The sequence below is a fragment of the Cibotium barometz genome, chromosome 1, assembly GCF_041138505.1.
Source record: "Cibotium barometz isolate CiBa-2024 chromosome 1, ASM4113850v1, whole genome shotgun sequence".
Taxonomy (NCBI): Eukaryota; Viridiplantae; Streptophyta; class Polypodiopsida; order Cyatheales; family Cibotiaceae; genus Cibotium; species Cibotium barometz.
This window is the reverse complement of record NC_141046.1, coordinates 64246908-64535265: the sequence shown is the minus strand read 5'-3', so window position 1 is coordinate 64535265 and position 288358 is coordinate 64246908. Positions and strand designations below refer to the sequence as shown.

Sequence of the window (288358 nt, the reverse complement as noted above, 5' to 3'; positions counted from 1 at the left end):
CTCAAAAGGTTTTAAAGCCAAGATTGGATTTAAAGGGGTTGCAAATTGTGGTGTGGGTCAACCAACCCGTTGACACTTATCACAACGTTTACTATGCTCAAAAGAGTCTTTATAAACAGTTGGCCACCAATACCCTGCTAGAAATACTTTGCGAGCGGTTAATTCCCCCGCAAAATGACCTCCACATGGCTCATCATGAAGTGCACGTAAGATAGAAGGTATCTCATCCTCTGGCACACAACGACGATACACCCCCTCCCTAGGAAAATAATGATACAAATAACCACCAAAGAGGGTGTAGTGGCGAGATTGCAATAAAATTTTCTTTTTTTCATACTTGCTGGCGCCTCCTGGATAATGAGCAGTGCTCAAGAAATTTGCAATATCCACAAACCAAGGAAGTGTACAATCGGTCAAAAATAATGCCGCATCAGGCAATTCATCATCCACTCCCTCCTCAATATTCTCAGTCAAAAGCCGAGAAAGATGATCCGCCAATACATGAGATTTTCCAGGACGAGTAACCACCTCAAAATCAAACTCTTGAAAAAGTAACATCCATCGAATTACTCGCCCCGCCAGATCTGTCTTGTTCAAAAGGTATCTTAGTGCTTGATGATCCACATAAATTGTAAAAAACTTGCCCAATAAATAATGTCGATATTTATTCACGGCAAATACCATGGATAAACATTCCTTCTCCATTGTAGTGTAATTTCTCTCTGTCTCTGTCAAATTGCGACTCGCATAATAAATCGGATGGTCTACCTTCTTATCGTCTGCTTGACAAAGAACTGCTCCTACAGCTGTGTGTGAAGCGTCTGCATGAATATGAAAAGGTTTAGACCAATCTGGGGGTATCAAAATTGGTGCTTTTATCAATCGATCTTTGATCGTATCAAAAGCCTCCTGACAATCTTGTGACCATTCACAAAGGGTACATCCTTCCGAAGAAGAGTAGTTAAAGGGTTTACCACCGAAGCAAAATTCAATATGAATCGGCAATAATAATTAGCATGTCCCAAAAACCCTCGTAATTGCTTCATGGTTGTCGGAGCAGGCAGATCACGTATCTTATTGATTTTACTATCATCCACAGTAATGCCCTCAGATGAAATCACATGACCTAACAAGATTCCTTTCTCAATGCCAAAAACACATTTCTCCGGATTCAAAGAAATATCGGTTTGCTGATGTAAGATTCCTCCCCCAACCCCTTTTTGATGTCTAGTATCTTCCCCTGTAATCAACCCTCTTCAGAAATATAAAGACCCTGTTGCTAACTATTTTAGCCTAGAGAGAGAAAAATTATTCTAGAGAGAGAATATTCAGATTTTGAATATTTTTGGATAGAAAAATATCTCTTATAATTCAGATGAGTTCCCCTGAAACAGAAATTCAAAAAGAATTTTCCAATGTGCAATTGGAATTAATTGGAAATAGGTATAAAGAACCTTAGTCTAAGGGTCTAGATTTTCAGAAATCTTTAGACTATGGTCCAATTAAGGTTCCTATGGGCCAATAGCATCAATCCATGTGTAGGGGAGAGATAAATCCAAATTTGTAAAAAGAAGATACCCAAAAATGAGTAAATGCTCACATAAGGTGAAGAGTTGAAAATGTACAAGGTTTATTAGTAAAAAACTATGAGCAATATTAAAAATATGAGATATTTTGGGTATCCAAAAATGAGTAAATGCTCACATAAGATGAAGAGTTGAAAATGTACAAGGTTTATTAGTAAAAAACTATGAGCAATATTAAAATGATTCCATTATGACACATATGTAAGGAAGGGGAATTCTTTAAAGGAGGTGCATATTTCACATAAGATGAAGAGTTGAAAATGTACAAGGTTTATTAGTAAAAAAACTATGAGCAATATTAAAATGATTCCATTATGACACATATGTAAGGAAGGGGAATTCTTTAAAGGAGGTGCATATTTCACATAAGATGAAGAGTTGAAAATGTACAAGGTTTATTAGTAAAAAAACTATGAGCAATATTAAAATGATTCCATTATGACACATATGTAAGGAAGGGGAGTTCTTTAAAGGAGGTGCATATTTCACATGCTTGAATGAGTTTTAAACTCATAAAAATTGAGATATTTCATCTCTCCTCTCTCCTCATTCAAGTCTAGTTCCAAAAAGTTAGCTTAACTGACCTAAAAATGGTCAAATATTGACCAAACTGATTTAGAAAATTCTAGAATCAGTTTGTTTGGTTAGGAGCTCAATTTTTCCTATAAATAGAAGCCTCCCCCTTGTTGAAAAATAGATAGTGTTTATGCATCGTTACTCTACTCCACCTAAGCCAAGAACTGTGAATTCATTTAATAATTCACTAGTTTTTGGAGATTCCCTCTTTCTTCAATCCCCATTAGTGGCTCCATCAACATACTTAACCAATTGATTGGTTGGGGGCCTCTACCGTGAACAAAGAATCAAGCAAGTTGTAAGGTAATTAGTGAATATTGATCTTTCTATAATTTCTCAATGTTTCTCTCTTCTCAACCCCTCTCAAGCTTGAGAAGTTTAATTGGTATGGTTTTTTAAATGCTATTGAAGTTTGAATAGTAGTGAAGAGTTACATAATTTAATAAATGCTATTGAAGTTAATTTTCATTTATGTTTAAATTCTAATGATTTTTATGTAAATTCTCTCTCTCACTCAAGAAATGGTCATACTCATGATCCATTCTCAATCCAAATCAAGCTTTTCATAAAGCTTTTCCTTAACCCAAGATTAAGCTATGCTTGAGGCCAAATTAATGGCTTTTTTCTATGCTTTTAGTTTATGTATATTGATGATTCAATCCATTATGGATTAATGAGCCAATTAGAGATCATTTTTAATTCCTTAATGATAAACTTTATCCCTTAGAAAATTTGAGATTTATCAGTCATAGCAGCGGAGCTATGGCAAAATTTTTATAAAAATTATGCATAAAATAATCTCATTCAAAGCATAAAAAGAGGACTTCCTACCATATTCTAGGAATTATCATCCTAGATTAATTGAAAGAATTTCATTACAATCATGGAAAAATTGAATTTTAATATCATGCATAAAGGATAAGTTTTTATATCAAAAGTGTTATTTTTACCATTTTTATTTCATGCATAGAAGTATGCATAATGGATAAATTTTTATATCAAAAGTGTTATTTTTACCATTTTTATTTCATGCATAGAAGTATGCATAATGGATAAATTTTTATATCAAAAGTGTTATTTTTATCATTTTTATTTTCATGCATAGAAGTATGCATAAAGGATAAATTTTTATATCAAAAGTGTTATTTTTATCATTTTTATTTTCATGCATAGAAGTATGCATAAAGGATAAATTTTTATATTAAAAGTGTTACTTTTATCATTTTTAATTTTCATGCATAGAAGTATGCATAAAGGAAAAATTTTTATATCAAAAGTGTTACTTTGATCATTTTTAATTTTCATGCATAGAAGTATGCTTAAAGGAAAATTTTTATATGAAAAGTGTTACTTTTATCATTTTTAATTTTCATGCATAGAAGTATGCATAAAGGAAAATTTTTTATATCAAAAGTGTTACTTTTTTGGATTTCATGCATAGAGGTATGCATAAAAGTTGATTATTTTATTATAAAAGTGTGACTTTTATCATAATTGAATTTCATGCATAGAGGTATGCATAAAAGTTGATTATTTTATTGTAAGAGTGTTACTTTTATCATATTGGATTTCATGCATATAGGTATGCATAAAAGATATTCTTTTTATACTAAAAGTGTGATTTTCCTCATAAATGGATTTTATGCTTAACTTAGATGCATAAGAGAAATTCTTTTATTCTAAAAGTGTAATTTCCTACCAAATTGAATTTATGCATAAGAAGATGCATAAACGATTGATTTTAAATTCGAAAGTGTTAGTCTCCTTAAATGGAATTTATGTATAAATAAATGTGTAGAGAAATCTTATATCAAATATAAGAATTCTCTTTTTTTTTAAAAAAAAAATATGAAATGTGATAAGAGGTGACAAGAGGTGTATGAGATGTGATAAGAATTGATAAGATGCGTATGGAAAGTAATAGGATGTGATAAGAGGTGTATGAGATGTGATAAGAATTGATAAGATGCGTATGGAAAGTGATAGGATGTGATAAGAGGTGTATGAGATGTGATAAGAATTGATAAGATGCGTATGGAAAGTGATAAGAGGTGATAAGAGGTGTATGAGATGTAAAAAGATGTGATAAGATGTGTATGAGATGTGATAAGATTTGATAAGATGCGTATGGAAAGTGATAGGATGTGATAAGAGGTGTATGAGATGTAAAAAGATGTGATAAGATGTGTATGAGATGTGATAGAATGTGTTAAGATGAGTTAGGATGTGTTAAGATGTATATGGGATGTGTTAGGACGAGAATGGATGTAATATGGTTGTATGAATGTGATGTGGATGTATACATGTAGATGTATATGTATGAATGTGAATGTTGATGTGGATGTGGATGTATGGATGTAGATACGGATGTGTATGTATGTATGTGGATGTGTATGTATGAATGAGGATGTGAAAATGGATGTATGTATGTAGATGTGGATGTATGGATGTATGTATGTAGATGTGGATGTATGTATGTAGATGTGGATGTATGAATATGAATGTGGATGTGTGGATGTGGAAATGGAGGTATGGATGTATGAATGTAGATGTGGATGTATGCATGTAGATGCGTATGTATGAATGTGAAATTGGATGTATGATGTGGACGTACGAACATGGATATGTATGTAGAATAATGAATATGAAGATGTATGTGAGATAATGTAGTCTATATGAGTGAATGGATGAGAACGAGTACACACTGAATGGAATGTGGAATAAGTAATGTGGTCCGAGAGTGGATAATATAGAAAGACAAGAGTTCGTTATAGAAATTGTATTTGTGACTGTTTGTAAATGACTGTTTTATGTCAAGAATGCTGGAGAAGCATTTTGACCGTCTTGAGGATTAAGGTCATGAAGACTGAACTGATAAAGTTGCAACTGCTGACGGAGAGTCAATGGAGGACGTCTCGCGTAGCAAGGTCGATCGAGGTCTTGACCAGCCTCGGCTCGATTTAAATGGTGAGCTTCCGGTACGGTGGATGAGGGACCAAGGAAGCGGCCTATGAGTGAAGCGCTAGGTCACCTGCGAAGGATCCTAGAGGGTGCTGACCATACGGTGCTCGGGCTCTGGGTCGCCGAAGATACCCACACGTGCGTCGTGGAAGATATTGGAATAAGGAGTAAGAGTTGTTTTCTGAAACCGGGCATGGATCTGGTTGATTGACCTTGCTGGTCCTCAACAGATGAGTCCATGGCTCTTTTATATGGATCTGTGGGTTGATCTTGTTGATCTTCCACGGAGACTCCATTCTATTATATGAATATATTGCCGGTTACTATGAGCTAGGAACCATGGAAAAGGCCCCTGAGAGAACAAGTGGTGAGCGTTCTGGTTGCCAATGATGCCATAAGTACACCGATGAAAGAATGACTGGAAATAAGGATTCAACCAGAGACTTTGAGGATTGTCATCAGTGACATAATGGTTTTATTAAAGGATTGTTTTAAAGCTAGTTGATGCTAAGAAAAAGGTAATTTCATATTGGGTGTGTAAGTGGTATGACTAGTTTTATGTTTGCATGAACTTCCGGCTAGGGGGCCTTGGAACTCTTTTCCTTGGTACCCGGGACAAAACCTAACCAAATTCCAAATTGGATCCCATCACTACAGTGGTTGGGCGGTTGGCTAACCCATGGGATCGGATGGGGTTAGGCTGGACTGATGGATCCATAAATCGAGATTTAATTTCTATTATTACGATAGATGAAGTAAATCCCGGATAGAAATTGTTCTATGGATAGGAATCAACGGCTGTGCCTCTTGATGGGGAAAAAAGCGTTGATCCCAATGATCCAAGTGCAAGTTCTTCCTTGATTTGACCAAGTACCGTTAAAGGTGCAGTCAGATCAGTTTGATCAGTAATGATCTTGACTACGTTAGAGTAAAGAGTTATCCTGGTGGAATCGCCCGTGCTTTCCGGGTAAAGGAAGTTTTTCCGGTTTCGGTTTAGGACAAACCGACGGATTAGTCTCTTGTCCGGATATCCGTGGGCGAGGCCCCGAGTGTGGGACCCCTGTCCCGCGCGAGAAGTGCTACTTCCGCTGCTAGTACCCCGAATCCGTTGCTCGGTGGGAACAGGGACCTCACAGCTGACAACGATCAAAGACCTTAGCCAACTTCTCAGGCATATCCTCCTCATCCCCTTGAACTGAAAAATCGTCCAAAAAGATTTCCATCCACTTTTGTAAAAACTCTTGAAATGAAGCCATCATCACCCGTTGGAAAGTAGATGGAGCATTACATAATCCAAATGGCATCACTCGATAAGCATAAGTTTCCCATTCTGTTGTAAAAGTGGTTTTTGGTTGATCATCTGGGTGGATTTGTATTTGATTATAACCGCTAAAACCATCTAAGAAGGAATACAATTTATGCCCTGCTACTCGGTCTAGAACTTGATCAGTGAAAGGCAATGGAAAGTGATCCTTCTTAGTCTTATCATTTAGCTTTCGATAATCCACACAAATTCTAATCTTACGATTTTTCTTTGGAACAATTACAATTGGGGAAACCCACTCACTGTATGCCACAGGATAAATGAAACCCGCATCTAACAGCTTTGCTATTTCTGCTTTCACAAGCTCTGCATAGACAGGGTTTGTGCGCCTTTGACGTTGGCATACCGGCCTAGCGTTTGGCTCTAAATCAATGTAATGCTGGCATATCTCAAGTTTCACTCCCTGCAAGTCTTTATAGGACCAAGCAAAGACATGTTTGTATGTTTGTAGAACCTCTCTCAATCTAGTTAAGGTTCGTTCTTGCAATTGACTCCCCAATGTAAAGCATTTTCCCTCTTCAACTTCCCAGCGCTGAGTAATTTCTAATGCTACTTCCACTAAATTTGCTGAAGTACTTGGACCCTCATCTACAATTTGCTTCCCTTTGTCCCCTATTAATTTTGCATTACTTTTAGGGCAATCTTTCTCCTCGTGGCCCTCCTCACTGCATTGCTTGCATAAAGGAACATAATCTTGGTGTGCCCTTGCATTCGGGCAATATGCAGCAATGTGGCCTTCTTGGTGGCAGTTCCAACAAATCACTGTTCCTTGGGTAATTGTATTAGGACTTCCATATCCTTGATAACCCCGGCCAAAATATGGCCGATATGGTGACCCTGGCCTTTGTCCCCTCATTCCACCTTGCCCTCGCCCTCATGGAAATGGATGCGGGTAATCCTTGCTGCAATTGTTGCTTATAGGGTTCTGGGATTCCTCTTTGCATGAAAGGTCGAGGTGGAGGTCCAATTTCATAAGTAATATTATTCTTATCCATGCAATTAAAATTAGTGTTTATCCCCTGCGCTTGCCTTCTCTCATGTGCTTGCTTAATGAAGCAATTTTCCTCTGTATGATTGTTTTTCAAGCAATAAGTACAAAACAAGATTCGTGGTTGATCAGGTACGACTCGAGATACAGTAGGACACTCTGTAGCCAAGTGGCCATAGCCATGACATTTCCCACACCATATATTCGATCGGGGTGGACTTTGCGCACTGGCTTGCATAGTAGGCAGCTGTGGCTCTATAGCCATAACGTCCCTTACTGGAGCTCGCACAGCACTTAAGATCTCCTCTTTAAATTTTCCCAACACACTTGTCACAATGTCCCCCACCCTTGCCTCGCTCACTAAAGGTGGCGGTGGTGTTCCGGTCTGAAGCATGTATGCCGGTGTAGTCATATATGGGTTTGGAGGCATGTATGATGCTGGATTTGTATTAACAACCACTTGTGGTTGTGAGGGACCGGCAATTGTTGAGACCTCCTGGGGTCTCATAGAGCTAACCATAGGTGATGTCCCCATAGGGCCATAAAGTAATTCCCTCCATCGTTGCTGTCCCAGCTGTACCTCTTCCCAGTTTCTAGCTTCTTGTTTGGCGGCGTTCAAATCAACAGGCCGACGAAGCCCAACATACTTCTGAGCCTCTGGATCCCTTAGACCATCAATCAAACGACGCTTTTGTGTGTCGTCATTAGGGGCTGCTACTCCCATCTTCCTCACAATGGTCTCCATGCATTGTATATAATGGTCAATGCTCTCGTTCACTCCTTGCAACAAGTAGTCTAATTGCTGGGCCAATCTATCTTGAAAACCTTGCCTTCTAAATTTGGCCAAAAAAGATGTTGATAGATTTTGGTACGTGGCCTTGGAGGCTGCATCCAAGTTGCCATACCAACTTGCTGCTTCGTCTTTAAAAGTTGCCGGAAAGATATGCAGCTTTTGATCTTGATCAATTATCTCGTTAGCAACACATGTCACCTCAAACTTTTGTAAATGCGCATCAGGATCCTCGTCCCAAAGTCCCGCAAATTGCACAAAGTCGACTAACCGGATTGTTGCTCTTTGTGCTGGAACAGCCATTTGGAAAAATGGTAATACCTCAAAAGTTGGATCATCCCAGAAATTTAAAGCTCTAGGTCTTACCCTAGGTAATCGCGGATAGCTTCTAAGTCCTCTAGGCACACTACCACTAGTGCCTGTAAATAATAGTCTCTCTTTCTTCTCTTGTTGGGCTATAAACTTGTACAGGTCGATTGCTGACTCCTAAATCCCTTATTGTTTCGTCATCACACGAAAGATCTTCCCCGCTTAGACTAGAAGGAACGCTAACCTGAAATTGACCGCTATCCAAGGATCTTCCTTGTGTCACGTTCGGTTCTTGCTCTCTCAACAATAGGTTCACTAACTCTAATTGCACAGCGAGACGGATTTCAGCTCGTTCAGCCCTCCTTTCTTCCCTTGCTTGTCTTGGGTCAATTGTTCGACCCTGAGTAGACTCACTCATGCACTTCTTACTTCCTGAGGTTCTTCGTGATTCTTTGGATTATCTAGCTTGATGGACCTTAAAATTGCCTTGATAAACCACTTCCACCAGATTGGTGCATGGAACAAACCAAAGGGCTCTATGGATCTAAGATAATCCTTGCAGTATGTGGCCTTGATCTTACGTATCACATCACTGGGAAATCGTGGGTAATATTCTTGAATGAATATGTCCTCCCACTCTTGTTGTTCTTCTTCGTACGGAACCCAGTTAGCAAAACTCTCCAAAAAATCACATGTGTTTACCAATGCCCCTCTCTCATTTGACTCCTCGCGGCCACTCCTAAGTCCTTCTGATCCTAGGAGTCGTGCCATTTTTCTTTTTGGAACTCCTAAACCCTGGTTCTCAAACGCAAAATATATGCGCCGAGATATCCCGTAGCTACTAACTAGCTAGTGATCTCCCGGCGAACGCACCAAAAAATGACTGGCCTTCCTACTCTCTAGTCCAACGCACTAAATACCCACTAAAACAGTGAATGCGTCCTAAATAACAACCACACACAGCCTAAATCCTAGAAACACACACCGAAAAGACATCTTTTTGTATGAAATAATTTACAATGTTTTATTTACACACACCCACACAGACACACAAATGGAAAAGAATAAACTACTACGACCCAACAGATCATCAAGACACAACTTCACCATTCTAAACTGAATAAAGAAATTTAATGTCAAAATGGTTTTGTGTAAAGTGTTTCCAAAAATTTAATGAAAAAGAACCAATATTTCCAACACTTCCATGTTTCAGTCAATCTGCAATAGCATCACTGCATTCAACATTTGGCTAATCTTCACTTCACTCCACTCTTCACTCCCTCTCTTTCACACTTCAAAACTCTTTCTTTCTTTCTTCTCTCTCGCTACTCACTATTCTCGTGAACTCTCTTCTTTTTCTTCTTTCTTTCTCTTCCTCCTCCTGAAACACAAACACAAGAATAATGCACACAATCTAATACATTCTCTCACACTCTCATGCTTTTACTTTTAAGTATGCACCATGTCAAAGTGATCAAATCTCTTTCTCTCTCTTTCCTATTTTGCATGTACACACATAGCGCAACCATATTGCCCTCTCTCTTCTTTCCTTCTTCTTCTACCCACACACAATGTCTCCTCTCCTTGCTATGGTTCCCCACCTTCTCTCTCCTCATTTTAGCTTGAGAGCATGGAGACCTCCCACATGCACACACACGTTTCTTTCTCTCTCTCACAGTCTACCATGGGTGGCCTTCCTAGGTGTGTGCTTGCTCTCTTCATCATGAGCATCCCCCTTAGTAGTGTGGCCAAGGTCCGCCATTATGGTACCTTGTCCATGTGTATGCTGGTCGGCTCCAAGACACGGCGTCATTGAGCCATGCGGCCTCTCCCTGCTGACACACCATCAGCCTTTGTGACTCGGCCCGATCCATGGCACGGCGGCCTTAAAAGGTCCACCCATAACACATGACCGACCACCTTATATGGAAGGCAGCCTCTCTGTGGCATGACCACGTCCGCGCACAAGCCACCCGACTAGCTCGTCAAGGCTACACGCCTGCTCTATGGTCCATGCTCACCGTGCGTGGCTAGCACATGGCTATGCGACCTTAACCTTCCAAGGTCGGCTCTCTATGTGGCACACGGCTTATGCCTGCCATCAACCTGGCTCACCATGTGTGACCTTATTGTGGGTCTCCTCCTTGTGCACGCACCGGCCCCTTGGGTTGAGAGGCTTGCCATCTCCTCGGCACTAAACAGCCATGTGGCCCTCTCCATGGAGCACACAAGGTGCCAAGCTTGCCCACGCAAGGCACCTCCTCATCACCCGCCAGTCAGCCTATTAAGCTCGTGATGCCGAACTCTCCATCGTCGGCTCCAGTCTACAGACGGCCAGCCCGGCTACTTCAAGCGCACTTGGCCTCCCTTCTTCTCCAAGCGCACGCTTGCCTTCCAGAGTCAGCCAGCCCCGTCCATTGGGCTTGGCCTAGCCGTCTTCTCCTTAAGCGCAAGGTGCCTTAGGCCGACCACCTGTCTACCTCAAGCGCAAGGGTTCAGTCCCTTCTGTGTTGCGCAAGCGGCCAGCCCGTCTACCTTAGGTGCATTGGGGTTTGGCCCCCTCTATTGCACAGGCGGCCCAGGTGCAAGGCCATGGTGACTTCCGTGCGCTGGCCTGCCTTATGTGCACAAGGCATGGGCGCCCTCACAATGCATAGGCCAGTGTTGGGCCATGGCAGCCTCCCCTTCACGTCGACCGTGCAGGCGCCAGGCCTACATGCTGTTCCTCCTTCTCTCTACGCGAGTGGCACCCTCTCTCTCTTTCTCATACAAGACACGCACACACCCATACTCTCTCTCTCTCTCTCTTTATGTACAGAGTTCACACACATACATTAACAACAACAAACAAACAGGCTTACCTCCTCCTCCTCCTCCTCCTCCGGTTCTTCATGTTAGCCAGAGAAAGAAACGCTCCCTCTCTCTTTCTCTTATATGCTCTCAAGAGGTTGGCGGGTACCAACGGGTGCTAAAACTACCCACCCTTCCATTTTTAATTTGAAACTTTTCATTTGTAACCACATTAAGGTCTCCAAACTTGCGTTCCCACCTAACCATCCTCAAAGCTTGAGCTCGAAACTCATCATACTAACCCTCGTTCTCTCCCCCTCGATCTCTCTCTTCTCTCTACCCACTTACATACAACCTCCTCTTTATGTACAAAACAATGTTAATCGTCACCATTCCCATGCAATGTGCTTACACCAATGGACAACATCGACAATCATGATGCATGCAAATACCATGACATTCCACACACACATGCTTTCAAATACTATGGAAATGCATCCAAAATGACCATAATTGACCCTATTTAAACCCTAAAAATTGCTAAAAATGGCTTCGATCCAGGGGTCATCACCTCTACCTTGAGAGATGAGGACATCTCGCACGTTTTTAAGTGGGGTAGAATGTAAGATTCTCCCCCAACCTTCGAGGTATACAGGAGTAAGAACCTCCCTTTCTGATCTTATAATTATTCCCTCTCTAAAATAAAAGAAAGATTCTGTTTAAAAAGGAAGACCCTTTCCCCAGAATATTTCTCAGGAGTCCCACCTGTTTTAAGGATTCAGATCGATGAGTTCAGAAGTGAGAACCGGTGTTTTGGATACCAAGGTTTTGGTCCTTCATTCGAGTACGGCCCAAAAGAAGTTCTTTATCTCTTGAGAAGTATAAGAAGTTATCCCCCAGATATTATGGGCCATATCTGAATTCAAAGAAAGTAGGTGACTTAGCCTACGAGCTTCTTTTACCTCCTCATCTCAAAGTTCATAATGTATTTCATGTAAGCCTTCTAAAGAAAAATGTGCCAAACCCAATTCATGGAAAGACGGTAAAACTTCAATGGCAAGATACCCCGTTGGCTTCTAGGTTACGCTAGTTCCTTCTTTTATATAAGTCGTAACTCTTACGTGTCGCTCGCAGTAATCTTACTTCCATCGATCTCCTTTCTTTCTTAATCTCTTTATGGCTTGGCAGCAGGAATTAGTTTTATCCATGATAATTTCTCACCTTCAAGATGCAAGCGAGTCTGTGAAGAAGGATTTTATAGCACTGTATGAGCGCTCACTTTTCCCTCACTTGGGAACTTCTGTAGCTCGGACCAAATGGCGGACTTGTCGAGACATAACTAGGGTAACACCGTGGGGTCGGCAGCACTTTCGTAACAATGTCCGCTTGGCCATGGTTATTGAAGCTTTGGGTTTGGGTCCCCGATTCTACTGTGTGATGAGATCAAGGCATGGTGGATTTTCTGAGCGGGTCTTCTTACTAGCGTGCTTTCTTCCTCACCAGAAGATATGCCTTTATCCCGTTTTCGGCTTGCCTCTTAGAGGTCCTTTTGTTAGATCACCTCATACCACTGAGGTAGGTGCTGCAATATCCAGCCGAATTATTCCCATAGATGAGTTACCTTATACGTGTGCAGCTTGTGAGTGCTGCTTTTGTGACCATATGATGGACGGGCTTATGGAATTGTAAAAAGTTCTTCTATCTTAATGTATAAGTTTCAAGAGTAAATAAAGTTGAAATCTTTGTTCTTGTCTTGAGTCTTGCTCTCTTTGAGACTTTTCTTGGTGGTTAATCTTAATTAAATTTTCTCTCAGTCTCATATTCGTGCATCTTGTGAAATTATCCTCAGTTTGCGCGAGATGAGGACATCTCGCGTTTTTCAAGTGGGAGAGAATGTAAGATTCCTCCCCAGCCTCTCAAGATATCCAGCATCTTCCCCTGTAATCAATCCCCTCTTCAGAAATATAAGAGATCTCGTCTCTACCTGTTTTGACATAGAGAGAGAAAATATTCTAGAGAGAGAATATTCAGATTTTGAATATTTTTGGATAGAAAAATATCTCATCTTATTAAAATAAGTTCCCCTAAAACAGAAATTCAAAAAGAACTTTCCAATGTGCAATTGGAATTAATTGGAAATGGGTATAAAGGACCTTAGCCTAAGGGTCTAGATTTTCAGAAATTTTTGGATTATGGTCCAATTAAGGTTCCTATGGGCCAATAAGATCAATCCATGTGTGGGGAGGAGATAAATCCAATTTTGTAAAAGATGATACCCAAAAATGAGTAAATGCTCACATAAGATGAAGAGTTGACTATGTACAAGGTTTATTAATAAGAAACTATGAGTAATATCAAAAATATGAGATATTTTGGGTATCCAAAAATGAGTAAATGCTCACATAAGATGAAGAGTTGAAAATGTACAAGGTTTATTAGTAAAAAACTATGTGTAATATCAAAAATATGAGATATTTTGGGTATCCAAAAATGAGTAAATGCTCACATAAGATGAAGAATTGAAAATGTACAAGGTTTATTAGTAAAAAACTATGAGTGATATTAAAAATATGAGATATTGTGGGTATAATGATTCCATTTTGACACATATGTAAGGAAGGGGAGTCCATTAAAGGAGGTGCATATTTTACATGCTTGAATGAGTTTTAAACTCATAAATAATGTGATATTTTATCTCTCCTCTCTCCTAATTCAAGTCTAGTTGCAAAAAGTTAGCTCAACTGACCTAAAGATGGTCAAAAATTGACCAAACTGAATTGGAAAATTCTAGAATCAGTTTGTTTGGTTAGGAGCTCAATTTTTCCTATAAATAGAAGCCTCCCCTTTGTTGAAAAAGAATAATGTTTAATGCATTGTTACTCTACTCCACCCAAGCCAAGAACTATGAATTTAATTAATAATTCATTAGTTCTTGACATTTCCCTCTTCCAAAGATTGGTGGCCACTCTTGTTCAAACAAGAGTTGAACCCTCAAACCATCAAGCCAAAGGAAAGCTATCAAGGTCTTTAGTAAGTTGGTGATTCTCTTTTTATCATTTAAATGGTTTTTATGCTTTATGTCTTCTCTAAGAATGTTATGCCTCATTACAAAAAGGCATTCCCCTCTCTTCTCTAACAAAACCAACCATTCTCTATCCTAGGTGAATGGTTAATTGATTAATGTCAAGTTTTTTTTAATAATGATTATTTTATTATAAAAGTGTTATTTTTAGCATAATTGAATGACATGCATAGAGGTATGCATAAAAGATGATTATTTTATTATAAAAGTGTTATTTTTAGCATAATTGAATTTCATGCATAGAGGTATGCATAAAAGATGATTATTTTATTATAAAAGTGTTATTTTTAGCATAATAGGTATGCATAAAAGATGATTATTTTATTATAAAAGTGTTATTTTTAGCATAATTGAATGACATGCATAGAGGTATGCATAAAAGATGATTATTTTATTATAAAAGTGTTATTTTTAGCATAATTGAAATTCATGCATAGAGGTATGCATAAAAGATGATTATTTTATTATAAAAGTGTTATTTTTAGCATAATTGAAATTCATGCATATAGAGGTATGCATAAAAGATGATTATTTTACTATTTTTAGCATAATTAAATTTTATGCATAGAGGCATGCATAAAAGATGATTATTTTATTATAAAAGTGTTATTGTTAGCATAATTGAATGACATGCATAGAGGTATGCATAAAAGATGATTATTTTATTATTTTTAGCATAATTGAATTTCATGCATAGAGGTATGCATAAAAGATTATTATTTTATTATAAAAGTGTTATTTTTAGCATAATTGAATGACATGCATAGAGGTATGCATAAAAGATGATTATTTTATTATAAAAGTGATATTTTTAGCATAATTGAATTTCATGCATAGAGGTATGCATAAAAGATGATTATTTTATTATAAAAGTGTTATTTTTAGCATAATTGAAATTCATGCATAGAGGTATGCATAAAAGATGATTATTTTATTATAAAAGTGTTATTTTTAGCATAATTGAATTTCATGCATAGAGGTATGCATAAAAGATGATTATTTTATCATAAAAATATTACTTTTAGCATAATTGAATTTCATGCATAGAGGTATGCATAAAAGAGGAATATTTTATTCTAAAAGTGTAATTCCTACTAAATTGAATTTATGCATAGGAAGATGCATAAAAGATTGAATTTTAATTCAAAGTGTCATTCTCATTTAAAATAAATTTATGCATAGGAAGATGCATAAAAGATTGATTTTATTCAAAAATGTTAGTCATCCTTAAACGGAATTTATGCATAAATAAATGCGTAAAGAAATCTTATATCAAATATGAGAATTCTCTTGTATTCTATAAATAGATATGGGAAATGATAAGATGTGATAAGATGCATATGAGATGAGTTAGGATGTGATAAGATGAGTTAAGAAGTGATAAGATGTGTATGGGATGAGGTAAGAAGTGTATGTGATGGGATAAGATGTATATGGGTTGTGATAGGGTGAGAATATGGATGTGGATGTGGATGCATAAGTATGGATGTATGGATGTGAATGTGGATGGGTATGTATGGATGTATGAATGTGGATGTGGATGCATGGATGTGAATGTGGATGTGTATGTATGGATGTATGCATGTAAATGTGGATGTGGATGTGGATGTATGGATGTGAATGTGGATGTGTATGTATGGATGTATGCATGTAGATGTGGATGCATGAGTATGGATGTATGGATGTATGGATGTGAAAGTGGATGGGTATGTATGGATGTATGAATATGGATGTGGATGTATAGATGTGAATGTGGATGTGTATGTATGGATGTATGCATGTAGATGTGAATGTGGATGTGGATGAGTATGTATGGATGTATACATGTAGATATGGATGTATGCATGTAGATGTGAATGTGGATGTGGATGAGTATGTATGGATGTATGCATGGAGATGTGGATGTATGCATGTAGATGTAGATGTATGGATGTGAATGAGAAAGTAGATATGGATGTATACATGGAGATGTGGATGTATGCATGTAAATGTAGATGTATGGATGTGAATGTGAATGTGGATGTGGATGTATACATGGAAATATGGATGTATGCATGTAGATGTAGATGTATGGATGTGAATGAGGATGTAGATGTGGATGTATACATGGAAATGTGGATGTATGCATGTAGATGTAGATGTATGGATGTGAATGTGAATGTGAATGTGGATGTGGATGTATACATGGAAATGTGGATGTATGCATGTAGATGTAGATGTATGGATGTGAATGAGAATGTAGATGTGGATGTATACATGGAAATGTGGATGTATGCATGTAGATGTAGATGTATGGATGTGAATGAGAATGTAGATGTGGATGTATACATGGAGATGTGGATGTATGCATGTAGATGTAGATGTATGGATGTGAATGTGAATGTGGATGTGGATGTATACATGGAGATGTGGATGTATGCATGTAGATGTAGATGTATGGATGTGAATGAGAATGTGGATGTGGATGTATACATGCGGATATGGGATTGGATGTATGATGTGGATGTACGAACAGGGATGTGTATGTAGAATAATGAATGTGAATGTGTATGTGAATTAATGTGTCGTCGATATGAGGGAATGGATGAGAATGAGTACACATTGAATGGAATGTGGAATAAGTAATGTGGACTGAGGAAGGATAATGTGGAAAGACGAGAGTTCGATATAGAAATTGTATTTTGTGACTGTTTGTAAATGACTGTTTTATATCAAGAATGCTGGGGAAGCATTTTGACCGTCTTGTGGATTAAAGTCATGGAGACCTAACTGATAAAGTTGCAACTGCTGTGACGGAGAGTCAATGGAGGACGTCTTGCGTAGCAAGGTCGGCTGAGGTCTTGACCAGCCTCGGTTCGATTTAAATGGTGAGCTTCCGGTATGGTGGATGAGGGACCAAGGAAGCGGCCTATGAGTAAAGCGCTAGGTCACTTGCGAAGGATCCTAGAGGGTGCTGACCATACGGTGCTCGGGCTTTGGGTCGCCGAAGATACCCACACGTGCGTCGTGGAAGATATTGAAGCAAGGAATAAGAGTTGTTTTCTGAAACCGGGCATGGATCTGGTTGATTGACCTTGCTGGTCCTCAACGGATGAGTCCATGGCTCTTTTATATGGATCTGTGGGTTGATCTTGCTGATCTTCCACGGAGATTCCATTCTGTTATATGAATATATTGCCGGTTACTATGAGCTAGGAACTATGGAAAAGGCCCCTGAGTGAACAGGTGGTGAGCGTTCTGGTTGCCAATGAGGCCATAAGTATACCGATGAATGAATGACTGGAAATAAGGATTCAACCAGAGACTTTGAGGATTGTCATCAGAGACATAATGGTTTCATTAAAGGATTGTTTTTAAAGTTAGCTGATGCTAAGAAAAAGGCAATTTCATATTGGGTGTGTAAGTGGTGTGGCTAGTTTTATGTTTGCATGAACTTCCGGCTAGGGGACCTTGGAACTCTTTTCCTTGGTACCCGGGACAAAACCTAACCAAATTCTTAATTGGATCCCATCACTACAGTGGTTGGGCGGTTGGCTAACCCATGGGAGTGGATGGGGTTAGGCTGGACTGATGGATCCGTAAATCGAGACTCAATTTTTGTTTACGTTAGATAAAGTAAATCCCGGATAGTAATTGTTCTATGGATAGGAATCAACGGCTGTGCCTCTTAATGGGAAAAAAAGCGTTGATCCCAATGATCCAAGTGCAAGTTTCTTCCTTGATCTGACCGAATATCTTTATAAGTGTAGTCGACGGATCAGCTTGATCAGTAATGGTCTTGACTACGTTAGAGTAAAGAGTTATCTTGGTGGAATCGCCCGTGCTTTCCGGGTGAAGGAAGTTTTTCCGGGTTCGGTTTTGGAAAAATCGACGGATTAGTCTCTTGTCCGGATATCCGTGGGCAAGGCCCCGAGTGTGGGACCCTGCCCCGCGCAAGAAATGCTACTTCCGTTGCTAGCACCCCGAATCCGTTGTGCGGTGGGGATAGGGATCTCACAGGTGGCGGTTAAGCGCGCATTGGCATGAACACTATTGGGATGGGTGACCTCTCGGGAAGTGGCCCCCAATTTTCAACATCGTGGAGGTATGGAAGGCCAAAAATGGACAATATACAGGCATGGGACGACATGGATGGGAGGGTGACTATTATCACAAAGAGATGTGCCAAATGATGGCACACAAATTATGAGACTAGTCTTTAGATTGTAACCTAGAATTGTAATGAGGGCATGATTATTTGAAGAGACTTTCAGGGACTAGGATATATTCTTGTATACGAAGACACACTAGTGCTAGGAAAGTATGCTACCCAAAGTAGTAGGTTATAGGTGGGAATCGGTCCATCGGGTTAGACACAAAAATTCAAAAAAATGAGAGGGAATGTATGAAATTAAAAAAGTAAAGAGGGAAGAATGCTTATATATTAAAAAGCCTTAAGCATTTTTTTGAATAATTAGTGTGAGAAAATGAGGAAAATAAAAATCTTTTTCATATATATATATATATATATATATATATATATATATTATTTGGGGGTAAAATGTTTAGCATAATATTCACAAATTTAAAAAAGGTAAAAAAAAATTCATTTTTTGGGCCTCTTTAAATTTGATTTTTTTCGGATGTGACAAGTAGGTAGTTATGTGGGAAGAAAAAATGACTTTTTAATATAGATATATGTTGGGGGGAGTTTCTAAGGGAGAAAGTGTCAAAATTTCAAAAAGTAAAAAATTTACCTTTTATGGGTCCCATTCAAAAATGCCCATTAAGTTGGTGATATGTGGCAAGAGAGAGAAGTGAGGTTGGGGATAAAAAAAAATCAAAAAGTAATAGGAGGGAATGTTTAAAAGGAATGCTTGTGTATTACAAAAGTAGGAGGATAGAAGGTAATGATTGGGAATCTTTGGTTTTAGGCCCTATAAATAAGGTAAAGTCTAGGCAAGTAGGGGGGATAGAAAGTCTATAAAAGAGCCCAAGAATATGGGTCATCATTGGCTTTGTCCCCTTAAGCCTCTACATTTTTAGCTTTAATCCCTTAAAATTAAGAATCCTTAGAGGACTCTTTTGGAGTCCAAATGCCTTCTAATGGTAGCCACAGTGTGATTTTTCAAGCTGATTATTCTTCTTATTAATATCTTTTGATGACTATGTCCACAGGTATAACAATGAGAGGATGCACTTTGACCTCAACACAGGGCCCTTCGACAGTGGTATCATGTACTACTACCATCGGCTACATTGTTTGCCCTCATACATGTATACTACTTTTGAGGATATGATCAACACCACCTTTTGGAGGTCGATCGATTTTCTTCGCCAAACTCTTCACATCCTCCAGACAAGAAAGAGCCGCTATAAAGAATATCTAAGGTAACAATCCTTAGGGGTAATAGATTTTGAGAATGGAATCTCCAACAGGTAGGAGGGGGTGTTAACCCCATTTTGAGGTTAACCTAGCCTGCGTTACATAAGTATCATGAAACGGCACTGTAAATATTATAATTATGAGAATGGTTTTGGTAATGCCCAAACCTATGTATCTTGTATCTTGTCTTGTAATCATTTAGTTCATCTTTTCTGAAGTTTTTGTGCCCATGTGTGAACAAGGGCTAGATGTATGAATAACAAATTCTCATAATGCAATACATAATCCCCCTTTGTGCCACTGAGTTTAGTCTTATCTCCTTGCTCTCTTATGTCTATGTTGTGAGAGAGAGAGTTGAGAGGAGAGAGAGTTGAGAGGAGAGAGAGATTCATTCTTGGTGCATGCTCCTCTTATGCTTATGCTTATGAGTGTGAGAGTAGAGAGGATTGAGTGTCCTTGTATGAGGAAAGGCAACCTCATCATACTAGCTTGTGGAAGGAGGCAAAGGAGGGGACATATCTACCACTACCATAGCTTGGAGTCTTCAAAGATACAATCTTGGATACTGGCAAAATTTCCCTTGTAATGTGTTAAGGTAAGCATTGTCCATTGCAATAGGGGAGGGATAGTGTACCTTGTAACAAACATTGTTCATTGCAATAGGAGAAGGATAGTGTAGCCTATAACAAGCGTGTTTGAGCTATGAGCATGTGTTGAATAGGCATGGTGGTTGGCCTTTATTAAATTAAGGAATTAAATTAAGGAAGAATATTGAGAGTTATAATCAAACCTCAACCCTAGATGACATGTGGTAGCTATGTGGGGATTATCCCATATGCAAAGACTTGAAAGGATGTGTGAAGAGATGAAGGGTAGAAGATGGAGAGGCTTTTTGTATCCACCATACACCCTTTTAAGATGGGGGAAGCCTCTCCTCCAGAGCCAGCTAGGAGACATGGGGTGGGGTCACATGCTCTCTTAGTAGGTTGCTATAATTTGAACTAGACAGAGGGGGTGGGGGAATGAGAATGGAGGGATTGAAGTGAGTGAGAGGGAAGGGAGGAAGGGAGAAGGAGAATGAAAGAGGGAGAGGGACTAGAGAGAGAGAGACAAAGAGAGAGAGAGAGAGAGAGAGAGAGAGAGAGAGAGTAGGACAAGAGAAGGAGAGATAAGGGGGGGGAGAGAGAGAGAGAGAGAGAGAGAGAGAGAGAGAGAGAGTAGGACAAGAGAAGGAGAGAGAGAGAGAGAGAGAGAGAGAGAGAGAGAGAGAACGGGGGAGGAGGGAGGAGGGGGCTTGTCTTTACCACATCCATATTGTCATTATGTGAAAAAGAGAATTAGGCCTATTATTTTTACAAATGAGAGAGAGAAAGAGAGAGGTACAAAGAGAGAGAGAGAGAGAGAGAGAGAGAGAGAGAGAGAGAGAGAGAGAGAGGGGGGGGGACATAGAGGGAAAAAGAAGAGAAGGGAAAGGGACAGGGAAGGAGAAGGTGAAGAGAGAGAGAGAGAGAGAGAGAGAGAGAGAGAGAGAGAGAGAGAAGGAGAGAAGGAGAGGGAGTTAGAGAGGGGGGGAGGAAGGGAGTTATCTTTACCATCATATCCATTTCATCAATATGGACACAAGAGAAGTAGTACTACCACTTTTACAAATCAGAGAGAAAGGGAGGAGGGGAGGCGAGGGGAGGGGAGGAGCGAGGAGGGGAAGGGAGAAGGAGAGTGGACTATAATTTTATAAATAAGAGAGAGAGGGGAGTAGACTATCATATTTAAAAATAAGAGGGGGGGGAGGAGAGGGGAGGAAGGGAGAAGGAGGGTGAGAGGGAGGGAGAGAGAGAAAGGGGGATGGAAGAGAGAGAGAGTGATGGAGATGGGAGGAGAGAGGAGGGGAGGGGAGAGGAGAGAGGAGAGAGGAGGGGAGGGGAGAGTGGACTACCATTTTTACAAATACGACAAAGAAGGAGATGGGAGGGAAGGGAGTGGGAGAAAAAGAGCAAACTACCAGTTTTACAAATAGGGGGTGGAGGGAGAAGGAAAATGAGAGAGAGAAATAGATAGAGGGAGAGAGGGGGAGCAATGGAGAGAGAGAGAGAGAGAGAGAGAGAGAGAGAGAGAGAGAGAGGGGGGGGGGTAAGTAGACAAAGAGAGAGATAAAATAGATGAGAGGAGGAATGAGGGAGAAGGAGAAGAAGAAGAGAGAGAGAGAGAGAGAGAGAGAGAGAGAGAGAGAGAGAGAGAGAGAGAGAGAGAGAGAGAGAGAGAAACTACCAACATAAAGCCTCATAACTTCAATAGTTCTCATCCAAGAAGAAATACCGAACAGTCGATACAGCGGTAACTGGGGCTTCTTTCACATGACAAAATGACTAAAAAAGAGAGAGAGAGAGAGAGAGAGAGAGAGAGAGAGAGAGAGAGAGAGAGAGAGAGAGAGAGAGAGAGAGAGAGAGAGAGAGAGAGAGAGAGAGGGGGGGAGTAGACAAAGAGAGAGATGGAAGAGATGAGAGGAGGAGTGAGGGACAAGGAAAAGAAGAGAGAGAGAGAGAGAGAGAGAGAGAGAGAGAGAGAGAGAGAGAGAGAGAGATAGAGAGAGAGAGAGAGAGAGGAAAAGAAGGAGAAGAAAAGGAGAAAAGGGGGGAGAGGGAGGGGGGAAGAGAGAGAGAGAGAGAGAGGGAGAATGAGGAGAGAAAAAGAGAGGAGAGACAATTGGAGGGGAGGAGAGGGGAGGGAGAGAGAAGAAGAGTGGATGAGGGAGAGTGAGAGAGGGATGGAAGAGAGAGAGGAGAGGGTAGATGTACACAGAGAAGGAGAAGGAGAAGGAGAAGGAGAAGGAGAGAGAAAAAGTGGGAGAGAGATAGGGGGAGGGGAGGGGAGAGAGAGAAAGGGGGGAGGGATAGAGAGAGAGGGGGGGAGAAGAAGGGAGGGAGGGAGGGAGAGAGAGAGGGGGAGAGAGAGAGAGAGAGAGAGAGAGAGAGGAAGGGAGGGAGGGACTTTCCTTTAGTAGCATATCCATATCCATTTCCTTTACACACAAGAAAAGAAGGAATATCATTTTCACGAATGAGAGAGAGAGAGAGAGAGAGAGTAGCCATGGAGAGAGATGGCATGGAGATACATAACAAGACACACACAGAGAGAGAGAGAGAGAGAGAGAGAGAGAGAGAGAGAGAGAGAGAGAGAGAGAGAGAGAGAGAGAGAGAGAGAGAGAGAGAGATGGTGGTGAACCTTACCGAGGTGTTCATAAAAGGTAAAGATAAAACATAATACAAAGATAGTCACCAAAACATCTAAAGTGGAAAGGCTTTCAAATTCTACCATTATTGGTTCTACCATTGTTAGGGATGGGTTCATCATAACATCTATTAAGAAGGCTGACATCATAAACAAGAAGGCTGACATGACCAATTGAGCATCTGCCCATTGGTTCCTTAGTACTCTTCTAGCCATCATTCTAGTCACAAACCACCCACATGAAGTCAATCATCTCATACGGCACCACTAAGAAGGTTAAATGACCAACTAAGGATCCTGCCAATCAGTGTTCTTCTAGCCATCATTCTAGTTATGGGCTGACCATAATTGATCATCTAAAACTTTTCCATAATATGGTTTCAACCAAAAACCATTAATTGGTTTTGGCAAAGGAACCCCATCTATTGTGACCAAAAGAAAAGGTAACCAAACCATTATTAATTGTTGAAATGTGGTACAATCCAACCCATCTAAGTTTCAAACTCCCAGGATGATGACCCATTCATGAGGATGAAAAAGTAAAAATGGGTCACCTACTTCAAAACTTTTGAATTTAGTATTCATGTCTAGGAGCTTTAAAACCTATCTTCATCCAAGGCCATCATTTGATTCAATCCATGCCATACGGACTCTTCCAAAGGAAGATGAGAAAAAACAACTACTCGAAGACTTGGCATAATAAAATCTATGGGAACCTCGAGGCTATATAGTAAAGAGAAAGGAGTTAAGTCTAGTTGGCACTTTATAAGCAGTTTTTTAGAAGGCTCGTAGTGTGGAGTAAAGTTTTTGTTCCCAATCGGTTCGATTTTCATTAATCACCTTTTTCAAAATCTTATAAAGGATTTTATTAGTAGATCCTGCCTTGCCATTTGCATGAGTGGGTAATACATTGTTGATTTCTTGTGAATGATCATACGTGCTTTATCAAATTAAAAATTACAACATTAAGAAAATGCTCTCCTTGATCACTCACCACTTCAAGTGGGCAACCAAAATAGGTCATAATCATTTCATACAAGAAAATTCTCTCCTTGAGATCACTCACCGATTCAATCGGGAAACCAAAATGGGTCATAATCATTTCGTACAAGAAAATGCTCTCCTTGAGATCACTCACTAATTCAATCGGGCAACCAAAATTATACAAGAATTTAGCCCTCAATTTTGCCCAATTATCTCGTAATGTACGAGCTTCCACCCATTTTATGTAGTAACGAGTAGCCACCAAAATGTCAATATTGCCAATATTTCGTGTAGGGGGTTTATAGGGTCCTACAAAATGCAACTCCCACTCCTAAAAAGGCTTCAAAGGAAATATTAGATTATGAGATTCGATCCTCTAAAGTAAGTTGGCCTGCTGGCATACATCAGATTCTTAGCCATAATTATGCTTTGCTACAACCATGGGCATCCTAACAACATACGGCAGGATTTGGCAATTTTCTTGATCTCCGTAACTATAAATACTCTAGCAATTTGGATTTGCAACTTGTGTACCAGTGCCAAAGGCTTGACTCACCTTTGATCTAGAATTTTAACAGAAAAAGGAGAGGGTTCTAAATCCAGGCTCCCAAACTCCTTCCACATGGTGTTTGAAATAATGTTCATGCTTGTCATGTCCCAATCCACTTCTGTCATCATTATGTTTGCTCTAGAGTCAATATCCACCTTATCCATATGTACCACTAGATCAAGGTTTAGTTAGTTCAGTGCCATATTGATCTTCATTTGCTTTACTGTGGTGGTTTTCTACCATTCATCTCACTTTTTAATTTTTTATTACAAGCTAGACACTATTATCCATTACGAGTTATTGAGTTTGTATTACGAGTTGATATTTACTCTATATATGTTACTTTGTCTTATGGTATATCCAAGCCATAGATAGTAGAAACATTGATATCCTTTTGGATTCAAATGTCCCCTATCAAAGGCCCATCATGGAGCAGATACAAGAGCGATCGATTGTTTGTAATTGTATAATTGCTTATGGCATAACAATATGGCACTAAATTCTGTGTTCAATCATTCATGTAGTTTGGGGGTTACCTTCTAGATTGGCTATTAAAATAGCACTATTATGTGGAATGGTTAGTCAGATTATAAATGGCATAATAACAAGTTGACATGTAGTCCTCCTTCAAATATCTCGGATGGGAACATTTTCCCCACCAGACTTTGGGTCACACTCCAGACCCAGATGTTCCTTATCTAAAGCTTCTATCAAAACCATTCTCTCTGACATTTTTGCTAGCTTTCTAGCTTCTCTATGGTTCTTGTGCTCCTCCTTTGAAAGGTCCTCTAACGAATGAATTTAACCGATGAATGTAAATTCATAGCCTTGCCTTTGGGTGTATACAATGGAATTCCATGAATGGATTACTTAGAATCAAGCATATGGGATGTTGAGGAGTTTGACTCCTATGTCTTATTCTTTCTTTTGTATTTTTTTTTGGGGTATGTAAATCAATTGCTAGGGCTCTTTTTGATCATACTATTGCTTCCACCAGCACATCAAAATCGATGCTAGCAAAATCTATCAAAGCTAGAGCTTGGAATAGCTTCAGATGTAAACCCTACATGAAACATCCACTGCCACCCCGCTTGTGATTTCATTAGATGGATGATTGGCTACATCCTCCCATCTACAAAGAGTCTAAATTTAGATGCATAATCCTCCACTGATGTTACACCATTTGGAGGGGTGGCAGACCGCCTAATAACCCCAAGACTTGATTTGACATATATAAAGGTTTGCAGAGCCGTTAGTTTCACTAAAAGAACCTTGGTTATACCAACAAATTGGTTACGATAACCTGAGGATCTGCAGGTAGAATAAGATCATTTAACACATCAAAAATTCAATCCCATCATGAATGGATTTTGCATGAGTGTGGTTGTGTACTAAGCGTGCTAATGAGAGACTTTCCTTTGAAATGCCAAAAAATTCAAAGAATTGATCTACATCATCATACAAGTCCATAACCACCACTCTTTGGGTTAACTCTACTTGTTGGCACTAGGTCTCCCCCTACATCGACACATTGGTCACATGGTGTCTAGGACATCGACACATTGGTCACATGGTGTCTAGGACATGATGCACATACCCCTGCACGACGACTACCATTAGTAGCCAAAAGAAAATGTTGTATCACAAATCGGGTCCACATGCCATGGCTCACTCTTTGTAAAGAAACAATAGGAGGATCACCAAAATTGGTGGTTATACTGATGTTTTCATAGAAAGTAAAGATAAAACACAATACACATATAGCTAACCAAAACATAATTGCTTAAATCTAGAAATAGATTATATTAATGTAAATCTATAATCAATGAGAATTTTATGCATATATATAGTGATTACAAAGAAGATTTGAATAACATGTATGCATTATTACATCTTTGCTCTTATAATGAATACTCTATGCATATATATTGTGATGAAGATCTGAAACAACGTGTATGCCTTATTACATCTACATTCTACATTAATGTAAATAAAAAACATGTTAGCCTTTGCTAATGTGAGAGAGAGAGAGAGAGAGAGAGAGAGAGAGAGAGAGGTGACCTAGGCTGTGCTAGGAGGATACATAGGTATGGTGTAGGAAAAGAGAGATCTTTAGTTTAAGTTTATAGAGAGACAGAGATTGGGTGGGGGAAAAGTCTCCCTCAAGGAAGCTCTCTTGTGACTATTCCCTATTTATGTGGGTGCATTGACAAAGAGAATGAGAGGGGGGTATTAAAGAGATCATGCATATATGACTCCTAGATAATCAATGTGATCGATAAAGAAAGTACATTTACTCTTCTTAGCAAAAAGTTTGTGATTCTTTAGGGTTTCCAAGACTTTGCACACATGAATCCTAGATAATCAATGTGATTCGTAAAGAAAGTACACTTAGTTTTTGTAATGAAGGGGGCTTGGTCTTGGACATAAGGGAAGCCCATGGGCATGGATATGGCCGGGCAAGTATGGGGGCCCAACATTAACAAGTGTTAAAAGGTGGGCAAGTATATAAGTGAACAAATTGTAATTAGGGGAAACTAATCCATTTACTAATCAAGTCATACTTTCTTGGAGCTTCAGCTTCCATGGCTATGGTGGTACTCCCTTGAGTGCATGTGGTACTCCTTTATGATTGCATTTCTTTCTCTCTCTTTCCCCTTCATTGCATTGGTATCAGAGCCATGTATTTGATCCATTTCCATCTTAGTTTCAAGAAAAATTGAGGAATTTTTTTATCTTGTTGATTTTCTTGATAAGAAATGGGAAATTGGATGGTTGAATCTTTTGATTTTTTTTGTTTGGATGTCATGAGTTGGCCTAAAATTCAAAAATTGGCGCCTCTTGGTGTTGAGGTTGAAGCTCTTCCAACAAGGGTCTCATGAGGTCATTGAACTCACATTAGGGTTCAAGATTCATCTCCAAACCTTCTACCATCATGCTTCTATTTGCCATTTAGATGATTCTCTTGGACAATAATTATGGCTATGGAGTGAAGGCAAAGGGTTGAAGTGCTGACCATGAAAACAGTAAATTGTGACTTCATGTTAGTGCCAAAGCTTGGCCTAAAGCAAGCACATACATGTACCTACATGATACTATGACTGCATTGACCTTTGGGAGCCTTTACCTGGCACCATTTCTTGCAAATCTTTTGCCTTTTGATTCACATGATGGATGCTACTTGGATGTTGTTTTAATGTGATTTGGTGTATTGGAGCTACTATGGTGATTGAAGGAAAGCATGAGCACATGCTCATTGTAATTGATAAAATGAAGGTAGCATGAGTCATGTTAAACACATTGTAAGTGCTCCTACCTTCTTTTTTGAACTTACATCCACATACACTTCACTTTGTACTCTCACTTCAATTTCCTAGCATCTAGTATGCTTGTGAGGGAACCTTGGGCAGGAGGAGAGGCCCGGGGGGAGCATGCCATGAACTCTCCTTATCCGTGAGTGCTTTTGTAAAGGAGGGGGATTAGGTACATTGGATGTGAAGACTTGTCCCCAACTTGTGCCTAGATTCGGACTAGGTACGAGGATGGGAAGGCTTGGCTGGGATATCGGAAGCATAAAGCACTCCTTCGACACACAACTTGACTACATTGCAAGCATGTGTTACCACTCTGGTTAACATGACCCTCGTGTGGACTATGCCCTTTTGTAACTCATCTTTTTGTAACCTCGCAATGTGCTAAATTTAAATGAGACATAGGATGACCGAGCTTACGACATGTATAACACCGGTCATGAGGATTTGATGTACATAAAGCTAGTAAAACTAGGAAGACTAGTTTTGGGCCCCCACTTGTAATTGGCCAGTCGGACATTGTAAATACGAGCTCATGTATATAAGACATTTTATGAAATATGAAAAATGATAATCCCATTTATCTCAATTGAGTTTGTCCTTCTCTATCCCTCTATCTCATTTGAGTTTATGGTTGCCTGCTTGCTTGTGTTGTTGCTTTGATTGTTGGTGTATGTGAGTAGGAATGGTAATGCTCTCCTTTCTCTCCTTCTCTACCTTCTTCTTGCTATCTACCATGTCTTATTTGCATACGTATGGCATGAGGTAGAGGTTGCGCTTTCCATAGCTCCTTCCCTCATGCTCTCTACCTAGCATTGGATGTCTCTTTGGGTGACACAAGGAGAGTGTGGAGTAAGCCCCTAGCGGCTTTACATTGAAGAGTTAACCCTCATAGAGTTGGCTAAGTGCCATTCATTGGATTCGACCCTTGCATGCACCTTTCTCTTCTTCTTTCTCTTGTGTGTGTAAGGTAGTATGTTATCCATTAACATTTTTGGTGCCCTGCTGGGGGGAAGGGATTTAGCTTAGGGTCCTTCACTTGATTCATTAGCTAGAGTCTTTGATTTAGCCCGGTTGGAGTGAAAATCCACTGATAGGTTGATGCTGATTACCAGGGTTTGGGTTGTTGATCGAGCATCAAAGCATTTGAGTTTTCACCGAGAGCGGGGAGAAGCAAGTAGGTGCCCTTATTTTGCCCTTAACATTCAAACAAATTTCAATTTTTTATGTTTTTTCTTCATGTTTGCATTGTAGCTTAATCATCGCTTAATCATCCAATTAATTTTAGTTCATTAGCCTAAATCATGCATCATAGGTATCAATAAGCAGCTAGAGACTAGCTCTAGCTCCTTGTTACAACAAAAACATAAAACAATCCTGTGAAGATACCAGAATCAATAGGAGAAGGAAGAAAATCCTAGGAAAAACCGTATTCTGCCAGACAGCCTTGAGAAGCGCACGTCCGTTCGCTCATCAGGCCATGGCCATGGCAAGTTTGCCATGTCTGTTCCATATGCTTTGCAGACCATATCTAGTAAGATCTGCTACCTAAATTTGACAAAGGCATTAAAAATAGATTAAATGCATTTAATTGGGCATAAAGTGCATTCAATCATCTAGAGGAATATTGTACTCATAGAGAATATCTAATGTGGCTGTCAGACCTGCAGCCATTAAGCTCCAATCAATTCTGAAAATTCCCAGCCTGACAGTGATGCCCCCATACGTTTCCAAGCGCACGTCCGTTCCAAAACTTGCCACATCCGTTGCTTATCCCTTGAGAAGTGAACGCTTGTGCCCTCGTTGTTGCCACATCCACATCTTAATTTTGATCCCTGGTCTTACGAGTGAACACCTGTTCCCCCTTGTTGTCTGAAGTGATCACCCATTCCTTCGTTTTGCCACACACGTTCCAGTCTGCACCTAATCTGGAATGCCCGTTCCTTCTCCCTTGAGAAGCAAATGGATGTGCCTTTGTTGCCATGCCCGCATCTTAATTCTGATCCTTGATCTTGCGAGCAAAAGCCCATTCTCTCTTATCATCTGAAGCAAACTCCCATTCCTTGTTGCCACACACGTTCTAGTCTACACCTAATCTTGAACACCCGTTCCTTCTCATTGAAAGAAAACGTCTGTAGATTAAATTTTGAACTTATGTTCCCTACGTTTCGAAGCAAACGCCCATGCCTTCATTTGCCACGCACATTCCATTCAGCACTCAACTCTGAATGCCCATTCCCTTTTGATTAGAAGCGAATGTCCGTTCCACCTTCCATTCCCAAAGCGCACGTTCGCGCCAAGACTGAGGCGAACGTCCGTTCCCTCTCCCCTATGAAGCAAACTCCCATTCTCATCCCATTCTGAAAGTGTACACCCATTCAAACACAAATGCACGGCCGTTCCTTTTATATATAAAAAAACATTCTTCTTAGAGGGTTCTGCACAACACTTCCACATTTCCATGCACCTATGCTCAGGTAGGCTGGTGCAAAACAACCCTCTTTTTGACAAAGTAAGCTCTTGAGACGCCCCTTCGCAAGTAAGATTGGACCCATCGGTAAATACCGTGTGGAGTCAAACGGTGCTTATCTTTGACAGTACTAGTGAGAGTGAAGACCTCCCCAGTAGTGGACGATGTTGAGATATCGAGCTCATCTAGTGAGGCGGTGCACACTGATGTTGAGATATCGAGCTCATCTAGTGAGGCGGTGGACACTGATGACCCGCCTGGGGGATAGGCCCTACACTTACACCACTGGCATGGTTGGTGAGATCATGGGTGATATGCGGCCAGTGGGATGACAAGCTGTGTGACAGCCATTCTAGAGACTGGCATAGCTATAGCGCCAGCTCATTTAGTTGGGTTCACACTATAGAGAACCCTAGTATGTATTTGGTTGAGTACCTTTTCATATTTGGTGTACTCTTATCTTTGTATATGGTGTGTTGAGTGTTGTGTGAAGAAGAAGAAGATTTTCAGCCTCTCACCTTGTGTGTTCTCTTTTAGGGTTTTGTGAGTGTGTGTGTGCTTGCTCAAGCTCTCTTCTCCCCTACATCTTTTCATGGTATCAGAGCCTCGTTCATGCTAAGGGCTGAGCTGCAAGCAAGAGAAGCACACGAAGCGGTACGAGGGTAAGAGCTTCATCTACTCTTCCCTATCTGTGTTGGCGACTACACCCTTGTGTCGAGAGCTCTATGGGAGGCACCAGCAAACGATCTCTGATTGAGGAGCTTTCTTCGTGGGAGTAAAGCTATAGGAAAACTATGTTGGCCTATTGGACAATATTTTGCGGGCAGAAAACGCGTTTCGGGCGCGTTAGGACCTCCATTTTTCAGAAAGCAGGTGATTTCGAGCACTGCGGGTAAGTCATCGATTCTATGCAAAACTCTATTTTAAGAACTGCAGGAAGACAGATTGGTTGTGCAGACATTGTGTGTGCTGCAAGGAGGTCAATAGTTGCCATTGGGTGTATGTATGCACATTGAGGTCACTGGTTGTGACATTTGAGTGTAATACAGTACCGCTGCAGAAAATACAGCAGTTTGTGCAGGACAAACCAGAGTGCTGTTTCTGGTAAATTTGTGTGTCTGGCAAGATGTCAAATGATGGCATAAACTAGATTATTGATGAGAAGCTTGACAAGAATAACTTCCATGCTTGGAGGTTCAGGTTGACAAATTTCCTGATGGGAAAGGGTTACTGCTGGGACTACATAGAAGGTGAGCATGAAGAGGCACCGAAGATATCGGAGATCAATCCGACTGCTGCAGATATGAAAGACTTCAAGGATTGGAACCAAGGAGCCAGAAAAGTTATGTATTGGCTCTCTATCAGTATACAGGACACCATGATTGGGCACATACAGGATGCCAAGTCCCCCAAGGAGGCGTGGGACACCTTGGTAAAACTCTATGAAACAAATACCAAGGCACGAAAGATATAGTTGAAGAATGAACTTCATACTGTGGAGAAAAAGAGTATGTCTGTGACTATGCATTGAAGATCAAGGGTATTGTGGAATCCCTTGCATCTATTGGCATTTCAGTAGATGATGATGATAAGGTGGTCTGTCTACGTGGTCTCGGGCCACAATACAAGGCATTCAAGATGTCTATTCAGACTCAGGAAAACATTCCCAATTTCATAGATTTGGTATCTATGTTGATTATAGAAGATAAGAGCTTGGGTGAAGACCAACAGCCTTCACAAAACAAAAATAGTTCAGAGCAACAGGTCTTCTACCCAAGTTCAGGAAGAGGACGAGGTACAGGAGGCCGTGGACGCGGCCAAGGAGGTGGCTGAATAGGTAATCAGAATTATGGCCAGCAGAGCAGCAACAACAACAGCCCTAGAATTCACAACAACAACAACACGCCAATTCAGAGGCAGGGGGAGTCAAAGAGGTCGTGGAAATTGGCAAAGGTAGTATAATGATACACGTGGATGCTTTTATTATGGTAAGCATGGACATGTGCAGGCAGATTGTTATAAGAAGTAGGCTGACATGCAAAATGGGAAATTGCAGCAAAACAACTATGCATCCTTGAGCAGAAACAACTATGCATCCTTGAGCAGAAACAATGAGGATAATGAAAGGTTGTTTGTTATGCATTAATGCCATGTCTGAAAATGTTGAAGCAGCACATAAAGATAATGTATGGTACGTTGATTCAGGTGCTTTGAAGAACCACATGACAAGTCATGGTGGGGAGTGGTTCAAGGAGATGAAAAACCTTGAAAGACCAGGTTTTGTGGAAACAGGGGATGACACTGCTCATCCAATTGCCCATGTTGGAGATGTGCCATTGTCTATGCAGGATGGCAAAGTGAAGTACCTTGTAGATGTACTTCATGTTCCGAACATAACAAAGAATCTGGTTTCAGTTGGCCAGATGATTGAGCAGGGTTTGCAGGTTCGATTTAACCCTGATGGTTGTTATGTTGAAGACTTTAAAGACAAGTGCAGGTTGGTTGCAAAAGGCAACAGAGTGGGCAGAATGTTTACATTGAATGTAAACATGCCTGAAGTGAGTGCTGCGATGTTTGCAAATGGTTCCAGGAATTGTTGCAAACATAGACATTTGGCATAAAAGAATTAGACATGTGAATGTGCAGAGAATAAAGCCTGCAGACTAAAGGAATTGTGACAGGGCTGCCAAAGTTTAAAGTTGAAGGTATGCAAAAAATATGTGAAGCATGCCAATTTGGAAAGCAAACAAAGCATGTATTTCCACGTGACAGAAATGTGAGCATAAATGCACTAGATGTTGTGCATTCAGATGTATGGGGTCTTACGAAGACCATGTCTATGGGAGGTTGCAGGTATTATGTGACATTTATTGATGACCACACAAGGAAAGTGTGCATGAAGGAGAAGAGTGAGGTATTCACTCATTTTCAGAATTTCAGAGTTATGGTTGAAAAGCAAATAGGGAAACATGTAAAGTGCCTAAGGTCAGATAGAGGGGGAGAGTACTTCTCCAATGAGTTCTCTGAATTTTTGAAGAAGAATGGTATTCAGAGACAGTTTACATGCAAATACACTCCACATCAAAATGGAGTTGCTGAGCGAAAAAACAGTCACATTGCTGAGATTGCACGAGCATTGATGGGAGAGAAGAATATGCCGCATGGCTATTGGGCTGAGGCTATTTTTACAACAGTTTACATCATGAACAGGACTCCAATTGCAGCCATACATGATGTAACTCCAGAGGAGAGGTTTACTGATAGAAAACCTGATTTGTCTCATCTGAGATGCATTGCATATGTGCATGTGCCAGATGAGCTGAGAACTAAGCTGGATCCAAAATCTAAAAAATGTGTGTTTATTGGATACTCCCTTGAGCAAAAGGGATACAGGTGTTATAACCCTGCTACTACACATGAGTTGAGGGTAAGCAGGGATGTTGTTTTTGATGAGATGAGCAGCTGGTATGCTACTGAAAAAGAAGCTGTTGGGATTGATGTGAGTGGAAATGTGGTTGCACAGAATGCAAGTCAGCAATCACAGTCTTTGAGTGGACCAGGAGAGTCCTCATCTAGTGGTTCAGCTGATAGACCATGGAGTGGCAGGCTGTGTCATAATACCAGTCCTGCAAATGTGATTAGTACATCACATAAAGGCAAAGAGAAAGTGATTGAGCCCCTTAGTAGGCCTGACATTTCTGCAAGGCATTCTCATGTTGATGGAGAGTCTAGTGGCTCGGAGATGAGCCTTGATGAGGATCTTAGGATACTAGCTATGAGAACACCTGGTGTAAAGAAGGCTATGGAAGCCATGAATGCAAAGCTGCGAAGATCTAGAAGAGTGAAGAATCCTGTGCAGAGGTTTACCTATGATGGTTATATGGCACATCACTATGCATACATGGCAAAAGTTGTACAGGTTGTAGAGTCCACATGCATTGATGAGGCTGTTGGAAATGTGTGTTGGAAGAAAGCTATGGATGAGGAGATGGATGCACTATATGGAAATGAGACTTGGGATTTAGTGCAATTGCCTGAAGGCAAGAAAGCCATTGGATGCAAGTAGGTGTACAAAGTAAAACATAACAGTGATGGAAGCATAAGCAGGTACAAGGCTAGATTGGTAGCCAAAGGATATGCACAGACATATGGCATTGATTATGAGGAAACTTTCAGCCCAGTTGCTAAGATGGCAATAGTGAGAGTTGTGATAGTAGTGGCTGCGTCAAAGAAATGGTCTTTACATCAGATGGATGTAAAGAATGCATACTTGCATGGGGATTTGGTAGGAAGAGGTGTATATGTTGCAGCCACCTGGTTATGAGAATGTGAGTCACCGCGAGCATGTTTGCAGGTTGAAGAAAGCCTTGTATGGCTTAAAACAAGCACCAAGAGCATGGTCTGACAAGATTTTTGAATATCTTGTCACTATTGGCTTTCATGTAACCAATGCAGATTTCTCGTTGTATGTGAGACACAGTGATAGAGGGGTTGTGCTTGTTGTCATCTATGTAGATGACCTGATCATTATGGGGGACCATGATGTAGAGATCTTTGATGTAAAGATCTTGCTTAGACAGAAGTTTGAGATGAAGGATCTGGTGGAGCTCAGATATTTCTTGGGCATTGAGGTGATTAGGTCACCACATGGTACTGGATTACTGTGCAAAGATAGTATGGCTTGGACATGTTGTCCAAGTATGGTATGATAGGCTGTAAGCCTATCTTAGTGCCATTGGATTAGAATGGCAAGTTGAGTGCAGATTCAGGAGAGATTTTGGAGGATCCTACTATGTATAGGTGCATAGTAGGAAGCTTGATCTACATGACAATCACCAGGCCAGATTTGAGCTATGCTGTTGGGTTGGTGAGTCAGTTTATGCAGGTTCCTCGGAAGTCGCATTTGGATGCATTAAGACGCATACTGAGGTATGTGAGGTCTACTTTGCATTGTGGACTATTTTATGAAACTGGGAAAAAGATTTCTGTACTACATGGGTACACAGATGCTGATTGGGCTGGTAGTATCTCAGATAGAAGATCTACTAGTGGCTTCATGTTTTCTTTGGGGAGTGTTGCTGTGACTTGGAGCAGCAAGAAGCAGCCTATGGTTGCTCTATCCAGCACAGAGGCCGAGTACAGAGGTGCTGCTATGGCAGCATGTGAGGTAGCTTGGTTGAGAAAGCTACTTGCAGATTTGGGTCTGTCAATGGATAGACAAGTTTTCATTTTTTGTGACAACATTAGTAGTATACAGTTGGCCAGGAACCCACTTTCTCATGCTCGCACCACAAAGCATATAGAGGTTCACTACCACTTTGTCAGAGAGAAGGTTTTGGCAGGAGACGTTGAGCTTGTTTATGTCAGCACATAGGATCAGGTCGCTGACATCTTCACCAAAGCATTGGGTACAGAGAAGCTCTGCAAATTCAGGGCTTTGCTTGGTGTACATGAGATGGAGTTGAGCGCTCGAGGGGGAGTGTTGAGATATCGAGCTCATCTAGTGAGGCGGTGGACACTGATGACCCGCATGGGGGATAGACCCCACACTTACACCACTGGCATGGTTGGTGAGATCATGGGTGATATGTAGCCAGTGGGATGAATGGCTGTGTGATAGCCCTGGCATAGTTATAGCGCCAGCTCATTTAGTTGGGTTCACACTATAGAGAACCCTAGTATGTATTTGGTTGAGTACCTTTTCATATTCGATGTACTCTTATCTTTGTATATGGTGTGTTGAGTGTTGTGTGAAGAAGAAGAAGATTTTTAGCCTCTCACCTTTGTATATGGTGTGTTGAGTGTTGTGTGAAGAAGAAGAAGATTTTCAGCCTCTCACCTTGTGTGTTCTCTTTTAGGGTTTTGTGAGTGTGTGTGTGTGCTTGCAAGAGCTCAAGCTCTTTTCTCCCCCTGCATCTTTTCAGACGAAGGACCCCAGAACCCAAGGTAAGAGAGTCTAAACCACAGTGTATGGATAGACCATCTATCTAGGAACCACCAACTCTGATCTCTCCAACACATTTCTAGCAAAGCCTTGCATCGAGGCTTCTCAATTTTATTCGAGGAAAAAAACACACAGTCCAAAGATCCGCAACACAGGGTGAGAGATATGGAACAACCCCAAGAAAGTGGGCCTAAACCACCTTTAGATCCTAGAGCAAAAGTCGGCCAGAGTGAGAGCCATCAGACCCAGACCCAATTACTAGTCTGGAGAGCCATACCTATCTCAGGGGTGGCTGATTCATTTTCAGAGCTCCGAAAACTTTACTAGACAAAGAACCAAGTCCATCTTTCCAAAGGCCTGAGACATCATACCAAAGAGGGCGAGTCTACCCAGGCCCATGCAACAACGACCAGGCCCGCCTGTCTATTAGTAGTACCCTCCTCACGGGGCACACTCGCTATACCAAAAAGGACCACATGGTTCACAACCCAGTCCTCCCAGAGGGCAAAGATCTCCGATAGTCTATTATCGACGTGGACCCACTCCTCTGCAACCCATTCCACAACCAACACCTGCCATGATAAGGTTGACACCTGAAATGTTAAGATTAGCCACCATAGAAATAGGGAGGGGGGTAGCCGGAAGCATTTCTCCTCCTGCACATGTTCAACCCAGAGACGAACGAACCAAACTAGCAAACATTTCTAAATTGATCACAAAATTTGATGGTACAAGTGACCCTATTACTCACTTGGAGATGTTTAATCAGATTTGTGAAGCATTTGGCCACATAGATGTGATCGTATTAAGATAAGTGCTTTTGGCATTACCTTGGATAGCAAAGCTGGCTAATGGTATAGATCTTTGAAGACGGAAGATAAAGCTTCCTTCGAAGCTTTAAAAGAAGCTTTCAAAGTGGGGTACTCTCATCAAGGTACCTGATGGATCCCCGTTGAACAACTTAATAATGTCAAGCAAAATGAGGGTGAAACCATTAGGGATTACATTCATAGAGTCAGATATCTCCACTCATGTTGTAGTGCCAAAGATAAGTTCTCCGATGAGAGATTAATTGGGACATTTCTAGAGGGACTCGACGATATTCCCTTGCATAACTCCTTGTTTGCCTTAGACCAAACCTCATTTGAACAATGTTCCAGGAGTGCTTTGAAGTTTGAGGACAACTTCAAGGGAACATGTTCCTGACAACTCCATGAAGGTGCATCAGAGGACTCCTTGAAGACCACCAGGACAAAGCCTAATGAAAAGGCAAAAGAGTCTACGTCTAGACAAGCAATTGGCCGCTACCTTAATGCAACAAATGACCCAGTAATAGAGAATCAACCAAGGCCGAGATCGAGGGTGCCATCCACATCTTTATCCTCGAAGGGAACTCGTATGGTGCCCAACCTGTCAAGAAAACCATATTGGCACCAAGTTTCCTCATCTGAGACCCCGTCCAAGCCTCTATTATACATATTGTGTAAAGTGGGGAAATCATGAAATCTCCAACTGCTATCACCACAAGGCTACTTTAGCTCAAGCTTTGCCTCAAGCATTGCTTGACAACTCCAGGCAACCACTGGCTTTGGCAGCTCCAGCACATCATAACGCACCTCAACTTGGCCAAGAAGTGGCCCAAAGGGGAATCCTTTGGGTACCCAAAATGCCCTTACCACCCCGAGTTCTTCCACCTCAGCCCCCATTACCCAGAGTTGCACCAGTTTGTCACATAGCTAAAAGATAGCCCATACAGTGCTATGATTGTGGCAAACCTCACCGAGTGGCCGAGCATTCCAACCAGAGGGTGAGTGCCTCTGCAGGTGTTCCCAACCGCCCCATTGTGTGTAGGGTGGGGTATTGATCACCTTTATAAAGACTGTTCGTTGAGACCTGGATTAATTGGAAAGGCTCATGAAACTAATCCCAGAACCAGCCTTAACCTACTGAGTGTTAGAGATGGTTTCATTCGAGCAGTCCCTCTCAACGGCGCGGTGACCAGGGTACAAAACAGGCAAAGGGCTGCTGCACAAAATCAGGATCAATGATTATCAAAATCGGTTCAGACTCCAGCACAACAACTCATCTCTGTCGACTTCTTCCTCCAAAGAAGAAGAATTGTTAAGGGCTGCCGCTCGAGCCAGAGAAACCATGGATACCTGCTAGTTTACCACAAAAAAGCTCACTGAGTACCCTAATCCTATTGAGGAAAAGGAGAGACTCGTGATAGCCCAAGAGTTAGTCTGTGAGTGCCAAGCTCGGTTAGAAGCTGATCCTCCTACTACCTACCTTGAACCATGCCCATCGGTCTCAAACCACAAACCTGTGCATGATGCTCAAGTATATCCTTGCAAGCTTCTAGACTGACCACTCTCGCAAGAGTTAACAGAAGTAGAAGCTACCCCCCAGTAGTAGGGAGATAGGGTGGTTGAATATCTTAGAAACTTGGGAGATTAACATCATAGGGGAACAAATGCAGAATCCCTGTTTCCATCCCATACACTTCAAAAAGCTTAAGACAAAGCAGACCTAACCTTCCTCAATGGACAACCTCCGTTACAAGGAGACATTGTAGGTCTCTCCTTTCCTCTCATCTCAGGTCCAAATCCCTATCGGTACCTAGCTACAAGGTAGCCCAAGCCTATGGAACGATCTGAAGGACTGGATGGAGGGACATCTCAGAGGAGCAGGCATGTACAAAACCATGGAGCTCGAAAACTCTGATGAATCTGAGGTGGAGGAGGAGATTCATATACCTCATAAGGTAAGAGGAACCTCCATGTTTCGAGTTAATAAACTTGGGCAGTACTTTGAAGGCGATGAACTCAATGTAGCTTTACCAATAACCTTTGATGGCCTCCAAGTTGCTGCAATCTTGGAGTGAGCACTATTACCAAACAATGTTGGGAAAAATGAGGAGCACTTGCCTTGGATAACACCCGATTGCTAGTTAAACTCGATGATGGAGCCATCACTAGACATATTGGTCTACTAAGGGATCTTAAAATTAAGATTCTTGGAACCACCTACCACCACACTTTTGTGGTGATGAATTTTGGATGTCAGCCAGTTTCATATGACTGCATCCTTGGCAAACCTATTATGAGAGAATCGAAGGCGATCCATGACTGGGACACCGACCACATTTACATTCGGACAAAAGATCTTATCTTTAATATCAATCTATGCACGTGGAAGGCACACCCCATGAGTGGCAGGCCATTTGCAGAGGACTCGATCACAACAACTACACGAACTACTAAAGTCCATCTATGCCAGACATGCCAAAATGCTAGAAGATGAAAGGGAGAGTAAGAATTGTGCACCGCTCCTAGAGCCGGAAGACTCTGAGAACTAGATGCATATCCTCACAACCCTGGATATCTTACCTCCATGCACTGGTACAAGGTTTGCCATAGCAGATGCGCAAGAGCTTACATAATTATACATGCTTAGTTCAGCATATCTGCCCAATATAGCCACCCAAGAGCTTGAATAGGTTGTTAGAGCAAAGCCATCAAGGAGTACACGCTCCCATAGAACTCACAGGCTTGAGGGATTCCCTAGGCCAAAGTGATACATCTTCCCAAATGACTCAAAAGCCCATTGGTTGAAATATGTGGTTGTTGTGGGGAAGCACATGAGCATTTCAATGAAATATGGCAAAAAGAGTTTGCAAATGGCTCTCTTTTGGTCCACACTACTGTCCCATAGCCAGTGGGCTTTTGAGTCATCTTCCCAGATGACTCAAAAGCCCATTGGTTGAAATATGTGGTTGTTGTGGGGAAGCACATGAGCATTTCAATGAAATATGGCAAAAAGAGTTTGCAAATGGCTCTCTTTTGGTCCACACTACTGTCCCATAGCCAGTTGAACCCATTCAACCCAAAGTAGTCCCCGAAAAGCTTTGTCGCTCCGCGCGCAAGGCACGCAACAAAAAGTTAGCACTCGCTGAAAAAGAAGCTAAGAAGCTAATTGATGAGGAAAGTGTTAAAGCAGAAGAGGCAAGATAGGTGCCTAAGCACTTTAAGGCCTTTCAAATGACCGACCAATTTGTCCAATATGATTCGGCTCAGAGGTCTGATAGTGGGCAACCTAGGACCTACTAAGGTCAACCAGCTAAGGTCAAGGAAGTAAACTTAGCAGGCTCGGGTGAAGACCTTAGGCTAGTATTTATTGTAGAAGACCTTTCAAAGGAAGAAGCGACCAAGCTCATCGCTCTCCTGACAGAATTCCAGGACTGCTTTCGCTTAGAAGTACACGGATATGAAAGTTGTAACTCCAAAAGTGGTTCAACACACCATTCGAATGGTTGATGGAGGTAGGCCAATCAAACAACGAGCTTATCCTATGAACCCTAAGTACTCCAAGATGGTCCGCAAAAAGAGAGTGAAAAACTTATTGATGCTGGATTTATCTATGAAATCAAGCATACGGAGTGGGTATCACCAATCGTGATAGTGCCCAAAAAGAATGGAAAAGTTAGAGTGTGGGTTGACCTCAAAAAGTTTAATGAAACCACCGTTAGGGACCACTATCCCCTACCATTCACCGAGCATGTGCTAGAAACAGTAGCGAGGAAGGAAGCTTATAGTTTCCTCGACGGATTTTCAAGATACAACCAGGTGCTGATCCCAAGGACCAACACAAAATGGCCTTTTCCATTGAGTGGAGTACATATGCATACCAAGTCATGCCCTTCGAGTTTACCCGGAACCTTCCAACGCCTCATGTGTATGGCTTACAAGGAATATCTTCAGAAGTTCCTTGAAGTCTTCATGGATGACCTTTGTGTCAATTCCTCTTGGAAGGAGCATCTAGCATTTCTGCGCAAAGTGCTAGAAAGATGTAGGTTATATCGCATCTCGTTGAACCCTCTCAAATGTTAATTTTGGGTTCGACATGGTGTGATCTTGGGACACGTTGTCTCCAGGTAGAGAATTTCAATTAATGACACAACAAAGTGCGGCTCATTCTCGAGCTGCCACCACCCACACAAACTTTGAAGCTGTCCAACGCTTCATGGGACATGTGAGATCCCTGTCCCCACCACACAACGGATTCGGGGTGCTAGCAGCGGAAGTAGCACATCTTGCGCGGGGCAGGGTCCCACACTCGGGGCCTCGCCCCCCACGGATATCCGGACAGGTGACTAATTCCTCGATTCTTCTAAACCGAACTCGAAAAAAACTTCTCTTGCCCGGAAAGCACGGGCGATTCCACCAGGATAACTTTTTTCTAACGTAGTCAAAAGCCTTACTTAACTGAACTGATCTGACCGAACTCGTAAGTTCCATAGTCAGATCAAGGGACAGATTGCACTTGATCATGGAGACCAACGCTTTTTTCCTCATTGAGAGGCACAGCCGTTGATTCTTTATCCATAGAACAATTTTTGTCCGGGATTTACTTCATCTATCGAACTAAACAGAAATTGAGTCTCAATTTACGGATCCATCAGTCCAGCCTCCAGTCCCATGGCCCAACCACTGTAGTGATGGGATCCAATTAGGAATTTGGTTAGGTTTTGTCCCGGGTACCAGGGAAAAGAGTTCCCAAGCCCCCTAGCCGGAAGTTCATGCAAACATAAACTAGTCACACCACTTACACACCCAATATGAAATTGCCTTTTTCTCAGCATCAGCTAACTTTAAAACAATCCTTTAATGAAACCATTATGTCATTAATCACTATCCTCAATATCTGTGGTTGAATTCATATTTTCAATCATTCATTCATCGGTGTACTTATGGCATCATTGGTAACCAGAACGCTCACCACCTATTCACTCAGGGGCCTTTTCGATAGTTCCTAGCTCATAGTAACCGACAATATATTCACATAACAGAATGGAATCTCTGTGGAAGATCAGCAAGATCAACCAGCAGATCCATATAAAAGAGCCATGGACTCATCCGTTGAGGACCAGCAAGGTCAATCAACCAGATCCATGCCCGGTTTCAGAAAACAACTCTTACTCCTTATTCCAATATCTTCCACGACGCACGTGTGGGTATCTTTGGCGACCCAGAGCCCGAGCACCGTATGGTCAACACCCTCTAGGATCCTTCGCAGATCACCTAGCGCTTTACTCATAGGCCGCTTCCTTGGTCCCTCATCCACCGTACCGGAAGCTCACCATTTAAATCGAACCGAGGCTGGTCAAGACCTCGGCCGACCTTGCTACGCGAGACGTCCTCCATTGACTCTCCGTCAGCTGTTGCAACTTTATCAGGTAAGTCTCTATGACCACATACTCAAGACAGTCAAAATGCTTCCCCAGCATCTTTGACATAAAACAGTCATTTGCAAACAGTTTAAATACAGTTTCTATATTGAACTCTCGTCATTCCACATTATTCCATATCAATCCATATTACTTAATCCAATTCCAAATCATATGTGTATCCATTCTTGACCAGATATATCATTTTCCATCCCATCACATCGGATTCATTCACTTCACATAACATCCATTCCTATCTTTCTTAATTTACATTACGTCTCATCACATCCATTTCTCATTATATCTCATTCATTCAGATCTTATATTATTCATTCACATTCTGATTCACATGACATCTCATCTCATCCATTCGCTCATATATCGACTTCATATCCATTCACATACATTTTTGCATTCATTATTCCACATACACATCCACATTCACATTCACATACATCCACATCCATATCTATATTTATACATCCACATTCACATTCACATCCACACATATTTATACATCCACATCCACATCTATATTTATACATCCACATCCACATTCACATTCACATCCACATCTATATTTATACATCCACATTCACATTCACATCCATACATCCATATCATACATTCACATCCGCGTTCTCATTCATACATCCACATCCATACATCCATATCATACATTCACATCCGTGTTCTCATTCATACATCCACATCCATACATCCATATCCATATCCATATCCCCATTCACACATCCAGATTCACATTCACCTACATCCACATTCTTACATCCATATCCATATCCACATTTACACACCCACATTCACATACATACATCCACATCATACATTCACATCCGCGTTCTCATTCATACATCCATTTTCACATACATCTTTCCTTTCACATACATCCCTCATCTATATCATTTCTTTCATATACCTATAACTACATCCATTCTTTCACATATATCTCCATCTATTCCTCGTTCATTTTCATCTATCTGATTCGTTTCACATCTTCATATCTATTTATAGAATACAAAAGAATTCTTATTTTTGATATAAGATTTCTTTACGCTTCTATTTATGCATAAATTCCATTTTAAGGAGAATAACACTTCGAAATAAAAATCAATCTTTTATGCATCTTACTATGCATAAATTCATTATTGATGAAAATAATTCTTTTGAACTAAAAAAAGATTTCTTTATGCATCTTTCTATGCATAAAATTAAAATTGATCAGAATAACACTTTTGGGTTAAAATAAATTCTTTATGCATCTTTCCATTCATAAATCCAATTTAGTAGGAATTACACTTTTAGAATAAAAGAATTGCATCTAATTTATGCATAAAATCATTTATGATGAAAATCACACTTTTAGTTTTAAAAAAATCTCTCTTTTTTTTGCACCCATTTATGCATAAAAATCAAATATGGTAAAAGTAACACTTTTACAATAAAATAATAATCTTTTATGCATACCTCTATGCATGAAAATCAAATATGATAAAAGTAACACTTTTATAATAAAAAAATAATCTTTTATGCATACCTTTATGCATGAAAATCAAATACGATAAAAGTAACACTTTTATAATTAAAAATTTATTTTTTATGCATACTTCTATGCATGAAAATCAATTATGATCAAAGTAACACTTTTATAATAAAAAAATAATCTTTTATGCATACCTTTATGCATGAAAATCAAATATGATAAAAGTAACACTTTTATAATTAAAAATTAATCTTTTATGCATACTTCTATGCATGAAAATCAGTTATGATAAAAGTAACACTTTTATAATAATAAAAATAATCTTTTATACATACCTTTATGCATGAAAATCAAATATGATAAAAGTAACACTTTTATAATTAAAAAAAAATCTTTTATGCATACAAATCTATTTTGATGAAAGTAACACTTTCATAATAAAATAAAATTATTCCTTTATGCATAAAAATCTATTTTGATGAAAGTAACACTTTCATAATAAAAGAAAATTATTCCTTTATGCAGGATAATGCCTCTTGAACAGATTATACTTAATTTCTAATGCACCTTCTGAAAATCTTTTTGAACTTCTGTTTCAGGGAAACTTATTTTAATAAGATGAGGTATTTTTCTATCCAAAAATATTTAAAATCTGAATATTCTCTTTCTAGAATATTTTCTCTCTCTAGGCTAAAACTGGTAGAAACAAGATCTTTTATATTTCTAAAGAGGAAATTGATTACAGGGGAAGATACTAGACATCATGAGGGGCTGGGGGAGGAATCTTACATTCTACCCCACTTAAAAAACGCGAGATGTCCTCATCTCGCAGGTGGGGTATAATCTTTTTCTTCTTCTTCTTCTTCTTCAATCACTTCCAGCGTCGCTGTCTTGGAAGTGGACGGCCGATTTGGGAACAACTCTCTTTGACTTCCCCTATTCTGAGGTGGAGGTCTTGCATTACTTTGGATTGAAACTGCAGGTTGGATAGAGGGTCTACCTCTGGGATTTCCCTGATTTTGGCGGATAGAACCCTGATTACTCTGGAAGGAAGGGGCTAGAGTCTGGAATCTTGACCCCTGATTTCCCTGCCCTAAAAACCTTGATCCAAAAGGAGTTGGGAAATCCATACTGCGATGTCCAAATCCTTGACAGTTATAGCATTTCACTCTCTTGTTCAAGGGTGGAACTTCTGAAGTTGAATTCCAGGGGATTGAGTTTCGAAAAAAGGACATTTCTTCCATTTTGGAACTTCCCATATCCTGGGTTTGACCCTGATATCTCTTAGGCGGAGGAAGGTTGGAATCATCTTCTGGGAATAAAAACCTTTTGAAAGGTGATGGTGCTGGTTTTGGCGGGACTTTGACATCAAAGGCTTTGGCAAGATCCTTCGCCATCCGAACTGCTTCGGCCATGGAAATAGGTTTGGCATTCTTGACTAAAGTATCTAATGGCTCGTTCATTCCCCGAATGAATCTGGCCATCAGCTGCTTTTCATCCAATTGAGGGAAATATTTAAGGAGAAGGGCAAAAGCCTGATGGTACTCTTCAATTTTTCGGGTTTCCTGTTTTAGTTCCAAGAACTCATTCATCTTAATTTCAAGAAAGCCTGGGGGACAGAACCTCTTTCTGAGGTAAGCCTTGAGATCAGTCCAGGTTTGGGTATTTCGGTCGAGACGGTTTGTCTCGCAGTGGTTTCTCCATGCCACTCTAGCTGTCTTCACTATCTTCAGCCTTGCAAGAGCCATTTTGTTCTTCTCATTGTACCCGGTGACATCGAAGTATTCTTCCATTGATTCGATCCACTTCTCCACAGTCTCGCCCAAGTTTTTCCCTTCACCCTTGAAAGGTCCAGGCTGCGAACTATGAAGAGTTTTACGAACATCTAGGTCGAGCTCTTCTTCATCGAGTTGGGGGTTAACATTTCTACCACGACGACCTCGATCCATGTTCCTATCAATACGAAAATTCTTGTTAAGTCTCTTTATTTATGATTCAATCCGAATTTTGATTCAACTGATTCCGAGGTTCTCTAAATAGGTCGGCTCCCCACAGAATCAAGGGATAAAGATACTCATATAGAACGTATTATCAGTTAATAATTCATTCAGAATATCTCATTCATATCTTTAACACAGTAATGGTCCATTAGACTAAATTTTTCTATCTGAACAGTCCTCCATGAGGATTTCAATTTTTCGGATTTTTATCATCCCTTAACTTGATCCACTGATCAAAAGTTAACAGTAGTAATCTGGCAGCACAATCCACTAATCTGATAGTGATTGGCTGAAGTCATTAACTTCATTCTAGCTACGAACATTGTCACAGGGACTCGTCCCATTCATCCTCATCGCGGTTTCGCTCAGCTTATTACATTTCAACCAATTTTCAGGGATCATCATTTTTCAATCAGAATCCAAATCAACTCATCAGTTCTCAACCAGAATTTAAAAGTCATATCAACCACATTCGAATTCATCAACCGGATAGCATTAATGCTTATAATTTCAAGTCTTAGATTTACTCGTATATACAGCCAGTAAAGAGCTGCAGTTATACCCTCAGTATATACGGGTAGTCACGGTCCTTGGAATTATAAGGTAAATACTATCATGTCTAGGCCTCAAGCAAGTCAGGGATTCCATACAATTGTGGTAGACCGAATTACCAAATTACAAATTTCAGTTTGAATATCAAATTGTATGAATTTTTTATCACACAATTACAACCTTTTTGTGCTTCTTGATAAATTTTTGACATATTTGGCTTCTCGGTTGATCCTCATTAGCCAATTAGCTCTGATACCAACTCTGAGATCCCTGTCCCCACCACGCAACAGATTCGGGGTGCTAGCAGCAGAAGTAGCACATCTTGCGCGGGGCAGGGTCCGACACTCAGGGCCTCGCCCACCACGGATATCCGGACAGGCGACTAATTCCTCGATTCTTCTAAACCGAACTCGAAAAAAACTTCTCTTGCCTGGAAAGCACGGGCGATTCCACCAGGATAACTTTTTCCTAACGTAGTCAAAAGCCTTACTTAACTGAACCGATCTGACCGAACTCGTAAGTTCCATAGTCAGATCAAGGGACAAATTGCACTTGGATCATGGAGACCAACGCTTTTTTCCTCATTGAGAGGCACAGCCGTTGATTCTTTATCCATAGAACAATTTTTGTCCGGGATTTACTTCATCTATCGAACTAAACAGAAATTGAGTCTCAATTTACGGATCCATCAGTCCAGCCTAACCCCATCTAGTCCCATGGGTTAGCCAACCGCCCAACCACTGTAGTTCTAATTAGGAATTTGGTTAGGTTTTGTCCCGGGTACCAGGGAAAAGAGTTCCCAAGCCCCCTAGCCAGAAGTTCATGCAAACATAAACTAGTCACACCACTTACACACCCAATATGAAATTGCCTTTTTCTCAGCATCAGCTAACTTTAAAACAATCCTTTAATGAAACCATTATGTCATTAATCACTATCCTCAATATCTGTGGTTGAATTCATATTTTCAATCATTCATTCATCGGTGTACTTAACCAGAACGCTCACCACCTGTTCACTCAGGGGCCTTTTTGATAGTTCCTAGCTCATAGTAACCGGCAATATATTCACATAACAGAATGTAATCTCTATGGAAGATCAGCAAGATCAACCAGCAGATCCATATAAAAGAGCCATGGACTCATCCGTTGAGGACCAGCAAGGTCAATCAACCAGATCCATGCCCGGTTTCAGAAAACAACTCTTACTCCTTATTCCAATATCTTCCACGACGCACGTGTGGGTATCTTTGGCGACCCAGAGCCCGAGCACCGTATGGTCAGCACCCTCTAGGATCCTTCGAGCGCTTCACTCATAGGCCGCTTCCTTGGTCCCTCATCCACCGTACCGGCGGAAGCTCACCATTTAAATCGAACCGAGGCTGGTCAAGACCTCGGCCGACCTTGCTACGCGAGACGTCCTCCATTGACTCTCCGTCAGCTGTTGCAACTTTATCAGGTAAGTCTCTACGACCACATACTCAAGACAGTCAAAATGCTTCCCCAGCATCTTTGACATAAAACAGTCATTTGCAAACAGTTTAAATACAGTTTCTATATTGAACTCTCGTCATTCCACATTATTCCATATCAATCCATATCACTTAATCCAATTCCAAATCATATGTGTATCCATTCTTGACCAGATACATCATTTTCCATCCCATCACATCGGATTCATTCACTTCACATAACATCCATTCCTATCTTTCTTAATTTACATTACGTCTCATCACATCCATTTCTCATTATATCTCATTCGTTCAGATCTTATATTATTCATTCACATTCTAATTCACATGACATCTCATCTCATCCATTCACTCATATATCGACTCATATCCATTCACATACATTTTTGCATTCATTATTCCACATACACATCCACATTCACATTCACATACATCCACATCCATATCTATATTTATACATTCACATTCACATTCACATCCATACATATTTATACATCCACATCCACATCTATATTTATACATCCACATCCACATTCACATTCACATCCACATCTATATTTATACATCCACATTCACATTCACATCCATACATCCATATCATACATTCACATCCGCGTTCTCATTCATACATCCACATCCATACATCCATATCATACATTCATATCCGCGTTCTCATTCATACATCCACATCCAAACATCCATATCCACATCCATATCCCCATTCACACATCCAGATTCACATTCACCTACATCCACATTCTTACATCCATATCCATATCCACATTTACACACCCACATTCACATACATACATGCACATCATACATTCACATCCGCGTTCTCATTCATACATCCATTTTCACATACATCTTTCCTTTCACATACATCCCTCATCTACATCATTTCTTTCACATACCTATAACTACATCCATTCTTTCACATATATCTCCATCTATTCCTCGTTCATTTTCATCTATCTGATTCGTTTCACATCTTCATATCTATTTATAGAATACAAAAGAATTCTTATTTTTGATATAAGATTTCTTTACGCTTCTATTTATGCATAAATTCCATTTTAAGGAGAATAACACTTCGAAATAAAAATCAATCTTTTATGCATCTTACTATGCATAAATTCATTATTGATGAAAATAATTCTTTTGAACTAAAAATAGATTTCTTTATGCATCTTTCTATGCATAAAATTAAAATTGATGAGAATAACACTTTTGGGTTAAAATAAATTCTTTATGCATCTTTCCATTCATAAATCCAATTTAGTAGGAATTACACTTTTAGAATAAAAGAATTTCTCTTATGCATCTAATTTATGCATAAAATCATTTATGATGAAAATCACACTTTTAGTTTTTAAAAAAATCTCTCTTTTTTTTTTGCACCCATTTATGCATAAAAATCAAATATGGTAAAAGTAACACTTTTATAATAAAATAATAATTTTTTATGCATACCTCTATGCATGAAAATCAAATATGATAAAAGTAACACTTTTATAATAAAAAAATAATCTTTTATGCATACCTTTATGCATGAAAATCAAATACGATAAAAGTAACACTTTTATAATTAAAAATTTATCTTTTATGCATACTTCTATGCATGAAAATCAATTATGATAAAAGTAACACTTTTATAATAAAAAAATAATATTTTATGCATACCTTTATGCATGAAAATCAAATATGATAAAAGTAACACTTTTATAATTAAAAATTAATCTTTTATGCATACTTCTATGCATGAAAATCAGTTATGATAAAGTAACACTTTTATAATAATAAAAATAATCTTTTATGCATACCTTTATGCATGAAAATCAAATATGATAAAAGTAACACTTTTATAATAATAAAAATAATCTTTTATGCATACAAATCTATTTTGATGGAAGTAACACTTTCATAATAAAAGAAAATTATTCCTTTATGCATAAAAATCTATTTTGATGAAAGTAACACTTTCATAATAAAAGAAAATTATTCCTTTATGCAGGATAATGCCTCTTGAACAGATTATACTTAATTTCTAATGCACCTTCTGAAAATCTTTTTGAACTTCTGTTTCAAGGAAACTTATTTTAATAAGATGAGGTATTTTTCTATCCAGAAATATTTAAAATCTGAATATTCTCTTTCTAGAACATTTTCTCTCTCTAGGCCAAAACTGGTAGAAACAAGATCTTTTATATTTCTAAAGAGGGAATTGATTACAGGGGAAGATACTAGACATCATGAGGGGCTGGGGGAGGAATCTTACATTCTACCCCACTTAAAAAACGTGAGATGTCCTCATCTCGTAGGTGGGGTATAATCTTTTTCATCTTCTTCTTCTTCTTCAATCACTTCCAGCGTCGTTGTCTTGGAAGTGGACGGCCGATTTGGGAACAACTCTCTTTGACTTCCCCTATTCTGAGGTGGAGGTCTTGCATTACTTTGGATTGAAACTGCAGGTTGGATAGAGGGTCTACCTCTGGGATTTCCCTGATTTTGGCGGATAGAACCCTGATTACTCTGGAAGGAAGGGGCTGGAGTCTGGAATCTTGACCCCTGATTTCGCTGCCCTAAAAACCTTGATCCAAAAGGAGTTGGGCAATCCATACTGCGATGTCCAAATCCTTGACAGTTATAGCATTTCACTCTCTTGTTCAAGGGTGGAACTTCTGAAGTTGAATTCCAGGGGATTGAGTTTCGGAAAAAGGACATTTCTTCCATTTTGGAACTTCCCATATCCTGGGTTTGACCCGGATATCTCTTAGGCGGAGGAAGGTTGGAATCATCTTCTGGGAATAAAAACCTTTTGAAAGGTGATGGTGCTGGTTTTGGCGGGACTTTGACATCAAAGGCTTTGGCAAAATCCTTCGCCATCCAAACTGCTTCGGCCATGGAAATAGGTTTGGCATTCTTGACTAAAGTATCTAATGGCTCGTTCATTCCCCGAATGAATCTGGCCATCAGCTGCTCTTCATCCAATTGAGGGAAATATTTAAGGAGAAGGGCAAAAGCCTGATGGTACTCTTCAATTTTTCGGGTTTCCTGTTTTAGTTCCAAGAACTCATTCATCTTAATTTCAAGAAAGCCTGGGGGACAGAACCTCTTTCTGAGGTAAGCCTTGAGATCGGTCCAGGTTTGGGTATTTCGGTCGAGACGGTTTATCTCGCAGTGGTTTCTCCATGCCACTCTAGCTGTCTCCACTATCTTCAGCCTTGCAAGAGCCATTTTGCTCTTCTCATTGTACCCGGTGACATCGAAGTATTCTTCCGATCCACTCCTCCACAGTCTCGCCCAAGTTTTCCCCTTCACCCTTGAAAGGTCCAGGCTGCGAACTATGAAGAGTTTTACGAACATCCAGGTCGAGCTCTTCTTCATCGAGTTGGGGGTTAACATTTCTACCACGACGACCTCGATCCATGTTCCTATCAATACGAAAATTCTTGTTAAGTCTCTTTATTTATGATTCAATCCGAATTTTGATTCAACTGATTCCGGGGTTCTCTAAATAGGTCGGCTCCCCACAGAATCAAGGGATAAAGATACTCATATAGAACGCATTATCAGTTAATAATTCATTCAGAATATCTCATTCATATCTTTAACACAGTAATGGTCCATTAGACTAAATTTTTCTATCTGAACAGTCCTCCTTGAGGATTTTCAATTTTTCAGATTTTTATCATCCCTTAACTTGATCCACTGATCAAAAGTTAACAGTAGTAATCTGGCAGCACAATCCACTAATCTGATAGTGATTGGCTGAAGTCATTAACTTCATTCTAGCTACGAACATTGTCACAGGGACTCGTCCCATTCATCCTCATTGCGGTTTTGCTCAGCTTATTACATTTCAACCAATTTTCAGGGATCATCATTTTTCAATCAGAATCCAAATCAACTCATCAGTTCTTAACCAGAATTTAAAAGTCATATCAACCACATTCGAATTCATCAACTAGATAGCATTAATGCTTATAATTTCAAGTCTTAGATTTACTCGTATATACAGCCAGTAAAGAGCTGCAGTTATACCCTCGGTATATACGGGTAGTCACGGTCCTTGGAATTATAACGTAAATACTATCATGTCTAGGCCTCAAGCAAGTCAGGGATTCCATACAATTGCGGTAGACCGAATTACCAAATTACGAATTTCAGTTTGAATATCAAATTGTATGAATTTTTTATGACACAATTACAACCTTTTTGTGCTTCTTGATAAATTTTTGACATATTTGGCTTCTCGGTTGATCCTCATTAGCCAATTAGCTCTGATACCAATTGTGAGATCCCTGTCCCCACCACGCAACGGATTCGGGGTGCTAGCAGCGGAAGTAGCACATCTTGCGCGGGGCAGGGTCCCACACTCTGGGCCTCGCCCACCACGGATATCCGGACAAGCGACTAATTCCTCGATTCTTCTAAACCGAACTCGGAAAAAACTTCTCTTGCCCGGAAAGCACGGGCGATTCCACCAGGATAACTTTTTCCTAACGTAGTCAAAAGCCTTACTTAACTGAACCGATCTGACCGAACTAGTAAGTTCCATAGTCAGATCAAGGGACAGATTGCACTTGGATCATGGAGACCAACGCTTTTTTCCTCATTGAGAGGCACAGCCGTTGATTCTTTATCCATAGAACAATTTTTGTTCGGGATTTACTTCATCTATCGAACTAAACAGAAATTGAGTCTCAATTTACAGATCCATCAGTCCAGCCTAACCCCATCTAGTCCCATGGGTTAGCCAACCGCCCAACCACTGTAGTGATGGGATCCAATTAGGAATTTGGTTAGGTTTTGTCCCGGGTACCAGGGAAAAGAGTTCCCAGGCCCCCTAGCCGGAAGTTCATGCAAACATAAACTAGTCACACCACTTACACACCCAATATGAAATTGCCTTTTTCTCAGCATTAGCTAACTTTAAAACAATCCTTTAATGAAACCATTATGTCATTAATCACTATCCTCAATATCTGTGGTTGAATTCATATTTTCAATCATTCATTCATCGGCGTACTTATGGCATCATTGGTAACCAGAACGCTCACCACCTGTTCACTCAGGGGCCTTTTTGATAGTTCCTAGCTCATAGTAACCAGCAATATATTCACATAACAGAATGGAATCTCTGTGGAAGATCAGCAAGATCAACCAGCAGATCCATATAAAAGAGCCATGGACTCATCCGTTGAGGACCAGCAAGGTCAATCAACCAGATCCATGCCCGGTTTTAGAAAACAACTCTTACTCCTTATTCCAATATCTTCCACGACGCACATGTGGGTATCTTTGGCGACCCAGAGCCCGAGCACGTATGGTTAGCACCCTCTAGGATCCTTTGCAGATCACCTAGCGCTTCACTCATAGGCCGCTTCCTTGGTCCCTCATCCACCGTACCGGGGAAGCTCACCATTTAAATCGAACCGAGGCTGGTCAAGACCTCGGCCGACCTTGCTACGCGAGACGTCCTCCATTGACTCTCCGTCAGCTGTTGCAACTTTATCAGGTAAGTCTCTACGACCACATACTCAAGACAGTCAAAATGCTTCCCCAGCATCTTTGACATAAAACAGTCATTTGCAAAACAGTTTAAATACAGTTTCTATATTGAACTCTCGTCATTCCACATTATTCCATATCAATCCATATTACTTAATCCAATTCCAAATCATATGTGTATCCATTCTTGACCAGATACATCATTTTCCATCCCATCACATCAGATTCATTCACTTCACATAACATCCATTCCTATCTTTCTTAATTTACATTACGTCTCATCACATCCATTTCTCTTTATATCTCATTCGTTCAGATCTTATATTATTCATTCACATTCTGATTCACATGACATCTCATCTCATCCATTCGCTCATATATCGACTTCATATCCATTCACATACCTTTTTGCATTCATTATTCCACATACACATCCACATTCGTACATCCACATTCACATTCACATACATCCACATCCATATCTATATTTATACATCCACATCCATATCTATATTTATACATCCACATTCACATTCACATCCATACATATTTATACATCCACATCCATATCTATATTTATACATCCACATCCATATCTATATTTATACATCCACATCCACATTCACATTCACATCCACATCTATATTTATACATCCACATTCACATTCACATCCATACATCCATATCATACATTCACATCCGCGTTCTCATTCATACATCCACATCCATACATCCATATCCCCATTCACACATCCAGATTCACATTCACCTACATCCACATTCTTACATCCATATCCATATCCACATTTACACACCCACATTCACATACATACATCCACATCATACATTCACATCTGCGTTCTCATTCATACATCCATTTTCACATACATCTTTCCTTTCACATACATCCCTCATCTACATCATTTCTTTCACATACCTATAACTACATCCATTCTTTCACATATATCTCCATCTATTCCTCGTTCATTTTCATCTATCTGATTCGTTTCACATCTTCATATCTATTTATAGAATACAAAAGAATTCTTATTTTTGATATAAGATTTCTTTACGCTTCTATTTATGCATAAATTCCATTTTAAGGAGAATAAGACTTCGAAATAAAAATCAATCTTTTATGCATCTTACTATGCATAAATTCATTATTGATGAAAATAATTCTTTTGAACTAAAAAAAGATTTCTTTATGCATCTTTCTATGCATAAAATTAAAATTGATCAGAATAACACTTTTGGGTTAAAATAAATTCTTTATGCATCTTTCCATTCATAAATCCAATTTAGTAGGAATTACACTTTTAGAATAAAAGAATTTCTCTTATGCATCTAATTTATGCATAAAATCATTTATGATGAAAATCACACTTTTAGTTAAAAAAATATCTCTCTTTTTTTTTGCACCCATTTATGCATAAAAATCAAATATGGTAAAAGTAACACTTTTACAATAAAATAATAATCTTTTATGCATACCTCTATGCATGAAAATCAAATATGATAAAAGTAACACTTTTATAATAAAAAAATAATCTTTTATGCATACCTTTATGCATGAAAATCAAATACGATAAAAGTAACACTTTTATAATTAAAAATTTATCTTTTATGCATACTTCTATGCATGAAAATCAATTATGATAAAAGTAACACTTTTATAATTAAAAAATAATCTTTTATGCATACCTTTATGCATGAAAATCAAATATGATAAAAGTAACACTTTTATAATTAAAAATTCATCTTTTATGCATACTTCTATGCATGAAAATCAGTTATGATAAAAGTAACACTTTTATAATAATAAAGATAATCTTTTATGCATGAAAATTAAATATGATAAAAGTAACACTTTTATAATAAAAATAATAATCTTTTATGCATACAAATCTATTTTGATGAAAGTAACACTTTCATAATAAAAGAAAATTATTCCTTTATGCATAAAAATCTATTTTGATGAAAGTAACACTTTCATAATAAAAGAAAATTATTCCTTTATGCAGGATAATGCCTCTTGAACAGATTATACTTAATTTCTAATGCACCTTCTGAAAATCTTTTTGAACTTCTGTTTCAGGGAAACTTATTTTAATAAGATGAGGTATTTTTCTATCCAAAAATATTTAAAATCTGAATATTCTCTTTCTAGAATATTTTCTCTCTCTAGGCCAAAACTGGTAGAAACAAGATCTTTTATATTTCTGAAGAGGGAATTGATTACAGGGGAAGATACTAGACATCATGAGGGGCTGGGGGAGGAATCTTACATTCTACCCCACTTAAAAAACGCGAGATGTCCTCATCTTGCAGGTGGAGTATGATCTTTTTCATCTTCTTCTTCTTCTTCAATCACTTCCAGCGTCGCTGTCTTGGAAGTGGACGGCTGATTTGGGAACAACTCTCTTTGACTTCCCCTATTCTGAGGTGGAGGTCTTGCATTACTTTGGATTGAAACTGCAGGTTGGATAGAGGGTCTACCTCTGGGAATTCCCTGATTTTGGCGGATAGAACCCTGATTACTCTGGAAGGAAGGGGCTGGAGTCTGGAATCTTGACCCCTGATTTCCTTGCCCTAAAAACCTTGATCCAAAAGGAGTTGGGCAATCCATACTGCGATGTCCAAATCCTTGACAGTTATAGCATTTCACTCTCTTGTTCAAGGGTGGAACTTCTGAAGTTGAATTCCAGGGGATTGAGTTTCAAAAAAAGGACATTTCTTCCATTTTGGAACTTCCCATATCCTGGGTTTGACCCTGATATCTCTTAGGCGGAGGAAGGTTGGAATCATCTTCTGGGAATAAAAACCTTTTGAAAGGTGATGGTGCTGGTTTTGGCGGGACTTTGACATCAAAGGCTTTGGCGAAATCCTTCGCCATCCGAACTACTTCGGCCATGAAAATAGGTTTGGCATTCTTGACTAAAGTATCTAATGGCTCGTTCATTCCCCGAATGAATCTGGCCATCAGCTGCGTCTTCATCCAATTGAGGGAAATATTTAAGGAGAAGGGCAAAAGCCTGATGGTACTCTTCAATTTTTCGGGTTTCCTGTTTTAGTTCCAAGAACTCATTCATCTTAATTTCAAGAAAGCCTGGGGGACAGAACCTCTTTCTGAGGTGAGCCTTGAGATCGGTCCAGGTTTGGGTATTTCGGTCGAGACGGTTTGTCTCGCAGTGGTTTCTCCATGCCACTCTAGCTGTCTCCACTATCTTCAACCTTGCAAGAGCCATTTCGCTCTTCTCATTGTACCCGGTGACATCGAAGTATTCTTCCATTGATTCGATCCACTTCTCCACAGTCTCGCCCAAGTTTTCCCCTTCACCCTTGAAAGGTCCAGGCTGCGAACTATGAAGAGTTTTACGAACATCCAGGTCGAGCTCTTCTTCATCGAGTTGGGGGTTAACATTTCTACCCCATGACGACCTCGATCCATGTTCCTATCAATACGAAAATTCTTGTTAAGTCTCTTTATTTATGATTCAATCCGAATTTTGATTCAACTGATTCCGGGGTTCTCTAAATAGGTCGGCTCCCCACAGAATCAAGGGATAAAGATACTCATATAGAACGCATTATCAGTTAATAATTCATTCAGAATATCTCATTTATATCTTTAACACAGTAATGGTCCATTAGACTAAATTTTTCCATCTGAACAGTCCTCCATGAGGATTTCAAATTTTCAGATTTTTATCATCCCGTCCCATTCATCCTCATTGCGGTTTCGTTCAGCTTATTACATTTCAACCAATTTTCAGGGATCATCGTTTTTCAATCAGAATCCAAATCAACTCATCAATTCTCAACCAGAATTTAAAAATCATATCAACCACATTCGAATTCATCAACTAGATAGCATTAATGCTTATAATTTCAAGTCTTAGATTTACTCGTATATACAGCCAGTAAAGAGCTGCAGTTATACCCTCGGTATATACGGGTAGTCATCACGGTCCTTGGATTTATAAGGTAAATACTATCATGTCTAGGCCTCAAGCAAGTCAGGGATTCCATACAATTGCGGTAGACCGAATTACCAAATTACGAATTTCAGTTTGAATATCAAATTGTATGAAATTTTTATCACACAATTACAACCTTTTTGTGCTTCTTGATAAATTTTTGACATATTTGGCTTCTCGGTTGATCCTCATTAGCCAATTAGCTCTGATACCAACTGTGAGATCCCTGTCCCCACCACGCAACGGATTCAGGGTGCTAGCAGCGGAAGTAGCACATCTTGCGCGGGGCAGGGTCCCACACTTGGGGCCTCGCCCACAGATACGGACAGGTGACTAATTCCTTGATTCTTCTAATCCGAACTCGGAAAAAACTTCTCTTGCCCGGAAAGCACGGGCGATTCCACCAGGATAACTTTTTCCTAACGTAGTCAAAAGCCTTACTTAACTGAACCGATCTGACCGAACTCGTAAGTTCCATAGTCAGATCAAGGGACAGATTGCACTTGGATCATGGAGACCAACGCTTTTTTCCTCATTGAGAGACACAGCCATTGATTCTTTATCCATAGAACAATTTTTGTCCGGGATTTACTTCATCTATCGAACTAAACAGAAATTGAGTCTCAATTTACGGATCCATCAATCCAGCCTAACCCCATCCAGTCCCATGGGTTAGCCAACCGCCCAACCACTGTAGTGATGGGATCCAATTAGGAATTTGGTTAGGTTTTGTCCCGGGTACCAGGGAAAAGAGTTCCCAGGTCCCCTAGCCGCAAGTTCATGCAAACATAAACTAGTCACACCACTTACACACCCAATATGAAATTACCTTTTTCTCAGCATCAGCTAACTTTAAAACAATCCTTTAATGAAACCATTATGTCACTAATCACTATCCTCAATATCTGTGGTTGAATTCATATTTTCAATCATTCATTCATCGGTGTACTTATGGCATCATTGGTAACCAGAACGCTCACCACCTGTTCACTCAGGGGCCTTTTCGATAGTTCCTAGCTCATAGTAACCGGCAATATATTCACATAACAGAATGGAATCTCTGTGGAAGATCAGCAAGATCAACCAACAGATCCATATAAAAGAGCCATGGACTCATCCGTTGAGGACCAGCAAGGTCAATCAACCAGATCCATGCCCGGTTTCAGAAAACAACTCTTACTCCTTATTCCAATATCTTCCACGACGCACGTGTGTTTGGCGACCCAGAGCCCGAGCACCGTATGGTCAGCACCCTCTAGGATCCTTCGCAGGTTACCTAGTGCTTCACTCATAGGCCGCTTCCTTGGTCCCTCATCCACCGTACCAGAAGCTCACCATTTAAATCGAACCGAGACTGGTCAAGACCTCGGCCGACCTTGCTACGCGAGACGTCCTCCATTGACTCTCCGTCAGCTGTTGTAACTTTATCAGGTAAGTCTCTACGACCACATACTCAAGACAGTCAAAATGCTTCCCCACCATCTTTGACATAAAACAGTCATTTGCAAACAGTTTAAATACAGTTTCTATATTGAACTCTCGTCATTCCACATTATTCCATATCAATCCATATTACTTAATCCAATTCCAAATCATATGTGTATCCATTCTTGACCAGATACATCATTTTCCATCCCATCACATCGGATTCATTCACTTCACATAACATCCATTCCTATCTTTCTTAATTTACATTACCTCTCATCACATCCATTTCTCATTATATCTCATTCGTTCAGATCTTATATTATTCATTCACATTCTGATTCACATGACATCTCATCTCATCCATTCGCTCATATATCGACTTCATATCCATTCACATACATTTTTGCATTCATTATTCCACATACACATCCACATTCACATTCACATACATCCACATCCATATCTATATTTATACATCCACATTCACATTCACATCCACACATATTTATACATCCACATCCACATCTATATTTATACATCCACATCCACATTCACATTCACATCCACATCTATATTTATACATCCACATTCACATTCACATCCATACATCCATATCATACATTCACATCCGCGTTCTCATTCATACATCCACATCCATACATCCATATCATACATTCACATCCGCGTTCTCATTCATACATCCACATCCATACATCCATATCCACATCCATATCCCCATTCACACATCCAGATTCACATTCACCTACATCCACATTCTTACATCCATATCCATATCCACATTTACACACCCACATTAACATACATACATCCACATCATACATTCACATCTGCGTTCTCATTCATACATCCATTTTCACATACATCTTTCCTTTCACATACATCCCTCATCTACATCATTTCTTTCACATACCTATAACTACATCCATTCTTTCACATATATCTCCATCTATTCCTCGTTCATTTTCATCTATTTGATTCGTTTCACATCTTCATATCTATTTATAGAATACAAAAGAATTCTTATTTTTGATATAAGATTTCTTTACGCTTCTATTTATGCATAAATTCCATTTTAAGGAGAATAACACTTCGAAATAAAAATCAATCTTTTATGCATCTTGCTATGCATAAATTCATTATTGATGAAAATAATTCTTTTGAACTAAAAATAGATTTCTTTATGCATCTTTCTATGCATAAAATTAAAATTGATGAGAATAACACTTTTGGGTTAAAATAAATTCTTTATGCATCTTTCCATTCATAAATCCAATTTAGTAGGAATTACACTTTTAGAATAAAAGAATTTCTCTTATGCATCTAATTTATGCATAAAATCATTTATGATGAAAATCACACTTTTAGTTAAAAAAAATATCTCTCTTTTTTGTTGGCATCCATTTATGCATAAAAATCAAATATGGTAAAAGTAACACTTTTACAATAAAATAATAATCTTTTATGAATACCTCTATGCATGAAAATCAAATATGATAAAAGTAACACTTTTATAATAAAAAAGTAATCTTTTATGCATACCTTTATGCATGAAAATCAAATACGATAAAAGTAACACTTTTATAATTAAAAATTTATCTTTTATGCATACTTCTATGCATGAAAATCAATTATGATAAAAGTAACACTTTTATAAAAAAAAATCTTTTATGCATACCTTTATGCATGAAAATTAAATATGATAAAAGTAACACTTTTATAATTAAAAATTAATCTTTTATGCATACTTCTATGCATGAAAATCAATTATGATAAAAGTAACACTTTTATAATAAAAATAATAATCTTTTATGCATACCTTTATGCATGAAAATCAAATATGATAAAAGTAACACTTTTATAATAAAAATAATAATCTTTTATGCAATCAAATCTATTTTGATGAAAGTAACACTTTCATAATAAAAGAAAATTATTCCTTCATGCATAAAAATCTATTTTGATGAAAGTAACACTTTCATAATAAAAGAAAATTATTCCTTCATGCATAAGAATCTATTTTGATAAAAGTAACACTTTCATAATAAAAGAAAATTATTCCTTTATGCATAAAATAATAATAATCAATATGCATCTTCTATGCATGAAAATGACACTTTTAGAGTATAGAATTGATAGGAATTACTCTTTTAGCATAATAAAAGATAATCCTTATTTCCAAAAATTTTGCCATAACCTCCTTTGTATGGCTGACCATTTTTTAATTTTTTCTACTTAATTTTGTCTTAAAAATTAACTCTAATTGATTTAAAGTAATCTATACTAATCAAAATTTATTTATAAAAGAGAAAACATTATAAAAAGTTTAATTTCAACAATTATCACTTAACTAGGATAAAGAAGGGTTGATTCTAAGAAGAGAGAGGGGAAAAGCCTTTTGATCAAGGCATAGCATCCATTTATCACTTCAAACAATCATAAACATTAGAAAACATAAAATCAATAAAGAAAATTACAAGAATCTCTACTTACATAATTTCTTGGAGCTTTCCTTTGGCTTGATGGTTTGAGGGTTCAACTCTTGTTTGTAACAAGAGTGACCACCAATCTTTGGAAGAGGGAAATGTCAAAAACTAGTGAATTATTAATAAATTCACAGTTCTTGGCTTGGGAGGAGTAGAGTAACAGTGCATAAAACACTATTATTTTTTAACAAAGGGGAAGGCTTCTATTTATAGGAAAAAGTGAGCTCCTAACTAAGAAAACTGATTCTAGAAATTTCTAGGTCAGTTTGGTCAATTTTTGACCATTTTTAGGTCAGTTGAGCTAACTTTTTGGAACTAGACTTGAATTAGGAGAGAGGAGAGATGAAATATCTCAATTTTTGAAGATTTAAAACTCAATTGCACATGTGAAGTATGCGCCTCATTCATGAGGGGGAAATCCCCATGCAAAGGTGTCAAAAATGCATCATTACTTCTAAATATCTCCCCTTTTTAACGTCCTTAGTCAACTCTTCATCTTATGTGAGTATTTACTCATTTTTGGGGGGGATTTTCTTTATTTCTTCCATTTATCTCCTCCACACATTTGGATGAATCTTATTGGTCCATAGGAACCTTAATTTAAAATTTCGAAAAAATCCTCACCCCCAGGATAATGCCTCTTGAACAGATTATACTTAATTTCTAATGCACCTTCTGAAAATCTTTTTGAACTTCTGTTTCAAGGAAACTTATTTTAATAAGATGAGGTATTTTTCTATCCAAAAATATTTAAAATCTGAATATTCTCTTTCTAGAACATTTTCTCTCTCTAGGTCAAAACTGGTAAAAACAAGATCTTTTATATTTCTGAAGAGGGAATTGATTACAGGGGAAGATATTGGACATCATGAGGGGCTGGGGGAGGAATCTTACAGGACATGTCGGCTATTATCGGCAATTCATTTTTATGTATGCTGATATTGCTCGACCCCTTTCAGACTCCTTATTGTTTTCAAATGGACTGAAGAATGCCAACAGGCTTACACCACACTCAAAAAATCCTTGGCAAGCACTCCGATCCTCAGATCCCCCAACTGGGATCTCATCTTCCATGTCCACATTGATGCCTTAGAATTTGCTATAGGATGCATGTTGGCTAAACTAGGTGAACACAAGATGGACTTCCCCATCAGTTTTGCCAGCGCCAGCCAACTCAACGAAGCTGAGAGGAATTACACCACAACTGAGAGGGAGGGATTAGCAATGGTTTACATGGTTAAGAATTTTTGCCATTATCTTTTGGCGACCAAGTTTGTTTTCTTTGTAGACCATCAAGCCCTTTTATACCTAGTAAATAAGCCCTGTATGACAGGTAGAATCACCAGGTGGCTGCTTATCTTGCTTGAGTTTGACTTCACTATTATAGTAAGGAAAGGCTCTCAATATGTTCTTGCAAAAAACCACATGTCAAGAATCCCCAACGGCAAACAGCAGCCAATGGGAGTAGATGATGATTTACCAGATGCCGCCCTATTCCAACTTTACTTGATTCCTGAATGGGGCGAAGAAGTGGCTCACTTCTTAGCCAATGGCTTACTGGTTGATCCTCTCCTCAACAAGGACCATGCTTGTCATTTAATAAAAAAAAGTGGCCCCTTATTACTAGCTTATCATGGGTCAACTTTACAAGTAGGGCAAAGACAAAATCCTAAGACATGTTCGGGAAGATGAGTATGTCTTCCTCCTTGAACAGGCTCACTCTACTTGTGCCGGGGAACACTTTGTAGCAAATATCACTGCTCACAAGGTTCTCACATCTGGGTTATGGTGGCCCACTCTAATGGGGCTGACGCTACTGAGAGTATGTCAAACAATGTCATGAAGAATGTCAATATGCCACAATCCCTCATTTCAAGGATCACATGCCCTTGAACCCCATCGTGTCTTTTACAACCATTTGAGAAATGGGGCATAGACTTCGTAGGGCCTATCAGTCCGGCAGAGCAGCTAAATACACCCAAGCTCGATATATAATTACTGTGGATTATTGCACCAAGTGGGTAGAAGCTCATGCAACCCGCAAAGGCTGATGCTCAATCAATGGCTAAATTTCTCTATGAATCAATGATCACACGCTTTGGGTGCCCTCTCGAGTTTGTTAGCGACAACGGGACACATTTCACGTAATTAAATTCCTTTTATAAGAGTTCCTTGTCACCCACAGAAAGTCCTCCCCATATTACTTGCAAAAGCGAATGGCCAAGCTGAAAGCACAAACAAAACCTTGTGTGCCATTCTTACCAAAACCGTGGAGGCCAGTTGCAACAACGATTGGGAACAGAAGTTGCTAGCTACACTTTGGGCTTTTCGAACTTCATACAAGGCAGTAACCAACACTACCCCTTTCAGTTTAACCTACAGTACTAAAGTGGTCATGCCCATGGAGTTCATAGTCCCTAGTCTACGTGTCGCAGTGCACGAAAAACCCACCGAAAATGCCTTGAGATGTTGCTTATTTGAGCTTAAAAAGCTTGACGAAACACGCCTCTTTGTAGTCTACAATATGATTGTATAAAAGTTAAGGCAACAATGGTTTGACGACCAACTCAAGGATAAATTGATGGACGAGGGAGACATGGTCCTTTTATTCAATAGCAAAACACAAAAAAAAAGCTCAAGCTCAGAGGCTTAGGACCTCTCTTAGTCTATGAGATACCACCATAAGGTGCACTGCACGTTGAAACACTTGATGGTGTTGAAATGGCTGGTTACTTCAATGGTAGCAAACTTAAACGCTACTATGGACCTTTCACAGAGGCTACCTTAAAAGCTATCCATGATTTAAAAAACGAAAGAAGGAACATGAGGATATGAAAAAAATTACGCAAGAAGAGGCCAAAGCAAGGCAAGCCAAGCTTAGGCAAAAGCATATCATGGTCTCAACATGGCCCAAGTGGTTGACCTAGAAGAAGAAGATTGGGAGGTGAAGCCAGCTTGGTTGTGGTTAGGAATGACCACCCCGACAAGCTTTGTCCAAAAATTAGCTCTTGTTGATACAGGCGCTAGTTACAATTTGATGTCATATGAAACTTGGCGTTCCCTTGGGGAACCTACCCTAAAAGAAACCCCTGCCACCACTGTCACAACCATTGCCTCACAGTATGTTCATTGCATAGGCACAATCACACTCTTATTTCACATTGGAAATAATCCCTTGGAAGGGAAGGTTTATGTGATGCCTACAGGTGCCTACAGGAACAATGCATGAAGAGATCCTCCTAGGCAGAGGGTGGATGGGACATAATTGATGCCACATCGACTGGGATGCACGGACGACAACCCTACAATTGTCTTTGGGCCAAGTTACTATTCTCATGACAGATGAGAAGCCAATTCCTGCTGATTTCCCAGGCCAAGCACTCCCCACTCCACCGGCTACTATCATTCAATCACCTCTCCCCTACCAATCCATCCCCCTAAAAAGGAGGTTACCTATGCCAACCACACCAATGCCTCTCAATCCCACACCACCACCATGCATGATAGCACCTCACGCTCAGATTGCCACTTCACAAACTGCTGCCCCATCAAGCCGCACTAACCCAACTAACAAAGCTTAACACCACTAACAAAAGTCCCCAATGCTCATCATCTTGCCTTGGGTTTCTATATAAGAAGCTCCTCGTAGGACAAGGCTACTATGAAGGAGAATCACACTTATGGATCCCTAAAAGACCCAACCATCCCCCTCATCCCACAAGCATCCAACGCTCCTTGTCCCTCATGTCGGCAACCAATTCGCCAACCTCAAGCCTACAGGGTACAAGGTACAGGACAGGGGCAAGCCCAAGCGCACTTCGTGAAGTTCTATCCCTAAACCATACCCTCAATGTCAACCTCCAAAATAAACTCTTTGGTGGATCCCAAAACCTCTTCTCTGTGCCCAACACTTCTATGAGGAAAATCCTCACATTTGGATCCCTAAATCTCCCCAACACAAACATCCACCTCATGTCACTCCACCATCCTCTACCCTAAAATGGATGCCCAAGGCATCACATTCCATAATGACTGCTCAGGAGGATAAAGGTAAGTAGAAACTCCAAATTGAAACCCCCATGCTCCTGCTAACAAAGTTCCTTACAGATATACCTTCAACGTCAGTAACCCCCCCACCACTCATTGTAAGGGTGCCACCATAGGGTACAACAACACCATCATCAGCTCCATCAGCCTCAAGCACTTCCTTGCCAACCGCTTTCGAATTCCTCAGGAAGTGACTCCCACTATCTTGCCAACACCTAACTGGAATCGACTCCTTGTCTTGGCAACCTAGGCTCATAGAGTCAATATAAAAATCACAAAGGGGTGCTGGCAGCATAGCCTCAATGTACAAACATGTTACAGGGTGCACAAAAAAAAAGAGAAAGCCATAGGCATTCCAACTTTCCCATGCCCGTTCGAACTTTTCCACGCCATTCCGTCTTCAACAAAATGCCACGCCTGTTCGCTCAGGTTTGCACGTCCGTTCACTCATGTTCCCACGCTCATTCCTTTATTATGCAATTGGATGGGAAGAATTGCCAAGGGAAACCCAGCTAAGCAAGCTAAATGTGGCTATGACCTTTTTACCCTCACCATCCACTTCTCTTAATCCACCACCAGTGAAGACGTCCCATCATGCGCCAGACGTCACAAAACAGGCTCCACCACCCCTAGCCCAAGGCCAACATAGGAGGAACTTGCAGCTGTGCAGAAGCCAGTAAGAAGGCCAAAGAGGAAGAGGAAGAGAAGAGGAAACATGATTTTTCAACAGAAGCCTATTTGAAACACCGCCTCCAGAACGATTCTAAGAGATGCCATCATATGCAGAGGCCGGCCCTTCCTCCCCCAACACCACACAGAACATCATGAACACTCTTTGTTGGGCGCACTCGGGCATTTTCAGTTCTAGTCAAGCTTATGCTAAGAGCATACATGCGGCCCACGGAGATGTTCTAAACTTTGCACTTGGCTTCTCACATATGGAACAAGAGCTCATCACCCAAATGACAGACTCTATCTACAGATAGCAAGAGGTGGCATAGATGTCCCAGCATGAGATGTTAGCCAAAGCCCAGGAGCGCGCTGTGTCTGAAGACTTATACCAGATGAACCTTTAGTTTCTAGAGTTGCATAAGAAGTTTGATCAACAAATAGAGCAGTTAAGCACTGCAATTGCCTGCATCGCTGAGCTCCACTAGCAAGTCACCCAAGCCCATGCAACGGTCGAGAGAGCTCATCACAAGCTTACCATCATTTAAGGCATGCATCGAGAAGCCAAGAGTCAGGCCCAGATAGAAAAAAATAGACTTATACCATATGAACCTTTAGTTTCTAGAGTTGCATAAGAAATTTGATCAACAAATAGAGCAGTTAAGCACTGCAATTGCCTGCATCGCTGAGCTCCAACAGCAAGTCACCCAAGCCCATGCAACGGTCGAGAGAGCTTATCACAAGCTTACCGTCATTTAAGGCATGCATCGGGAAGCCAAGAGTCAGGCCCAGATAGCAAAAAATATCCTTACCCACACTCAAGAAGATTTTGCAAAGCATCGGGAACTCATTGAGGCTACTATCCACACTTTGCAGGAGCATCTGGGCGATGCTGAAGCCAAGGCAGCCCTACCTCCCCCTTCACCCTCTAGTGCCTCATCCAGTATCAGCTCGTCAATCTCCAGTTCAAGAGTATACGCCTCAACCTTCTGCAACATAACCTCTACATCATTGATGATGAGCTGCTCTCCTACCAATAATACACCTATGCTCTCACCAAACTCTCTATTGAAAGCCTAACCCTAATCCCACACTTCTTCTTCCAAGGGCTTCTCTCATTCCAACACTCACATTATTTTTTTGAGCTCCCCATGCACCCACATAACCTCTACATCATTGATGAGCCGCTCTCCTGCCAACAATACACCTATGCTCTCACCAAACTCCCTATTGAAAGCCTACCCCTAATCCCACACTTCTTCTTCCAAGGGCTTCTCTCATTCCAACACTCACATTATTTTTTTGAGCTCCCCATGCACCCTCGTCAAGCCATCTTGACATGCTGGAGCCTTCTCCTCAACTATGGCTTTCCATTTGACCCCGTCTAGCCCACCGACTTACTTGATTTATCTATCCCTGACGGTGTATGCCCTTACCCGTACCCCTTTGAAATCTCCCAAAGGGCACTGACATACTTCCGCACCATCTGGTGGCATGTGGTCAATGACGCCTACCTGTCTCTTCTGCATGAGCCTCTAACACCATACTCCGTAGGCGGATTGCTTCTTTTGTACCACAGATGCTTCCTATGGCAGCCATTGGCATCTGCCAGTTTGATGATACACATGTTGCCTTTCCTTGGGAGTACAGTGAAGCTGAGCCTGTCGCCTGTAGATGTTCAAGTTTTCTATGCTAACGGTCCTCAGGCTGCTACTAAAGTTGGCCCTGCCCCCGGACGACAACGATGATGGCAATGATGGGCAGGTTAGCTTGCCACCTCCACCCCCTAAGAACTTCACCCCCACCTCCTCCTCCCCCACTTCCTCCTCCCCCATCACATTCATCCTCAACACCTCCCCCTAACCAACCCCCACCCTCATCACCCCTAACCAACCCCTAACCAACCCCCACCCTCATCACCCCCCTAAGGCACATTCACCCTCCCTCTTTTTCACACACTCTTCTTCCCCCCCCCCCTTCATTTTCCCACTCCATCCCCATCACCCACACCCCCCTCACCCCCTTTATTATCCCTTCACTTAGGAATGCACACTGCATTTTGAGATATGCCCTCTACATCTGCCATGCCCCCACCACTACTTGACGCCGGCCTTACCACACGACCCTCATCATCAACAGCCCCTCCAACCCCGCGTCGACTCAACAACCATCCACCAAACCACTTAAAGAAGGAGAAATTCCGCTGCCACCCTTTGATGAACCCCTTGAACTGGTGCAATCCCCTAGATCACATGGAGTTTCAACAGGCAATAGCCATCCTGCTCAGTCAACAACTCCAGACTGAGCCTCTTAGCCTCGTTTCACCGACCACGTGGACGTCCACATTCTTTGCCCATACCTCGATACAAAGCACAAAAACTGGCAGCGTGACCACCCTGAACCCGACAAGCAGCTACCACTGAACCTGCCGGTGCTCATCCCATAACGTTTGATCTCATGGGTGAGTAGCTGGCTTGGCGGCATCCATTCCTCACAAAGCCCTTCATCTAGGAAGTTTACTATAACGTGCCATGCACCTTCTTGTAGATCAGCCTTGACTTGCTCCCCATTCGATGAAGGTGGGTCTGGAAGACATTCCATGCAGAGTAGCTAAAGAACCCCAAATTCTAGTTCATTTTCTCGTGGTTTGCGCCCCTGTTAGTGCAACATCCCTGCACTGAGGAGCATATGGTCAAGCACTTCAACGATTTTATCCACCGCCTGGGTGTCCCGATGACCCAGCAGTGATCGCCACCATCCGATTCTTCAACCTTATTATCACACTGCTGTTCCCCAGTTGGGACCACTACTATGAAGGCGCCCAAGGCCTTGCATTCAACATCAATAAAGGGCCTACACTCAAGCAGCTCTTTGAATATTATGAGCACATCATGTGGATGCCTGCATGATAGCTCCAAAGACATGATGGAGACAACTTTTTAGACAAGCTACCGCATCTTCCATCGAGACCCTTCCACTCCTACCTCCCGCTTGGATTTTTTCCAAACCTATTCCATCTATTATCGATAGATCCACTCCGGTTAACATGACCCTTGTGTGGTTACTACGCCCTTTTGTAACTCACCTTTTTGTAACCGCGCAATGTGCTAATTGTAAATGAGACATGGGATGATCGAGCTTACAACATGTGTAACGTCGGTCATGAGGATTTGATGTACATAGAGCTAGTAAAACTAGGAAGACTAGTTTTGGGCCCCCACTTGTAATTGGGCAGCTGGACATTGTAAATATGAGCTCATGTATATAAGACATTTTATGAAATATGAAAAGGGACAATCCCATTTGTCTCAATTGAGTTTTGCCTTCTCTCTTCCTCTATCTCATTTGAGTTTATGGTTGCCTACTTGCTTGTGTTGTTGCTTGCTTTGATTGTTGTGTATGTGAGTAGGAATGGTAATGCTCTCCTTCTCTACCTTCTTCTTGCTATCTACCATGTCTTATTTGCATATGTATGTCATGATGTAGAGGTTGAGCTCTCCATAGCTCCTTCCCTCTTTCTCTCTACCTAGCATTGGATGTCTCTTTGGGTGACACAAGGAGAGTGTGGAGTGAGCCCCTAGTGGCTTCACATTGAAGAGTTAACCCTCATAGGGTTGGATAAGTGCCATTCACCGGATTCGACCCTTGCATGCACCTTTCTCTTGTGTGTGTAAGGTAGTATGCTATCCATTAACAGCATGCCAAGGCTATGGAAGCCAAATGATACTTGATTTAGCATGCCATGGATACTTGGTGGTGAGTGACCAAAGCATAAGAGTTGCATTGGCAAGTGAATTCTTATGGTTGTGAATACTTGGGACATTATGTTCCATGAATGGACATTGGGCAAATGATAATGGATTATTATTGAGATTTGGTCCGTATTGTGGGGAGATTATGGCCAAATTTTTACGGTTTTCCTACATTCTGCTGTGGAATACAAAAGTGCAATTCAGTCCCAAACCATTCAAGATCTCTCAAGGGCGTTGATAATACTTGAAAGGGAATCTGAAGGCAAATCTAACAAGCCATCAAGTGGTTTCTTTGGACACCGTTTCAAGGTGCAAAGGGACTAGTTTACATAAAAAGATTTACAAGGCAAAGGAGGTATAGGCTAACATGATCTTTGAGGTGGCTGATGATGAAGAGGCACCATTGGAATACATGGATAATGCTAAATATCAGGATTGTGCTAATGATGAGATATAAGAGCCTGCTCTTAACCCTTCTCAAGAGTTTCCATTTGATCCAGGTGGAGAGGATTGGGTAGAAGTTGAAACAAAAGAAAGGATAGCCATGCTATGTGCCATTTCACAAGAAGCTAAAGTGGGATGCAAAGGTTCCAACACTTTGAGTCTCATGGGGAAGATTGGGGGCAGATCAATTCACATGCTTGTTGATTCGGGGAGCACACATAGTTTTGTGAACTCTAAATCAATAAATTCTTTGAGACTATGTCCATGGGAGATGATAAAGCCTCTAAAAGTGGAGGTTGCAAATGGACAACATGAGCTGAGTAAGATTTAGGTTGCCAAACAAGGATTTCTTTGTCTTCTGATTATGCCTATGATTCCCGTTTGATTGTGCTTGACATGGGGCCCATTGATGTGGTGCTTGGATGCGATTGGTTGCACACTTTGGGTAGGTTTTCAAATGGATTTGAAGCACATGAAAATGTGGTTTATGCATGAAGGCAAAGAGCTATTTGGATGGAATTTGCAGCCATGCATTAACCTTGGTGTCTATGAATCAAATGAAGAGAGAGTTGAAGATCTTATGCCTTGTTTACATGCTACAACTCACTCGTCAAGAAGACGACAATGGGCTGCAAATACATGATGAACGGATGGATGCCTTATTGCAAGAGTACAAAGATGTGTTTGAAGCACCAAAATGCTTTCCACCTAGAGAAGTCGACCATGCCATAGAGCTTGAGAAGGAAGCAAAACCAGTCAATAAGCCTCCTTATAGGCTTTCAAGGTTGAGCGGGAAGAGGTGGCAAAGCAAGTGGAAGAGCTTTTGGAAATGGGGTTCATGCAATCAAGTCAATCACCTTTCGCCTCACCCGTTTTGTTTGGTGAAGAAGAAGTATGGATCTTATAGAATGTGCATTGATTATAGGGATCTCAAACAACAAGATCACTATAAAGAATCGATACCCCATTCCAAGAATTGATGACTTACTTGATGAGTTGAAAGGAGCAAAATATTTCTCCAAGATAGATCTCAAGTATGGGTATCATCAAATAAGGATGAAAGATGGAGATAAATTTAAGACGGCATTTCGGACTGAACGAGGTTTATTTCAATTCATGGTTATGCCTTTTGGATTATCAAATGCCCCAACCACATTTCAAGCTCTTATGAACAAAGTTTTGAAGCCATTCCTCTATAAATCAGTTTTGTTCTTCTTTGATGAAATACTTGTGTATAGCAAGTCAAGGGAAGAGCACTTTATGCATGTGGAGCAAGTGTTGAATGTGTTGAGAGAGCACAAGTTGTTTGCCAAGCAAAGCAAGTGCACATTTATGTCACAAGAGGTGGAATACTTGGGTTACATTATGAGCAACGATGGCATTAAGATGGATCCCAAGAAGGTACAATGTGTAAAAGAGTGGCCTACACCCACCAACACTACTCAACTAAGGGGATTTATGGGATTATCGTGCTTTTCTAGGAGTTTCATACACCATTATGCTCACATGGCAGCCCTGCTTATCGATAGGCTTAAGAAGGAAGATTTTTTTTGGGATGCCGTGGCAGATAAGAGCTTCCAAGAGCTCAAGCAATCACTAATTTCATCTCCAATATTGGTTTGCCTTGATTTTTCTAAGCCTTTCACTATATGGGCTGATTCAAGTGGGAGAGGAATTGGTGCCGTGCTATGTCAAGAGCATGGGGTGATTGCTTATGAGAGTAGAAAGCTCACCGAGAGAAGGAGAGGGAGATTCATGTTTATGATCAAGAAATATTGGCCATTTTGCATGCTATGAAGAAGTGGCATCACTTTTTTTATGGTAGGCATTCAAAGTAAGGACCGATCATAGGGTGCTCCAATACTTCCTCACCCAACAAAACCTTTCTCCAAAGCAAAAGAGATGGCTTGCTACGTTGCAAAACTATGATTTCGAGATCTCTTACACTAGGGATGCACTTTCTAGGATGTGGGCTTGCACTATACATGCCATTTCGGAGGTGCATCATGATTGGATTCATGAGATACAAGAGGAGCATTTGGTGGATGACATGGCTGGTCCAATGTTTCAGAAATTACAACAAGGGTTATGTGATGAATATCCACATTTTGAGGTGTGCAATGGGTTGCTTTGGTTACAAGAAAATGGTCTATTTGGTCCATCATTCTTCCTTCAAGTTGAAAATCCTACAAGAGATGCACTCTTCACCCACCATGGCGGGTCATTTGGGAGTGTTCAAGACCTATGATAAGATATGGAAGAGTTTCTTTTTGGAAAGGGCTTTGGAAGGATGTGCATGAGTATGTGTAAAAGTGTTTGCCTTGCCAACAAAACAAGGATCCCAACTAATTTCTGGAGGATTGTTGGAACCATTGCCTATTTCGGAAGGAAAGTGAACACATATAGCCATGGATTTCATTACCGGGCTGCCCACTACTAAGCAAGAGTGAAATAGCATCTATGTGGTAGTGGATAGATTGATAAAAGCGGCTCATTTCATACCCAACAAAGGTGCAATATACAGCTTCTATGGTGCCTCAACAATTTATGGAGCATGTGTTAAGGTTGCATGGAATGCCTAAGAAAGTGGTAAGTGATAGGGATGTCAAGTTCATGTGCCATTTTTGGAAGAGTGTCTTTGATTCCATGGGGACTACACTCACCCCAAGTATGGCCTACCATCCACGAATGGCTGGCCAAATGGAGAGGGTGAACAAGTGGCTTGAAATCTATTTGAGACACTATTGTTATGACACCCAAGCTTCATCATGGGATAGATGGCTGCACTTAGCTGAATCTTGTCATAAAACAACACCTATCACATGAGTATTGGCATGTCTCCATTCGAAGACATGTATGGTTATAAGGTGCATATACCTCTATTGCATTCAATGAGGAAAAGGTGAATCCTCAAGCCAAAGAGGAGATTGAGAAGATGTGTGCAATATTGCAAAGGTGCAAGGATAACATGGCTAAGGCACAAAACCAAATAAAGAAATATGCTGATGAGTCAAGGAATCATGTGGAGCTCAAAGAAGGGGATTATGCATTCTTAAGAATCCCTAAGTCAAGGTATGCTTCATTGAAGGGAGACACCAATACAAAGATTGCTCATTGCTTTTATGGACCTTACAAGATGTTGAGAAGAATTGGTGAGGTTGCAATACCAATTGTTGTTACCTTCTACCACCACAAGGATCCACAATGTGTTTCATGTGTCACATTTGAAGAAGTATGTGGGACCTCAATTGAAAGTGGTTGATGAGCTACCTCCTATGGATGAAGAGGGAATGATTCAATATGTGGCAGAGAAGGTGATAGGAATGAGGGAAAGACACCTTCGTAATAGGTCTATTGTTGAGTACCTTGTGAAGTGGAGAGGCTTGCCTAATGAAGAAGCTTCTTGGCAGTCCAAAGGCTTCATGAAATACCATCCGGAGCTTCTACAAGCAATGGATCATAGTGGATAAGTGGGTACAGCTTTATGCATGGATTGGGGTGATGGCATCATGAAGAGTGTCATTGCTGTAAATTTACTGTATGGATAGCCATGGCCATTGGTGTGCTTCAGCACTCATCAATCAAAGCTCAACAAGACTCTGTGGACTTATGGACATCATTGAGAGCATGTGGTACTCCATTATGAGTGCATTTCTTTCTCTCTCTTTCCCCATCATTACAGTTTTCTTAGATAAAAGTTTATGCTTCATGAGGGTTTCCAAGATTTTGTGCACATGCTTCTCAACATCTTTGGAGTGGACCAAAATGTTATTAAAGAAGACCAAGAAGAAGACCAAGAAGAAATCATCTATATGCTCTTTGAAGATCTCTAGCATTAATCGATTACTGAAGGTAGGAGGGGCGTTTCTCAATCCAAATGGCATTACTATAAATTCATTGTGAGACCCCTACCCCTCTATTTGTTGTAGGCAGAATCATACTATAAGGGTAGAGCGATTCACTAGGGGCCTCGTATTATAATGTCCTAGTGCCTAGCTATTCCATCAGAGCTCCTCTCAGTTTTGACTAGAATAATCCTTACATAGGAAAGATGAATGATTCCTCCAGGTGTTTTCCCTAGAATTCATTTTCCTTGATACAATTGGGATGCCATATCTTTACAGCTTAAGGACTTGGCCTCTTTGAATTAAACACGATATTTGGTCCTTACTTTCCTATTCTTGACTATGATCCTAGTCCTTGTTCATCACCAAGGATCATTTAATTTGGTCTCTTTAGTGCACTCAAGAATCTACTTCTAAGATATAACTTTGCACTTGATTAACGCAATCTCCTTGATTTATGAATAAATCAAGATTTTCTTTCTCTGAAAATATCTTTTCTCAGGAGTGATTGATTTAATCTATCCACATCTACATAATTTAGTTTTCTAAAGTTAGTTCTAGGATTTTGGGCTATTCTTGACCTTAACCTTATCCATACATATTGGATAATTTTTAAAATTTCATCTATTAAGAAATCTTGGTTATTCTTAAACCAAAAATTAAAAAAAATCTTTCTCAATTTGAATATCAAGAAAACCTAAATTTTCTTTTATTAAACTTAGATATTTTTATCATCTTAGTACTATTTTTCTCTCTCTACATCCCTAATCCTACTCTCTATATATGGGGGTAACCTTAAATTTATAAATTAAGTCTAACTCTCTTAATTAATATCCATCATCTATAATTTAAGCTAAAATCTTGTCTACACTTATGTTCATCTCAATTTAAAGCATCTAGACTAATCTTTCCTCTCAAAAATTTGATTTATCCTAAGGTTTCTCCCATAATTTTATTAATTAATAAATTCTCTTAGATTTAGGAGTAGGCTATCCCAACCTCTATTTTCTCTATGGTTTGGGCAACAATAGCATTTTCTCTATGGTTTGGGCAACAATAGCATTTTCCCAATTTACTAAGGGTCTACAAAGGTTCAAATATTAATTTAAAAGCTAGAGGATAAAAAATATACCTTAGAGGTCCATGGTCTTGAGAAATGTGAAAAGATTAATAAATTATTTTCTAATTTGATTTAAATTCAAACTGCCAAATTTATTTTAAAAGAATGAAAAAATATAACTTATGAGAAAAATGTAATTGTACCTTATAAAACTTAGCTTATATATACCAAGTGGATAAAGAATTGAGCTCCTTCCCCCTTAAAAATTCCATGATTTTTTTTTTGGCAAATCATTAGGCTTGTACAATCCTCAAATAATCACCTCTTACAATCCTCAAATAATCATCTTTTATACTTTAATGATTGTTTTAAACTTTGGTAAAGCTAACCTAGGATCAATTGGGCATGTACTACACTAAAAAACAAGCAAAAGTTCTCTCCTAGCTCTAGGAAAAGAGTGGTCAATTCTCATGATTTATTTTTCGGGGAGGGTTTTATATTTGAAAATATCAACTATAATCTCTATACATGCACCATTAGTTCACTTGAGTTGGTAGCCCACCATATCTTATGCAGCTCAACCTTAGGCTTTCATGCATTCACCTATTTTCCCATGCATTCAATGTAACATGCCCATCTTCACTAATAATATATATCCATTTAATAGATGATTTATGGTCTTTTTATGGTGTTAAAATCATCAATTTTAATAATTGAGCTAATTCCATTTGAAATCGTATAATTTTGAGTCCGAATTTGGAATATGCGCGCGATTTTACCCTAATGTAGGATTTTACAACACTCAAAACGGACATCGGAATAAGCCTCTACGTAGATTTTTAGTTATTTTACGGTAAATTTCCATCCTTTTCGGGTGTCCGATTGACGAATGAACTGCACCTCTATGACCAAGGAAACACCCTGGACATTTTCATCGAAAGAAATTCTAGCAGCTGTCGGGTGCACCAGCACGCATATCGAGGCTGACATCCCAAAAAGGGGTCCCTTCCCCAAAAAGATATCGTACATATACGTGAGCGCCCATACAACATTCATGCAAGGACAAAAGGCTGACCACCCTAGCGTATGGTCGCCACATGGACACCCATACGACCACTGACCCGGAAGGTACATGTGTACCTCACCTTTTGCCCGCGTATAGGCACCATCTCTTTCCCCATACTCATGCAGCCACAGACCGCCGGTGTACTTTCACCATACACCATCCTTTGCACCCCGCCTTGCTCTCCTTTTCCCTTTCCCTGTACCCTAACTCGTACCCGTATGTCAGCCCCTATATAAACCCCCCCAACTCCCCCCATGGCTGATACTTCGACACCCTGTGCTACCCGTACCCGACACTCTGTGCAAAGAATGTACCCGACACTTTGTGCGGGGACTGTATCTAACACCCCTCTACAGCCCTCTCCCAACAAGCCCTTTTCAGCCCATCTCCAAGTAGGCTCTGCATTTTTTCTTTTCATCCCACCCTTGTGTTGAGGAGAGGGTGTCTTAAATTGCTCTCCCCCCGTGTGAATAGACTTTTGGCAGTTTGAATTTAAATCAAATTAAAAAATAATTTATTAATCTTTGTACATTTTTCAAGACCTTAGACGTCTAAGGTATAATTTTTACCCTCTAGCTTTTAAATTAATATTCAGATCTTTGTAGAACCTTAGCAAATTGGGAAAACATTATTGTTGCCCAAACCCTAGAGAAAATAGAGGTTGGGATAGCCTACTCCTAAAACTAAGAGAATTTATTAATTAATAAATTTATGGAAGAAACGTTAGGTGCTAGATGCTTTAAATTGAGATGAACATAAGTGAAGACAAGATTTTAGCTTAAATTATAGATGATGGATATTAATTAAGAGAGTTAGACTTAATTTATAAATTTAAGTTTATCCCCATATATAAAGAGTAGGATTAGGGATGTAGAGAGAGAAAAATAGAGCTAAGATGAGAAAAATATCTAAGTTTAATAAAAGAAGTTTTAGGTTTTCTTGATATTCAAAATGAGAAAGCTTTTTAATTTTTAGTTTAAGAATAACCAAGACTTTTTAATAGATAAAATTTTAAAAATTATCCAATATGCATGGATAAGGTTAAGGTCAAAAATAGCCCAAAATCCTAGAATTAACTTTAGAAAACTAAATTATGTAGATGTGGATAGATTGAATCAATCACTCCCTAAGAAAAGATTTTTTCAGAGAAAGATAATCTTGACTAATTCATAAATCAAGGAGATTCCCTTAATCAAGTGCAAAGTTAAATCTTAGAAGTAAATTGTTGAGTGCACTAGAGAGACCAAATTAAATGATCCTTGGTGATGAGCAAGGACTAGGATCATAATCAAGAATAGGAAAGTAAGGACCAAATACTGTGTTCAATTTAAAGAGCCCAAGTCCTTAAGCTGTAAAGATTTGGCATCCCAATTGTATCAAGGAAAATGAATTCTAGGGAAAACACCTAGAGGAATCATTCATCTTTCCTATGTAAGGATTATTCTAATAGCTAAGCACTAGGACATTATAATACGAGGCCCTTAGTGAATCGCTCTGCCCTTATAGTATGATTCTACCTACAACAAATAGAGGGGTAGGGGTCTCACAATGAATTTGTAGTAATGCCATTCGGATTGAGAAATGCCCCTCCTACTTTCAATAATTGATTAATGCTAGAGATCTTCAAAGAGCATATAGATGATTTCTTCTTGGTCTTCTTTAATAACATTTTGGTCCACTCCAAAGATGTTGAGAAGCATGCGTGCAAAATCTTGGAAACCCTCATGAAGCACAAACTTTTTGCTAAGAAAACTAATTGTACTTTCTTTATAGATCACATTGATTATCTAGGATTCATGTGTGCAAAGTTTTGGAAACCTTAAAGAATCAAAAACGTTTTGTTAAGAAGAGTAAGTGTACTTTCTTTATCGATCACATTGATTATCTAGGATTCATGTATGTGGAAACTCTAAAGAAATTCAAAGTCTTGCAAACCCTAAAGAAACACAAACTTTTTGCTAAGAAGAGTAAGTGTACTTTCTTTATCGATCACATTGATTATCTAGGATTCATGTGTGCAAAGTCTTGGAAACCCTAAAGAAACACAAACTTTTTGCTAAGAAAAGTAAGTGTACTTTCTTTATCGATCACATTGATTATCTAGGATTAATATATGCAAAGTCTTGGAAACCCTCAATAAACACAAACTTTTTCCTAAGAAGAGTAAGTGTACCTTCTTTACTGATCACATTGATTCATAGTGTTAAAGGAGAGAATATCGGCTAATCCAGCAAAATTGCAAGCTATTATTGTGACTAGCCTAAGCGAAAGATGATAAAGGAAGTTAGAGAACTCTTAGGCTTCATAAGGGAGTATCAGTTTTTCATTCCTCGATATGCCAAGATTGTGTCTCCCTTAAATGTACTTCTTAAGGATGCTCCATTTCAATGGACTCCTAGCGTCTTTGATAAATTAAAGGTTGCGCTAAACACAAATCTTATGTTGGAAGCTACCGAAATTTGGTAAGCCTTTTAAAGTCATCACTGATGCCACTGGATTTGTTGTTGGTGGAATCCTAATGCACAAATGACACCCATATGAATCCCACTGGAATTATGCTTCCCATGATTTAGAGTTGCTTATAATAGTGCATACCTTAAAGGTTTGGTGAACTTACTTCTTGGATAAGAGTTCCCTTTGGTAATAAACCGATCATAAAAAGCTTAAGTGGATCTTTGGTCAAAATGAGACAAAGAAGATCTAGAGAGGCCCTTGTGTGTTTCAATTGCAACAAACCGGGACACTTTAAAGCCAATTGCCCCAAGCTAGCAACATCCTTTCCTCAAAATGGTCGAGCAAATTAGGGCCGTGGAACTCCCATCCACCAATGTGCAAGAGGTGGTGGACGTGGCAGAGGCCGCGGAGCAGTTGCCCATAGTTGCCCGTGTGGCCTGTGCTATAAATAAAGAACCAACTTTGAAAATGGCTAAAGAAGAGCATGCCACCGTCCATGTGGCAGTAGAACATCAAGGTTCTAATCACAAATTTGGTGTTATTCAAATCCCAACCACTTATCATGGTAAGCCATTTCAACTTTTGATTGATTGCAGCAGTATCCATTTATTTCTTTCTCCTCCAAGGTGTTTACAAAAATTAAATCTGGGTGAAAAGCTAGCTAGGAAAATGGTTGCAGAGCTAGCTAGTGGAAAGGAAGTAGTATCTCACCACTCTATACGAAACCTTGAGTTTGAATTGGGTAATGAACAAACTCATGGCCATTTGAGGGTCTTACCATTAGGTATTTATGATGGGATCCTTGGGGTGGACTGGTCAATCACAAACAATGCTAGTATTCACTGTCAGGGGAGTATCACTTTTAAAAATGAGCACACCCAAGTAGTATTAGTTCAGGGGAAGATATGTAAACCTAAGTCGAGAGTATTCAAATCAAAACATCTTCTCAAGGGATCATGTAAGGGATAGCAAGTTTTCCTAGTTAAGCTCAACAAAGCTGCTAAACTTAGTAAAGAATCAGAACCCTCTTGGCTCCAAGAATTCTCTGACATCTTTCCTAACGAGCTTACATGGCTACCACCTCCTTGAGAATTTGATTGAAAAATTAAGCGTATCCCTGGTGCTCAACTTGTCTCAAAAACACCCTATAAGATGTCTCTCCCTCTAAAGCCATAGAGCTCGAGGAGAAACTTTCCCAACTCATTGGAATTTGCGCCCCAAGAGATAATGTCTCCATAACTTGAGGCAATGAACAATTGCTAAGAGCTCCAAATCATGGGTGGCATAGTTGGCCTCATATTGCTTCAGCTTGTGAGAAGTATAAGCCATCAGTCTTCCTTCTTAAGCTAAGACACCACCAAAAGCTAGACTACTAGCATCAGTAACCACCTCAAATTCCCTGGTGAAATCAAGAAGTTTCAGGACTGGTGCTGAGGTAACGATGGCTTTGAGTTAATCAAAGCTGACTTGATGGATTGGCAACCACACTATTTTGCAATCCTTCTTAATAAGATCTGTCAAAGGTGCAGCTACCACGGAGTAATCTTTGATGAAAATCTTGTACCATCCTGTGATTCCCAAAAATCCACGAACTTCGCGGACTGATTTAGGAGCTAGCCATTCTAGTATATCCTTGACCTTGGTGGGATCTATTGAGACACCATCTTGGGAGACAATGAATCCAAGATACTCAATTTGGTGAGTAAAGAAGGTACATTTACTTTTCTTAGCATAGAGTTTATGTCTACGCAGTAATTGCAGAACTCTACGCACATGCTTTTCCACCGACCTGGAGTAGACTAAGATGTCATAAAAAAAGACAAGCACACATTCATCCAAGTAGGGACAAAATATATCTTGCATTACGCGGTTGAAAGTTACAGGAGCATTAGTTAACGCGAATGACATTACAGTAAACTCATAGTGGCCATAATGGGTATTGAAAGTTGTCTTGGGTATATTTGCTTCCTTGACTCTGATTTGATGGTAACCAGAACTCAAATCTATTTTTGAGAAAACCTTGTCCCCCCATGAAGCTTGTCACACAAGAAGCTCATCGATGCAAGGGATAGGATACTTATTCTTGATAGTGGCTTGATTTAGCCCCCGATAATCAATGCAGAGACAAAGAGTGTTGTCCTTCTTCTTTTGGAAAAGAATGGGTGCTCCCAGCTTGTAACCGACCATAAGAGTCTAAAGTGGATCTTCACCCAACCTAACCTCAATATGAGGTAGAGAAGATGGGTTGAAATCCTACAAGAATATGACTTCAACATCAAATTCCTCCCTAGGAAGGATAATGTGGTGGCAGATGCACTTAGCTGCAAATCTTTCTTTAGTGTAATTTTGATGCCAAATGATCCCATATTGATCAAGGTGAAAGAAGTCTCATTTCATGATCCTAATTACCAAAGGATGGTGAAATTAGTCAAAGAAAGGGGAACTTCAGAGAAAGAGAAAAATCTAATCAAGGGTTACTTCACCCATGATGGGTGCCTCTACTTCAACCACATGCTATGTATTCCTAAGGATCCTACCCTAAAGAAGCTAATCCTCCACGAAGCTCATGATAGCTCCACTACAAGGCATCCAGGCTATGCAAAGACCTTGAATGCTGTAAGGAGGAGCTATCATTGGGCAGGCTTGAAAAATGATGTCCTTAGACACTTAAAGCAATGTCTCTCATGTCAAAGGATCAAAGCTGAAAGAGTCAAGATGCCTGGGAAGCTTCAACCAATGGATATCCCCCAAATGAAGTGGGAATGCATTAGTAGTCAGTATCGAGATTTTGACTTTACTTCAAAGTTATGGTAATCCTTATTTTAGGCCTTGGGTACTCAACTGTGCTTCAGTATAGCTTATCATCTAGAGACCGATGGCTAGATTGAGAGAGTCAACCAAGTAATTGAGGACATTCTCAGAGCCTATTGTGGGGACGAGAGCCAAGAAGATGGATTTAAGACCTTTCTCTAGTAGAATTTGCCTATAATACATATTATCACCAGAGCATAGGGATGTCACCATTTAAAGCACTCTATGGGCAGGAATACTTATCTCCTCTAAATTTCTCTGATCCAACCTTAAGAGTCGAAGCCTCCAGAAAAATGCTCGAGGAGATGGAAGAACAGACTAAGGCTATCCAGAAAGATATTAAAGTTGCTCAAGATCAACAAAAGCATTATGCCGACACAAGGAGGTCTGAAAGGATCTTCAAAGAAGGAGACAAAGTTCTTCTGTGGGTGCGACCCAAGTGTAGCTCTCTGTCACCAAGCTCGGCCCAAGATATTGTGGACCCTATACAGTCATCAGGTGTCTGGACAGAAGTGCATATAGGCTACAGCTCCCAGCCCATATTAAGGTCCACAATGTATTTCATGTAAGCTTGTTAAAGCCTTATGTACCCAATCTCGATCATATTCTTGATGAGATGAGAAAGTTGTAATCCCAACTCAAGGAGTCCTTGAGTTGCAGCCTAGTAGGATCATAGATTCTAGAGAAAGGAAAGTCCGTAATAATAGAACTCTTATAGAACATCTAGTACAATGGAAAGATTACCCTGGAGAGGATGCAACTTGGAAAGATGAAGCTACACTCTTAAAAGATTACCTGGAATTCATGGACGAGATGAGAACATCTCAATTTTTTTAAGGGAGGAAGGATGTAACATGCCCATCTTCAATAATAATATATATCCATTTAATAGATGGTTTATAGTCTTTTTATGATGTAAAAATCATCAATTTTAATATTTGAGCTAATTCCATTTAGAATCGTAAAATTTTGAGTCCAAATTTGGAATCTGCGTGCGCCCCAAGTTAGTTTTTGTTTGCACAATGCAACTTGACTATTAATATTAAATTTAATTCTCTAATTTCTCAATCTTTCAATGCACCTTGACTATCAATTCTATCACAATGTCCTACTAAAGCTTGCCTATTATGTTATCTCTTCTTAGTGTCTCATTAGAACAATCCTTATACATTAAAGGTGAATCACATCGAGAAGCTCCACCACAAGCAGTTCACATCGAGAAGCTCCTCGAGGCTCCACAAATTTTTATGACTCCTCTATTATAAAGATAATTATTCTATCCATGTTTATGTCCTAGGTTTATCTCATTCTAACACATAAGTTTGTTTTGTTTTAGAATGTACCCGCAACTTGGGTCCACCTGACTGCCCACTTTTGAGTGTTTAATCATTTTTCTACTTTGACTAGATTCATACGCTTGGCTTAGTCTCGTCTAACCCCATGAGTCTAGCCTTTTGTTCTCCACTAGACCTATGGAGCTACTCATGCACCCATAATTAAAAATTACCACTTTACTCACACACACCACTTAAGATAAGTTCACACATACTCCTTTGAAAAGTAGTCCTTTTGAGTGTTTAATCATTTTTCTACTTTGACTAGATTTAGACGCTTGGCTTAATCCCGTCTAACCCCATGAGTCTAGCCTTTTGTTCTCCACTAGACCTATGGAGCTACTCATGCACCCATAATTAAAAATTACCACTTTACTCACACACACCACTTAAGATAAGTTCACACATACTCCTTTGAAAAGTAGTCCTTTTATAAAAGTAGTCCTTTTATAAAAGAAAAACATATAATTCTTTACTCACACGCACCACTTAAGATAAGTTCACACATTGACTGCATTGAAATGCAGTCCTCTTATAAAATAAAAACATACAATTATTTTTATCTATGCATATATCACATGTCCATATCACATATCACAAGTAACACATTAGTGTTACTTGTGCATATATCACATGTCCATATCACATATCACAAGTAACACATTAGTGTTACTGTGTGCACATTGGAAAACTCCAAGTTAGTTTTTGTTTGCACAATGCAACTTGGCTATTAACATTAAATTTCGTTTTCTAATTTCTCACTCTTCTAATTTTCTCACTAAAAATGCTCATCTTATTAAATTCTCATATTCTCTCACTAAAAATATACATCTAAAAATTAATATCTTACATTCTCCCCCACTTGAAGATTCGAGATGTCCTCATCTTGCAAAACTAGGGATAATCTTTCCTCAACTTTTCCTCTTTCTCCCAAGTAGCATCCTTAGTTGGGAAATCTTCCATTTGATTAAAAATTATTTTAAGAGTCTTTTCCTAAGGAGTTTTTGTTTGATGTCCAAAACTACTTCTAGTTCTAATTCCACTTGGTCTTAGGCAAGAAAAACAACCTACTCATCATCCAATATGACAGGTCTAGAACATACTTCTTCAATAAACTTACATGATGAAAGTTATTGTGGATCCTCAAGTATAGTGGGAGTTTAAGTTTGTAGTCTTGATCTCCAACTCTCCTCATAAATTACGTATGGTTCACAATATTTGGGTGATAACTTCCTATATTTTACCAAGGAGATGGAGCTTCTCTTGGGTCGTACATGAAGAAAAACCACATCACCTTCATCAAACTCTTAGGTAGACTAATTTAGATCGGCATAGTGCCTAGATTTGATGTCTTTTTTTATAGTGTGAATTTGAAGTAAAAAGACTTGTATTATTCATTTTAAAATCTTTGGCTATGAATGCTACAGATGTAGACATTAAAAAATTGCATCCTAATAGTCACAATGCATTTTTATGGGTCATTATATGAAGTCGAAGGCATATCAACTCTATGACCCTAGGACCAAGAAGGTAAAAGTTACTAGAGTTGCCCACTTTCAAGAGGAGTCTTAAGAGGTGAAGGAAGAGCCTTCATCATCTTCCTCTAAATAGTGAGGAAAAGCAAATTCAAGAAGTTACACCACCACTAGCCATAACATCAACTCCCTTTCCATTGTGTCATGGAAGACATCACGTAGTCTCACTTCAGGCGGAATCATATATAGAGGAAGCACCTACAGTGCCACGAAAGGACAAGCCTATCCCTAAGTGGTACTTGTGGCTTCTATATGGAGTAAAAACACCAACTATTGAGGCGACTAGCCCTAATGTTTGACAGCACAAAATATTAGAGAAGCATAGCAAGATTCAAGCAAATTTGATCAATAATACACTCATGGATCAAAGTCAAAATGTATTTCTATGGGTTATTATGTGAAGTCTAACGCATATGGTCTCTATGACCCTAATGCCATCAAGGTACAAGTGAAGTCTAAGGCATTAGACTCTATGACCCTAAGGCCAAGAAGGTACAATATGAGTATGAACTTAGTATTTAATTGGTTTCTGAAAACTCTAATGTTATCTCAATTAAATCCCAAATAATGTTGAAAGATATCATGAGTCCATACAATTACTTTTAGATAGCACACCAAATAACTCTTAACTTTTAATGCCCACCACTAGGCATGCAAGGGGCCTCCCCTTGCTGCCTTGGGTCCGCCGACAGGGGTTTAGGGGCTTTTTGTTTAACTTATAATGCCCACTAGGCATTAAGGAAATCTCCCTCGGGTGCATGGGAGGCCCTAGGCCAAACCATGCACATTAAAAATGGTCGGAATCCCCTTGGCCAACATGTGGCGTGACTAGGGACATTTTGAAACCTATTGGCTAGGGGGCTTTGTCATTTTTTTTGATGCATGGTTCGTCCCAAGACCTCCTAGGCATTAAAGAAGACCACCTGCATGCTTGGTGGACATTAGAAATACTCTCTCAGCGATCTCAAGGAAAGCTTTTTTTTCTATTCTAATACTCATAACATACAAATTTGTCTCTAGCCATATACATGACCTCCTTGTACATCCACTTTCAAATACTTAATATCAAATGTGCCCCCTCAAAAAGTGTTCCCTTAGCACATGTTTATCAATGTTATTTTTAAAGACAATAACCAAATTGAAAAGCATAGAAAACACATTAATTACATAAGAAAAGCTCATGATTATATGGTGAGAAGAGATTATATACTATCATCTGGCTTATCCAAGAATACTCTTGCTAGTAGCTTGCCCTTGTCTTGGATTGTTATCCTATGGGCATGGATGGAACAGAAGTTTGTATCTTTAAACAGACCTGTGAGCATTTTCTCCGATGCTTATTGTAGGATTTCTATTACCTCTTGTGTGTACCTCATGCCGGATACGTTGCCCTGAGTGATCTCACGATCTAGTTGTTAGAATGGGGCCCTCTAACAAATCAGATGCCATATCTATTGGTAGAACTTGATCTCTCTCATTGCCTTTGTGCCTAGTCTCTCCATGTTCTCTTCTTTCGTGGAGGTCCTCTTGTGCCTTTTTTGGCTTCTTGGGAGTCTTCTTGGGAGTATTGAAAATTCCTACTCCCTTTGAAGGGCTCAGGGCATTCTTTTTTAGTTTGGTGGCCTTTGGTCTCTCCTCACCCCATGGCTTATATAGGCCAATTTCATTGTGCACCCTCTTTATGAATCATGGGATTGGACTCATCAAATGAAGCACATGTTGCTTCATGCCTTTTGATGTGCCTTTGGCTTCTACGAAAATGGTGTGAGGTCGAGGCTTCTGTGGAGGGGACAAGTTCCTGACTTCTTGGGAGTGGACTTGCATTGGTGGTGAGTCCTCTCACTTTCTTTCCCTTCCACACCATGACTTATTGGGAGTGGACGCATTGGTGGTGAGTCCTTCCACTTCCATTGCTTTATAGTTCTTTTTTTGTTGTTGTTGGGACTCTTGGGCCTTGCCCTTCTTCACATCCTCTTTTCGTTGTTGAGGGCCTTGTGCCTTGCCCTTCTTTGTATGCACTACTTCTGTTTCTGACATTGTTAGGGGCTCTTGGGTCTTTCTCTTCTTTGCACCCTGTTGAACTTTGGCTTTCTTTGCACTCTCTGGTTCAACTTCTTGACCATTCCTCCTCTTCTTGTTCTCTCCTTCACAGGATCTCGTTGAGGGGAAGAATTGAGGATCCTACGGTGGGAATGGATTTCTTTCTGCTCCCTTGGAGACTTGCAAGGCTTTTTCAGATTGTTTGAGTGGGGCTTAGGTGAAGAAGGGAAGGCACAAAATTTGGGGCGGCAGGAAGTGTGTCCACCAATGGTTAGGTTTTCTCCATTCCTCTACTTCTGCCACAAGGAGCATCTAGGATTTGGTCTCCTATTGTATTACGGGCTCGTTGAAGAGTCCATGGCCACCTTCCGGTGGGGGTTCAGGCCTAGCCATTCTTCGTGCTCTTCCACCATGATTTGTTTCATGATGCCTTTGTAACTTTTCCACACCTTCACGCTCAGTCTTTCTCGGTGTATCTTTTGTCGTAGCCATACACAAGTCATAATGTGAGAATGGCCAACCCGTTTTTTTTTTCCCCCAAAAAAAGATACTTCAATTAGTTAAAGAAAAATCAGCTACAAGGGCGAAGTACAACCACGACGGGCTAGATACAAACTTGCCTCATATAAGGGCAAGACCAAATAATAATAATATTGTTATTTTTAGTAATATCTAAAATTAATAATTTTAAATATTAAAATATAAAAGTTTAATATTTAAAATTATTAATTAAAAATAAAAAATTATAACTAGTTCTAATCTTTAAACTATGAATTCTTAGCATGTGCCTTTAAAACCAATTGAATAGTTCATGCATAAAATTTCTTCTAGTTTTTGTGCCATCGTGGCTTCTTGTTTTTCCATGCAATTCTTGACAAGGGTCCTTGTGTTTTGATAAAATATGGTCCATGCACATAGAAAATATGTTTCATATGAAAAAAAAAAACATTAGTGACCTTATATCATATCCATCAATAGCCTTTATGAGCTTCTTGAATGACTATGGTGTAATCATCCATGTATTTTTCTTGAGCTGTTGCTTGTCTTAAGAGTTTGATGAAGCTATCAAGCTCCATCCACACTTTCAATCCTAGAATAGCTATCTTTGGATGGCTTGCAAGATTGGTTATGTGCTCGCATAGAGCTTTCCAACATTCCCACATTATTGTCACTTGTTTATCATCATAGTTCGATAAAAATCTCCTAGTTTTCGCTCCTCCCATTTATACATCTGCTAGAAGAGTCCCATCTGGTCCCTGATTTTTTTTGCATTCTTCTTAATATATACATGTCATGTATAGAAACCTATTCTGTAATAACTTTCACATTGTTCAATGCATGCATCTGATAACCGTGGTGGCCTAATAGAGTACGCCTAATAGAGTAAACATAATCAAGATGAAGTCGCAATAGCTTATCAAGTATCCTTATCTCTACATGCAATGTATAAATATGCACTCTCAGTAGGCATATAGGTAATATTAGATCTAAATTAGGATCCTCAAAGACAAGTTGTGATTGAGGAAGTGCTCCATCTTTCTTGACTTCCCTTTTCTCTTTCCATTGTCAATGAGGGTGGCCAAGGTCTAATGCCTAAGACAATAGGTAGTAGACCTCTCATATGCGTCGTATGTGTTTCAATTGTCAATGAGGGTGGCCAAGGTTTAATACCTTGGTCGTCTTTTCCTATAACTCCATTTGCTTCATTAGTTTGAGGTCTATCTAGAGTCATTGTAGAGCCCCACCAATTCTTTGTATGCATGCTTACCATACAATACAAGCATAGATTTGTAATGTTTACGAATCTACGTATTCCATACATGCATTTCAAGGCCTTCACATTTGCATTCATATGCCACTCTACTATGAAGCTCCTAACATCTTCCACATGAAGAAGCTCCCCGTTGTTTTGAGCATCAATAATCGACAAGATTTCAATGTGTAAGAATAACCATTTAAAGTCTCATGACTCTCATTTAGGACCTGAGCTATCCTTATCCACCAAAGTTCCATTTCCGACTGCACCTTACAACATCTCTCTTTCCTTAAGAGTAATCCAAATCCTTATCAATCCATTGTTCCATTTTTTGGTGTTTAAGGATTTGAGCCTCATCAAGCTTAAGATAAAGATAAGATTAGCATTAAGCAAGTGTCGTTTTGTAAAACTTCATCATGATAGCATGTGCTTGCATATTCAAATGTTCTTTCTTATTCTAGTGGTATATATGTTTGTACTCACCTATTAGGTATGGAATAGCCAAGTTTTCTTAAATTATCACCTTATCCACAATATATAGCTATGGATACCTTAAGGGTGACCAAATTTAAGGCCTTTGAACCAGAGCTTAGAAATAGCACGATGTACCTTCCTACTTATTCCAATTGTGTCACAAGCCTCCACCACCTACTCAAGCTTCACCAAATCATAAAGATGATGCAAAACTTCTTCAATAACTATCCTTTGAAGGTCATAACACTTTGAAAGCTTAAGCATCTCAATCACATCACGATTATCGGTTGAGGACTTTAGCATAGCGATCCTATCACTACGCTCTTAAAGGTTGACCCTTGTACTTCTTCAAGATAACCTTGAGCTAGCTCCATCATTTTATTCCTAGCGCCCCCTCTCTCTCCAAAGTTGCCAACATTCTTCATTTGTTTACCCCACATCCTCAATGCTTTTGAGGTGGCTAAGTTGTCTTCAACATCCCTTCTACCACTTCTTTTACCTCTTCTTAAGATGATTGATTCACCTCTTCTTAAGATTATTGAAGGAGTGAATATAGCTCATTCACTTTTTGGTGGTGGGTTTTAAGATCTTTTTGTAGAAAATAAATTCTCTTACCAAGCCCTTGCATGGCTTGGTTAAACATGCCCACCATCATCTCAACATGGGCTCAATGATAAAGAGCAACATATACCTCGTGCTTGAGCCTTGTGCAATAACCCAAAAATCCATTCTTACCATCACAAATGAAATGAAAATCATACAAGGTTTCAGAGGGAGGAGACTTAGCAACGGATCGGTCAGAGGGATACAAGGCTTCTTGTACACAAAGATATATGTTCTTCTATTCTTCACGTAACCTTTGTGCTTCCACCTCATCTCACATCACTTTTTGATGAGAACAACTCCATGTAGCATACTCCTTTTCTAGCAAGTTGATATTATGCATCTTCTTTGCATTGAATATATTTTCTTGAGGTGCCATGGATAGAGATAGAGGGAGCTATGGAACAAAAGATGGTGGAAAGAGAGGTAGATTGAGAGAGAGAGGACGCAAGAAAGCGATAATGTTGTCAGAAAAAAGAGGAGAGGGAGGGAGGAAGAGAATGTTGTGGTGTGGGGAGAGAGAGAGCTATGGTGGTCTGCATCATGGTTTGAGTTGTAGAGAGAAATCTATGGAGAGAGAGAGAGAGAGAGAGAGAGAGAGAGAGCACTATGGTGCTCTACAACAAGGTTAAGTTCTAGAGAGAAAAGGCTATGACCTAAGGGGGGAGAGAGAGAGAGAGAGAGAAAGAGAGAGAGAGAGAGGATTCAAATTTCCCCAAAAAGGGTGTTTTCAAAAAAGTCCCCTTTTTGAAAAAGTTGGAAAGGTCAAAAAATACAAGAGACTGCCTTTTTTAAACCCTGTAAGCATAGTAGCAAGGGGCCAACTTTTTATGCTCTAGTCTCCCAATAAAGGAGTAAAAGCGACACTTTTTAGGTTGGTTACCTCCCTTTTCACCCTTGATTAATTAACTTGACCACTTTCTAATCCTTTCTTTACATGACCCATTTTTTATTCTTTTTGGCCCTAACGGGTCAACTTGTGTTGTGGGCAAACTCGATGCTCTTCAAACTATAGTTTTCAACAACAGTCCACTTCTTCCTATACTCTTTGGCTACATGCCCCTCCTTTATTGCAATTTTTGCAATAAAGAATATATATATATATTTATATATAAGGGATACCGAGTCCTTTTTGTGCTGGTGGAGAAAGCAAAATCTCCATCATTGTGTACCTTCATTCTCAACTCCTCCTTCACTAAGATATTGATTAGCTCCTCAAAAATGAGAGGTGTGGATCAAACTCTTATGTTCAAGGATGTTACCAAGATATCATACTTGCGGAGACAACACCCTTACACACCTTCAAGCTAGATCTTCAATTGTGACTCCATTGTCACCATTTGGTCTCAAACGTCCTTGATCCTTGTCAAGAATTGTTGCAACGTCTCCCCTTCTCCAAGCTTCTTAGCTTTGTTGAAGCTCGTTCTCCAAGCTTAGCTTTGGGTTTGGATTGATTGTCTCATACTAGTTTTGTAAAGTATCTCATATTTCAAAAACAAGAGATAGATGTTAGTACGATAAGAACACGAAATGCATCTACATGCCTACGCCTCCAAGCCGCCAAAAGAACAAGGTCAAGTGGTACTCCAACATCCCTTGTTGTAGTAGGCCTTAAGTTCATACCCAAAACAATATCAATAGATATAAGAATCAAGAGTAGAGCTGATCTTCAGCTTCCAAAATGTTTTAGTTAGTGCCATCCAACTTTGCATTCTTTGTCAAAGGTGTTGAGTGGAATCTATTGGTAGCCACTTCTGATAATCTATAATATCAACTAGGTTTGGAAAGAAACTGAACACAGCTAACTTACAAAGACCAAGTGAATCCACATCTCAAAAGAAGGACCAAATTTGATGGAACTGTAAATCCCATTTCAGTACGTAGAGAAGTTTGATCAAGTTTGTGAAACGATGGGAAAGATTGATGATCCCACCCACCAAGATCTGTTCATTTAGACTTTGCCTTGAAGGCAAAGCAAGCCAGACTATGAGGTTTGAAGACACTTTCATTGTGGGATTTTCACCCATTAGAGCGAAATAGAGCCCCAATGTGCAAATCTACACTATCAAGCACGAGGAAGGAGAGACCATGAGGGACTACATTGCTAGAGCCAAGTATCTCAAAAAAATATGAGATACACTTTCATTGTGGGATTTTCAAATAGCAGAGCGAGATGGAGCCCATTGTGTAAATATGCAGGTTTAGACACTTCTACACTACTACAGGTTTAGACACTAGGTAGTAGTGTAGAAGTAATCCAACCAAACCCTCTCATAGTCCACTTTGGCCGCTTACAGATGTCTGCAGAAATATGCATGTTTTATTATAGTTTGACTAGTCAAAATTTAATACTCTTGGTCTCGTGGGCCAATCTGGGCCCTGCAACATTAACGCAGCTCTCTCTCTCCCTGAAAGAACATTTACAGAAGATTTTGGTACATATAGAGGATTCATGGTCACTATAATGGATGTTATTGTCTTTACATCTGTGCAAACCATGGAGAATGCAGCAACATAAGAAAACGTGCACTGGAAGCCCAATTGCTCTATTATAGGACTCTACCATTTACATAAAACAGCCGGAGGTTGTAGTAAAGGTGCCCTCTGTGGACAAGAGGATGCTGGTTTAAAATCACTGAGCAACAACACCAATGGCCATAAGAATTGTGTATGTATTGGAATTTGCTGCTGCTGTTAAAATTTGCCACCATGATACACCGTATCCTAAAAAAGCTGGCTTGTAAAAATTGAAAGAGAATCAGCAGCCTCTTTGTGAGAAACCAAATGTTATTTGTGACCTGCTACCTCCTTCACCATACTGTTCATTCCATTGCCGCATTTGGATCATGCTTGCTGCATCATAAGCTACAGACACTCCTACCTGCATATGGAATGTTTCCAGGAATATGAGAAGATTACACTGACACAAAATGATTCACACACTCTTTAGAAAGAGTAAATGGTTGATCCTACCCCATTCACCCACCACACTAATGTGCAACTAATGGAAAGGCAGGTGGTTTTTGGCAGCATAAGATCTTCACCTTGCTTTTTGCCTGAATAAAATCCTCAAGGCACAAGCGCCTAACTGTGATAGCCGTTTGCGACAAACTATTTTGACTTTCACTACATCCTTTGACCTGATTGACACAAATTAAAAATGTCAAAACGTCACATCACAGTTAGCTCAATTCCGACGGTCAAGCAGGTGCTTATGTGCCCGCATGTCTATTTACACTTGAAACAGAACAGAGCTAGGCTCTCACCCAAATGAGAAAACCTACTTCCAAAAGTTCCCAAGGAGGAGCTTAAATACTAATATTTTCAGCTGAATTACAGAAAGGATCAAGAAGCTAAATCCTTATTAAGTAGACACTAAACAATCTAAATGCTACATCATTAGCTTTTTCCCATGCTCATGGGGATGTAAGGTAGGCCCCCCCCCCCCCCCCCCCCCCCCCCCCCCCCCCCCGGAACGCAATAGCCCTGCAATGCCCTTTGGTTCTATGACCAAGCTCGTTTAGCAGTCCATACATACACCAAGAAACGTGGAAGAGGTTGTGCATCCTTGCATAAACATAGGTGGCAACCTTAGGGCAAAGAAGGAAGGTCGCCTATCTCTAGACAGTTACCATAATAATTAATTATGCTTATCATAGAATTTCCAGCCACAAAAACAATTTTTTACAGAAATAGGCCAGCAAAAAGCACCTGCTGCTCAGCTGCCACAAACTCACGGATTGGTGTGTATGCTGCAGCCACACACAAATTCTGCACATTGTAGTACACAAGCACATTAGTCACCACTTATAACCAGTCTTTATAAGACTGCTAGCGTTAGTCTTGCGCACATGAGAATTTAATCCCAGTACAAGCAAAGAGACATGAGTGCATATTCTAGTGACCACTTGTAACCAGTCTTTATAAGACTGTTAGTGTTAGTCTTGCGCACATGAGAATTTAATCCCAGTACAAGCAAAGAGACGTGTGCTTTAAGATTCACTGTATGCCACTGTTGACCCCACCAAGAGAAACCTTCCAACAATTCAAACTTAGTACCTTCAAATCACTGCCTGAATAGCCTTCAGTTTGAGCAGCCAAAACATCAAAATTGAATGTGTCATCCAGATCCTCATTTTCCAGTATGATGCGCAGAATTCTTGCTCGATTCTCCACATTTGGCAAGTCAATAAGTAGTCTAGAGACATAACCGACGTGTTAAAACAATGAGTATATGAATGGGTCTATTGCCTGTGCAAAACAGTTAGTCATCACTAAAGTCATGAAAGAGCCTACATAAAGTTTTGGCTACCAATCATTGTGTTCTTATATGTCAAACCTTAAAACATGAAATCAGAGTCATCTAGAAAATGAACACCTGCTTTACTGAGAAATAACTAACCTCCGAGGCAGCCGACGAATTACAGCATCATCAAGATCAAAGGGCCGGTTTGTGGTAGCAAAGACAAGAATCTGTTCATTCTCTTTTGACTGAAGACCATCCCAACAAGCCATAAATTCATTCTTTATCCTCCTCGTGGCTTCATGCTCAGAGGAATGACCTCGTGCTCCAAGGAGGCTGTCAACCTGTTAGAATGGGAGAAAAATGGGAGCTGGGAATATAAACCCTTAAAAGCTTGAAAAAAGGCAGGTCATGCATATGAATTTACCTCATCAATAAATATTACAACTGGGCTGAGCTTCCTAGCAAGAGCAAACAATCCCTTCACGAGCTTCTCATCATCACCGTAGAACTACAGAGTTGCCAAACAAAGTAGGTGAACCACTTTGCCATACGATGATAATATTTTGCTATATTTAACAAAAGACAGGCGCACCCACAGGGGGTGGGGGACAGCTAGGATGTTTTTATTACCTTTGAGGTAATGCTAGAGGCAGACACGTTGATGAAATTGGCACCAGCTTCAGTAGCAACAGCCTTCGCCATAAGGGTCTTCCCTGTTCCTGGAGGACCAAACAACAGTACTCCTTTGCAGGGCTGCAAATCAACAGAGCCAAATATAGCATCTCAACAGAACAATCAAAGAGTGAAGCTACATCTCAATCTAGAAAACAACTTCAGAAAAAACTAGCTCTACAACAACATTTTGAAGCTGTATATTTTTCCACAGTATACTAACTTTTCTGAGATTTCCCTTCTTGAAAAGCTCTGGTCTTTGAAGTGGAAGAACGATCAAATCCTTCAAGGTGCTTTTCACATCATCAAGGGCACCGATTTCATCAAACTTCACACCAATATCATGTGCAAGAACAACTGATGATAAAAATGACTTTTCATATTCATTCTCTGCCACCTCCTGCACCTTCCAGAAGCAGCCATAAGTTACTGTATATATTAGGTCATTAAACTGTAAAAATATGCAGGCCCTTGGTTATCAGAAACCAAAATTACCGTGATATGGGACATTTTTTCCTCGCTGGCAACCTTCAAGGCTTTAAACCGCACAAGAGATTTCTCCAAACTGCATAAAAATGTTTCCAACTAAATGAGTCAGATTCTGTTGCACAGATTATACAGGCATCACACAAATTTTACATGTGGGGAGTACTTTCACACCAGTGCCACAACTTCCATAAAGCCTACCATTTCTTTCACACCAGTGCCACAACTCCATAAAGCCTACCATTTCTTTTCAAGCACGAGTTTTCCTTCACTTATTTGTATCCGATTGATACGCAAAGTCATGTTCCTTGCCCAACCAATAACATCTTCAGCACCTGCATAGGAAGTCAGATTTGCCAAATCGTTCAAAGATACACCTCAGTGTACCAAAACATAATAGGTGAATTTAGAAAAGCCAACTGATGTCTTACAAACTGTTTACGTTCACATGTTTTGTCTGAAAGGCAACCAGAAAACATAATTCAAACAATCCCCCAAACTAAGTCCTATTGGTAGACTACCTCAATCAATGCGAGTTACAAACCTTCCAAAAAGGAAAGGGAACAACAAGGATAAAAGGAATAAAACTCCTATAGCTGGTGGTTGCTTGAGGGAATTACAAGAGGGAATGTTCTAATTCTCATAGAACTATCCCATGCTTTGACTATACTATCAAAAATGACCAGGACTTCCAATTTCATGATACATTACAGTGCCATGGTCACAAGAACTGTTCCTCAGATTATTTTTTTGAGGTTTTTGAGGTCTTGTCTCAAAGCGTTTTGCCTCTTTTGGAGAAAACCACGAGTTTCGAAACATAACATATAAAAAGCTTTCTAAATTTCCAAAAAATACATGTAGCGTATTGAAAATGTTAAAACATATATCAAGACTTGAAAATTCCCAAAAAATGCATTGAGTGTATTAAGTAGTGACTTGAAATTCAAGCAAAAATGGGAGTCCAATAGAAGAGGAAGAAACACAAAGAGAAGCATGAAGGAAAAAGGAAGAGAACCACGTAAAGCTGGAGCCCTTTCAAGGGTGGTGTGGAGTCCCGTTTGCAAGTCAACACCCCCCACCCCTCCTACCCCACAGCCTCTTCTACCTACCTTTGCCTTCGGATCCCCTCAACTCTTTTTTGTGTGTTTCCACTTCCCCCCTTCTTTCCATGTTTCAGGCCATTCCCCGCCCTCCTTGCCTGCTTGTGGATGCCGCTTGCTTCCCCTACTTCCACTTTCCTGTGCTCTTCTCCACCCTCTTCCCCCTAGGAGGACTCCATGGCAGCCACTCCGTCCACCCCATCTGAGGCCACCATCAATTGTCACTTAGCCGAAACGGACCTCTATTTACTTGCCTGAACAATGGCCTCCTTCAAGGCTACCACCCTGATTTGCAAGTTCATCAGTAGCAAACTTACCTATGCACAGATCCGGGACCTCTTGCAAGCCATGCTCGCCAGTGAACAAGGGTGTATCATGGACTCTTCCTCAGCAACAACTACATTCCGGTCGAGTGGGACTCGCCCTGCTTGGCTGTGAAAACCCTGACATCGAGCTATACCTTGCCCAGTGGGAAGACACCGTTTTACCCGGACTCGGCCCGCTTTGCATGTGTCTTAGGCTGCTCAGGCCCCCCCAAGGAAGATCACGCTCTCCTTCTATTGATTGTGTGCTCCTTGGAATAGGTTCTCAAACATCCCCCCTTCCCCCTTCTTCCCTTCAACTGTGGCAATCACCATGGCGAGGGCAGTGGGACTCCTGTCCATTTGAGTACTCATCTCCTCCCTGAAGAATCTTCCTTGCCATGTTATGATTACCCAAACTTCGACTATTCATAGATTACCTCACTGGAAAAAACATCCGGCTGGGCACAAGACCAATCATGTCACCACAGACTAGCGTCTCCATGAGGTGCATGGCTGAAAGAATGACCTTTACTTGATCTTACCTACACCACACTTATGAGAAACGGGCAAACAGAAACAAAAAAGGGAAACGAAACGGAAAACCAAAATGAAACAAAAATTGGAACGCGGAAACGCCACATCAGCACACCTGGGATGCAAACGAGGGGGAGGAGAGAGGAGAAGAGGCAGAGAAGAAATAGATCGAGATGCAAGAAAGTTCGAGAGTGTATAACTAGAAACTAAAGAAAGTTCGAGAGTGTATAACTAGAAACTAAAGAAAAGGAGATCGATGAGAAGAAAGAACAAAAGAGCATTTAATATCACCTTGAAATTAAGGTTTTGCGAGGCAAACAGCAAGTGTTGCCAGGAAAGAGGCATACTGGCATGAAGGGAACGGTGCAAAATGGTTAAAATGCCCTGTTTTGCAAACGAAAATGGGTAAACTGCATTTTCAGATATTTGGACCCCTTGAAATGGATGAAACGGCCCAAAACCCAGAGTTTCAGGAGTTTCCCGCAACTATGACCTTGGTAAGAATCATGGTGGCTTGAACAAAGTGATTAGGCACATGATTTAGGCATGGTGTTACCCTAAGCAACTGATTAAGGCTAATCACATGGTCATTAAGCTAATGACAAGCATAATGGCAACATGGATATGAGAATGTGAGTTGCATATTTCCACTAGATGTGTGCCTTTAAATAGGCATGTGTACATGTGATTAAGAGTGAGATTAAGTGTTAATTCCCTCCTAGAATCTCTCAACCACCCTCCTTGATTTGAGCACCTTTGCCTAGTAGAAGATCTCTCCACTAGACCTCCACGAGTTCCTCTTGCTGAAGTGGAGGGCTGATATGACCATATTACAACTTGGTAAGATATGATTTTGACCTTAGAGCAATATGCCCTTAGTCTCAATTTCACATACATAGATGTTTTGGTGTATATTTCAATACCCCCCTCAACAAAACATTCATGGCTTTGATGATGGCAATGCTAGTCCAAGTCACTTTTTACAATGCTTGTTATGATGGCCAGCTGGTGTCCATAGTTCTGGTGCCCGTGGTTCTTACTCCTCCAGTCGGCCTTACAATGCTAGTTATGATACCAGATGCAAAGCTCAGAAGGCCTTTCTGAAGGCTTTCAGTTGTTAGGGTTAGGGTTTGGAGGTACTGCAAACACAAACGTGGGGAATCAGAGAGAGAACATGACTCTTGTTGTGTATTTAGTTTATAATATGAAGTACAATAGCCACATAATAAAGTGACCTAAAAGATGTGTTCACATGTCCGGCCATAAAATGTGCCAGGTGGACCACAACAATTATAAACTGTTTATAAGTGTAACTAAGCTAAACTGGGGGGAAAAAAACCTCCACTAACTGAAGTAAAGAGTGCTCCAGTGAAGAGCCAAGAAAGAAACAATTTCCACTAGTGGAATGTCTGGTATCAAAATCACCAGCCCAATCTGAATCACTGTAAGCGTATAATTGCATGTCACCCCCCTCAGGATAAAGCAATCCAAGAGACAAGGTACCCTGCAAGTACCGGAATACACGCTTCACAACTTGCCAATGTGACAACCGCGGGCTGTGCATGAATCTGCTCAACTGAGATACGGCATACTAAATATCTGGCCGTGTAGTACACAAATAAATAAGGCACCCAACAACATGAGCATATGTAGTGGCATCAAAGGAAATACTGTCATCTTGTAGTGACAGTTTCATCCCAGGCTCCATAGGAGTGCTAATAGGCTTGCAATCCTGAAATTTAAACTTCTCCTTTAGCAACATACCAAGATTGCAACAACCCAATGCCTCTGTTATCCTGTACAAACTGTATGCCCAAATAATAGTGTTCAAGCCCCAAATCAGACATGTCAAATGTCTGTTGCAGTATCTCTATAAAAGCTGCAATTTTGTCATCATTTGATCCCATGAGCAAGAGATCATCTACATAAAGACTAATGACCAGCAGATCTTTCTCTTCTTTCTTTACATACAAGGTGGCTTCTGATGGACTGTTCACAAATCCTTGAGTGAGTAGGAAAGCATCTATCTTTCCATACCAAGCTCGTGGAGCTTGTTTCAAACCATACAAGGCCTTTTTCAGCCTGCATACTTTCCCTTCATGACCATGTTCTGCAAAACCTATGGGCTGATATACATAAACTTCCTCCTCGAGGTCCCCATGTAGGAAAGCAGTCTTTATGTCCAACTAGTGAACAACCCAACCACGATGTGCAGCTAATGCAATGACACACCTAAGTGTCGACATACGGGATGTAGGAGCAAATGTCTCCTCATAATCAATGCCCTTCTTCTGTGCATAGCCCTTTGCAACTAGACGGGCTTTGTACCTGTCAATGGATCCATCTGCATGTCTTTTCAACTTATAGACCCACTTAGTACCGATTGCTTTCTTGCCTTTGGGCAGATCAACCAAATCCCATATTTGATTCCTTTTAATAGAATCAAGCTCATCCTGCATGGCTTTGTTCCAATGCACACTGTGTTACGACCTTGTGTTTTTCTCTGGACAAGATGCAGATGTGCACGGGGACATGGTGGACAGTGTGAATGGCATCAGGTGGGAGTGAAGATGGAAGCCCATGTGTGGATAACCCCATGTGTGAAAGGGGGCAAAAAGATTTTAGCTTAAAAAGGTTTAAAAACCTTTGAAATTATTAAAAAGCCTTTCATTAAAGAAAAACGTGGCCCTTATGCTATTTTGGGGGCCACGTGTGCTTTTTGGGGTAAAAGGAGGGCTAGCAGGAAAAAGAGGCGCCTTTTCCCTAGAGGAGGCGCATGTATTTTTTTTGGAGTGGCTGCGTAGAACTGAAGGTACATGTTGGCTGCACACAGGGGAGTACATGCTGGTCTGTACGACTGTACGGACAGCTGTACGGACAGGACAGAATCTGGCGCAGGACAGTTCTGCTGCAGGCGTATACAGGCAGCGCTGGACAGAGCAGCGCATGTTCTTCTTTATGCGCAAGGGTCTGGATTGCAGGGCCTAGTCGGCTGCATGGATGATGCACGTGGGCTGAACTGCAGGAACAAGGCGGCTAGCTGGTCTGCAGAAAAGTACAGCTTTGGATTCCATGTGGTCAGGACTGTTGGCCGACAAGATCTCTTCCAGAGGGTGGCAAGTTGCAGGAGAAATAGTAGAAGGGCGGAAGCTGCGGCACATGCTCTCTTTTCTCTCTCTCTCTCTCTCTCTCTCTCTCTCTCTCTCTCTCTCGCTTGGTGCACAGGAGAGTTGGACTGCAAGCGTTTAGGGCTGCGTGCTTTTCTCCTAGGTGACGAAGGGCTGGTTTTCCATGAACATAGACATCATGTCGATGGCGTTCATCTGATGGAACTTTCAGCTTCTCTTTGCTTTGGTTCGGGACTGTTTTGGGACAGTTTATGGGCTGTTTTTTGTGTGGCTACAAATTCAGCAATGTACTTGGGTTTCTGGCTACAAGTACAGGTCATGTGGTTATGTTTCTTGGCATGGGAGTGAAGCAAGCTCGCATGGCTGCGTGCTCATGGAGCAGATTGTTTTCTTCCTGCTAGAAAGGAACAGTGGGAACTACAGCTATGGGCATCTCTATGTTGTCAGATGTTTCATGAGGGAACAGGCAACTAGATGTATGGAATCAGGACAGAAGTTTCAAAGGGAAACAGGCCTAAGGGTTTCATGTGGAGACAGGTCGTAGGTTTTCTCGAAGAGACATGTTTTTGGGTTTCTCCAAGAGATAGGTCACATGCAGGCAAAAGGTACAAGAGTGGACACATGTTTGGTACAGCCTTGCTACTGATAGGACAGGGGACAGGGAATCCATGACAGAGATGGATAGTACCCTTGGATGGTAGAGAGGGTTTGTACAGGTGTGTCAACTGTATGGTATGCTGTGCTGTGATGCGAGTTCTCTTTTGAGAGACAGTTTGGGAGTCTGTGTTGTGATGCAGGAGCACTGGATGTGTCAGGGTGTGATGCTGTTCATAGTGTGAGAGGCTTTTTTTTTTTTTTCCGAGAAAAGATCCTTTCATTAGTTATGTAAAAACGCCCGTAGGGCTACAAAAGATCTCTCCTGCTCCTAAGAGAGAGAAGAGCAGTGAATACATCATGGCAGCCCGGGAGACTCTCCCTAGGTGCTGCAAAATACAAGCATCAGTATAAAGAACTGAACGGCTAAATCATACAATAGGGGGGGGGAAGAGCCAAACAGGTGGCCTGTAGTGCCAACGGGGGGATCCCGTGTGTAGGGTGTAGAACGGGCCGCAGCGCCAAGTGGTGTGAAAGGCCTGGCGCCGTAAGATCGCCTCATCCGTGGATGCGGTCATACTGTCCTCGCAGGGTGTGGATCAACTCCTGCCAAATCCCCCGAACAGTCTCTGCTGGTGGCTCTAATCTCCCCTCAAAGGCCGTAAAGCACCGGGCCCTCCAGGTGAACCAGATGGTGAGGCTACTGAGGAGCTCCCATCGTAAATCCCTCTCCTGTGTCCAGCTGGCGGACGAGAAATCCGGTGCCGGAACCAGGCGAGGCTGGCCCCTAATAAATCTGATGGCCTGACTGCCCTGCTCCATCTCATAGCCCATAGCAGGCCCTGACGAAGTCGACCAAGCAGTGGCACCCCACGTAAACATACCCTCTGGAGAGAGGGGGGCCAGAATACGCAGCATCCGCAGCCAAATCTGCTGTGCCTGAGAGCAGTCCCAAAGGCAATGTCTCTGTGTCTCCATAGGGTGGCCGCATCGGACGCAGGCCGCCAGAAGACCGCTGTAAACAAGCCAAGTGCCAACTGCTGAGCCCCTGTGGTGGGCGACCAGCCACTGAAAAGCCGAGATCCTGCGGGCCTGACGACTAGCCCAGAGCCGAGCCCAGAAATCCTCCAGGAACTCCTGTGAGAGTCCCTGCAATCGCCAATGCCCCGCTGCCGCTGGAGAAACCGTCCTCCTCGCCGTCAAAATATGCCGTCCCAGCCGAACAGTAGACTGGAAAAAGGTGATCTCTGTGGCCTCAAGGGATGCATAAGGATCATGCCACTCGTACTCCCCGGGGTCCCACTGTAGCCGGGCCAAGGGGCGCGCTGCATATACCCATATGCGCCAATCCGGGAGCACATCAGCAGGGTCGGGGTCAATATGCCACTTCCGAGAAGCGGCAGCCACTACCCGAATCCTCTGAAAGGTGCACTCTGCAACCAAAGGCGACTCCACCTCCACTCTCTGGAGTCTGCCCTCATCCTGAATCTCATAATAGAGGCATCTGCCATCCTCAGTGCTAGCTCTGACAGCAATCAGGATCTCCAACTGTGTAAAGGCTCCCATCCACCGTGGGGCCATTGGCTCGAGAGGTGTGAACCACTCCTCTGTAAGTGCCTCCTGAATATCATCCCTCATAATCAACCCCCCTCTGAAGTGACTCAGCCTCTCCACCTGGGTCTCCTCTGGTAGACTGCTAAAAGCCTGCCAGTCTCCAAAACTACGAGCTGGGCCTGCCGCTAAAGGTCCCCAGGCTAGACGAGGCCGAGAACCCAGCATATGACCCTGCTCCGTACTACGAACCGCTGGGCTCCAGATGAGCGGCTGCCTGGCCCGCTTCTCAACACAAGAAGGAGGCCGCTGAGAGAGCCCCGGTCTCAGCTGCTCCCAAGCTCTCAGGATACTCAAAGCAAATCTGTCCTCCCATCCTCTACTGAGGCCTGTCCTCCTCATCTCTATGAAGATCCAGCGAATCTCTGGTGCCCAAGTACCCCCTGCAGGGGGCGCCCGAGCCTGCAGTCGCTGCAAGAGAAGCTCTTTCCAAGGCTCAGCGCCTGGAAGCAACCCCCGAACAATAAGCTTCCCCAATAAGGCTCTACTCTGATCGACTGGATCTATAATGCCCAAACCGCCCTGAGCCAGCGGAAGTGTAATAACTGCCCATGCAACCTTTGCCCGAGCTGGCTGACCGTCCCGCCCAGACCACAGAAAGTTCCTGATCAGCCTCTGTACCTGGCTGATGCAAGAGCTCGAGAAAATCCAGCAAGACGTAATGTACCACATGGTCGCTAACAGCACCTGATTTGCCACCACCACCCTCCCAGCCAAGGATAGTCGAGCTGTACTCCAATACAATAGCTTCTTCCGAATGCTCAGAAGAAGCGGGGCAATCTGCTGCTCAGGTGACAAATCGAGGCCAATCTGGCATCCCAAATACCGCACTGCTGTGCCTGGAGGAATCCATCTAAAACCGGGGTCCGGGCTCCATGCCGGAGTGGGAGCACTACTGATCCAAAAGGCCACTGTCTTGCGCCAATTGATCAATGCTCCAGAAGCTGCACTAAAAACCTGGAGCGACTGCTCTGCCCGAATAAGATTGGCCTCATGGCCATGCAAAAATAAGCCCGTGTCGTCTGCAAACTCAGCATCCAGCAAATCCTCCCCCCGGACTGGGAGCTGAAGTCCTCTCAAACCAACCTCCTCTGCCGTCAAATACATACTCATAGCCTCCGCAAAGAAGAGAAAAAGGAAAGGGGCGAGAGGACACCCCTGACGGACTGATCTGGTCAGCTCAAAACTCGGCCCCCGACCTCCTGCAATCAGCACCTGGCTGCGAGCTGTGGAATACAAAGCTGCCACCCCTCTGATCCATCCTGGCTCAAAGCCCAGGCGAAGCATAGTGCCCTCTAAGAATCCCCAATCAACTCTATCGTATGCCTTCTCAAAATCGAGAAGCATCACGACCAAGTCCTCGCCAAGAAACCTAGCTCGGGCCGTCGCCTCCCAGAAAGTAAAGATGTTGTCAAGGATACTGCGCTCCTTGACAAATCCTGTCTGAGTAGCATGAATCAACTCCCCCAGGAAGGGCTGGATCCTCAAACTCAAGGCCTTTGCTAAGACCTTGTAGACAGTATTGAGGATCGTAATAGGCCTCCAATGCGAAATGTCATCTAATACTCCCTCCCCCTTGGGGATAAGATAGATCAAGCCCTCTGAAAAGCTCTGCGGCATCACCCCAGTGTCCAAAACATGCTGAAAGCCCCTGCGGAGGCCTGGCCCCAAAAGGTCCCAATAGCGCATAAAAAAGGCCGGCGTCAGTCCGTCCTCCCCTGGGCAACTATGTCGCGGCAGGACCCTCAAGGCCTCGGCAAGCTCAATCTCTGACAGAGGCGCACCTAGAACTGTACGCATATGGTCTGTGACCCTCCTCTGCACATGGGCCCACACAGTCTGTCTGCAAACATCTCGATCCTCAGTGGCTGGCTCCGCTGAAAGCAGGTCACTATAAAAAGCAGTGGCAATGGCTCTGATCTCCCCGAGCTCAGTAGCTATCGATCCATCCGGTCTACCAAGCTGGCGGACTCCTGCTCGCGCATGACGGGGTCCAGTGATCTCAAAAAACTCCCCAGTCACTCTATCACCAAGCTGCGTCCACTGAGAGGCCTGACGACGATAGTAAAACTCATGTCTCTGCTCCTCTACCTCTCTAACCTCCTGGCGTGCCTGGCTCAGCTGGGACGCCACCCACTCACATGCAGGCTGCTGCTCCTGAAGGCGCTGTAGCGAAGCAAGGCTGCGTCTCAGCCGTTGCTCCCGCTCGCGAATCTCTCCCAGTCGTGTCAAAGCTGCAGCGTGTAGAAAAGAGCTAAGATCAATGAGTCCCTGGGCACACTGGCCCGCTGCATCCTGGTCAGAGTACTGACTATCATGCAGAATCCTCTCAATGTCCTCAGCGAGACTGGGATCTGCAAGTACCCTCTCTGGGATCCTCAACTGCAAGCTAGGCTCCCGTGTCCCCTCCTCCAATGTCAATATAACTGGCGCATGATCTGAAAATGAGGTGCCAACGACAATGCCGACGGAGCCCCCTCGCTCCCCTAACCAATCGCCCACATAAAAGCGATCAATCCGTGATAGATTAGTCCCTCCCTGCCGGCGATCCGACCAAGAGAAACTAAGACTGTCCTGAGACCGGGAGAAAGCCCCATGCTGCCATGCATCAGTGATCCTCAGTGACATGCAAAACCGGTCCCAAGCTGCAAGCTCCGTGCCGTGCACTGTAACATGACTGCCTCCCACCCTATCTGCCGGGTCCTCAAGCATGTTGAAGTCTCCCCCAACACACCAATGTGCGGCCTCTGGCAATGCATCTGTAACCTGAGTCCAGAACTCTGCTCTGGCACTAGCATGATTGGGCGCATAGATGTTGAGCACACCCAATAGCTCATCATGCATCCTCAGAATGACATACTGTGCTCTACCAGGCACAATGATCCCTCGATCCACAATGGCCTGCCGCCATACATCTGCAATAACCATGCATACTCATCCCTGTCCACCCAAAGGACCAAACCCTGCAGACCAAAAAGTGTCCCATCTACCAAGCATCACCGAACCATATCTCCGGATCCTGCTCTTTCCCAAGTGGTGCTCCTGCATCATCAAAATGTGAATGCTGCCACCAACCAGGCATCTCTGAAGCTCCTGCCTCAAGCAACCTCGATAGCGTATAAAGTGTGCTCCGCCAAGGCCCTGTACATTCCATGAGATGATCCTCATGGATGCCCTGCTGAGGTGGATGCTGTCTCAGCCGTACGACGGGCCTTCGCGAGCGGCTTGGATGGAGAGTAGTCCCCATCCGAACGGCTGCGAATCTGCCCACCCGGTGTACTGCAAGAATCCCGGATCAGGCGCCAGTGGTTGTGGCCCATGGCGACTGCCTCCTGCTCTGACAGAGAAACCTCGTGTATACTCACATATCCAGGGTCGCGTGCCAAGTCTGCCACTATGCGCACGACCAAATGCCGAATCCCTGAGGTATCCACACTCCCGGGATCCAAGAAAAAATGAGCCAACTCCCAAAGTCGGCCTATCACATCAGTCACCTCCAGATCGCTCATGTGGTGAGAAAACTCAACTGCTTGAGTCTTCAAAGTGCTGAGAGCGAGCTCTAGAGTCCACTCCCGATCACAAGGTCCACATAGAGGGAACGAGAAGGCCACCGCTGAGTCTAGTGCCTCCTCCCCGCAGACCGGAGGTATCACTACATGAACTCGAATGGGTGCTGGCTCATGGGGGCCCTCTGCTCCAAAAAGCCGTGTAAAGGTATAATCAAAGGCCTCCGAGCGCTGTCTAATGCCAAGGCGACTCAGCCGACTGCGGATAGATGAAATCCGTGAAGCCCTAATCGGCATAGGTCTCCTCTGTGATGCTCGAGCGAGGTCAGTGCTCAGCGCTCTCCGGACTGCAGGTGAGCGCCAGGGAACTGCCAGGGTCTCCCGGGAAGGTGAGGCGGGCGGAGGGGGAGGAGGGGGAGGCGAGGGAGGTGGAGAGGGAGCCGCTGCCGAAACCGGAGCGGGGGCGGGAGAAGGCGAAGGTGGAAGCGAGGCGGTGGGAGGGAATGGGGGTGGGGGGGGTGAAGGAGGGGGAGCTGGCATCTCCTGGTCCTCGGTCGCTGCAAGGGTCTCCTCCTGAAGGGGAGCAAAGCTGTTCCTCACGGGAACCCAGTGAGGCTGAGACTGTGGCTGCTGCTGCAGCGGTCTCTGTGGTTGCTGTTGTGGCTGTCTCCCTCGGCGGCGCCCCTGTCCAGGCTGCCACTCCGAGGTCTCTGTGGCCTGAGCAGGTGTCCCTGAGGCTGCCTGCCGAGCCGAATCTGTGGGCGGGCCATCATTAGCCTGCTGCTGTGGTGAGGGTCGAGGTCTCCTGCGAGGGCAGGCCTTGGCCAGATGACCGACCTGCCTGCAAATGAAGCACTGGTTCGGGAGCCCCGAGAACTCCACTCTCTGATCTATCCACCCCCCCCTATCCTAGGTAGCTGAATGACCTTAGGAAGGGAGGAGATGTCAGACACCAACACTCTGACCGAAGGTAGCCCAGCTGCTCTGGCTACCACTGAAGCTGCTGAGGGGCCCGTCTCTAGTACCGAGCCCACCAATGCTCCGAGCCTGGAGAGGAGCGGAAGATACTCCCGGCGGAGACCAGGGAAACAAACTGTAATATGGAAGAGGCGCTCTCCCTGCTCCGCCGCTGCTGGGTCAAATCCATGCTGCCAAGGTCTGAAGAAAGCCCGAGCACCCCTGATGTCCAGAGGACTCATGGCAAAGACCTTGGCAACGCTCTGGGCGGCCTCGAACTCGATCTCATAATGGCCCCGGCCCAGGAGCTGTACATCCAGGATCTTGCCCACATCTGCAAGAAGGCGAGCCTGAAGAAGATCCCTGATCTCCCCTCTGCTGGGGCGAGTGCCGACTATACGGCAGATGGTGGAATGAGCCTGGAGGCGTTCCACCTCTGCAGTGAGGCTCGCTTCCTCTTCCGGCGAAAGAGAAAGCCTGATGGGGATGACCTCGGGGGCGGGCGAGGGGGCTGCGGGTGAGTCCCTCTGAGGCGAGGCGGGAGGAGTCTCCATCAGAGTCTGAAGCTCAAGCGAAGGCGAGGCGAATGCGGAAAACCTGCAAGAAACGGGCTGCACCCAAAGAGGCGGAAGACCGGATGAAAATGAAGAAAACCAAAACCCCCAGGGGGTGAACAACAGCACGAGAGAGGCGGGAGAGGGGGAAAGCGAAGGAGAAGCCCTGAGGGGGGGGCGGCAGCAAAGCGAAAGGGAGGGGAGGTGGGGCGCTGTTGAAGGGGGGCGGGCGCGAACAGGCGAACAGGCGACAAAGGGGAGGGGGGGGCGAACAGGCGAAGAGGGGGTTGGGGGCGAATAAACGAAGAGGCGGAGACGAAATGGCGAGGAGGGGGGAGGCGCAGCAGCGAGGCGGAAGGGGGCGCAACAGTGAGAAGAGGGGAGCGAAGGCAGGCGGGGGGTGAAGAGGCGAATAGGCGGAGAGGTGGGAGGCGAACAGGCGACAGAGAGGGGGGGAGCGCGCAGTGCAGGGTGGAGGCGGGCGCTTCAGCGAGCTGGTCGAAAAAATCCTGCCTACTACGGGTCGGCCTGCATTTGCCCATAGTGTGAGAGGCTATGGATGGTTGTGGCAGCCTTGATCATGGGAGAAAGCTTCTGTATGCAGACTCAATGTGAGAAGAGTCTTTCGATGCGAACAATAGCTGGACTTATTTGTGGATGCCGTGTGGACAAGAAGCCAGATGCAGGTTCTTTGCAGGCTTCAGGAGTTCTACTGGGACGGTTGAATTACCAGCCTTGTATTGTAATCAAAGCTCTTATATTCAATTAAAGAAATACCGCAAGGGGCGCCACTGCGATTTGGGGCCAATCGGTGTCCGTGTACTGTTTGTAGGAGCACTCTAGCTCCCTCTGTTTGTTTTCCTTTTCTAGGTCCTCAATGGCGTTGAAGTGTTTTATGTGCGAGTGTTTGTTCCACCGCCCTTTCTTTATTAGAGGCCGGTTTACAAGGGTCCGTTGCCGGGACACATCGTCGACTTTCTCAAGGAGGCGAGTCCGTGGTTGCTTTGGTCGGGACAATCGCCAACTTTCCTAAGGGGGCGAGCTCGTGGTTGTCTCATGAGAGTCACATTAAAAGCTTCAACATGAGGAAAGTGAAAAGGAAGTGCAGGACACAGTACAGGATTTTGTATCTTTGCCTATATGAGGTGAACAGCAAGAGCTGAAGATGAAGCTCAGGAGAAAAGACACCAAGGACAAGAAGTAGTCGGCCAGGAACAAGAAGCAGTTGAAGTGTTATGGTGCAGGAGATGCGTTGAAGGCTATGGCTTTCGACAGTTTGTCACCGGTGGTATCTTCATAGAGGCTTCATGGGTTCGGAAGACAGTTTCTTTCTATGTTTAGCAGTGGTGATCTACTATGCTTCATCGAGGACTTGTGCTTATCACTTGGGTGAAGTGCAAGCAGGTTTTGGGTGCCTGAGGATGTATCAGATGAGGCTCAGATGGAAGTGGAGGAACTTGACGAGGTTCTTATTCCTGAGCATATACTGGCACATAAGGAAATAAAGGTACAGGGTAAGGTTTCCCGTCGCTATCCTGAGGTTTCCCGTCGCTATCCTGTGAAGTTCAAGAGCTGTTCACTGATGGATACGAAGTGACTAGAGGAGGTTCACTAATTGGATGCGAAGTGGATGGAGGAGGGTGACTTAGCAGATTCACCTCAGGAGTTGCAGCTTTATCTTGATGCCTATGAGTTGGAGTCGACTCTTGTTACGGCTCATTCAGGTTCAGCAGAGCATAGGTCTGGAGCATTGCCTGATGCTCAAGAGGGGGGTAGCACCTCCGCTCCCTTGTTACAGACAGGCTCATTTGTCATCTAGGAGTCGCTTGGTGACATCTTTGTATTCACCCAAAGGTACTGAGGCTGACAGTACATCTGCTTATGGGACTTCTACGATCTTGTGTTCTAGACACATGAGATGATGGTTGAGTATGGTTCACAGTCGCGCGCACCTGGAACTCTAACTGCAACTATGGATAACTCTATGGAGGGCATAAGTCTTGCGAGCAGTCCTAGAGTTGGTTTGGTTCATGGAAATATGGATCGAACTCTGTTTGTGCATGTATGCATACACTTTTTGAGGTAGAGGTATTTTTGTATTCTGGTGCCATTGGATCTGGTATCATTGAGAATACATTGGGAAATACTCTGCATTGTGTCATGTGCTGCATGTATGTTGGTATGATACATCAAGTGCTTTATTATGTTCATGGGGTGTGACTCCTGCGGGATGGCCATGAGACATATGTGGGAAAGTACTTGGTAGATGTAGTGTTTGGATGCATTGAGTGCTTTCATATGCTCATGTTTTACCGTCAGTTGTGGGACCTGCGGGATGCCCATGGGCGTAAGGCTTGCGAGCAGCCCTTAGACTGTTACTTTGGAGTAGGTAGAGCATTTTGAGGAGCATACTGTTTGCGAATGCATGTATGTGTCATGCATATGTTTGTCATATGTAGAATGATGCATGGTTTTGTTTTTGGCTAACACAGTTAACGTGTTTCCATTTGGTTTTAGACTTTTGCTGTAGGTTCTGAAGGAACAAGCAAGAGGACAGTGTGGCTTATTGTGCAGGATGATTGTTCTATCATCCAGATGCATTGGAAGGCCATTGTTTTTGCCATATGGGGTATCTTTGCTCATGAGATGCTTTACTGTGCCATTGAGTACAATCGAGGACGCTTGCCATTTTTCAAGAGGGGGGTATGTTACGACCCTGTGTTTTTCTCTGGACAAGATGCAGATGTGCACGGGGACATGGTGGACAGTGTGAATGGCATCAGGTGGGAGTGAAGATGGAAGCCCATGTGTGGATAACCCCATGTGTGAAAGGGGGCAAAAAGATTTTAGCTTAAAAAGGTTTAAAAACCTTTGAAATTATTAAAAAGCCTTTCATTAAAGAAAAACGTGGCCCTTATGCTATTTTGGGGGCCACGTGTGCTTTTTGGGGTAAAAGGAGGGCTAGCAGGAAAAAGAGGCGCCTTTTCCCTAGAGGAGGCGCATGTGTTTTTTTTGGAGTGGCTGCGTAGAACTGAAGGTACATGTTGGCTGCACACAGGGGAGTACATGCTGGTCTGTACGACTGTACGGACAGCTGTACGGACAGGACAGAATCTGGCGCAGGACAGTTCTGCTGCAGGCGTGTACAGGCAGCGCTGGACAGAGCAGCGCATGTTCTTCTTTATGCGCAAGGGTCTGGACTGCAGGGCCTAGTCGGCTGCATGGATGATGCACGTGGGCTGAACTGCAGGAACAAGGCGGCTGGCTGGTCTGCAGAAAAGTACAGCTTTGGATTCCATGTGGTCAGGACTGTTGGCCGACAAGATCTCTTCCAGAGGGTGGCAAGTTGCAGGAGAAATAGTAGAAGGGCGGAAGCTGCGGCACATGCTCTCTTTTCTCTCTCTCTCTCTCTCTCTCTCTCTCTCTCTCTCGCTTGGTGCACAGGAGAGTTGGACTGCAGGCGTTTAGGGCTGCGTGCTTTTCTCCTAGGTGACCAAGGGCTGGTTTTCCATGAACATAGACATCATGTCGATGGCGTTCATCTGATGGAACTTTCAGCTTCTCTTTGCTTTGGTTCGGGACTGTTTTGGGACAGTTTATGGGCTGTTTTTGTGTGGCTACAAATTCAGCAATGTACTTGGGTTTCTGGCTACAAGTACAGGTCATGTGGTTATGTTTCTTGGCATGGGAGTGAAGCAAGCTCGCATGGCTGCATGCTCATGGAGCAGATTGTTTTCTTCCTGCTAGAAAGGAACTGTGGGAACTACAGCTATGGGCATCTCTATGTTGTCAGATGTTTCATGAGGGAACAGGCAACTAGATGTATGGAATCAGGACAGAAGTTTCAAAGGGAAACAGGCCTAAGGGTTTCATGTGGAGACAGGTCGTAGGTTTTCTCGAAGAGACATGTTTTTGGGTTTCTCCAGGAGATAGGTCACATGCAGGCAAAAGGTACAGGAGTGGACACATGTTTGGTACAGCCTTGCTACTGATAGGACAGGGGACAGGGAATCCATGACAGAGATGGATAGTACCCTTGGATGGTAGAGAGGGTTTGTACAGGTGTGTCAACTGTATGGTATGCTGTGCTGTGATGCGAGTTCCCTTTTGAGAGACAGTTTGGGAGTCTGTGTTGTGATGCAAGAGCACTGGATGTGTCAGGGTGTGATGCTGTTCATAGTGTGAGAGGCTATGGATGGTTGTGGCAGCCTTGATCATGGGAGAAAGCTTCTGTATGCAGACTCAATGTGAGAAGAGTCTTTCGATGCGAACAATGGCTGGACTTATTTGTGGATGCCGTGTGGACAAGAAGCCAGATGCAGGTTCTTTGCAGGCTTCAGGAGTTCTACTGGGACGGCTGAATTACCAGCCTTATATTGTAATCAAAGCTCTTATATTCAATTAAAGAAATACCGCAAGGGGCGCCACTGCGATTTGGGGCCAATCGGTGTCCGTGTACTGTTTGTAGGAGCACTCTAGCTCCCTCTGTTTGTTTTCCTTTTCTAGGTCCTCAATGGCGTTGAAGTGTTTTATGTGCGAGTGTTTGTTCCACCGCCCTTTCTTTATGAGAGGCCGGTTTACACATTGTCTCGTGCATCCACAAATGAATCAGGCTCATCATCATCCTGTAAACTGGCTGCCATAACCATATTCAAATCCATGATGTGTGCATGCTCATTGGTCTGTGTCTCCCTACGAGTACGACCAGCAAGAGGACCCTCTAGATGGCTGTCCTGTAATGTCCTCAAATACCATCTAGGTATGTGTCTGACCTGTGGTGCCTGCTGCCCCATATTTGGTTCAGCTTCTGGCTCAATTTGCTGCTGAATTTCTGCACCACCTTCATGATTTGCTGGCTGTCCTGTACCCTCATTAGTTGGATCACCAACTGTGGAATGAAACTCCATAGGTAGTAGACCTTCAAACACATCATTTTCAGCCTGATTTGCATCATAACCAGCCATGGATATTTCCGATTTTTCATCAAAAATCACATCCCGACTAGTGAATATCTTCCTGGATAGTGGGTCATATAACCGGTAGACCTTGCTCTCACGGCTATACCCAACAAAAATGCATTTTGTGGCTTTATCATCCAGCTTCCTCCTGAACTCTTTGGGTATGTGTGCATATGTAAGACACCCAAAAATACGAAAATGTGATACTGAAGGCTTGCGGCCATGCCAAGCCTCAAAAGGAGTAATGGAAACCAATGCCTTTGTGGGACATCGATTCAAAATATGACAAGCACACATGACAGCTTCCACCCATAAGATATGTGGTAGCCTCTTTGCCTTTAGCATACATCTGGCCATCTCCATGAGTGACCGATTCTTCCTTTCTGCAACCCCATTCTGCTGTGGAGTATAAGGAGTAGTAAACTGATGTTTTATACCTCTACTCTCAAGAAAGGAATTCAACATGTGTGACATATATTCCCCCCCTCGGTCAGAACGGAGAGTCTGAACCTTGCATCCTGACTCTGTTTCAGCAAGTGCTACAAAGGCCAAAAATGCATCATATACCTGTGATTTCTGTGTCAAAGGATAGACCCAGCATATACGAGAGAAGTCATCAATAAATGTAGCAAAATAGAAGCAACCTCCTAATGACTTCGTCTGCATGGGACCACAAAGATCACTGTGTATAAGCTACAACTTTGCAGTTGCTCGTAGAGCCTGATCACGTGGGAAGGAAAACCGATGCATTTTTCCCAAAATACATCCTTCACAAATGTGATCTGGAGGCCTCTCCATGAGAGGGAGGTCTGTAAACATGTTATGTAGCTGCATAGGCATAAGACTACCAAAATTTACATGCTCCATGCGAGCATGCCATAACTCCACATCAACCATAGCTGGAGTAAGAGTGAATGCATTATAAGCAGACTGATCCACTGGCTGAAATGCATCCAACTGATAAAGTCCATGACATAATGTACCACTAAGCATCAATGTCAAAGCATTAGCTTTGTCTCTGACCATGCATTTGTTATCATCAAAGTGGACTTGCATACCACAATGTGCTAAAGAAGAAATGGACAACAAATTCTTCTTTATCCCTGGTACATATAAGGCATCTGTAAGGCGAAGAATAGAGCCATCAATGGCTGTGAGCTGAATCTCCCCAATGTCACGAACTGGATATGAAGCATTGTTGGCACACTGAACAGTTTTGCCAACAGGGGCAGGGCCTACATGACAAAACAAATCCCTGCGAGATGTGATATGCTTTGAAGCACCACTATCAAAATACCAAGTACATGCATGCTCTGTCATACTGAGTGCCTGTGAAGACCAAGAGGCATCATAGCTGCATGTATAGAAACAGTAATCCCTGTCCTCAACAAAAGAAGCAATCTCTGGAGGAGCTTTAGAGGCATCATTTACAGACATCCCAGATTTCTTTGCCTTCTCTTTGGCAATCCTCTTTCTACACTCTGTGATGTAGTGACCGGGCTTCTTACAGTAATGGCATTTGCCCTTCTTCTTGGGGTGTCCATCACCTTTCTTGGTATCCTGAGATGAACCACCATCACCTGAATTCTGATTTGAACTCTTTGGCTGAGATTTGCATTTCCCCTTTTGCCCTGTAGTAAATGCTTGTTCAACACTTGTGTTCATATTCATATTCTTCCTCATTTGCTCTTCTTGTAGCAAGAGAGCAACAAGTTCCTGATACTTGAGAGGTTCAACAGCATTCCTCATGCTGAGGTTCAAAGAGGTATGAAAAGCCAAGTAAGATCTTGGCAAAGAGTGCAAGATGGTGGACACAAGCTGTGTCTCAGGAATAATCTCATCCACATTGATGAGTTGCTCTCTCAAATCCTGCAGCTTGTTTAAGTGGCTAGACATATCATCTCCTTCATGCATTTTTTGATTTTCCAGCTCTCTTTTCAAAAACGAGATCCGAGCCTCATTACGAGCAGCATACATCTGCTCCAAAGTCACCCATGCATTCTGTGAAGAGCCAGCTGAACGAATATGAGGTATAATAGACCTCTGTACTAACAATGCGATGAGTGACAAGGCTTGTGCATCTCTAGCATCCCATGTCTTCTGAGCATTTGTTCTTTGAACAGGCAATGGCTGACCTGGAGCCTGTACCTGTTGTCCTCGTCCACGAGCACCCCCTTGGGGAGGAGTCTCTGGAGCCAATGGACCTGGACGTGGTTCATCACCACTAACAAAATCCCAAAGACCTTTTGCCACGAGCACATTTTTCAGCATAAAACTCCACAAGGAGTAGTTCGTGCCGTCCAATTTGTCTTCCTTAGACAAATACGTGAATACATCACTCTGCTGTTGATTTGCCATTATGCCAATGCACAATGTTGTACCTGTGTATCAAAAAACCCAATAGCAAGAACCCTGAAAGCAACCGTACTCCACTGAATATAGTTAACCCAAATATGCCTGCACTCTCAATCCTCTGAATGTGCAACACAATGCACCACTGACTGAGTAGAGCAGCAAAAATGGCTTACACAGTGCCAAAATGCCCAAAAATTGCCCAAAGTTACTGCACCCAAAACCTTGCAAGAAACCTGTAGAGTTTTCTTTGCAAGAAAGTTTGCCTGTATCTGCCAGAAGATTTTCACAGAGAAAAGTGCCCAAAATTCAAAACTAGTAATGCTTACCACTACTGTACTAAGCAGTTTCTGGTTTTTGTAATGAACAAGTACAGTTGACTGTACTGTGCAGGTACACAACAGCTACAGTCGAGGTACTGTACGGAAGCAGGTACGGAAGCAGTACAAAAGCAGGGCAAGCAGGTACAGTACGGAAGTAGGAGGCGAAACTGCAATCGACTGTAGACTTCAGATGAGCGTAGCAGGTTCTGGTCAGCTGTACTGTGCAGGTACGTTGACTGTACGGCTGCAGTTGTGGCCTGTACGGAGCACTGTACGGAGCAGGGCGACCAGGTACACAGCAGGTCGCCTGTACGGCTGTCTGCGCAAGGCAGTACTGCTATCTGCGCAGGTGTGTACGGGTAGGCACAGGTGCACAGAGCAGAATAGAAGCTGTCGGCGAACTCGCACGGACAGCTGCAATGTACGGACTGTTGCAGGCGAAGCTGTACCTGTACGGGCAGTTGCACGCAGTACGAATAGTGGTGAGGAACAGTACGGGCAGGGCAAGGGCAAGCCAACCTGGTAGCTCTGATACCAAATGAAGGCTTTCAGCTGTTAGGGTTAGGGTTTGGAGGTACTGCAAACACAAACGTGGGGAAGCAGAGAGAGAACACGACTCTTGTTGTGTATTCAGTTTATAATATGAAGTACAATAGCCACATAATAAAGTGACCTAAAAGATGTGTTCACATGTCTGGCCATAAAATGTGCCGGGTGGACCAAAACACTTATAAACTGTTTAGTCTCCATGGAATTTTGTTTGGCCTTAGGTGAGCTGAGTCCTGACGAACTGGCACAAATCACGTGGTTTTTGGGTTGGATCCTCACCCGCTCGGCATTCAGTTGAGTCTTTTCAGTGGATACCCAGTGACACCCCGGTGAGATATCTGGAATGTTAGGTGGGGATCAAAAAATCGCCAGAGGAGCAACTTGCCCCTCTACTTTTGAACATTCGGAAGAAGCTCCTTTACTGGAGCGCCACCTGGCTCTCCCTTGTTGGTCACGTGGTGGTGGCCAACCAAGTGCTCATGGCCACCATGTGGTACATTATATTCTACTAGGCGTTTTCATGGGCAAGCCTTGCAAAGGTGCACAGGTTGATCCGAAATTTCCTTTGAGCAGGGGCAGACGGTTGGCTCGCAAGTGCCAAGGTGGCTTGGAGGGTAAATATCTTGCCTTGACATTGTGGAGGATTGGGTAACATTGATCCATCTATTTTTCAGAGTAGAGCCCTTCTGTTGTTCGAGGGCTTCAGCCACGGGGTGATCCTGGGAAGGCTTTCTCTCAACTCGGATCTCGGCCCGCACCCCATCTTTTGGTGGATTGTGAGTCCTTAGTGTGAGGTGGATCTTCACGGAGGCGCGCATACGTGGATCTTCATGGAGGCCCGCACCCGTGGCCTCAGCTCCTCTTTCAAGGACCAAATTGCAGCCAGTTTGATCAAAGCTTGGGTCACCTCAAGCCATCCCTCACCCAATTGCTTTCGACTTATGATGAGAGGAGACTCCGTCGGCAACTGTTGATATGGAACTCCCTCTTCAGGATGTGAAGTGGCTACTACTTGGGCTCTCGCTCTCACATTGCATTGGGGTCCTTCAGCACAGGACCTGGACCTGCTCATTCTTCAGGAGGCTCCTCTTAGAGACGGGAGATTGTTGGGATATGGGGCAAAGAACAGGTTGTCCTCGCCATTAACTCATCCAAATACCACTAGAAATGAAAAGGCCACATGGTGGTATTGGGATGAGAAAGCACTTGCTATTATTGCACTTGGCCTTAGTGACACCTACATCCATCACATAGATGGAGACACATCTCATGAGGCATGTAACACGCTTATACTTTGTTTGGGGCACAATAAAAAACTCTCAAATTAGCCTACTTGTCAAGTTTTTTGAGCTAAAAATTGACCGTGGGTGAGTCACTCCATCTCAACCACATGAAGAGTATCCTCACTTAACTCGGAGGCATCAAAAGGACGATAGAAGAGGATGTTATGATTGCCATGCTCTTAAAGAGCTTGCCTCAGGAAGAGTTTGGTAGCATAGTTACCACACTCACAAACTTGCCAGGTCTAAAGTTAGTAAATGTGGAAGCATCTCTTCTCAATGAGACAACAAGGTCAAACAAAGGCAAGGAATCACTAAAGGGGATTTGTTTAACAAAGGAGGCTTTCAAAAATCAGAATCAAAGGCACCCTTCAAAGGATCTTATTAGAAAAAGGACTTTCCAAAGAAGTCATGCATTTTCTGTGGGAAAGCCAGTCATGGAGAGGACCGGCCTAGTTATGCTTACAACAAGCTTAGAAAAGACGGGTGACTAACAGGTCGGGCAAGTTCTAGCTGGTCTAGAAAGCCCAGTTGTCTTCAATGAAATCGGCCTCAGAAGCTGAGGCCTCTTCTTCTTTCTTCTCTGCTCCTTCTCCACTTGAGTCAGGTTCACCCCTGCAAGAAAGTGTTGGGTTTTATGCCTTCTTCTTGATCTCTCTTCCACTTCGTGTCTTCTCCTTCCTTCTGCTGCCCACCCATCACTCCCCCAACCATTTTTCTTCCTTCCAACAGGCTTTGCCCCTGGGTTGTTTGATCTTTCGCTGAAAGTTGGCTTCTTTAGTCTTTACTCAAACCTCCACTAACTGAAGTAAAAAGTGCCCCAGTAATCTACTGATGATCATTGCATGGTTAAAGACCAGGATTTGCCTCATATTTTTTTGGTTAGAGATAGTTATGTGTGCCAATTATGTGCTAAACACAAGCACTATCAAGGCCTTGCGGACAATTGAACCTTATGAAGCTCGGAATGATAGGAGGCCCTTTGTGTCTCATTTGCATGTTTTTGGTTGTCTTGCTAATGGTCTTGTGCTTGAGCAACAAAGCAATAAGCTCAATGATAAGGCAGTAAAATGCATGTTTATGGGATACAGCTCAGAAAGCAAAGGGTATAGACTATACCATCCGGCTACAAGGCAGATTTTGGTGAGTAGAGCTTTGTTGAGAACTCACTTCATCCCATGCTTTTATGCAAAAAACAGAAATATGTATGTTTATAGGATATATGTGATGGACTCCTACCTTTGTACAATGCCGGACAGTCGTATGTGGAGCGAATGAATCATATGGCTGAAAATTAGCTCGAATTTCAGCCCGCATATCAACCTATTGATGAGGTAATTGTGGATGATGAAGTGAATGAGAAAAGGGCAACTATACAGGCATCCAAACATATGCCCAAATGGCTTGTGTAAACATTGACATTGCCGGATAGTAAATTAGGTACTCCTTTGCCTAGCAAGACATGTGCAAGTTCTCATCGTGGATTTGATTCTTTTGTGAATCATACTCTCATTGCAAGCATATGCAATAAAAAGGAACCTGTTTCCTTCGAGGAAACAGAGGCAAATCATTATTGGATACCATGCAAGATGACTACGACTTGGTATTTGGTAGATTTGCCTTCTGGGAAAAAGATCATTGGTACGAAGTGGGTTTATAAGCTTAAACGTAAAGATGATGGTAGCCTTTGACCGCTATAAGGCAAGGCTTGTTGCAAAGAGTTATACTCACAAGAAGGGTATAGATTATGATGACACCTTTTCTCCCACATCTCGTATGACTACAATCCAGTGTATTATTGCATTGGGAGTACATCATGGATGGAATGTAGATCAATTGAATATCAAGACTGTCATCGATTTGCATGAGGAGGTTTGTGTGTCTCAGCCTCCTAGTTATCAGAAGGAACATGAGTCTAAAGTATGGAGGTTCAGAAAAGCTTTATATGGCCTTAAGCAGTCTCCCAAAGCATGGTACAAGAAGATAAATGCATACTTGGTTACAAATGGTTTTTGCAACAATCCAACTCAGAGTACCCTCTATGTAAAGAGAAGTAAACATTGTTTATTGGTCAATATTTTATACGTTGATGACATGTTGCTCACAAGACCTAATGAAAAGAAGATTTTAGCCTTCGAGGCTAAATTACATGTGTTAGTGGAGATGATAGATTTGGGCTCATTGCATTATATTATTTTGGGCATTCAGCTTATGCAACGTGAGGATGATATTGTGATATTGAAGTAAAGATATATACAAAGACTGCTGACAAGGTTTGGTCTTGAAGATCATAAGCTTGTTGCTATACCAGTAAAGACAAGTGTTAGACTCAATCACTAGAGCCATATTTGGTAGTGATGTGTGTAAACAGACTAGGACCCACCAGGACACTTTTTCTCTCTTTAGGAGGTTTTTTCTCGTGCTAGTCTACACCCATCTTGGGATATACTTATCATCTTTGTACAACATACATTCATTATCTATCTATCATCTCATTGTGTGCTCTCTTGAGCTTCTCCATTGTTAAGTGTGTGTGTGTGCGCATTCTTGCAACCCTATTTCCAACATTTGGTATCAGAGCATACACTCCTTGTCCCTGTGCTACTACCTATCCTTCACCCCGAGTCGCCTATCTTCTTGAATCAAATCAAGGAGCCTTTTTGGAAGAAGAAAGAGGACCGTGAAGTGTGTAGGACTTTGTACTGAAGTTTTCAAGTCAAATTTTTGTTTCGGATGCGTTTTGGGGGCCATTCACGTGGTTTTCGGTTTCTTACAAATATCTTCGGAGACCAGATTTGCATTGTTCTTTGCCGGATTTTCGAGTAGTTTTGTCAGATCTACTACGGATGGGTGTGCAGATACACGAGAAAGCATCTAAGGGCTTCATTTCAGTGATATCGATCTCTACATCTTACGAGTAAAATTTCTACTCACTTTACTCTGCATTTCTTTCATACACCTTGCAAGTCTCCATTGTCAGTGACCTTGTTCGTAGCCACCTTGGTTACATCAAAGGGCACTCAACACTTTGCAAGTTGTCATTACTTGCTTGGATATTATCAAAAATGGCAGACAGTGATGTATTTCGGATGTTATCCGCTCAAGATAAGCTTGACAGGACCAACTACCCATTATGGTCCTACATGATGCGGCATGTATTGGTAGTCAAACGGCTATGGAATGTTGTGGTTGGTATTGACAAACGTCTTGTTTCCTCTGATGAATATGATGTAGCAGACACGTCTGCAAACACGGACTCAGTTTCACATGATGCATTATCACAACATAGCATACCTCCTACGCAGGAACAAACAAAGTGGGATGGAAGAGATGTGCAAGCACACGCGTTGGAATGTTGTGTTTGGTATTGACAAACGTCCTGGTTCCTCTATTGAACATGATGTAGAAGGCACATCTGCAGACACGGACTCAGTTTCACATGGTGCATTACTACAATATAACATACCTCCTATGCATGAACAAACAAAGTGGGATGGAAGAGATGCGCAAGCACATGTGTTGCTTGCTTTATTGTATCATTTCTCACATTTGGTCATGCAAGGCTGCTAAACATGCTTGGAATGCATTTGCATCATTGTACCAAGTACGTAATGAAACATGTGTTGCCTATATATGCAAGCAATTAGAGTCAAAGTATATGGATAAGGGAGACTCCATGGATAGTTTCCTTACAAAAATCAAGCATTTCAAGGAGAAGTTGGCCTGTTGATGAAATATATCCTAACAGTTCATTGGTGCCTACTGTCTTGAATGTGTTGCCGGACTCATATCAAGGTTTTGCTTCTACTATCAGACTCATGATAAAAGGCAATCCAAATGACTTGAAGTTTGAGGAGTTGGTTTTTGTGCTCTTGCAGTATCTCCTCAAACTTCAAGGCATTTGGATTGCATTTCATCATGAGTCTAATAGTAGAAGCAAAACCTTGATACGAGTCCGGCAACGCATTCAAGACAATAGGCATCAATGAATTATCAAGATATATTTCATCAACACTCACCAACTTCTCCTTGAAATCCTTGAAGTTTGACGAGTTCGTTTCTGTGCTCTTGCAAGAAGAGCAATCCAGGCAAAACATATCCGTCATGCGAACATGAGATTAGGCTTTTTCTGCCAATCAACAAGAGGCAAAGGTAAATCCTTTCCTCAAGGTAGTTACAAGACAAAATCAAAGTCATCGGGCAAGCTTGCAGACAAGGAAAGCGACAAGCCAAAGAAGAAGGACTAATGTAACTATTGCAGGAAACCTGGTCACTACATTAATGAGTGCAGAAAACGGATGGAGAAGGAGAAAAAGAAAGACTCGAGCATGGCTGTAGTTGATGTCTTAGCATCCAATGCAGAAACAAAGAGTCTGCAAACTATTCACATGATGATCAGGCTTTCATTATGCAATGCAGTTGTGATTGTTCACCTGAAGATGTATGTATGGCTGTTACAAATATACATGTCTGGTATTTTAACGATGGTGCTAGTAAGCACATTACTTCTCATTGCAGTTTGTTCTCATCACTTGAATCTGCTCCACAGGAAAACACTATAACATGTGCAAACAACTCCTCATTCCTTGTAAAAGGAGTTGGTAAAATTGTTCTCACTATTGCAAATGGTGGAACAATCACGCTTTCAGATATATTATATATACCAGGGATCAAGAAGAACTTGTTATCTGTCTCTGCCATTACTAAGGCTAGCTTAGTAGTTCAGTTTGAGGATGCCAGATGTATTGTTCATGACCGTAGTGACGGCAAGACAATTGTTGCTTCTCGTACTTTGACTCATGGCCTTTACAAGCCAGATGCATATGAAAGACAAAGGCATGCTATATGTACAGTTTCTCACACAGAGGCAATGGGTGATACTAAGTTGTGGCATGCACGCTTTGGTTACTTGAACTTTGGCAATTTGCTGTGTTTGAATAAACATGACATGGTGTTTGAGCTGCCACATCTTGAACCCCTACCGAACATGTTTGTGAGGCTTGTATTCTTGGAAAAATGTAGCGGACATCATTTCCCAAAGACGGTTCAGTTAGAGCTGTCTAAAAATTGTAGCTTATACATAGTGATGTATGTGGTCTTATAAGGATACCATCTATTGGGAGCTACCTCTATTTTGTCACATTCATTGATGATTATTTCAGACATACCGAAGTATAACCATTGAAATAGAAATCAGAGGTCTTTATGTGCTTTAGGCTCTTTGCTACTATGGTTCAAAACGCTTCTGTATGTAAGATTGGTACCCTGCGTACTGAATCCTCATCAAGGGAGGGAGTGTATGTCTAAGGAGTTTCATGCATACATAGCTGATCATGGGATAAAACACCAATGTATTGTGCCGTATACACCTCCGCAAAACGGTGCAGTTGAACGTAAAAACAGGTCTCTCATAGAGATGGCACATTGTATGGTCAAAAGTCGAAAGTTACCTCATGGTGTTTGGCTACAAGCAGTTGTGTGCAGCATTTGTTTTGAATAGGTGTCCTACAAAGGCTTTGTATATAATTACGCCTTTTGAAGCTTGGAATGGCACAAAGCCCTCTGTGGCTCACTTACGCATTTTTTATTGTCTTACTTATAGACTTGTGGATGAGAAACTTCGTAGCAAGCTTGATGATAAGACTGTTAAATGTATTTTTGTGGGATACAGCTCGGAAAGTAAGGGTTACCGTCTCTATCATCCTTCTACCAAACGGATTCTTGTGAGTAGAGATATTGTATTTGTGGAAGATGCCATTCAACCCTTGGTTTCATGTAAAAAAACAACAAAATGTGTGTTCACAGGACATATTTAACACTCTCCTTCCATTGTTCAATGCAGGACACATTGATATAGAGCATTTGGATAATCCAAGGAATGTTGAAAATCAACCCACACAGGTTACAAATCAGTTAAGTTTTTCAGCCCACAAATCAGTCTATAGATGAGACAAATGTGGATGTAGTTGATGAGGAAAGAAGGGAAACTGACGAGTCTAAAAGTATGCCAAAATGGTTGGTGCAAACATTACGTGACAACAAATTAGCCACTCCTTTGCATATCAGAACATATGCAGGCTCTCATCATGCATCTCTTGTTGATGCAAGTTATACTCTTATTACCAGATTATGTGATGAAGAGGAACCTGTCTCCTTTGATGAAACAAAAGAATCTAAAAATTGGATGAGTGCTATACAATCCTAGTATGATTCGATACTCAAAAACGATACATGGGATTTGGTAGACTTGCCTCTTGGCAAGAAAGCCAATGGTATGAAACAGGTTTACAAGCTCAAACGTAGAGCGGATGGCTCTGTTAAGCGATACAAAGCTAGGCTTGTTGCAAAGAGTTATACACAAGAGAAAGGCATTGACTGTGGTGAGACCTTTGCACCCACAAGTCGTATGACTACCATGCGGACTATCATTGCATTTGTAGCACATTAAGGTTGGAATGTACGTCAGTTGGATATCAAAACTGCTTTCTTGAATGGAGATTTGCATGAGGAGGTCTATGTATCTCAGTCTCGTGGATTTGTTCAAAAAAGTTAAGAATCAAAAGTATGCAGATTGAAGAAAGCTTTATATGGCCTTAAGGCTCCCAGAGCATGGCACGAAAAGATACATGCATACTTGGTTGCATAAGGTTTTTTTAACAGCCCAGTTGACAGTTGACAGTACTCTCTATATTAAGGGGACTAAGGATATTTTATTGGTCATCGTATTATATGTTGATGACATGCTGCTCGATGATCATATTTCAACTTTTATAGCTGATTTAGAGAAGTCTTTTGAGATGTCAAATCTTGGCCATTGCAGTATTACTTGGACATTGAGTTTTGGCAGCATAATGATGGTATTGTTATGCTGCAGAGGAAATATATAGATGCATTGTTTAATAGGTTCAATCTTGAAGACTGTAAAGGCTACACCTATGGAGCCAAGTTTACAACTAAGTCTTGAAGATGCAGGTGACTCTTTTGATGCTGGCTTGTATCAAGAAGTTGTTGGATGCCTTATCTTTTTGTGTAACACCAGGCGGCTTGGCATTCAGTATGTGGTCTCAATATTGAGCAGATTTATGCATAGCCCAGGCACAAAGCATTGCAATCTCTCAAACAGGTGTGCCGTTACCTAAAGGGCACTAAGCACTTTGGGTTATTTTATCCCAAGGGGCATAAATCACAGCTACATGCAATTACTGACTCAGATTGGGCTGGATGTTATGACACATGAGTGTCCACGAGAGGGTTTTTGCTTTCGTCTTGGTGACAAGTACATCATGGCTCAGCAAGAAGCAACCCACTGTGGCCACTTCTAGCTGTGAAGCCGAGTACACGGTAGCATTTACAATTACAGTTGAGTGTGTTTAGCTCAGAGGTTTTTTTATCCGCGCTATACACCCATCTTGGGGTATACTTATCATCTTTGTACAGCACACATTCATTATTTATCTATCATCTCATTGTGAGCTCTCTTGAGCTTCTCCATTGTGTATATATGTGTATGTGTGCATTCCTGGCTTCCTGCAATCCTATTTTCAACATTCTCCAGGATGTGGGTGAGCCGTTTGATGCATCACTATCTTAACAGACTATCGCGTGTCTCATCTATCTATGCAATACAAGGCCATGCATTTAGTTTGGGGCCTTCCAGTTGCGCAGGTTTGCGTAGAGTCCTAGAAGTACCCATTGCTAGGCTACCAAGCGAGTATTCCAATACTTACACAGGGCACTCACTCTCTTAGGCTATTCTATGCTAAGAGGGGTTCTATTCAACTGCATGCTTTCAGTGACTCTAATTGGGCAGGATGTTCTCACACGCGGGTGTCCACTAGTGGCTTTTGCTTTCATCTTGGTGATTGATATATATCATGGCTCAGTAAGAAGCAGCCAACGGTGGCCACTTCAAGCTAAGTACAGAGCAGCTTGTACAACAATTACGGAGTGTGTATGTGTATGGCTTAGCTGCCTTTTGGCAGATCTTGGTGTTGGACAGCAGCCCCCCACCTCCACTTTCAAAGACAGCCAAAGTACATTGGCCGTTTGCAAGAAACCCAATGTTTCATGCTTGCAAAAAGCACATTGAGGTGCATTATCATTATGTCACGCACAAGCTCATTGCAAGAGAGATTAGCCTTGCTTCTATCTCTACACATGACAATATGAGATACGTTCACGAAGGCTCTCTCACCAAGGAAGTTAGAATTTTTTTGCAAAGCTTTGGGTTTATTGCCATTTGGGGATTGATCAGTCACATGATCCTTGTACATGTTCACATCATCAGTACAAGGGGGATTTGTAGCCATTTATATAGTAGTAAAGCGTGGACGTAGGCAAAAAATGGACCGGGGGACTTTGTCCCTAGAAGGTTTTCTCTCCAAAGCGTGTACACATTCTTGTCAGTGAGCACTCATTCTCATCACCTTGCTTTGAGTGTTGTGCTTCTATGTACTGCTACTTACTTGCTGCATCTGTGTATTGCTACCGTTGTCTCCACTTCAACATGCTTCCTAGGACTCCCGTTATGTCTGCTACTAGATGGGACATATGGCACATGCATGCCTCTGCCAAGGCGGGAGCTCCGCAGAAGCCTCGTCGTCGACAGCCCCCAACCCCCTCAGTCGGCCCCTCCGCCACAGCAGAGGAGAAGACAGCCTGCGGATGGCTCCATTAGGACACTGTACAACCACCCAAGTCCTCCCATCATGAACGGTTGTGTGGACACAATTGGGAGTACCGACACGCACAGTGCAGCCGCCGGCATGAGAGTGAGGGGGGAGCGGAGATGGGAGTCGTGGGCCTATGGAGAGGAGGGAGATCGAGGAGCCTCGTCCGCATACGCCCCGTCATGATTCCTCCTCAGAAGGGGGAGCAGTTTCCAAGATACCAAATCCCACAACAAACCGTTATGAACCCTTACTTTCAGAGGCGGCGGTCGCCAACCTCACCTCTAACTGTTGTGCAGGACCCCCGAGGGACCCCTCCCCCCCCATCACCCCCCGGTGGACCTGATCTTGCCCTATCTGCAAACCCTGTAGGCTGTGGAGACCCCGTCAGAGCCACGACCATCACAGACAGATGCTCCTCCCCCCACCCTCGCCACCCTCTCGAGAACCTCCTCCTCCTCAATGCCAGAGAAGCCCACCCCCCCCCCCCCCCAGCCTCTCAGAGGAATAACACCCGTTGGCATTCTTTCCAGAGCTTCTCAGATCCAACGGCGACCCAGATTTACTCTTCACCAATGACAGAGTACACAGATTTTCACCAGTGACTACCTCACCTCCGGGACGTCTCTGGATACCTGTTTGTCGACTAAGCTTTCTTCAGAAGTCTCCCGTGGATTCCACAGCCAAGTTTGAGGAGGACCAGGGTACCATTGTGAGGTGGTGTGGTAGTCTACCACTCTCTCCCCACCCCAGAGGATATACGAGCCATTGTCTTCTCATTTCCCCTAAGCGCTGAAGACATATATGTGGATCTCAGATATGCTGCGACTGCCATGCGGATTGCCTCATAGAACATTTTGAGGCCTGAACGGTGCCTACTTTCGATGACGCACAGAGAGGATCCGAAAGGAGCTTCAGAGAGCACTGGTTGGTGGTGATCTTGATATTCTCCTGGTTTAGGAGCATCATCTCACAGCACGCAGGACCTGCAGCTGCGGGAAGATCCTCCCCAGCAGGAGCCACAGTTTGATCCCTAGCTTTTGGGCCCCAGGGTAACCAGGGAGGAGTATGCATCTCTGCAAGCCAGACTCGTCCCCTGACGAGTCAGGCGCGATCATCCCCGGTCGTGCTCAGTGGCTGATCCTATACATTGGGAAGACCCAACTCGGTCTCCTCAACATCTATGCCCTCAAAGGGGCTGCTGAGCGCACGACCTTCTGGCTTCAAGTGCGACAGGGACTCCCCATGGCAGACTCTTGGTGCATGGATGGAGACTTCAACATGCTTAAGAATCGGAGGGACCGCATTGGTACGTGCTGCCCCAACCCGACATTCTCTGGCCCCAAGGGAGCCACTTGGGAGGAGCTTCTCTTCCACATACACGGCCAGGACAACTAGCATCTTCGTGGGCCACACTCAGGGCAGCCTCATCTTCTCCCACTTTCACCAATGCACTGAGAGGCCCACTCTTTCACGTCTTGAATGCTTCTATGTGGATGAGTGGGGCTGCAACAGGGGAGGTATGATTGCCATCCTTGCTGGCATGACATTCTACAACCATGGGCTAGTGATTCTCACCTTTGCAGAGTGGGGCTAGGCGGACAGCCAGCACTCAACCCGCTTGTTTTGGGACCCCTCCATCTCTGCCCGGATTCAGGAGACTTGGACCTCCCACAGTTTTTCCCCTCGCAGGCAGAGACCGATCAGGATGCCGCGCTGTAGCTTCTCCTTCAGGCCTCCGCCTAGGAGAGACATAGGGCATTTAGAGAGTAGGAGAGGAGCTTTTTCTGCAGCTTAGCCTCTCTTCCGAGGCTACAGGAGCAGACCCCAGTGGGTCCATGACCAGATGGAGGCAACCCGCACTTTGCTGGGAGAGCCTGGAGGAGCAGCGGCGGATGAGTACGGATAACACACACAGGCTTCCTTCTGGACCTAGGCAGGGGAGAGGGTCTCCCGTGAGTGTCGTGCCGCCTCAGGGGACCCCACTTTCAGCAAGAGGGGATTTGAGCTCTTTGCCAGCCAGATGAATCTATTGCATCAGAGCCTCAGCACATCCGAGAGGTAGCCTCGACCTTTTACATCAGGAGCACCTGCAAACACACTTGTATTCTCCATTCTCTGAGAGGAAGTGCCCTGGAGAGGATGGCCTGCCAGTTTCCCTCTTCCTTCATCATTGGACCTCATGGCAGCAGGCTTTCGGGCTGCTTTCAAAAAAGTTATGCACACAAGCTTACTCCCCAAGCACTTGTCCGAGGTTATGCAGACAGGCTTTTGGGTTGCTTTCAAAAAGGTTATGCACACAGGCTTTTGGGCTGCTTTCAAAAAGCACACAGGCTTACTTCCCGAGTACATGTCCGAGGGACTGATATACCTTATCCCGACGGAGGGTGTGACTGCCTGGAGATCCGACACTAGAGAGGGTGGTGATTGCCTGGAGATCTGACACTAGAGGTCAGAGACCCATCACCCTGTTACGAACAGCGTACAAGATCCTGTCCAAGGTGATCAGCCTGCACCTTCAGCCTTCCCTCCGAGATTTGATACATCCTGGGTAACATCTCCACCTTTTGGGAGGCAACAGCCACAGCTTAGGGGGGAGGACATGGCCGTTTGTCTTCTCCTCTTCCGGAAGGCGTATAAGAGAGTTGATTTGGCCTTTTTGGAGGAGACTATGCTGAGAGACTTGGATTTTCACCGGCCTAGATCCAAGGAGTCGCGGCCCTCTACACGGGCCCCAGTTGACACCTTCAGATGGATCCCTTAAGGCATGTTTCTGTAGTATCTTGGATACCAAGTGGGCATCAATATTTCAGCATAGCAGCAGATAGCCCCACTCCTCCCAAGCATTCAGAGAAACCTTTTATATTGGAGCTCTACCCGGTTATCACTAGCAGGGCGAGTGGCTGTAGCCACCCCGGTTCTTCTGGCTACCATGTGCTACATCACTACATGCCAGGCCTTCCATCATTCTTGCATGGGGCACGTGCAACGTTTGATCCAGAACTTTTTTTGGTCTGGAGAAGATGGTGGCCAGCTTGGGCGAAGGTGACCTGGCACGTACTGATTCAACCTTGGACCCATGGAGGCCTGGATTTGACAGATCCGGCGACCCAGAGCAAGTGCCAGCAAGCTGATCATGCGAGGACTGCAGCCTGTGGGGGTGCCTAGGAACGATTTCTCGATCAGCCACATTTCCTCATGCCTTCCTACCCATGGAGGTGTAAGGTCTCCATGGACCAAGCCCAAGGATATATTGGCCTAGAACGGAAACCCTAATGAGTTTTCATAGACCTGACATTGTATGCATCGCAAGACCTCCATAGATTGTGGCTATCAACTCACCACCCAATGGTAGAGTCCAGTGCCTCAGACAACCCCAGAGCCGAAGGTCTAATTGCAAAAAACCTACTTGGTATCGATGGCCCTAACTTAGTGTCCCATACCACTAGGCTGAGCCACCCACCTTGCACCTCAATGGTCATGAAATCTTGCACGCCCCTGGTAGCCCTCCTATCTACCACGTTTATACCTGAATAATTCATGAGTGCCCCCAAGGTCGCTTATATAGCAATAACTTGCCTATTATTTACCCTTGCTTTATTTTATCAGCTTCCCTTCTTTATTTTTAAGATTTTAGCCATTATTAGCCCTAGGCTATTAAGTATAAGCTCTTAGACCTCATCGTGCTAGTGCCCTTAGCCCACATGTGAACCCTCTAGGTCCCCACGCCCCAGCTAAGCCCTAACCTTAACCTAGGTTAGTCCATGTCCCTAGGCCTGTCCGGACATAACATACTTCCCTCCTCTTCAATTCATGTCCTCGTGAATGTATAAGTTAACAAGCCTATGTAAGCAAACCCACGGATCCGAACATCCATCCATAGCATCTACTCAAGTCTATTGCCTCTTTTCTAGGCCAATGTAAGACTCCTCTTGTAGACCCCACTACAAAAAACCAATTGCTTACTGTTAATCCAACTCTCATCCAAGAGCTAAATCCCAATAGGGCATCTAGTCTTCAAGTGCAACAAGTTCTAACATAACAATCCTAGCACAGACCCAAAGCACAACTCATTTGCCATACCAAGTGGCATCCTATATTAGTTTTCCACAAATATTAGTCCACTTACTTCCAGTACAATATTCTCCCCACAAGATCTCCCATGTCAAATCCGCATCTAAGACTGAACGGACATTATGTTTTCACACAACACCAATAATATTCACATCTACTTTAGGGAAGCATAAAATTCCCCATCAATTTCTACGTATGTCCCATGTCCTTGAATAGTAATATTCACATCAACTTTAGGGAAGCATAAAATTTCCCATCAATTTCTATGTATGTCCCATGTCCTTGAATAGTTTGAAGACAACATATAGCTTCGAGCTACCTTTCACCCCACCAAATTGGAATGAACTTAAGATTACCAAAGCTCCACACAATCGCATTAATAGAGAACTTGAAGGACAATGGTTATAACATATTCCACCCCTAACACATCCATGGGTTAGACCCCATCCTACACGTGAAAAATCCACATGACTCCAAAGTCCAGATAACCCAGTGGAATTCCATCCACCCTAGAGTATTAAACGGTCCAACCAGTCTAGACATTCAGTCTAGGACCCAGAAGTTCCAAGCTTCTCATCTCTCTCATATACAATCCGAGGCTGCCTTATGCATCAATATCATTTGGCCATCACAAGAAAGTGTCTGATGAATAGTACCCTACGAGTTACATGACAATGCTCAAATAACCAAGAAAGTCCCTTATCTTGTTGTCACTCATAGAAAAGCATTGCTTCTCACAGTTACCAGAGGTTAACTATGCCAAAGCATAGACAGCCCCAAACAAGAAACCCGCAAAGCCTCAGGGGATCCTACATGCGAATGTTTTGATGGGGGGGTTTCGATTTCAGATCTCAATACCTGTCTTTCTGTAATGTGATAGACTTCCAGTAAGTTAACAAATAATTCTTATGCCATGAAATTCTAGTAGCCATCCTCGCATATAATGGAACCCACCATGTTCCAACCAGAACCATGCTGCCAAAGGGCAGGCACCCAATTTTTAGTGCTTGCTGAAAAGCCCATGGACCTCTATTACTAGGATGAAGTTCAACTTGGGTTGTGTGTTGTGGCTAAATTGGCATGCACTTTTCAACCTATTTATGTTTTTACAACACAGCAATTTTATTCAAAATTTTCAACCACAATCTTTAATTGACTGCACACAAAGAGGCAAGGTGAAAGCACAAAGAACTGTGTTTTAACCAACATCAAATTAAAAAAAGTTCCAATGTGCAACTTACTCTCTGATGTCAGGTGCAAATCCAATGTGTTTATATCTGCTAGCTCAACACAACACATACCATGCTGTTCAAGACTCTGCAAAACCCTCATCATATGAGCAATGAAAATTAAGATAGCTCTTACAATGATTCGGGACAGAACATGTCAAGTCTAGGCCCAACCACCTCCTCAAGCAGCATATGGTTTCTCCTCTTCTTGGCACTCTTCTTGTCCTCTTCAAATTGTTTTTGCCACGTATGCAGGAGCTGTGGTTCCTGACAGATCACACCATGAGATGGTTTTGTCAGGATTTGCTAGTGTCACTAGGGATCACTATAGGGTCCTGACGTTAAGCTTTACCTCTGGTGGCAAAACCCTAATGACATTCTTGAAGATCTTAAACACCTTGTCACTGTCTTCTTTACTCTCACTTGCAGTTGGACTAGGCTTATCCTGATATCCAATCCCAAATCAAAAGACGTGCACAACTTGTTAAACTAAAGACCAGAGAAAAAATTGCATTTCAGTACAATATTATTACTTACAGGGATCAACAGAAAACAGCTGAAATTATATTACACAATTGTTCAAGCTATTTTGTCATTTTAGTTGAAGCATATATATTGGAATAAAGGAAAACAGAAGATCTTGCACATGTCCTAGTGGAATACTATCAACATAACCATTCCTCTGGCTCACTTGCAGTCTGATCAAGAAAAATAAGCTGACTTGGGCAGAGAAAGAGAGAAATATGTTATTAATGTCTAGAAAGACCTAAAGGACCAAAAAGTTGTTGAAGATGGAATATGTCAAAACATGTTGTGAACAGTTCATACACCGTTTCAAGTATACAAAGAGATGAGTGGACGGATCAAAAATGCTAAACAAACCTAGCATTTACTGTAACACTTCATACTCACAATACAAGAGTATCAATGATTACAATAGCCATCTTTTTAAAAAAATATATATATATTTTTCAGCATCGAAATCCCTGCCCACCCGCAGCCCGAGGGTGTATGTCCACTGCAGCAAGTTGGGATCGATCGTAAGACCTCCCCTTTGAGCGTCCAATCAACTACCAGCACCACATTTGTTTTTTTTAAGAATAATCCTCAGAATTGTCAAAACATTATTTTCATGGTTGTGTGCAACAGAAACGGTCACCCCCTTGGAAACGGAAACAGCTCCAAAGTGGGAAACGGCACGTCACAATTTAAGGGTGCATGATAAATTATCAAGGGGAAGAGGCGGCAATTTGGAAAAGTCAGCAAATGGGAAATGAAGAGGAAAATGGGGATTGGCCCGGGGAGAAGAAGGGGGGGGGGGGGGGGGGGGGGGTGGGATGGTTTGTGTTGTTGACAATTTTGGGGCTATGTAAAGTTTGGGCAATAATTGAAGGTATAGAGAGGGTTAGCTTGAAGGAAATGTGAAAGAGTGAAAGGAATTTTGTTGAAACATACAAAATTGAGAAAAAGTTGACAGAAATTGGGGGGGAATGGGGACAAAATTTAGACTAGACTTTGCGCAATCAAGAGTCAGACATATGCATTTTTTGCTATCACTGCAATGTCAAATCAAATAAGAATTGGGTGTTTTATCATTAATAATGCTTAGAGTGCAATCAGTCAGACAAAGGGTGGGCGCCCCTTTTATGGACCACCTATCTTCAAGCCATTTCACCAAAACTGTGTAAATTGTCGTTTCACCATCTCTAGGATCTCCAATGGTCCTTTCATAATATTTTAATTTGGCAAAACGGAGATGGACGACTGGAACAAAGAGATAAATAGCCAAGTCTTGAACTGAAATTGCTCAATACAAGCTTAGGGGAGCGTCCCTTTCAATTTCATGACAAACTCTCTCAGATTGATTCTCATCATTGGGAAAAGAAGAGTGAAGGATAGATTTTATTAACATGTACAAAAGACACGAAGTGTTTATAATACCCAAAAGATGTTGCATGTGGTCTGTCAAAAAGAAAAAAGAAATATTAACGTCTTCAACAGACCCAAGGGACCTATGAGACCAAAACACTTGTACAATGTAACCATGATGAATACTAAATCATGGAAAAGAAAAAAACTGTGCAAAACTACCTACATAAGCATAAGTATACATGTGATGCTACATGGTGACAATGTGTGGTCATCCATGTGATGCTACATGTAACACTCACACCATCCTCCTCCAAAATAGAACGCAAAGCAGCCATAACCTCTCCCCTCTGTGATGGGAGAGCTCACCATGTCGTTGAAGGAGAGAAAAAAAAAACGAAAGAAAGATCTATTAATGTCTCCAAAAGACCCGAAGGGCCTGTTGAGACCATCAATAGTACAATGATAGCATGGGTATACAGTGCCATGGAAAAACTAAAAAGAACCTGAAAACTGAAACCAGAAACATGATTCTATAAGCCTCCTGATGGCAGATGTGGCTAAGGTGAGGGCATGTCCTGTTGTCAGAGAATCTCATGGATCTTTATGTCTGTGTGTGGTGGAGATCCTTGGTGCTCTCAATCAGGGCATTTGGCATGTAGGATGGAGTAGGCCTGCCCACTTAGGACAACTCTCGGACGTGGATATGGCCCAAGTGTACAGCTGTATGCGCTGATGTCGATGTGACAGTCAGCGCCGGTGACTGATGTGGATGTTCGTGCCATGAAGAAATCAGTGATAGATCTCTGGGCAATGTGTTGTATGAGCTGGCCCTCTCTCAGCATGTCCTCTCAATACTCCATCCCTATGTCGTATGAGCTCTATCAGGTACATCTCGAGACATCTCTGGCCCTCATATCATATAGTGAGCCTTGTTCTTTACCTCCCCTATGGTGCATGCTCTGCATATCCACTACTCTCGTGGGATGTTCTCGTCTCTCCTCAGAGAGAGTGGGAGGATACTCCGAGCTGACCGATCGCAATGCACATAGCATGTGACATGTGAATCTGCATGTACCTCGGGATCTCAAAGAATCTATCCCTGGTGAGTCTCAAAAAATGTTTCCTGTGGAACTCACGCTTTGTCCTTACCTCTAATGATGTCACCCAAGTCTGATGTATGTGTACGGCACCAGATTTCTCGTCCACCAGCTGGACACAGGAGAGGGATTTACGATGGGAGCTCCTCAGCAGCCTCACCATCTGGTTCACCTGGAGGGCCCGGTGCTTTACGGCCTTTGAGGGGAGATTGGAGCCACCAGCAGAGACTGTACAGGGGATTTGGCAGGAGTTGATCCACACCCTGCGAGGACAATACAACCGCATCCGGGGAGACTCGGATGAGGCGATCTTGCGGCGCCAAGCCTTTCACACCACTTGGCACTGTGGCCCCTTCTACACCTTACACACGGGATCCCCCCGTTGGCACTACAGGCCACCTGTTTGGCTCTTTCCCCCCCCCTATTGTATGATTTAGCCTCTCAGTCCTTTGTACTGATGCTTGTATTTTGCAGCACCTAGGGAGAGTCTCCCGGGCTGCCATGCTGTATTCACTGCTCTGTTTCTCTTATGAGCAGGAGAGATCTTTTGTAGCCCTACGGGTGTTTTTTATATAACTAATGAAAGGATCGTTTCTCGGGGAAAAAAAAGGTCTGATGTATGTGTAAGCTGAGTAGATCCAACAGGATCAGTATGTGTAGGCTGAGTAGATTCAACCGGATCATCCGGTTGGTTTCTTGTTGTGAGAGGTCGAGATGTGGGGAGTCTAGGCTATATTGAAAAGGGGGGAGATGATCCATCTACAATCCATGTGCATGAAACCATTCAACTACCTCCGAGTACCATACCAGCTTTGGTAAGGGTGTTGGCCGTCTTCTCCGCGAGAAAGAGGGAAGTCTGGCCTGTCTCTCCCACGCCCTCTCATGATATAGCTTCATAGAAGACTCTAGTGCTAGCCGAGGGAGACCATCCCTGTCCAGTGAGTATACAAGCTAAATGTAAGTAATACATGATCAAGCTCATGGCGAAAAAAGATACAGGTGTAGGTGGTAGTGGGAGGTGTCGGTGTGTGAGTCAAACAGACCAAGAGACTGTAAATGAGAGAGATGCTTGGTCGGCCAAAATGGATGGGGATGAAATGGTGAAATTCTGGATTTGTGGTATGAGAGCAAGAGACCCCATGAGGTAGTCCCCAGTGCCAGTCCCCCCTGTGGGAAGGATGTAAGGTTGTCTGACTATAACCATCTTTGTATCCCAAGCCAAATCAATCTCTGACAATCTGATGGCATCATCATAGAAATCATACATTTGCACTTGCATGCCTGTTGTCCAAGCATTAAAGTCCCCTAGTAGGAGTATGCCCCCTGCTGGGAGAACTCTGCAATGTCAACAAATAGAGGTGCATATGAGGACATCCCACTTTCTGTCTCTCTACGTGCAAACCTCGAGTTTTCTGGTGGGAAGTAGCATACAGCAATATGTGTAACTCTCATGCCTGACCTGGCCAGTCGCATACACATAAATCGTACTTCCTCTTCCCGTCTTACCACTTTGAGTATCTTTTGCATATGGTGCTAAAAGAGGAATGCCACCCCCGAACCGCGCACCCCTCCAGTGATGTGTGTTTGTTTCCTGAAGGCTGATTCCCATTTGTATCCCGTGACATAAGCTGGTCCCCCCTTCAGGGCTTAAATGACTTTCTGTATAAAAGACTGCATTTCTATCTGTGTATGTTTCTTTAAACCCCCCTATGTCTAAACAAAGAGTTCCATTACAATTCCAAACTGCCATCACCAAGGCATCTTTGATCTCATAGGCCCCGCACCATCATGCGGGGCATCTATCTATGATGATCAACCTCAAGGTATATTGCCCACTTGCCTGCTTTCCTAGCTTCCATGACCTCGGCCATGCCATTTCGTCGATGTTCCACCTGTAATGGTGTAAGATCATCTCCCGAATACATTTTGGTAACCCCAAGGGCAACCCTCTTTCTGAGGAATTAGGTCTTGGCTGACTGGTCTCCAAAATGTAGGATAAGGGGCTGTTCCCTCTCAATTTCATGGCTGGTCAGCGGATCCCTCTTTCTAACCACCCGCCAGCCATCAATGAATGCCTATGATGCCCATTTTTTCGCATAACGCGATCCGATCAGCTTTGGGTGTAGGGCCTTTCGGAAAAATCGTCACTCTCACATTGAGAGCTTTCCGTTTCTGGTGTTTTTCTTCCTCTAGTGTGGCAGTCACCACTGCATTTTGTGACGTTACAGGGGCCGTTTTTGCTGCTTCACAACCTCTATCCATTTAAAGGTTGTTGCAATATCTTCTTGGATATTGCAATATCTTCTTGGATATCCTGTTTGGTCTCCTAGATTACCACTTACAGCTGTTTTTCTTCCTCTAGTGTGGCAGTCACCACTGCATTTTGTGACGTTACAGGGGCAGTTTTTGCTGCTTCACAACCTCTATCCATTTAAAGGATGTTGCGATATCTTCTTGGATATCCTGTTTGGTCTCCTAGATGACCACTTACAGCTGTTCAACCTCATGTGTGCCTATTTCGCCCTCTTCTAGCCCTTTACCCGATGAATCTTTCAGCGTATCTAACTCCTTCCAAAGTTCAATGCAATCTGAACATTTTTCAGCCTTCCAAGCTGCCTGCATTGCATCCATTTGAGTCCTTATGCATGCATGCATAACATCGCATCCTTTGTTGTTTACCACTCTTGCATGTGCATATCCATTTCAGTTTTCCAACTTTTGTGTATGGCATCCAAGTCAAGCTGTGTTTGAGTTAGCATTTCGTGCTGCATCTTTTCCATTTTGACATCCTATTTCTTGAGGACAATGGAAAGAAGCCCACCTTTTTTGGTGTTCATAGTGATGGGAGGCGAGGTGGCCATGGGTTCTCTGCAACACCTTCCACAGAGAGAAGAAGAAGAAAAAGAAGATATATTAACGTCTTGCAAAAGGTGTACAATGTGTCCATGGAATCTCATCATGGAAAAAAAAAAAGAGAAAGGTGTAACAAAAAGAACTAACACTAATCCCTAGGTAAATGTAGATATGTATGGATCATGATCGTCATCCTCATCATGGAGGATCACCATCCTCGTCATCGTGGATACAAAGGGAGTGTAGAGGATATGGGGGTGTAAGTGTGGAGAGGGGGCTATCCATCGATGTGTGGTAGGGATCCATAAAGGATGTTCAACATCGGCGAGGGGGTGAGAAGGGCTCGTAGATCTGCACGGCCGAGGAGAAGCTGGGATGAGGTTGCAGCTACAAATGCTTGGTGGTGGATGAGGATCTCATCAATTTGGGGCTGGTGAGCCTAGGGTGCTCAGGGTCAAGGAGGGTGAGACCATCTGGCTCTCCGAAGTGCAGTGGCACAAGGCAGGGTAACCCCAATCGAGGGGCGAGATGATGGACCCTTCGTCACCACTCTGGTGGCCTCATCTATCTGAGTGTCCTCCTACTGTGGGCAGTAAAAATTGGTGGTGCTAGACTGAGATGGGTGCAGGGTCCAGGATCTTTCGATAGTAACTCTCTGTGTCATCCAATCTCCAACACGAAGAGTTCCAGACAACACTGATCTGGATACTCGATAACCCGAGATAATGGCCCAAACCCCTCTCTAAATAGACACTAGAATCCCCCCCTAATCTCATAATACACCGCGCATTGACAAATATAATGCTCCTCAGACTCTACTCCTCCATGGCACAATCTACAAAGTCTGCTCTCTCTACAGATCCTTGCTGCTCTGCCAACCTCAATCTCAAGCCTATGGGATGAGACCCTAGTGCTATCCTCATGGCATGTGACATAAAAACATACAAATACCCTGGCCTCATATGAGTCCACCCTCTGTAGCCTTAGAATAATCCTTGACTATGATTTTTCTAATTTTTTGTTGTTGCAAGTAAAAAAGAATCTCTTTTTTTTTTTGTTTCTGCTTTTTTTTTTGTGCTTCAAAAAATTGAAAATGGGGAAAGAAAATCGTTTCTGATTCTAGAGAAAAAATCGATTTTTGGAGAGGAGAAAATCAATTTCTCCTTTGGTTTGGGGAAATCGATGAATGGGTAGTGTGGACAAAGAGCGAAAAACTTGGGAGGGGGGGGTGGGGGGGAGTTGTACTCGCTTGAAGGCGAAACAAGGCATCTCTCCATGATTGTTTGGACGGAAAGCTAGACAACTGGCAAATGGCGAGAACCAAACAACTATGTGGACAAGCTACAGGAGAGAGGGAGAGGCTAGGCGAAATCTAGGAAAAGGTAAGATGGCAGGCAACAAACAGCTATGGAGCAAGGGAGAGGCTAGGCAAAATCTAGGAAATGGTCAGATGGCAAGCAATAAACAGCTATGCAGAGAGATAGAAGAAGAAAAAGATATATCAACGTCTTGCAAAAGACCCAACAGGTATATGAGACAAAAGGTGTACAATGTGTCCATGGAATCTCATCATGGAAAAAAAAAAAGACAAAACCACCAAAAAAAAAAGGTAACACTAATCCCTAGGTAAATGTAGATATGTATGGATCATCATCATCATCCTCATCATGGACGATCACCATCCTCATCATCATGGATACAAAGTGGGTGTAGAGGATATGGGGGTGTAATTGTGGAAAGGGAGTTATCCATCAATGTGTGGTGGGGGTCTATAGAGGATGTCCAGCATCGGCGAGGGGGTGAGGAGGGCCCCTAGATCTGCACGGCCAAGAAGAAGCTGGGACGACGCAACAGCTACGGATGCTCGGTGGCAGGTGACAATCTCATCAATCTGGGCCGGTGAGCTTAGGGTGCTGGAGGCCCAAAAGAGGGTGGGGCCTTCTCGCTCTCTGAAGTGCCATGGCACAAGGCAAGGTAACTCCAAACGAGGGGCGAGATGGTGGGCCCCTCATCGCTACTCTGCTGGCCTCCTCCATTTAAGTGTCCTCCTCCCAAGGGCAGAAAAAACTAGTGACGGTAAACTGAGATGGGTGCCAGGGTCAAGGATCTTTAAATAGTAACACTTGGCGTTGTCAAATCTCCAATAGGAAGAGTCCAAGACAATGCTGATCTTTGTACTCCACAACCCGAGAAAATGGCGCAAACCCTCTCTCAATAGGCAGTGGAATCTCCCCCTGATCTCATAATACACGGAGCACTAACAAATATAATGCTCCTCAGACTCTACTCCATGGCACAATCTACACAATCTGCTCTCTTGTGCGTGTGGGGGTTGGAGGGTTGGGGGGGGGGGGGGGGGGGGGGGGGGCAGACACCAGAGAGGGTTATATATACGTCTAGGAAAGGCCAAATGACCTTTGGGACAAAGTACACAACATGAAGACTATGCCGCATGCTATCATCAATGTCATGGACTCACGAGTCACAACTTACTAATATTCAAATATACTTGCACAACTTTTTGCCTTTCCCCAATTCCAAATGAAAGTGGATCTGATTTCTTTTTTTTTCTTTTTTCTTTTTTCTTTTTTTTTCCCGAGAAAAGATCCTTTCATTAGTTATAAAAAAACGCCCGTAGGGCTACAAAAGATCTCTCCTGCTCATAAGAGAAATAGAGCAGTGAATACAGCAAGGCAGCCCGGGAGACTCTCCCTAGGTGCTGCAAAATACAAGCATCAGTACAAAGGACTGAGGGGCTAAATCATACAATAGGAGGGGGGAAAAGCCAAACAGGTGGCCTGTAATGCCAACGGGGGGATCCCGTGTGTAAGGTATAGAAGGGGCCGCTGCGCCAGGTGGTGTGAAAGGCCTGGCGCCGCAAGATCGCCTCATCCGAGTCGCCCCGGATGCGGTCATACTGTCCTCGCAAGGTGTGGATCAACTCCTGCCAAATCCCCCCTACAGTCTCTGCTGGTGGCTCCAGTCTCCCCTCAAAGGCCCTGAAACACCGGGCCCTCCAGGTGAACCAGATGGTGAGGCTGCTGAGGAGCTCCCATCGTAAATCCCTCTCCTGTGTCCAGCTGGCGGACGAGAAATCCGGTGACGGAACCAGGCGAGGCTGGCCCCTAATGAATCTGATGGCCTGACTGTCCTGCTCCATCTCATATCCCATAGCAGGCCCTGACGAAGTCGACCAAGCAGCGGCACCCCACGTAAACATACCCTCTGGAGAGAGGGGGGCCAGAATACGCAGCATCCGCAGCCAAATCTGCTGCGCCTGAGGGCAATCCCATAGGCAATGTCTCTGTGTCTCCATAGGGTGGCCGCATCGGACGCAGGCCGCCAGAAGACCGCTGTAAACAAGCCAGGTGCCAACTACTGAGCCCCTGTGGGCGACCAGCCACCCACTGGCAAGTCGAGATCCTGCGGGCCTGTCGACTAGCCCAGAGCCGGGCCCAAAAATCCTCCAGGAACTCCTGTGAGAGTCCCTGTAGCCGAAGTGGATCTGATTTCGTACATGCTAAATCTTTTATACAAGGTTGCAAGCCACTGTTAGTTGATTTATGGTTGGACTTCCACTTGGATAGTCTTTGCCGCCATGGAGCAACAAGCCGCGTAACTACTTTTGCCCTAACCTCATGAATCAATCTATTTTTTTTGTATCTTGATTGTGTTTACATAGAATTACGCTTTAGCCCTTGATATTTGAATAGGAATTGACAAAGATGCCATTCTCTTTGCTCACGATCGTGATCAGTGTAAACAGGTGGTTACTATTAGGAAGGATGGTGGGAAATTAATGGTCAACACCCAATTTGTAGACTGACTCTTCATGTGCTCTCCCAACAATGCATGCATGGTGGAGCCAAGCACAATTGAAGTGTATACCTGGAAAGTCACACCAAATAGAAAAACATGTAGGCCCCCTTAACACCAACAGGAGAGTACTCTCTACATGACACAGGTGCTAGCCACCTGCACACATAAAGTCCTCAAAGATAGAGTATGGATTCTTCGGAGATCTAGACACGCTCGAGCACCAAGATCCAGACCCTACTCCCACTAGCTCAAGATCAATGACATACTTCAGCACCGTAAAGAGGCACCGATACGAGAGGTGGACATGATGCAACTTACTCGGTCCTCCATGAAAATACTACATGATGAGATGTGTTAGTTTCATTATCCACAATACATGCAAGCATAGTTTTTTTCATACCCATATAGAAAATATTCCATACTTCCATACCCGTATGCGTATGGTCACGTATGAAAAAACTTTTCATACTCGAGCCAAAAAAGAAAATGTTTTGCAATCTTTTCTAGACATAGAGATTAATTGCCAATATGTGAAAGTCATGACGGATGAAACATGGTCAATTTGTGAAAACCATGATAGACCATCTATCATGGCTTTCACATATTTTCAGTCTCTCATGGTTCACTTCTTGGAAAATGGCATGTCTACCCTTTAATTTAAGAATCAAGTATGAAATCCCACGTATGGAATTTCTCCAAGGTTTGAACCATACTTATTTCATACTACCAGACTTGTATGCGTATGTCGTATGGTTGCCTTATGAAAAAACTATTCATGCAAGGCTCACATAGTAGGCGGACCTTGTTTTGGGATAATTGGCTTTCTACTTTCATGTTTTGTTGAACTTCAATCTACCCATGGATCACATGTATTACCTTTTGGTCTAGTAGGCTTAGGCTCACAGTTAGCCCGGACGATGATACCCATTGTCTTAACGATGAAACCCATCGTCTTATATGCAGATAACTAGCCCTCATCTCAGACTCAGCCAAAGGATTGCAGCAGCGACACTTGGATGCATTGCAGGTATTAGTGCAGTGTCACATGCAATAGCATAGGCTGAGTCCGGATCAACCTCTTTGGTCATTGATGCCATGTTCCAAACTATCACATATATACAGCATGTCCACACATTGCATAGAGATTGCCTTCTATGGTTGGCCCTCGAGTCCTCTAGACAGTTGGAATAGGAGGGTCATGGTAGTTGGTGGTATGTACACACCACTTATTAATCTCTCATGACAGTAGACCAACTGCATCATCTGCCTGGATATGATGCATAGACCCGACATGGGTATCCCTACCCGAGCTTCCCAAAACTCCAATTCTACAGAGTATTTTTTGAGGGTCACTAGGGATGAATTCCTTGAAAGGCCACAGCTATCTCACAGACACGTGTCCCACACCATCAGAATTGAGAGTTCCATCACATCGCCTTTGGATTGAGACAGGGAGAGTACACGGCATCCCATGGGATGGACAATTATGCAGACAGCACTACATGCTTAGATCTTTGTTCTCCCATGCACCGTCTACCAAAGTCTACAATGACAGTTTGCATGCGATGAGCAAAGCAATACCAAGCTACATCCAAATCTTCTATCACTTGGCCCTAAAGTGGCGCAATAGCAATCTTCACAATTGCCTAAAATATATTGTGTGTAAGATAGTTGTTGTTAACAATCAAAAGGCGTTGATGCTACGATGGAGGTTCATGGACAGGAATTTGAAAATATAAGCCCATCCATAAAGGTACATGATCAGACAGTTGAACAGCATAATCCACCCATAGATTGACCAACTCACACCCACACCACCTATGCGTCCCATGACACACAGGCACAGCCCTCACGGCTTGACACTAGAGCAGTTAGCCAGATAGTTGATAACAATCAAAAGGCATTGATGCTGCAATGGAGGTTCATGGACATGCATTTGAAAATATAAGCCCATCCATAAAGGTACATGATCAGACAGTTGAGCAGCATAATCCACCCACCGATTAACCAACTCGCACCCACACCACCTGTGCGTCCCATGACACACAAGCACAGCCCTCATGGCTTGACACTAGTGCAATTAGCCAGAAGCCTATCCATGGCTAGGCCCTTGGGGTGCCCCGATCCCAAGGTCTAGAGCTCCCACTGGAACCCCCCCTACAAACGAGCCTCAAACCCAACTATATAGTCTATAAACCCGTTCACACTATAATGAGCTGGGCACCCGGACATTTATAAGCTAGCCTTGTTATGTCCAGCTACAGGACATAACAGCCAAGCTCTGCGAGTAACCTACAAAGCCAAAGGGATCCACAAACTGATGCTGCATTTGCCATATATTCAGTTTCTGTGTATGATAACGAGATGGTGATTTTTTTTTTTCCGGAAAAAAGATCCTTCTATTAGTTAATGAGAAAACGCCATATGGCTACAAAGCTCACCTCGCAAGGAGGGATAAAACACAATGAACACCTGAGCTCCCCCCCGTGGCTGGCCGCTCTCTGGGGGGGGCTACCTAGTAATACATGAAGGAGGTGAGAAAAGCCAAACTGGCGGCCGATAGTGCCAAATGACATCCTCGTCCCTCGCGGTGAGGAAAGGGCCAGGCTGCCAAGTGCGGAGGAAAGCCTATCAACCTAGGAAATGCTGCCATTGCCTTCTGCGGGAAGGCATAAGTATTCCTGCCTCTACTACATGCCCAATCAATATCCGTGAGGCCATGCAGCTGCAGCTGCACATTTTGTTCATAGATGAAGAGCATGCCATGAAAAGTGTGCTGCTTATGTACCTCAATGCGTGCTTTACCTGAATTTCTTGAGTGACGTGTTGACTAACAACTTGCATTGAATATAATATGCCAGACTTTGTGGTTGTCAAGTAGGTGAGGCAGCCCACAAGTCTCCTGTATAGAGTTGCATCCACATCTTTATGTTCGGGGCATGCATTTCATTCCCTGCCCTTTTCCTTGGAGGATGAGATTGTATTACAAGTTTGCATGTTGAACCTGTCCATTGACTACTTGGCATACTTTAATCGGCACCAAAAATGGCATCTTTTTGCTGAAGTATTTTGATGCCAAGAATGCCATGCAACTGTTTAGTCACAAGTACATCGTCGTAGCCTGTAAAGACCACATCATCAACAAAATGCACAGTAATAACCATACTGTCCTCCTGTAAGATGCACAGATTCAGATCTGCCTTGATTTTCATAAAGTAAATGATTTTGGAAAATGCACAACATTTTCATACCAGGACCAAGGTACCTGCTCCTCAAGCCATACAAAGTTTGAATGCATATTCTGCCATGGTTCTTACCATAAAGTTCAAACCCTTCTAGCTGAGTTCTGAGGACTTCCTCCTCCCGGTCTCTTTTAAGAAAGGCAGATTTGACATCCATCTGCCAAAGGGACCATTGACAATGAGCTGCTAATTGTACAGCAATGTGGATTGTTGTGGACTTTGCAACCTTTATAAAGGTCTCATGGAAGTCCACCCATTCTTCTCAGCTGTAACCTTTCGCAACAAGCATGCCTTTGTTATATATCCATTACACTAAATGATTTACTCCTTTCTTGTATACCCATCTGCAGTGTACAAGATTCTAACCTCTTGAAAACCATTCCACTCCCATGTTCCATTTTTGTGAACTGCATTCATCTCAACCTGCATGGCTTCTTGTGTGTGCTTGGTTGTGGTTGCTTAGTGATCTATATTGTATTATAGGCCATCAAAAATATGCATCATAAGATGCTGCAGATGCAAAATGTGTGCTTTGAACATGGGTTACACCTATTAACTCAAGAGTCATGCTAAACGAAACATGGGTTAGCAATTGTCTACTTGGCTAATAATCCCATCAAAGAATGATTAGCTATTGATAGTACCTGGGGCCTATATACCGAGTGCTGCATGAACAAATTAGTCTTGAGCAAATAATGTGTGGGTCTGGATGTACTCTGGCCCATGAGACAGATAATGAACTAAGGACCCTCCTGGATGCCAAGTGTGGCATGGACCATGCCCAGTAGACATTCAACAGTAATCATCTGCAGTTTCAGTACTCGTGTTTTTCACACAAACTAACTTCCCCATGCCCCAAGCTGATCCAAAGTTGTCAAGGCTATGGTTGGTTTGTGAGTTGCAAACTACTGGCGATGCCTCTCTGTGTGTATGTGTGCATGGATTTGGTGCTCTAGATGCAGGATGGTCTTCAGGATTACAACAATCGGTATCAAAACCTGGTCTTGCATCACAATAGCAGAGCTAGAGAATGCACAATTGTTCTTGTGATGATAATCCAAGGTATGTGAGCTTGATTTGTCATATTCACAGGAAATGGCCATTTCCTCCCCAGAAACACAGAAACTTGGCTTCTAGAAAATCACCATTTCCGTTTCCGTTTCCTGATCTCCAGTGACAATATCCATCACTGATTTGCCCCATTTAGCTCCTATTAAATTTCTCCACACTTTCTCACCTTGTTCCAAGTTGTGATCTGCTCCAAAACTTCCTTCTATTTTTGCCCCCAACTCTAGATATTCCAAAAAAATTTGTGGATGGCCACCTCTGTAGCCCCTTAATCCATTGCTTTGACAAGAAGTGAGCTTGGAGCCTTAGCAGTGAGCTCGGCCACCTCTGTAGCCCCATTACTTTGACAACAAGTGAGCTTGGAGCCTAAGCAGAGGAGCATCTTTCCAAAACTCAATAGTGCGTAACGATATTTTTAAGGCATATAGTAAATCAAATTCCCCTCCTTACATTAGTTCTCACAATCTTTCTTTTGTTCTTCTTTTAACCTGGCAGCTCTAAAAAATGAAGCAGGGAATGGATGCTGGAATACAGGACAAAACAACAATCACTAAGACAGGTTAGAATCATCCAAGAGCACGTGCTTGATGGACTCAAATCACCAGACATAACTCACATGCTGCATGGACTCAAATCACCGGACTTAACTCAGAGACCTTTCCTGACATTGGAAGACAAAAAATAAAAATGAGAAGATAGCATGCAGAACCTCAGATGTGTGTGCATATCTTTTCACAGAAAAATGTGGAAACAATATAATGTTACAGCACTGCAACAAACTGATCAATTCTTACCGCCTCAAAAAACATAGGTGGAAGAATGGATTCCTGCCAAAAAAAAAAAAACAGTTGGACAGTAAGCTATTATGGAAGTAAACAAGCACTAAAAAACCTGTTCAATTTCTTTTTTTTAAAGTGTGTTGGCAGCTTCTGTCAAACTCTTTAAGATATAAGTCCAATTCTTAGAGATTTAGACTTGAGTCCAAATCTCTAGGCATTGTAGAGAGATTTGGACTTGAGTCCAAATCTAGAAGCAATCAAGTGAGATTTGGACTTGAGTCTGAATCTCAGCTCAATGCCTAGATATTTGGACTCAAGTCCAAATCTCTAAGAATTATGGATATTTTTTGAATCCAGATGTCCCCTCAAGGTTTACAGATTTTGATTTGAGTCCAAATCTCCCCTTGATACGCAGAGATTTGGACTTAATTTGAAAATATCACTCAATGCTTGCAGATTGGGACTTAAGTCCTAATCTCCCATGTGCAAGTCCAAATATGTAGCCAAAAACTTGAGGATATATAATTGGACTTATGTTCAAATCCAAAAGCCCTAGCTATAGATTTGACACACGTTCAAATCTCTTATTTTGCTGTTGTATATTAATGGAAAATGCTACATGCATTATGGATGGTGCAAATTTTTAAGGTACTTAAAAGGGCATAACAAGAGGCATTTCCCATACAAATGCAGGTGACTTCCGTAGTACATACTCCCAGTTGTTCTGTAGAGCCTTCATCTACCCCACACGCATGTATGGGATTCCCCATTACGATCAATCATCTCAGTAAAGAGATCAAGAAAGACTTGAAACAAGGAGAGTACATGTGCACTTGTGAGGCCTCACAGCCAAGGAGTCATCCTCAATGTTCTTTTGATGTTCAACACAAAGAAACCAGTGAAGATAGTGTTTTGTACGATATTAATGCTTGATCCTCATCATCTTGTTTCCAGGTTTTGCTCCCTCATGTTCATGAGGCCTCCTTTATAAGGAGAAGGCATGTTTGAGCAGCACAGTGGCCAGCAGTTTGGGGCCTCTTGATGCGGTCTATTTAGACTAAATGGCTCGTGACCACTATGTGAACAGCCAGCTCACCAGCAAACAAGACGGAGTTTCACAATAAGTTCTGCTAGGTTTAACTATGTCAATATGATCGTGTATGTTGACACACAGTTGATACATGGCGCGTGGGCCCACCTATCTATAGTGTTGCGTCAAATAACATGCATTCATAAAAAACCATCCAAATCAACACCTTTGCTAGAAAGAACTCGTAAATATGAAGTTAAAAAATAGCACCTTATCTAAGTCGACAAAATGAAGTGTCCAAGGATAATTGCTGGTTTTGTTATGTCTAAAATATTTGAATGACTTTGTACTTGTCGTAAGAGAAGTGAGATATTGTTATCTCAACAATTAAAAAATCATCCACTGAGCACCATTCAAGCAAGACATAAAAGGCAAGCTAGCAAGTACAGAGATAGTGTAATTTCCTGGATCACCATGAAGGCCCCCATGGGATTATAGTATTGCTAGTCTGTGTTCTAGTCATGTCTTTCAATAGGTTGCTATCGCCTTATGTCAACAGTTCGTTCAAGAAATGATTTAATGATCTTTTGTTTTAGAGTAACTTATCATCATAGGAGGGTGTTGGGAGTAATCCCCATCTACTCTCGTCAAGCTCTCATCATGTCCTTAGTATCACCAGGAAGAATTTAACCAAGAGCTTAAAATACGAGAGGATGTTATCATAGGCATACATATGTAAGCAGCTATATCAGCAAAGGCCAAGTGTCTCTAATGTAGGGTCAACGGTCAAGGATGAAATGTCGAGTTCAAGAGGCAAGGAAGCAAGTTCATGTGGCAATACAGAAAACAGCTTTTGGCCCTTCATTTTTGCCAAGATCAAAGATTCCTTTACGTCCAATATAAAGAGATACATCAAGCATGTAATTGTGTTGTTTTCTCACATCATGTAGTTGAGCTAGTATATTTTGTACTTGTTGCCAGTATTCAAAGACGTTTTCTCCTCTCCATGTGTCTCACTTCAAGAGAGAGGTTTGATGAAATAGATTGATGTGAGTTGCATTAAGTTTATCTTGCCAAGATTTTTTTAAATAAGTTTTTTATTTATCTTAATTATCCAGCTATAAGGTTGATTACTTACTTTGATCCTCCATAGCTACCAAGGTTTCCAATGTTCTTTGCAGCCAAAGTACGTGCTATCTTGGCAACTCAGTAGAAGATTGCCAACAGTAGAATGTACATACTATTTTTCAAAATGAGAAAAGAAACGAGGAAGATAGGCCTCTCACAAGATGACAACTGTACCTGATGAAATGGAGGTAACAGGCATCCTCATAACTACCAAGTAACTAACAAGTACGTGCTTGAGATCAATTACACCTAACTTCGGCCCACCATCACTTCCCTCTCAAATATTTTTATACCAGACCACTTGTGAAGAGTTCAAATTTATTCTCTTCGAAGAAAAGCTCCATGTCAAAGTGTGAAATGGGGAGAAAACCAATCCTAGTAGACCAAAGAAGAAAAAGCAAAGACTGAAGTAGGAAAGACGAATCCGAGTACAACAAGGTCCGTTTCTTTTTCCAAGTTGACATCATGCTAACCAGTCAGAATTGATGCCAGTCTCTAAGATTCAACCCCTATTTTTAGGTTAGGGAAGACAGAGAGTCCAACACCTGCCCAAACTTACAATACAACCCTCACATGAGGGAGTGTCCATCAGCTGCAGCAAGCTGGGATTGCACCCGAGACGTCGTGCTCAAGGGTTCAATCATCTACCAACTCGCCTACACGCCGTAGACAAGAACAACAAGGTTAATTATTTAGACTCTAAATTGAACTGTCAACATTTCAGAAATCGCGGAAAGAAGCAATTAGACGCTAAGACTGGCACGTTGAAGACCGAAGATTCCTAAGAGTCGAGAACTTGCCAAAGCTAACTACCTTTTCCTAGTTCTGGGAAAAGTTTCCAAATCAAGTCAACATAGCAAAAGAATCACAGCTAGGATAACACATTGTAAAACAGAATTCACTACATACAAACCATGATAACATCATAGGCTGCAATCCTTTTTCCAGCCTTGATCTAGCTAAGGGAAATCTAATAATTAAGTGTTGCCTACACCTAGTGAACATAAGACTGAGCCCTGCCACCTTAGTTGACCAACAAAGCATTTCCACTACCTGACTGCACTGTGGCAGATGCTGTTACATTACAGTACTCATGAAACTAGGCTGAGTACTCTTGCTGCTACAAGGTAAACAGTCAAGAATGTGATGGAATTTCAAAAAAAAAATTACCAGGCCAAAACTGACAGCAGCCGGTGTGCTTGAATCCTCTTTTATTCGGCTTGCAATAAAAACAACAGGACCATTCACTTTAGATAACAAATCCTTCACTTTCTTGAGGAGAATGCCCCGTCCTTTTGATGGTGGTGCCCTAGCAAACCATTGTTGAAAGTCAGGAAAGTAGACTATGACAGGACCTCGATAAAGGACCATCTGCAAGCAGGAAAACAGAACAGCATTATCCTTAAACTTGTAATCCATCCCTTAGAGGAAAGGAAGCAGAAAAAAAGAATCTTGGAACCACGAAAGGCACCAGCATGAGAGAACTCAACAACCATACAAGGCAAAATGATCAACTTGAAGTTCTACTAGGCTACCTTGCAAAGAGCTTCGATGGGGAGCTCGGGAAACCTGGCCAGCCAAGCCTCATCTGAAGCACTTGAGTCAACCTTCTCAAGCTCAGCAGCTGCAAGTTTCAAAAACCGTGTTATTGTAAGAACTCCTAGTGAATAAAAGGTAACCCTGCAAGAAAGCAGCAAAAGAAGGGCATCAAGATAGAACAAATGTGTAAAATGCACATTGAACACTAAAAGAAAAACATGCAATTCATTTCTATTCATGTTGCATCCCAATGTGCACACAGGCTGCTTGTGCTTCTAAGTGTCCCCTGCATGTGTGCATTATCTGGTTTAAGCACTAACATGGATGTTTCATACTTAAGCAGCTGCATTGATTCTCCTGTGCATGTGAACTCTACTTCCTGAGAGCCCGTACTAACAAACACAATTAATATATACCTATATGAATCCAGGAACATGCCCAAATTCACCTTATAAGAAAGTGCAATTCATAACCTCATGGTAGTCATCCACAAGACAATAAACCATCAACTCCACCATGCATAGTATGGACTAGATACTAGTGGGTGTAGAACTTGGTATCAATATATGCTGCCACACACACACCCCCCACGTGCATAAGAGCATACATTCATACAAAAGGATGTGTACTGAGTTTCTGTCAGAGCTTCGGAGATACAGGGCAGACTCAGCCATAATGAAGCCTAGCACTAAGGTTCATAACAAATAGAAAGAATTATTACAAACACAATTTATCTAAACTTTTGAAGCATGTCAATAAACCTGGGTGGGTTCGCGTGTTTGGTCTAAAAACCTCTTGCAACAAACTGAAAGCTCAAATAAGAGGGCATTGACCACATTCACCCAATAACTAATAGAGAATAATTAATAAGAGGGCATTGACAACATTCACCCAATAATTAATAGAGAATGATACAGGGGGCAAAGGCACCTGCCCCAGCTCAAAATTCATAGAGATGATACAACTCGTAGCCTAACTGGCAGTACTGTCCCCTCTCAGGGTGACAGCTGTATCTCCCTTTGAAGCTGCCTACCAGTCGAGGGAGGAAGCCATCATGAAGGCAGCCTCTTCTCTCTCACATACCATCCAAAGGGATTTAAGGAAGGCCCTCCTTCACTTCCCTGTTTGATACATCTTTCTTATCTTTGCTCTTCCATCACCTTCATCTTAATGTTTGATATACCTTTTCAGCTTGTGAGTATCGCCTTTGTCATAAACATCAAAACCTACACTAGGGTTCAACATGATGTTGTGGGTTATTGACTTACTCTCAATTGGCCTTCGTCTCAAATTACAACTTTTAAATTAGGGTCGTATCTTTCTATCAATGTTTCGCCCTTAATTATTTGTGTTTCAAGAAGCACATACATGATTCAAGTGGAGAGAGAGAGAGAGAGAGAGAGAGAGAGAGAAAGAAAGATTTTATTAACGTCTTCCAAAAGACCGAACTCGGCCTATGAGACAAATCGGAGTACCTGTATGGGGTATCCTCCGTCATCCCAACAAAATGAAAAAGTACTGAACAAAAAAGCTGAATCTGGGTGTGCAGGGGATGGAGCTCTACTACTAGGAGAATGCAAAGCTATATGCATGGAGTATACAATCATGATATGCAACCTAGCTAGCTCCATCCTGTACCATACTGGGGGTATAAAATGGTATACATCAGTGAAGGGGGTGTCCACAGCTCCCTGAAGAACATGCCTGGGTGTGCTCTGAAGCGAGCCAGTCGCTCCGCACCCTCTCTGTGAAACTCAGCTCTAATCTCTGTCATCTCTCTCTGGTATAGGCGTGGTGTCCGAAAGCCAGGTGTCCTATGTCTCCTGCGGGCTCTAAGTGTCTCTGCTCTCTGGAGAGTAATTCCCTGCCGTGTAGGGGCTGGGAGCGGGATGGATCTTTGAAAAAATGTAGTAAATCTGAGAGAGAGAGAGAGATAACAATGTAGATGTGATGCCCTACATCAGTCTACCCAAAGCAAACCCCCCTCGCTCTAACCAAGGTATGACATGGAAACCAACCTTGGATAAGAATGCATAAATCCCTAGCTCTAATACGAACTCTCCTCACCACCAAAAATTAAAACTATAAATATGGTCTAAGAGCTAACAATCATAGCACAAGTATCCTTAGGCATCAACGAATCTGCTAAGTGACATTCAAAGTAACACCACAAATATTGCATAAGCTTATAATGGGAGGGTTGCATGAGCCAAGTCAGTAAACAATACACTCATTTGCATCTTATAAAGGGATGATATTTAGGACTCAGGAGTGCCTCTTAACAACACAAAAATAATTCTTAGTGATACATCCATGAAATTGTATACAGTATGGTTGCCCTTAACAACACAAAAATAATTCTATAACATTCAGGCATTACAAAGCGGATACAAACACACACACAGATTATTTAATTCAGTTTTCGAGGAGGGACTTCCCCGGCAAAGAACCAGATTATTTAATTCAATCATGATCTTCCTCGTTAAGAGACAGATTATGCATTGCTGTGAGAGCTTTGTCTTCCATTGCTGTGGGAGCTTCTGTTGCGTCTTCATCTTCTTCTTCTTGGACAAGGTTGGCACATGTCTTTTCTTGTTCTTTGGCCATCCTTTTGAAGCATCGGTCCTCTGTGTGTCCGAGATTTTTAAAGATGTTGCACCTGGATGTTTTCCTTTTGCCTTTCCCTTTTCTTAACATGGCGATTTCTTGCTGGAATGCAGCTTTTTCTTGTTCAATGAGGCGGTCGTCTTGATCTATGAGGATGGCTATCATTTCATCATATGACATTTCTTGAGCCACCCTTAGAACAATCAAGGTTTCGGAGTATTATAAAACCCCTTCTATGCTAGATAGAAGCATTGCTTTCATATCATCTTCATCAACGCTTGCCTTTACATTGGCAAGTTGTTGAAGGATTGAGTCTTGTTGGGTTTTATGTTGTGTATACACCCAGGGGAGTGCTAGTGATCTTCAGTAGGTTACTGGGGCACTTTTTACATCAGTTAGTGGAGGTTTTTTCCCCCAGTTTTAGCTTAGTTTCACTTATAATGGTTTATAAGTGATTTGGTCCACATGGCACACTTTATGGCCGGACCATGTGAACACAACTTTTAGGGCACATATTTTATGTGGCTATTGTACTTCATTTTATCAACACTCAATAAATGAGAAGTCGTGTTCCTCTCTCTGTCTCTCACGCCTCTTGCTGAAGTACCTTCCAAACCCTAACCCTAACAGCTGTATCCCTTCATTTGGTATCAGAGCATGTTCACCCAGCCATCCATACCCTGTAGCTGTCCGTACACAGTCCCCTAGAACCTGCAGTTCCGTACAGTACCTGCACGCGACCAACACACCTGCAACTGTCCGTACAGTTCGTCGCCCAGCTGTCAGTTGTCCGTACCATTCGCCGTCAGCTGCACGCCTAGAACCTGCAGCTCCGTACAGCACCTGCAGGTGACTAGTTCTGTTCAGAACTCTGCAGCTGCTCGTACAGTCAGACGCCAACAGAGCAGGTTCGCACAATACCTGTAGTTCCGTACCTGCTCTGTACAGTAGCCGTACAGTCGACCGTACCTGCTCCGTACAGCAGACCAGTACCTGCTGCGCTTGTTTCCGTACTGTTGTTCCGTACAGCCTACAGTCGACTTGTACCTGCACTGCTCCATACACTTGTGTACTGTACAGTCTACAGCCGAGTGTACCTGCAAAATCATATTTTGGTAAGCCTTACATGTTTTGAAATTTGGGCATTTTCTCTGTGAAAATTTTCTGGCAGATACAGGGAGATTTTCTTGCAAAGAAATCTCTACAGGTTTTTTGCAAGGTTTTGGGTGCAGTAACTTTGGGCATTTTTGGGCATTTCTGGGCATTTTGGCACTGTGTGAGCCATTTTTGTTGCTCTACTCAGTCAGTGGTGCATTGTGTTGCACATTCAGAGGATTGAGAGTGTAGGCATATTTGGGTAAGCTGTATTCAGTGGAGTACAGTTGCTTTCAGGGTTGTTGCTATTGGGTTTTTTGATACACAGGTACAACATTGTGCATTGGCATAATGGCAAATCAACAGTAGAGTGATGTGTTCACATACTTGTCTAAGGAAGACAACTTGGATGGCATGAATTACTCCTTGTGGAGTTTTATGCTGAGAAATGTGCTCGTGGCAAAAGGTCTTTGGGATTTTGTTAGTGGTGATGAACCACGTCCAGGTCCATTGGCTCCAGAGACTCCTCCCCAAGGGGGTGCTCGTGGAAGAGGACAACAAGCACAGGCACTAGGTCAGCCACTACCTGTTCAAAGAACAAATGCTCAGAAGACATGGGACGCCAGAGATGCACAAGCCTTATCACTTATTGCATTGTCAGTACAGAGGTCTATTATACCTCATATTCGTTCAGCTGGCTCTTCACGGAATGCATCGGTGACTTTGGAGCAGATGTATGCTGCTCGTAATGAGGCTCGGATCTCGTTTTTGAAAAGAGAGCTGGAAAATCAGAAGATGCATGAAGGAGATGATATGTCTAGTCACTTGAACAAGCTGCAGGATTTGAGAGAGCAACTCATCAATGTGGATGAGATTATTCATGACACAGCTTGTGTCCACCATCTTAAACTCTTTGCCAAGATCCTACTTGGCTTTTCATACCTCTTTGAACCTTAGCATGAGGAATGCTGTTGAGCCCCTTCAATATCAGGAACTCGTTGCTCTCTTGTTACAAGAAGAGCAAATCAGGAAGAACATGAATATGAACACAAGTGCTGAACAAGCATTTACGACAGGTCAAAAAGGGAAAGGCAAATCTCAGCCAAAGAGTTCAAATCAGAATTCAGGTGATGGTGGTTCATCTCAGGATACCAAGAAAGGTCATGGACAGCCCAAGAAGAAGGGCAAATGCCATTACTGTAAGAAGCCAGGCAACTACATCACAGAGTGTAGGAAGAGGATTGCCAAAGAGAAGGCAAAGGAATCTGGGATGTCTGTAAATGATGCCTCTAAAGCTCCTCCGGAGACTGCTTCTTTTGTTGAAGATAGGGATTACTGTTTCTACACATGCAGTTATGATGCCTCTTGGTCTTCACAGGCACTCAGTGTGACTGAGCATGCATGTACTTGGTATTTTGATAGTGGTGCTTCAAAGCATATCATCTCGCAGGGATTTGTTTTGTCATGTAGGCCCTGCCCCTATTGGCAAAACTGTTCAGTGTGCCAATAATGCTTCATATCCAGTTCGTGGCATTGGGGAGATTCAGCTCACAGCCATTTATGGCTCTATTCTTCGCCTTACCGATGCCTTATATGTACCAGGGATAAAGAAGAATTTGTTGTCCATTTCTTCTTTAGCACACTGTGGTATGCAAGTCCACTTTGATGATGTCAAATGCATGGTCAAAGACAAAGCTACTGCTTTGACCTTGATGCTTACTGGTACATTATGTCATGGACTCTATCAGTTGGATGCATTTCAGCCAGTGGATCAGTCTGCTTATAATGCATTCACTCTTACTCCAGCTATGGTTGATGCGGAATTATGGCATGCTCGCATGAGGCATGTAAATTTTGGTAGTCTTATGCTTATGCAGCGACATAACATGTTCACAGACCTACCTCTTATGGAGAAGCCTCCAGATCACATATGTGAAGGTTGTATTTTGGATAAAATGCATCGGTTTTCTTTCCCACGTGATCAGGCTCTACGAGCAACTGCAAAGTTGCAGCTTATACACAGTGATCTTTGTGGTCCCATGCAGACGAAGTCATTAGAAGGTTGCTTCTATTTTGCTACATTTATTGATGACTTCTCTCGTATATGCTGGAGCCTGGGTCTATCCGTTGACACAGAAATCACAGGTATATGATGCATTTTTGGCCTTTGTAGCACTCGCTGAAACAGAGTCAGGATGCAAGGTTAAGACTCTCCGTTCTGACCGAGGGGGGGAATATATGTCACACATGTTGAATTCCTTTCTTGACAGTAGAGGTATCAAACATCAGTATACTACTCCTTATACTCCACAGCAGAATGGGGTTGCATAAAGGAAGAATCGGTCACTCATGGAGATGGCCAGATGTATGTTAAAGGCGAAGAAGCTACCACATATCTTTTGGGTGGAAGCTGTAATGTGTGCTTGTCATATTTTGAATCGATGTCCCACAAAGGCATTGGTTTCCATTACTCCTTTTGAGGCTTGGCATGGCCGCAAGCCTTCGGTATCACATTTTCGTACTTTTGGGTGTCTTGCATATGCACACATACCCAAAGAGTTGAGGAGGAAGTTGGATGATAAAGCCACAAAATGTATTTTTGTTGGGTACAGCCGTGAGAGCAAGGGCTACCGGTTATATGACCCACTATCCAAGAAGATATTCACTAGTCGGGATGTGATTTTTGATGAAAAATCAGAAATATCCATGGCTGGCTATGATGTAAATCAGGCTGAAAATGATGTGTTTAAAGGTCTACTACCTATAGAGTTTCATTCCACAGTTGGTGATCCAACCCATGAGGGTATAGGACAGCCAGCTAATCATGAAGATGGTGCAGAAACTCAGCAGTCTATTGAGCCAGAAGTTGAGCCAAATATGGGGCAGCAGGCTCCACAGGTCAGACACATACCTAGATGGTATTTGAAGATATTACAGGACAGCCATCTAGAGGGTCCTCTTGCTGGCCGTACTCGTAGGGAGACACAAACCAATGAGCATGCACACATCATGGATTTAAATATGGTTATGGCAGCCAGTTTACAGGATGATGATGAGCTTGATTCATTTGTGGATGCACGAGACAATGTGCATTGGAACAAAGCCATGCAGGATGAACTTGATTCTATTCAAAAGAATCAAACATGGGATTTGGTTGATCTGCCCAAAGGCAAGAAAGCCATTGGTACTAAGTGGGTCTATAAGTTGAAAAGACATGCAGATGGATCCATTGACAGGTACAAAACCCGTCTAGTTGCAAAGGGCTATGCACAGAAGAAGGGCATTGATTATGAGGAGACATTTGCTCCTACATCCCGTATGTCGACACTTAGGTGTGTCATTGCATTGGCTGCACATCGTGGTTGGGTTCTTCATCAGTTGGACATCAAGACTGCTTTCCTACATGGGGACCTCGAGGAGGAAGTTTATGTACATCAGCCCATAGGTTTTGCAGAACATGGTCATGAAGGGAAAGTATGCAGGCTGAAAAAGGCCTTGTATGGTTTGAAACAAGCTCCACGAGCTTGGTATGCAAAGATAGATGCTTTCCTCCTCACTCAAGGCTTTGTGAACAGTCCATCAGAAGCCACTTTGTATGTAAAGAAAGAAGAGAAAGATCTACTGGTCATCAGTCTTTATGTAGATGATCTTTTGCTCATGGGATCAAATGATGACAAAATTGCAGCTTTTAAAGAGATACTGCAACAACAGACATTTAACATGTCTGATTTGGGGCTCGTACACTACTATTTGGGCATACAGTTTGTGCAAGATAACAGAGGCATTGGGTTGTTGCAATCTCAGTATGTTGCTAAACTTCTGGAGAAGTTTAAATTTCAGGATTGCAAGCCTATCAGCACTTATATGGAGCCTGGAATGAAACTGTCACTACAGGATGACAGTATTTTATTTGATGCCACTACATATGCTCAGGCTGTTGGGTGCCTTATTTACTTGTGTACTACACGGCCAGATATTCAGTATGCCGTATCTCAGTTGAGCAGATTCATGCACAGCCCGCGATTGTCACATTGGCAAGCTGTGAAGCGTGTATTTCGGTATTTGCAGGATTGCTTTATCTTGAGGGGGGTGACATGCAGTTATATGCTTACAGCGATTCAGATTGGGCTGGTGATTTTGATACCAGACATTCCACTAGTGGAAATTGTTTCTTTCTTGGCTCTTCATGTATTTCTTGGCTAAGCAAGAAACAGACCACAGTGGCCACTTCGTCTTGTGAGGCAGAGTACAGAGCAGCTTACACTACTACCGTTGAGTGTGTCTGGCTGCGTCGTCTCATGACTGATATGGATATTTCAATGGAGGAGCCTACACCTATCTATACTGATAGTCAGAGTGCCATTACCGTGGCCAAGAATCCTGTGTTTCATGCTCGCACGAAACACATTGAGATTTACTATCATTTTGTTCGGGAGAGACTCCAGGCAGGTGATATCAATCTGATCTACTGCCCTACAGATCAAAATGTGGCAGACATCTTCACCAAGGCATTACCACGTCCGAAATTCGAAGCATTCTGCAGTGCTTTGAATTTGTTTCCTTTTGGTGGATGATGTACAGTGATCACATATCACTCCAGGGGGGTTTGTTGGGTTTTATGCTGTGTATGCACCCAGGGGAGTGCTAGTGATCATCAGTAGGTTACTGGGGCACTTTTTACTTCAGTTAGTGGAGGTTTTTTTCCCAGTTTTAGCTTAGTTTCACTTACAATGGTTTATAAGTGATTTGGTCCACATGGCACACTTTATGGCCGGACCATGTGAACACAACTTTCAGGGCACATATTTTATGTGGCTATTGTACTTCATTTTATCAACACTCAATACATGGGAAGTCGTGTTCCTCTCTCTGTCTCTCATGCCTCTTGCTGAAGTACCTTCCAAATCCTAACCCTAACAGCTGTATCCCTTCAAGCCTAAATTGCTGAAGTGTTCTCCCACGGTCATAGTTGTCAGGTACGATTCCGTACAATTCGTAGGATATGATACTGTACGGGAAAATACAGTATGATATAAAAAAAATTCTTATCATACGATAAAATACGGTGTCTTAAAAAATTACTTATAAACTTAGGTATTTCCAATTTCGAGATATGGAGTATTTTAAAAAGGAGGGAAGCATCATAGAACAGAGGAAGCTCAAACAGCCATAGACAAGCAAAAACAAGACCATTACTCCCAAAAAAAAATATTGTTTTTTGAAAAAATACTTTTTTGGGGAAAAACATTTCCCCAGAAAAATCCGTACGAGTCCGTACAGTGTCGTGCCGTATGGTATTCAGTAAACGATATGCTATCGTACGTCATACGGAGACAACTATGCCCAGGGTGGTACTTTTAATCATTTTCAAATTAAAAAACTTTTGCTTGAGAAAAAGAGTTATTTTTTTTGTTACCAAATAAATTCTCAAGTTCGTCCCATACCTCCTTGGCTGTTTGGTGAAATTCCACGTGGTGAATGAGATTATCTACAAGGCCAAAACCAATGAGTGCAAGTGCTTTGTCATTTTTGTCTTGCCAGATTCTTTATCAACACCTTCAGCTTCTCTCGGTTCCTTGTTGGTGCCGTCCTTGACCACATTCCATACTCCATCCCTTATAAGGAGAAGCCGAATCTTCTGGTTCCTTGTTGGTGCCCTCCTTGGCCACATTCCATACTCCATCCGATATAAGGAGAAGCCGAATCTTCGTCTACCAGGTAGGAAAATTGAAGCCATTTAATTTCTCCAATGCAATGTTGCTTCAGTTGATCTCCATGGCTCTGTAAGAACTCCAGTTTGATGCAAGATACTCGATTTTGGAAAAGCCCCAAACTGTTGCTAGTTCATAGGTCTTAATCTGGAAATTTTGGCTCAATTTTACATTTTCACGAGGGTAGAGACTTAGAGTAGACAATTTTAACTTGATTCATGAAGAGCCTAATGTGTCACTGTGAGCTGGTTCAGCTATGTGTGTGTGAACCATGTTTGTGTATGTGTATGTGTATGTGTGAAACACTCACTTATGTGTGTAGGTTAGGAAACGCCACGCCCCTGATCAGGGCACGCGGAGCCTCACATGGGTGTAAGAGGCTTCAAGGGCCATCAAAATGGTGTTTGTTCAAGAATTCCAGCATGGGTGTTGCTCCACCCAGGAGTGCGACAGAACGGTGGAGCAAAGGGAAGGAGCTCACAAGCCTGAGGAGGGGTCTTGCTTCTCTCCAACGACTTCAGGAGAGCTCCCCCAACAACCCATGGATTGAGAGTCAGCTTGCTACCATCCGTACGGAGATCAAATCTATCGAGGAGAGGAGGGTGGAGTACAAATATCATGCCAGAGCTTCCTTTTGGACCAAGGGCGGCGATAAGAGTCATCGGGGACTTCTTTGAGATAGCAAAGCCCTCACAAGCGGAGAGAAGGTATTCGCAGGCTGCATGGCCAAGATGGAGCTATTGTTTCCGACCCCCCCTCCCCCCATGTGAGAGCCATTGCCACTAATTTTTTCCGATCTCTCCTCACGGGTGCCCCATTATCCCCACAGGTACTGAGCACATGCAAAAGGGTCTGGCGGCACACAAGAGAGGTGGTTCCCCTTGCTCTTCAATCCTTATTGACTCCCTTCAGTGCACAGGAGCTGGCGCAGACATTAACGGCTCTTCCTAGGGTCCAATGCCCGGGGGCGGAGGGGCTTCCAATTTCTTTCTTTCTTCACCGTTGGGACCTCATGGAAGGTGGCCTTCGCGAAACCTTCAATAAGATTATGATGACATGTGCCATGTCAGAGAGGCTTTCAAAGGGTTCGATACATTTGATTCCTAAGGAGAATGTTGATAGATTGGAGATCCGGTAGTGGAGACCCATCACCCTTCTTGGGACCGCCTACAAGATCTTGGCCAAGGCCATCAGCCGGAGACTTCAGCCTTTCCTCCCTGACTTGATCCATGATACTCAAACAAAATTTGTTCAGGATTGGAGGATTCTCGACATCTTCACTTTCTGGGAGGCCGCAGCTTCGGCCAGGCTGAGGCAGCAAGACCTCATAGTGCTCCTCCTAGACTTTGAGAAAGCTTATGATAGAGTTGATTGGAGCTTTCTTGACGGCACGATGAGCCAGATGGGGTTCCCAATGGAGTGGATCCGTGGTGTTTCAGGACTTTACTCCACCTCTCACAATCAGGTTCTCATTCACGGAGCCCGAGGGGCGACAAATTCCCCCTTTCTCGCTCGGACTGACACGACTATCCTCTGGCACCTTACCTTTTCATATTCCTCGCCGGCGCCATGAGTAGTTTTCTCTCAACTCAGGAGACAAGGCTCTAGGATTGTGTCTCCCCCTCCGTACTTAGGAGGAGCTGCTAGACTCAGAGTTTGCAGATGACACAGCAGCTTAACTTTCAGGAGACGTTGGGAATCTCCAAAGATTCGCTTAGGCAATCGAGATCTTTTGTCGCGCAAATCAACTAGCACAAGCCGTGTGGTTTCTAGGTAGGCTCTGCACCCACCCCAACTTGGCGTCCAGTCGAGGCTTTCCAATGGATCTCGAGGGGCACTCCAGTCCGCTATCTTGGATGCCAGGTGGGCATCGACATCTCTCCAGAGCAACAGCTCGCCCCTCTTCTTCTGAGCATTCAGAAGCATAGTTCATAACATACATTTAGCAAACACATACGCATTCGGGTATGTAAGAATGTTTCGAGTATGTTGCAGGCCCGAGCCGAGTAACATACGTGACCAATATAATACCTCATAGAAAGGACGAGATTTAGACAAATAGATACAAATATATATTGTAAACTCAAGCTCTGCAAGTTCCATTATAAAAACTTACAAAGCTACAACTTACAAGTTACATAAATGCTCATTACGTGAACACATTTTCAATTTAGAAAAAATGTAGCAACTCTCAAAAAACGTAAAACCTTAGAAAAACATTTTTTTTTAAAAGCACATATGAAACACGAGTTTCAAATGCGTGTTGTAAACGTTTGCTTCATGAAGCAAACGCGAATGTTATGAACTATGTTCGAAAGAACCTTTTGTACTGGAGTTGTGCGAGACTCTCCTTAGCTGGTCGAGTTGTGGTGACAAGCAAGGTCCTCCTTGACACCGTGTGGTACATTACTTCTTGTCGGGCCTTCTCCCGAGCTTGCATTGGTCAGGTATAGTGGTTGATACGAAGCTTTTAGTGGGCCGGCAGTGATGGGAGCCGTGCCTAGGCCAAGGTGTCTTGGAGATTGATCATTCAACCACGACGCAAAGGGAGCCTAGGCATCATTGACCCTGCTATTCAGAGCCACACCTTGCTGGGGCAAGCTGATTGTTAGAGGACTCCTTCCCGATGGTGAGCCTTGGAAGGACTTCCTCTTGGCCCGGATTTCAGCCCGTACCCCGAGCCTAGGGGGCCCCTGGCCGCCAAGTACGAGATGGATCTTCACAAAGATGAGGGCCTGCGGGATTAGCCCAGCTTTTGAGGACAAATTTGCAGCCAGCTTACTCCGTGCGTGGAATCACCTCCGGCCGTCCCTTGGGCAACTAGCCCCGATAACCTCAAAGGAGCGTATGCGGAAGCCACTTATCTGGAACCCCCTAATCCGTTTACCCAATGGCCATAGGTTGGGGGCCCGACCTCATATATCATGGTACGTGTTGAGCATAGGACCTGCCAGATCCCTTAGAGATTGGCTTGCCCCAAAGGTTCAAGAGAGAGCCCTGGCAAGAATCCGGGGTAGAAACACGCTCAGCCTCAACATCGACTTCGCTATTCCTCAGAAGTGGCTGACACCTATCCCAGACCAGCCGACCCCCCCACAGTGGTTGGGCGTGTTTACTAGGCATGATATTCTATTGGTAGTCCATGGAACGGATAAGGATTGTGGTTTGCTCGCCTTTTCTATTGGTCGCCATGGCAGATTAGAGAGATCCGAGCCCCCCTTGGAGGATTTCATTGGCTGCACCTTACAAAGGGAGAGGGTGATTGGATTCCAAGCAGATAGACCCCCCGCCGACCAAGGTGGCCACGGAGAGACTCTGGCGGCTATGGATTTACGAAAGCCGGCCTCTCACGGGCCTCCAATGGGACCCAGGAGAGTGGACTTGGCGTGATCCTGCTCATTGGGAGGAGACTCTAGATGCCCCGTTTTTTGCATACACAGTGCACCTAGGCCATAGGATTCACATGCCAGAGATTGATTGCACCCCAACAGTAGCATTACATTGGTAGTCATAGGGCCTCTCCCAACGTTTTCTCTTGGACTTTTGGAAGAGGCTCTGGGACAGTTTTCGGCCTCGAAAGATCACCCTCTTTCTTTGGCTGATGGCACACATGAGCTTGGCGGTAAGCACGTGGTTCGCCATTGGAGGTCGACCAACACCTTACCGGAGGTGTATTACACGGGGCACTGTCACTTGGGCCACAGAGGTTGAGGTTGTCAGGGCTTATGAGGAGGATGATGGGGGGCTAGCCCTTCAGGTCTCTCACCTTCACATTTTGGCAGTACAAGCCACAGCCCCATTTACTGACCACTAGAGACCAGGCTCATGTTAGAGATGGGAGATTTGAAGTAGCTTTGCACACTTGCACATGTGGAGAGCTAGATGCAGCAAAGCCATCAAGGGTACCCACACTCCACTTGCGGAGTCCATACCCTCCGTGGTCAGTGGAGGAAGTTGCAAGGAGGTTCTGACCGCATGTGGAAGCAGTGGGAATCTTTCTTGAGGCTCTGGCGGCCTGGCCCTTTTCTCACCACTAGAGATGGTGATCACATTTGGCACTACATACCACCTATGTAGTTATACCCCCCGCCCCCCGCCCCCCGCCCCCCTCCCCCCCCTCTCCCCTCCCCCTGTATGAGATAGCCTTCTCCTCATAAAGCAACCAGTCAAGGAGAAGTGCATCTTTCTCCACCTCTTGATTATTTGTTTCCCGCCCCGTACATGGAGTTGAGGTTGTATCTAGCCCTTCATGGTTGTGTCCAGCCCTTTGTGGCTGTTTTTTATTTGTTTCCCACCCCGTACATGGAGTTGAGGTTGTGTCTAGCCCTTTGTGGCTGTTTTTTATTAACTAATAGAAGGATATTTTTCCCGGAAAAAAAATGGGGAGGAGCTCACTGTGCTGCAGAGACAGATCGCACAGTGCCGGAAAACCTGGCTCTAACACCATGTTAGTTTTACATGGTGATCATGTGGAATGTAGAAGGTGACTAATGCAGATAAGAGAAAGAGAACAATGGAACAATACAGAGAGAAGATATTGCACGACTCAATGATGATAAGCTTGATATAAAGCTTCACCAAGTACAATGCTTTTACATCCTTAAAGGCTCATCTGAATGACATCACTGCTTATGTCAAACAGGTATAATATAAATATTATCCTAACCACTCCAAGAGTTGGTTCACACACACTTACTCTCCTACACACATAAGAGACTGTTTCACACACACACATACAAAATTAAGGGTTCACACACATGAGACTCCGAATCCCAACACATACGTCTTCATGGTTAAGCATGCAGGATGCATCGCTAAGGCATATGGAATACCCCATGAGGCCCAAGACAAACTTCGCCAAAAACATATATAAAGAGAGGCTTTTGCATTCTCTAGGAATCATTCAATAGCGTATGCAAAATATGGTACATATCAAGGAGCTTGGTACAGATACAGAATTCAACTATGAAACAGTGAGTAAAAAGCTCAGGTAACAAGGTGTTCAATAGCTTATCTGCAAAAGGTTAAACTTATCATGGGGTAGCAAGCTAGCTCACCTCCCAACCACGACCGGCATCCACCACCGGTCTCCCCTCAGCCAAGGCTAGGGCTCAGGCACAATCCCACAAGCCCATGTCTAACTCCGGTGTCCCATACCACCGATGCCTGCCCGAAAGCCTTCGACACACCAACCTATGTACTCTACATGTGCATGGCATGAACATGTCTTCTCTCTTGGTCCAAGCCAGACCTTCAATGGTGCATCTGCAAATAGTGATAACTATGCCATGAATAGGTAACTTGCTATAAACAACAATTAAGCATGTTTTATCAATCCAGGAACCCTAGCCAAAAATCAGCCTGCTAATCCCTAATCCTGGGGGCCCCTAACTCTGTTGGAATAGGTCCCTCATCCGTCGATAATGTCCACATACATAACAGGTAGGGATGTAAAACCTCAATTTTCTGACCAAGATGACGTAGGGGCTGAATTGCTAGCCTAAAGTTCCCTTCTACTGGACAGTAGGTATGTGCTGTGTTTTCCTTCTTGCAGGCTTTTAGACTTGCATTAAGGCTTCAATCCTGTTATGGACCGCATCTAGATCTCCTCTGGGTCTAGTTTAGGGCTGACAGATGCCTTTTAAGAGGGTTACAATGGTGTGCTGGATGGGCACGATACTGATGTGTGCGGGATGTGCACAACGCTGATGACCTTGACTACCCCTTGGCGGTACACACTGACTTATCCCTAGATAATGGCTCACAGAATGTCTGGTGTCCAGCCTTAGGGCCTTGCACTTGAGTTGGAGTAGTATGTCTACAGAATTCAAGTGCATGGTGCACGTGACATCACCAAAAATTATGTAAAGTTGCGACGTATCTAGGAATAAGGGACCTAAAAGTGTCCAAGACTCCCAAGACTAAAGCATGGTGACATTCTCAAAATCACCTTCCATGAGAGGTGTAATGGGAGCAAATAGACCTCTGTGCCAAAACTAAGCTAATTGAACCATCCTGCTCTCAAAAACAGTAAATTGTCCCTCAAATTGTAATGGTACACCTGTAGCTTGATATTTTTGGACTATGAAGCACCCAAAATAAAAATAAAAAATCTTGGTTTTCTTTTCACAAAAGCAAGCCTAAATTTGGTCTTCCACGAAAATTATTTTACAAAAGACGATTAGAACAAGGGAACAATTTTTTGGCCAAAATTCTCTAAATAAAGAACTTTCCACCAAAATTAGACGATCTGTCTCCAGTTTTGACAACACGACTGGAATAGTTTTTGTTCCTCTCCTTCTTGAAAAGCAAAGAGTTGCCCCATCTGGGCAACATACACATGGCCCACAATCATGTCATTGCTTTCTGGCTCAAGATGCCCAACGATTAGGATGGAAGGCTGCACACAGATGTGCTCAGCTCAACTCTCATACAGAGATGATGTGGAAGCAATACAAGCCTTGCAAGTTCTCTCTCTCTGTCTCACTCTCTCTCCCCTAGCTTCCATTAGACATACAATTTCTTACACTCGTTCAGCGATTTTTATTGCTGTCCCCACTGTTACACCTAATGTACCGTGTTGTATACCTACCCAGTAACCTTTCTGTACAGCCCTGTAATCTTTCGAGGCCATCCTGACAACTCACTCATGCAATAGCATGCCACATGTGGGTCGATTTCTAACTGAGCAACATGAGACAGCTGTTCAGCAAACTATAGTTGAGCTTGGGACTGACTATGCTGCTCACCCCCTTACATTTGATAAATCAACTGCGGTTGTAGAGATTCTCAAGGAATCTCATATCCTTATGGCTGTACTTGCCAATTTTCAGCAGTTTTCATGGCAATCATCCCTAGAATCAACTGAAAAACAAGCTCACAAAAGCCATGACAGCTACCTAGCAGGTGGGAATCAGATTTATTCAAGGCACTCAGGCATTAGCTGTAGTGGGTTGATAAAAAGCGCATGTAGGGTTTGGAATCTACAAGCTACCAAGTGCAACACTTTTGTTTTTGACTTGTTGCTCGCTTGCACACACTTGGTTGACCATAGCTCCAAATCTTGAGCAAAAGTGTACTTAACACAAAAAGCATACACCCCCCTTACTTGCCTAGTTGCCCAAAAGACAACAAAATTTTCTGCCTACAGATGTGAGTGCAACTTTCCTTCAATACATGTGGATACAACTTTCCATTTTCCCCCTCACAAATCTGGAAGCCCAAAGGTTTATCCTTATCCTTCCCGCTTTTTCTTAGCCAACATTAGGCCTCTACACCAGCCCACATTTCCTTAACTTGCTGGTTTCAGTACGACCATATTTACGACAGTCCATACACTGTACAGCCATCTGTAGAGCTGTATCGCCTGTACCGAAGCGGCTGCAACCTGTATGGCCCTGCTCCGATGATTTGTACAACATGCTGGCTCTACAACCATTGAAAAACAAAAATCAGCCTGCTTTTTGAGAGAACCAGGCACCTGAATTTTCTGTCATGCAAATTCAGCTCTTGTAGGAGTTCATGAAGGCAATCCTGCAATGTACAGCAATGTTTGGAGAGCACTTCCCATGGCATCAACCAATCAATCAGCCTGTTACCCCTTGTCACAACTTCCTCCCTTCAACCTGAACTTTCCCTTAAGCATCAAAAGTTGCAAATTCAGTTCCTATGGAAATTCATGGTGGACATCTTGCAACATGGATTGACAAGCACATGACGGCAAAGCACTTCCCATGCCATCAACCTCCTCCCTTCCACCTGAACTTTCCCTTAAGCATCAAAAGTTGCAAATTCAGTTCCTGTGGAAGTTCATGGTGGACATCCTGCAAACAAGGATTGACAACCATGTGATGGCAAAGCACTTCCTGTGCCAACAACCTCCTCCCTTCCACCTGAACTTTTCCTTAAGCATCAAAAGTTGCAAATTCAGTTCCTGTGGAAGTTCATGGTGGACATCTTGCAACAAAGATTGACAAGCACATGACGGCAAAGCACTTCCCATGCCATCAACCTGCTCCCTTCCACCTGAACTTCTCCTTAAGCATCAAAAGTTGCAAACTCAGTTCCTGTGGAAATTCATGGTGGACATCTTGCAACAAGGATTGACAACCACATGATGGCAAAGCACTTCCTGTGCCATCAACCGTTCTTGAAAGATCTCAACCAACAGATACCAACGAAAGGACCTCACAAACTTGAAACCCTAATTGAGTAAATGAGGCATCTGCCTTTTCCCAGGATTCATTACAGAATAGACAGTCACCTTATGCCCCTCTTTTTGCAGAGATAGTAAAGTTTTCCCAATGAAAAAGATATCCTCCTTTTGGGTGACTTCAATGCTTAAACACCCAATAGATAGGTGCAGACGTATGACTTCCGCACAAATAACTGTCCTCTCACTGATAGAGCTGGGATTGCAAAATATTTCAGATGGCACCGGACAAGTCAACAATCAAAGCAGATCTGATTTGAACTGGGCCTATGCATAATTTGGTACTACATAACAAAATGTCTTGTTGGCCTGCATCTACAGGCTCCGTTGTTTTCCACATGGAGACGGTTCGAGTAATTTTGATTATCTAATAGGTCTCCTAATTTTAAATGATATATCCGGCACAACACAATGACCGCATTAGAATCTACCTAGCCCACCACCTTCCAGCTCTGCGTTTCCGCCCAGGACTACTCTCAAACCTGAGGTCTAAATTGCCCTAAGTCGGCCCTGCCATGACAACATGCCTTGGCATCCCATACCTCTAAGAAGACATAGCCGCATCGAGGTATTCCCGGCCTTGAGCATCCACAAACAGAAAGCCCATGCATAGCCTCCCATCATCACTCATAATTAAGCCTTAAGGACTTTTATATAGCCTAGACCTCGCTATTATGAACATGACGCTCTATACTTAGCTTTGCCTCTTCAGCCACTGGTCTTCTTTTGACCTGACCCAAGGCCATTTAGACCTCACCCTCGCCAGCCTAACCTCTTGCCTAGGGCCCTATCAGCCCTTAAGACCGGCTAATCCCTAACTCTCATCCTGGATTAGCCTTTTAATCCTAACCCTCAGACTAGCTGATCTGGGTAACCCTTAGGTCATCCAAAGAGAGGTTAATACTGAACCCAGCCAAGTTAGGGATGTAACAAAGGTACAGAGCACGCACACCACACACATTACCACATAATCTACATTTGCATTTATTCTACATTTGCATCATTTGTAGTTGTCCTAATTAAGTGAAATCTTAAGATCTCTTGGGAAACCCCCCGTTACTATTATAAAGGTCCCTAAAACTTTCTACATTTTCTAGATTTTACCTACATTTCTAGGAGGTTAAAGTTGTCCACCAATTGTGCTTAGCTTTCTTTTGCACGCTGGATCAGCATTAGGTTGATGGAAATCTTCTTTTTCATGCAAGATTTTAAAAAATCAACTAATAAAATTTGTGGATGAAGTCCCAGACCAGCACACAAGGGGTACCACCACCATGTAGTACACTAGCTCATGGACTTCCAATACATTCTGATGGCCAACCTACCTACATCATACAAGAGGGTAGGTTGAATGCAGAACTACCTGAACATGCAAAATGGGACTATCACTTACACTATGACATTATGGAATGCATGCAAGACTTCGGTAAAATACTCTAAAAGTCATGCAGCAAACAAAACTGGATGAAAGTGTCTGGATTTATAAGAACTTACCATCACAAAACACTTCATCAGCATCACTAGTCCCATGCCTGCCTTGAAAGTTTACACACACTTTCCATGGAAGGCCATCTGAGATGGACGATACAAAACCTTCTTGGCCAATGCTCACCTTTGTCCTGGCAATAGAAGTTTGACATTACAAAAGGCTGTCAAGAAGGACAAAAAAAGTAACCATATGTTACTCTGAAAACTCTCTTCAAAAACAAAGCTCAAAGCCCCTGCTTTCCCAAGACATTAAACACACCTCATAACAATAAAGAGTTACTCAAAGCATATTGAAATACCAGAAAATTTTCAATTGCGATCACTGGCATGTTATCAAGAAATTCTCAAGAGAATGGTTGCAAAACAAGCACACAACAACATGAATGACAGAGGAGAACCTGGTAGAAATACTCTAGAATGGTTGGAAAAGAAGCATACGACAACATGAATGACAAAGGAGAACCTGGTTTTTGCATTCGACGCCTTTGGTCCTTTATATCTTACATGGTCCCCTTCACAACCATATCAAGATAGCATCAGAAACAGTAAGAAGCTAAGAGACTGAGCTCTATCAACAAAGCCTCCCTTTTGATAAGAAGAGCTTATGCATAGCTAAAAATTGTTAAGTACAAAAGGAATCTTGTGAACACACTAAGTCATGACAATAGTTTTTAAATACAAAATGCAAATCATGGAAATATCCACTACACATGTAGCATGCGGAAGACTTGTAGATGAATGGTAAACATGATTAGATCACAGATTCAGCACTTACACTTGACAATTTCATATGCAAAAATAAAATGGAGAGAGAGGGAGAGAGTACACCATATTGGGTTCCAAATAACCCAAGGCCCCCCTTTTGATAAGAAGAGCTTATGCATAGCTAAAAATTGTTAAGTACAAAAGGAATCTTGTGAACACACTAAGTCATGACAATAGTTTTTAAATACAAAATGCAAATCATGGAAATATCCACTACACATGTAGCATGCGGAAGACTTGTAGATGAATGGTAAACATGATTAGATCACAGATTCAGCACTTACACTTGACAATTTCATATGCAAAAATAAAATGGAGAGAGAGGGAGAGAGTACACCGTATTGGGTTCCAAATAACCCAAGGCCCCCCACTGTGAAGGTGTATTTGCGTTGTGTAATTGACTGACTATTGGCTGCAAATCAGCACCAAAAACACTGATGTGGGATCTCTGCAGAGTACTCATGAAGGAGCACAACAGGCCGCCTTCTGCTGTACAATCTGAGCAGCACCTTCTACCTGTGTTAATCCCCACTAAGACCACTACTAACCGAGTTTCCTCTCAACAGCAGCTCGCCTTCAGTTTTCATCACCTTTCCCCTTCCATTTACCTGTCTTGGGCTGCCTAGGGCATGTGCACAAGCAAGGACTCATGGAAAAGTTCTCAGATGAGGAAATAAGGCCTTGGCACACTTTATATAGTGAATATGAGACTGTTTCTACTGGCTGACTGGGAAAACATGCTGGCCGACTTGCAAAAGAGGATAAATAATCATATACATGATGTGTTTCGCAGGTGTGGCCCCTTCTAGGATAGGGGCCTATGCGTGGGCATCCCGTATGGCCTTCCATGTGCCCCTTTGGCCTGGTCAATGGGATGTCTACAGCCCATGTCCCCGAGTAGCCTCCACAAACCCTAATGTAGATGGCTAGTTACCATGCTATTCACACATATCCAAGCTCCTCTACCTATAACTAAGACTCTGACAGATGCCCATATACATAGACACCTCCGGGCCCAGAGCACTGGGAACCATTACACAGAGACAGGCGAGCCGACCGATGAGGACCCTCACACGCCGTAAGAGGCGTGCATATGAGGAGGCACAATACTGGGATATATACCACCTACTCATGAGCAGAGATGCAGCCACTGCATGGCGCAGGATGAGAGAACCTCGCCCTCGTACCCGGATTGAGGATCCACACACATGGCACACATATGCAAAGAGCCTCTACCATATCCCTCAGCAGCCGCCCATACCACAGCCACAGGAGTCCCGCCCTACCACCTCTACTTTCTTTACCGCCTCGATGGTAGAGAGAGCTATCCGCCGGTTACAGCATGGGAGATTGATTGACCACACAGGTATAAAGAGTGAGCATCTTATTTATGCAGCTGACACACTGGGACCCTTTGTTGCTCACCTCTTTAATAGGGCACTAGTGGAGGGCCTACCAGCTGAGTGGATTATGCACACAATCGTGCCTCTCCACAAAGCGGGAGACATGCTAGACCCCAACAACTACAGGACTATCATGATTGGTCATACATTGGCCAAACTTTATGGCGCAGTGCTCGAGGCAGAGTTGAGGTCATATGCAGAGAAGGAGGGACTGCAAGCACCAGGGAAGGCTGGATTCCGACGAGCTTTCTCCACTATTGACCATATATTCACTCTGAGATGTCTGGTTGACCAGGCTAGGGCGCGGGAGAAGAGATTATACTGCCGCTTTGTGGATTTCCGCAAAGCATTTGACACGGTGCCACGCGAGAGACTCTTCCAGCGCCTACAGTCATGGGGATCCCATCAGAGATGGTTTGGGGCATCTATGCTTTATATGTGTAGGTCTTCGGGCGCATACGATGCCCCGGGGGGCTATCTGATGTTATTGCTAGCACCATAGGTGTGAAGCAAGGATGCCCACTCTCTCCTACACTATTTGGGCTATACATCGATGAGGTGGCTGACTTCATTGGTCACGATGGTGGGGACGGGATAGACGTCTCACGTACCACAGTCCACATTATGTTGTATGCAGACGATATTATTCTGGTCTCTGAATCGCAGATGGGACTACAGCACCATCTCCATGCACTCGATGACTTCTGCACACAGAGGGGGCTTACAATGAACCTTGGGAAAACCAAGGCCATGATTTTCCACACCTCAGGGCCGGTTCGATGACAGGCCATCTTCACACTAGTAGCAGGAGGACAGGTAGAGGTGCTAGACTCATATGTGTACCTGGGGATTACATTTACGACTCAATAAGGAAGATTTACTATGGCACAGGCAGCCAGGGATATACTCACACGAGGGTATGCAGCTCTGGCCATGCTAGAGAGACAGTGTCACTAGGCACACTTCCAGGAGCCCAGAGGCTCAGCACCCGCCCTGACTTGGCGACCAGATGAGGCTTTCCAGTGGATCCCGAGGGGCACTCCAGTTTGTTATCTCGACTGTCAGGTTGGTATTGATCTCTCTCCCGACCAGCAGCTCACCCCACTTCTTCTGAGTATTCGGAAGAAGCTTCTTTATTGGAGCTCGGTGAGGCTCTCCCTGGCAGGCAGGGTGGTGGTGGGGAACCAGGTACCTTCTTGCCACCATGTGGACATCACTTCATGCTGGGCCTTTTCTCCGGCATGTATTGGCCAGGTAGAGCAATTGATCTAGAACTTCTTATTGGCTGGAAATGATGGGAGGCCAACCAGGGCCAAGGTGGCAGGGAGAGTGATCATTCAGCCACGTCGGAGAGGGGGGCTAGGCCTCATCGACCCTGCCATCCGGAGCCGCGCCTTGTTGGGCAAGCTAATTGTTACAGGCCTCCTTCCTGGTGGTGATCCCTAGAAGGATTTCCTATTGACCTGGATTTCAGCCCGCACTTGGAGTCTTGGGGGCCCTTGGCCGCAGGCGGCAGAGTACCAGATGCATCTTCACAGAGATGCAAGCCCGTGGTTTTAGCCCGGCTTTTCAGGACACATTTGCGGCTAGCTTGCTTCATGCTTGGGACCATCTTAGGCCAGCCCTCAGACAAATAGCTCCAGTTGCCTCAGAGTAGCAGCTTCAACAGCCTTTGGTCTAGAACCCCCTGATCCGTTTACCCAGTGGCCACATGTTAGGGGCCCGACCTCATGTATCTTGGGGTGCCTTGAGCATTGGACCAACCAGGTCTCTTGGAGATTGGATCGCCCACAGACAGTTACCACCAGAGATGCCGGAGAGAGGCCTGACTGGGATTCGGTGTAGAGATAAGCTCAACACCGACATCAACTTAGCTATCCCTGAGGAGTGGCTGACTCCCCCAGACCCGACCCCCCCCCAGTGTGGGTAGGCATGTTTAGCAGACATGATATCCTCGTGGTGGTTCACAAAGCAGATGAGGACAGTGGTCTGCTCACTTTTTCTATTGGATCCCATGGCAGACTAGAGAGATCTAACCTTCCCTTGGAGGACTTGAGTGGTTGCACCTTGCAAAGGGTGAGGGTGATTGGTTTTCGGGCACGCGAATGGCACATTTATCCACCACCGGCCAAGGTGGCCAAGGAGAGATTATAGCGGCAATGGATATGGGAGTGCCAACCTCTCACGCACCTTCAGTGGGACCCGGGAGAGTGGACTTGGCATGATCTACCACATGCACAATGATAATAATATCAGTACCACTACAGTACACAATACATCCAATCCTCATCCGGTACTTGGCTGGTAGGTTGAGGTCTACCAGCAGCTTGCCCGCGGTGCGGCCACCCCCAGGAGTCTCAGAGACATTGCCTTTGGCATTGCCCGAAGGCTCAGCAGATTTGGCAGTGGATTCTCTGCATCTTCGCTGTGGATAGGACATTGACCCGGATCATTAAATGGGACACTGTCGCTTGGGCCACATAGGCTAGAGTGGTCACGGCTTATGGGGAGGATGGGGGATGACTAGGCCTTCAGGTTTCTCACCATCGTATTGCATCAGTACGAGTCACAAACCCACCTACAGGAGACTGGCGACCAGGCTCATGCCAAAGATGGGAGACTTGCAGTAGCATAGCAGCCTGGCACATTTGGCATGCTAGATGCAGTGAGGCTATCAAGGGCACACACACTCCGCCAACTGAGACCATCAGAAGCATATGGCTTGATATCATTCACACCCTCCGTGGTCAGTGGGGGAAGCTACAGGGAGGTTCAAACCGCATGCGGAAGTGGCGGGAAGCTTTCTTGACAATTTGGAGGCCTGGCCCTTTTCTAAGAGAGAGAGAGAGAGAGAGAGAGAGAGAGAGAGAGAGAGAGAGAGAGAGAGAGACCCCATTTGGCATTACAAACCACCAACGTGGTTGTCCCCCCCCCCCCCCCCCCTCTCTTCTGAGATAGCCCTTTGTGGTTGTATCTAGCCCTTCATGGCTGTTTTTTCTATAACTAATTGAAGGATCTTTTTCCTGGGAAAAAAAAAGTGACTCCCAAGTACACAAATGAGTGTGCAATCTCCACTGGGCTGCCCATGTACGTAAAACTCAATCGATGTGAAAAGAGGCAATGTGTTGAAGACCATAACCTTCGTTTTCCCAAGGTTTACTGTGAGATCTTGATGTGCACAAAAGTCTTGTAATGTATCAAGATGCCTCGGGAGAGCCACTGGAGAATCTGCAATAAGCACAATGTCATCAGCATAAAGTAGTATGGAAACAAGGATGCCTGCTAGTGATATGCCTCCTCCCCTTCCTCTATCAATGAAGGCCAAAATCTTGCCGATGTAGAGGCCAAAGAGAGTGGGAGACAATGGACAACCTTGCTTCACTCCAACGGTACTGGAGATCTCCTCTAATAATCCTCATGGGCATCTCACCCGCCCTATGACCGACTCATATAATGCAATGATCCCCCATATCCTGAAGTCTCTGCAGTAGTCTGGAGAGAGAGAGAGAGAGAGAGAGAGAGAGAGTTATATTAAACGTCTATAATAGACCCAAAGGGTGGTCTAGGAAACCTTATAATAGTTCCATGAGGTGACAAGATCATGGAAAAAGAAAAGAAAACATACATAATAGTGATCATGTGAAGAGACAAGATAAACTGAGTTTAAAAAGTAGCCACCTGTCCCATATCATGAATATAAGGTAGCCTCCTATGGTATGATCATTGTGCAGGGGCATCATCTAAGACCTCATTTAGGCTCTCAAGCCTCAATGTCCACCTCCTATGGCAAGGCCTCCCGGCCTCTCCAAAGGATCTCACAATCTGGATCTATCGCATGAATGGCCCCCTAGGGCCTGTAGTAGGACGGAGACATCTGGTGCACTGCAACTATGTCCTCTGTCCAGGGTAGCCTTGGTGGGTCTGGTGCCTGTGGTGCCCCCCGTGTGTGCTGTCTCTAGTCCATCCAGAGAATCCGGTGAGGTGCAAGATTTTTATCTGGTACCATTCTCCTGCACCACCAAGAAGAAGCTCGTGATGTGGGGCTGTGAGGTGTCCTAAGTCTAGGCTCTACCCTCTTTGAGAAAGAGAGTTATACCTATGTCTACAAAAGACCAAAGGACCAAAGGCTCTATGACACCCAAAGTGATACAATACATCCATGAAGAGCATGTATCATGCAATAAAGATATAACAATCTAGCTTAAAAACAAAACATCCATGGGTACGACAATATATCAAGTTTCAGAACAAAAAGGATGGTGGAAAAAGAATTTTCAAAGCATGCAAATTAATAACAAAGAAGCATAATTTCTTTGTTTGACTATGGAGTGAGATGCAAGCAAAAGAACAGCATAAAAAAAATGGTTAGTATTCAAGGGTAAGCACCTATGATTAGATCATGCCAGAATTTCTTCAGTTCCTCTCCCCGTTTCCCCAGCTTCTTGAGTTCATCCTCACGAACAGTAACCACAAGTTTCTTCAGCTCATCTGCCCAATAATTGTTATCCAATTCCACCGGTTTTGAGATCCTTTTCTTGTTATCATTCTTGGCAGGAACATGCTGTACCTTCCAAGGTAAACCAAACTTCCCTCCCAAATTTTTGAAATCTATGATAGTCACTGGACAACCGAATACCTGGCAACAAACAGGGTCATCAGCATGAGTAATGCATGGGCATGGTAGAATATACAAGAACATCTACATAGAATGACACATGAAACAGAGTGCAACCACAGGGGCTTCCTTCAAAGATAATGCTGGTTCATCTGCGTAAAATGAGGAATTCAAACAAGATGGTACACCCTAAAAGTAAACGTAAGGTCCTCAATGAGATGTCGACAACGCTACTCTAATTCTAGATAAATGAAAAAAAAAAAGTGGATAAGTCGCTTCCATAAGAATGTGAATAGACCTATCAAAAAACCCTCCTCATCTCTACTGACCTTCTCTGCTTCTAGGTACTTCATAGTTAGCCTTCTATCTCGCTTGTTTCACACCGTGTGCATGTTACTCCCACTTTTTCGATGTACTAAATCTGTCTCAAAAATCCTCCTTGTAGCAGACTAGGATGCCCGTCGTGCAGGCACACTAAATCACTAGGGTCCTCTCTAGGGCAGTATACCCTCAAGAGTTGGCACAGGCTAGGGAGATGGTGACCTCTCTGTCCCACTCCACTACGCACTCACACAGACTCAAGAACGGAACACCACACAAGAGCTACCTACAGTGACATGCACGCAACACAAGGTGGAGGTAGGCAAGAGTCGGGACACCACAAAACCATGTATTGCATTGGGGATCCCCCCCTCACTACACCAAAGTCTCTCTATATACAATGGCGTGGCCCCTTGGGCTATCACGAGCCAAGTGCTAAAAGTGGTCACTGACAAATGCCGCTGGAGTAGGTGAGACACCGAGCACAAGTAGGTGAGCACCGCTTCATCTGTCAAGTGGGTAGCCAAATTTGGGAGTGGGGCCACCGGAGATTCCCACCTTGTGTGACTAGTGGGTGGCTTATGGTTCACGAACTAGGTTGCCGATTTGGGGATGCCCGATCTTGGGGGTTCACGAGCTTCGGGTGCTTGACCACTGGCAATGAGGGTGGCTATAGGTCCCCCACCAATTAATCCGTTCACCGTCCCAGTGAACACCAGAAGCAGAGAGGCACATGTTGAGGTGAAGCTGCAAATGGACCATTACAAGTCCAAGAGAAAGTGCTGAAGAAGTGGGACCACCACAAGTCCAAGAGGTGGTTGAGGAAGCAGGACGGCATATGTTCGCCATAAAGATTGGTGAGAAGAGAGGTGGCCACCACAGGCCGTTTCCGAGACGAGAAGTAAAGCCTGATGCATGCTGGTGTGTGTAACTAAACTAAGCAACAAGCAACGATCCAACCAAGAACAATATAGCAATAACCATGTAGCACTCTGATGGTATATATAATGAGCTGCCATGAAAGGCAGAATAACATAAAAGAAACAGTCCGAAAAGAAAAGAAACTAAGAGCAAAAACGAGAAGAGTGTGGTCCTCCTAGGTCACAGCCGTCCACCAGAAGGACCGGGAGAACTGGAACGGGTAGGAAACCCCTCAGTGGTGGCAGTGGTGGCAGTGGTGCTTGTAGAAGGAGTGCTAGAGGGTGGCGTTGCAGGAACAATGCCGAGACCACCAAAAACAAGCTGGAGGGTCTGTCGAATCCCTTGAAGCTGCGCTGCCCTTCCGAAGAGATGGAAGCTCGGGGAGGTCATGCTGCGCAGCCTCAAGAAGAGAGCGAGTAGCCGCAAGGTCAGTCTCAGTGGTGGTGAGACACGCCCATAGGGAGGCTAACTCGACCTCCAAAGTGGATCGCCGGCTCTCGGATGCTATAAGAAGCTGGCGCAGCTCGATGCACTCATGGCATGGCTCCAAGAGAGAGAGGCTGGGCCTGCTGAAAATGGTGCTGGAGAGGTGTTGCAGCTCCTGAGCGGGCCTGAGTGAGGGCAGCCTGTGTCTTATGGAGGTCACTGTGTGTGAGTTCCCACTCGCAAGAGAGAAGGATGAAGTAGTCCGTGAGATACTCGGAGTAGATCCGTGTGTCAAGGAGATTCTGTTGAAGGAGCAAACGAGGCAGCCACTTGCACTCTTTCCACCCCCGCTCCAGTTTGCACTCTCGCCTCTTTGACACCCCCTACTGTCACCTGCACCCCACTAGCTTTTAATCTTGAGCTTGTTCCTACTCCCTGCCGTCACCTCCCCTTCCCGCCAGTTCTTGTCCCGTAGCGATTGTAGGCACCTCATTGCGCCTCTCCACCCATTCGCGTGACACCCCACCCTCACCATCCTCTTCCGAGACCCACTCTTCCGTTGCCACTCACTCATCTTCCTCGCCACCCCGCACCTGCAGTGGCTCTCTCTTCACTGATGCGACTCCTGACCCGCTTTGGAATATCCTGCCCTTCACTAGGCTACCCCATCTCTCCTTGCCTCGCCCTGCTCGTGCCTCGGCAGTTGTGCCGGGGGTGATGGGGGTGCAAGCTGGGAGATCCAGGATCCGAATATGGTGGCGGCAGCAAGAGTAGGGGAGAAGGAAGCAAAGGTGACCACAGGTCTAGAGTTGCGCGGAGTGGCACGGCGGCATTGGCGAGAGCGAGGGGAATCCTGACATACCCATGCCCAATCCTCATGGCACTGATGGCGAGGAGGAGAAGGGATGTTGCCAATATGGGCGAAGCGAAGAAGGATGGCGGTGACGAGACGGACAGAGGACCACGAAAAACTGGAGCCATTCGGAGTGTGGTACCGGATGCGGAAGTCACGGCAGTTGGTCCGGATGGATTCGTAGATGAAGTGGCCGAAGGGAAAGGGTGTGTCAGTGCAGAGACAGTAGAAAGCGTCCGTTGCGTGAGCGGAGATGAGAGGCCGAGGGGTGGAGGGAAAGTCGCGGAAGAGGAAGTACGGGACCAAGGAGGGTGGTGATGTGTTGGGCAGAGAGGCGATCGATGAGGGAAGGGTTGCCGAAGGAGGAAAAATTGCGGATGAGAGATGCATAGAGGGATGGGTCGCCGGTGGGAAGGGGCAAGGAGGCAAGCCCTGCCAACCCAAGAGAGGTGAGCTGAGTGGAAGTGAAGAGAGTGGTGACAGGTGGACAGGGGAAAGGGTGGGGCTCGTGGAAGTTAATCTGGAAGGAGTAGCAGTGGGAGGTGTGGTGTGGAGTGATGGGGAAGGGGATGACCTCGAAGGAGAGGACATTGGAAGAGGCAGAAGGGGGATGTTCTTGGGCTCCAAGAACATATGTGGGATCATCGACCTCGCTTCCAAAGCCGGCATCAAGGCGAAGTAAGAGGAGTTGGGGGGGGTGGTGATGGGTGAAGAAGATGTGTGTATGTTGTCCACCGGCATGTCATTGTCAGAATTAATGGAGATGAGGGGGAAATCCGCGGGGCGTGCCACTCAAGTAAAGTGTGAGGGTTTGGTTCAGGGTGTGGCTGGGACGCCCGCCTGGAGGTGGAGGGTTGCCTGGATGGGGAGGAAGGGCGCGTGAGGACTTCGGCACAAAGAAAGGGACGGGGGCTGGAGGAATCCATGGTAAGGAAGGGCGCAAAGGGGGGGCACAGAAGAGGGAGTGAAAAGGGGCACTTAAGGGTTTCAGTGATTCTGTCTTTTTTTTTAGGCTGCACAAGACGGCAAAGGGAGGCAGCCAAGTAGTGGGGGGTGCACAGGCCAGGTTTGCCGAGAAGCTCACAAAGCAGGGGGTGGGTGGCGCAAATGGGGGAGCGAAGAGGGGTGCCTGGTTTGTGGGGGTGCGCAGAGGGAGAGGAGGAGGTCGGTGGGGATGCGTGGGAGAGAAGGGGGATGGGGCGTCTTGTGTATTGGTGTTGTTATGGGGGTGCACAGATGGGGAAGCAAAGAGGGGTCGCTGGTTTGTGGGGGTGCGCAGATGGGGGAGCAAAGAGGGTAGCCGTGGTGTGGGGGTGAGCTGAGGGAGAGAAGGATATCGGTGGGAATGCATGGGAGAGAAGGGGGATGGGGGCGTTTTGTGTTTGGGTGTTGTTATGGGGGTGCGCAGATGGGAAGCGAAGAGGGGGTAGCTTGGGGGCCCCAAAATTAGGCGTGGGGATGCGCAAGGTGTGGTGGGTGCACAAGTTACAGGGGACAGGAGTGGAACGCGAAGGCTTGCCGGCTACGGAAGGTACCGATGCCGATCTTTTTGACGATTTTGTGTCAAAATCAGATTTCCAAGAGTTCAAAGTAGCTCTCGAAGCTTCTTCGACGGAACGTCATGCACAAATCGCAGCCCAGATGCAAGCTTTGCAGAACTCCATCGCTCTATTGACCACTACCCTCTCTACTTTCTCGGGTATGGATACCTTGGCTTCAGCTTTAGGCCCCAACATTACTCCGGAACCGTTCGGGGGCGAGCAAAAGCAGCGAACCAAGGAGATCGTGGACACGTGGCTACATAAGTGGCAAGTTCACTTTCAGTTTCATCCATATGATGATGGAAAGAAGATCCAGTTAGCAGCAGGTTTCTTGTCCGGCAAAGCTTTGCTTTGGTGGAAGGAACTCAACCCTAAGCCAACGACTTGGGCACAATTTGAAGACGTTTTCAAGAAAGAATTCCTCAAGAAAGAGGATGATTACGATGTTGTTGCCCGGTTTTCAGCTTTGACCATGCTCAAGTTGGGGGTGTGCAAGTGTGCACGCGAGTTGGGTGTGCACAAGGTGAGATGGCCCGGTGCGCAAGTTGGGATTCGCAAGGTGACAGCTAGGAGGAAAAAAAGCGGAAGGAGCACAAAGCGGGGTGTGGTGGTCGCATGGTGGCCGGAATGGGCGTGCACATGGCCAGGAGGCGAAAGGCGAGGGTACGCGAAGCGAGGGGGGGGGGGTGTGTGTGGGGGGGTGGGGGGGTATGGGGCGCTACACAAGGCGGTGTGAGGGTGCACGAGGCAGCCGGGCAAAAGGTGGGGGTTGTATGGGGGTGCACACGATGGAGAGTTGGAGGGTGGCAAGGAAGTTGGGCATGCCACGATGGAAAGGCAACGGAGTTGGGGTCCCCAAGGCGGATGGTGAGGTGGTGGTGGGTGCACAAAAGCAGGGGCGCCAAGGCTAGTGAGGTGGCCACGGGGTGCACAAAAGCGAGGTGCAAAGTGGACTCCCAGGTGGCCAGTGGGGTACACGTGGTTGAAGGGGTGTCGTGGGTGGCAAAAAAAAAAAGGACTATATGTTTGGGTGCACGAGGGTGATGAAGGGCGAGGTGCTGTCGTCACAGGCGCCGGGTTGCCCAACGTGGAAGAGGTGAAGGAGAGGGTGCCCTCGAGGTGCACCACAAATTGAAAGGATATGTGTGAAATGGGACTCCCAAAAATGTGGAGAAAAATCGATGTGCGCTCAAAAAGGACGTGCACACAAGGTTTTTTCTTCTTCTTTTTTTGAGATAGACATGTACCCAAAGGATGAAGAAGTGATGTGTGCCCCAATGTGCGCCTCAAAAAAGTCAGCGTGGTGACAATAGTGGGCAGCATGCAAAATGTGTGCACAATGTGCACCCTCGAAAGCGTGCACCTCAAAAATATGCATAATTGTGGATACCAAAATGGAGGAAAATGGATGCATAAAAAGAGTCCCCGAGAATGTGCATGAAATGTGGGCACAAAGTGTGGGAGGGAAATGTGTAGACAAATGTGCACCCAAAAAAATGGCCTATGATAAAAATGTGTATGCAGTGTAAAATGTGCGTGCTCAAAATGTGCAATAAAAGGGTGGGAAGTGTGAGAAAGGATGTGCACAAAGTGTGTGGCCTAAGGGGTTGGATGGGTTTTACCTCCTTTTTTTGCGTCTCCTCTGTCTTTTCTTCTTTTTTTGCGTCTTCTCTTTTTCTTTTTTCTTTTTTCTTTTTTCTTTTTTTGGTGGTGTGCCTCCTCGTGTAAGGAGGGAGGGCTAGGGAAGATTGGTGGGTGAGGCAGGGACCCCGGGTTGCCGATACAGTTTGAGATGGGAGCCGTTGACCAATGGGAGTGCCTGCCCATCCTAAGCGTGGAGCTCCACTGCACCTTGGGGTAAGATTGCAAGTACTGTGAATGGGCCTTCCCATACGGGAACAAGCTTTTTGGCTCGCTTGAGGTACCGGGCCTGGTAGACAAGAACCAAGACACCTTCCTTGAATTGCGGACAACGCAAGTGACGGTCGTGCCATGCTTTGCAACAGTTTTGTTCTACGGCCAATGCTTGATTGGAAGATTGGGCATGAACCCGGCAATCCTTGAACATGGTGGGCCACCAGAGCCCCGAGTGAAAAAGGCGTTCAGACATGGTGTAACCAGAGTAGTGACCCCCAAATGGACCGTCATCAGCATCCTCCACAAGCTGAGGGACTTCATGTGGGTTGACGCACCGATGGAGGACACCATCCTGATCGGCTTTGAAGAGTTGGCCAGCCACCAGTTGAAATGGACGACTTTTTAGCAAGAGCCTACGCTTGTCCCACCATCACATGGTGTTTGCCTGGCCACAGAAGGAGCTCAAAGTCAAACTCTTGGAATAAGAGAAGCCAACTCTTGGAATAAGAGAAGCCATCTCCACACTCGGCTCGCCACCTGGGGTTTGTTGAGGAGGTACTTGAGAGCGTGATGATCAGTGATGACTATGAAGTGCACACCCAGTAAGTAGTGGCGAAACTTTTGGCAAGCATACACTGGCCACAGCCTCCCTTTCTATAGTGTTGTAGTTTCTTTCTGCAAAGTTGAGGAGGCGACTAGCATAGGAGATGGGCCGGTCAATCCCGTACTTCTCACTGCATTGGGCTAGCACTGCACCCACTGCAGTGATGTTGGCATCTGCATGCACGTGAAAGATGATAAACCAATCGGGAGGTATGAGGATGGGTACTTGTGTGAGACAATGCTTAAGATAGGAGAAGGCCGAGGACTCAGGGGTGGACTAGAGGAATAGGATGGTGGGACTGACAAGGCGGGTAAGGGGTAGGGTGATGTCGGCATACATGCGGATAAAGCAATGGTGATAGCCGGTGTGCCCAACAAAGACCTGAGTGCCCTTAGGAGTGATGGGAGGGGGTAACCTCAAGATGGCAACGATCTTATCGGGATTTGGAGCGAGGCCTTGGGCAGAGACTTACCAACGACCAAGGCTAATTGTACAACCATTTGAAGGGGTTGAGTCGGAGAGGAGAGGTGTGACACTTACCAAAGACCAAGGCTAATTGTTGGAGATGGTCAGCAAAGGCTTCCAGACACATTGCAAGATGTGTATCGGTGAAGTTCGAGAAATCATCCACGAATGCTCTGAGGAAGCTGGTGAGAAATTCCCGAAAAATGTTGTTCACAATGCGTTGGAAAGTGGCCGGGGCATTGCACAAGCCAAATGGCGTTTTGTTGTAGAGGTAGGTGCCCCATTGGGTGATGAAGACTGTTTTTGACCGGTCATCCAGATGGATTGCCACCTGGTTGTCGCCAATGGAACCATCCATGAAACTATAGAGAGCGTGACCAACCACATCTTCCAGCACCCTGTCCATGAAGGGGATGGGAAATCCATCTTTGATTGTGGCCTTGTTGAAAGCACGGAAGTCAACACAGACCCACATTTTGTTAGTCTTCTTCTTGGGGGTGATCACCATGGGTGAAACCACTACGTGTGTTCCACCAGGGCAATGATGCTAGCAACCTCCATTTTCTCAAGCTCCACCTTCACTGCTTCTGCATACTTGGGGTCAAGTTTGTAGGCGCGGCCCGGACTGGTCAGGTACCCTCCTTGAGAGGGATGGTGTGCACGCCTATGTCCGCCGGCACGTCGTCCAGATCCTTGTAGGTTCATGCGCATACATCCTTGTAGGAGTGGAAAAAAGTGGTGGCCTGTTCAAGTAAGGCAGGGTGATCCCATAACTAGGAGGCCGATAGAATGGGACATTGATCCTCGGGGGTGCCTAACTTGAACTCCTTGACTGGATCCTGACATGAAGGAATTGGAAGGGGCTCGCCACTGGCTGCCGAATTAGAGGGGATGCTGGGGTCATGTGCCGGTTGTTGGTCCAAGGGAAAGTCACCAAACTGCTCCTTTGTCCAAGCTGGGGGTAGTTCCTCTATAGGAATTGGGCGCTCCAAGGTAGCCATGATGTCGGGCTAGCAGCGCCCGAGATGGGTCTGCCTATGGGTGGCTTTGAGTGTGCCTTCTTCGGGACTGATCCCTTGGTGGTGGCTGATGGTTCAGACGTGATGGAGGTGGAGTGCTTGCCATGCCTCCTATCAGTGTGGACTCTCCCAAGCTAATCACCTCAAAGTGCTCAATTGTGGAGTCCTGAGGGGTGGTATCTTCATGAACCTCCATGATGTCCACCATGTAGCAGGAGAGATCCCTTGCAGCCTGGAGCCAATCCACGAGCTCTGAGTCTTCCCCATAAGGCACTATGCCTTCCTCCATTGCCGTGGGTGTGACCATTGCACCTCGCACGGCTTGGTCTAGACCTTCAAGTTTGAATTCTTTTTGGCCATGGGACTGAGGTATCCACAACCTATTGATACCCCAGTCGTGTAGCACGCCAGCAACTTGTAGCTGAAACCGGCCTTTAGTAGAAACCAAAGTGCGGTAGACTAAACGGCGCCCAAACACAGCTGTAAATGAGTAAAGAAGATGGACAAAAGGGAGCTAGAGCGCTCCGACACAAAAACAACGACACCTGGTCGCCCCAAAGCTTGGCACCCCTTTCGGTATTTCTTTATTCACATTCAAAGAAAAGTCCAACTGAATACATCACGGCTTATACATATGCATGTCCAAACTGCCAGTCCTCTGGACCTCTCGGCATAGAGGTTTTACACAGCCCTATGCTCAAAACACCACACTGTTCTGTACCTCTAATCTGCCAAGAGAGCACATCAACGAGGCCTTGAGTACACAGGCAATTGGCCCATGCACATAGCCAAAAACACAGCCATACATCAGCCCGTAGACTCTTCCAAAACAGCCCAAAATCTTGCCCTGTTTCCACCCTCAGAACTGCCAAACCCTTCCTCTCACAAAGGGCCAGAGGAGCATCTCCGAGACAACCTCGAGCCAAGGAAAAGAGAGACTCAGCTATGCACTTCTTGCAGCCCCACCTGCTCGCAAAGAGAGAGAGAGAGAGAGAGAAACCTGCAGAACTTGTCGCCTTCCCCCGGAGAGAGAGAGAGAGAGAGAGAGAGAGAGAGACTTGTCAGCTGTGCCTCCTGTCCTGCAGTCCTGGCCGCCGACCTGTTGCACAAAGGGAGAGCTGATGAGTTGTGCGCCGCCTGCAGACTGTCCACCCTACGCTTTTCACGTGCAGTCCAGACCTGCCGGTTCTCCACAGCCCAGCGCACATGCAGTCCAACAGTTGCCAGAGAGAGAGAGAGAGAGAGAGAGAGAGAGAGAGAGAGAGAGAGGCCCTGTGCGCCACATACAGTCTGGCCGCCCTCCCCCCCTTTCCACAAGAGAGAGAGAGAGAAAATCCAGCTCTGTGCGCCTGCTGTCCTGCGGCCTCCTGTTTTTCCACCAGAGGGAGAAGCCTGTGTGTGCTGCCCGACGAGCCCGCCAGCCTTTCCACGTGTGAGAGAGCAAAAAGACGTGTCCCCCTGGCTACAGTCAACTTCTCCCAAAGTGGAGTCTTCCAAAAATAACGTAACCCTCCCCCAAAAAGGGCCACGACCTCCACAAAGGGTTCTTTTCTTTTTAAAAGGTTTTAAACCTTAGTCCCCACATGAGATTACGTAAAGGGACTTTAATAACTCCTAGTGTTACCCCTTGACCCCAAGTGTGCACATTTAATAAATGTTTTGCACACTTGTGCCCTGCACATTGACCACCATGCCCAATGTTCGGATACACCGTACAAATACACAAGGTCGTGACATATCCCCTTTTGAAAAATGGCAAGCGTCCTCAATTGCATCTTGGTGATACAGCAAGACATCCAAGCGGAAGCACACTGATAACGAAGGCTGCCCAATACAGTAAGATATCAGCCATGTGATCCAAACGAGAGTAAAAAGTACAATATGGCAAGATCAACGTCCCAATCTCTCTTAGCCATACATATGTAGCAACATTCACTGCAAACCAATGGTGTAGTAATAGTCCAAGTTGTATACCACTGTGAACCATACATAACCACAACATCCAATGTGACTAGTACACATATATCATAGAAGTCCCATAAGCAAATGTATTGTCAGCTGTCAATACCTTTAGGTGAGACAAAAGGTACACCAAGCGACCTCTAGATGACATCCGAGCCTGTCTGTAACAAGGGAGTGGAGGTACTACCCCCCATATAATCCTTTGCCTTACCCATAGGCGTTAGATTATCATAAGGAAGTGGCTTCACAAGATTGCTACCCCCTGCATTCATGCCCATACTAGGGTCAACATTGCCAATTCCCACACCTTGCATACCATGCAATCCCGCTGTTCCTCCCATGTTTCCAAACATGCCACTATGCATACCGGGCTGCATGTCCCCATACATGTTTCCTTGCATTCCAAGCTGCATGCCCCCATACATATTCCCTTGCATTCCAGGTTGCATACCACCATACATGTTGCCTTGCATACCAGGCTAAAAAACTAGCACCAAAATTCCCTTGCATTCCCATGCCTCCTTGGGGATAACCCCGAGTCATGGATTGGAACACGGAACCACCACCAAAATAGATTGGATGCAAAGATTGTTGTGGAATAGGTGGCTGCCCAAAAAAGGAATTATGTGGATTAGCACCATTAAGTGTTCTGCATGTTGGAAAACTGTCCATAAACAGGATCCTGTGGGATAGCGCTATTGTTGCTCTGAGGTCAGGTCCTAGAACGCACTTTCTTCTTCTTCTTCTTCTTAGGCTCAAAAGGGACCCTCATAAATTCAGCAAACTTCTCACTTTGCATGAGCACATCCACTGCCCCTGCCATCGGGCTTTAAATTGGGCATCCTCTTCCTCTTTACTTAGCATATCTTCTGGCTGCATTACATCCTCATAACGTGCATTTGTTGCAGCCTATTCTCCTTCAAGTACATCCTCAGATTGATTCCTCTGAGGAGTGGTCTCGTGCTCTTCCTCATCATCATAGTCATAGTCATCCTCTTGATCATACATCTTGCTGAAATTTTCAGCAACGACTTTCCTCGAGACAACCACGAGCTCACCCCCTTGGGAAAGTTGGTGATGGTCCCAGCAACGGAACCTTGAAACCGGCCTTTAGTAGAAACCAAAGTGCAGTAGACTAAACGTCGCCCAAACACAGCTATAAATCACTAAAGAAGACAGACAAAAAGAGCTAGAGCGCTCCTACACAAAAACAATGACACCTATTGGCCCCAAAGCTTGGTGCCCCTTTCGGTATTTCTTTATTCACATTCGAAAAAAAGTCCAACTGAATACATCATGGCTTATACATATGCATGTCCAAACTGCCAGTCCTCTGGACCTCTTGCCATAGAGGTTTCACACAGCCTTGACACTTGTGCTCAAAACACCACAATGTTCTGCACCTCTAATCTGCCAAAAAAGCACATCTATGAGGCGCTGGCCCAAATCCGTGGCGCGCTACCTTGAATCTTTGACCCCTCCTCCAGTTGGTGCAATAGCACATCCACTTGCGCGCAGGCAGCCGGGCTAAATTGGAGCAGTTGGTAGAGTGACATCCCCACCTTGCTCTCCTTGAAGAGGTCGGGCATTGAAGTTGTTGAAGCTCCCAAGGTGAAGGATGGGTGAACTGGCACCAAGGAGGGGGTGTCTTCAGCATTTCCCACAGAGACCAAGTGAGTGGCGGTTGGCGTTGGGAAGGTGAAGTCAATGGAAGCACCAACTCGTTGCTTCGGGCATCTCGGGTGTAGTGATGGCCTCGGGGCAATGACGGCACGGGTGTGTCCCTTTTGGAAGAGGACATCGACCTTGGTAGTGACCATACTCCCCACAGCGGTAGCATAAGATGGGACGGTTATGGGGAGCAGGTGGGCGGGGAGGCTGGTTTTGTGCAGGGGTGACCGCAAGGCTGGCAGGTGTAGGAGATGGTGGGGTGGGCATGAGGGGTGGAAGGTAAGGGTTAGGGGGTGAGGATGTGTGGGTGTATGCAGGAGTGGCGGGCTGGTAGACAGGTGTGGGTGTTGGGTGAAAAATGTGAAATGATAGGTGGGGGTGGCTGGCGGAGGAAACTGTTGCTAGTGATGCAATTGCCGGAAGCCCTTCAAGTAGTAGCAATCCTTGTCCTCATGACCGCCTTTCTAACAAAAAGAGCGATACTTTCTCCGTGGGCACTCTTGGGGGGAAAAGTGCCCGGAGGCTTGGCAAATGGCACACCACACTGTCTTCTTTGCTTCTTGTAGCCCCTTGAGGTCTTCTATCTCCTTTTTCAACTGGGCCAGGGTGTTGTCTTCACTTTGTGCCTTGTGAAGCTTCAGTGCGTCCAGCTCCCTTTTCAGTATGGCCACAGGGTCTTCTTGTGAGGACATGACCCCAGGGGATGACGAACTGTTGTCACGTTCAAACATCAAGCGCGCATTCTCCAATTGAGAGGCTAGCTCTTGGAAGTCCAGTTTTGCAGGCCTGCTCTCTTTGATCTTTTGTTGGGTGGATCGGGGTAAGGCTTGAAACGCCCATTGCTTGACCATGAAGTCACCTTGGTAGGTCGGCAGACGAGATGCAAGGACCCTTGTATACCCTCAGGAGTTGGCACAGGCTAGGGAGATAGTGACCTCTCTATCCCACTCCACTACGCACTCACACAAACTCAAGAACGGAACATCACACAAGAGCTACCTAGAGTGACATGCACACAACATGAGATGGAGGTAGGCAAGAGTTGGGACCTATAGCCACTCTCACTGCCAGTGGTCAGGCACCCAAGCTCATGAACCCCCAAGATCGGGCACCCCCAAATCGTTAACCATGTTCGTGAACCATAAGGCCACCCACCAGTCACACAAGGCGGGAATCTCCAGCGGCCTCTCTCCCCAAGTTTGGCTACCCACTTGGCCGACAAAGCGGTGCTCACCTACTTGTGCTCGGCACCTCTCACCTACTCCAACGGCATCTGTCAGTGACCACTTTTAGCACTTGGCTCGTGATGGCCCAAGGGGCCATGCCATTGTATATAGAGAGACTCTGGTGTAGTGAGGGGGGATCCCCAACGCAATACATGGTTTTGTGGTGTCCCAACTCTTGCCTACCTCCACCTTGTGTTGCGTGCATGTCACTCTAGGTAGCTCTTGTGTGGTGTTCCATTCTTGAGTCTGTGTGAGTGCGTAGTGGAGTGGGACAGAGAGGTCCCCATCTCCCTAGCCTGTGCCAACTCCTGAGGGTATACTGCCCTAGAGAGGACCCTTGTGATTTAGTGTGCCTACACGACGGGCATCCTAGTCTGCTACAGGTACACTAAGAATTTCGCGATCCATATTGATTCGATCAATTTCCTGTGGCCAAGGCGATGATCAATTTCCCGGTGTGATTTTCATGGTCATTTAACATTTCATAAGAAACCACTATTGAGCATCAGGTCTGTTGCCGCTGACACTCTTTCTGCTATCCAGAGCAACATTCAGGATCCCTGTAAGTTGGCAGAGACCAGACGGACTGTAATCAAAAGCATTTGAGGTGCCAGCTTCTTCCTGTCTCTTTCCACTGCAGGAATTACATGCCGCAGTTCTCTTCTAGGCAACATTCTCTTCCTGGCTAACTTCACTAGACATGAATGTATTCTTGAGAGATAGTCCTCTTTGACTTACATAGAAACCTTGTATCTTCTGTATTACTTGATAGAAGTCAACTTATGGGTGAGAAAAGCAATAGATGTAGATGAGTTTATATCTTTGTCACAGGCAACAAAAAAAAGCTACAAGATGTCTAAAGATATGCTCTAAACAATTTGGGAATGTTGAAAGGCCTCTACTTCACCTCTAGCGACTTTATAGAGGAGCTGTAGTCATGCTGGATGCTTAACCTTGGTGTCTCCTTAAAGATCGTGTGTGAAGGTGGGGAGAGTTTGCTTTCCTCCTCATAAGGGTTGTAATGCATAACCTATTTTGCATCATCCAGTACCCTCCATATTGCAAACTCTCTTGCCACTTTACTTCCATTTCTGGACATAAGGAAGACAGTTTAAACTAATTTGTATTAGTTTCCATGTGTCACTAATGCAGGATATTTTCTTGGGGGAAAAAAAATATCGTTTCCATGTGTGTTCTTTTGCAATCCAGATAAATTCTTTCAGATGCTTATTCACCCCTACCAATCTATATCCTTGCCATAACCCAGCTCCCATATGTTGCACTCACATCTCCCATGCAACTAGTGAGCTTTGAGAGAAGATTGTATTACTTAACACATGATTCTCCTAATATGACCTAGGAATGAACAAAAACACCTACTATTTTCAAGTCTTGATGCTTGTGTACTCTGTCTCATCTGAGGGACAAGTATTGAACTTGCTGATTAGAATGGACTATGATACAAGGGTTGGGCCAGTAGATCTTCAATCATGATGCTGTTTTACAAAACCTGTAAAGCTACAGGATATCAACATGTTGCAGGCTAAGAAAATTGCCATGATCCTGATAATAATCTGTATACATCATCTAAAGGGGGAGACGGCACTCTATCAGATCCACATTCCTAACTTCCGTAAGTGTCTACAAGCTTAAAGATGCAGACAAATATAGCACTACTTTTCCAAATGGGTTCTCAGTTGAAGTCTGGCACAAGTACGATAGAGGATTTTAGGCCACTATCATGATTCACATGATATCCCTATAGAGAATTCATGTTCTTTCTCCTAGAGATATACAGCTCATAAACAAGACCATGAGAGCCAATAAGAAAAGTCAGCAAGGAACCTGCTCCACGACATTGGACCAGCACCAGTACATCTCAAGAGGTGACCACATGAGACCTTTTCACTGTAACCGTGAGAACAACCACTGAAGGTTAAAAATTAAGCAAGCACTCGGATGATCCAAGAATTTTCAGAGGACCTTTGACATTGGTTGTGAAGAAAATCTTTTAGGCATGTGTGTGGAAAGCTTGCATTTGGACCCAAGCTAGATGCCAACCATAAGCTAGACGAAAATGTGTTGCAACTTCTCACCTGTAAGCTCTCTACTGACCTAACCAAAGATTAATTGACATAGAACCATATGGGGTTAGCGTTAGACCCACATGCCTGAGAAACCCTAAGGTGGTGGGGGGAAAGAGTAGCCGGAACCGAACTTGTGATAGTTGTGTTTCACACGACAAGCTACTGCCATTCAGTACCAGAAGAGCTTATTGCCTTTCCAGTGGATGGCTCAAGGAATGCAAGGTGACTCGAGAGTCGGAATGACTCGAGGAGTCGGGCCTTTTTAGGCTAAGGCTTGAAACTGGCTTGGGGGAATGATTGCTTCTCAGTTCTTTCAATTGGTAATCTTCTACAAGCAAGAAGCTCGATGATTGAAGAACGATCTCTCACTTCTAGTGGATATGGAAAACCTTTCTATTGACATCCACAGGAGACTTCCAAGAAATTAGGGTTCTAAGAGTAATACAGACTCTGATAGGAAGTGTGGAGTTAGGATAGAGGAGGGAGTTGGCAATTATGCCTTTCCCAAATTGGAAGCAGTGTGGATTGGACAAAGGAGATCTTATGGTATAGTCAGTTTTGAACAGGGGAGATCTTGTGTTTGGTATATTGTGTCTTGAGTACTCAGAGGACTTCTCTCACATGAACAACTGTTTTGCATGCATGGACGTGCATGAAAAGGCTGGGCGGGACATAACATCACCATACAGAGACGTCATGCTATTCCAGGTACACCACGTCCCCCCGCCAACACAGCAACTCTCCTCAAAGAAGCACACAACCAGACAATTTATGACTGGACATCTATTGGTGTCTAGTCACCATACAAAAGCAGGGAAAACCTATTGGTGCTTGTAGCAACTGTACTATCAATGCCATCTTGACATCGTATATCAATAATCCCACTGCCTTAAGTTAGCCATTTTTGTTTTTTGCTGCCAGTCAGCATGCTGATAGCACTATTTTTGCTTGACCTTTAGGATAGATCACCATTTTTGTATAGACTCTCTTGGCCATCTTTCCCTGTGCTCTGGTACAAATCCTCTCCTCCCTTCTCCCTTGCTTCATCTTGCAACACCAGACCATATCGGATAAGATTCCGCTAAACACTTTATAGGAAACTTTGCTTTGAACGTGCTGTGAAGACAATAGAGGAAAAACCAAGTAAATGTAAGTATCAAATTCAGTGCATGCAGACCTTTTCCAACCTTATGTAACTGCATCCGGATTTTAACAGCTTCTTGAACTTTTCCACTACAAAAGGCACCAAACTTTACTAAGAAGAAATTCATACTATGTGGGATGGAAAAGACCTGTTTCATACTATCCAAGCTCTTAAGGCTCAAAACTTCATCATTGCCCCTATTTTCTGCATGTGAATTCTCATTGGACGTGCCTTTATTATCATCATCATACTCATCAATTGATGACCCTGCAATATGGACATCATCCTTCAGGTCCTGCCAATTGCAAAAGCTTTAGACATAAAAGGGTTTTAAAGGAACTTCAGGCCTTGAACATCCTCAGAGATAACTTTATTTGCAACTAAAAATTGGCATGTTGTTTAATTTCAGCAATTTAAAGAGAGTAGGACCACAAGGTGATAATAAAAAATAGAGAACCTTTGCAGTCAAAGAATTGCTGTCAAGCACTAATAAAGACGCTTGAAGGTGCTGGGCAACTGCCCTCACTAGCACTTCCTGATACAACTCTGTCCCTGGACGTCAATAGACAAAGTGCAATTACCAAAAAAGCATTCACAAGTTGTCCAAATACCTTGGTACTAAGCTTAATATGAAATCTTTTACTAAAGTATCGAACAGCAGGCTATTGGGAAATCAAATCTTGTGACAAAGTCCAACTCGATAGTGTGAATGTAAACTGAGTTTCTTGCAGAATACAGAAGCATTTTGCACAATCAGTTTTACCTTTCAAGCTTTACCTGGACTTCAACATGTTAAAACTAACAAACACAAACCATTGTTCCATACTGTGCAACACTTCTCCCAAGTTAAGGCATGGTTTTGTTGAACATAACTTAAACTTTAACAAAGCTGATGAGTCACACGACAAATAGATCATTAGTCATTAAAAAAAGTCCGCAGAGAGCAAACTATGTACATCCCTCCTAAGAGGTGGAATGACAAAAAAGAGGGGAGGCTCCCTCTCCAGCTGGCTGCTCTTGGAGGGAGACTACATTGGGGGAGGTGGAGAAAAAAGCTACACTGGGGGCCTGTAGTGCCAGATCGGTCCATCGCCCTCTCTTGTGAGAGAAGGGCCCATAGTTCAAGGGCATAGGAAGGCGGCACAGTGCTGCTGCATCTGCTCCGAGTTGCCTACGAGGTGCTTCCGACATCCCCGATGAGTGTGGATGATGTCTAGCTAAATAGAATGAATCACCTCCGCCGAAGGGAATGGGGGTGAAGGCGCCATCAATGAACTCTTTGCATCTCACCCTCCAGATGAATTGGCAGCTTATTGTTGGCTTGCTATGGTTAAGCTTCACAAGATCACACGAGATAGAAGGGAGATCAATAGGAGGGTTGAATGTAAGAACCTTTTTCACCATTGGTTTAATTGCAGCTGATTGAGCTATCGATCCCTGTAGCACACTCCTTAATGCATCAGCTTTCATCAATCTGAAAGATTTCTTTATTTCATACGTCCCTCTGTTTTGTCATTTCCTTGTTTTGGAAGTTTCATTGCATGTTTCAAGCATTGAACATCAAGGTTTTGAAATTAAGACCTCTAAAAAATCTTGATCAAGTTGCAAAGTGATAGTAGTCTTGCTGAATTTGAGGTATGCAATGGGATGTAGGTTCAGAGCTATTGCAAGAATCTTAATAGGCAAGAGAGTTGAAAATTTCAATGTTATTCAATCAGGCAAAAAAAGGCATTACACTGAAAGCAAAAGACGTCTTCAGGAAATGCTGGAGCTCCTGTTTCCCTGTCACCTGCAGTCCCCCATCACCTACCCCTTTCCTCACGCCCCCCTCACCTAGCCCTCTGCACACACACCGCCCCCCGTCCCCCAGCCCCTCCCTTGCACTAGGCTGCGCACACCTTCCTGCCATTGCTGCCAGCCCGCCCGTTTCAGCTGCCCCCCTCCTGCCCTTGTGGTCCTTCCGCCCTGCTAAGCCTCGCCAGCCCTGCCTTCTCCTTCACTGCTTATCCAACCCCGCATTCCCCCCGTGCCCTCCGTGGTTTTTCCTGTGTGCGCCCTTTCGCCTCTCTGCTGCCTCCTGGTTCTGTGCTCCCTGCTCCTCTCTACTCCTCCCTCTTCCATTGACCATCATTCTCCAAGCAGGTGTTTAGCTTCCAGGTTTGGATGATAGATAGGGCAGGTTTTGGAGTCCCCGCAGACGGCCGCATATCAGTGTTGGCCAGGACAGCAAGCATCCCGTCCATCAGAATCTGCATTGCCTCCCGGTCATTGCACTCCCAAGCCACCAGGGCGACCCGATCCTTCAGCAGGTAGAGCACGCTGGTCTCCCAAGCCAGTGCTTCATCTACAGGCAGATGGGTCACCTTGCTTGATCATCCCCTCAGCATCAGACCTATAGAGAACTCCCCCCCACCCATGGCCTTAGCAGGCACTATCTCATGACCTGGGGCCTCTCAACTCGCTGCCAATCCTCATCAGATAAATCTAGCCCCCAGAAGGCTGCTCCATACATCAAGGCTGGTGTGATGAGGATGTCAAAAAGCCAACCCTTCGTCCTGGGCTCCTGGAAATGTGCCTGGAAGCACTCCCGCTCAAGTAAGCTCAAGGCTGCATATCCCAGTGTCACTTTGGCATGTGCTAGGAGAACCATGGTAAAGCGTGGGCCACTGAAAGAAACACCAGTGAAGGGGCAAGAGGTATTGAGGACCATTACCTTGGTTTTACCAAGGTTAACAGAGAGGTCCCGCTGAGTGCAAAAGTCATGTAAGGCATCCAACTGTCTCTCAAGCCCCTTGGCTGAGTCTGAGAGGAGGACGATGTCATCTGCATATAGTAGTATGGGGATCAATATGCCTGCTAGTGTGGGACCAACCCCGCCTAATCCATTCAATGAAGCTCGAGCTCTCATCAATGTAGAGGCCGAAAAGAGTGGGTGATAGAGGGCAGTCCTGTTTCACCCCAATAGTGTTGGAAATCTCCTGTGATGTACCACCTGGGGCTCTCACTCGTCCGGTGACGGACTCATAGAGGGCGATGATGCTCCAAACCATTACAAATGGGACTCCGATCTCCTGTAGACAGTGTAGGAGGCAGGCTCGGGGTATAGTATCAAAAGCTTTGCGCGAATCCACAAAGCAGCAGTAAATCCTCTAATGTCATGCTCTACCCTCCCTAATGCTAGCACGGAGGGTGAAGATGTGGTCAAGGGTAGAGTAGCTCCTCCGAAAGCCAGCCTGTCCTAAGGCTCTGCATCCCTGGCTCTCTGCAAATGAACTGAGCTCCGCCTCTAGCATTGATCCATAGAGTTTGGCCAATGTGTGGCCAATCATGATCAACCTGTAATTATTAGGATCAAGTGGATCTCCAGCTTTGCGGATGGGGGTGATGGTGTTGGTGGACCAAGAAGGTGGAAATCCTTCACAAAGGACTCTATTGAACATGTAGGCTAGTAGGGGCGCCAGGGTATCATCAGCATGCGAGATGTACTCGGCAGTGAGTCCCTCATGATCCTGGGCTCACCCATTGCGTAGTCTACGAATGGCCTTGAGGACCATGCTCTTTGTGAAGAAGGTGGAGGTGGTGGGACAGAGATCTGGTGGTGGGGGTAGGGGTAGAGGTGGCTGATGGGGGATATGATAGGGGGAGCGTGCATAGGAGTGCCATGTATCCGGGCAAGTGATAGGTGTGGGAGGGCGATGTTCTCGGACTTTCCTCCAGGACCTTTGCAATTCGGCCCTAAGAAAAGCCGGTATAACTCATTCTCTTTCCAAGCGTAGAACTCTCGTTTCTTGTGTTGGGTGAGCCGTTGAGATATCCGTTGCGCTTTTAGCGCTTCATCATTTGCCCAATCCGTACCTCATGCTTAAGACGGGAGCATGTGGCCCGGAATTCGTCATCATACCAACAGTTCTGGGGCATGGAACCGCAAGGTGGCCTGGCGGTAGACCGTCGTGTGCGGATGTGTGGAGTATGGTGGTGAGCTGTGATGTGAGGGTGGATAGGGGGACAGTAGGTTCCACATCCTAGAGTTGGCGGTAGATGTGGTTGGAGTAAACAAGGTCATGCTCGTGTTCAAAAAGGACCTAAGTGTAATGTGAGACGGGGGGTGGTGGTGGAGGGACGGGTGGTGTGCAGGTAAGAGTGAAAGAGAGGTAGGCATGGTCAGCTTCAAAAGGGGGTGGCGGGATGGAGAAGTCGGGGAGACAAAGCCAGAGACTAGGTAGTCCACGATGCTAGTACCTCCTGAGTGAGGGAAGGAGGTGAGGGCGCCGAAGGAGGGCCATCGGGACATCCCGTTATTATAGATAACGAGACCATGTGCAGCTCCTAGCTCTAAGAAATATCTCCCAAACACTGTGACCTCCTCACGGTCCTGTGATGATCACTCCAGCCCTGTGTCAGTGATGTCCAACTCCTGTAGTCTGATAGGGTCGTCTAGATCGAGTAGTGGGACCTGCTGACTTCCCATTCTAGTGTTGAAAATCCTCGAGCAGGAGGACTTTCCCCAGCTGTTAGAACTCCATGATATCCCCATATAATGGTAAGTACAGTGACTAGTCATGCTGTCCAGCGTAAGTGGGAGTGGCGTGGTGCAAAATAACACACAGCAATGTGGTGTCAGAATATGCAGCGGAAATGACAACCAAACTTGGGTAGACAAGAGCAAGTAGACTGCAGAAAATAATCAGCACAAGAAACACAGAGAGATAGGTGTGTAAACTCTTCTCTATACACAAGATCCCGAAAAACTGAATGAGAAAGTGGTGGGGGCTGAGGGGCAATATATACAACTCCATGTGGGCAGTCGGCCAGCTACAGATGGTGCCCACGACTGAGTAAAATACCACGACTGCTGAAAAAGCAGTCGGCCAGCAATCTGATGCCTACGCCTGAGCAAAACAAGTCGGCCAGCACTCCTAAAGCCCACGACTGATGTAGATCCAGTCGGCCAGCAATGGGGTGCTCCTGGCATCACCTGGCAGCCCTCCAACCGCTAGGAAAAAAGGGAAAAATAGGGAAAAAATACGGGGAGTGTGGAAAAATGATATACGGGCGGGCACACCCACAACAGAGGCCCTGGTGTATACAAATAGACAGGAGATGACTTCTAACACCCCCTCTCAGCTCCTGGCTGTGAAACCAACCCCAGGGAGCTGGAGTGCCGCCTGAGTGTAGCCTGAGGTAGAGACTTCCTGAAGAGGTCCGCCGCATTGTCCTCCGTCGAACAATAAAGTAGCAAGATGTCACCCGCCAAGATCTTCTCACGTACAAAGTGATACTGTATCTCTATATGCTTGGTCCGGGCATGGAAAACCGGGTTCCGAGCAATAGCTATACAACTCTGGTTATCACACTGGATGACTGTGGGCTCCCTCTGTGGAAACCCCATCTCGCCTAGCAGCGTCCGCAGCCATACAACCTCACAAGCAGCACCACAAGCAGCCCGATACTCTGCCTCTGTCGAAGAAAGGGCAATAGTTGGCTGCTTCTTGCTGCTCCAAGAAACTGCTCCTGAGCCGAGGGTAAAAGTGTATCCTGAAGTAGACCTCCTCGTGTCTGGATCTCCTCCCCAATCTGAGTCACTCCAACCTTGGAGCTTGACTCCATTCCCTCCTATGTAAAAGAGTCCCAGATCCTTCGTACTCTGCAGATACCGCAAGATCCGCAATCCTGCGTCCCAATGAGTCTTCAATGGCGTCTGCATAAAAGAGCTCAACAGCCCCACGGAGAAGCTCAAGTCCAATCTGGTGTTCAGCAACCAAATCAATGAACCAACCAACTTCCGGTACTGCGAGGCATCAACTGGCTCACAAGGATCTGTAACGGTTAACTTTGTGTTCGGGTCCATTGGCGAAGTAATAGGCTTGCAGTTCTCCATCCCAAAGGCCTCAAGCAACTCATGAACATACCGCTGCTGAGAGACGAAAAACCCCCTCTGGGTCTGCCAGATCTCCAATCCCAAGAAGAAGTGGAGTAAGCCTAAGTCGGTCATCTCAAACTCCTTTGACAAGGCAGCCTTCGTCACTCCAATGTGCTCCACATGACCGCTGGTGAGAATGAGATCATCCACATAAAGGATGATAAGTGTGACCATGCCGCGTTCCCGAAAGAGATACAGGTTCGGATCTGCAACCGATCTCTGAAATCCAGTCCGAATAAAGAAGGAATCAATCTTCTGATTCCAAGCCCTCGGAGCCTGCTTAAGACCATACAAGGCCTTACGTAACCTGTAAACCATCCCTTCCGATCCTGGAACAATAAAGCCTGGAGGCTGCTCAACGTACACCTCCTCCTGCAGGTCACCATTAAGGAACGCGGATTTTACATCCATCTGGTACACGGGCCACCTCTGAGAAGAAGCAATGGCTAGAACGGTCCGAATCGTGGTCATCCGCGCTGTCGGTGCAAAGGTATCCTCGTAGTCGATGCCTGGCCGCTGAGCATAACCCTTAGCCACGAGCCTGGCTTTGTGTTTGTCCACCGACCCATCAGATGAGTACTTGGTCTTAAAGACCCATTTGACACCAATGACTGACCGCTTCGACGGCCTCGGTACCAACTCCCAAGTGTTGTTCTTCTCGATGGCATCAAGTTCCACATGCATGGCTTCCCTCCAAGTATCCTGTGAAAGGGCTTCCTTTACGGAAGTGGGCTCTTTATCCCGCATGATACGAGACATCAGAGCATAGTTCACCTGAAGAAGCTCCGCCGTGTTGCTTTTATCTCGGACTCGATGTGATCTTCGAGGGCCGTCCTCTGTGGTCCACTCGGAGGGTAGCTCCGTGACACCTGACTCCCGAAGGGTGTCTAACAACCACCTAGGTACTCGAACAGATCGTGGAGCCTCTTGTGGTCGCGGGGGCTCAACTCCAGCTGCGGGCTCAACCTCCTGTGATGACTGAGGTGGATCAACTGGAGTGGTAGACTGGGAATCAACATCAGACTCCTCTGGATCTCCAAGAAGTGGCAGCTCCTCGACAGTGGATGCTGGAACATGCTCGTCAAAGACCACATCCCGGCTGACAACAATCTCGTTCCTCTCTGGATCATACAACCTGTATCCCTTGGAAAGAGAGTTATACCCCACAAATACCAGCTTGCAGGACTTGGAGTCAAGCTTCCCCCTCTGCTTCTTCGGAATATGTACATACGCGTCACTCCCAAAGACACGGAAGTGCGAGACATTGGGTTTCATGCCAAAATATGCCTCAAATGGAGTCATATGGGGTACAGAAGTCGTCGGAGAGCGGTTAATGGTATGGACAGCTGTTGCCACAGCCTCACCCCAAAGTGGACGAGGAAGATCACGATGCTCCAGCATGGTCCTCACCATCTCTACCACAGTCCTGTTCTTACGTTCAACAACTCCATTCTCCAAAGGCGATCCGGTATTGGCCAATTCCCTCTTGATGCCATGATCTGCACAAAACCGGAAAAATACAGTCGAGGAGAATTCACCTCCTTTGTCAGCCCTGAGAGTCTTGACCTGGAATCCAGACTCTTTCTCCACCATCACGTGCCAATCCTTGAACCGAGCAAAAGCCTGGTCCTTCTGGGAAAGAAAGTAGACCCACGTGAATCTGGTACAATCATCAACAAGCAGCATGAAGTAGAGATATCCTCCCAAGGATGGTATCTGCTGTGGTCCACACAAGTCAGTGTGAATCAACTCCAATGGTTTCGAAGCCCGCCTGGAAGCCTGCTTCGGAAAGGATTCCCTGTGCTGCTTACCACGTATGCAAGAACTGCAACGTCCTTGCCTATTACCAACATCTGGCAAGCCAACCACCATCTAGTCCCGGAAGGCGCGCCGCAGAGCATCCACATTTAAGTGGCCAAAACGAAAGTGCCACAAATCTCCGACCTGAGAGCCTGTCAGTGAGGAGAGTGCAGAGAGCTTGTAGATGCCATTCTCCACACCGCCTTCCCAAACAACTTTGCCTGTCTCACGGTCCCTCAGAGCAACTGAATGCTCCTCAAATTCCACCCAAAAGCCAGTCTTGCATACCTCATGCACTGCCAGAAGATGAAAACCCAGAGCAGGGACATAAAGAACACGGGAAGCATGCTTGCCCCCCTTGCCGTCGGGAATAATCTCCATCCGGCCCTCACTATGTATCGGAATAGTGGAGTTATCGCCAATAAAGATACGACCTGACTGCCGTTTCAGATCCAGAAAGAAGTCACGGGATGGAGTCATGTGCCTGGAAGCACCACTGTCGAGAATCCATTCCCGGGTATCCTTTGCGGTGAAGCCAACTGCCTTCTCGCTCGAAGATGATGAATCATCGGAGTCCACCATCTCCAAGTGCACAAATGCCAGAGTCTTTGCAGCTGAGGCTGAGGAATCAGCACTCTTCCCTGTCCGCTTAGGGCACTTCCTCCAGTAGTAGTGGCCTTTCTCGCCACAATCATTACACGATCTTTCGGCCTTCAGCGTCTCTCGTTCTGAATCAGGCTTCTTCTCGGAAGACTTCTCCGGTGAAGCCTTCCCTTTGCCCTTGTTGGTATTACGGCCTTTCGACCGTTGGCCAGTTAAGGCCTCCGAACCTCCACCGTTAGGAGGGTTCGTGAAACGTTCCTCCTGGTCCAAGACCATTGGCACAAGCTCCTCCCAAGTAATGGTGCTGAGCTTGCCACTCGTGATCAACGAGGAATAGAAAGCGGAATACTGACCAGGCAAGTGGGAAAGTAACGTGATGGCCATATCTTCGGATGATATCTCTTTCCCAGCTTGAAGGACTTCCTGCTGAAGGGCCTGCAACTTGTTAATGTGTTCTCGCATCGTCGAGGACTTTGCAGGGTTCATAACCCGCATCTGCACTTCCAAGAATATCCGCTTCATGGGTGACACCCTGTTGTACAAAGAAGCCAAGTGCTCCCATATGCCTCTCGCCAGCGTCATGTGCTTCACATGGTTGATCACCTGTGGTGTGCAATTGAGGAATATAAACGACCGGACCCTGGCGTTGACACGGTCCCACATGTGTGCCTGTGCCTCTCGGTCCTTCCTCGTCGATAATAACTCCCCTTCCTCAGCTTCCGGCCATGGCACCCCTATGATAATAAAATCAGCAAGATCATATGACTCCAGAACTGACTTGACTCCATCATGACCTTCCAGATGCCGTAATTGGACCCGTCCAACTGACGATCCACTGGGAACGTGGGGAGAGTCGGAATCTTCACGTGCTTCTCAGCCATCTCGAGTAAATCTGCCATCTCGAAGAGTAACCTGAAAGGGTGGGTGGGTGGGAAAAATCTGAAAATCTGAAAATATGCAAGTGGCTGTCCAGCCCCTTAGCCCGCCTTCCTCTTGCACCTTCTCTTCCCGTTCAGCCCGAAACAGTCCACCGATCAGCAACCTGTTGCTCCCCCTCTTACTCAGAAAAACGCCCAAGATCTCCTAGAGCCTAGGGCTCTGATACCATGTCAGAATATGCAGCGGAAATGACAACCAAACTTGGGTAGACAAGAGCAAGTAGACTGCAGAAAATAATCAGCACAAGAAACACAGAGAGATAGGTGTGTAAACTCTTCTCTATACACAAGATCCCGAAAAACTGAATGAGAAAGTGGTGGGGGCTGAGGGGCAATATATACAACTCCATGTGGGCAGTCGGCCAGCTATAGATGGTGCCCACGACTGAGTAAAATACCACGACTGCTGAAAAAGCAGTCGGCCAGCAATCTGATGCCTACGCCTGAGCAAAACAAGTCGGCCAGCACTCCTAAAGCCCACGACTGATGTAGATCCAGTCGGCCAGCAATGGGGTGCTCCTGGCATCACCTGGCAGCCCTCCAACCACTAGGAAAAAATGGGAAAAATAGGGAAAAAATACATGGAGTGTGGAAAAATGATATACGGGCGGGCACACCCACAACAGAGGCCCTGGTGTATACAAATAGACAAGAGATGACTTCTAACATGTGGATGACTATATCACTACTAAGCTGTAGCTGCAACCAAAGATACCGTGCATCCTTGTCCTTCCGAACGATGCTGAGAAAATCTGTCAAAGATGGGATCTAAAAAGGACAGCTACCCCTCCAGAGCCACGTACTCCTCCTGAAGTGCGGGTCTCGCCTCGAAAAGCTGACTCCCACTCATACCGGCTATGTATGGTAAGCCCCTCTCAGGGCTCTGATGAGTCTCTGTATAAAAATGACATCCGTGCCTGTGAGAATCTTGCTCAAGCCTCCTTCGACCACAGCATGCCATTGCAGTTCCATACTGCTGGCCTCAGGTGTTTGGTCACATAGACCCCACGTCCCTATTTGGGACGGCGCTCAGTGATAATAACCCTACCATCTCTGTAGATAGCCCACTTGCATAGTCTACGGGTCTCATGAACTTTCACCATCGCCTCACGCCAGTGTGCTACCTATGCTGGAGTGAGATCTTCTCCCATGTACACCTGTGTGCCCTTGAGGGCTGCCCGCCTGTCTAAGAAGGCCTGTCTGCTGGTGGCATCAGGGAATCTAATGATGAGGGGCCGCTCTCGTGTCATATCCTTGCCTGCCCTCCATGTATCTACAAAGGGGGGGGGGATCCCATCCATTCCTAGCATCTGGCAAAGCGTCATAGCATCCTCCTTGGGGAAGCCCCCGCACTCGAACATGGAGGGCCCTATCCTTCCTGCATTTCTCCTCCTCGAGAGTCTCATGTATGATGCTATGTGGGGGTTTGTGCTTCTTCACCACCTCCACCCAATCTTTCTTAGTGGTCTGCAGTTCTTCCCGTTGCTTATCACTCACAGCTTTCAACTGCTCCAAGCCAGTCCATAGATCCTCCTGAATATTCGGTTCCCCTTCCTCCACTGTATGGTCCTTGACCGTAGCCTTTAGGGCTTCCATTTCTGCCCGGAGTTCCCCTATCATTGGGGCAGCCTCTGGCATTCCTTGTTGTTGCAGTTGGGTCTCTTTCAACATCTGAATCACCTCCTCCTGGTGGTTCACCTGTGCTGCCAATTCTTTGGGGCAGCCTCTGGCATTCCTTGTTGCAGTTGGGTCTCTTTCAACATCTGAATCACCTCCTCCTGGTGGTTCACCTGTGCTGCCAATTCTTCAATCTTGTTGTTCTTTCCTGTATCTCCTTGCGGAGGCCTTCCAACTGTTTTTCATGTTAGTTCAGGACCCTGTCCAGCACCTTCTTTTGTTCACCCAATAACTTCTTGGTGTTGTCCTCCACTGTCATGATGTATGCCTCCAGCCCCTGTAGATTCATTGTGGCTATTTCCCCGTAGTTGCTACCTTGGGGGCCTAAGCAAGGGTGGGTGGGAAAAGGGACACGGACTATGCACTATGAGGGTGGGTGGGAAAAGGGACGCGGACTATGCACTGTGAGCAGCGTAGTGCAGCATGAGCAGCAGAGAAGGAACGCGGGGCAAAAAAGAGTAAAAAGGGGCAAAAAGCACGCAGCTTATGGGCACTGTGAGGGTGGGTGGCCAAAGGGACACGGACTATGCACTGTGTTTTCTTGTGGCTGCCGTAGTGCAGCATGATCAGCAAAGCAGGGACGCAGAGCAAAAAAGAGTAAAAAGGGGCAAAAAGCACACAGCTTATGGCTGTCGTAGCGCACCGTGAGCAGCCCGAGCAGAAGGCATGGGGGCAGCGCGAGCAGCAGAGCAGCCCCTCATAGGCGCGAACATGCAGTGTGCACGCTGAAGGCAGTGGCGTGAGCAGGTCGCACTACAGAGAAGGCGCCATGGGAGTAGGTCGCACTACAGCAGCAGGTCAATGTTGATTAAGGGTGTGCTGCCTTGGCGGCCTGAAAGAGAGAAAGAAAGAAAGAAAGAAAGATTTTATTAACGTCTTCCAAAAGACCGAACTCGGCCTATGAGACAAATCAGTGTACCTGTGTGGGGTATCCTCGGTCATCCCCCAACAAAATGAAAAAGTATTGAACTAAAAAGCTGAATCTGGGTGTGCAATAAGTACAATGAGTGGGGGAGGTGATGGAGCTCTACTACTAGGAGAATGCAAAGCTATATGCATGGAGTATACAATCATGATATGCAACCTAGCTAGCTTCATCCTGTACCATACTGGGGGTATAGAATGGTATACATCAATGAAGGGGGTGTCCACAGCTCCCTGAAGAACATGCCTGGGTCTGCTCTAAAGCGAGCCAATCGCTCCGCACCCTCTCTGTGAAACTGAGCTCTGATCTCTGTCATCTCTCTCTGGTATAGGCGTGGTGTCCGAAAGTCAGGTGTCCTCTGTCTCATGCGGGCTCTGAGTGTCTCTACTCTCTGGAGAGTAATTCCCTGCTATGTAGGGGCTGGGAGTGGGGTGGATCTCTGAAAAAATGTAGTAATCTGTCTGTCGTCCCTCCTCTGGAGTTGTCTGAGCCTGTAATGATGTCTCTCTGTGACGCTATATGTCTAGAATGAATCTCCCCAGTATGCGCTGGTCTACTGCCTCAAAGATCTGGCGTAGGGAATGTGGCTCTCTGAATAAAATGGGATCTCTCTCTCTGATGGCTGTATATGCTCTGCATCTGCATACATAATGCTCCTCACTCTCCACCTCCTCTCTCTACACAATCTGCATACCCTCTCCTCTCGGGGGATCCGTGCTGCTCTGCCAGTCTCGATCTCCAATCGATGTGATGAGACTCTAAGCTAACCAATAGCTACTCGGGAGCCGTGTGGTAAAAAGCCCTCCATGTATCTAGGCCTCTCTATAAATCCATCATCAGTGATACTCATGAAGTGATCTCTGTAGTATAGCATCTTCGGTGGAAGAGGCTATGTAGGTGATATCCATGTCTCTCGTGTATAGAGCTGCCATAGGTCCTGTCTCAATACTCTGTTCCTCTCACTATGAGAGACGGATATGTGGTGCATCCCTGTCATACTGGAATGGTGATAGATGATCCATGTCTAGGCCATGCTGTGAGAACCAATGTGTGACCTGTGCATACCATGATCCTCTGTCTCCTGCCTCAGCCAGCTGTCTAGATGCCTCAAAAGCTCTGTATGACAATCTGTCCTGTGGCATCTCTCTGAATCTGTCTAGCAGGCATATAGTCTGGAATTTGGCCTCTACCACCATAGGAGGCGCAGCAAACTCGGCTCGGATAATGTCATGAGGTACTGACGGTTTGCTGCGTATCATGCGTGCCATCATGAGGGCCTGTGGTCTCTCTATCTGTGTCCACCAATGGGTAGCAAGTCCTGGCGCCCATACGGCTGCTCCATACATCAGTGCCGGTGTGACTAATGTGTCAAATAGCCACCCCTTCGTCCGGGGCTCCTGAAAATGCGCCTGGTGGCACTGTCTCTCTAGCATAGCCAATGCTGCATATCCCCGTGTCAATCTGGCTCTGGCTGTTGAACCCATGGTGAAGCGCGTGGCTGCTGCAGAGAAGGTAACCCCTAGGTACACGTATGATGTCAGCACCTCCACCTGGCGTCCTGCGAGAGTGAATGTCAGCTGACTCCTGCCCTATCTCGATGTATGAAGGACCATCCGCCTTTTGCGGCGAGTAAGTCTCCTCATCTCTCTCCTCGACTCCTGCTCTGTGATGGCTCCCAAGGCTCTCTATATGCGGAGCCGTGAGTATAGGGCTCTGCACTCGTCATCATACCATCTGTTCTAGGGCATAGTCCCAGATCTCGCAGGCTCTCCTGAGTGGACACAATGTGGGAAGCTCTGTAATGCAGCCGTGTGTAGGAGTGATGCCAGCTGGGCTGTAATGGTATCCATAGGTGCCAGGGGATCCATGAGTAGGAGCCCATCCTCTACTCTGCCAGTGTATATGTCTGCCATGTCATGTGTGAAGTAGATGGTAGTGTGTGGCGTCGGTATGTGGGGGCTGGTGATACTGGTGATCCGGCTAGTGAAAATGCCAACTATGTATGATCTGCCCCAATAGGACGAGGTGCGATGGAGAATGAGGTGACAAGCTGTGATGCCTCCAAAGACCCCATAATGTAGTCCACCACCGTGCCTCTGGTCCGTGTATGACCCCCATGTGGGAAGCATGTCAGCCCTCCTGATCCCGGCCACTGTAGCATCCCGTTATAAATAACGAGACGATGCCTGGCTCCCAACTCTAGTAAGTGGTCCCCATAATGTCCTCTGTCTGGTCCAGTGTCCTCTGATGCCCGACTAGCCCCTATCTCCTCTGGATCCACAGGGTGGAGGATCTCCATGTCATCATAGTCATACACCTCACACTGTCTGTTCTATGTGTGGGCATTGAAGTCACCCGTAAGAAATACTTCCCCTAGTGTAGAATAATGCATAATCTGCTCTGACAGACAAGTGTATGGCGAGGCTCCTGTCTCCTCCTCCTGTGGCATGTCCTCTGTAATGACATAGGAAGATCCTGATGGAGGAAAGTAACATAGGGCTATGTATATAACCCTGTCCTGTGAGAGCTGTAAGCTGATCCACATGTATCTGGCCTCTGGATCCTGTGCTACCACTCTCAGTCTCCCCTGTAGCTCTTGTCTGAATAGAACTGCTACTCCCCCCGACCCTCTCGAGGTACCCTGGCGTGTGGTCCTCCTGTATGTTGACTCCCACTGGAATCCCTCTATTCGAGGTAGCCCTCTCTCTGGGCTCTGATGTGTCTCTGTCAGAAGTATGATGTCTCTCCCCACCATAACATGCTCCAGTCGTCCAGGCTGCACCCATAGTGAACCATTACAGTTCCATACTGCCATATGTATCTCTATCAGTGGCCTGGTCTGTGTCCCATAGGCCCCAAACCGCTAATCCATGGGCCGGCCATCAATGATGACCCAACCATCTCGATAGAAGGCCTTCTTGCCTTCTCTTCTTGCGTGTAAGACTTGTGGCATGCAAGCTCTCCTATGCTCTAGCTGCATCCTCGTGAGATCATCATCCAAGAAAATAGGAGCTCCCTCTAAGCCTCGTAGTATGACCCTCTTCCTCATGAAGGTGACCCTCTCCGTCTCTCCTGCAAACTGTAGGATGAGGGCTTCGCTTGCGTGTTGAGTCTTTCCCGGCCCTCCATGCTTTGGTGAAGGGGAGAGGGTCCTCTTCCCTGTAGCCTAGCTTCATGCATAGAAGCTGTCCATCTTTCTCAGGAGTGGAGTTGGGTGTCTCGGCTATACCTGTGACTCGAATGTTGAGGCGGCGGGCATGCCTCATCTTCTCCTCCTCAATGGTGGTGTGAATGATTTGATGTTCTTCCCTTTGAGTCTCCTCCCTCACTTCTTTGCAGATGTTCTTCTTCACCACCTCAACCCCATGTCCTTTGTGATCTCCTTGGAGATCTCTTCTTTGATGGCCGTGAGAGTGTTCTCATTGATCTCCCCTTCTTCCTTCTCGGTGTTCTTGACGGCTACCAGTTCCACTTTCAATGCACTCACCTCCTCCTTGAGTGTTGTGTTCTCTTGTTCAAGGTCCGTGACCCGTGCTTCGAGGGCCATGATGTGCCGGTGTAGTTTGTTCTCCACCTCATTGAGGTTGGAATCGGATGTCTTCTTATTCTCCTTGATTAGTGCCTTCATTGCCGTCTCGAGGGCCTCGAGTTTCTCTTGGAGACTCGGGGCCATTCCTCGAGATTCAGGAGAGAGAGAGAGTAATGTTGCTGCCTTCAGGGCCTGAGCAAGGGTGGGAGGGGAAAGGGGGCTGCAGGGCTTACCGGACTTGCAAGCGGGCCAGCATAGCGCCAGCAGTAGTGGGCGCCAGTGGCGAACAGAGAGGGCGGCTACGCACAGAGGCGCGAAGCAAACAGGGAACAACGAAGTGAAGCAAGCGGCGAACAGTGCAGCGAAAAGCGGGCGGCGACCAGTAGCGAACAGCGAAACAGGGGCGGCGAGGGCAGAGAGTAGGAAGGATACAAGAGAAAGGGGCCAGGGCTGATGTAGAGAGAGAAAGAAAGAGGAACTAGCTGCACTATGGTTGATGTAGAGAGAGGGATAAATGGGCGCATGCATGTAGGAGGGTGCACCAGAGAGAAAGAGAGAGATGTTCGCCAGAGAGAAAGAGAGTGTTCACACACTATAGGACACTTAACTCTTTTAGGGGTTGTTCACACACACAAAAACAGGGGTTCACACACACAACTCTGAATCCCAACACTTACCAGCTGGGAAAGAAGTCGAGGATATGATACGAATTTCTTTGTGGAGATTTTTCCCACAATTTCTAGGTCCAAGCTTGTGTATCGGAAGATTATGTCACGAGAAAATCAGCAAAACAAGCTGTAGATCAGTTTTATGGCTAAAAGCATCCAGCCCATGGTTTTTCTCATCATCATGACCATGTGAGGAGTGGTAGCTATCATCTAGGGCACTGGATCGTGTGAAGAAAGGTTCCCAGGCCGCCCATACACTTGTGGGCGCGGTATTCTTGTGAAGACTCCACTTTTGACGTGGAGGTGTGATTCTTGGACCCTTGAGCGTCTGTGAGAATTCTCACTCAGGGCAAGAGAATTCCAAGTTGATTCCTGTGGGACAGGAAACTGAAAGGCTAAGTGATTGGGAATCACTAAGGCTTGCATGCTCGATTTGTATTCATTTCTTGTACTTGGAGCACACAAATCCTTAAAGGAGAGAGGAGGGAGGAGGGGGTGGGAGGGGGAGGGGGAGGGGGAGGGGGCGGGGGAGGGGGAGAGGTGGTCCATCTTTCCGGCCCCTAGTGTGGTGTCCATGATTTAAGTGTGCCTGCGGTTTTAGGTGGATAAACTGTATGCCATCATTTCAAGTGTTTAATTGCATTAATAGTAGCATTATCATGACAATTTTTCCAGAAAAAATGCAAGACCAAACGTATAATATGGCATTAAGAAATACATCCATGTCATCCAGGAAATCTATCCAGAATAGAAGATACCAACCAGGTTGACCTTGCAAAAGAATCAAATGGCTAGAACTGGGTAGAGACTCCCCAAACTTTGAAAGTTCATGCTTCTTTAATCTAGCTCCTGCGCACTCTAGCAAAAGATCTCTAGTATTCTCACTGTCAATTAACATGAGGGTAACATTAGTCCTTAGCACTTCCAACAACCATGCCCATTGAAACTAGTCAGTTAAAAAGATAAAGCTTTCTCTGCTGAAAAGATTTTTTAGCCAGTTTAAAAGATAACGCTCTCTGCTGACAAGACTTTTTTAATTGTACTTACCACAAGGCCATTCAAAGAAAAGGAGACATGCTAACATTTACAAAAACCTGTGGTAATGCTACGAAATAATAATACAACTGGATTCTAAATGACATGACATATTCTGCCTCTTTGCATAAAAAACATAATGCTGCCTCCGTGGCCCCTTATGTCAAGCCTCCTATGCCTTGTCTCGATGCACACGCAGAGCTTCAGCGGCTTCTTCCCAACCCAGAACCTTCACTATTTTTCTTGTCCAAACCAAACCTTCTCAAACTTTGCAATTTGGCCAGCCTCATCTTTATTCTCAGCTGCTACCTGCTCTGCCCAAGGTGCTTGCTCTGCTTCCTAAACCTCTCCATCACTCGCATCTGAACCATCCGCTGTTGTATCAACACCTGACGCTGGGCTTGGCAACGTTGCACATAGCCTGCTACTACGCTTGCTTCTGTTACATCTATGCACGGGACTATTGGCTGTATCTGCTAGTTGTTGTTAAGTCTATAACACCTGCAGTATCAAGTGCTGCATCATCTGAACTCCAGAAATTAGGCAAGAAATGATGGCATTGGGATCCGCCAGCTAAGGGTGGTACCTCTGTTACAAGCACCTCTTTGGACTTACTTGAATTAGAGGGAGGTCCACCAAAGCACCACCATCGTTGTAGGTTTTGAAATCGTACATGGTGATGAATCTAACATGATAAATATGGATCATTTAAACTTACAGAAAGAAGAGAATCTGTAAGTGATAAAGAGGAGTCTTGTTATGTCCCCCATAGCGCATAATTGTGAGGCGTTAATGATAAAGATGGCTACTGCCACTAATTACATTAGCCTAACCTTGTTAATGCCATGCAGTTATGCTCCTAATTAGCATTAGCCTAATGTTATGCCTATTTATAAGCCCTATAACAGATAAATGCCACTATGTATATACCATCTTGACAAAGCTGACAATGATCTATTCTGCAGGCAAGACGTCCCCGGCCCAGAGCATCATGATCCTCCCTCCGCCAGATGCAGATCCAGGATGCTCTCCGACGCCATGACTCCCATCACAGAGCCCAGACTTTCTTTCAAACATCAGATCTGTACTGGCCGAGGATGGTATCACCATCAGCTGATCGTTCTTGCAAGGCTCCCTCAACGGTCATGGATATCTTCTTACAGCAAGAGAAGGCTTGAAAAGGAATTCCAGAGACAAGCAGCAGAGGTTGCAGCATCATGTAGGGCAGCATGAATATCAGAGTTTGCAAAGCTCGAGACTTCCCCTTGTAGAGAATGCAAATGAAGATGGGGACGTATCTCTACAGGAGGTCTTGGCACTAGAAATACAGCAGTTATAGGAGACCAATATTCAGGAAGACTAGAGCAGTCCAAAGACGTTAAAGCTGAAAATCCAGGTCTCGGGAAGGATATTGAGGCAACTTCTAAGTGAGTAGAAGTTGCCAGGAGGGATACAACCATCACCTCCCAATGGGTTGCATTGACCACGAAACAGAAGCCCGCTCTCAGTCATGCAAATGATATCATGGTCGCTCTATTTGATGAGGAAAAGTATAGGCAAGGTAGAGCATTAAATGTGTGAATCATAGGATTTCATGCAAGAGCCTTGCCTTCATATACCCATATACCTTTGCTGAGGAATGAACATACAATTGAGATCCTGCTGATAGACCTTGATTCCCGAACAAAAATGCATAAGCCTAAGGTATGTTACCTATAGACGGGTAAGTTTGTACTCTCAGGTTGTGATATACCTGCAGGACGAACCACCATTCCCGAAGCGGGGCAGCGCAGGCAATGGTGGCTGACATAGCATCCAACCAGCCAGCCAGGCCTACCCCCCCACCCCCCCGTACAAAGAGGGCCTTGGGGGTCATTGTTATTATCAAGACTACTTGCTTCCTCTCAGTGTTTTCTGAGCAAAGCAACACTCCGGTGATTCTGTGTGTTGTGGTGCATTGGGGCAATTCTCCCCCACTTGTACTTGGTTACCATCTCCGGTGGTGAGCCCGAGCTCTCAGGGCCACTTGTAACGGGTGTTTGTGAATAAGGATTCTTGCTTGTGTCTTCAATTCTGCTGTGCAACATTCTTCCTCTGTGCAGACACTTGAGGGCAGAGACTTTGCAGTTGGTATCAAAGCTTAGAGAACCAGCCAAAAAAAATTTCAAGGCTCCCATAGGTTTGGGGAGGTGGAATTCAGTTCCAAATTTCTCTTCTCTGCAGCTGCGTTCTCGGGTGGTGCTTTGTTGGGCCATCACGTCCCGGACTAGTGGTTGATTCATCACCAAGAGCCACACCCAAAACCCTCACTTCATCGCGCATTGGGTGCACTCCCATCTCATCGCTTTGAGCACCAGCGCCCACTTTGACCCGGCAAGCCAGGCATTTGGACCCGGCGGCAACCAAGCTTGTTGAGGATGATCAGTGCCTTTGATTTTCTCTTCTCCTGGGTGTAGTCAACACAATCCTGATGGAGGAATCGTCGGATCTTCTTCGACTTCGATTGGTACCATGGCTTCTCCAGAGGAAATGGCGGAGCTTTTGGCAGGCTCCCAGCCCTCCCGACAGTCCTTCCAATAGCAGCAGCTTGTTGACTTCCTCTTCCCGTAGTTCTTCCCCTTTGCGGAGCCCTTCTCACAGACAGTGGCACCCTTCGGCTCCGGGCAGAGGTAGAGATGTTATGATTTGGGATGAGCGCACTCAGCTGCTGAAGTTGATCAAACCCCTTAAGTTTTCCAGTAAGATGGATGGTAAAGTCGTCACCAACTGGACATCAGCAACACCAGGCGGTTCGGTTATGTTCCAACTTCACTTCGTTCGCACGGCTTTTTCTAGTGGTGCTCTTCTTTGGTGGGAAGACTATGTTCGCCCTCACTATCCGTAACTTGGGAAGATTATCATACTGCAGTCCTTTGCTAGTTCCTTCCGGTTCACTTCCAGCACAACCTGAAGCGGCAATGGGAGCACGTGCATGTGCGACTAGGAATGAAATAAGACCTCATGAAAAGAAAAAAAAAATCCCCAATAAGCTTGGCGGACTGTAGGAACACACCCGACCTGCTGCTGAATGCTGTCTTGGCTGGCCGACTGGAGCATGGCTGCTCCCTAATGCTTGTAAGCTGGTTCTATCTACTGTCCAGGGCTGTAACAGTCCCCAAATAGGCTGCCAACTCAGGCTATGGCCATGGGCTGGCCTCTTTGGCTAGCCCATAGGCATGCTTTAACATGCATCTGGCCTCTACATGCTAGATGCATCTATGCACTAACACCTAATGCTAGGGTAGACTTCTACATGACTTTATCTGATGAATTCTCCAAGTGGGTAAGAGGACTGACACATGTAGACTCTCTATGGCCATGGAGCTACGTAGCTCATGCCTTACATGTCCCGAACTGGAGCTCACAATGGGGTCATGGCATACAACAAATATTCCTAAAAAAGGTAATCCTACTGTATGAATGTTGCACTAACGTAGAGCTAGTGTGTCACATAGGACTCCAGTGTTGGGTGCATGTGACATTTTTGCTTAGCTTGGCGGCAAGTTCATTGCTTCCACATAGTCTGCCAGAAGTTGGGGGTACTCTGGAAAGAACTCTTCGTCGAGCCAGACTGCTTCATAGGTACCTCAATCCTTGAACTTCATGTAAGATTGTCTCTATCTTCGACTGGATCCATGCTTCCATCTATGGAAGAGAATCTATTCACGCTCAACTACTTCGGCTTCGTCTACCACGTTTGGTTGTCGCTCATCTCCAATATCCTACAAAGCTCGACCAATGTAGAGCTTCAACCAAGAAACATGAAAAACATTATGCATAGTCCAACTATCTAGAAGCCTAAGCTTCATAGAGACATCATTTATCTTTATAACGATAAGAAAGGATCTGAAGCTGCGAAAGGAGAGTTTTGGACAATGTTTGCCCACTTGCTTCAATCTCTGAAGCATTATCCAGAGATATACCTAATCCCCTTCTTTAAAGTTGACATCTCGTCTTGATTTGTTGGCTTGCCTAGTGTATGCTTCCTGTGCTTTGGCAAGGCGCTCCTCGACAGACTCCATGATCTTTGAAAAAGTTTCGGCAATCTTGTTCGCCTCCAACGAAGGTGACTCCATTTTCGTAAGAAGTTACAAGAAACGGTGGCCAAATGTTGCCTCATACGGAGTTCGACCAATGCTAAATGAATGAGTGTGTCATTGATGCTCCCACTTTGATTGCCTGTCATGGCAATACCATTTGCCACTTGATTCTAGATTTCTATCCAGCCGTCTAACTATGAATGGAATGCGCTGGACAGATTGATCCCAAAGTTGATAAATAATGAACTCCGAAAATTTGAAGTAAACTCGGGATCCCTGTTTCATGTTATTGTCCTTCGCTGTAAACCGGCCTCGGTCTTCAGACAAAACCGAAGGGCGGTGCAAAAACAAACTTGCACACAAAACACTTCGACACGTTTGAGGACCAAGAAAAGGAAAACAAACTGGGGGAGCTAGAGTGCTCCCGCAAACAGTACACGGACACCGATTGGCCCCATCAGACAAAACCAAAGGGCTGTGCAAAAACAAACTTGCACACAAAACACTTCAACACGTTTGAGGACCAAGAAAACGAAAACAAACTGGGGGAGCTAGAGTGCTCCTGCAAACAGTACACGGACACCGATTGGCCCCAAAACGCAGTGGCACCCCTTGTGGTATTTCTTTAATGGATTATAAGAGAGCTTTGATTACAATAAGGCTAGAAACTCAGCCGTCACAGTAGAACCCTGAAGCCTGCAAAGACCCTACATCATGGCTTCATATCCACTCGGCTTCCACAAACAAGTCCAGCCATTGTTCACATCAAAAGACTCACACATTGCGTCTGCATACAGAAGCTTTCTCCCATGATCAGGGCTGCCACAACCATCCATAACCTCTCACCCTATGAACAGCATCACACCCTCACACATCCACTGCTTCTGCATCACAACACAGACTCCCAAACTCTCTCCCAAAAGAGAACTCGCATCACAGCACAGCATACCATACACTCAACACACCTGTACCAACCCTCTCTACCTTCCAAAGGTACTATCCATCTCTGTCATGGATTCCCTGTCTCCTGTCCAATCAGTAGCAAGGTTGTACCAAACATGTGTCCATTCCTGTACCTTCTCCCTGCATGTGACCTATCTCCTGGAGAACCATAAACATGTTTCCTCCAGAAAACCTACAACCTGTTTCTCGTGAAACCCTTAGGCTTGTTTCCCTTTGAAACCTTTGTCCTGTTTCCATACAGAACCATTCACAGCACCATTCAACAACAGTGCCAACAACGGCATACATCTAGTTACCTGTTCCCTCATGAAACATCTGGAAACATAGAGATGCCCATAACTGTAGGTCCCTCTGTTCCTTCCAGCAGGAAGAAAACAATCTGCTCCATAAGCATGCAACCATGCGAGCTTGCATCACTCCCATGCCAAGGAACACATTCAAGTGACCTGTACTTGCAGCCGGAAACCCAAAACAAGCCATCAAATCAGCCCCATGTCTCCTTCGAAGAGAGAGAGAAAAGCCCACGCGACTGTGCCAAGGAGAGAGAACCCAAAAACGTGTTGTTCAGCCTCTTGTACCTCCTGCAACGAGCCCACGTGCAGCCGAGAGAGAGAGAGAGAGAGAGAGAGAGAGAGCAGTCCTGCAGCCGCCTTCCACCACAGAGAGGGAATCCAAAAGCGTGCTGTTCAGCCCTGCAATTCCTGTAGGCCAGCCCGCCAGCCCTTCCAAAGAGAAAGCACTCCTGCAGTTCTGTTGTAGCCAACCTCTCTCCAAAAAGCGTGCAAAGCATGAGTTCAGCCATGTGCGCAGTCCAGCTTGCCCGTGTGCCAAACGAAAGAGAGAGAGAGAGAGAGAACGTGCTGCCCCTTCAACCCGCCAGCCCTTCCAATAGAGAAAAAGCACACCCTTCAGATTCAGCTAGCGCCTACCAAAAAGCATGAGATAGAAAGAGGCATGTCTCCCAAATTAGCTTTTGGCCCTTGGGCCACCAAAGGTTATAAAACCTTTTAAATTAAAATCTCTTTGTCCCCTTCACACTTGGGGTTGTCCACACATGGGTTTCCTTTTCAACTCCAAACTGATGCCATTCACACTGTCCACCATGTCCCTGTGCACACCTGCATACTGTCCAGAGAAAAACACAAGGTCGTGACATACCCCCCTCTTGAAAAATAGCAAGCGTCCTCGATTGCACTCAATGGCTCAGTAAGGCATCTTATGAGCAAAGGCTCCCCATATAACAAAAGCAATGGCCCTCAAGTGCATCTGGGTGATGAAAAAAAATCATCCTGCACAGTAAGGTGACACCGTCACATCAAAGTGACGAACAATTCTTGCTTGTTCCTTCAGAACCTGGAGCAAAAGTCTAAAACCAAGAGGAAACATGTAACCTGTGTTAGCCAAAAACAAAAGCATGCATCATTCTACATATGACACACATATGCATGACACATATATGCATTCGCAAACAATATGCTCCTCAAAATGCTCTGGCTACTCTAAAGTAACAGTCTAAGGGCTGCTCGCAAGCCTTACGCCCATGGGCATCCCGCAGGACCCACAACTGGTGGTTTAACATGAGCATATAAAAGCACTCAATGCATCCAAACAATACATCCACTAAGTACTTTCCACATATGTCCCTCTTGATGCTTTACCCACTCTGCTCATCGCCATCCCGCGACCCACAACTGGTGGTACAACATGAGCATATAAAAGCACTCAATGCATCCAAACAATACATCCACTAAGTACTTTCCACATATGTCCCTCTTGATGCTTTACCCACTCTGCTCATCGCCATCCCGCAAGAGCCACACCCAGTGGTGCATCCATGCACATAATAAAGTACTTGATGTATCATACCAATATACATGCATCACACGACACAATCGAGAGTATTACCCAAAGTATTCTCAATGGTACCAGGATCCAATGGCACCAGAATACAATAATACCTCAAAAAGTGTATGCATACATGCACAAATAGAGTTCAATCCATATATCCATGAACCAAACCAACTCTAGGACTGCTCGCAAGACTTATGCCCTCCATAGAGTTATCCATAGTTACAGTTATAGTTCAAGGTGCGAGCATCAGGAAATGCTCTAGACCCCAGCTCTGCTGAACCTGAATGAGCCGTAGCAAGAGTCGGCTCCAACTTAAAGGCATCAAGATAAAGCTGCAATACCTGAGGTGAATCTGCTAAGTCATCCTCCTCCATCCACTTCGCATCCATCGGTGAACAGTTCTTGAACTTCACAGGATAGCGACGGGAAACTTTACCTTGTACCTTTCTTTCCTTGTGTGCCAGTATCTGCTCGGGAATAAGAACCTCATCAAGTTCCTCCACTTCCGACTGAGCCTCATCTGATACATCTTCAGGCACCCAAAACCTGCTTGCACTCCACCCAAGTGGTAAGCACAAGTCCCCCATGAAGCATAGTAGATCACCACTGCTAAACATAGAAAGAAACTGTCTTCCGAACCCATGAAGCCTCTGTGAAGATACCACCGGTGACAAAGTGTCGAAAGTCATAGCCTTCAACCCATCTTTTGCACCATAACACTTCAACAGCTTCTTGTTCCTGGCCGACTACTTCTTGTCCTTGGCGTCTTTTCTCCCATACGTCATCTTCAACTTTTGCTCTTCACCTCATATAGGCAAAGACACAATCCTGCACTACCTCCTGCACTTCCTTTTAACTTTCCACGTGTTGAAGCTTTTGACGTGACTCTCATGAGACAACCACAAGCTCACCCCCTTGGGAAAGTTGGTAATTGTCCCGACCACAGCAACCTCCGACTCCCTACTTGAGAAAGTCGACGATGTCCCAGCAATGGAACCTTGTAAACCACCCTCGATCTTCAAACAAAACCAAAGGGCGGTGCAAAAACAAACTTGCACACAAAACACTTCAACACCTTTGAGGACCAAGAAAAGGAAAACAAACAAGGGGAGCTAGAGTGCTCCTGCCAACAGTACACGGACACCGATTGGCCCCAAAACGCAATGGCGCCCCTTGCGGTATTTTCTTTAATTGATTATAAGAGAGCTTTGTTACAATAAGGCTAGAAACTCAGCCGTCACAGCAGAACTCCTGAAGGCTGCAAAGACCCTACATCATAGCTTCATATCCACTCGGCTTATACAAACAAGTCCAGCCATTGTTCACATCAAAAGACTCTCACACATTGAGTCTGCATACATAAGCTTTCTCCCATGATCACGACTGCCACTACCATCCATAACCTCTCACCCTATGAATAGCATCACACCCTGACACATCTAGTGCTTCTGCATCACAACACAAACTCCCAAACTCTCTCCCAAAAGAGAACTCGCATCACAACACAGCATACCATACAGCCGACACACCTGTACCAACCCTCTCTACCTTCCAAGGGTACTATCCATCTCTGTCATGGATTCCATGTCTCCTGTCCAATCAGTAGCAAGGCTGTACCAAACATGTGTCCATTCCTGTACCTTCTGCCTGCATGTGACCTATCTCTTCGAGAACCATAAACATGTTTCCTCCAGAAAACCTACAACCTGTTTCCCGTGAAACCCTTAGGCCTATTTCCCTTTGAAACCTTTGTCCTATTTCCATACAGAACCATTCACAGCACCATTCAACAACAGTGCCAACAACGGCATACATCTAGTTACCTGTTCCCTCATGAAACATCTGGAAACATAGAGATGCCCATAACTGTAGGTCCCTCTGTTCCTTTCCAGCAAGAAGAAAACAATCTTCTCCATAAGCATGCAACCATGCGAGCTTGCATCACTCCCATGCCAAGGAACACATTCAAGTGACCTGTACTTGCAGCCAGAAACCCAAAACAGGCCATCAAATCAGCCCCATGTCTCCTTCCAGGAGAGAGAAAAGCCCACGCGATTGTCTGTTTCCTGCTCAATCATGCGTTTCTGCCCCCTTGCAATCCAGCCCACGCGACTGTGCCAAGGAGAGAGAGAGAGAGAGAACCCAAAAACGTGTTGTTCAGCCTCTTGTACCTCCTGCCACGTGCAGCCAATCGAGAGAGAGAGAGAGAGCAGTCCTGCAGCCACCTTCCACCACAGAGAGGGAACTCAAAAGTGTGTTGTTCAGCCCTGCAATTCCTGTAGGCCAGCCCACCAGCCCTTCCAAAGAGAAAGCGCACAGAATGAGTTCAGCCCTGTGCGCAGTCCAGCCTGCCCGGGTGCCAAACGAAAGAGAGAGAGAGAGCACGTGCTGCCCCTTCAACCCGCCAACCCTTCCAATAGAGAAAAAGCACACCCTTCAGATTCAGCCAGCGCCTACCAAAAAGCATGAGATAGAAAGAGGCCTGTCTCCCAAATTAGCTTTTGGCCCTTGGGCCACCAAAGGTTATAAAACCTTTTAAATTAAAATCTCTTTGTCCCCTTCACACTTGGGGTTGTCCACACATGGGTTTCCTTTTCAACTCCAAACTGATGCCATTCACACTGTCCACCATGTCCCCGTGCACACCTACATACTGTCCAGAGAAAAACATAGGGTCGTGATATTCGCAATCCTATGGGGTACCAATGGTAGATGAAGAGGCGAGCGATGTCTTCAGCTGTAGCCGTTTGCTTGCACGGGATCAAGATGTAAAATTTATTGAATCGGTCCCACAATGGTCATGAGATCCGAATGCCACGGGAAGAGGTCCAACAAAGTCCATACTGATATCCTGGAAAGGACCTTCGAAAACTAGCAAAGGTTGAAGCAACCCTGCTTGTTTCATATGAAGAACCATCCCTTTTTGGCATATTTGACATGCTTGGACATGTTGATAGACATCCCGTCTCATTGTAGGCCAATAGAATGATCTCTCAATCTTCTTCAATGTACTGTTGATACCTCTATGACCTCTGATGAGAGTCATGGGCATCATGAAGAAGTGCTTGTCGCTTTTCTCTAAGAATGCACGGCCCATTCTTGTAAAGTAACTAGCCATCATGGATGGTATAGAGACCCAGTTTTGACTGCAAGGCCAATCTATACTGAGACCCGAATTCCAAAGAATCCTCATACTACGCCTTCATACTGTCGAGATCTTTTCCCTATATTTCAAGCACAATGGACTCCTACAAATTCTGAATTGTGCCTTTATGACTTAGAGCATCGGCAACAGGATTATTCGAGGCAAGAATGTATTCAATCATACCTCCTACCTCCAAACTGTTCGAGGATCTGACTCCATCTGGTTTGTCTGTCACTCCATTCGAAACTAGGCATAGTTTGCAACTATTTAAGTACCTAATGATCTGGCTTAACTGTGATCTCTCTCGTAAAGAAAATGTTTCCAATGCTTAAGAGTTGTCATCACCCCCAATAACTCCTTGTCATACACATAATAATTCCTTTTTGCATCATTTAATTTCCAGCTATAATAAGCCATTGGGTGCCCTTCCTGCTAGAGGACAGGTCCTATGGCTAAATTGCTTGGCATAGGTAATCACCTCGAAAGAATCATCCCATGAAGCCAATTTGAGAGCCGGAGACTTAGAGACTACTTTCTTCATTGCATGAAATGCCTCGAGTGCTTTGCCGGTGAGACAGACACCTTGTGTCGCCGCGTCTTCACGCCCTTGTGTAGATCTGTAAGAGGTGTTGCAAGGTCGGAAAACTTGTCCACATGGGAACTGAATGCTTGGCAGAGACCTACAAAAAAGCGGATCTCTTGAGCATTTTTTGGGAACATCCCATTCGAGAATTGCCCTTACCTTTTCAGGGTCGAGACTTATCCCGTCTGCGCTGATAACATATCCCACATAATGAATTTCTTCTACTCCAAATTGGCTCTTTTTTGCATTGATGTAGAGCACATTGTCTCACAATAGTTGCAAGACCTTTTCAACATCCTTTTCATGCTGCTATGCAATAGCAAAAAAGATGAACACGCACTTTCCTGTGAGCTCCACAAATACCCGAGACGTCATCTTGTTAGACATCGCCAGTGCATTGGTGAGACCGAATGGCATCACCACACACTTGTGATGGCCACGTTTAGTCCTGAAGGTTGTTTCTAGAATGTCAGCCGTAGGTTCCAAATCTAATGATAGCCACTCTTGAGGTATATCTTCAAAGAACTTTGCATTGTTGCGTCGCTCAAGGATATACTCAATCCTGGGCATTGAAAACGTGTTCTTCACTATCAGCTTATTAAGAGCCCTATAGTCCACACATAATTGTCTTTCTTCTGCACAAGCAAGATAAGTGCAACAAAGGACGAGGATGAGGGCCGAATAAATACTCAGAGTAACTAGGAAAGCTGCTACTCCAGTTCGCCCTCCAATGCCTTAGAAAGGTGATAGGGAAACTTATTGGGTAGTTCTGTCCCGAGGACCAACACAATGCGATGATCCTCAAGACGACTGGGTGGGAGCTAGTGGCGGAAGATCACTCTTTAGCATGATGTCTTGAAACTGTACTAAGAGACCATCTAGCCTTTGCTTCAACGGGATTGTTGACTGAACAGCAGATTGTGGCTACAGACATAAATCAACATGCACTCGACTCCTTTTATGATAGCTCGTTGGGCTTGGATGTGTGACATGTGTGGAATAACTGGAATGCTCATATCCCCGCAAATCAATACAGGCTCAAGAACACCATCAACAATAGTGAAAGTGTCTGGCCTCCAATCAGGAATGGGTGCATAATCCCTCCTAAACCGCTGAATGCTGAGAATCATATTACATCCCAAAAGAGGTGAAACAATGAAGTCTCTCTGAAATGTGGCCTTTTGATCCATAAATGAGAATTGTTGAGCCTTATGAGATATATGAGTGCGAAGACTGGGTGTGAACCCGTTTACATCCAGATGATGGGGTACAAGTGTACAACTCATCTTCTTAGCCAACTGAGAAGAAATGGCATCCTCGGAGCTGCCCATATCAAAGAGAACAATGAATTGTTGTTCCTTTGCTGTGCCATAATTACGAATGAGGGTTTTTTATTGCTCCTCAATCTCACCCTCCTCCTTATCGTCAAATACCACCGTGGGTACTGCATTTAAGGCGGATAAGAGTTAAATGGCATTGGTGGTGGCCGATGCGGGAGGTGAGTTGTAGTGGTGGCTACTATGGAGGCAGAGGTCTTGGAGGCTTGTACAACCTGCTACTTGATACAGTCTTTCTTACCATGCCCCATGGTGTGGCAAAAGAAACATATGTTCTTCCCCTTATACCGTGTTTGCTCTTCTAGTTGGAGATATCCACCAGTAATGCCCTCCTTGGCCTTTTCCTCAAGTCTTTTCTTAGACGTAAAGTTTTTATCCTTCTTGCGTCCTCAGGTGCTTTAAGATTCTTTCTTATTGTCTTTGCCATTCTGAGCTCCCTTCCCCCCTAAGATGATGACTATTGAGTGGTGGATGACTGTTGTTGGGGTTTGGAGTTTGCCTCGATCTGCTTAGGCTTACCTCTGTTCAACATCATTTCCTGATTCTGAGAAAGAGTGAGAACCCTGCCATAGAATATGTATATACTGTTAACATGTCTTTCATACAATGTGCAAGGCCTCTGTGACATAAATAAATGGAGGCTTTTTTGGATAATGTAAATAATATGCAGCCACATATTATATGTTTGCAAGAGCATAATCAACAAGTTTTTTTTTGGTAGGCAAGGTTACTTTTCTGGTTATCATATTTTCTATAATAAAGATAGTCAGCACTTTGGGAAAACCATGCTTATCAAAGATGAGCTTCATCCTCAAATTGCTTACAATGATCCCCAAGGCTGATGGATGGTAATTCAATGTATGATTCATGGAGAAATTTATGAATTTGCCAATATGTATGCCTCGTAGAATTCAGCGCAAAGGGCAAAAATGTGGCATTCATTTCAAAGATATCCTTAGCGCTATAATGCATTTATCTGTGGTGATTTTAATAACTCACTAGCATATGATGACAATACTTCGCATCGCTCTCATATGATAGCATGTGAAAAGCAGATATAGGACCAAACACTTACGCATTTACATGCATGTGATCTTTGGACACAAGTTATGATGCCTTCCATCATAATGCTTTTATTGATTATTAGGCACATTTAGATCGTTGGTATCTTTTGAATGCAGCACAATATGATGTATTCACTTGTAAAATGTGGCTGGATCACTCACTCCAGCTCTCAGATCATGCACCACTATGGTTGGCAATGTATTTCAGATGAACACATGTGATTATTCCTTGAGAAATCCGAGATCATTGATTGTCAACAATAGCTATCTCATGCATAGATCGTTTGTGGAAATGGTGAGAGATGCTTTGCATCCACTTTCTATGTAGATGCATGAGCACTTGGATGTGGCCTAGCATAGCTTTGTAATTAGAATCCAAGCTGTTATACAGGATTATGGCAGAAGCTATTTGCAAGAAGAAAGACACAGTGTCCACCGTGTCTATTCATCCGGCTGGAGGTAATCTCCAGTGATGCCCTCCTTAGATTTTTCCTTGGGGGTTTTCTTGGGTGTGGAATCTTTCTTATAGCCCGATTGACCCTGAGAATTTTTCTTTTCGTCCTTTTGGTCTTTGCTATTCGGAGCCCCTTATCTTGGTTGGATGATTGTTTGGTAGATGCCTACTGTTGCTGGGGCTTAGCACTAGACCGTACCTACTTGGGCTTACCTCCGTTCAGTATCAATTCCTGATTTTAAGCGAGGGTCAGTGCCCGTGCATAAGTCCAAGGCTCAAAGTTTCGGACTTGGTACCTAATGTTTTTGTCTAAACCTCTGATGAACTATTTCAGCTTGTCTTCTTTCAATATACCCAACTGCTGGGCCATGGTAATGACCTTGTTGGAATAGGTCAAGACAAGGGAACCACTCTAGTGAGTTTGTAAAACTCGTCCTTAAGATTGGTCATATACTATGGTGGAAGAAAACGGGCCTTGAGGTCAACCATAAAAGTAGCCCAGTCAAACTGATATTAGCCTATTAAGGGGTTTGTGTGAAGTTGAGACCAATGCTGCCAAGTAACAGCTTCCTAGTGAGTTGAGGTGCTGCCACATGGACTTTGTCATGTGGATCTGTGATTTTAGCTAATGGAAAATGTGCTTCAAACTGATGAATAAACTAAGTAACAACAGCATGATCGCACTTAGCATCATACTTACTCAAGTTTGGTGAAGTTCGGATGACGGTGGTGGTTGGGGTGGTGGTGGACGAAGGATTTGGAGCCATCTTGGGGAAGGATGCTAGAATTTGTACAATCGTCTCCTGATGCTTGATTTGCATAGCCTCCAAGTTGAGTCTTTGCTAGAACTCTCGGTCAACTTCTTCCCAACGGCGCTGGTCTTCCTCATACTTGCGTGTGGCTTCCTTATCCCTTTGTTCCTTCGTATGTCTCGTTTTTTTTTTCTCTCTTCAGCTTTTCTTCTTGCTTCTTCACGTCTTTTCTTCTTTGTTCCGGCGCAAACAAGTCAGCAAAACATACATCCTCAAGTTGCAGCTTGTTTATGGTCCATTCACCATCGCGTTGCTTTACACGCACTTTGGATTGCCTTTGACGAGAGACGTGTAATCCTTTGAAGAAAGCATTTGAGGAACAACCTTTATCAAGCAATGGTTTTTGTCAAGCTTTAACTTGCCATTTTTGAAGCTTTCTTTGGTCATTGATTTTCTACTCCTGGGCATTCAAACTTCTATGCTGGTTGATTTCTGTATATTATAAAGTACCAAGCAAAGAACCGTTCTTTCTTCTGCCACATTGTGGGACAAAGAAAGAAGGATTGCACTAAGTGCAAGCCGAAAAGTCTGCCAAGGCACCCACTTACTTAGTAGCAACCATAGTATCCACATCCACACCTCCACTAGCAGCCTCTAATGCCACTTAGCTATTGCCAACTTTGAGTTCGGTGCCACCAGTGGTATTTGATGATAAGCATGAGGGTGAGGCTAAGGAGAGAAGAAGGCTCTCATCCATGCCTATGGCATTGTGAGGGGACAACAGTTCATTGTCCTCTTCGACATGGGCAGTTCTCAGGATGCCATCTCTCCACAGTTCTAAGAATGCCATCTCTCCACAATTGGCAAACAAAATGAGTTGTACCTTGGTTCCTAATCATTTAGATGCGGACGGGTTTACATCTGGTCTACATACACATCTCTCTCAGAAAGCTCAGCAATTTGAGTTTCAGGTTCAGAAGGCAACAACCCAGCAAGATTCCATTGTCTCCCCTCTTTTAGGGTGTGACATAATCCTCGCGATCTAATGATTCAGACACTATGCACCCATTCCAAATTGGAGGTAGGACACTTTCACTATTGTTGAAGGTTTTTTTGAGCCCATCATGATTCATGTTGGAGTACTGGAAATACATTACCTGGGATACATCATTAGCTCATTAGATATTAGCCTCAACCCTGAAAAGTTACAAGCCATACTCAGTTGGGATATTCCAAAGAAAGCCCAAGAAATCCGCTCATTTGTGGGTCTGTCAAGCCTACAGTACGCATATGGACAAGGGCGTGAAGACTCGTCGCCAGAAAGTGTCCGTTACAGGCAAAGCTTTGGAGGCATTCTAGGCATTGAAGAAAGTTGCCTCTGAGTCACCAGTCTTGAAGTCGGCATCATGGAATGACCCTTTTCCAACAAGTGATTACCAATGCCAGTAACCTAGCCATTGGAGTTGTTCTACAACAAGATGGTAGGCCAGTGGCTTATTATAGCTACAAGTTGAATGCAGCCAAAACAAATTAGTTGGCAAATGACAAAGAGCTATTGGAGGGGATGACAGCGCTTAAGCATTGGAAATATTTCCTTTACGAAAGAGATTCCACAGTTAAGACAGATCATCATGCACTTAAAACGTTGCAAACCATGCCCAAAGCCCAATGGAGTGACAAGCAATCCAGATGGAGTCAATTGTTCAAACAGTTTGGGGGAATGATTGAATACGTCCCTAGTAAGAATAACCCCATTGCCGATGCTCTTAGTCATAAAGGCACAATTCAAACCTTGCAAGAGTCCACTGTGCTAGAAGTTCAAGAAAAAGACTTGGAAAGCATAAAGGCACAGTATACAAATTCAGAAGAATTCAGGACTTAGTATCAGTTGGCCCTCAGTTCAAAACCACGACACTACAATATGCAGGATGGCTGGTTGTTTTTCAAGAACCGCCTATGTGTATTCAAAGAAAAGCACCAAGTCCTTCTCCATGATGCCCATGATTCTCTTGTCAGAGGCCATAGAGGTATCAATAGTACACTGGAGAAGTTAAAGTGGTCATTTTATTGGCCCAAAATGCGATGGATGTGTCTACCAACATGTCCAAACATGTCAGATATGTCAAAAAGTGGAAGTTCCACGTACGAAACAGGCAAGATTACTTCAACCTTTGCCTATTCTAGAGAGACCTTTTCACGACATCAGTATGGACTTTGTAGGCTCTCTTCCAGCATTATCTAGATCTAGAAACACAGTGCATGACTATTCAGTAAGTTCTACAATGCTCTTTCCATGCAAGCAGACAACCACAACCAAGGACATAGCTCGCATGTTCATTCGGTCATGGTAACCCATTGGTGATTTGCCACGCACAATCACATCAGATAGAGATCCGAAGTTCACATCCCATTTTTGGAGAGCCTTGTTTAACAACTTTGGGACTAAGTTGCAGTTGTGCAGTGCATTCCATCCACAGACAGATGGCCAAACACACATAAATAATCAATTGGCCTTTGATGTTCTCAAATCATACTGCCATGGCGAGCAATCCAAATGGGAACAATATCTTCCATTGATACAGGAAATCCTAAATGATATTCACTCATCTAGTATTGGCTAGGCGCCGTATGAGGTAGCATTTGGTCGCCAGTTCTCATCTCTTTTGACGAGACAAGTATCACCATCCCTAGAGGCCAACAAGACTACTGAAACCTTTTCGGAAATCATTGAGTCAGTGAAGGAGCACCTTGCCAAAGCTCAAAAAGCTTATACCCGGCAAGCCAACAAATCCAGGCGAGACGTCAATTTTAAGGGGATTGAGCATATCTTCGGATCATGAAGCAACAGCTGAAGCAAGTGGGCAAGCATTGTCCCAAGCTTTCGTTCCATAGTTTCGCCCCTTTTTCAATCGTTCAGAAGTTGATGTCTCTTTGAAGTTAAAGTTACCGGAAAGTTGGACTATGCACATTGTCTTTCATGTTTCTTGGTTGAAGCCATATGTAGGTCCAACACTACAGGATGTATCAAAAGAACAACAACCAGATATGCTCGACGAAGCATAAGCCATAGAGCCAAAACTTCTCCTCCATAGATGGAAGCATGGTTCCGGTCCAAGAATCAAATAGTTCTATACGAAGTTCAAGGACCAAGGAACCCATGAAGTGGTATGGGTGGATGAAGAGTTCTTTCAGGAGTACCCCCAGTTATTGGAGGACTACTTGGAAGCCCTGAACTTGCCGCAAGCTAAGCAGACTCGGTCGAGGGACAATCAAACACGAGCTACATAAGTCAGTCTCTGACCCATAGAGGTTAGTCTGGAGTCAGTCCTCTTAACCCACCTGGAGAACCCCATCAGATAAGCGCATGCATCAATCAAACTTAGCTTAGGTCTTGCATTAAGGGCATTAGCGAGCATGGTGATGCCTATGGGCCAGCCATGGCTTCAGCAGTATTTAGCAGCCTGTTTAAGGGCTGTTTACAGCCCTGGACAGTGTTTAAAGCTAGCCAACAGCATAAGGAGCATGCTATGCTCTAGTAGACCAGCATATGTAGCAACCCAGCAGGTCGGGTATGATTAGGCAGTTGGCCAACAGCTATGGGCAATGGAACACAAGCATTGGCCGACAGCTTCATGTGTGCAGCAATATTATGCGCTAGCATTTAATGCTAATGTTAGCATTTTATTGTCCATATAAACAGGCCAACCAGCAGCTTACATCCATATATAAGCAATGGCCCAGTATTCAGCCAAAACCATCAATCATCAGTCAGGCATCAAGTCATCAAATCAGTCTTCATCCTCTCCAAGTGCATCTTGAAGTCCTCTTCAGCATTCAGCCAGCATATGTGCAATCCTACAGCTATCCTGGACTTGCATAAGTGGTCCACAAGAGCCTTCTACAGTGCCCTTGGATTGGTGGATTCTTAGCCAACATACGGTCTTCCTCGTCCTTGCGTTGGGTAGTCATAGATCTTGTTCTAAACCATTGTACAAAAGTTCTCCAAAGAAGTAACATAAGCAAATACTCCTACTTGCGAGGGGGGGGGGGGGGGGGCACGGCTTTAGCGGGTGTTTGGGACCCAATACTATGTCGTCTACTTTCTCTTCTCTCTCTCTCTCTACTCAATGAATGGATGCTAAAGATTTCACCAAAATAAAGGTTTAAAGAAGGCTTTGTTGTGTGTTACCACAATCAACTTCAGTGCATGCAACAAGTGGAGTGGGAGGGTTTTGAGCTACGGAAGACCTCGACCATCTGCAGAGAGAAGACAACTGCTGAAGAGAAGCATAGTGCAAGTGCCAGTAGCGAGTATGCCACAACGTAGTATCCTCCTGAGCTACCAAGGAATGATAGCTTTGAAGAAGTTTTAGCAAATGAGACTGTGACTCATTCAAAGAGCCACCAAAGTCCTTCAACCTATAAAGACCGCCTTCATGTACACCTTTGGCAACAATCTGCAAGGTGCTAGATGTCACCTTGACATTGGTGGCACCAAGCACTTTCATACATATTTCATAATCTTTCATCTCTTTTTTTTGCAATATACTTAATAATGTATATTTGATCTCGAGAATTGAATTGTCAAAGTAGACATCGTAGCCTTTCTCTGCAGTCCGAAACATTGAGAGTGAATTGGTAGAGAGCTTGGGAACATAAACGCGATGAAGTAAGGGAGGGAGAGACTAACGGAGCAAGTGCACGAGTGCTACCACTAGTCCGGGGTAGGGACACAATAGAAAAAATAGGGATGCAGCAAAAAAAATTTGCATTAAACTGCAGGGAGGGACGGAGGGAGGGTTGGGAAAAAAAGAAAATGGTAGCTCATAATCTTCCTATAGAGTGTAGAAGCAAGAGCCTGAGAACCTCAGCACTCTGATATCATGAGAGAATAGTTGAAGGTGGCAAGCAGAAGCGGAGGAGAGACTTGGAGCACCCAACAATGATCCAACAAATGAGCAAAAATGATGAATGAAATAGACGGCAAAAGGCCTATTCTTATATACATCATGAAGGGGCTGGTCGGCCAACATAAAAACCCATGACTGAGGACAAAGTGCACGACTAGGAAAAACGCCTGATGAAAGATGGAAAAAATACCCAAGAATATCATATAAATATACTGAATAAAAGGGGGCATAAAAGGAATCAAATGGGGGCTGGAGTTGATCATTCCAACAGATTTAGGCCATCATCATGTGGCCCATGCCAACCAACGTTCATGAGCTAAGAGGGTTTCTCGGCTTGATTGTGTTCTACATGAGATTCATGGAGCAATATGCCCACAAAACTAATGCTATGACTGATGCTACCAAGAAGGATCGTGCTTTTGTTTGGACACCCTTTGAGCAGACTTTCAACGGCTCAAGGATATCATGACTTCCGGGCCGGTTTTATGGCTTCCCAACGTGGATGAGTCCTTCACCATCTTTTGTGATGCGAGTGGAGGTGGTTTGGGAGCAATTTTGCAATAGCAAGGACATCCTATTGCGTATGAGAGCAAGAAGCTTCATGGCGTTGAAAGAACTCCAATACAGCACTTACAACCAAGAACTTCTTGCAGTGGTGCATGCACTTCGGAAGTGGCGGCACTACTTGATCGGAGCGGAATTTCGGATTCAGATGGATCATCAGTCCTTGAAGTATATTCTCACTCAATCTCGACTCTCATCAAGACTTGTCCCCTCGTCACCTTCAGTGGTGGCATTTTCTTCCTCAATTCACCTTTCAAATCAAGTATATCCCTCGGAAGGAGAAAGTGGTTGCAATTGCCTTGAGCAAAAGGCCACATCCTGTGACTGAGGTTGAGACTTGTGCCAATGACTTCTTTTTGCCGATGAAGGAGATGTATGCCTCAGATCACGATTCTGCAAAACCGTAGAGCAATTGTTTGCAAAGCATTGCTTCAAAGTACACCGTTAAGAACGGATGGTCGTACTATAAGGATTGCCTTTGTGTGGTTAAGGGTCGTTCCTATCGACACGTGCTCTTGCAGGAAGCACGTGATGCACCAACATCAAGGAATCGCAATGAGGGCCCAACTGTAGAGAAGATGACACGCTTATTCTTTTGGCCTCGCATGAAGCAAGATGTGCATCAGTTCGTGCGCCATTGCTAGGTTTGCCAGAAGTCAAAGCCTGATTTGCGGAAGGCAGCTAGACAGCTTCACCTTCTTCTAGTTCCCGACTTGCCTTGGGAGGACGTTTCCATGGATTTTGTGGTGGGTTTGCCGAAGAGTTGGAGGTTCTAGAATAATTGTATTTTCATTGTGGTGGACCTGACTATTCCAAATCATTAAAGTTTGGGCAATGATAAAACAAGGTAAAGAGACCCTATCGGCAACCTACCGGCTTAGCGAAAAAACACACTTGATCGCTTGAAAGACAGATGCGGATACACAAGAGGTAGCTCGCCTGTTTATCAAAGAGATTTTTCATCTTCACGGGTTTCGAAGGAGGATTGTTTCTGCTCGTGATCCGAAGTTCACAAGTGCTTTTTGGAAGGCACTCTTCTATGGATTAGGAACAAAACTGCAGTTTAGCATGGCCCTTCATCCTTAGACTGATGGGCAGACGGAACGCATGAACAAAACAATGATCACTATGCTTCGGTGTTTCTGCCAGGAGCACCAAACCTTTGTGGAAGGAATTCCTCCTCTCGTGGAACATGCCATCAATGATATGGTCCAGGCGTCAACAAAGAAGACGTCATTTGAGATAGTTTATGTGCATCTGATTGTCAACCCGATGACTCGAGCCTTGGAGACGGCTATAGGTCATTATGGCACACACCTGTTGCTGCAGGATATGGATCAACTCTTGCGAAAAGTTCGAGAGGAGATCTGAAACTCCCAAGCTAAACAGGTCAAGCAAGCAAATAAGCATCGACGGGAGAGCAACTTCAAGAAAGGGGGTTGGGTCTATTCGAAGATCCAAAAGCAGCAGCTTAAGCAATTTGGTGAAGTTCATTCGAAACTTGCTCTGAAGAAGAAGGGTCCAAGAAGCAATTGAGTGATGTGGTTTTCCGGTTAGAGATTCCAAGTCATTGGAAGATGCATCTTGTTTTTCACTCTAGCAACTTGGTTGAGTATCACGATCTTGCTTTGAGCACTCCCCCTATGAAGACAAGCTAGAAATCATGGATGATGGTGTCTCCAAGAGATATCAATGCTTGAACAGGTGGATCTACATCAGTACAAGCGTGGCACGCGATGCCAAAAACTCCAATTGCTCCTAAAGTTTAAAGGTTATCCTATGCAGCAGGCAGTGTGGTTTGACGAGGACCAGTTTTCGACCGAGTCATTATCACTTTTGGAGGCCTATAAGGACGCGATGCAGCTGAGGACATCCGCAAGCTTAGCGGGGGAGAATGTGATACTCCTGCAGGAGGTCTGCCAGACAAACCACCATTTCGGCAGCGGGCAAGCGGCGGTGACAGTGGCCGCGACAACAATGGCTGACGTGGCATCTGACCAATGCCAAGCAACACTCCGGTGACTCTGTGTGTGTGAGTGGTGCGTTGGGGCGATTCTCTTGCATTTGTGCTTGGTTACCATCTCCGGTGGTGAGCCCAAGCTCTTGGGGCCACTTGTAACGCATGTTTGTAAATAAGGATTCTTGCTTGTGTCTTCAATTCCGCTCTACAACATCCTTTCTCTGTGTAGACACTCGAGGGGAGAATCATTACACAGGTTCACTAGGGAGTTACCAGGGGAACTATCTCCAAACACTAAGGAATTACTAGGGTTTAGGTTAATTAAGAATTAATAAGAGGGTTAATGGTTGAGTTTATGTGCATAAAATTTGTGTATTGTAATTCTTCCTCTCGAGTGCTTTCTTTGGCCTCCTCACGCTTGGCCCAAAACTATCTGTCTTCTACCTACCTACTTGGCTCTTTGCCAGCTTTCTTCTGCTTGAGATGCTTCTTTATCAACTTCAACTAAGCCGCTTGTTACTCCATCTACATATGATGTTGCAGCTGCATCATGTGCTTGATCATCTTGCACACGAGGGACATGGATGGCATTGGTGGCAATTGAAAGACCAGATTTAATAGGATGTTGTGCAGCTGCTGCACTTGAGGCCGGTAAGTTTTTATGTTGCCTAAAACATGGGGAGGAAAATTTGTGGCTGAAGATTTGACTTCTGCTAGTACATTTATGAAAGAAGATGGTGAGCAATTAAGCAAACAGATGGGCATGGACAGCACCCCATATATTGATGTATGGCATGCCGGGAAAGACATGACTAGGGAGAGGCCTCTCCTCCTCAAATTCAAGGATGCTCTTACTCACCAAGCCTCATAACCAATCAGGCTGCCTGGAATGGCACCAAAGATCTACATAGGGGATGATCTCGCTCAGCCTGTCTATGCTGGATTGACCTATGCGAGACATTATGCAATGAGTCTATCTCAGCTGCTTCCCATAGCCTACCATTTTTCCAGTTCCACACTTTTATCAAATATGCCTTTTCCTGGCAGTTGTATCAGGCCACTAGTTCCTCTTTAGCCACATGTTATAGCTAGTTGTTTTTCAGTTTATGCTTTTCATTTTCTACTTAGGACATTTAGTTTCCTTGCGTTTTGGATGTATTGGTACTTTTGTCTCATAGGCCACTTTGGCCTCTTATAGACGTTAATCTCTCTCTCTTTTGCAAACGTTAATATATCTTTCTTTCTTCTTCAGTCTTTCTCGCTTCCCCGACACCGGTATGCACGACTTGCTTTAGAGTCCTCTCATCAGCTAGCCATGGAGGGAGACACTTCATGTTGGTATGCGCAGATAGCATCCTGGTTTGAGCTCTCCACGGGTTCAGTTTAGACAGACTTCCACCCTTCCAGTACTCTCTGGAGGCACCCTCTCTCACCTTGACACATTCTGAGATTAGTAGTCATCAGACAGGACCTCATTCAGATGGACACTAGGAGGACATGGCTAGAGCCCTCATAGGAGTTGGGGACGAAGATGGCATATAGAGACCATCTTCTCCGCACCACTGAGGATGGCTTTATACTTAGACCAAGCTACATGGATACCCATCTGTCTCATGGATTGAGGTGCGCCATTGGGCAGATCCGCACCTCTTCACATCAGTTAGAGATAGAGACAGGCAGATTTAGAGGCATACCTCCAGGGGACAGGATTTGTCAGATTTGTTGGATAGAGCCAGAGACGGAGGAGCACTACATCTGTCGCTGCATAGCATATTATGAGATTTGAGGGCGCTACCATTGCCTTTTGAGAGAGGGATTTGGACCAATGGCTAGAGTCATGGACTATTGTGATCAGCGATGCTTGGGTTTTTATCTCCTGGAGATCCGCAGGCTCAGAGAGTCCATTATCAGGAGAGCAAACGCCCGACTGGCAGGGAGTCCACACAGAGACAGATTACTGACTTCTTTAGAGGGACTACCCGGGAGGACACACAGCCGACAGCCCAACAGTGGGCACCCCATGGGACTCTAGTTGAGAGAGCTATGCAGTTGGGTAGATCTAGATGCCCGGGGGTTCGCGGATCCTCACATCGAAGAGGGTGCCTACACCGGAGGATTCAGAGCATCATTGCGAGGCATCGGGCTCATCCGCCCAGGCATCTCACTATGGCAGATATCCACGCCATCCGGCAGAGACCCATGCTAGAGCTCCTAGGATGATTACGACTCCAGCCATATACTGTTGTACTCATTGTCACTTTTGTACTCCCCCATATTCATGTATTCAGGTATCCATGTACTCATGTACCCCATTTTGACTAGTAGCATTAGCTTTCCCTCTACGTATTGTGGGGCTATCTCTTTTCTTTTCCAGACAGTGTATCAGATGTCACATGGTTGTAACTTTGGTCTCATAGGTCACTTTGGCCTTTTGAAGACGTTAATATAAACATTTCATTTCATTCATTTCATCTCTCTCTCTCTCTCTCTCTCTCTCTCTCTCTCTCTCTCTCATAATTTCAGTTTTGGTGTTCTCTCCATATCAACTAAAAGATTCCATAAGCTTCCACATGTAACATTGGTATCAGAGCTTTAAAATTGATCGCCTTCTCCAAAGTTCGTAAAAAAAGGAATTGTGTGGATGGTTAATTTTTTCTGTAGGGCAACCTATAAGTAACAATCCCACACATAGTGGATGGTTTACTTGCATTTTGGAAGAATCCCAAATGCTCCCACTAAGGACAAGGAAGAGGAGATTCAAGAGATGGGAGTCTAGTGCATCCAAAGATGTGCCCTCTACATCGATTAACACTAATACGACGACTCCTCCCACAGTAGTTACTTCTGCACCATAACATCTTGTGCTGACTCCCACAGTGATAACACAGGAGGAGTACAATCATCAAGTAGCAGAGGCCATGGCCAAGGTCTTGGCACAACTGCCTCCACCTTCTTCACTCTATAACCACCATCTTCTTCACAACCAGAACCTGGTGCACAACCCCAACCCACTTTTGACTGCAAAACGAGTATGAGCTTCAAATGAAGCAACTTCACATGCAATTGGACATTACCCTGGAGAGTAATCTTGAGAGAACCCGAATGTAGGAGAAGCCGTGTCAAAAGATTTTGGAAGCTCAACTCCAGGTAGAAGAGAACCGACGAAGGGACCAACAATAGGCAGAAGAGTACCGACAAAGAGAAGACGATCAATGAAGACAAGAAGAGAACGAGACCTTTCTCTTTGCTTTGAACAATCTTTTATTTCCTTGGTCTTGCGGGGCATTTATTTTCTCTCTCACAACGGGAATTTTACCCCTCTTTTTCCATGTCTTTCTTCTTTTTACCCTAGGGAAACAACCTTTCACTTTCACCTTGCGCCTTTTCTCAAATGAAGATCTAGTGGATAGAAAGGGCAGGAATTGGAAGCCTATTATAGGCTAGATTTGTCCAAGGTATTGTTGAGTCTAAGGTTTATAGGAAACTCTTTGACTCTATGATGCAGGATGTGTTGTATCTTCTAATACTTATTCCGTGACACCCTTGCAGTACAAGGGGAAGAACAGATTTTTTTTTGAGGGTCCTTGTGATTGTAGGCTACCAAGGACTGATGAGAAGGAATGATAACATGAAGTTGGATAATGATGTGTGCTTTCCAAACTTTTGCCGGCACGATTGCCATGGTTGTCATGATTGACATAGCCTACACCTTTAGATTCAGGGATGACGTCGGTTACTCCTGGATAGATTGTCCACCATGACCATGTTAGATACCAATCTGAAATCAATTGACGAAGGAGTTTCAACAAGGCTGTTACTTCAATGGCAACTAAGGTTTGTCATAGCAAAGTGCTAATGACTAGCGAAAAGTGACTATTGGTAGTTGCTATTATGTACGAACATTGATCTTGCCTATTTTGAAATTACCGATCTTACCTTAGTTCCACAATTTGGTTCCCATGATCTTATTTGTTATTCAAAGAGATCATGGAGGTGATTGGGCACATGTTTTCCTGAGTGCACAATTTGGTCTCAAGGACGCATAGTTTTGTGCATCCTCTACCAAATTTTTACAGCTTTATGCTGCGATTTCATTGTGGTTTAATATTTCGTGGTTGATCTTGTGATTCAGATGAGTCCAAGCCACAGGAAGTACACATCTTGAATCCCATTAGGATTTTCACCTGCATGATTTGATACATTGGTGTGATTTCTCCGTAATCCCATGCAATCCCTAACAGTTATCAGCATGTGGAGGGTGGGCCGTAGTGCCAATTGATTGTCCTTGAGGTGCACTAGTTAAATGTGCCAATTGAGGTTCTACATAATAGTTATTCCTTTCCAAGACCAAATGATGAAGGATGAACCGTTTGATATCGTAATAGTTTAAACCAAGCATCGTACAATTGAGGAGGAGGATGTCTATCCACGATACCTTTAGCCCACCTTTACAACGAACGTTGGATGATCTTTCGCATGACTAATAAGTACATTTATTGTATGCCTTCTCACAAGAGATTCTTTGATAGCAGGTTTTTTTATGTGCATTCCGGATGTGCACCTTAGCCTCATCTCAATATTTTTAGACAAGAGACGCTATAGCTTTTGTACGTGAGAAGACGCTCTTTGACGAGACTTAACCATCAAAGTCTCTTGGATGGGGCATGTACATTGGAGTGGGTAGACACAAAGGCTCAGCGCGATTGGGAGGCTTTGTTGTGTTAGGATTTATTGTTTCTTATGAGAAGCAATATGATACTGTTCTGGGTAACATTTTGAATTTTCTAGGACTTTTCTCTTGAGAGTTGGACAGTTGTCCACAAGGTCCTTTGATTGGCATCATTAAAACCGGGCTGGACATATTATTATTTTGGGCATGGACAGGTGGACAAAAGGAGGCGCCTACATGAAACTTGGGCAACAAGCCTAGGAAAAGCACAAAAGTTTATATTTTGGGCTAAAACTTGGCCAACAAGCTGGAAAAAGCATAAAAGTTGATATTTTGGGTAACCCAGGTCTCAGCCACTTTTGGCAAAAAGGAAAAGCACAAGGCCAAAATAAGAGCTGGTCGACTTTATAAAAGCTGGGAGGTGTTTCTCCTTGGAACATCAGCAAGCGCTCGTACTTTCTGGCCGGCAGCATCTCTCCCTCTCTTCAGCGCTTCCTTACAGTGGACTGTTCTCTCCCTTTCAGGGCTGGTCGGCTGCTACAGTTCACTCTCTCTCTCCTGCTGTGTGCTGGTCGTGCAGTTGAGCTGCAAGCTGCACTTCTCTAGGGTGGTCAACGGAGACCTTTTCTCCACAAGATTCTGGCTGTCTGCTGTCCGTACAGCAACAGTACAGTTCAGCTTCCGTACAGCTGCAGTATCATCAGCCACACGTGTGGGGTTCTCAGCTGTTGTTTTGCTCTCAGATTTGGCCATACAGTGGGCTGAGATAGAGGCTTATTCTGGGACTGTTTTGGAGGAATCTGGGACAGTTTTGAGAGCTTTTCTGGGGGTGATTTGAGGCTCTGTTTTGGGGCTGCTTTGGCACGGAGTTTGGGGCTGCTTTGGCACGGAGTTAGGGGCTGTTTTTGGCTCCGTGCCGGGCTGTTTCATGGACTGTTTATGACCTGATTCATGGGACTGTTTTGAGACAGTTTTTCAGATGGCTTTTGGTGCTGTGTTTTATCTTGGCAATGAATAGAAATTTGGGCAAGAGATTTGCTGATGCTTTGTGGAAAATCGGGTGTTGTATGCACCCACACCTTGGTTTATTATAAAAGCTTCTCTCTCAATAAAGAAGTTCCTGGGGGGCAGCTGTTCCGGCTCAATGTGCTGTTTGTTCATATTTCTGTTGTGTGTTCTCGGTCTAAATACTTGAAAAGTATTGTCTTTCTGTTCCGGGTCTCCGCTATTAGTTACAAAAACACTCTGTTTTGTCACTAGTATGGTGAAGCTTTTGCTAGTTCTCAATGACTCGAAAACCGATAGGCATGTTGATTCGGTTAGCTGACGCACGCACGTATCATATATTTTTAGAGACATGTTATCAAAGCACGTATCGTTGATATTGAGATCAGTTGATTCCTCGGGTTGATTTATTCTTCCGAGGTGATACCGTTTGTGTGCCAGATGTTGTTTAGGGAAATGCTAGCAACTTTATTATTATACCTCTAGGAACATTTTGGGTCCGCAAACTAGTATGTGATGGATTTGTAAAACGTATATGGGGCATATCTTGGTGGCATGGGATGCTAGGATCTTCCACATGTGCAGTTTTTACTCACCCTTGATAAGACATATGTTTTACCCTCTGGTGCGGCAAATATCCAAGACTATGTGGTAATGTGTTGACTAGTGGGATTATTCTAGATCTACCTGCTCCTAGTAAAGCACACTATTTTGTTAAGCACGATGATTGCCTTGACCTAGTGATTGAAAGAAACCGAAAGTTCTAGACACTTCAGCTAGTCAATGATTCACTAGGTTGCATTCCTACTTGTGATGATTGTCCTCAATTTATCAGTAGAGGCAGCAAAGAGGATCTATCAAATCTTGCTAGAATATTGAACACATTCCACACCAAGAGACCATTTGATTGGTCGGAACTGCTTATGATGATGCTAAGCATATGATTGATGGCGATAGCTAGGTTATGTTTAGTACGGGTTTTGGTAACCCAGATTTCCCTTACTATAGAGCTTGAAGGCATAAATCTAGGTGCAACTAGCCTTGGGCAAGGGCCAATGACCTACTGTATAGTCATTGCATGATGTGCACTGACAACTATTAGCTTGCACTAGAGGGTTTTATCAATCGTGTTCTAGTTTGAACACAATCCTGACATGTTTTATTAGTGGTGTTATGTTTTGAACACAATCCTAACGTGCACATTCTGTAGTGTTACTCATGATGAGAGTGCACAGATAAGTGAGAGTTATATGATTCTCGCATAGGGAAGTATTTTTTGTATCACCCTCGCTTTGATGGTGGGCAAACACAAAGGATGAACCAGATTCTGGAGGTTATGCATCGTGCATGTCTTCAGACAACCATCTGATTTGGAGGATATGCATCGTGCATTCTTCAAGCGACCATCCGATTGAGAGAGGCACATCACCATGTTGAGTTCCAATTTGCCTATACTAGTGCTAAGCATTTGGCTATTGGTTACAATTCATTTATGTTTATGTACGAATATCAACCTAATCAGTGACCTTAGGACTTGAGGATATTCAAATTGATCACATTAGAAATTTCTTGGCTGATATGCAAGAAATGCTAGTATGTGCTAGTGATGCTATCACGATTGCTCACAATAGGGCATGGTTTACGCTAATAGTAAGCGTAAATCCAGGAAAGTCTAGCCATATCAGACAATTGACTCCAAGATCAGGTTCACACATGTCTAATCTTTCAACATAGTTACTTACATACAAACCAGCTTAATCACAAGCCAATGTTCCTACATGACTGTCTCGGTGGAACAACAAATCAAGGTCATGAGGAACCCAACAGCTCCTCAATCTCCAACTCCCACAAAATTGAATAACCCAAAATCACGGGGACAATTCTCGTAGCTAATCATATTACCTATCCATATCAAGATTGTGTAATTCATCGTACCTAAGAGATAATTTTGCAACCTTCCTTGTCGGCAATGTCTCATAACCTTTGGGTACTCTCAAATACACAAGCATTCCCTCTGAAAACTCCTTTGGTGTAGTGTTGGCTAGGGGGCTTCGGTGAGAAACCCCTTGTATCTAGACATGACCCACCCTTAATTTGAATTGGATCTCATGACTGTGGCTGGGTGGTGGCTAACCCATGGGCCGGATGGGGTTAGGTATGGCCATTGGATCTTATAAATGTTTTTTAGTATTTTAGACTTCACCATAGCTTAATAATAAGTCCTGGAGTATTCCTCCTCAATTTTTATGTTGGTGGTTACTTGCTTGTTGAGCCTCGGGAAGGCGCCGAGTAACTAGCCTTCATAGAGGTTGTAGAGAAAATACCTAGGATTGGTGATAATACGGATGCTAACCACAAGGTAAGTTGGGCTAATATGGGGTTAGGGGACCCTTAGGATTAGTGCAGTAGGTTATGATTACTTGGGCTAAGGTGTTTATAAATGTTATCCTATAAGTTATAGCTACTTATGAGTCTGTGACTACTTATAGGTTGACTGGAGTTCTATAAGTGGGATGACCCTTGAATGGGGATATTCGATTATACTCTCTTGGAGAGTGCTGCTAGATGACAAGAAGCATGTGACTCGGCCTGGGACACGGTCCACGCAAGCCTTAGCCCTTGGGCTCAGGGGTGGTCTATGGATTTAGACCTACGTTTGGGAGGTGAGCTAGCCTACACCCCTTCGATTTGGTACTAATCATACTTGTTTTGTGTTTAGGAGATCTTGGGGATCTTACACCACGTTGCTAGACATGCCCACTTCTCACTTACTTCAGTATATAGGCTAGTAGTTTGGCACTCGTATGAGTAGAAGGTTTTGGCACTACTAAGAGTAGAAGGTTTTGGGACTAGTATGAGTACTAGCATTAAGTCTGAGACCTGTGGCGCCGAATTGGTCATTCAAAGCACTAAGTTTGTGCACGACTTTATGATCACTCCTCTCATAGGAGCAAGCATAATCCTCCAAATTCAATGGTTTCACGAGTTTCACCCATGATTGACTAGGAATCTAATACATTCCTCATTACGAAATGTGTCGAAGACCCAAGTCACAATTAAGTGTGAGCCTGAAATTCCAAATTTTCTAGTGATTTCGCATCTTCATGTGAAGCAGGAAACACCTAAGCTTTCTCCATCACAACCTAAGGATCACAAATCGACTTGATACAACGCATGGAGCCACCCAATAAATTCCCCTACTGCCTCAGTGCATCTATGGAGGCAAACCTGGACCACCACTATGGAGGAATTATTGCGCTCTAGATGTATTCACTCCAATGCGTCACTTTTTGCTCACAATTGTGTGGACTATCATGCGCTCAACAAGATGACAATTAAGCACAAATTCCCTATGCCACACGTAGACTATATTTTGGAACGGCTTAATGGCACTCAAGTCTTTTTGAAGATTGACCTCAAAAGTGGGTTATCCCATTCCGGATCGAGGAGGGGGAGCACCCCAAGGCAACTTATTGAATGGGCTCACTATGAGTTTGTGGTTACGCCCTTCAGATTGATCAGCGCCCCACCCACATTTAACCGAATGATGATGCACGTATTCAAGCTCTTAATAGGTAAGTGTGTCTTTATATTTTTGAACGGCATACTCGTATTTTTAGCTACCATTGATTAACATGAGGACAATGTAGATAGCAAGTGTTTAAGTTGCTGGAAAGGAATGAGTTCTTCAATCAATGATAAGAAATTAGAGTTTGTCGAGGTGTTCACTACTTTGATTACATCATTAGCCAGGAGGGTATTAAGTTGGACTCTGCAAGGTCGTTGACATACTCAATTGGGAAGCCCCACTTAGAACCTTCAATGTGTATTCTTTCGTAAGGATTTGCCAAGCACATTAGACATGCACACATCCATCATTTTTCTAACCTCTCAACAACCCTCACGGACTTGCTGAAGGGAGTTAAAACCCAAAGGCAACGCACCAAGATGACACATCCATCACTTTTCTAACCTCTCAACAACCATCACGGACTTGCTGAAGGGAGTTAAAACACAGAGGCAACGCATCAAGATGACACCAACTGGATTGCAAGCTTTTCAAACCCTCAAGAAGGCATTAGCAGAGGCACCCTTTCTATCACTCGCCTCGTGGGACAATCAGTTTATGGTTATTACCAACGTGAGTAACATCGCAGTAGGAACTGTTTTACAACGGATAGGACATCCGATAGCATATATGAGCAGAAGCTCGCTGCTCGGTACAGCTAAGAGAAACTACTCAATTTATGATACAGAGCTCCTAGTCGCGATCCAAGCCCTTAAACATCGGAAACATTTTCCTCATGGGCACGACATTATTGTTCGCTCTGATCACCAACTCGCTTAAATGGTTAAAGACTATGCCTAGTGAGCAATGGAGTGAATGCCAACACCGTTGAAGCCAGATTTTCTGGCAATTTGGCGGCATGATTGAGTGTCTTCCAAGCAAAGCCAAACACGTGGCTAACGCATTCAGCAGAAAAGGGCAGGTTTCAACTATCCATACCACACTTCTCCAACTTCAGGGACATGGAGTAGAGGACATGAAGCACTAGTACACCGACTGCAAGGAGTTTGGCACAATATGGACATGGGCATTGGAAGCCACGGGTCCTTATCATTTCATCATACAGTATGGTTGGCTCTTTTACAAAGACCAACTCTCTGTGTTGAAAACATTTCAGGCACAGCTCCATGATATGCAAGACAAATCTGTGTGGTGTCTGTTAGGACTGGACCGGACAGGGCCGCGTTCTAAAGGATCCCACCCTTCAGCCACCTAGCCACTCCAAGGGTCAAGGCACACGCATGGGGATTCCTTGAAACTATGGTTATTCCAGCCCATATACCCCTTATAGGGTTATTTTTTACTGGCATATGGGGTTAGCACACCAAGGACTGCCACGTGTCTAGAGGAGGAGGAGGATTCCTTTCCAACACCTTCCCCCTTCCCAAAAAGCGGAACCATCAGACGAGCTGCCTGCCGGGGCGACACACACATGGCCACAATACGGAATTGGGCGCCCACATTCATATGGGATTAACACACCAAGGACTGCCATGTGTCTAGAGGATAGTGATGATTCCTTTCCAACAGTGTCCTGCAGTCCCCTAGTGCATTGTTGCAACTATCTATCCCTATAATGTTGAACATCTTGTGCAGGTTAAGAGCCATGCATCTTTATTCCTCACCTGCAGCCTTCTCTGAAGTGACAATGATAACACCCTCAAATCTCATAGTATGCTGGACAACATTGGAGTGAGACCCTCAATGCAGTGAACATGATAGCCCAAATAATTACCTACTTCATATCAAGTTGCCTCAATCTACTAATGAATCACACCTTTGAAAGAATTTAAAAGCAACAATAAAGGCTTTGGGAGACGTAGACAGCCTTTTATAAGTTCCATGATGTAAGGAGTCCAAGGGAAGGAAAAAAGACCTTACATACATATGATACGTTAGAAAAGAAGAAACAAGTGAGTGAAAAGGGACCCAAAAAAAAAAGACCTTACATACATATGATACGAAGAAACAAGTGAGTGAAAAGGGACCCAAAAAAGGACCTTACATACATATAATACGTTAGAAAAGAAGAAACGAGTAAGTATCATTAGAAAATAAAAGCCAGAGACACATCTGCAGATCGGACTTTTATTTTAGGCTTTATATCTTTTCAGCAGGCATGCCCATCACAGTTATCTGGTTAAAGCTACAAAACATAGGCAAGAACAAAAATTAGACGCATGCTGACATATCAAGTCAACCATAAAAATATGTGCAAAGGGAGAGCACTCATTGGGATGCAACATGGGCAAGAAACTACAACTAGAAACATGTCATCATTTACCATATTTACCTGATGTAGTAAGGAAATTTGTCAAACGTGTCTGTTATATTCTCGCATGAAAGCCATTGTTTTCCTAGGTTCCTTATCAACTTCCCTTTTAATAACTGCAGTCTATCAAAATCTTCTAGTTTCTTGGCAGAACCTGTATCAGCTGGCACCTTTGTCCTCTGAGACCATTTCTTGATGTTCCTCTTTATGACTGGATTCTTCAATTCCTTCTTCTTTTCCTCTGAATCAGGGTGTATATTCTGGGAATGCTGTCGCCGTTCCGAGTTGTCCACCTCAGAGCTCTGGTCATGAACGATCTCTGTTTGGCAACTTTTTGATATTGCACTTGCCTCTAGTGACTTTTTCCCTGGCTTTCCCAGGGTACACCCATTCTCTTTGCCATCCTTATTGTGACCTAAACCTAAGGAAGTGGTCTTCTTTTTCTCTACGTTTTCCTTCTCGTCAGATTTGCCACTAAACAGTCTTGCATATCTGACAATAGTAACAGCATTGGTTCTCTTGATCCCGTCTGCTAAGGGCTTACTAGACCTAATTATCCACTTCCTCTGCAATTGTATGGGTAAGTAATGAATGTTGGAGGGAAAAAACTCTTTACGATGCTTGGTGTGATGTTCTGTAAGCCAGCGTCGACCTCTTGCACCAAAACTGTTGAATGCATTGAGACCTTTTGAGTTTCCAGGTTCTCTTTTTGGTGACAGGACCCTGAATGGATACGGAACTTGTTTATGGAGTTGTTTTAAGAAAACAGGGTTTGTCCTGATAGCAGACTTGTACATGGCGCCACTAAAAAAGCAACCAGACCTAGCTTTTTTTTAGAATAGATCATGGGAAGGCATAACATGTCAATTGTTGAGATCCTCGCTCTTGTATGGTGTTCGTGTATGCCGCCTGACTGCTAGTTGCCTGCTGAGAGACCTGCTCTTGTATGGTGCATACAACTGGGTTCTCTTGCACAAGCTGCACAGAAGCTGCAGCCTACCATAACTGATCAGTAGGTCAAGCCATGAACAGTACCAGACGCTTCATCCTTGCAGGTTGATGTGATTCTCCAAGACAACATTAAACCTTCCATTGAAGAGCATATGTAACTGGCATTCCTGAAGACTTGGCCAGCATGTGGGAATAATCAGTCATCACCAGCACTTCCAAAGACACTACATGATGTTGCAATACTCGATACTAATAAAATTCATGCTTTTTTCCCCCAAAAAAAAAAAACCCATATTTTTTACTTTAGAGTAAGTGCTTCTATTTTACAAATACGCCCATTATCCTCCTTATGAAACACAGAGGAAACATAAAAATCATTTTATTCTTTTGAAAGATTTGTTGAGAAAAAATGATGCACGCTCGGTGTGGGCAGGACTGCTGTTTCTTATTAGTTTTTAAATCGTAGAATCCAATCCCACCTCACTGCTGAATTTCTGTTTATCTAAACAATTAATATACATTGCTTGCGAAATGCAATGCATGAAGGGACTGCATTTTCCAGAATATGAGCTTGATGGAAAACATTTACCACGAGAAAAAAAAAAAAAAAGCGGGTCTGCAAAGGATTAAAATGCAAAACCTAGATTTTGTTGACAGTTTTTAATTCAGCCAAAAAAAAAAAGGGAGAAAATCCAGAGCTTACCTTTAGCAGGAAGAGAGAATACAGAGCCAGAGAAAAGAGAGACTGGAAGATCCGATGTTAAAGACTTTGATTTCAAAAGAAGAAACTCCCCTCTTCAATGCTACCCTGCATAATGTCGCGCCCTAAATAATAATGCTCACATACAATTCATGAATTTTCTTTATTGGGTAATTCCAAAAAAATGTCATAGGTAAAAGATTGTTTTTGGAGTTTTCCATGGCCCATGATTGACAAAGGGGAAAAATTATAGCCTTATATTATATTTGAGATAAATGGACAGAAATCCCATGACAGAAAGGTAGAGTTTCATCTTCAATACACAAATTAAAAGATTTAAACCTAATGAGTCTATGGGCCCATCATAGAAAGTATATATGCATCACCATGAGGTGAGGTTCAGATTCAGCTTTCTTAATTCCCTATTTAGGGCTTACCCTTCTTAAATTACTGCATTTTTTGCTCCTTTAAAGTTCGACATGTGCCAATGTAAGTTCCTCTAATATTTAAAAGACTTGTAGGGTATTTGAGGATTGCAAGTCTTTGCTCTCTTGAGTCAAAACTGAGGTTGCATGGATATTACAAATGCTAGTAAAATTGAGAGAGAGAGAGAGAGAGAGAGAGAGAGAGAGAGAGAGAGAGAGAGAGAGAGGGACTTCTAGTTGTTGCACAAGAAATTACCCTTGAGCCTTTATCTGTTCCAATGAGGGTATGTAACCCCCAAAGGACCATGCCAACATCAACCAAGAAGCCCCATTCAAAAGGTTGTTGGTGCATTATACAAACTGGAAGAACAAGCCCCATTATCCACCAAAAACGAATACACTCAATACAAATGGAATAAAAGCATGAGAAGGAGTAACCATAAGGAGGAACAAATTGACAAGAAAGTATAGGGACCAATATAGGAACTAGCCTAGAAATCCAAGGTGTATAAATGGACCTATAATCTAATACATAAAGGTAGTATCAGAAAGATCTTGAGCTAGAGGAGCACTAGTGTGCATCTTGTAAAACCCAAGTTCTCTTTGTTTTTCTTCTTGTGTGGTATTCAACTACAATTATTTACTTTTTTATGATGGTTTGATATGGCATCCTTGGGAATGGCTTCTAGCCCATCGTTTTTTCAAGGTCTATAATTTGATAGATCCTAAAGCAAATCCTTTCTTTTTCAAACTCAAACTCTCCTCTCCCCTATGCCATTTGAGGGAAGTTTGTCTAGGTATTGGAGACCCTATTGTCCTTCTTCTTTCTAAGGATGAAGTCCAACTACTCCGCAATCATCCAACAACCAAGGCCCTCATTCTCAAGGTACAAGTCATTGGCATTCTATCCACACTACTCACTTTGCTAGGCGGTTGTGAGGTGGAAAGACTTCCCCCTTCCCCCTGCACAGCTCTCTAATTTTCTTAATGTTGAGGCATGCTTTCCACATGGTCAAATTTTCATCAAAAGAAGATGGTATGGGTGTCCTCTAGGGGTAAACTGAGCTATCAATCATGGATAAGTGTGAAGTACCCTTCACTTGTCATTTTGTATAAAATTTAATTCCTCTCATTCATAGAGGCTTCACTTGCTTACGCTCAAATTGAGAGCTCGTTTCCCTTTTCTAATCTTATTCTTTAGTTGTGCCACTCTCTATTGTGGTATTTCATTGAATTACAAGTTCCAACGGTGTGAAAGTTACCTAGCTCTCACGAGCTCCTACTATTAGAACTCATAAAAGATTTGTTGCCATGTCTTAATAATGAAGCTCTATGTGATGTGTGATAAACATGCATAGGATATCCTAAGTGATAAGGTAAATCTATAGAGATTGAATCTATATGTTATGTGTGATAAACATGCGTGGGATATATCTTGAGTGATAAGGTAAACCTAGTTGTCAAAGCCTTTATGTTGAGTGGAGTGAAAAAAGGAAATGGTAAGTGAGTTGAGAGAATATATTTATCGAGGATAGTTGAGAAACCAATAAGAGATTGTGAAAGCTTTAAAAAGCAAAAACATGTGCAATCTCTCACTAATGTTTCCATTAAGGTAGCAAAAAAATGGATTAAAAAGCAAAAATATGGGGATGGGCACAGAGTGGGCTTTTTTTAACAACCAATCTCTCTCTATACCCATGTCTTCTCTTCTCCCTACTCCTCTTCCCACTCCCAGCCTAGCCAGGCCACTACCTCCCCCCTCCGACCCGTTGCAACCAACTCCTCTCTCTTTCCCTCTCTCTCATGCCCCCCCCCTCTCTCTCTCTCTCTCTCTCTATATATATATATATATATATATATATATATTATGGGCTACCACACCACCAAGAGAGAACTCTACACATTCACCTATTGGGTGAGCTCCACCTCCACACTGTCACCATGGAGTCGCTCACACCTTTGCATAGGGCAATCACTCTCTCTCTCACTCTCTCACACAAGCATGAATCATACAAGCATAAAAGAGGCACAATGCTAGAATGCTCTCTCCTTCAATCTCTCTCAAGACACAAAGGGAGAGCTCTAAATAGCACAAAGGGGATTGTGTCTCTTCATTTATGAGAAAATGCCTTATATATAATTGGCCCTTATTCACACTCGGGCGCCCAAAACTTACTTAAACGAGGCCTTGGGTGACAATATCTCATAATGTACAACTTTTCTAGTGCCGTTTCATGACACTTATTTAATGTCCTGGTAAAAATTTCTTCTGGATTGGAGCTTTTTAAGTGTTTGTCTGAAAGCTAAATGGGATCTCCAAAAACCAGTATCCACCATATCTTCAAACGTGATGTGCATGTAGCTTGGAAGACAACGAAGACGGTGGTAATAAAGCATGATCCATCTATCTAATGGGCCTTGGTTCATGTCAAACCTCAAGTTGCCTGCTTCATGACCATCATAATGTTCCTTTGGTTGGTCTATAAGGACCACCACCAACTTCAAAAATCTGACAATGGCTACAATGGGGGGTCGGGAATGTTGCACCATGCCCGGATCCATGTCAATAATTGTTGTCTTTCTTCCTGTATGTGGCCAAAAGTTGTTGGTACAAAGATTGGGAAATTGTAGCACACATGAGAGTCACGTCTTTTGGCTTCGTGAAACTCCAGCAGAGTCCATCTTCTCTTGATTGGCATGTACAATGGATCGACCCACAATGTGGATAGCGTGGTCATGTACACCTGGCTGTATTCTGGAATCACTAGGTACTCCTTCCTCCATTCGGGTTGAATTCCAAAATCCTCCAGGCAAGGGTGCTTTTCAGTAGTGGTGATGGTGGCATAGCCGCCTCTGGTGTGTACAGGGTTTGCTTTTCACCACCTGCGAAAATAGTAGTAGCTGATAATAAATGTTACTATTATGATCTCCAGTAAGTCAGCTAATTGTGGGTTTTCGAGCTTTGTGTGCTTGGCCACATTTGCCCATAAGGTGCCCTCTCCGCCAATGGAAGCAGTTCATCTCTCGAGATCAGGTCATGGTGCGTGGAGAGGGTATGGTACATTATGTTGCTTTGTTGGAGTGACCTCTGAGTATGCTTCAGGCATGATCTGTCATGTAGACTCAAAGGGAATAATCTCCATTAGTGCCTTGAACATCAGTTTAGGCTTCAAAAGCATATTGCCTGCTCTTATAAGTTCCTCGTATTCTGCAACAACTAACAAAGCATCCAAGACTGTTTCATCAATAAACGGTTGAAGATTATCTTATGGTGTAGTTTGTCTTACCTCTTGAGCATGCCTTGTTGGAGATGGGGTAGGTGCTAGTACCTCCTTGGGGGCGAGAGTGTTAGTGGGAAAATCAGTCTCAGGAGGAAAAAAAGATGAGAAGATGCATTTTGTCTGAGAGGTGTTAGTAGGCTTCGAGCTAGGATATGGGTTAAGTAGTTTACTAGAGCGACATTAGCATATATAGGGTAAGTGGATTTTGCCTGAGAGGTGTTAGTAGGTTTCGAGCTAGGATATGGGTTAAGTAGTTTACTAGAGCGACATTAGCATATATAGGGTAAGTGGATTTTAAAAATGAAGAAGTTTCTTCTTGAACCTGTCCTGTGCTAGGTGGCGGGTGATTAGGCTTATGAGACTTAATAAAATCCCGTAAGTCTAGAATTTCTTCTTCGTTTATAATTGGATACTCTATATGGGTAGCATCAAAATTGTATTGTATGGTTGTCCAGCATGGCTTGTAGATGTTGTTGTAAATAGTACTGTAGAGTTTTAGAATGCCATAAGGGTGGTAGAGAGTGGACTCACAAAGGTTTAGATGTTGGTGAGTGTTATAGACCTCTAACCAGCCATGACTGATGATCTACTGGTAGCTTTGTGCTACGACTTCGTAGTTGACGGGTGTCTCAGGAATGTCGTCTAGGACAAACAGGTCTAATTTTTCGACATTGTTGTCCAGAATGTCTGAGTTTTGGAGTACACAACACCAACTACGAAGGTTTAGGACAATAGGATGTAGGGGGTAGAAAAAGATATCCTGAGGGTTAGTCAATACTAAATCACCCCGCAAAATTCCCATGATTATGGTGGGATCAGCGTCTCTTTCTGTATTTGCTTAATTAAGGTTAGTTCCCCTAGGCCTATATCCTCAGCTAGATTTATATCATATTGAAGTAAAGAAAGGGTTAGTGTAGACAAAAACAAAGAGAGAGTGTGGGGAGAGGCCCGAGGAGTTACTGGCAACTATCCCAACTCGGAAGCCCGCTCAAGGAGTAGACGAAGGTCTTCATTGGGTTCTGGCACAGCTGACTTCTTTCTTGTATGGCGAGTTGGCGTTCTAATTCTTGCATGCGGGATTCTGTGTTGGTCATGAGGTTGGATATTGCAATTTCTATGACCATCCGTGCAGCATCCAGCTCTTCAAATCTGCGGCGGGTGGCTTCTTCCTGTGCTCGCCCAGCTATTGTGCTGTTAACCGCTCCGCGCCTTGAAGTTGTTCCGTGAGTTGTGACACTGTTTCCAAGTGTGCCAACTCACCTCGATGTGCTTCGTCGGCTTGGCATGCAGCTATTGTATCATTGAGGCCTTTGATTTTTTCAGCATGGGCCTTGTTGGTCTATTCTCTTTCCTGCTGCAAACGTAATGTCTCCCTGTGCGTTGAGAAATTCAGTGAGTTGTGTAACCTGATCTTGCAATGCGGCTTCTTTGGTCCTGGCATTTTCTTGGAAGATCTAAATTTGTTGCGCATGCATTGTCGTGATTTCTTTTGTGTAATTTACTTCTTTCTGGAGTTGTTCTTTTGCTTACTCCAGCTTGGCGTTGAGATCTGATTTTTCTTTGATTTTTTGTACTATTGTTTGGCTCAACACAAGGTTATTATTCTCCAGGGAGTTATACCTTCTTTATAGCTCTTCTCTAGCCTTAAAACTCGTCAAAATGACTTCCTTGTGTGTTGACTCTATTGCTTCCAGGTTGGCCTTTAACTTTTGCACTTGTGCTCATGAATCCTTCACTTGCTGCCATAGTGCATTGTTGCGGTCATGGAGCATATGTGTTGTTAGTAGATGGCATCTCCACACTTTTTGCTCCTGCTCCCACATAGCCTTTGTTCATGTTCCTGTCTCCAGCCCAGTTGGTGGCTGTTTAAGTAGCTCGTCAAGTCCCTCTACAGTCTCCTGCAAGAACTGTTGGTAATCGATGTTTTGGAGGAAGGCAAGCTGTGGTAATCCCTCCTCATCTTCCAATCTCCTCCTCTTGCTTGGACTTGATGTCTCTGGAGTTCTTTGTCGTTTGCTAGCTCCCATGGGCCTCTCAGGTTCCTATACTTGGGTTGGTGCTGCCTCTTCTTCTCTTGTTTCTTCAGCTTGTACTAGTGTTGCTGCCTCTAGAACTGTTTCTATGGGTGTGTCTATTAGACTAGAATCCTTGAGAGGAGATAAGTCGGTAAATATTGGTTGGGCAGGGCTAGCTGGTGGAGTGAGATGTTGCTGGGGTTCCTATGTTATCTGAGTAAGGATATTCTCCTTCAGTGCCTCCTAGTAAGTTCAGATTTCAGTGGCCACCTCTTCCTTGAGTCTTTGTGACTCCGCTGCAACATCAGTGAGTACCCCCTCATCCTTCTATCTGTTCTCTTCTTTCAATCTTTCCTTATCTGCTTGATTACATCCTTGGTTTCCATTAAGATGGCCTACCCTTCTTATACCTCTTTGGCTGTTAATGTGGGCTGATCTGGTAGCAGGGCCAGCTGCATGTGTTCCTCCAGTTTCCATTAAGATGGCCTACCCTTCTTATACCTCTTTGGCTGTTAATGTGGGCTAATCTGGTAGCAGGGCCAGCTGCATGTGTTCCTCCAGTTCAGGCTCCTTGAGAGGTCTTTTGGCGACATGATTGAGCACTTGAGTGAGAAGGTAAGGGTTCGAGATCTTAGATTGGTGGGCCTTCAAATAGTTTTCCATCTCCTTATATGTAGATAAAATGCCCAATCTTCTTCCTTCTCCTCATGTATTTTGGTTATTCTGTTGAGACGTACTCTATTGTATCTATCGACAGGTTTTATCTGCCCTGCATGCCTTCTCAGTGGCTTCATTTTGGATGTTTTCATATTCTGCACCATTTTAATTATAGGAATTCTTCTTTAACATGTCCTTCAAGGGCATCTTATTAATGTTGTGTAAGTGGGCTCTGACTGCACGTGGGAGTTGCAGAGCTTTCTTATTAAGTCCTCTGTGATGAGGAGCTCTTCAATAGCGCCATCTACCTGGTGATCTTCCCTCGTTTGGTCTGCTTGTCATGTCTTTAAGTACTCCTCCGCACAAAGTTCTGTTAGTCATGGGGAGTATTTCTGCCATTTTGCCTAGACCAACTTTGTCTAATTTGGCCTTCACTTCAGCATCTTCCAGTATCTGTAAACATGCCGGGCTATGGTACTGGAGAGATACCTTCCCATAGACTGTAATGGTTTCTATCCAGATGAGGGTTCCATGGAGCGATTGGGCATAAGGACCCAAGAAATTTAGCTTTGGTTTTGGTCCTCCTCGTCGTAATAACTGACTGCCTAGGGATTTAGTGGCACTGCTCGCCTGAGTGGTAGATAAGTGCTCGTGGGCTTTCCGATTCCGAAGCCGACATCTGTATCAGGCACATAAGGTCAGTTGAATGACTGGTGGGGTTGATAGTATTCTTTCTTCCCTTTTTTTGGGGGGGGGGGGGGTGAAAAAACAAGTTAGTATAGCTGAAGAAGGTGTTAGTGTATGAACAATCCATTAGTCGGTTAATGGTCAGGTAATGTGTAGGCCGAGAAAGGTGAGGCCATGAAGGTGCAGGAATTTGTTCGTGAAACACACTGGTGTGAACTGTTATGCGTGAGATGCACTGACGTGAAACGCACAGGTGTGAAAGTGTTACGCGTGAGATGCATAGGCGTGAAAGTGTTACGCGTGAAAGGGTTACGTGTGAGACGCATTGGCATGAAACGTAGAGGCGTGAAAGTGTAGCATGTGAAAGTGTCACGCGTGAAAGTGTTAAGCGTGTTACACATGAAAGTGTTCCGCGTGAGAGTGTTACGCATGAGATGCACTGGCGTGAAACGCACAGGCATGAAAGTGTAATGCATGAAAGTGTAATGCATGAAAGTGTTTCGCGTGAAAGTGTTAAGCGTGAAAGGGTTACTTGTCAAGTGTTACGCGTGAGATGCACAGGCATGAAAGTGCAGACATCCTTCCGTGAGAGTGCAGTTAAATAGGAGAGTATCTTCAATCATATGACGTGGTGTATGTGGGAACACCAATCCGTACAGATTTTTGCTATTGAATTTAGTGAATACAACATCAATCGTTACAGATTTTTGTGATTGAATACAAGCAGAGTATTTCATGCCGATACTCTTGTGTTTAAACGAATACAGAATGAGTACCAAAATATCAACCAAAATAAAGAAAAAGAAGAAAGAAATGAAAAGACAAGACAAGTATCAAGCTCCCACCTCAAAGGATTATCCGGAGGAGGATGGCGAGCTTGGATGATGCACAAGGAAGCGATGGCGACGATCATATAAACACTCAATGTGAAATGATAAAAAAGGAAACGAAAATCGATTTTATAATGTAGCCATCAGATAGGGCGGCTCTCTTAAAATGAAGAATGCCATGTGGCGTTGTTTGATTGGCTGTCCAAAAATTATCGTTTCACAGCTTGTAACGTTTTGGACCTTTTCATGGTGCGAAACTCTATAAGGTGGTTCACAGGCTGTAACAGGGCCTCAGGCAGTACCCCCTTCATCTCCTTGTAATTCTAGGCAAAACAGTCTTTAAATTCCTTAAGGAGAGCAATGAGCTCTTCTTCTTCAACCGAAGTCAAATCTTTAGCAATGTATACGGGCCGAGCTTCTCCCCCCGGTCCCGCAATATCTACCTCCTTGACTGCTGCTGCCGGGCCATCATATCATGCAAACAGCCCATCCTCTTTCACCCTAGTAGCTGTCTGTCGGACCACCCTCCGTTCGTCTCAACAGTGTAGTTCTTGAAATGGTCGGGTACAAAAAGCAAGTATGGCTTGTCCTCATTGTCACTTTTGGCTTTAGCCATGATCTTTTTTGCCTCACGTTCTGCCTCTGCTAGGGCTTTATTGCGTTTTTGGCGCCCTGCTTTTGTAAGCTTGGGTGCGTGTGGATCTTGAAGGACGACTTTCTCTTTGTGCCTCCCCTCTAACGATATCTTAACTCCTCGCCCCAGTCCTTTGAGAATTCATCGTGTACCTTAGTAGCCTCAAGGTATCTCACCCATTGGGCGTCCGTAGGTTTTCTTCGTAATAGGACATTTTGTCGGGCTATATATCGTTTCTATCTCCGCCATCGTCTGAGGCGTTGAGCACTGATATGTCTTCGTGCTACAGTTTCTTCTGTACTTGATGTTTTTCCTCCTGATTCCTCCTCCATGGTCTGCCGATTAACCATGCAGATCGAGGTCGTAGGGATGGTTCTAGATTCCAAATATTGGGTTCCCCTAGGCTGTATTACATTAATGGTAGCCAACACATGCATCTAGTTTTCACTAAAGTCCAGAGGAGGTAGTGATGCATACATTTTCATTTCCTCTTCATCTTTGGATTCTCCCTCTGCGGGTTGGCATATCTGTATGGAAATGGCTCGTTCCATTGTGACCGAATCGTTACCAAACAACTACCCTTCCATGGGGTGTGCCTTCCATGTTCTCAAATCAATCTTCAAGATTTACGAATCCCTACGTACATACACTATGTTTGTTGTTGTTGTTTATCCATTGCTTTCTTCTTTTCTGAATGATGTTTACCACCCATGCACTGTGTAGTTTGCTTTCTTCCAGTTGCATGAGATGTTGCATCCACTAGTTGACTAATTCTTATGGGCGTCTTTCAATCAGATATTTTAAGGCTAGGGACAACATATTCCATCAAAACTACTGCCTCTACACCATAGAATGAAGAGAATGGGGTGAACCATGTGCTTACCTTGTGTGCTGTATAGAACGCCCAGAGTGTGAAATGCATCTTTTCATCCAAGTCTATTCTATTTTGATTGATTGTCTTTTAGAGGATCCATTTTAGTACCTGATTTGGTGATTCTACCTGACCATTGCTTGCAAATAGTGGACAATCAATTTCTTGTGCAAGATCATATGCCGCTAAGTCAGATTCTAAATCCCTTCATTGATGAAGTGTCCTCCTTGATCACTTACCAGCTCCACTAGACATCATCCAAACCTTGTCATGATATTCTCATACAAGAATTTGGCTACTGTTATTTAATTATCCATGATGACTTTTGCCTCCACCCATTTAGTGTAGCAGTTTGTTGCCCCACGAGGATATATTTATTACCAACCCTCCTTGTTGAGGGTTTAAATGGTCCGTCAAAATCCATCCCCACTTTTGAAAGGGCTCTAGTGGGGTAGGACTGGCTGATAAGGCATCTGGATGGCTAACTGATCCTCTAACATACATCACACTACTTTGCATGATTCCATGCATCTTTGAGTATTGAGGGCAACCATAAGCCGGCCTGCAGTACTTTCCTACTTTTTGTTTCACTAGAGTAGTGTGTGGCTAACACTCCCTTATGTGCTTTTTTTAGCACAACTATTTGTTCATGGTCCACTACATAACGGGCGGACGACTTGGTCCACAGTAGTGTCCGCCTCTGACACTCCCTAATGTGCTTTTGTTATCACAATTGTTTTTGTTCATGGTCCAACGCATAACGGGCGGACGACTTGGTTTATCCCTTCTTTATATAGGGCCCCTGTAATTTCAAGGAAACTCCTACTTCTGAGAGCTAGCTTTTTCCACTAATCTCTGCTCATGTCATCACGTAATGGCCCTTATGTGATGAACAAGAACATATCAAAATATCAATTTCTTTCCATTGTACCACCCTTCTTGTGTTTGCTGCATCAACACCCTTCCGATGGTGGTTGTGTCCAATGCATCCACAAACAAATGGAACATCTTGTCCCATTCTAGTAATTGAATTATTTAGATTTTGGAATGGCCCCCTCCGTTCTTCTTACCAGAGGAATCCCCCTTCTTTGTGAGACTATATAGTGGTTGAGCCACATCATCAATGTGTATGAGAAGTCTGTTGTCTGTTGTCCCATTTTATTTGATCAAGGAATCTGCTGAGCTCCTTCAGGTTTTAAGGTGGACCTAGCTTGACTATCATCCTGACCTTTTCTGGATCAATAGTAGCAATTCCATTGTTGGACACTATGTGTTCGAGCCGTGATGCACATTTCATTGGGTTTAGCTTCAGCTTGGTTTGTCTACATCTTTTCAAGCATAGGAGTAGCTAATGTAGATGCTCCATGCACTTCCCGAATAAATTGAAGTCCCCTCAAAAATTCACATGAATTCTATTAGATAATTATAAAAAATATTGTGCCATGCGTTGGAATGTTGTGGTGTATTACGGAGTCTAAAGGTCATGACATTTGAAGCAAATACTCCCCATTCTGTGATGAATGCAATTTTCTCCTTCTCAAGTGCCATCCTAACTTGATTGTATCCACTGAATCCATCTAAGAAGGAATACATCTCATGGGACTACAACATCCAGCACATTGAGTCTGTGAAAGGCAATGGAAATGGATCTGGTATGGTAGCTGCATTTAGCTTTTTGTAATCTCAATTGACTCTTAGCGTTCCATGTTTCTTTGGCACAATCACTATTGAGCTCAACCAAGTTGCTTTCTTGATTGGGTGGATGAATAATCTTCCTTTAGATTTATCGTGCTGGTAGAAACTTGTGTCAATGCCAGGCATATCTGTATAGCTCAGGCAAAGACATCTTTGTATTGGGTCAGTAGTCCTTGAAGTTTCTTAGCTTTCTGTAATCTCAAATAGACTCTTAGCTTCCCATTTTTCTTTGGCACAATCACTATTGAGCTTAGCCAAGTTGCTTTCTTAATTGGGTGGATGAATCCTATAGCTAACAATTTGTCAATCTCCTCCTTGACTTGCTTGGCATAGTTGGGATTCATTATGTACCTTTACTACCTAATTGGACTTGGGTCAATGCCAGGCATATCTGTATAGCTCTAGGAAAAGACATCTTTGTAATAGGTCAGTAGTCCTCAAAGTTTATTTTTCATCGTCTCTTCTAGCTTTGCGTTGATCTTTACCATCTGAGGGTGCTCCTCAGCTCCCAAATTAATCTCCATGAGCTCCTATGTCTTTTGATTGTGACATTGTAGGTCCTCCCATTATGCCACTCTATGACATTTTCAAAAAAAGATAGACACAACACTTTCGTGGGCACACTGTGCTTACATTGGCATATACCTTTTTGCACTCAAAATCTTGGCCAAGTCGTTCTTTTTGAGATGTGGCTGGTGTATAAACATATTATTTGCATCGAGCCCAAGTACATGTAGATAGACAAAATACATGTGCTTACATGCAACAAACGAGTGTCAACCACTACTCTCATATGAAAATCTTGACATGTGCAACACGATAGCTTTGGAATTGTGGCATATACCTTTTTGCACTCAAAATCTTGGCTAGGTCTTTCTTTTTGAGATGTGGCTGGTGTATAAACATATTTTTTGCATTGAGCCCAAGTACATGCAAATAGACAAAAATACACGTGCTTACATGCAACAAACAAATGTCCAGTCATCTGCTCTCATATGAAAATCTTGACATGTGCAGCATGGTAGCTTTGCAATTGTGACATCATACCTCTCACCTTGCATCCTCGAAGAATCAGTCTTTACTACTACAAACACCTCATGCTCCATTTTCTTCACGACTCTTTCTGCAATTGTGACATCATACCTCTCACTTTGTATCCTTGAAGAATCAATCTCTACTATAAATACCTCATGCTACATTTTCTTCACGACCCTTTCTACAATGATTGAAGCTTACAAAGTGAGAGCATTGTCTATCCTCTTGGCTACTATTTGCAACACTCTTGTCTTGTACCTCAGGGTTGTCCTTCTTGTTGTGTTCTCTTCTTATAAACTCTCGTAAGGTTTGTGCCTTTCTGAACTGGCCAAACACTTGGAGGCCACATAGATGCATTTATGATTGTTGAGCATATGGATCATGTGTGGTCCACGCTTGTATTGTAGGACCACATGAACTGTCTACACTACCAATTGGTCCACTCGCACATTCTATTTAAGCTCGGTGCTGGGACCCCTTTTCAAGACTGTTTAATTTGCTTTTTGCATTTCCTTGCTTGGCCACGTAGCCATGCTTTTTGCATTTCCATGCTTGGCCACGTAGCCATGCTTGACAAGTGATTTTGTTGTCTATTTTCATACGACGAAATGTTCACATTGTATCACAAATTTCTACTTCCCACACTCTTCCCATTCCCTCCTCCTCCTCTCTTTGCACACCGCTGTTTGTTTGTTGTTCTGGGGGAAAATCAAGTTTTTTTCCTTTTGCCTTTCGGGGTTAATTCTTTGTAACATATTCTGGCCTATGGGAGCTATTTCCATCCTAATTATGGTTTATCGACGCCACCTACAGTGCATTATCTTATTATCTCCCATGACATTTTGGGGATGTGGAACATAGGAGTTTCTCTAATTGTTTCTCCCACCAACCTACTTGCTGCAGTTGGGCTCAATGATAATCCACCAACCTACTTGCTGCAGTTGGGCTCAATGATAATCCACCATTGTTAGCACACTTCTCCAATAACTTTTCAATGCTTGGACCAAATTCTAACTACTTCCCTTGTTTAAATGCATGCCTTTTTGCACTTTGAATTAGTGTGTTGTCTAGGTCTATCACTGCTGCATCGTAAAAGAGAGCTGGTTCCCTTGAACCCCTCTCCAACAAGCCAACTTGCATGCTTGGACTCTTCTAAGTTCGTCCTTGGAATGTGCTCGGTTGTTGTGTCATCCACATCTTGTGAAATGAGAGGAACATAAAAACAATTTCAAATAGATACATAACTACCACAAACCAACATTGATTCTCTCAGCAGCCCAAGAAGTTGTTTTCTCCAATGAGGGTATCGTACATTCCACCATCTTAGCCCTATCAATCCATAGAATATTTCTGTCTGCCACTTTGCCATTCCTCTAGCATGCTCTTAAATATATGTATTTAGGTAATTCTCGCTGATTTCCCTCTCAATGGAATGGCAAGACATCAGTCTGTGTGGTGAGAGACCAGTCAGGCAATGCCATGGGAGACGTGCAGTCACCCACCAGAGTTTTCAGGTATGAACACCAACTCTCTAATGGTCACGGGGACACACAAAGCACCACTCTATTGAACAAACCTTCACTCTCACTCTCTCAGTTCTCACTCTGCATCACACCACTAACTATCTCACTCACTCTCTCACACATAGACAACATGCTCATGAAAACAAAGACACTATAAACTTCATTCACATAGTCTAGAGAGCAACATAGAACAATAATGAGATGGCAAGCTTGCTCTTAGTTTGAAAAGAATGCTTTTTGCTTAATTTTTAGATTAATTTATATTTTTGTTGTTGTTTTTATGGTTTTTCGTGTTCTTAGGGCTTGCACATAGTTTGTATTAGGCTTAGTTTGCATCCATTCCATCAAACAATGCAAGAGAATGCATTTCTTAGTGAATATTAGCTCTTTTTAGTTTAAACATAGAACTAAGATCATTAATTTTAGTTTAATTGTGTGTTTTTTGTTGAAATTGTTTGGATTAGAGTATTAGGAGTAGCTTAATCTTTTCAAAAAAAACCATTAAAAAATCCTTGAATTTGACTAATTTCTCTTAATGGACTGGTTTTTGTCATTAAGGGTGATTAACCTTGTTCAAGAGGCCAAAATTTTAGAAAATGTGTTGATTGGGGTCTAAATTGATCATATGAGTAGTCAAAATTGGGGTTTTGAGTGTTTTGAGACATCTAGATGCATCAAAACACCTAATCACATCATTTTTTTGATCAATTGGAAAAATTTGACTCTCTTTTCTTAATTTTACCTTAAAAGAGGAGACCATAATTAAGAGTCTAATTAATCTCCTATTTTAAATTAATTTACACAATTGTTGATGCACAAAGATTAGCATTTCCTTGCTCTATCCAATGATGTACTCAATTGTATGAATTAAATAGGGATTAGTGCTTAATTAGAGTCCTTGATTAGTGAAAAAGAGAGAAAGATTAGTGAAAAGATTAATCTTAGATTAATCCTTAATCACTTTTTTACATAACTCATTAAGGCTAATGAGCATTCAATGAGTAGATGCTTATGAGTTATCAAAATTGTCCATTTTGGGAGTCATTTATGAGGGGTGTAAGGGGTGATTAAAAGGTTGACTTTTTTGATTCCCACTTACCTTTTTGGAAAAATTCTCATACCCCTTTCATTTTAAATTCAAAAATTATACCCCCTCAAAAAAGGAAAATTCATATTTTTCCACTAGACTCCCAAAAAAATAAAAATAAAAATAAAAAATTCCATGAAAGTTCCACTAGTGGAAAATTCATATTTTCCACTAGACTCCCAAGAAAAATAAAAATAAAAAATTCCATGAAAGTTCCAGCCGTGAAACACCAGGCCGTGAGCCGTGAAACATGCAACACCAGGCTATGAGCCGTGAAACATGCAACACCAGGCTATGAGCCGTGAAAGTTTAGGCCATGAGCTGTGATGAAAGACCAGGCCGTGAGCTGTGAAAGACTAGGTCGTGAGTCATGAAACACCAGGCCGTTGAAGAGTTAGACGTTAAAAAAAACGAATTTAATATTCCGTAAAAAAAAACTCTAGAAAACACCCGTTTGGAGGCCCGTATCTCCTAAACCATATATCTGATGAAGGTGCTCTAGGGCTCATCAAAAAGTTGACATCGAGCTCTTCGACTTCGGAATGTTGTCCGAAGTCAAAATCGACCATTTTGGCCTCCGACCAATAGCCTCAAAATTCGAGGCAAAAAACAGCCCCGATTGAAAAATCACAAAAATAGCACGAAAATGACGATGAGCCATATTCGGGCTACTTTTTGAGGGTCTAAACAATAAAATCACGGACGACTCAGGAAAACAAAGTTGTAGAACTCCAAAATTACTACAACTCCCTCATACAGAGTTTTTCAAAATTCCTTTTGGAACACCCTAAAAAATGTACTGCAAAACACGAAAAAAATTCTCGAATTTTTTTTCCGGTCTTGAGATAGTGATGGAAAATAGGTTTTAGGACCTCCTCTTCCATCTGAGTTCCTAGCATACGCTTTTTTGGAAAAATATCTTAAGGTCGTTCACATGCGTATAGCGCCTAAGCTAATTTGGGCAAACGGACACCCGTTTGATCCAACGAAGAGTACATCAAGCCTCTTATTAAGGCTGTATAACAGGCTGTGAGAGTATAAAAAGTTTATTAAAAAACAAACAAACAAACTATGATTGCTCATTAAGGAGAATTTAGGCACTCTAACATGGCCACAATAGAGGGATTGCCAGGGATTACACAAGGACTAAACCCAATGGTGACTGACATCTTCGAGCCATTGAGATCTATGTCGCAAATTCACCTCCCCATACCATTGGCCATACCTATAACAAGCGTGTCATCGGGTTTTACACCCCCTGTGACTTCGATCCCACCGAGCTTTGGTCCCTTGCCTAACATTCTCGCAACTCCTATAAGTACCAACCCTTTCCTGGATGCCCACACCTTGGACATACTGACTAGTCTAGGAAGGGGGGTGGCCCAAGCACTCACATAGTCTCTTCCAACAAGAGCACTCACATACGGCCTCAGTGACTCATACAAAAATGCGGCCGTACAAATTTCCAAAATTATGGGCAAATATGATGGAACCACAGACCCTATTCAATTCATTCCAATGTTTGAACAGAGATGTGAAACCTTTGGAAATCCCAACTGCCCCACTAAGGTACATGTGTTGAACTTATGCTTAGAGGGAAAAGCTAGTCAATGGTTCATTGCATTGATGCGTGTGATCAAGACCAACTTCAAAACCTTGAAATCAGCCTTTATACATGGCTTTTTTAGACAAGGTGATCGGTGGAGTGCAGTAACAAAACTCTATTCAATTGAGCGTCAACCAAATCGAATAAAGCTCTTGAACTCATGTTGTGTCATGGAAAAAATTAAACGATGTTCAATTGAGGAGATGTCTCATGATGGGCTTGAAGAATAATAGCTTACACAACTTGATCATTGTATCCAATCCAGAAACATTTGATCAATGTTGTAAAGAAGCAATACATTTAGATGACAACATGCTAGAAGATGATCATGCTACGAGATGTTCCTCATCTAAACCAAGTGAAGCAATGGCAAAAGAAAGATCAATCTTGGAATTAACATTCCCCGAATTTTATGCAGCCTTGCTTAAAACCTTACAATAAACATCTCTAAGAGAGGATGAAAACCTTCAAAACCAAACATCCTTAATGCCTCTAAAAGTGAGGAGCAAGATGCCTTCAGCATATATTATAAAACCTTTGACCATGATACTAAAAAGTGTCCCGCTTCATCCACAATGGACTTAAAACCTCCATCTCCCATGTATCAAACAGAAGCAGTACAAAGGGTAGAAATTGCTCAGGAAGCAGTTAATCAGACACCAGTGTTTCTATTGTCCTGGACCTCAGAAGGTGGTAGACTGCACAATTTGGAATACTTCCATGCACATAGTCAGTGACACCTTGCGACCCATGTGTGAACGATGTGGCATTGATCACATGTTCCAAGATTGCCCAAGATGAGTTGCTTCAAAGCAACTTATCTCACAAAATACAACTCTTAACATCTTAAGTGTATAAAATAGGCAACTAGCCATAGTGCCATTGAATGTGCTTACATGTTTACAAGCCAAGGCACGACAAACAGTCAAAAAGAATGTAAAAGACAGCACCTCAACATGGGTGTTGGAATTAGGGTTGCAGGAAAGCACATAAAGCTTGGAGAAGAAGAAGCAAGAATGCACACAACACAAAGTGTATTAGATTGTGTCAATGTATAAAAGATAAGTTAGCCCTAGAATGATGGGCATATATACAAGCGGGGGGAAAAAACCTCCTAAAGAGGGAAAAAGTGCCCCGGCGGTCCTAAGTGTGTTCACACACATCACTGCCTATGTATATGGCAACAAATCCCCCCTGGGAGTGATGGTGTGAACGAGAGCTGGCACTCATGTATAGGGGAGTGCCATGCCTAAAGTAGATCAATCCACAAAGGGGAGCAAGCCCAAAGCTTTGCGAAAAGCTTCGAACTTCTCACGAGGAAGCGCCTTTGTGAAAAGATCGGCGAGGTTGTCCTGTGTTGGCACATAGGCCAAGCTGATCTCTCCTGCTGAGAGTCTCTCCCTGACATAGTGATAATGCACCTGAATGTGCTTTGTGCGAGCATGAAAAACTGGGTTTCTTGCAACTGCCAATGCGCTCTGACTATCAGTGTAGATAGAGGTGGCAGACTCCTGTCCAACACCCAAATCAGCCATAAGCCGTCTGAGCCACACACACTCAACCATAGCTGTGAAAGCTGCCCTGTACTCAGCTTCACAACTAGAAGTGGCCACAGTAGGTTGCTTCTTGCTCAACCAAGATATGCATGAGCTACCGAGCATGAAATAAAAACCACTTGTGGACACTCTTGTGTCATAGCAACCAGCCCAATCTGAGTCCGAAAAGGCACGTAAATCTGGCGGCAACGATCCCCCCTTGGGATAAAACAACCCAAGATGTATGGTGCCATTCAAGTAGCGAAAGATGCGTTTAACTGCCTTCCAATGCTGAGACCCTGGGCTATGCATAAACCTGCTCACCTGTGAGACTGCAAACTGAATGTTTGGCCTCGTAATGCATACATAAATGAGGTAACCAACAGCTGTCTGATAGAGTGTGACATCAAAGTGATCTCCAGCATCATGAAGACTCAACTTCAAACCTGTCTCCATTGGAGTAGCAATAGGCTTGCAGTCTTCAAGGCCAAATCTCCGCAACAACGTCTCAATATACTTTGTCTGACACAAAGCAATACCTCCATCACACTGCTTAAATTGTATCCCCAAATAATGATGCAAATGCCCCAAATCTGACATCTCAAAAGAGGCATTCAAATCAGCCTTAAAATCAGCAATATGACTCTCATTTGGTCCTGTGAGCAGCATGTCATCGGACATAGAGAGCAATGATTAGATGTACATCATCCACACGTTTAACATACAAAGCGCTTTCTGTTGGAATATTCTGAAAACCATGTGCAGTCAAATATGCATGTATTCATACCAAGCTCGTGGAGCTTGCTTTAAACCATATAAAGCCTTTTTCAACCTGCACACTTTGTTTTCCTGCCCTCTTTGAACAAAACCACGAGGCTGCGATACATACACCTCCTCATGCAAATCTCCATTCAAGAACGCAGTCTTTATATCCAACTGATGTACATTCCAACCATTATGAGCTGCCAATGCACAAATGCTACGAATGGTAGTCATACGATAAGTGGGAGCAAAGGTCTCATCAAAATCAATGCCCTTTTCTTGAGCATAACCCTTTGCAACAAGCCTAGCCTTATAGCGATCAACACTGCCATCTGGCTTTCTTTTCAACTTAAAAACCCACTTATCTGATTTTTGTGCCTCATCAAATGAAAGAGGTTCTTCCGCTTCACACATACTAGACACAGCTAAAGCATAACAATCTGATGCATAAGAGGCATGCTGAAAACCTGAACGAGTACAACTAGATATAAGTGCATCAATTTTACTATCACGCAAGGTTTGCACCAGCCATTTAGGCATACCTCTAGCCTGCTCATTTTCAACCCTATCCTCATGAATTATATCCTGTAAATCTGCATCAGAAATAGGCTGATCTATGATGTCATTTGAAATCTGCATAGGCTGAATATTTACCTCATTAGGACTTACATTTGAATTCCCACCTGTAAATAGAGGCAAATACATCCCGTGAGCTCACACTTGTCTCTTTGGTACATGATAACAAAGGCTGCATAGCATCTTCCACAAAAACAACATCTCGACTAATCAAGATACGCTTTGACTGCGGATGATACAATCTGTAACCCTTGCTCTCAGCACTGTAACCAACAAAAATGCATTTGACAGCCTTATCATCCAATTTTCTGCGTTGTTGCACAGGCACTAAAGCATAGGCCAAGCAACCAAAGACACGCAAGTGACCAATAGAAGGTTTCCTACCATGCCAAGCTTCATATGGAGTAATAGACTGCAAGGCCTTAGTGGGACACCTGTTGAGTACATATGCAGCACACATGACAGCCTCAAGCCAAAACGCATGTGGCAAAGCTTGGCTCTTGACCATACATCGTGCCATCTCCATAAGTGACCTGTTTTTTCTCTCAGCAACACCATTTTGCTGAGGGGTATACGGCACTGTACATTGGTGTTTTATCCCACGACTAGCCAGAAATGCATCAAACTCTTTAGACATGTACTCCCCCCCTCGATCAGAACGGAGGGTGCCCACATTACAATTGGATACATTTTCAACCATAAGCAAAAACTGTTTGAAGCACAAAAACACTTCGGACTTTGCCTTTAGTGGATATACCCATGCATGCCTTGAGTAATCATCAATGAAAGTCACGAAGTACAAGTGTTTACCAAATGACGGAGTTTGCATAGGTCCACATACATCACTATGTACAAGTTACAATTTGCGAGTGGCCCGCACAGAACCATCCTTTGGAAACGCAGAACGCTGCATTTTGCCCAAAATACAGCCTTCACAAACATGTTTTAATGGTGCCTCAAGAGGGGGCAATGAAGCAACCATATCAAATTTCTGCAAACGTAGCAAACTAGCAAAGTTCACAGATGACCAAAACGAGCATGCCATAGTTTTGCATCTGAAACTGCCTTTTCATCAAAAACTGCATTTGCTAAATCTTCCACACACTTGTCATAATATCTAAGCCTATACAGCCTACGAAACAAGGTGCCAGATACAATAATCGTATCACCAGAAGTCAAATCATGAACAGTACATCTGTCATCCACAAATTTGACTACAAGTCCAAGTCTAGCAAGCGCAGAGACAAACAATAGATTCTTCTTTATCCCTGGCACATACAAAGCATCTGAAAGTGTGAAAGCGCTGCCATTTACAGCCGTAAGCATAATTTTACCAACGCCCTTCACTGGGTAAGAAGCATTATTGGCACATGTGACAGTATTCCCATTAGGGACAGCCTCAAGAGAAGTGAACATATCACGATGCGAGGTAATGTGCTTTGTAGCACCACTGTCAAAATACCAAACATGAGAGTCAACAGAAACTGCCAAACATGTATCATGTACAGATGGGTCATACTGGCAATACACGCTAAACGCCCATTCTGTATCTTGCACAACATTTGTAGAATCTGCATTTGTAGAAGCATCCGCTATTGTGGCTGCATTTGACTCTTTCTTCTTTGCCTCTTTAGCCTTTAGCTTAGGGCAATTCTTAATGACATGATCATTTGCCTTACAATAGTTGCACTTGGTCTTTTTCTTGACTTTATCAAGAGCCTTCTCAGACTTATTATTGCTACCTGTGGAAGGAGAAGAAGTTGCAGACCTACTAATAGGAGACAAAACAGTGGAAGGGACTGCCTTACCACTTCTTCTCTGCTGCTAGGCAGCAATAAATGCTTGATCAACTACACGCTGCTTGTTTTGCCTGGACTGCACTTCTTGCAAGAGCTTGTTGACTAAAGTATCATACTTGATAGCATCAGGTCTATCCTCAGTAAGAAGTCTCCATGTGGAAGCAAAAGTCTGGTATGTCTCAGGTAAAGCATCAAGAACAGTCTGCACAAGAGAATGATCAGGAATAATCTCACCTGTAGAAATCAACTGTTCTTTGAGATCTTTAATCTCAGCAAGAAAAACATTCATGTCATCATCTTCTTGCATAATCTTCAATTCTAGCTCTTTACGCAGGTAAGCGATTTTTACCTCGTTACGACCTGTATACAAACCAGCTAGAATATCCCAAGCTTGTTTTGCTGTTTTAGCTGAACGAATATGTGGGGTGATGTTACATTTGACAGAAAGTGCAATCAAGGCATGAGCCTGCGCATCTTTACCATCCCAAAAACGAGCTTGTTCAGCAGTGGGTAAAACAGCAGCAACAGTAGAGCTTCTAGAACCTGCAACATCCTCAACAGATCCTACATCCATAGAACCTAGACGTACATCCATACCGTGCACAATGTTCCACACTCCTTTTGCAACCAAAACATGCTACATCATGTATGCCCAAAGTGGGTAGTTGCTGTCTCCATCCAATTTGTCATCAACAGATAACATGCGAAATACATCATTGCTGTTATCAGCCATGGTGGCCACTGACTGAAATTGATGCAAAAGCTACCTGTAATGAAGCAAAGACTGAACAGAAAACAACATGTGCTATGTGGCACGATCCACAATAGAGTACATATGCCTGTTTTGCAGAAAACTGCACTGTCAAAATTTCTGGAGAAAATGACGACGAAAACACCTGTGCAGAACTTCAAATGCAAAAACGGAGCCCGAAACGACCTCAGATGTAATTTTTGAGAACGCAGAGCCCTACGGGTCTATTTGTAGAGTATGGGGACCTGCAAGCGCTTGTAAAAGCTCACCTCAATCGGAGAACGTGAGTCGGAGGGTGCTGGCGGTGTAGCCCTGAGAGCTGATGCCTGCTCTGATACCAATTGTTGGAATTAGGGTTGCAGGAAAGCACACAAAGCTTGGAGAAGAAGAAGCAAGAATGCACACAACACAAAGTGTATTAGATTGTGTCAATGTACAAAAGATAAGTTAGCCCTAGAATGATGGGCGTATATACAAGCCGGGGGAAAAAACCTCCTAAAGAGGGAAAAAGTGCCCCGGCAGTCCTAAGTGTGTTCACACACATCAATGCCTATGTATATAGCAACAATGGGTAGAAGAACATGCTTTAAAATAGAACCTAAAAGATAAAACAAAACCTTCTAAACCCAAGAAAGACAAGGGACAAAAAAACTATCGAAACCAAGGTCGAATTAAAAGACAGGAAAAAAAAGACTATATTAGGTAGTTTGGAAAAATCCCAATTTCCATTTTTCAAGATCAGAAAATGGGGGCATGGTGAATCTTTTTAAGATTTTGTCAAAACCCCCTCATGTGATATATCATTAGAAAGCTCTTGAATTCTCTGATAAATTTGGAATTGGTATGCTCAAGGTATACCAAAAAAGTAGATTGAAAATAAAATTCCCAAAGTAATGGGATTTTCCCAAACTCCCTAATATGGTCTTAAAAGGAGCCTGTAGAAGGAGCCTGTAGAGGACATAAACCCAAAAGGGGACATAAACACAAAAGATCCAAAAGCTATACATGATGCAGAAGCATCCACCTCAAAGACCACCACACAAACCTCGACACCCATATGTGCGACATAGGATACAAAAACCTAAAAGAAAATCCGATCTTGTCACATGGGTAAATATAATGAAAAACTAACAAACCAAAGAAAGTCAGAGAATGAAACAAGTTCTAGTACATCACTAAGTGAGGATGAAACAAGTTCCTACTCTTCGTTCAGTGCACCACAGAGACCAATCAAGAAACTAGAACCCACCCAACCACCCCAAATGGATAATGATAATCACATGACATATGCGAAATGCAAAAAGCAAGCTCAGGAGAGCATGCTTAGCTTGGTTGAATGTCTTACAAGGTCACCGGTTGTGATTGAGACTCATAATGCCAAACCTAAAACAACAACCAAGAAACAAAGCCTAGAGGAGTACTGCTTTCCCTTTCAAGGAGGAAGACATACTCTCTACTACTAAATAGTCATTTGAAACAAACTGTACAAACTATAGGCTTGAGAAACCACATAAGGAATTCGATAATTCCCTTACAAGATTAAAACAGTCTCTCAAAACCTCATTTGGAGAAATGCTCTTCTCTTATAATAAAGCCAACATCACATCAACACTTGCACCTTTAATGGCTCAACCTGAGTTATATAAGGACATAATGAACTCCATAAAATAGGTTTGTGAGGATTCGCAAGTTTCCAAACAGCCCTCATTAAGAATTGTCAGAGAGTCAAGTGTGCCAGTGTACGCATTGGGTACTCTTGAAAAAGCTGAGACCCAAATGGAGGATGAAAGTGAATGGGAATATGAAACAAAAATAGGATCTGAAGTTGAAACAATAACCGAAACACCCATGGTTCCTTTGGAAGATTCTATCATGGTATGGTTGGATTTCGAATGGGAATATGAAACAGAAACAGGATCTGAAGTTGAAATAATAACCGAAACACCCATGGTTCCTTTGGAAGATTCTATCATGGTATGGTTGGATTTCCCTACATACAATGATGTTCAGCGCAAAGGCGCATTGATTAGCCCTCGAGCTAATCATAACATCGTAAGACAATAGACACTTGGGTGTCATTAGGACAACCTAAACTCATCCCTGCAAGCAATAGTCTTGCAGGAGGAGCCAATGGACAAAACATTGAAGTTTCAGGTTACTTTAGATACACTACTCAAACAATTGATGGCGATATGGAATTTACATTCCATGTTACCCTAGATTCCCTTGAGTATGACGTAGTCCTTGTGGACCTTAGATAAGTGAATCGTTGTCTTCACTAGATGAATCTATGCAAACAGTCACCTTAAACACTCTTACAAGCAATGCACAATTGCTATTATGGGAGAAAGAAACCTTGCAGGAGAGAGCTGGAACTTCCAACATAACTTACTAAAAAGATTCTTAGGATTCTAGTTGGACTGAAAATTTCAAATAAAGTCACCACAGCTCAAGCACAACTTTATCCACCACGAGAACACAATCTCATGACTCTTGAGCTATGGGATTTGTTAGGTCAACCAACACTCACGACCCATCCTGAAAGGATTACCTTTACACAAGACTTGAACATGCCATGTATGGGGTACTTTGAACATACAATGTATATTGAAACTAAACCCCTCACTTGCAAGTTTTTTGTGGTTGAGTATGTGTTGGAAGTAGATTTAATCTTGGGGCATAAATGGACTGTTGCTGTCCAAGCACCACTCTGCTTTGCTAGCGATAGAGTCATCATAATGGTCAATGACAAAAAGTTGACAATACTATATTGCAAGGAAGAGGATCCAACCTTAATGGATATCTATGATGCTAAATGCAAAAGGATATAAGCCTCTTCTAGAAAAGCCCCTCTACATAATGACCTACCATCTGGGTCAACAACCAACTCCGATCAAGCCTCTACTCCTTCAACCCCATCCTCACCTATGAAGTTCGATGCCAAAACCTTGCAATCAGCAGCTATTCCTGAAGAAGTTCCCAGAGCCCAACCATCTATATCTAATAGGGTTCTCACCTATCCATTTTCATCGACAAACCTCATCAAAAGAGACAACCACATGCTCAAAGGCCTCGTCTCATCGACAGCCACTCCACAAGAGACTCTAACCTCATCATCATCAACAATGCCCATGAGTCTCAAACCTGTAGCCTCAGCACTAGCCAAAGTCAAGGAGGGCCCCAAACCTTCCACATTAACCCTAAACAAAACTCCGCCAAGACTCCCACAATCACGATATCTTAATAGTATCAAAATGTGGGTGGAGAAGCAACTACTTGTAGCTCAAGGCTACTATGAAGGTGCCAATCAAATTTGGGTCCCTCAATAGTCCAAACCTCTTCCTCAACCCAGCACTCGAAAGCCAAGGAAAAAGAAAAGTACTCCATAACACAAGGGTACTACCAAAGAAATACCAAAGCTTGGGTCCCCAAGCGCATCACAAAGTCCCCTAAGCTTGCACAAAGAAAAAAGCCTCAACACCAAGCACATCGGCCACACCAAATTATAGTGCTCGTCAAAGATGGGTGCCTGTGCATGTACTTCAACAACACGGATACTATGATGGTAATTCCATCATATGGTTGCCAAAATCAAACAATGTGAAGAAAACCTCACCACCGACTTCAACCCCAACAACTTTACCTAAAGTTCAACAAGAATGGAGGCCTAAGCAACAGCAAAAGCAAGCCACTCAACCACTCTCGTGCATTCAGCACCAACACAAGAGCTTGTTTGTTCAAGCAAACAATCAGCAGTCTTCCCTACTACCTCGACATCATTTCAGTAACAAATTCAAGAATCAATACGGAGACTTAGGAGCACATCAAGAACAAAATAACAATACTCTTTTCACCCCTCTAGAAGTGAGAAATGAGCGCACAAGAAGTGAGAAATAACAATGCTCTTGTCACCCCTCTGGAAGTGAGAAATGAGCGTACAAGAAGCTGTTACTTACGAATCATGAACTAGATGACCCATAAAATAAATAAGTAGTCAAAATCTACAAATTCATGGAATTCCATCTCACGGAATTACAATTCACAGAGTTCCATCTCACGGCGTAAGAACCTGCACTCACGATTTCAACCCCATTACGGATTAAGCCATATCACGTAATAGCTATTTATATTTGTTAAGCTTATTGCTTACTATTCTTTTGGCTCAATTAATGTAGCACTGCTTCATGAGTACGTATCCATACTCGTGCATTGGAGAACATTTGTTACAAAGCCTCACCACCATCGACACCTTCCAGGTACATCCCTGGATGGGGGGGCCATGGTGGGTGAAAGCTTGGTCAAATGGTACAACCCATCGCCTGGAATTTTCCTTCAAATTAAAAACCTTTCTAAATGACGCCACCATCTTCACAAATCAATGATCTTCAATCCTTAGTGAAGATATCTATATTAGTCTCGTAAGTCAACGTAGTTCTTTCAATCCTCACCAACACGTGGCTACTTCAACACATAGCAGTTCAATAAGAGTCTATATGACTCAATTCTTGTACTTCATGAAAATTTGCTTCTAAGAGCACTTAAATATACATTAAAACATAAAAAGAACTTGAGTAGAAGAAAGCAAGAACAGGTCCTACTCAACAACATTTGACAAGCATCCTGCCCCACACAAAGGTATATCATTACAAGCCAATTACTTCAAATGATGAATGGCGCTTCAGTGAATCAAATGAGGAACTGAGAATCACCATCTAGTTCTGATGATTAAAGTTTACATTCCTCCAGATCCTTCTCTCTCTTCTCTCTTATTATTAACAACTCTTACTGTCCCCACTAACAAAAATCACATATAACCTTGCCAATGATTGCCAAAAACAAAGTGAGTCCCCCAAAAAAAAAGGGGGCTCACACAAATATAAAAATGTAATCATTCGCAAAAAACTCCACCCCCCACCCCGTTAGGAATTTCCAATACACCACTAACCTCTTCATTTATTACCTAGCTTTTCTTATTTCTTCCAGAGGAACAAAGACCATTGAACGTCATTCAACATCAGAGCCATCAACAAAGCTTGTTTATTCTCCCCATACAAAGGTCTTCAACACGATCATGCTGATGCGATTGCCATCAAGAAGGGGGGAATGTTAATCCAATTCTAGGATTAACAAGAGCTACTGCCATTATCTTGCATCTAGAAGTCATGGTGGATACACCAAAGAGTCATACATTCAAGATATGAAGCAATAGTGTCCAAAGCTACAACTTGTACGAGCGGCCGTAATGGTATGATGGAGTATTTATGGTGATTCCCACTTCAAGAGGGTGTGGTAGCAAGTTAGGATGAAGTCCTAAGTGATGTACTTCATGGATATATTATGAGAGTAGTCATTATAATAGCATTAGGCCTCTTATGAGCCTAAAGTGCCTAGTCGGCCATAGTTTAAGTGAGTGTGAACACTTATGGCCATTTATATAAGTGAATTTATCTCATAATACAACAGACTCTCCCATTGTGCAATTGAGTCTTGCTCTTGCTAATCCTCTTGCTGCCAATCTCTCTCCCTAATGCATGCTAGTGAGTGTGTGTGAGTGAAGTGAGGTGAGAGGATGGATGAGGACCCGTAATGCAACGCGGCGGTGTGACAACACTCGCGCGGGCACGGTGGAATTGCTTCTTAAGGAATTATAGAGCTTGGAGACCTCAAGGGTTACGAGCTTGTTGGCCATTGGAAAGATCTTCTCAATGACAATTGCGGTTCATCAGGTAATCTCTTTTTGGATGTGTTTCAAGGAGGGTTAGGGTGAACCATAACAATGGTAAAGGCATTCTGGTGACCAAGTCTTTCACTATGAATGGTCCTAACCACCGGATTTTGAATTTTTTGGGATGCGGTCCTAGCTTGGAATTGTAGACCAATACAAGATCTCCGTTCTAAAAAATTATGTGCTTGAGATGCCTATCAGTCCAAGTCTTTCTTCTCCACTGCACTATCTTCGCTCTTAGAGAGCTGATTTGCCTTCCTTCCTCTAAGGCTAGGAGTTCCTGTATTCTATGCTCCCGTAATTCTTCCATTAACAGCTTTTCTTGAATAGCCACTCTCAGACTGGGCACCACAAATTCCATAGGCATAACTGCTTCCAGCCCATACTTCAGCTTGAATGGTGTTTGCTCAGTTGAGACTTTGTAGGATGTGCGGAATGCCCAGAGGGTAGCATCTAACCTTTGGTCCCAATCATTTTTGTTAGCATTTACAATTTTCTTTAGAATTTTGGTTAAAACCTTATTGGTTGATTTCGCCTGGCTGTTGTACTGTGGGTAGTAGGGTGAGGACTTCTTGTGATTAATCAGGTATCTCTCCATCAACCCTTTCATCACTTTGTTTATGAAATGTGTGCCCTAGACTATTTCCATCAGCATGGCAACTCATGCCTAGCAATGATTTCCTTGAAGAGCAACTTCACCACCTCTTCGGTGGAGTTTCTCTTTATCGCTTTAGCTTTCGGCCAATTGGTAAAATAGTCATCAGTAGCCATCACAATGATGTACTCATCACATCTGCTGCCCTAGACTATTTCCATCAGCGTGGCAACTCATGCCTAGCAATGATTTCCTTGAAGAGCAACTTCACCACCTCTTCGGCGGAGTTTCTCTTTATCGCTTTAGCTTTCGGCCAATTGGTAAAATAGTCATCAGTAGCCATCACAATGATGTACTCATCACATCTGCTACCTTTTGTGGGTGGTTTTTTTGGTCCAACAAAATATAATCCCCACTTCATGAATGGAGATAGCAGTAGCATAGGTGAGATGGGAAATCTATCGGAATCTCCGGGTTAACCCATTTGCTAACAAACATCACAGTTCCTTGCTTCACTGTTGGCATCCCTCATGACAGTTGCCACCACAGGCCTGCTTGCAAAATTTTATGGGCTATTATTTCTCCACCCATGTGTCCTCCTGTGATACCATAGTGTGCTTCTCTTAACATTGCTTTCTGCTCATGATCCGCGACACATCTGCGTAGAATCTGGTTTATGCCTCTTTTGTAGAGATGCCTAGTAATCATGGTGGTGAAATTTTTACTTTTTAAGACAATTCTCTTTTTCCTGTCAGTGGTGTACCCTTCCAAAAAAGTATCATCTTCCAGCAACTGCATCATGTCATAATACTAGTTTTCTTCTACTTCAGCTTTGCTACTACTGTGAATAAGTTGGTATCTGGGAGTTGATCTTCTACACCCTCCAATGCAGGTTCTCCAAAATCTAGTCTCGATAAAAAGTCCACTATTGCATTTTCTTTTCTAGGTGTGTGCTTAATGGGGTGAACTCAAATTCTTGGAGTAGGTGCATCCATCTTACCATTTTTCCCATTAGAAAAGCTTTGTTCACTAGGTAAATGAGAGCTTGATGGTCCACAAGGAAAACAAATTTGTTTCCTAAGAGATAGTGCCGGAACTTGTTCACAGCGTAGATCATTGAAAGAGCTTCACATTCTGTTATGTTGTAGTTTATTTTCGCCCTTGTAAGGGCTTTGTTAGCATAATGGATGGGTTACATATAACCTTTTTGCTATTGCTACATCAATGAGCTGCCCACCGCTTTGTCTGAAGCATCTACATAAACATGGAGCATTAAATTCCATTCCGGGTTGATCATCATTGGTACGAATGACACCATGCTCTTTAGCCAATGGAATGTCTTCTGACATTTCAGACTCCATTCATAGTTTGCATCCTTCTTAGTAAGCGCATATCATGGGTAAGCTACATGTTCTAGATACTTCAAAAATCTCGCATGTCACTTCACCTTACTAAGGAACCTTTCAAGTTGTTTAATGTTCTAGGGAGCAGACATTTTGGATATGGCCTCCACCTTAGCTTGATCTATAGCCAATCCTTCGGTTGACACAATGTGTCCTAGCAGTTTTTTGGATTTTACTGCAAAAGCACACTTGGCCGGATTTAACTTTAGCCTTGCACATCCCAATTCACATGACATCACATCTCATCCATTTACATCCCGATTCACATCACATTACATCTCATCCATTTACTCACATCGACATCACATCCTCTCACATGCACATCCACATCCATTCTTCCACATACACATCCACATCCATTCTTCCACATACACATCCACATCCATACATCCACATACACATCCACATCCATTCTTCCACATACACATCCACATCCATACATCCACATCCATTCTTTCACATACACATCCGCATCCGTTCTTCCACATACACATCCACGTCCATTCTTCCACATACACATCCATATCCATACATCCACATCCATTCTTCCACATGCACATCCACATCCATTCTTCCACATACACATCCATGTACTTCCCATCTCACCCTTTCACATATCCTCTCATCTCATTATTCACATCCATATCCATTTCATTACATCACATCTTATCACATCCTATTTTCATCTTATCACATTCATTCACATCCTATCGCATCCCATACACATCTTATCACATCCATTCACATGCTATTCCCATTTAATAGCTTTTTCTAGTTTGATACCGATAATGGGACTTTTTCTAAATTTCTACCAATTGTTTGGCCTAATCAAAGGTTCTTTTTCTCGACGACTATGTCCATATTCCTTCTCAATTCCTCAATTGAATTATATTCAATATTCCTCTATTGAATAAATGAATTCATGGGATTTGTAGAAATCAATTCTACCCATATTTCCACTTTTGGTAAATAATCATAAATTGAATTATACTAAAATTTCCTCTTCTTCCCATTTAATTTCTTGGATCTCAAATACCATGGGAATTCCTCTTTTTGAATTTGATTATTTGCATTCCAATGTCATGGGAATTCCTCTTTTTTTGTCAATTATTTCTCATAAAATAAATTTATCTAAAATAAAATATCCATTTTTTCAATATGCTAGGAATTTCTCTTTTCCCATCTAAATGATGGAATTCCAAATGTCATAGGAATTCCTCTTTTAACATTTAAATATTTCTCATAGATAAAATAAATTTATCTAAAATTCATCTTTGAATTTAAATGAATTATCCAATAATTCCAATATGCTAGGAATTTTTCTTTTCCCATCTAAATGATGGAATTCCAAATGTCATAGGAATTTCTCTTTTAATATTTAAATATTTCTTATAGATAAAATAAATTTATCTAAATTTTATCTTTGAATTTAATTAAAATAGTCATTAATTCCAATATGCTAGGAATTTTTCTTTTCCCATCTCAATGATGGAATTTCCAAATGTCATAGGAATTCCTCTTTTAACATTAAAAATGAATTACTAGAAATTTCTCTTTTGTTAATTACTATTTATGCATAAACATAAAAATTAAATTTTCCATGATTATAATGAGAATCATTCAATTAATCTAGGATGATTAATCCTAGAATATGGTAGGAAGTCCTCGTTTCATAATATAAATGAAAATGATTTATGTGTTTATTTTTTAAAAATTTTACCATAGCTCCGCTGCTATTACTGATAATTCTCAATAAATTTGAAAGAATAAAGTTTAGTATTATTCATGTGACTAGAATAACCACTAATTGGATCATTATCCAATTATGGATTGATTCTTAATTTTACCATAAATTAAATAGCATAAAAGTATTAAAAGCTATTATTTTGGCCTCCAATTAGACAAGCATAGAAATTACTTTTAGATTAGAGAAATGCTTCATGAGAAGCTTCATTTGAATTGAGAATAGTTCATAGGAATGACCATTCTTTGGGGGAGAGAGAGAAATGCTTAAAAACCATTATAAATTAAGCATAAATGAAAATTTATGTATTTCTTCATTACAATACATTAAAGAACTTCAATAATATTCAAAAGCCATTCAAATTAATGCTTCTCAAGCTTGAGAAGGGCTGAGAAGAGAGACATTTGGAGATTTAAGAAAAAGAAGACAATAATCCACACTTTACCTCCTAAATTACTTGATTCTTTGATCACAGTAGAGGCCCCCAACCAATCAATTGGTTTGGTATGTTGTTGGAGTCACCAAGGAAGATTGAAAAGAGAGAGAGAAGCTCCAATCTCTTCAATTTGTAGAGAATAATAGAAAATATCATTATTTCAGTATAATACTGGCATGGTATAGTTCTCATAATTTTTTACAAAGGGCTAAGGATCTATTTATAGGTGAGGGAGGTCTCTAGCCAAGTCCAACTAGTTTTTAGAATTTTTCAGGTTCAGTTTGGCTGAATTTGGACAAGATTTGGACCTAGTTTGGCTCCCTTTTGATTTGGTTTGATCTAGGAGAGAGGAGAGATAAAAATATCACAATATTTTTGAGTTTGAAACTCCACCACACAAGTGAAATAGGCACCTCCTTGAAGAGCTCCTTTCTCCTTACAAGGTGTCAAAATTGAATCATTATACCCAAAATATCTCATTTTTTTAGTAATACTCATAGTTTTTTACTAATAAACCTTGTCCTTAGTCCACTCTTCATCTTATGTGAGCATTTACTCATTTTTGGGGGTTTTTCTTTTATAAATTGGATTTATCTCCTCCCCACACTTGGATTGATCCTATTGGTTTCCATAGGAACCTTAATTGGACCATAATCCAAAAATTTCTAAAAATCTAGACCCTTAGGTTAAGGTCCTTTATACTTCTTTTCAATTAATTCCAATTGCACATTGGAAAGTTCTTTTTGAGTTTCTGTTTCAAGGGAAACCATTTTAGACAATAGGAGGATTTTTATATCAAAAAATATCTCAATTTTGGATTATCTCTCTCTAGATATTTTCTCTCTCTAGGTCAAAACAGGGTAAAACATAATCTTTCTTTTATTTCAAAGAGGGGAATAATTACAAGATCAGAAGGGGAGGTTCTTACACCTATACACCTCAAAAGCTGGAGGGAGGAATGGGTGTTGCATTCCTATGTTTCTTATGTATTGCAGGTAGAATTGGAGAATTTTGATGTTCTGCATTAGGTCTTTCATAAGACATCGATACACCCAAGATCATCAACGAGCAGAGAAATGGTAAAATCTTCGATGTGGAAGGCATGGGATAATAGAAGGTGGAGTGGCATATGGCGGGTGATCTTAAAACTTTGAAATGTATGCAGAATGTGTCAAAGGGTGCCAATTCAAAAAGTCCCTGGTTATATTGCATGTGCAGTAAAAGGTGTTTGATAAGAGGTATTGGAAGAAGGTACCGGATAGGCACTTGAAAGACCCAAACTTCAAGCCAATTCTCGATATTCCATTGTCAAGTGTCCACATTTGTATAATGCATGCTCTTTGCAGAATCATTGAAAAACTCTTGTTTTTATACATATGTTTTGCATGGACTCTACAGCCTAATATAGCAAAGGTTACATCCATCAAAGCACTAGAGAAAGTTCTATCAGACATTGGTTTGTATGGTGGATATGCAAAAATTGAACAAGATGAAAAAAGGTCTAAGGATGGGAAGAATGTACCTAAGAAACCTTCCATTGGGGGTGTTAAAGCAAGAAGGTTTCTATTTGAACCAACACCAGAAGGTCGTAGAAGAAGACAATCAGTGTGCAGATCATAAAATACAATAAATGGAAGTGCGTTCATAATGCAGTAGTAGACCATGCAGACAATGGTCAACAAGCAAGAAAACAGAAAGCCAAGGTATGGAAATCTCTAGACACTATGTTTAAGTTCTATGACAAGAAAGTGTGGACGAAGGAGGACCATGAGATATTTCAAACAGTGCTAGATGAGTTCAAGAGATCAATGATTGATGCATGGACGGATCAACACATCACCCACTATATGGTATTAGATTGATTATGCATTGAACTAGTTTTTATACTATATACTGAAAAATATACTAATTAATGTATTCTTTTATTCTCTTGAAGCATAGTATACACCATCATACCCCTTGGTTTGCAAAGAAGTATGGTAGTTTATCAATATGGTCAACCCCCAGGGGATGGAGAAAACACATTATCAAGCATGCTTTGGGTATTTCAATCATACAAAACATGGTGGAGGAGCAGAAAAAGCTAACAGTTTAGAGGAATTACATCAGTGGACATATAGGAAGCTTGTACACAAAGCTAAAAAGAAGCAACAGTTCAAAGCATCCAAAATTAATCAAGTAGTAAAACTTGTGAATAAAGAAAGAAAACAAGATATATGGAGGAGATCTAATGCAAGTATTAAGCATGCAGAATGGCGAGGAACAAAACAAAAAAATGGGAAGATTTAGATACCCACAGATCCATGATTAACATTTCAAATTCAGAAATGATCATATGCAAAACTGTCATGACATTACATGAGAGAGAATATTATTATTACAAGAGATAGGAATATACTACTACTCCTTAACCTGCTCACTAACATCCTCGAGTGCATGAAGCCTTGCCCTTTTTGAAGATGGCTCTACAACATCTTGTACCTGGCAAACTAGAGGAACCCTCGGTTTTGTGAATCTTAGAAGCTCCCTTTTGCCATAATCACTTAACATATTGGGATCCTTAATCCCACACGCCAATCCATAAGCAGTATAGGCTAAGTAATATTTACTCCTTAGTGCATAGACTCCAGGGCCCTGCCCAAATATTTGCACTGCTTCTCCAAAAGCATGACTTTGCCTGCATTCCACTTGACGGGATATGCCCCAAGGTATCTGGATAATGTCTTGATTGCAAACAAAGGAAATTCTACATTGTCTTTCAAGAATTTCTTGTGGAATATAATGAATTGTGGAAACTTCAATCGGTTTATGTACTCTCCCAGTGCTGAGTCCATTCCGATTCCTCCCACGCGTTTGCCTGCTGCTCCGCGTGCCCGAGAAACTCATCCTCAAACACAACCAGCTGCAAAATAATATTGTCGATGAGCCAACACAACAAATAGAATAAGCTACTCAGCACGATAAAAAGTAATTAACAAGTAAACACACCTGATTTTTATCATTAACAAGTAAATCATCTGTACATATATTGATTGTTGAGTTAGTGTCCTGGACCGCCGATGAGGATGCCCCTTCCCTTCCCATGTGTGAAATATTAAGTCTTTGCTGAATAGCCTGAAATTCCCCTTCAGTGGGAAGGTTGGATTCATAGCTTTTTGCATCTTTATACATCATAGATAATGTGTCAGTAATAACAAAATGGAACTCACTATTTGAATCCAATAAGAGATACTTATCCAAATCTGGATCGACAAAATCTTCATCTTCCTCAAGATTCTGTGCAATGATGGCCAGACAGTAGTCTTCCCTTATGTTACACATAGCTTAAATATCTATAGTTAACAAATATTCTTTGTCTCACCAATAGGAAATGTGGGGAGTAGTGGTGTTGGAATGTCCCCTGCTTCCTCTATCATAGAGGGCTTCTCGTCACTTATAACCACTAAGGTGTCTTCTCTTATGAGCGCATCAATATCCAACTACTCACTTAAGTCCCTCTATCTCCTCCGCAATCTCTTGAACTTCATCTTCTACTCTTGGAGGTTCCTCTGCCTTCTCCTCAATTTCTTCATTTGTAACTTTTTCATCCTCAAGCAGCATATGCAGGTAGTAGATAAATCCATAGTGGTAAGCAACGAGACGACACTTGCGATTGTGAATGGGGCACTTACTGTGTGTCTTCTTTTTATCATCTGGCACCTTTAAAACATCCCTGTTTAACTTTTGTCTCGGGGTTGTTGAAGGCACAATATCATTCACGTGTGCATGTACTAGACGCCGTCAAACATGACTGTACCACTCAAAGTGATATGCTAAAATTGTTGCCCTTTCTCTTCAAGATACGAACGAGCAAAAACGATCATGTCTTCAATGGAGAAATTGAAATTAAACATGCGTGAGATTTCAGGATGGCGATGATGCTGTTGAACTTTATAAAAAAAGTCAAACAACTTTTCATCTGGGGTTTCTTGAAGGCCAGCATTAGACTCAACCTCAATCCCGAAAGGTTCCATCTACAAGCCAGGAAATATATCAGGACGACAAAAGTTATGTGTAAGATAATAAAGGATTAGGCAAGATCAGTATAACGTGATAAGCATTGGAGAAATCTCATCGACATCTCTAGTCGCGTTGTAGTAATTTGATGAAATATTAGTAAGAAAATAAAATTGCAAAGAAAAATGTGCCAAAATCACTGTAATGCGATACGTGTGGGAGAATTCCCAAGGAGCCCTCTCTTCACGTTATAGTGATTTGATGTAATATTTTAAAGGCAATGACGATTGTAAGAAAAATCACTACAAGAACGACAGTAGGACAAATCACTATAACGTGATATGGGTGGGAGAGTTCTCACCGACTCCCCTCTTCGCGCTGTAGTAATTTGATCAAATATTTATAAGAAAAAAATCAATTTCTTAAAAATCTAAACGACGAAATCTTTGAAAAAGCAAAAAAAAGAATGACAGTAGGACAAATCACTATAACACGATATGCTTGACAAAGTTCGCATCGAGACCTCTTCTCGCATTGTAGTGATTTCAAGAAATTTATGCAAGCAAATTACCATTGTGGGCAAATTACTACAACGCGATATGGGTATGCTAGTTCTCACCAAGATCCCTCTTTGCGTTGTAGTGATTTGATGAAATATTTGTGAGAAATAAATTAAATTCTTAAAAATCTAAAAGCAGCAATCTTTGATGTAATATTTATAAAACAATTATACAACTTTGGCCAAATTGAAACATGAAAATATTTGAAAACATACCGCGAAATTCACTGGGAGAGCAAGAAGCAAACCAACAAAGTTGACTGTAGAAGAGCAAGAAGCAACGTGAAGGTGATGACTGCGAGAAAAATTACATGAGAGCAAGAAGCAACAAATAATGAATGTTGGTCACCTTTATCCATGAAAACTAACGGTTTGTACACGTGGCAGACATGCATGATGGCACACCACGTGCTCTGTGCACGTATGATGACACGTGTCAAAAATTGATTAATTTGTAAATCATGATGATTACGGCCCCGCATCCTCCTTCGCATGTGTTGACTGCTCTTTTGCACGTGTGTCGTGTTTGTCCTTGGTAAATGTCAAGTGTCCTTATCTTTTACCCCCATTTTGTTATGCCTTCTTCAGCTGCGTGTATTCCTCTGTCGTGCCTCATCTATGCCATCTCTGCAATTTATCAAGCAGGCGTCTATCACTTCAACATTTTCCCTGCGTAATTCTTTGGTGAGTTATCAAGTAATCACTACTGGTCTTAAATGTTATATTCAATCATATATATCATGTTTTACCTACGTTCATTAGATATTGGGTCAAACGAAAGGCAATGTCTGACAAATCACCATGATGCAAAGAATGAATTACGATTTTTTATTATGTAGCCATATCGCGTTATGGTGTTTTGGACATACTTTCTTGTCCTATACATTGTTCTATGTCGTGTATGTTATCTATGAATTATTTCCATGACCTACTTTGTGAAATGAAATGCTATGTGCAAGAAATCACTACAGTGCAAGGAGGATATGACGATTAGGTCTGATGTGCCTATATTGCGTTGTAGTGATTTGGACCTATTTTATCGTCATAGGTGTTGTTATGTGTATTGTTCTTGTGTTATTTTGTTAAATGAAAGAGTCTCTTTGAGAAATCAATACAATGCGAGGAGTTGATGTAGATTTTGTTTGGAAGTACCCATATCATGTTGTAGTGATTTGAAGCTAATTTGTTATCAAAGTTAACTTTTTCAGTAGTTTTCGTATTATTGTTTTATGTATTTATTGAGAAACTTATCATGTAACATTATGACTATTTTTAGATGGCGCGTACGAAGAAGACCGCAAGGCTCTCATCTACAGATGATCCTTAATTAGGTAGAGAAGCTAGTTCAGAAAAGAAAATGTCTGCATTGCGCTCAATGAGGAGACGTAGATACGACCAACATAGATCCGTCCTTCTTGAACTAAGGAAGGTGGAGAAACATATGCATTGCACGATTCTAAAGTTACCATTCCAGCGCGTAGTCCGGTCTACATGGGGCGAGAATTTTGGCATTAATATGCGTTGGCAGGCCTCTGCCCTAGGATGTTTGCAAGAGGCTGCGAAAGATTGGTTTGTCGAGTTTTTTAAAGATAGCTATGTCCTTGCCGTGCATGCACACAGAATCACTGTGATGCCGAAAGACATGAACTCGCTTCGTTTGCTCAGGTTCAGATATGACCGTACGCTGGAGCCCGTCGTGCTTTAGTGACAAGAGAATGAAAGGAATTTTGGAAATCTGTCCTTTGACGAAAAAAGTTAATATCACAGAAGTGACAGAGGCTAGTCATTCATGTGACACAAGGCTCAACGCACAAAGGATTGGTGACCAAGCCAAGATGCAGGAGCTATAAGAATTGCGGTTGAAGAAAGCGGCTATTCAAGAAATGCATAAGTCGAATGTGAGAGCTTTGAGTTATTTTGTCCCCTCGTTTCACGTTAGACTTCAGGTGGTACGAGGCACCGGGCAATTTTTCCCTTTCGATGTGGAGGAGATTGATGTTTTATCCAATGTTTTAAGGGAGGTCAATGATAGAATTATCATAGCAGTTCTAAGGTTTGCTACGTCCTTTTCATTATCTTGATTGTAAAGTGGGTTGCTTTTCCAAAGTAACTAATATAATGTAATTTTCTTGTGCAACTTGGTTATATCAAATCTCCCATTTGATGTTCAAAATCGTGTATATATTGTAGATTCCCTTCTTTCCTCGATTCTTACTGCACAACATACTTCATTGGTTGATGTATGTCCGTAGTTTAGTTTGATAAATTTTGATGTAGCTCAAATAATTCTAATGGCATACAATGAAGAGTAAGTGACATGCGAATCTCATTTATAGTCTTAGTATTGTGACCTAAATTTACTATATATTTTTGATGTTACTTCTGATACTCCTAATTGCATGTTGTAGTTCACACTGGAGTTTGATCCTTTACGATATGGAATCCAAGACTTGTTACTTGGCCAATTCAGGTGAATAATTCCATGGCACTGTGAGACAGTAAGTCCACACATTCATTATTTATATATCGTAAAAACGAGTTGGAGAGAGAGAGAGAGAGAGAGAGAGAGAGAGAGAGAGAGAGAGAGAGAGAGAGAGAGAGAGAGAGAGAGAGAGAGAGAGAATGAGAGAACGATAAGTAGTTAGAGAACTTTCAGTATTGACAACACTATTGTTTCGTGCGCAGATAGGTTAGAAAGCTAATAACTGCTCTTGAGGCCATAATCCAGGACACACTACTAGAACACACAAGGACTGTGAGTGCGCAAATAGGTTAGAAAGCTAATAACTGCTCTTGAGGCCATAATCCAGGACACACTACTAGAACACACAAGGACTGTGAGATGCAGAGTCTCGTAGCAACAACGGGATGGCCATAGTTGCGGTTGGAGGGTGTGCTACAATGCAGAGTTGCTGCTACACTTAGTTCTTTCGTTGCCCGCAAAAAATGTAAGCAAGCTCATTTTTTTAAATGATATCTTACTTTCCTTCCTCATTCTTTGACGGCACATATCTTTTTTTTGGCTTTTTGTAGAATCCACAATTATCAGAATACATTAGGGCTGTTCAGGGAAGAGGCCATTGAGCATATTATTGTCAATATTTATAGCAGGCCGCCTAATATCCCTGTTGCGTTTGTGCCCCCTCTACCATGGCCACGACTAAGACCACCGCCCACGGTAGTACCCCCGAACACAAGTTGACAGGTTTGTTGTCGAGCTTCCAGAATCTGATGAATCTGAAGACGTCAATTTGGAAGCTTCAACCCTGCAATGACAGTAAGCTTCAGTTCTAGAAGAGCAACCACCCCAAGAGTGTCCGGAAGAGCAACCATCCCAAGAGCATCCAGAAGAGCAACCACCCCAAGAGCATCCGGAAGAGCAACCAACCTAAGAGCATCTCGAAGAGCAACCAACCCAAGAGCGTCCCGAAGAGCAAGCACCCCCTCAACGACAAGCCTCACTGCCCCAACAATAAGAATCATCCCACACACAATAGCACCCTTTGTAGGAAAAAATAAGAACATATCAATGTTTTAAATATCCAATAAGAAAATGTAGAATATTTGTCTTTGTTTCTATTGCTCTGAGAAATACAAAATGTTGTCATATTGATGTAACTATATGCTGTCAAAAATACATTTATCTCCATTTATCTCTATGTGATGGTCGTTTGCACCACGAAAACTTGCTTCCTTGTAATGTCTTTACACTGAATGGTCCTTTCTTTTCTCCTTGGTACCTATTTCCCCAAAAATCAAAGTAATGTATATAAGTAATAATGATTATGGCATAGTTTTGGAATGAATACTTTTTCGAGGTTAGATTGAATAACATACCTTATGGTCGTTGCACTTCAACACAAAATCATCTGGCACTTGTAGGTCATCCTCATTTGCCAAGTCTGTTCTCACTTGGATGCAATGAGATGTTTGACCTTATATTGAGTACTGTCAAGAGCTCATGTTTAAACCATACCTCTAATAACATCAATGGATTTTCAATGTCATCCTCCAAGTCCTGATCAATTGCTACAAGTTTTCCATTGACATAATGCCATCTCATATAATGAAAGGCCAAAATAAAATTCTGGGAGCCAATCATATATTTACAGACAACAGATTTCCTATGGATTTTGCAGGTAACGTATTGATGGCTTAATGCTTATCCATGCTTTTATTTGAACCATTAGAGCTAACATTAACCTATTAGCATGCCATTGGAGTGAATTCATGCCTTAAATTCATGGTTATATGATGCTTGGGCAATCTCGTATGCTATTTTGAAAGCATCTATAGCCATATGGATTGTCAAGTGTGATCTACATGAACATTTGGCAAGAGATTTATGCTATTTGTTGGCTCTTTGATGTCATTCTTGGGTACTAAATGCCATTGAGATTGGATTTGCTTGCTTTATTGATGGAAGCCACATACATGCTTATGTTTCCATTGGTGCTTTACGCTTGAGTCTACATTAAATTAGTGACTCTTTTGGCAATAATGGATTCACATGGCCAAGATTAATTGCATTAGGGTGAATTTAGGGTTTATTATGGCACATTGTATGCATAATGGTGCATGGGAGATATGCTACGACTCATAGGAATGGCTTTCATGTGTTTCCTTGAGCCTTTGGTGAAAGATTTGGTACCAGACACATTGAAAGCTTATGCTTACAAGTTGTAATGAATTGGCATGCATCTATAAATGCCATTTGTAAGTGATCTTTACTCTCATCCATTTCTAAGATTTTATTTGATTCTTACATAACTAGAAAGCTAGATGTGTGGTGAGGGTACCTTTGCAATAAGGAGACGAGGCCAAGGAGAGTGTGTCTTGAACTCACCGTGCCATGAGTGCCATGGTAAAGTGGTACGGTGAGGTACCATGGTGGTGAAGACTTCGCCCAAGCCCTTGCTCTCGGATTTCAAACTTGAGTAAGGGGATTGGAAGAGCTTGGCCGGGAGATTGGCAAGCTTTAACGCACTACATCGACCTCTAAATGTTCTCAATAGATGCATTTTGATGGGTAAAGATTTGGCAAGCAATGGATATAGTATTGTAAGTGAAATTCAATCGAGTTTATATTGAGATTTCGTTGCAAGTACAAAGGAGATGCCATCAATTTTTTACAAAAAGCACATATGCAAGGCACTTGGGGTTAGATTTGGATGCCCAAAGATGCAAATTGATGTGGTGCACACATGCACTAAAAAAATTAGAGTATGATCAACATCATAGATTTCTTCCTCCAAAAACCACCCTAATTATGCTCCATCATAGAGGTTTCTCTGATTGTGATGATGAGAGGTGCAAACTGGGAAGCCATGTGGCATTCGCCTCCTAGAATGCCATTAGAGGAAAGGTGGACAGATGGAGAGTGGGACGAGATATAGTTACCAATGTAAAGGGAAAGTGTGGATAGCAATGGGAGACAATCTTGACAATTTTCTACTGTGTTGCTAAACCCTAATTCAGTCCAAGAGGGTTGGAGCTATTTTCAAGGGGGTTTCATAGCTACATTCTACTCTCGAAGGGCTACATTCTACTCTCGAAGGGCTACATTTGGAGCCCTCAAGTGCTCCATTCCTACTCTATTTACTTCTCCAATTGGCAAGTCTCCCCGCCGCAAGGCAAAAGTGGTGCCAAGTCAAAAACAAAGAATTAAGTTGGAGATTTGAGCATGTGGAGGCATTGTACATGCCATTAGCTCCCCGACAAATCAAAGGGCGCTTGATTTTGGCACCGCGTGCTGACTTGGTCAAATGGCAATAGTTGACTGGTTAAAGGGGTCAAAATAGAGGATTGTTCCTGATCAAATTTGGTCAAGGCATTGATATGGATGCGTAGGTCTTGCTTAGAGCATCCCATCAAGCTAAAGACTTCCAAAATCGGTTTCCATTTGATCAAGATTTGGTCACTTTTGTGTTGAGTTGACTTTTCTAAAAAGTCAAAACAAAGAATATTACAAGGTTGACTGAGTCAAAGGTAACTATATAAGTGGATAGAGCATTGAAATACCTCTCTATAGAGCCAAAGACAATTCAATTTAGAATTTGGGAACCCTTCCAAAAGGCTTTTGAGCAATTAAGATAATGCCAAAGGCCAAACTCAACAAGGGGAACTACAAGGAGCTCTCGAGTATGTAGTAGGCACATCAAAAGTAAGACAAGAAGCAAATCAGGATGCTCAAGGAGCTATGCAAGAAGAAATTAGTGGCAACATCAATGAAGGGGTGCATCAAATGTTCCACAAATACCTAAAGAAGGCGGGGTTATGAAAACATTAACAACATGATGTATCTCATGCAAACTGTGTTTGAAAGGATGGACCAAAGATTTTAGTCCATGGTGGACAAGTTTGACTCTATGAGCAAGGAGTTGCATAATGGGATCACAAGCTTGAGGCAAGATGTGGATAAAGGCAAAGAAGCTTACAGTGGACCTATGTTGCATCCATATGCACCAAACACTTTTCCACCAATGGTGCTACAAGCTTATGGATCTTTTGCCGGACCTTCACATGCAAATGCATTGCATACTCCTCAAGCTAGTATGCAAATGCATTGCATACTCCTCAAGCTAGTATGCACCATGTTGATGGAAATCATGGTTCTATTCTTGGAAATGACATCTTGTCTTTGTTCTTTGATGCCTCAAGGTGGAATAAGTATGCTCGGTATGCCTATGCATTGTCCTATGAATGGGGCTAGGGGAATATGAACACGATGATGCACTTCATGCAAAAGCATGATTGATAAAATGGACCAAAATTTCCAACGCATAGTGGACAAGTCCAATGTTTTGATCAAGAAGAATCGTTGTGGATTATCTAGCTTAGAAGAAGAACTTGGCAAAGGCCATAAAACTTATGGTGAACCAATGTTGCATGTTTACGCACCAAACAAATTTCAAGCAAGTAGACCACAAGATGGTAAGCCTTTTATGGGTTCACAACATGTGTAAATACATTACATGCTCTTCAAGATAGTATGTATTATGGTGATCAAAGTCATGGACCTAGGCTTGGAAAGGGGAACTTACCTCTATATTCAATGCAACAAGGTGGCGTAAATGCATTTGGTATGCCTATGCATCAAGTTAATACATATGGATCAAGTATTCATGTGTATGGTTATTCTTCAATGCATATGCACAATCAAAGATACCCTTCACCCTTGTCTATCAAGGAGGATCAATGTATGTGAATTGTTGGTGCCGACTCTTGGTTTCCCTATTGCTTTGAGTGGGCATAGACTTATTATACACTCAATGTTGCTAGATTTGGGCTTTGCCAAAAGTAATGGAGGATCTCCGTTCACTTTTACATTTGACCAATGTATGAAGTGTGACTATGTGGGCCTTTATGTACACATTATGGGTTCGAATTGGAGGGCATGCTTGTTATAATTTTTGGACAACAAGAAGATGGAGATACTTTGTTGCCAAATCTTTCTTGACAAGTCACCAATGTATCCATGGTCAAAGGGGATACGCAAGTCGAAAATGGGTATGATTGGACAGCTTTCATAAGTGCTTTGATTGAGGAATTTTCAGCTCATGACATGATGCCACGAGGTTGTGAGAACATGATCATTGATGACATTTTGGATGAGTACTTGTTTGTTGATGAGACAAATGGGATGGTGACTCATTTGTTGGTGATACACGTGATGACCATGCTTTGGATGATCATGCATTGGGTGACACATTGAGTGGTTCATGAGAATGCATTGTATGATACATTTTCGAGTCCGGTTTGGGAAGACATACGATTGTCAATTGACTATGAAGGCTTAGAGGATGTGGATCATGATGTAAATAAATGAGAATATTCTCATGACGAGATTGCTTACACGATATGTTGATGGTTGATGTTGATGATCATGGTACTACCGTGTTCATCATCATGAGGACGAGGATGTCTCTATGAAGATGCAGATGATGGTAACCCTGATAATGAAGATATTCTATGCTTTGTACTGGAGATCTTCAAGAGAATTTTGAGGATGACACTAAAGATCATACGGACATGGAGTTTGAGGTGTGCACTTTTAGATGTTGTGGATGCCTAAGTGATTCTATGGTTTATGGGATTGGGGTATTCACTTTCGGATGCATCACTTGTCATATGAGACTAAAGATCATACGGACATGATATAGTGCATGTAAAGGGAGACGAGGATTATTTGCCAATTGTAAATGCTTGGGTGAACAAACACAGAGTCCCCAAGGTATATATTGATGGTGGTGCACAAGCCTATGGCCTAGCAGACAATGGAGGCTTTAAGGCTCAAGGTTGGAGCCCCATTAGAGTTTAGAGTCCGAATGGCAAATAATGCTAAAGTTAGGTGTTTGGGAATTGTTAAGAAGCTGCAGGTAAATGTTTTGGGATTTGAAGCAGAATTAGATGTTCATGTGATGCCACCAAGGTCTGAGGCATATCCATTGATTCTTGGAAGGCCATGGTTGATTGCCACCATGAGGGCAAGGCAGGACTGGTGGGGAGGACATCTAATTTTGGGTTTGGACTAGCCAGTGAGAAGACAGGTTAGATATGACATGGGCAAAGGAAAGGAGTTGATTCCAGAGAGTAGTACATCAAAAGAAGAAGAATAAGAGACTAGCTCTACAAAAGACTCTGAAACAGAGGAGGTCAGTTCAAAGGATGAAGGAGAAGAAGTTCAGTTGCTACTGGAACCTGATTTTAACCTGATGTGTCTGTCAATACAGCTCTGCATAGAAGAAGGGAGAAACTGAAGACTGAAGATGAAGTACAGTAACATGGAGAAGAAGTCTTACAAAAGATGCTAGCCAAGGACCTAACAGAAGTTGGGAGAAAGGAGTATATAAGTATGCTACAGCAATTTTTGGACCTATTCATCTCCTCTTATACATAGGTTAGGGTAGTTTCTGGAGTGCAACATGAGATCCAGTTGAAGCCAAAGGCCAAGCCATGTGTACAGAGGTTGAGAAAATTGGGGGTTGTACAACAGCAAGTGTTAAGAGAGAAAGTGGATAAATTACTAAACGTAAGGTTTATATATCTAGTTAACAATTCTGAATGGGCTTCTCCAGTAGTGAAAAACCCAAAGAAAAATGGAAAATGGATAGTATATGTTGATTTTAAACCTCGGAATGCAATGACCAAAGGAGATCATTATCCACTTCCTTTTCAAGATAAGATCCTAGAGAGTGTAGTAGGCCATGAAAGATATAGTGTATGTGATGGATACTCAGGATATTTCAAGATCTAAATTGCTCCAGAAGATCAGAGGAAAACCATCTTTGTTACCCCATGGGGTGTTTTGCTTATAGGGTTATGACCTTTGGGCTAACAAA

The 288358-nt window shown here is 43.3% G+C and overlaps 1 protein-coding gene across 2 annotated transcripts; it reads right to left on the bottom strand.

Moving 5' to 3' along the window:
* Positions 1-91623: 91623 nt before the first annotated feature.
* LOC147642319 (uncharacterized) lies at positions 91624-242927 on the bottom strand. Of its 2 annotated transcripts, none has more exons than XM_086805100.1 (24): positions 242794-242927; positions 241161-242257; positions 207691-207812; positions 191326-191420; positions 191017-191163; positions 174543-174792; positions 168452-168500; positions 167995-168119; positions 148872-148960; positions 148507-148707; positions 145194-145226; positions 130801-130893; positions 130626-130715; positions 130461-130536; positions 94967-95060; positions 94735-94804; positions 94463-94639; positions 94198-94320; positions 93992-94075; positions 93724-93908; positions 93381-93519; positions 93033-93092; positions 92366-92461; positions 91624-92202 (listed from the first exon to the last, which is right to left on the bottom strand). In XM_086805100.1, the coding sequence occupies exons 2-24, from the start codon at positions 241934-241936 to the stop codon at positions 92080-92082; spliced, it is 3297 nt and encodes a 1098-aa protein (XP_086661226.1). In that variant the 5' UTR covers positions 241937-242257; positions 242794-242927; the 3' UTR covers positions 91624-92079. The 2 variants fall into 2 exon arrangements, with proteins under 2 accessions (XP_086661226.1, XP_086661234.1); XM_086805108.1 differs by having other exon boundaries at positions 241161-242264; positions 242794-242917.
* Between the last annotated feature and the right edge of the window lie 45431 nt (positions 242928-288358).

Coding starts and splice junctions, on each gene's coding strand:
- LOC147642319 (XM_086805100.1), bottom strand. CDS start 241,936: ATGTACAAGTCTGCTATCAGGACAAACCCTGTTTTCTTAAAACAACTC. Junction 168,501..174,542: donor CTGGCATGATCTAATCATAG/GTGCTTACCCTT, acceptor ATGGTTGTGAAG/GGGACCATGTAAGATATAAA. Junction 93,909..93,991: donor TTGTAATATTTATTGATGAG/GTAAATTCATAT, acceptor CCATTCTAACAG/GTTGACAGCCTCCTTGGAGC.